The sequence below is a fragment of the Oncorhynchus kisutch genome, linkage group LG23 (genome assembly GCF_002021735.2).
Source record: "Oncorhynchus kisutch isolate 150728-3 linkage group LG23, Okis_V2, whole genome shotgun sequence".
Lineage (NCBI taxonomy): Eukaryota > Metazoa > Chordata > Actinopteri > Salmoniformes > Salmonidae > Oncorhynchus > Oncorhynchus kisutch.
Window position 1 is genome coordinate 6,464,784 of NC_034196.2, and position 288,358 is coordinate 6,753,141.

The 288,358-nt window shown below is 43.0% G+C and overlaps 1 protein-coding gene across 5 annotated transcripts; it reads right to left on the reverse strand.

Annotated features, from left to right (window-relative positions):
- Positions 1 to 56,154: 56,154 nt before the first annotated feature.
- On the reverse strand, positions 56,155 to 198,493 carry LOC109877932 (CBP80/20-dependent translation initiation factor). Of its 5 annotated transcripts, none has more exons than XM_020470165.2 (14): positions 198,329 to 198,492; positions 174,491 to 174,717; positions 169,343 to 169,414; positions 164,807 to 164,935; positions 161,995 to 162,077; positions 160,172 to 160,276; positions 159,920 to 160,012; positions 159,506 to 159,581; positions 138,692 to 138,768; positions 105,298 to 105,808; positions 101,490 to 101,789; positions 84,862 to 85,017; positions 61,415 to 61,468; positions 56,155 to 60,512 (listed from the first exon to the last, which is right to left on the reverse strand). In XM_020470165.2, the coding sequence occupies exons 2-14, from the start codon at positions 174,671 to 174,673 to the stop codon at positions 60,294 to 60,296; spliced, it is 2,058 nt and encodes a 685-aa protein (XP_020325754.1). In that variant the 5' UTR covers positions 174,674 to 174,717; positions 198,329 to 198,492; the 3' UTR covers positions 56,155 to 60,293. The 5 variants fall into 5 exon arrangements, with proteins under 5 accessions (XP_020325754.1, XP_020325755.1, XP_020325757.1 ...); XM_020470166.2 differs by having other exon boundaries at positions 57,649 to 60,512; positions 162,004 to 162,077; positions 198,329 to 198,491; XM_020470168.2 differs by lacking the exon at positions 159,920 to 160,012 and having other exon boundaries at positions 57,649 to 60,512; positions 198,329 to 198,493.
- Between the last annotated feature and the right edge of the window lie 89,865 nt (positions 198,494 to 288,358).

A 288,358-nucleotide genomic window follows, 5' to 3' on the forward strand; every position in this document is an offset into this window, starting at 1 on the left:
AGAGTCAGTGTGGAGGCTATATACAGGGTGTACCGGTACAGAGTCAGTGTGGAGGCTATATACAGGGGGTACCGGTACAAAGTCAATGTGGAGGCTATATACAGGGGGTACCGGTACAGAGTCAATGTGGAGGCTATATACAGGGGGTACCGGTACAGAGTCAATGTGGAGACTATATACAGGGTGTACCGGTACAGAGTCAATAGCAAGGCTATATACAGGGGGTACCGGTACAGAGTCAATGTGGAGGCTATATACAGGGGGTACTGGTACAGAGTCAATGTGGAGGCTATATACAGGGGGTACCGGTACAGAGTCAATGTGGAGGCTATATACAGGGGGCACCAGTACAGAGTCAATGTGGAGGCTATATACAGGGGGTACTGGTACAGAGTCAATGTGGAGGCTATATACAGGGGGTACCGGTACAGAGTCAATGTGGAGGTTATATACAGGGGGTACCGGTACAGAGTCAATGTGGAGGCTATATACAGGGGGTACCGGTACAGAGTCAATGTGGAGGCTATATACAGGGGGTACCGGTACAGAGTCAATGTGCGGAGGCACCGGTTAGTCCAGGTAATTGAGGTAGTACAGTATATACATGTATGTAGAGTTATTAAAGTGACTTATGCATAGATAAAAACAGAGAGTAGCAGCAGCGCAAAACGATGCTGTCTCATCGTTGTTGGTGATCAGGCCAACCACTGTTGCCATACTTAATGATGGTGTTGGAGTCGTGCCTGGCCATGCAGTCATGAGTGAACATGGAGCACAGGAGGCGACTGAGCACACACCTCTGAGGGGCCCCCGTGTTGAGGATCAGCGTGGCGGATGTGTTGTTACCTACCATTACCACCTGTGGGCGGCCTGTCAGGAAGTCCAGGATCCAGTTGCAGAGGGAGGTGTTTAGTCCCAGGGTCCTTAGCTTAGTGATGAGCTTTGAGGGTACTATGGTGTTGAACGCTGAGCTGTAGTCAATGAATAACATTCTCACATAGGTGATCCTTTTGTCCAGGTGTGAAAGGGCAGTGTGCAATAGAGATTGCATCATCTGTGGATCTGTTGGGGTGGAAAGCAAATTGGAGTGAGTCTAGGCATTTTGGGATAATGGTGTTGATGTGAGCCATGACCAGCTTTTCAAAGCACTTCATGGCTACAGACGTGAGTGCTATGGGTCGGTAGTCATTTAGGCAGGTGTTCTTGGGCACAGGGACTATGATGGTCTGCTTGAAACATGTTGGTATTACAGACTCAGACAGGGAGATATTGAAAATGTCAGTGAAGACACCTGCCAGTTAGTCAGCACATGCCTGGAACACACGTCCTGGTAATCCGTCTGGCCCTGCGGCCTTGTGAATGTTGACCTGTTTAAAAGGTCTTACTCACACAGGCTGCAGAGAGTGTGATCACGGTCTTCTGGAACAGCTGGTGCTCTCATGCACGTTTCAGTGTTACTTGCCTTGAAGAGAGCGTAGGAGTAATTTAGCTCATCTGGCAGGCTCGTGTCATTGGGAAGCTCAGCTTCCCTTTGTAGTCTGTAATGGCTTGCAAGCCCTGCCACATACGACGAGCGTCGGAGCCGGTGTAGTACGATTCGATCTTAGTCCTGTATTGTCGCTTTGCCTGTTTGATGGTTCGTCGGAGGGCATAGCGGGATTTCTTATAAGCTTCCAGGTTAGAGTCCCGCTCCTTGAAAGTGGCAGCTCTACCCTTTAGCTCAGTGCGGATAATGCCTGTAATCCATGGCTTCCGTTTGGGGTATGTACGTACAGTCACTGTGGGGACAAAGTCATCGATGCACTTATTGATGAAGCCAGTCTACTGATGTGGTGTATTCCTCAATGCCATCGGAAGAATCCCAGAACATATTCCAGTCTGTGCTAGCAAAACAGTCCTGTAGTTTAGCATCTGCTTCATCTGACCACTTTTTTATTGACCGAGTCACTGGTGCTTCCTGCTTACATTTTTGCTGGTGAACAGGAATCAGGAGGATATAATTATGGTCAGATTTGCCAAATGGAGGGCGAGGGAGAGCTTTGTACGCGTCTCTCTGTGTGCTTGCCCCAAAGACTGTGTTAGCCTGCTGAGCTAATGCCAAGGCATTCGCTTAGGAAGCAAACACAATTTCTCAGGTCTGAGGCAAGGCTACTCACCATCACGTGAGCGTGGTTGACCAATTCACCAGGTTACCTGAAAGTGTAAGTACATTGGGAGACATCATAGGGGACTGACATACTGACGCAGCTCAGCTCTGCTGAATGTGCTTTCTAACATATTAGTAGGGTGAGGACTTTGGCCATTGAGAGACATGGCTGTGAGGCTATAGGGCAGTGTTCCCCAACCCTTTCCTCAAGGAAGTTACACCTAGCTGTTCCAGTACTAGCACATCTGATTCAACTGGTCAACTATGGTCAAGCCCTTGATTAGCTAAATCAGGTGCCAGTACTGGAATATATCAAATAGTGTAAGTCATGTGGCTGGGGGTTATTGAGGAAAACTGCACCAAGATCGAGGTATTTTCTAGATTCTACTTTACTTTAGATTCTAGATTGTCACGCCTCAAACCTCCACTATCACATCATCCACCCCATAGGAGACATTGTGTGTCTCCTCTCTCTCTCCCTGTGACTGGGAGCCTAGGCCTGTGGAGAAAGAGGTTTCAGTGCGGGTTTGTATGTATGTATGTGTGTGTGTGTGTGTGTGTGTGTGTGTGTGTGTGTGTGTGTGTGTGTGTGTGTGTGTGTGTGTGTGTGCGTGTGTGTGTGTGGCTGTGTTGGCTGTGTGTATGTGTCTGTGTGTCTGTGTGTCTGTGTATGTGGCTGTCACCAGTCAGCAGTGCAGGGGATGGAACACAGATCAACATTTGTGTTTCATTAGCCCCTTCCTTCCGCTCTGCATGCCTGCCACCCAACACAACACACATGCTGATAACTAACTCTCATTGGCTGCCCCCTTCGTATGCACACACACACACACACACACACACACACACACACACACACACACACACACACACACACACACACACACCAAGATATTGTCACACACATACATGCGTCAAACACACACACACTTACTTAAATACACAAGACACAGTGGTTTCCGTACTTTGCCCTGCAGATACCATTAGTGGTGAGAGATGGAGAGAGACAGGGCCCATGGAAGGAGGCGGCAGAGAGGGAGGCAGGGAGGGAGAGAGGGAGGAAGAGAGGGTAATTGTTGCTAAATCACAACTTCAGACTCAAGACTGGTGGGTGGGTGACAGGGACGGGGAAGGAGGGTACTGCCTACTGCCTGCTGCGTGACTGACTGTCTCTCTGCCTGCCTTTGTCTGTGTGTCTGTCTGACTTCTAGATTCCTATCCTGGATTTTTACATGCATTTTCTACTATAACAATAGTAAATACATTCCACCTTCAAGCCCTAAAGGAGAACATAGATCCATCATTATATTAGCTGGTTAACTGTGAGAGAACACACTCTCAGGTCAGTGAAAAAATATGACAGCAGATACAAAGCGATACAAGCAGGTGCACCACATGTTTTCCCATTGACTATCTATGTGAAAGTATAGGGTAAGTCTGATGACAAGTCCTCTAGAATGCAGGCTACAGGAAGGACTGGATTGTGAGACTCTCTCCCTGCCTCCGCTACACCCCTCTCTCCCGCCATTCTCTCGCTCTCTGCTTCCCTAAACTTCTGTCCCTCTCTCTCCCTCCATCTCTCCCTGCCTCCTTTACACCTCTCTCTACTCTATATCCTTCCCTAAACCTCTGTCCCTCTCTCTCCCTCCATCTCTCCCTGCCTCCATTACACCTCTCTCTCTACTCTATATCCTTCCCTCCACCTCGCTCCCTCTCTTTCTGCCTCCATCTCTCCCTGCCTCCACTACACATCTCTCTCCCTCACTCTCTTGATCTCTCCTTCCCTCCACCTCTGTCCCTCTCTCTCCCTCCATCTCTCCCTGCCTCCACTACACCTCTTTCTCTCTCTCCCTCTCTCCCTTTTACACCAACTTAATAAGGAATTAGCAATGTACACTGTCAAGCTTTCTCTTCACCTTTTACATGTAAAGCATGACATTAATCACAGAAGGTGCAGTGTTACAAAAAAATTCAAATGTAAAGGCCAATAATCTCATCCTCAACCCTGACACTCTTATGAAAGGTGGAAGTGTAGCTGGCTACTATCCCAGTCCCAAGCCATCAAAAAGGGAACTTGGTCAGAGGAGTAATAATTAGGACAGACGTTGTGCTTTCTTCCACTAATACTTCCAGAAGTCTCCCTGGGGTAGACAAGATAAATTATAAGCAAGAGAGAGACAGACGTGTCCCTATACAGGTAGTCAACCGACCTCATTCCTAAAGTAGCACAGAGCAGACCAGTCTGGCTCAGAGGGGTTGGAGCTCTTTTATGTCACACAGGCTCCCAATGAATGTGTCATGTATTGACGGTAGACCAGCGGTATTCAGATTTGACCCTACGGGGTCCGGGGGTACTGCTGTTTTTCTGTTCTATCTGATAATTAATTGCACCAACCTGGGGTCCCAGGTCTAAATCAGTCCCTGATTAGAGGGGAAGAATTTTAAAAAGCAGTGGAACTGGCTTCAAAGTCCAGATTTTAATTTGAAGGGTATAGACACAGAGAAATACCATAGACTAAGCAGAGCACATTGGAGCTTTACTTAAGAATAAGAAATACTTTAGTACAGTAAAATGACCTGAAACATGTACAGACAGAAGACACTGAGCAGCTGCCTGCATTGTGAGCTGTCTGTACTGTGAGTGGCTGGGATACTGCTGCGGCAGGGGGGAGGTAGGTAGGTAGGTAGGGAGGGAGGGAGGGAGGGAGGCAGGCAGGCAGGCTCTGACCCATCTCAGTTGTGACCTTGATTTGAGCTCAAATGGGGCTCCTGTGCTGTGTGGCCTCCTCCTCCTCCTGTGAGGCACGCTCGCATTGTGTGACAAAGAATGGCTGCCAGCTGACTGCTTCTGGGCCACTTCTACCCTGCAGAGAGAGGGAGAGAGAGACGAGCAGAGAGAGACGTAGAGAGAGATGAGACGAGCCGAGAGAGAGAGAGAGAGAGCGAGAGAGAGAGAGAGATGCTGTGTGAGAAATAAGATGAGATCGGTGAGAAATGTCAGTGGTGTTTAGGAAATAGCCTTGCTGTCACCTACAGTACTGCATCACAGCTTCTCAGTGCGACAGCCAGTCAGCCAACCAGCTAGTCAGCCAGTTAGTCAGTCAGTCAGTCAGTCAGCCAACCAGCCAGCCAGCCAGTCAGCCAGCCTACCAGCCAAATAGACATTTGACAGAAACCAGAGGAGACTGTTGTGAGACTGTGGCTGACTGGCTGCTTCACCAAAGACAGGGGCACGGAAGGGTTTACAAGGTTAGAGCGCTGAGGTATAGGGCTATCACTCTCTGTCTTTTGTAGCCAATCAGCCTTCTGCCCTGCAACTAAATAATATTATTCTGCATAAAGATATAATTACTTGCGAAGAAATATAATGATCTCACATAAACATTTGGAAGAAAACATAAGCTCAGTTGCATGACCATATAGCCCTGGCTCCTCTACAGAACAAATGATGATAATGATTACTTTAGGAGTGTGGCTGTGTTCGTAGGGGTTAGGATAGATGGGCTAGGGGATAGAGGGAGACCTGCTACCTCCATATTCATGAAATACCCACCATCAGTACTGACGGTGCAAAGCGCAGCTGGCAGCCTCTGTGTGTGCTCCGGCTGCATGGTAAGTAGCCCCTGTTGTATACTCATCTGCCCCTGATTCAATTACACACAGCCACTGCTTTGGTTGAATATTAATATGAGGCCTAAACTTAATTTGTCTGCTCCCTCTTGGCAGCGGGGGAAACACGCCCATCTGCTGCAGGGGGGACTGTGTGTGTGTGTGTGTGTGTGAGTGTGCGTGCGTGCGTGCATGCATGCAAGTATGTGTGTGTGAAGGGGAGGGGTGGTTATTCCTATTGTTTGGGTGACGGACACACAGGGACCTGTCGCCCCTGTCTGAGGAAGACAGATCAGTGTGTCAGAAGACAAAAGCTGGAGAGACCACAAAACAGAGAGACGGATGGAGAGACAATGAAAGAGAGAGAGGGACAATGAAAGAGAGAGAGGGACCTACCCTTGGTCTCTGGACACTCCCCAGAGAGACCGCAAACAGACAGAGAGAAGGAGAATGAAAAGAGATTGAGCGAGAGTGAGGGAGAGGAATAACAATAAGAGAAAGAAAGAAAGAAAGAAAGAAAGAAAAGGGGAGAGGGCTGGGGTAGATTGTTAAATGCTAATTTTCTGCTACATTATCTGTGCTATGGCTATTGTATTGTGTTGTGTATTATGAGTGTATTGTAGTTTCAGATTCTGACATCATTCCGGTATTATTCTTTCTGCTGATGTTCTATTTGTAGATCCACCCACACAATAATTCATGAATTCTGTGAGAAGCACATTATTCATGTCTAGTTGGTATAAGATATGATAGCTCAGTTGGTCAAGCATGTTGCTTGTGACACTAGGTTAGTGGGTTTGATTCCTGGGACCACCCATACGTAAAATGTTTTATCCATTCTTGACTGTAAGTCTCTTTGGATAACAGCATCTGCTAAATGGCATTCATTACATATGGTATATAATCCTTCCTCTCCATAGAATGATGGCCGTACGATAGAATGATTATATTATAGAATTATAGGCTGAAGAAGTCTGATTCATCTCCGAAGAGGAAGAGTCGAGCATGGGGGGGCGTCATTGCTCTCTGACATATTACCCAGGATCCTCTGAGAGAGAGAGAGAGAGAGAGAGAGAGAGAGAGAGAGAGAGAGAGAGAGAGAAAGGCTGTGCTCTAGGGCTCTGACCTGACCTCTGAATCACCTCTCACAAAGAGCATGTCCTGACCTCTGAATCACCTCTCACAAAGAGCATGTTTGCCTTTTTCTGCTCTAAAAGGTCAAAGGCAGCAGGACTAAGAGGAACTATACACAGAGAGAGAGATGAACGATGGGAGAGAGGGGAGGCTCTCATTATCTGTATCATGTGGGGCTGTGAGGCTGTGACACTGATGAATGCCAAGAGCTGCTTTACCTCACATAGGCTGCCTGCTTGTCATATTGAATCCGTAAATATAACCACCGCTCTTCTGCTGGGAGCTGATCTCGCTCTCTCTCTGTATGCTGGGAGTGTTTGGTGCATGCTGGGAATTGTGTGAGCGAAGGAGTGCGTGTGTTGTGTAGAGGTGGATATTCAGAACTTTCTTTCGGTTTTCTCTTTCTTGGTGGCATTTTTTGTTTTCTTTCTGTGCATGATTAAGGTAATTATTTTTTATTTTTGTTGTGGTAGAATTAAGTATTTTGTTTTCGTATCGAAATTATCCTGAGTTTGGCGGGGATGGCAGCCCGAAATGGGGATGCCGTCCCTGTCCCTTCGGCATGGCTTTAGGTGTGTTACTGAAGCTACTGTCACAGAGGAGGAGTTTCTGGTCGACCGTAGGAGAGAAGGTAGGCTATGAGAATGTTGCTTATGTGTCACGGATGAATAAAGCGGTGGTTGTATTTCTTATAGAAGAGTGTCTTGTAGATCAGATGGTTGAGCATGGTGTACTTCTTATAGAAGAGTGTCTAGTTGATCGGATGGTTGAGCATGGCGTACTTCTTAAAGAAGAGTGTCTTGTTGATCAGATGGTTGAGCATGGTGTACTTCTTATAGAAGAGTGTCTAGTTGATCGGATGGTTGAGCATGGCGTACTTCTTAAAGAAGAGTGTCTTGTAGATCGTATGGTTGAGCATGGCGTACTTCTTAAAGAAGAGTGTCTTGTAGATCGTATGGTTGAGCATGGCGTACTTCTTAAAGAAGAGTGTCTAGTTGATCGGATGGTTGAGCATGGTGTACTTCTTAAAGAAGAGTGTCTTGTTGATCGTATGGTTGAGCATGGTGTACTTCTTAAAGAAGAGTGTCTAGTTGATCGGATGGTTGAGCATGGCGTACTTCTTAAAGAAGAGTGTCTTGTAGATCGGATGGTTGAGCATGTTGTACTTCTTAAAGAAGAGTGTCTTGTAGATCGGATGGTTGAGCATGTTGTACTTCTTAAAGAAGAGTGTCTTGTAGATCGGATGGTTGAGCATGGTGTACTTCTTAAAGGAATGTCTATTCAAGTTACGCCGCTTTTTTCTCCGTCAACAAGGGTAACGATTTCAAATGTACCGCCGTTTATTCCAAATGAGCTATTGGAGCGCGAGTTATTGCGCTTTGGGAAGTTTGCAAGTTCAATTAAGGTTGTCCCGTTGGGTTGCAAACAGGGGGGCGGTGTTTATGTTTTTGGACTCACCGGAGCAGACTTTAGAGTTATCGTGTAAAATCAAGTATGACAATAGACTGTATATGGCTTATGCTAGTATGGGTAGTCAACAGTGTTTTGAGTGTGGGGATGTTGGTCATAAGCGACATGCTTGCCCGAAAAGGGAGAAGGCAGAGGGAGGGGTGCAGGTGGTCATCGTAACGCATGGGTCCACTGATGTAGGGAGAGGTGTACCGACAGCGGTAGAGCAGCCACAAGCACCTGTTGCTGAGGAACAAGTTATCCGTGTTGAGGGTACAGAGTTGCAACTTGTATTAGAGGGAAATGTTATGCAACAGAAAAATATTGTTGTAGAACAGTTCCTCAGACTGGTGAGGAGGTGCCCAGTACGAGTGCTGGGGTACAGGAGGGTGTTCATATGGAACTAGGCTCCAGGTAGTAGAAGAGATGCCCACTACGAGTGCTGGGTTACAGGAGGGGGTTCATGTGGAGCTAGGCTCCCAGGTAGTGGAGGAGATTCCCACTATGAGTGCTGGGGTACAGGAGGGGGTTCATGTGGAGCTAGGCTCCCAGGTAGTGGAGGAGATTCCCAGTACGAGTGCTGGGGTACAGGAGGGTGTTCATATGGAACTAGGCTCCAGGTAGTAGAAGAGATGCCCACTACGAGTGCTGGGTTACAGGAGGGGGTTCATGTGGAGCTAGGCTCCCAGGTAGTGGAGGAGATTCCCACTATGAGTGCTGGGGTACAGGAGGGGGTTCATGTGGAGCTAGGCTCCCAGGTAGTGGAGGAGATGCCCACTACGAGTAATGGGGTACAGAAGGACGTTCATGTGGAGCTAGGCTCCCAGGTAGTGGAGGAGATGCCTGGTACGAGTGATGGGGGTGCAAGTGTGGATTGTTGAAAGGGATGTGGTAGAGGGGAGTCAGTTGTCTGTGGCCTCAGCTGATGAGGATCTTTTGATATGATAGCAGCTGGTGAGGACTCAATTTACGATCTAGAGGAGGTAAATGGTTTTATGGATCAGACTGTACAGTGGATTTGACTGTTGATCGCACCGCTGAAGAACCTCACCTGCGGTCAGCCACTTGCCTGTCTGGCCTATTAACTGAGTTTGAGCTTTCTGATGTGTGGAGAGTAAGGAATTCAAAAGTTAGGCAGTACACATGGCTAAAAGTTCATGAAGGTCGTGTTAGTGCAGCAAGGTTAGACAGGTGATATGTATCTGAGCAATACTGTAGTAGGGATGGAAGGTGTGCCATTACTCCTGTGGGTTTCTCTGATCATCATATTGTTACTGTTGATATCCACTTGTCCTGTCCACGAAGGTCATCACCTTACTGGTATTTAATGTTAAATTGTTACATGATGTCATGTTTTGTGAAAGGTTTTTGTTGTTTTGGGAAAAATGGAGGGTTACAAAAGGGAATTTTGAGTCCTTGAGACAATGGTGGGAGGTTCTAGAGACAATGGTGGGAGGTTCTAGAGACAATGGTGGGAGGTTCTAGAGACAATGGTGGGAGGTTCTAGAGACAATGGTGGGAGGTTGGGAAGGCCCAAATACGATTATTTTGTCAACAGTATACTGCTCTGTCTCAAATTGTCTATCAAGGCTCTTGAACAGGACATCAAATCTATTGAATTGAAGCTGCTCACTCAGAACGACCCTGGACTAGTCATGAACTTTACAGGACAAGAGACATGAACTGAGGTCGTTTCTGCATGAAAGAGTGAAGGGTGCCTTGATTAGGTCTCGTTTCGCTTCCCTCAAGGATATGGATGCTCCTATCGCCTTAACAAAAAAAAAAACTAGGACAGTCGACATTGCAACGTAAACAGATGGTCTGCCTTCGTCTCCCTGATGGGAAGGTGACCACGGATGACAAGTGAAATGCGTCAACATGCCGTGGATTTCTACTCGGCCCTCTATAAGGCGGAGGATTGTGACTCTCTGTGTACTGAACAGTTGTTACACGGTCTCCCTCAATTGGGACCTGAGCAGAGAGTCGCATTGGACTCTGACATTACACTGCAAGAGCTGTCCACAGCAGTTATGCAGCTCTCAACAGGCCGAGCCCCTGGCATTGATGGTTTACCATCTGAGTTTTATAAGCACTTTTGGGGGTCTATTGGGGGAGATTTTTATGAAGTGGTGTGTGAATCTTTTCATGAGTGTTCTCTTCCTGTATCCTGTTAACGTGCGGTGCTTTCACTGTTGCCAAAAAAGGCGGATTTGGCTCTCATAAAAAATTGGAGACCTGTTGCTTTGCTGTGCGCAGAATACAAAATTGTTTCTAAATATCTCTCAAACAGGTTGAAAGAGTATCTGGGATTGTTGGTCCACAAGGACCAGTCTTACTGTGTACCTGATCGCTCTATCGTTGATAACTTGTTTCTGATAAGAGATGTTTTAGACATTTGTAAACTGTCTGATGTAAATGTGAGGTTACTTTCTTTGCATCAGGAGATAAGGCTTTTGATCGTGTGGACCACCAGTACTTGTTTAAAACGATGAAAACCTTTGGGTTTGGGGATGTTTTTTTTGTCTTGGATGAATTTACTGTATGCTGGGGCCTCGTGTATGGTGAAGGTGGGGGGGGGGTTGAGTTGCCCCATCCCTGTCCTAAGGGGCATCATGCAGGGATGCCCAATTTCAGGGCAGTTATATAGTCTGGCGATTGAACCAATGCTTTGTTTTTCAAGAGCCAGGCTTACTGATTTCTCTGTGCCAGGTATAATGAAGGGTCCCACGATAGCACTGTCTGCGTATGCAGATGACGTGACAGTTTTTATTACAGGGGGTGAAGATGTTAAGGTTCTCTCAAACGCTTTAAAGGTGTATGAGAGGGCCTCCTCAGCTTCAGTCAATTGGGGAAAGAGTGAAGCGCTGTGGGAAGGTCAGCTTCAGATGGGGTCCTCTCCACGGTTACCAGGGGGGCTTCAGTGGGGCAGAGATGGGTTTTTTTCTTGGCTCTGATGTCTTTCAGAAAAAGAACTGGGAGGGTGTAGTGGAGCAAGTGTGTGCCAGACTGTCAAGATGGAAATGGTTGCTGTCTTATAGGGGAAGGGTACTGGTAGCTAATAATCTTGCTGCCTCTACCCTGTGGCACAGACTAATGATTTTGCAGCCAACAAAGGGTCTGATACAAGAGCTTCAGAGGACCCTTGTCAATTTCTTCTGGTCTGGACAACACTGGATTAAAGCTGCAGCCCTGTACCTGCCACTGCACGAGGTGGGCAAGGCCTGGTGGACATTTCCTCTAGGATCATGGCTTTCCGGCTTCAAGCAGCCCAGAGACTGTTGTACAGAGACGGTTCTAGCTGGGTCGACACAGCCTACACACTCTCTCTCGCTCTCGCTCTCTCTCTCTCTCTATCTATATGTCAATTCAATTCAAGGGACTTTATTGGCATGGGAAAAACATGTTTACATTGCCAAATCAAGTGAAATAGATAATAAACAGAAGTGAAATATTACTCACAAAAGTTCAAAAATAATAAAAACATTTCAAATGTCACATTATGTCTATATACAGTGTTGTAACGATGTGCAAATAGTTAAAATAGTTCATCTACAAGACCCTGCTAGGTAAAGTCCCCACTTATCTCAGCTCGCTGGTCACCATAGCATCTCCCACCTGTAGCACACGCTCCAGCAGGTATATCTCTCTAGTCACCCCCAAGACCAATTCTTTCTTTGGCCGCCTCTCCTTCCAGTTCTCTGCTGCCAATGACTGGAACGAACTACAAAAATCTCTGAAACTGGAAACACTTATCTCCCTCACTAGCTTTAAGCACCAACTGTCAGAGCAGCTCACAGATTACTGCACCTGTACATAGCCCACCTAAAATTTAGCCCAAACAACTACCTCTTTCCCAACTGTATTTAATTTTTATTTATTTATTTATTTTGCTCCTTTGCACCCCATTATTTTTTTATTTCTACTTTGCACATTCTTCCATTGCAAAACTACCATTCCAGTATTTTACTTGCTATATTGTATTTACTTTGCCATCATGGCCTTTTTTTGCCTTTACCTCCCTTCTCACCTCATTTGCTCACATTGTATATAGACTTGTTTATACTGCATTATTGACTGTATGTTTGTTTTTACTCCATGTGTAACTCTGTGTCGTTTTATCTGTCGAACTGCTTTGCTTTATCTTGGCCAGGTCGCAATTGTAAATGAGAACTTGTTCTCAACTTGCCTACCTGGTTAAATAAAGGTAAATAAAAATAAAGGAAAAAAGGAAAAATGTTTGTTCCATGATGTTTGTTCTTCACTGGTTGCCCTTTTCTTGTGGCAACAGGTCACAAATCTTGCTTCTGTGATTGCACACTGTGGTATTTCACCCGATACATATGGGAGTTTATCAAAATTGGATTTGTTTATGAATTTTTTGCGGGTCTGAGGGAAATATGTGTTTCTAATATGGTCATACATTTGGCAGGAGGTCAGGAAGTGCAGCTCAGTTTCCACAACCTTTCTCAATAGCAAGGCTATACTCACTGAGTCTCTCTGTTTTTTTCTCTCCCTACTACACAACACCACATCAAGTCTGTACAGTACAGTAAAGGCAAACTACGTTAGTATGTTAATGCTTTCTCTTGTGGTGTTATACTCAGTAGCAGCGATGTGTGATTTGAGGCACTTCTGACTTCACAGGTTCTTTGCATTTCTTTGTTTTTGTTTAGCTTTTTGTTATCAGAATAAATGGTCTGATTACTGGTCTGCAAACGGTTGTGATTCCAGCGATTAGTAATTGGTTTGCATACAAATGGTGGTTGGCTGTAGGGTTCAGTTGACGTTCACATGATCTGCTTCGGTGGTGGGGAAGCATTGTGTGTGTGTCTGTATGTGTGTTGTTTGTGTTTCTCTGTGGCCAGGAAGTGTGTGTGTGTGTAAGGGGTAATTTAAATTGGGAACATGTGAGAGTATTTGGTTAGGAAGCTGAGACTGAAGGTGGGAGGGTATATGTGTGTCTGTATGCATGTGTGTATGCCTGCATGCGTCTGGGTGCATATGTGCCAGTGCACATGTGTGTGTGTGCCTTTGTGTGTGTTTGTGCGTGCATACGTGTGTGCGTGTGTTTGACCCGGGGTTGAGCCTCAGTCTCTTTGAAAGGTAATGAGAACGCAATCAAAAGACCTCTCTCTCTCTGAGCCGGGACACAGGGGAAGCTGCATGTGGTGTAATTCCACTAATTGACTCTTGAACTGTTTGCTTTAGTTTGGGGGCTGGTTTTCACAGAGAGGCTCGTCTACCCCATACGCTCCTCCATAAGATCCTTAATGAGAGCCTGGCTTGCTAGAGTCTTCACTCTTCTTTATCTCCTACCTTCTCACCCTCTCTTTTTCTCTCGCTCATTCACTCTCTCTCCTCCATTCTCTCGCTTGCTCTCTCTTTCTCTCCTCCTCCGTTCTCTCTTCCTCTCTCCCCATCTCTCCTCTGTTCGTCTTTCCCTCTCACAGCCACTTGAAACATAACCCTCTTAAGCAGTGGTCCTAAACTCTGTGATGAGGTGCTGTGTTTACTTTGCTCTGTTCCGGGACAATGTGGACTGCGCTGACTTTCAATGTAGCAACTACTTGCTTGGGGAGGACTACAGGATCAAATTAGCTACTCTTAGCAAGCAAGTAGCAAACCAACATGAGCTACTGGGGAACCCATGCCCACCTACCTTTTATTTTTCTTCCACCCCAGTATCCGGACACCGCTCTGGTCTGGTGGAAGTATCGCCGCCGTGTTTGGGTCTCCACAGCCGGCAGGCCGGTGTTAGACAGGGTTCCATCCCAGAAGGCGTCTTCTCCTTCCCTGGAGAACGGAGCTGATCTTGACCCAACCAACCAGCCATGGAGGTACGCCACTCGCCGTGGAAGTCGAAGAAGGCGTCCTTTGGCAACGGGGGTCTCCATGGAGATGTGGACCAGAAACATCTTAGCCGCCCTGGATGCCTCCGTCCTTGGTGGCTTCCCAATCAAGATCGGATACGGAGGTACCTGTGTCTTCGTCCTCGGCTCTGTTTCCCTCTCCGGTGGCTTCTACCTCGGGTTCAGATCCTCGGAGCTCCCAGCCTTACCAGACAGTGAGGCTGCCTGAGAGACCGGCCCATTCAACATCACCAGCTGTCACCATAGGCAGCTCTATGGTGAGAAACATCTCGGTCCCCAAGGCAAAAACCCTGTGCTACCCAGGAGCACGAGTACAGGACATAACAAGGCTGCTTCTGACTGTTCTACCACAGATGCCGGGAGCTGACACTGTCGTAGTCCATGTGGGGTCAAACGACATCAGGAGGGCTAGCTCGGAACATTTGAACATGGATTTGAAAGATTTTAGCATTAAAAGACTCAAATACGCTACAGGAATGACTGAGTCCATTCAAATCATCTTGGCTCCTGGACTCTGTCCACGCATGTCAAGGCTGCATTGAAACAATGACTGGCAAATGATCCAAGACCAGCTCAGTTAATCCCTACCATTGTGACAATGAGTCGTCATAATGCTGCATCAAATTTACATGATCTTAGGGGCATTGGCAAACACAATGTAAGTGATTGAATTTATGTACCCCTAATTGCACCGAATACATCTGTTTATCCTACAGCTAATGTAAGCAGTAATCATGATCCTAGAAACTAGAGTTACACTGTTAGTGTAATGAATACTCAGGGAGAAAAAGGTGTAGATTCACACGCAGAGCGTGGCAGGGGTTAATTTCGCCTTCGTAGAAGGCAGGAATCGTGGTCACAGGCAGACAATGGTCATACACAAGTAGGTGAATCAAAACTAGGACTGAAGGCTATAACTGGTTCTCACAAACGAGCTAGGAAAAAGCTTAGTAGAGTCAAAACGAACAATGCCTCACAAAGGCACAAACAGAATGAACTGAACTAAATAAGGAGCTGATGAGGCCAGGTGAGTAACTAACAAAGGTGAAAATAATGAACAAAAATGAAAGACAGGGCTACGTTCAAGAACACAAAGAAACAGGGCTACGTTCAAGAACACAATGAATCAGAACACAAGGTTGACTAAGAAAAGAAATATAGAACCTTACTGTTAGCACTGAGGCAGTGTGCAATAGTAGGAAGACCACTTTATGCAGCTCACCCTGCACTATCAGGTCCAACATAAATAACATGAGTAAGTCTACCTCTGATGAGCTTCCCAGTAAGCATTAAAGACAATCAAGCAACCCAGAAAAGTGCTAAAAATAGCCCATTTTAACATATGTAGCCTAAGAGACAAGGTACATGAAGTTCATAACTTACTTGTAACAGATGACATTCATATTCTGAAACTCTGAAACTCACTTAGATAATACCTTTGATGATACAGTGGTAGCAATACATGGTTACAACATCTATCGAAAAGACAGAAATGCCATAACCATATTCCCGTTAAGCCATTTTCCCGACGATCTAATGTTAAATACTGCAGAAGTAATATGGCTACAAATTCATCTGCCTCACCTAAAGCCCATTCTTGTGGGAAGCTGCTATAGACCACCAAGGGGTAATAGTCCGCATCTGGATAATATGTGTGAAATGCTTGATAATGTATGTGATATCAACAGATAAGTATATTTTCTGGGTGATTTAAATATTGACTGGCTATCATCAAGCTGCCCACTCAGGAAAAAACTTCAAACTGTAACCAGTGCCTGCAACCTGGATCAGGTTGTCAGCCAACCTAGTTACAAACAGCACAATAATTAAATCATCAATCATGTATTGATCACAACTTTACTAACACTGCAGATATTTGCTTTACAGCAGCATCCAAATCCAAATCTATAGGATGTGATCACAATTTATACCTTCATTTAACTAGGCAAGTCAGTTAAGAACAAATTCTTATTTTCAATGACAGCCTAGGAACAATGGGTTAACTGCCTTGTTCAGGCACAGAAGGACCTTGTCAGCTTGGGGATTCGGTCTTGCAACCTTACGGTTACTAGTCCAACGCTTTAACCATTAGGCTACCTGCAGCCCCATAATATAATAGCCATATCTAGGAAAACCAAAATTCCAAAGGCAGGGCCAGATATAGTGTATAAGAGGTCATACAAGAAGTTTTGTAGTGATTCATATGTTGATGATGTATATAGGACTGAATGACTGAAACACTCACTAAACCCAATAATATTTGCTGGTCTAAGGCATGTGATGAGGAGCAACCAGACGCTGCACTTGACACATTTATGAAACTACTTATTCCAGTTACTAATAAACACGCAGCCATTAAGAAAATGATGATTGATGATTGATGAGGAATTGAGGAATGAAAAATGACCGTAGAGACTCTATTTTGGTTTGGTCAGGGTGTGATTTGGGTGGGCAGTCTATGTTCTATGTTCTATGATTTTCTATTTCTATGTGTTTGGCCTGGTGTGGTTCTCAATCAGAGGCAGCTGTCTACCGTTGTCTCTGATTGAGAACCATACTTAGGTACCCTTTTCCCCCACCTGTTTTGTGGGAACTTTGTTAACTTTGACTTTGTTTAGGGCAAAGCATAGCCCAAAGCTTCACAGTTTGGTTTTGTTCTTTGTTTTATTGGCGTCATTTTTAATAAAGAGAAAATGTACACTTACCATGATGCACCTTAGTCCAGTCCTTCAGCCAGCTGTGGCAATGGCTGAGAGGGACGAGGCAAAAGGTATGGCAATTAAGTCTGGCAGACCAACTGATTGGCAAACATACTGTAATTTAAGAAGTCATGTGACTAAACTAAATAAAAATAAACTGCACTATGAAACACAAATAAATTATATAAAGAATGATAGTAAAAAGCTTTGGGGCATCTTAAATAAAAGCTTTGGAAAAAAGACTAACTCGGCTCCTTCATTCATTGAATCAGATGGCTCATTCCTCACAAAGCCCACTGATATTGCAAACTACTTTAATAACTTTTTCATTGGCAAGATAAGCAAACTTAGGTATAACATGCCAGCAACAAACGCTGACACTATACATCTAAGTATTTCTGACCAAATGATGAAAGACAAGAATTGTACTTTTGAATTCCGTAAAGTCAGTGTGGAAGAGGTGAAAATATTATTGTTGTCTATCAACAATGACGAGTCACCGGGGTCTGACAATCTGGATGGAAATTGACTGAGGATAACAGCAAACGATATTGCCACTCCTGTTTGTGACATCTTCAATTTAAGCCTACTAGAGAGCATATGCCCTCATACCTGGAGGGAAGCTAAAGTCATTCCCCACCCCCCCGCCACTGGCTCAAATAGCTGACCAATCAGCCTGTTACCAACCCTTAGTAAACTTCTTGAAAGAATTGAGTTTGACCAGATACAATGCTGGTCAATAAACGAATTGACAACATAATTGCTTATAGGGAAGGACACTCAACAAGCACAGCACTTACACAAATGACGGATGATTGGCTGAGAGAAATTGATGATAAAATTATTGTGGGGGCTGTCTTGTTAGACTTCAGTGCAGCTTTTGACATTATTGATCATAGTCTGCTGCTAGAAAAACGTATGTGTTATGGCTTTACACCCCCTGCTTTAATGTGGATAAAGAGTTACTTGTCTAACAGAACACAGAGGGTGTTCTTTAATGGAAGCCTCTCAAATGTAATCCAGGTAGAAGCAGGAATTCCCCAGGGTAGCTGTTTAGGCCCCTTGCTTTTTACATTTTTACTAACGACATGCCACTGACTTTGAGTAATGCCAGAGTGTCTATGTATGAGGATGACTCAACACTATACACGTCATCTACTACAGTGAATGAAAAGACTGCAACTCAACAAAGAGCTGCAGTTAGTTTCATAGTGGGTGGCAAGGAATAAGTTAGCCCTAAATATTTCTAAAACTAAAAGCCTTGTATTTGGAACAAAACACTCACTAAACCCTAAAACTAAACTAAATCTTGTAATAAATTATGTGGAAATTGAGCAAGTTGAGATGCCTAAACTGCTTGAAGTAACCTAGATTGTAAACTGTCATGGTCAAAACATATTGATGCAGTTGTAGCTAAGATGGGGAGAAGACTGTCCATAATAAAGCGATGCTCTGCCTTCTTAACAACACTATCAACAAGGCAGGTCCTACAGGCCCTAGTTTTGTCGCACCTTGACTACTGTTCAGTAGTGTGATCAGATGCCACAAAAAAGGAATTGGCTCAGAACAGAGCAGCACGGCTGGCCCTTGGATGTACACAGAGAACTAATATATAAATAATATGCATGTCAATCTCTCCTGGCTGAAAGTGGAGGAGAGATTGACTCCATCACTACTTTTATTTATGAGAGGTATTGACATGTTGAATGCACCGAGCAAGTCTGTCTAAACATAACAGCTCGGACACCCCACAAGAGAGAGAGAGAGAGAGAGAGAGAGACACACACACACACACACACACACACACACACGATAACATACGCACTACACATACACATACACACACACACACACACACACACACACACACACACACACACACACACACACACACACACACACACACACACACACACACACACACACACACACACACACACACACACACACACACACACACACGATAACATACGCACTACACATACACATGGATCTAGTACTGTAGATATGTGGTAGTGGTGGAGTAGGGGCCTGAGGGCACACAGTGTGTTGTGAAATCTGTGAATGTTCCGTAATGTTTTTAAAATTGTATAAAATGCCTTCATTTTTATTTTAATTTTGCTTGCCCATGAAGAATAGCTTCTGCTTTGGCAGCTACTAATGGGGATCCATAATAAATAGAAATACATGTACAAACGCATCAACTAGTGTACAGTAAGCAATCACAGGATCATCAAATAACCTAGCCTAGCCATTTCCCTTCCATTAGGTGCTCGCCCCATTCCGGTGTGTGTTAGACCGGGCATAAGCCAAGCCTACAGTCCTGCAATAACAGAAAGCTGAGTATGTTTGCATGCCTTTACAGCATGTTAATCCTTGGCTTTGAGGAGGTGTAAAAAGGAAACTACAATTTAATTAGCACCTACTGGAATACACTCTACATTTCTAAACGTCTTGTGCACACAGCAGGACAGGAGTGTGATGTCTGTTACAGTACAGAGCCAGCTCTCTCACAGATGTGGTTTTCCTGACCACTCTGGGTTACTCTGTACATTTTGATATGTGCTCAATCATATTTAATAGCATATTTAACATGTCACTGAAGAGGATGATAATGTGTTCTATTTTCACCGACTGATCAATAATCCAGTCAGTTTATAAACACTGATTATCTATTATGATAAGCAATTTAGACCACTAATTATAACAATAATAACTCATTAACTGTGCTTGATGCAACACATTGTAAGCAACAATATAACAAGACGGGATGCACACACAGAGCATATTGCTCCTAGTTTTCAAGCAATGTAAACCGATGCATTGTATTTGGTAACTGCTCTAAGAAAGCAGAAAACAGAACCCACCAAATTACCTTGAACAATGATAGGAAAGGAAAGGTACATTTACCGGACCACTGTTACCGAGATCTCCAACAGAACAGGCCTCCACTGTTCAAAAGACACACATTCCATTCAAAAATAGTTCACAGCAGAACACATAAGGGTGTGTGTGTGAAGCACAATGTGTGTGTGTGTGTGTGTGTGCCTGCATGTGCATGCGTATCAAGCACAGTGAGTGAGTGGATCAGTGGACCAACTCCATCTGGCGCTCATAATAAAGTCTGTCCTCTAAAGGACCTTGATCTAGAATGTGGAACCGTTCTCCTCCTCTTACCTAGAACATCCCCAGGACGCTCTGGAACCATTCTCCTCCCTTCAGTACGTCAGCAATGTCAAATGCGACACTAACATATGACTGATTTCAGTGTTGTTGGTTTGAGGCAGTCAGAGCAAGATGCTGACTCGCCCTAAATGCTTTCTCCCAGCCTTCAGAGAGAGAGAAATTGAGGGGGAGAAAAGGGAGAGACACAAAGAGGGGAGAGAGAGAGAGACACAAAGAGGGGAGAGAGAGAGAGACACAAAGAGGGGAGAGAGAGAGTGACACAAAGAGGGGAGAGAGAGAGAGACACAAAGAGGGGAGAGAGAGAGAGACACAAAGAGGGGAGAGAGAGAGTGACACAAAGAGGGGAGAGAGAGAGAGACACAAAGAGGGGAGAGAGAGAGAGACACAAAGAGGGGAGAGAGAGAGAGAGGGAAGGAAGGAAAGAAGGAGTGAAAGAAAAAAAGAAAAGGAAAGGCACAATAGTCAGACCATTGTTATCCCAAGTGGAGTTATGCTGATGTAAACAAACCATGTCAAAAATCTGAACCTCCACGTTCCTGACACCATGAAGAACCCAAGCTAGACAATGCACCACAGTGTGGAGAGAGACCCAGTGGAGGACCGAAGGACCCACTGGTGCACTCAAGCCGACCCCAGGCTTGGACAGCCATCTCTGGGGAAGCCTGCTCCCACATCAGGCCTACCACCTCCAGACCCAGACCCAGACCCAGATTCGGCCCAGGGTTAGGGTGTGCGTCTGAAATGGCACCCTATTCCTTGTATAGGGCACTATATTTCACCATAGCCCCTAGGACACTGGTCAAAAGTAGTGCACTAAATAGGGAATAGGGTGCAATTTGGGATTCAGACAGAGTGAGAGGCATCCCAGCCAGGGTTGGGGCTAGGCTCAATGAGTCTTTGTTTCCAACGCGTGGCTGGAGAAAAGCCACTGACTGAGCCACCTCACAATCGACCTCACCTCGGCTCCAGCTGCAACATTGAGCCGCCTGACCCCAGGCCCCAGCTTCTGTCCACCAGCCCTTTCCAATCCAAGGGGAAGGGGGCTGATACAGACACACCCACTGGGGCCATATGTATCAAGTGCTTCAAAGTAGGAGTGCTGCTCTATGATCAGGTCCCATATTCATAAAGCGTCTAATAGCAGGAGTGCTGATCTAGGAACAGTTTTGCCTTTCGACCATAGTGAATGGACCGAGGGAGCCTGATACCAGATCCGCACTCCTACTCTGAGACGCTTTATGAATACATGCCCAGGGCTACCCTGTCCATGTAATCTTATTTGTTGTGATCTAGAAGGCAAAACAGATCGTAAATCAGTACTCCTACTCTGAGATGCTTGATACATACGGCCCCTGACCTCACCCCAGTCTCCAGCTGCAGCCCCCTGCTACTCCAAGGGGGAAGGTCCTAACTGAGATATAGACCAGCCTGGCCCGCGACCCCGGTCACCAACACAAAAGGTTAAGCGGCCTTACTTAGTAGGAAGGCAGCTGCGAAAATTATATAGGGAAGGAGGGAGACCGAATTTAATGTGACAATGAATCACTTTATGGAGATGGGAGCTGTATGAGGCTCGTTCGAGTCCATTATCATATATATTACATTGGCATTTTACATAACGCCTCAATGTCAATCAAGGATGCATATATAATCAGATATGTAGTTATTAACATATAGTCACAATCTGCAAAAAAGTAACGTGCCTGTCTTTCAATTTAATCTAATTTGATGTGTCCTGAGAGTAATAAAGTACTATTACCACTTCCCATTATTCCTTTCCTTCTGACTCTGGTAGAAATAAAAATGTCTTACAAGTGTAATTGGTACAATGAAAATCCAGAGGAATTAACCTCAACAACACTTGGCATCCATATGTCACAGAAAAAGAGGAAAGAAATAATGATAATAACTGCAACAGAGATGGAAATATACAGTACCAGTCAAAAGTTTGGACACACCTACTCGTTCAAAAGTTTTTCTTGATTTTGACTATTTTCTACATTGTTGAATAATAGTGAAGACATAAAAACTATGAAACAACACATGGATTTATGCAGTAACCAAAAACGTGTTAAACAAATCAAAATATATTGATATTTGAGATTCTTCAAAATAGCCACCCTTTGTCTTGATGGCAGCTTTGCATACTCTTGGCATTCTCTCAACCAGCTTCACCTGCAATGCTTTTCCAACAGTCTTGAAGGAGTTCCCACATACGCTGAGCACTTGCTAGCTGCTTTTCCTTCTGTGGTCCAACTCATCCCAATACCATCTCAATTGGGTTGAGGTCGGGTGATTGTGGAGGCCAGGTCATCTGATGCTGCACTCCATCATTCTCCTTCTTGGTCAAATTAAACAGCCTGGAGGTGTGTTGGGTCATTGAAAAACAAATGATAGTTCCACTAAGCGCAAACCAAATGGGATGGTTAACTGCAGAATGCTGTGTCTGACAGTGTCACCAGTAAAGCACTCCCACACCATCACACCTCCATGCTTCATGGTGGCAACCACATATGCGGAGATTATTCGTTCACCTACTCTGCGTCTCACAAAGACACGGCGGTAGGAACCAAAAATCAGAAATTTGGAATCATCAGACCAAAGTACAGATTTCCACTGGTCTATTGTCCATTGCTCGTGTTTCTTGGACCAATCAAGTCTCTTCTTATTATTGGTGTCCTTTAGTGGTGGTTTCTTTGCAGAAATTCAAAGATGAAGGCCTAATTCACGCAGTCTCCTCTGAACAGTTGATGTTGAGATGTGTCTGTTAGTTGAACTCTGTGAAGCATTTATTTGGGCTGCAATTTCTGAGGCTGGTACCTCTAATGAACATATCCTCTGCAGCAGAGGTAACTTGGGGTCTTCCATTCTTGTGGCGGTCCTCATGAGAGCCAGTTTCATCATAGCGCTTGATGGTTTTTGCGACTGCACTTGAAGAAACTTTCTCAATGTCAACAGTGAAGAGGCGACTCCGGGACGCTGGCCTTCTAGGCCGAGTTGCAAAGAAAAAGCCATATCTCAGACTGGCTAATAAGATGAAAAGATTAAGATGGGCAAAAGAACACAGACACTGGATAGAGGAACTCTGCCTAGAAGTCCAGCATCCTGGAAGGCCAGCATCCCGGCCAACATCGCCTCTTCCCTGTTGACGTTGAGACTGGTGTTTTGTAGGTACTATTTAATGAAGCTGTCAGTTAAGGACTTGTGAGGCGTCTGTTTCTCAAACTAGACACTCTAATGTACTTGTCCTCTTGCTCAGTTGTGCAGTTGGGCCTCACACTCTTCTTTCTATTCTGGTTAGAGCCAGTTTACGCTGTTCAGTGAAGGGAGTAGTACACAGCATTGTACGAGATCTTCAGTTTCTTGGCAATGTCTTGCATGGAATAGCATTCATTTCTCAGAACAAGAATAGACTGACAAGTTTCAGAAAAAAGTACTTTGTTTCTGTCAATTTTGAGCCTGTAATCGAACCCACAAATGCTGATGCTCCAGATACTCAACTAGTCTAAAGAAGACCAGTTGGATTGCTTCTTTAATCAGAACAACAGTTTTCAGCTGTGCTAACATAATTGCAAAAGGGTTTTCTAATGATCAATTAGCCTTTTAAAATGATCAACTCAACGGGGCGGCAGGTAGACCAGTGGTTAGAGCGTTGGGCCAGTTACCGAAAGGTTGCTATATCGAATCTCTGAGCTAAGAAGATAAAAATCTGTCGTTCTGCCCCTGAACGAGGCAGTTAACCCGTATGCCTACGTAGATATTCCAATAAAAATATGCCGTTTCCAGCTACAATATCTACACTGTATTTCTGATCAATTTGATGTTAATTCAATGGACAATTTTTTTCTTATTTTCTTTCAAAAACAAAGACATTTCTAAGTGACCCCAAACTTTTGAACGGTATTATAAATATGTATATATACAGTTGAAGTCGGAAGTTCACATACACTTAGGTTGGAGTTATTAAAACTCATTTTTCAACCACTCCACACATTTCTTGTTAACAAACTATAGTTTTGGCAAGTCGGTTAGGACACCGACTGTTTGCATGACACAAGTAATTTTTCCAACAATTGTTTAAAGACAGATTATTTCACTTATAATTCACTGTATCACAATTCCAGTGGGTAAGAAGTTTACATACACTAAGTTGACTGTGCCTTTAAACAGCTTGGAAAATTCCAGAAAATGATGTCATGGCTTTAGAAGCTTCTGGCCTACCTTCAAACTCAGTACTTCTTTCCTTGACATCATGGGAAAATCTAAAGAAATCTGCCAAGACCTCAGATTTTTTTTTGTAGACCTCCACAAGTCTGGTTCATCCTCGGGAGAAATTTCCAAACACCTGAAGGTACCACGTTCATCTGTACAAACAATAGTAAACAAATATAAACACCATGGGACTATGCAGTACTTTGGTGCGAAATGTGCAAATGAATCCCAGAACAACAGGAAATGACCTTGTGAAGATGCTGGAGGAAACAGGTACAAAAGTATCTATATCCACAGTAAAACAAGTCCTATATCAACATAAGCTGAAAGGCTGCTCAGCAAGGAAGAAGCCACTTCTCAAAACCGCCATAAAAAAGCCAGATTACGGTTTGCAACTGCACATGGGGATAAAGATCGTACTTTTTGGAGAAATTTCCTCTGGTCTGATTGAAACAAAAATAGAACTGTTTGGCCATAATGACCATCCCAACCGTGAAGCACGGGGGTGGCAGCATCATGTTGTGGGGGTGCTTTGCTGCAGGAGGGACTGGTGCACGTCACAAAATAGATGTATCATGAGACAGGAAAATGATGTGGATATATTGAAGCAACATCTCAAGACATCAGTCAGAAAGTTAAAGCTTGGGACTGAAGAGTTTAGCACGGAGTTCAACAAAAATCGTAAAGATATTGACGTCATCATTTAATTTGTATTTTTAACCTTTATTTAACTAGGCAAGTCAGTTAAGAACAAATTCTTATTTTCAATGACGGCCTAGGAACAGTGGGTTAACTGCCTGTTCAGGGGCAGAACGACAGATTTGTACCTTGTCAGCTCGGGGATTCGAACTTGCAACCTTTCGGTTACTCATTCTGCAGGAGACATGGTGTAAGGCTGACATTGTCACTCACTGTCCCACAGGCTACAGAGAGGTAATTGTGCCATCACAGAAACACAGCTCTGTCAATAGAGGCAGACACGGATCATTTGGAGACTGATCATTTGGTACAAATCCGAACTACAAAATCGAATTGATCCCCTCAAAATTGGTAAATATCACATTTGGTTAAAACAGAAAAAATATATTGTACTGACGTACAATATAAGATGTGTTCCTTTGCGCAATATATATCCCCCCTCAAAATCTCCATATTACTCAGAGGAGATCTTCCCCACCCTTGAGGAAGAGACGTGCCATTTCCAGGCCCAGGGAAATGTGCTCATCTGTGGGGACACAAATGCGTGCACAGGAACACTACCTCATCTAACGACCACACGAGGGGACAGCTTTATTCCAGGCCATACTGTTTCTAACTGTCTTCATCTCCCCCATAGAAACAACAGTGACAGACCACACGAGGGGACAGCTTTATTCCAGGCCATACTGTTTCTAACTGTCTTCATCTCCCCCATAGAAACAACAGTGACAGACCACACGAGGGGACAGCTTTATTCCAGGCCATACTGTTTCTAACTGTCTTCATCTCCACCATAGAAACAACAGTGACAGACCACACGAGGGGACAGCTTTATTCCAGGCAATACTATTTCTAACTGTCTTCATCTCCCCCATAGAAACAACAGTGACAGACCACACGAGGGGACAGCTTTATTCCAGGCCATACTGTTTCTAACTGTCTTCATCTCCCCCATAGAAACAACAGTGACAGACCACACGAGGGGACAGCTTTATTCCAGGCCATACTGTTTCTAACTGTCTTCATCTCCCCCATAGAAACAACAGTGACAGCACCGTCAACAACAACGGAAGGGATCTGTTGCAGACATTGACCCTTTCTCTCTCAGCTCGTTCACTGTCAAGCCACTAACACCTCTCGCTGATCACAGCCAAATGATGTTGTTCCTAAAAAAAAAACAGACATGGACACAACCACACATTCACAGCCCAGTGAGCTGTACAACATCAGAAATTCATGCAGGTGGGCCCGAAACAGCACAGAAGAATACCAGAAAGCAACGTGAACCAAAATATCCAAACAATCTTAGATTCGTTTCTGAATACCACATTCACTCACAGCAAAGAGGGCATCAATCTAGCAGTAAAAAACATCAACTACATATTCAGGCAAATGGCAAAAGCAGCACAATTGAAATTGATAAAAAACAAAACAAAAAAGACCACAGATGACAACTGGTTTGATGCAGATTGTAAAATTATAAGGAAAAAACTTAGAACACTATCCAACCAAAAGCACAGAGACCCAAATAATGGTGAATTACACCTTCATTACTGTGATACCTTAAAACTCTATAAACCTACACTCAGAACCGAAAAAGCACAGTACAACAGCAAGCAGCTGACACGAATTGAGGAGTCCATAAACACAAACAACTTCTGGCAAAATTGAAAAAAAAAAACACCAAAAAACTAAGAGGAATTAGCGACACAAAATGGTGACATATGGACAACACATTTTAAAACACTCTACAACACCGTTCAAATTGATACAAATGCAAAACAACACCAAACCCATGAGAGTATGTTTTACCTCCTACACCACTTTCCAGAAAGGTATTTTTTTTTAGATGTAATAACTAGTGATGATTACAGGCTATTGTGAAATGGTAGAACCTTCTGGAGTCAACTAGCTAGCCATGTGCTTTTTTCTCCTGTGACCAAAACATCACAACGTTCTGTTTGTAGCTGATATGGGAATGAATACACAAGCATCAAACTGGGATAATGTTTTAGGTTACACCGGCAAGTATAAGAATATTTGGCAGGGCATTTAAAAAAAACATTGACATCTGATTATTTAACATGGAGATGTGGGAAGCTAAAAGGGCTAGCTATGTTTTTAGTCAGGCTAAATCAACAGATTGAAGTTTGTAGTAATCATAAAGCAGCCATTTTGACTGTCTGTAAACATCCCAAAAGACACCCTCTAGCCTTTAGAGGACATTTGGGATGCAAACTCTGTCTCCACCATTGTGTCTCCATGCAAACATACTAGATATTCTTCAGCCACAGAAATAGAGTCCCTAGACCCCCCCCCCCCCCCAAGCAGCCCTGCTCAATACATTATAGTTCACATACACTCACACACACACACACACACACACACACACACACACACACACACACACACACACACACACACACACACACACACACACACACACACACACACACATCCCGGAGGCTCAATTAAATTGAATTGTATTACTGTTCAGAATAAACATTGTGGCTGTATGTCCAAACGTTAGAGTCTGTTTAGGACAACAGAGAAATGAATCAGATTACCATGTATGGCCTGAATGGCTGAAGGCAAAGCAAACAAACACAGTCACAGACACAGAGCTATTTTATATGCATACATTTTTACATTTTAGTAATTTAGCTAGCAAACACTCTTATCCTGACACTTACAGTACAGTGAGTGTATACATTACATTTATTATATGTGTATGTGATGCCTGCAGAAATTGAACCCACAACTGGGTCACACAGGACCAGGACCAAACCCCACCAGTCCAGCACAGTCAGCCCACCATAGAGAGTGTGGTGTAGGTAGAAAACAGAGGTAATAAGTGACTATCAGAGGTGTGGCCCTCTAAATTCACACCCCAGTAGCTCTCTCTCCCAGTGTTAGTTTCCAGCCAACAGAAGAGAGAGAGAGAGAGAGAGAGAGAGAGAGAGAGAGGGAGAGAGAGAGAGAGGGAAAGAGGGAAAGAGAGAGAGAGATGATGTGAAAGGTGAAACCACTTCAAAAGAATGTTCTGTAGCTCGACGTTCCGCACGGAACAGAAACAGGAGAGAACGTTTTCTCGAGATGTTAGTAAACACAACAACAACAACAACAGAGCTGTAAATACGCTGGAACACTGAATCTTTACTTGAGGGAGGGAGGGAGGGAGGGAGGGAGGGAGGGAGGGAGGGAGGAAGGGAGGGAGGGAGGGAGGGAGGGAGGGAGGGAGGGAGGGAGGAAGGGAGGGAGGGAGGGAGGAAGGAAGGAAGGAAGGAAGGAAGGAAGGAAGGAAGGAAGGAAGGAAGGAAGGAAGGAAGGAAGGAAGGAAGGAAGGAAGGAAGGAAGGAAGGAAGGAAGGAAGGAAGGAAGGAAGGAAGGAAGGAAGGAAGGAAGGAAGGAAGGAAGGAAGGAAGGAAGGAAGGAAGGAAGGAAGGAAGGAAGGAAGGAAGGAAGGAAGGAAGGAAGGAAGGAAGGAAGGAAGGAAGGAAGGAAGGAAGGAGAGTGGTAGAGGAAGGGGAATGAGAGAGAGAGAGAGAGAGTGAGTGGTAGAGGAAGGGGAATGAGAGAGAGAGAGAGAGAGAGTGGTAGAGGAAGGGGAATGAGAGAGAGAGAGAGTGAGTGGTAGAGGAAGGGGAATGAGAGAGAGAGAGTGAGTGGTAGAGGAAGGGGAATGAGAGAGAGAGAGAGAGAGTGAGTGGTAGAGGAAGGGGAATGAGAGAGAGAGAGAGAGAGAGTGGTAGAGGAAGGGGAATGAGAGAGAGAGAGAGTGAGTGGTAGAGGAAGGGGAATGAGAGAGAGAGAGTGAGTGGTAGAGGAAGGGGAATGAGAGAGAGAGAGAGAGAGAGAGTCTGATATGAAATGGAGCGGTGCATAGTGTATTGTTGGGGATGGTTGGTGTGTGTGTGTGCATGCTTGTGTGTGTTGAATTGGGGTGATAGGCAGTCTGGTAGGCAGCTTTGTTTCATGGGGGGAGAGAGGGAAGAGGGAAAGAGGGAGAGAAAGAGCGAGGGAGTGAGGGAGAGAGAGAAGGAGAGAGAGAGAGAGAGAGAGAGAGAAAAAGAAGGAGAGAGAAAACTGTTAAGGGCTTGGCTGGGTGGATGTGGTCCTGAAAAGAATGCTGGGTAGTGGGAGGGAGGGAAGACTACTGAGCTTAGATCTGGACCATCAATAACTTTCAGGTCTCTTGGAGACACTCTCTGACTCACACGAAGGTGTGTATGTACTGTACATGCACCGCACACACTAGCGTACACAATTACACACAGGATCTCTACTATCTCCGTACACTCATCTCCACATTCTTCAGTGCATGAGAAAAGGTTCTAAGGTGGACGCTCCATGTTTTGACTGATATAGATAATAATATAGAAGGGGAGCGAAGGAGAATTCTAATTCATTAATTATCTTTATTTACTCAGTCAAACGCCAGATCATAAAAGGCTTCAGCGCAATTAACCTGAGAAGGATCAAACAAAAAAACTAAATTTGAACAATTTAAAGGTGAGGGAGGTTTTGACTCCAAAGCACTTAAAAGCTACAGTTGAAGTCGGAAGTTTACATACACCTTAGCAAACTACATTTAAACTCAGTTTTTCACAATTCCTGACATTTAATCCTAGTAAAAATTCACTGTCTTAGGTCAGTTAGGATCACCACTTTATTTTAAGAATGTGAAATGTCAGAATAATAGTAGAGAGAATGATTTATTTCAGCTTTTATTTCTTTCATCACATTCCCAGTGGGTCAGAAGTTTCCTTACCCTCAATTAGTATTTGGTAGCATTGCCCTTATATTCTTTAACTTGGGTCAAAAGTTTCTGGTAGCCTTCCACAAGCTTCCCACAATAAATTGGGTGAATTTTGGCCCATTCCTCCTGACAGAGATGGTGTAACTGAGTCAGGTTTGTAAGGCCTCCTTGTTTGCACACGCTTTTTCAGTTCTGCCCACAAATCTTCCATGGGATTGAGGTCAGAGCTTTGTGATGGACACTCCATTACCTTGACTTTGTTGTCTTTAAGCCATTTTGACACAACTTTGGAAGTATGCTTATGGACTCCTCTTTAAATCTGTGTATTCCTCCAAAGCTCAGTTGTCCTGAGTCTGCACAACTCTGCCAGGACCTAGGATCAAGGGAGACACTCAAGTGTTTAGTACTATATCTCTTGACACAATGATGAAAATAATAATGGCCTCTAAACCTTCAAGCTGCATACTGGACCCTATTCCAACTAAACTACTGAAAGAGCTGCTTCCTGTGCTTGGCCCTCCTGTTGAACATAATAAACGGCTCTCTATCCACCGGATGTGTACCAAACTCACTAAAAGTAATAAAGCCTCTCTTGATAAAGCCAAACCTTGACTCAGAAAATATAAAAAACTAATCGGCCTATATCGAATCTCCCATTGCTCTCAAACATTTTAGAAAAAACAGTTGCGCAGCTACTCACTGCTTTCCTGTAGAAAAAAACAATGTATACGAAATGCTTCAGTCTGGTTTTAGAACCCATCATAGCACTGAGACTGCATGTGTGAAGGTGGTAAATGAACTTTTAATGGCGTCGGACCGAGGCTCTGCATCTGTCCTCGTGCTCCTATACCTTAGTGCTGCTTTTGATACCATCGATCACCACATTCTTTTGGAGAGATTGGAAACCCAAATTGGTCTACACGGACAAGTTCTGGCCTGGTTTAGATCTTATCTGAAGATATCAGATCAAATATATCAGTTTGTCTCTGTGGATGGTTTGTCCTCTGACAAATCAACTGTAAATGTTGCTGTTCCTCAAGGTTCCGTTTTAGGACCACTATTGTTTTCACTATATATTTTACTTCTTGGGGATGTCATTCGAAAACATAATGTTAACTTTCACTGCTTTGCGGATGACACACAGCTGTACATTTCGATGGAACATGGTAAAGCCCCAAAATGACCCTCGCTGGAAGCCTGTGTTTCAGACATAAGGAAGTGGATGGCTGCAAACGTTCTACTTTTAAACTCGGACAAAACAGAGATGCTTGTTCTAGGTCCCAAGAAACAAAGAGATCTTCTGTTGAATCTGACAATTAATGGTTGTACAGTCGTCTGAAATAAAACTTTGAAAGACCTTGACTGTAACGGCGTTCTTCGTTTGTCGAAAGAGAGTCGGACCGAAATGCAGCGTGGTGGTTATTCATGATCTTTAATGAAACAACTGACGATACATGAAACAACTATACAAATACGAAAACAACAAACGGAACGTGAAACCTAATTACAGCCTATCTGGTGAAACTACACAGAGACAGGAACAATCACCCACGAAATACAAAGCGAACTCAGGCTACCTAAATACGGTTCCCAATCAGAGACAACGTGAATCACCTGACTCTGATTGAGAACCGACCTCAGGCAGCCAAGCCTATACAACACCCCTAATCAGCCGCGATCCCAAATACTACAAACCCCAATACGAAATACAATAACATAAACCCCTGTCACACCCTGGCCTGACCAAATATATAATGAAAACACAAAATACAATGACCAAGGCGTGACAGAAACCCCCGCGGACTCCCGGACGCACCTCAAAACCATAGGGAGGGTCCGGGTGGGCGTCTGTCCATGGTGGCGGTTCCGGCTCGGGACGTGGACCCCACTCCATTAATGTCCTTGTTCCTCCCCTTCGCGTCCTGGGATAATCCACCCTCGCCGCCGACCATGGCCTAATAGTCCTCACCCAGAACCCCACTGAACTGAGGAGCAGCTCGTGACTGAGGGGCAGCTCGGGACTGAGGGGCAGCTCGGGACTGAGGCAGCTCGGGACAGAGGGGCAGCTCGGGACAGAGGGGCAGCTCGGGACAGAGGGGCAGCTCGGGACTGAGGGGCAGCTCAGAACTGAGGGGCAGCCCGGAACTGAGGGGCAGCCCGGAACTGAGGGGCAGCCCGGAACTGAGGGGCAGCCCGGAACTGAGGGGCAGCCCGGAACTGAGGGGAAGCCCAGTACTGAGAGGAAGCCCAGTACTGAGAGGAAGCCCAGTACTGAGAGGAAGCCCAGTACTGAGAGGAAGCCCAGTACTGAGAGGAAGCCCAGGTAGGTAGTAGGCTCCGGTAGATCCTGGCTGGCTGGCGGATCTGGAAGATTCAGGTTGACTAGCAGATCTGGAAGATTCTGGTTGACTGGCAGATCTGGAAGATTCTGGTTGACTGGCAGATCTGGAAGAGACTGGTTGACAGGCTGATCTGGAAGAATCTGGTTGACTGGCAGATCTAGAAGATCATGGCTGACTGGCGGATCTGGAAGATTCAGGTTGACTAGCAGATCTGGAAGATTCTGGTTGACTAGCAGATCTGGAAGATTCTGGTTGACTAGCAGATCTGGAAGATTCTGGTTGACTAGCAGATCTGGAAGATTCTGGTTGACTGGTGGATCCTGGCTGACTGGCGGATCCTGGCCGACTGGCAGATCCTGGCCGACTGGCAGATCCGGCCGACTGGCACTACTGGCAGATCCTGGCCGACTGGCACTTCTGGCGGATCCTGGAAGACTGGTGGATCCTGGCTGACTGGTGGATCCTGGCTGACTGGCGGATCCTGGCAGACTGGCGAATCCTGGGTGACTGGCAGATCCTAGCTGACTGGCGGATCCTGGCCGACTGGCACTACTGGCAGATCCTGGCCGACTGGCACTTCTGGCGGATCCTGGCTGACTGGCACTTCTGGCGGATCCTGGCAGACTGGTGGATCCTGGCTGACTGGTGGATCTAACTGATCCTGACAGACTGGCGACACTGGGCAGACTGGCGGTGCTGGGCAGACTGACGGCGCCGGGCAGACTGGCGACGCTGGGCAGACTGGCGACGCTGGGCAGACTGGCGACGCTGGGCAGACTGGTGGTGCTGGGCAGACTGGCGATGCTGGGCAGACTGGCGGCACTGGCGGCGCTTGGCAGACTGGCGGCGCTGGGCAGACTGGCGGTGCTGGGCAGACTGGCGGCACTGGCGGCGCTGGGCAGACTGGCGGCTCCTTGCAGACTGACAGCTCTGGCTGCTTCATGTAGACTGACAGCTCTGGCTGCTCCTTGCAGACTGGCAGCTCCATGCAGACTGGCAGCTCTGGCTGCTCCATGCAGACTGATAGCTCTGGCTGCTTCATGCAGACTGGCAGCTCTGGCTGCTCCATGCAGACTGACAGCTCTGGCTGCGCTGAACAGGCAGGAGGCTCCGGCAGCGCAGGAGAGGAGACAGGCTCTGGCTGCGCTGAACAGGCGGGAGGCTCCGGCAGCGCTGTAGAGGAGGAAGGCTCTGGCTGTGCTAAACAGGCGGGAGACTCCAGCGGCGCAGGAGAGGAGGAAAGCGCTGGCTGCGCTGAACAGGCGGGAGGCTCCGGCAGCGCAGGAGAGGAGAAAAGCTCTGGCTGCGCTAAACAGGCGGGAGACTCCAGCAGCGCAGGAGAGGAGGAAAGCGCTGGCTGCGCTGAACAGGCGGGAGGCTCCGGCAGCGCAGGAGAGGAGAAAAGCGCTGGCTGCACTGAACAGGCGAGGCGCACTGAAGGCCTGGTGCGTGGTGCTGGAACTGGTGGTACTGGATCGAGGACACGCACAGGAAGCCTGGTGCGGGGAGCTGCTACTGGAGGACTGGAGTGTGGAGGTGGCACAGGATGGGCTAGACCGTGAAGGCGTACTGGAGATCTTGAGAGCAGTGCTGGCACAGGACGTGCAAGGCTAGGGATGTGCACAGGAGGCCTGGTGCGTGAGGCTGGCACCAACTTCACCAGCCGACTAACACGCACCTCAGGACGAGTATGGAGCGCTAACCCAGGTGCCATCAAATCCCCGACACGTTCCGTCGGGCGAATTCCATGCAAAAAGCACCAACACAGCAACTCCCTCATTTCTCTCTCCTCCAATTTCCCCATTAACTCCTTCACAGTCTCTGTTTCGCTCACCTCCAACACCGGCTCTGGTTCTGGTCTCCTCCTAGGCTCCTCACGATAAACAGGGAGAGTTGGACTCAGGTCTATCTCCTGACTCAGCCACTCTCCCTCTGAGCCCCCCCCAATGAATTTTTGGGGCTGCTTTTCGGTTTTTGCTCCGCGCCGCCGTGTCTTTCTTTTCGACTCCATTCGTCTATAGCCCTTTTCGCACTGCTCCAGCGAATCCCAGGCGGGCTCAGGCACTCTCTCTGGGTCGGCCGCCCACCTGTCTATTTCTTCCCACGTCGTATACTCAAAGCCTCTGCTGTCCATAACGTCCTCCCTTCGCTGCTGCCTGTTAACACGCTGCTCGGTCCGAGTGTGGTGGGTGATTCTGTAACGGCGTTCTTCGTTTGTCGAAAGAGAGTCGGACCGAAATGCAGCGTGGTGGTTATTCATGATCTTTAATGAAACAACTGACGATACATGAAACAACTATACAAATACGAAAACAACAAACGGAACGTGAAACCTAATTACAGCCTATCTGGTGAAACTACACAGAGTCAGGAACAATCACCCACGAAATACAAAGCGAACTCAGGCTACCTAAATACGGTTCCCAATCAGAGACAACGTGAATCACCTGACTCTGATTGAGAACCGACTCAGGCAGCCAAGCCTATACAACACCCCTAATCAGCCGCGATCCCAAATACTACAAACCCCAATACGAAATACAATAACATAAACCCCTGTCACACCCTGGCCTGACCAAATATATAACGAAAACACAAAATACAATGACCAAGGCGTGACATTGACCTTGGACCCTGATCTCTCTTTTGACGAACATATCAAGACTGTTTCAAGGACAGATTTTTTCCCATTTACATAACATTGCAAAAATCTGACATTTTCTGTCCAAAAATGATGCAGAAAAATTTATCCATGCTTTTGTCACTTCTAGGTTAGACTACAACAATGCTCTACTTTCCGGCTACCCGGATAAAGCACTAAATAAACTTCAGTTAGTGCTAAATACGGCTGCTAGAATCCTGACTAGAACCCAAAAATTTGATCATATTACTCCAGTGCTAGCCTCCCTACACTGGCTTCCTGTTAAGGCAAGGGCTGATTTCAAGGTTTTACTGCTAATCTACAAAGCATTACATGGGCTTGCTCCTACCTATCTTTCCGATTTGGTCCTGCCGTACATAACTACACGTATGCTACGGTCACACGACACAGGCCTCGAAATTGTCCCTAGAATTTCTAAGCAAACAGCTAGAGGCAGGGCTATCTCCTATAGAGCTAAATTTTTATGGAATGGTCTGCCTTTCCCATGTGAGAGACTCGATCTCAACCTTTAAGTCTTCATTGAAGACTCATCTCTTCTGTAGGTCCTATGATTGAGTGTAGTCTGGCCCAAGAGTGTGAAGGTGACTGGAAAGGCATTGGAGCAATGACCTGCCCTTGCTGTCTCTGCCTGGCCGGTTCCTCTCTCTCCACTGGGATTCTCTAACCCTAATACAGGGGCTGAGTCACTGGCTTACTGGTGCTCTTCCATGCCGTCCCTAGGAGGGGTGCATCACTTGAGTGGGTTGAGGCACTGACGTGGTCTTCCTGTCTGGGTTGGCGCCCCCCCCCCTTGGGTTGTGCCGTGGCGGAGATCTTTGTGGGCTATACTCGGCCTTGTCTCAGGATGGTAAGTTGGTGGTTGAAGATATCCCTGTAGTGGTGTGTGGTCTGTGCTTTGGCAAAGTAGGTGGGGTTATATCCTGCCTGTTGGGCCTGTCCGGGGGTATCATCGGATGGGGCCACAGTGTCTCCTGACCCCTCCTGTCTCAGCCTCCATTATTTATGCTGCAGTCATTTATGTGTCAGGGGGCTAGGGTCAGTCTGTTATATCTGTCTTATGTTCTTATATTCTCCTGTCCTGTGTGAATTGAAGTATGCTCTCTCTAATTCTCTCTCTCTTTCTCTCTTTCTTTCTCTCTCTTGGAGGACCTGAGCCCTAGGACCATGCCTCAGGACTACCTGGCATGATGACTCCTTGCTGTCCCCAGTCCACCTGTCCGTGCTGCTGCTCCAGTTTCAACTGTCCTGCCTGCGGCTATGGAACCCTACCTGTTCACCGGACGTGCTACCTGTCCCAGACCTGCTGTTTTCAACTCTCTTAGAGACAGCAGGAGCAATAGAGATACTCTCAATGATCAGCTATGAAAAGCCAAATGATATTTACTCCTGAGGTGCTGACCTGTTGCATCCTCGACAACTACTGTGATCATTATTTGACCATGCTGGTCATTTATGAACATTTAAACATCTTGGCCATGTTCTGTTATAATCTCCACCCGGCATAGCCAGGAGAGGACTGGCCACCCCTCATAGCCAGGTTCCTCTCTAGGTTTCTTCCTAGGTTTTGGCCTTTCTAGGGAGTTTTTCCTAGCCACCGTGCTTCTACACCTGCATTGCTTGCTGTTTGAGGTTTTAGGCTGGGTTTCTGTACAGCACTTTGAGACATCAGCTGATGTAAGAAGGGCTATATAAATACATTTGATTTGATTTGATTTGCTTGGGGTCATTGTCCATTTGGAAGACCCATTTGCAACCAAGCTTTAACTTCCTGACTGATGTCTTGAGATGTTGCTTCAATATATCCACATACTTTTCCATCCTCATGATGCCATCTATTTTGTGAAGTGCACCAGTCCCTCCTGCAGCAATGCACCCCCACAACATGATGCTGCCACCCTGGGCTTCACGGTTGGGATGGTGTTCACCCCCTTTTTCCTCCAAACATAACGATGGTCATAACGATGGTTTTTGTCTCCATGTGCAGATGCAAAGCATAGTCTGGCTTTTTTATGGTGGTTTTGGAGAAGTGGCTTCTTCCTTGCTGAGAGGCCTTTCAGCTTATGTCGATATAGGACTCGTTTTTCTGTGGATATAGATACTTTGTACCTGTTTCCTCCAGCATCTTCACAAGGTCATTTGCTGTTGTTCTGCGATTCATTTGCACTTTTCACTTTTTCGCAAGTATGTTCATCTCTAGGAGACAGAACGCATCTCCTTCCTGAGCGGTAGGGCGGCTGCGTGGTCTCATGGTGTTTGTACTTGTGTACTATTGTTTGTACTTATGAACATGGTACCTTCAGGCATTTGGAAATTGCTCCCAAGGATGAACCAGACTTGTGGTCTTTGCTGATTTCTTTTGATTTTCCCATGATGTCAAGTAAAGAGGCACTGAGTTTGAAGGTAGGCCTCAAATGATGTCAAATGATCATCATGTCAAATGATGTCACCTCAAAAGATGTCAAGTAGGCCTTGAAATACATCCAAATGATGTCAATTAGCCTATCAGAAGCTTCTAAAGCCATGACATCATTTTCTGTAATTTTCCAAGCTGTTTAAAGGCACAGTCAACGCAGTGTATGTAAACTTCTGACCCACTGGAATTGTGATACAGTGAATTATGAGTGAAATAATCTGTCTGTAAACAATTGTTGGAAAATGACTTGTGTCATGCACAAAGTAGATGTCCTAACCGACTTGCTAAAACTAGTTTGTTAACAAGAAATTTGTGGAGTGGTTGAAAAACGAGTTTTAATGACTCCAACCTAAGTGTATGTAAACTTCCGACTTCAACTGTATATTTGGATGTTTGGTACAAATCAAAATGTACAAAACGGGCAAATACAGGTCAACAAAACCATTACTCTTTCACTCCAAAACCTGCCAAATATCCCTTTTTTTAAATAAGTCGATGTAAGGTACTGCCGTTTGGTTACAGAGGCCTGAGTAGTATACAGTACTACTGTTCTGTTATAATCTTCCACCCGGCACAGCCAGGAGAGAACTGGCTCTCTTGAGTAGTTGCCTGCCTGGTCCGTCTTGTCTTTTGCCCTGAACACCAAGTTGATTTCGGCTCTGTGTGTGTGTGCCACATGTAATAAAGTAGCTACTGTAGGTTATCACACTGTGGTCATTGTTGACTGCCCTTTTGAACCCACTATTAATCCAAGCTCCATCTCAACTCCCATGCCGCACAGACACGCACACACACATCAACCCCCCCCCCCCCCCCCGCGCACACACACACACACAAACTCACACTCAACCCCACCCCCTCACCCACACACACAAACCCCCTCACCCACACTCACACACACACACACACACACACACACACACACACACACACACACACACACACACACACACACACACACACACACACACACACACACACACACCCTGGTCTAAAGTAGTGCACTACAAAATAAATAGGGTTCCATTTGGATGCAGATCTTCACTGGAAGCCCTTTACCTCAGGTCACTGCTGGCTGGACAATTGATTTTCCATCTCCCTGCTCTGTCTGCATTTGTTCCACATTCACACAGTGTGTGTGTGTGTGTGTGTGTGTGTGTGTGTGTGTGTGTGTGGTAGAAGGAAAACCCAGAGGAAAACATCTAGCAGCCAGACTGCATGGTTAAAAAGAGAAATGGGTGGCGGTTGGGCCAGTCAGTCTGACTAGATGTGTGTGTGGTCTCATCTGGTCCCTACGGACTATCCCTCATAACAAGGCCTAGGCAGAGGTCAGCTAGCTAGCCACCTAGGGTGTGTGTGTGTGTGTGTGCGTGCGTGCGTGGCCTACTGTAGGCTGTGTGAGATGGTATGAAACAGGACGAGGGTAAAACCTTTCATCCGACAAAGCTACAAAAACCTAAACAGAACAAAACAAAACACCAACCAATGAACTAGTCTCTCACTTATGACAGACCACAGAGCTAGCTGTTAGAGGAACTAGCTTGGCGACAGACACAGGGTGACCATAAACACTGAGTCACACAGAGCACAGCTGCAATGGGGAGTAATACCACGGTAAAAAGAAGACATTTCTGAAAGGAAGACATTCTTCTTACTGCCATCTATTGAATTCATTTTCAGGTAGCCTTACCTGTGTAATTACACACACACTAACTTGGCTCACAATAGAAGAGAATGATAAAGAATGCAATGCAACTGAGGTACTTCACATCATGAAATACTATCACATCATAAGCCATCAGGTTTACTGCAGATAATAAAATGTGTTCTTTTGTCACGGTTTTCTTTAGGTGAAGTAGAGTCAGACCAAAATGCGGCATTGCAATCCATGTTTAATGAAACAAAGTAAACACGAATCAAATACAAAAACAATAAACGTAACACGAAAACCGAAACAGCCTAATACTGGTGCAAAGTAACACAGAAACAGAACAAGGACAATCACCCACAAAACCCAACACCAAACAGGCTACCTAAATATGGTTCCCAATCAGAGACAATGACGAACACCTGCCTCTGATTGAGAACCATATCAGGCTGTGCGTGTGTCTGTGTGTGTGTGCGCTCGGAGAACACCTGTGTCTGTAATCACTTACAGCAGGGCCAAGTCAAACCTGTGGAGAAACAAGAGTGCACCTTGTATCAAGTACTCCTGCTACCCTCTGCCCAGCCCCCAATAACCTTTTATGCTTTAATGTGAATGTTTACACACGCTCAGGAACCACGCCTCCAGCAGGCCAGCATGCCACCTCGCAAATCAGACACCTGTTGGCACATGTGTACCTACATGTGTGTGTACCTATGTATGTGTGTGTGTTGTTGGCACGATTTAACAGGAGTTAAATCACTGAGTTCTTTCCGATGGCCTACTACTCTCCCACTCTATGACTAACCCATCAGGGTCAGTAGGAGAGGGTCATACACCTCTCTCAGTCTCCTCTGAGCTTTAACCTCTGATCTTAGCACAGGACGTGGTCACAACAGGAAGATACACATCATACAGTATATCATCATAACCTTAACGCCAACAAATAACATGGTTAATTTTCTAGTAGTCTTGGTAGTGGCTGTAGTAGTAGTGACTAGGAGACATGAAGCAGAAATGAGATGAGGTAACTAGCTAGTGTCTAGTACTGTAATTGTATTCCAAAGCTTTTCAGAAAAATGCTGAATTTTCAAGGCTGAAGGAATGCAATATGACATTTTATTAAATACAGTAGTTTGAGGAATGGCCTCGTCTCCGAGCGAAGATCCTCGGAGCTAGATGATGTGATGACAGGAAGCCCTATGCGGGGCTGTTGACACCGAAACAAAATAACATAAGTTACCATGAAGCAACAATTGGATCTAAAGATCGAAAACAATGATTCATTATATGTAAAAGAGTTGCATGCAAGGAATTGTACAAAAGTTAGATTATGCTGAAATGGAAAGTATTATGACATCTTTCAATAGAATCAAACATTTTCTGATATGTTTAGTTTAAATGCTGTGTATGCCTGTACATAGAACCCAACCATGCATGCTGTAATGCAATTTGTAAGATAAGATGAGACGTTTGCTTTGCGTCTAACACAGTCCCGCAGGCAGTAATGTGAAGCAATAGGGACATGTGGCAAAGAGTGAGTGTCTGACCCAATGCCGGTCTGCTGAGTGACTCGCATTTTTACATACGTGAAGGTGTAATAATGAATGACTGCAACCTCTACGAGTGTGATCGGATACTCGCCTACTAATGTAGCTATTGATGGCTATGGTAAAATGACCATTGACCTGAGAGAATAGCCAATAGATTGTGGCTAACATATGAGGTGTAGGCAAAGCATGACCAGCGACCTCGTGGCTGGAGAGTGAGGGTGGAATTATACCTAGTGTGGCAGCTGTGTTTGCAGCTCCAGTTCTGAATGCGTGACCAGTAGTTTAGCATTGAGGTGAAAGATAACACCTTTATATTACTTCAAATCAAAAATGTATTTGTCACATGGGCTGAAAACAACAGGTGTAAGAAAATATTTACTGGATAAACTAAAGTAAAACAATTGAATAAAATCAAAAAGTAACACAAGAAAATGACATAACAGTAATACAGTTTTATCCAGGGGGTACCGGTACCGAGTAAATGTGCGGGGGTACAGGTTAGTCGAGGTCATTTGAAAAGTGACTATGCGTAGGCTAAAGCTATAGTGATTAGGGTGAAAAGACCAGATCAGAAAAAAACGAATCACGTGAAGGAATGAAAGTGATAGAAGAAGTTGTGAACTCGCAATTAGAAAGAAACTAAGGAAAACCCGTAAGAAGACAACCTTGCAAAAACGTCAATGCGGAGGGAAGTCGCTTTGTCTGAGGGTTGCGGGTAGTAGTAGTAGTAGTAGTAGTAGTAGTAGTAGTAGTAGTAGTAGATTAGTAGAGTAGTAGTAGTAGAAGAGTAGTAGAGTAGTAGTAGTAGTAGAAGAGTAGTAGTAGTAGTAGTAGTAGTAGTAGTAGTAGTAGTAGTAGTAGTAGTATAGTAGTAGTAGAGTAGTAGTAGAGTAGTAGTAGAGTAGTAGTAGTAGTAGTAGTAGTAGAGTAGTAGAGTAGTAGTAGTAGTAGTAGAGTAGTAGTAGTAGAGTAGTAGTAGAGGGAGTAGTAGTAGTAGTAGTAGTAGTAGTAGTAGTAGTAGTAGTAGTAGAGTAGTAGTATGCTGTAGAGATCAAAAATGGTTCTGTTGCGATAAAGAAGAGTCGAGCTAATTGAATATGAATGGGCAAAGATGGTACAAGACAAAGCAACAAGACGTGATAGTTGCCTGAATTAATGTGATTCACCAAGGGTGTGACATGCTGTCGCTAGCCCTATTAGTTGAGGCCCACTATAGAGTTACCGTTTATCTGTAATGTAAGGGCAATAGGGGTGTAACGGTTCACCAAACCCACGGTTCAGTACGTATTGCAGTTTTTGGGTTCACGGTTCGGTTCTGTTCTGTTTCAGTACCTCGGGAAAGTTCATTTTTGTTTATTTAAGAAAACAGGAAGTGTTGTTATTCCTGATTCCATATATCATGAGACATATAATGTCTAATGAGAGCACAATTAAATGAAAACACACGATTACTCATCAACAACACCAAAATAAAGCTTCTACCCATTTGCTGAAATGGGTGTGAGAAGGCAAAGTTCATAACGTCGCTCGAGCGCCTTCACAATGTGTTCAAACCCCCCTATTCTTCTCACCCACCGAGAATGGGGGCATTTCAGCGGCTATAAACATACTTATCGCTCTTCTAATTGATTTGGCCTGGTCAGAAGCAGCTGCAAAGGGGAGACGAAGTTGTGCTGTGTTTTTTTTGTGTTTCCGTCTTCCTCCGGTGGTAGGAATAGCGTGGGGAGGTGGCGCTGCTAACAGCCGGGCTACTGAGTGGCTGGGAGGTTACCATCATGGTAGGCTGCCTATCAGACAACCCTTGGAATTGTTCCAGCAATGTGTTCAATGCTCGGTCATGGTGTTCGGCCAAGGTCTGGAACCCTTCCGTATTTTTTATTTTTTATTACACCTTTATTTAACTAGGCAAGTCAGTTAAGAACACATTCTTATTTACAATGACGGCCTAGGAACAGTGGGTTAACTGCCTTGTTCAGGGGCAGCATGACAGATTTTTACCTTGTCAGCTCGGGGATTTGATCTAGCTAGCAACCTTTTGGTTACTGGCCCAACTCTCTAACACACTGGGCTACCTGTTGCCACGAAGAAACTCCTCGTGCCTTCCAATGGTGACTCCTTGGGAGGAGATGGCGTTACGGAGCTGGTTCGAGTCTGCTGGGTCAGTCATGGCCAGTTCGTACTATCACGTTTCAGGAGAAGACCCAGATGCAGACAGTGTCGAAGTAACAAAAGAGTATTACTAGAACCGTGGGCAGGCAAAACAACAGGTCAAGGGCAGGCAGAGGTCAATAATCTGGCATTGTCTCAGGATGGTAAGTTGGTGGTTGAAGATATCCCTCTAGTGGTGTGGGGGCTGTGCTTTGGCAAAGTGTGTGGGGTTATATCTTTCCTGTTTGGCCCTGTCCGGGGGTATCACCGGATGGGGCCACAGTGTCTCCTGACCCCTCCTGTATCAGCCTCCAGTATTTATGGTGCAGTAGTTTATGTGTCAGGGGGCTCGGGTCAGTTTGTTATATCTGGAGTACTTCTCCTATCTTATCCGGTGTCCTGTGTGAATTTAAGTATGCTCTCTCTAAATTCTTTCTTTCTTTCTCTCTCTCTGGCAGGAGCTGAGCCCTAGGACCATGCCTCAGGACTACCTGGCATGATGACTCCTTGCTGTCCCCAGTCCACCTGGCCATGCTGCTGCTCCAGTTTCAACTGTTCTGCCAGTGATTATTATTATTTGACCATGCTGGTCATTTATGAACATTTGAACATCTTGGCCATGTTCTGTTATAATCTCCACCCGGCACAGCCAGAATAGGACTGGCCACCCCTCATAGCCTGGTTCCTCTCTAGGTTTCTTCCTAGGTTTTAGCCTTTCTAGGGAGTTTTTCCTAGCCTCCGTGCTTCTACACCTGCATTGCTTGCTGTTTGAGGTTTTAGGCTGGGTTTCTGTATATAAATACATTTGATTAGATTTGATTTGATTTGAGTCCAAAAGGTACAGTACGGCAGGCAGTCTCGGCGTCAGGGCAGGCAGAGGTCAATAATCCAGGGTGGTGTGACAAGGTACAGAACGGCAGGCAGGATCAGGGTCAGGGCAGGCAGAATGGTCAAAACCGGGAAAACTAGAAAACATGAACTAGAAAAAGATAGGAGCAAGGGGAAAAATGCTGGTAGGCTTGACGAATAAAACGAACTGGCAACAGATAGAGTATAAATACACTGGGGATAATGGGGAAGATGGGCGACACCTGGAGGGGTTGGAGACAAGCACAAAGACTGGTGAAACATTAAAAAAACCGTAATTAATAGTGTTAAATAGTGTGAAAAACTGAGTGCTATAACCAAGGACGGGCAGGTGCCAGTGACGTATCCTATCCCTCAGGGGAGATTTCGGCGTGTGACAACACAGAAGCTAATGACGGACATTGGAAATAACAGTAAGTGAGAGAACATGGGTAAGTTGACACATAAATATATCCCAACAGCAGCGTGAGGAATGTGCATTATTGTGCCGTGCTTATAGACTATAAGGTAAATAGGTAAATGAGATTCCACACATGGGTAATAGGAAAGAAGAGAAGAAACAAGACACCAAGCTGATGATGATACGTTTGTATTCATTGCCTCTATGCCCGTAGAATAGGAAACAAAGTTCATTATGTTGAGTTTACTGGATGAAGATAAACGAGCATTGAGACCAGCCATCCTGATTGAACTTTTGTAAACTACATTATAAAACTCCCAACATCCCCCACACAGACATCAACACAGCCCTGGCTGACAACACGCACACAGCTCTCTCTGAAAGCAGCACAGCAGCACTGCAGCATCAGACAGCTCTTAACGGGGGTTCACCCCGCTGTTGGTGAAAGTCCGAGACTGTCAACTTCACAGTTGGTTGCCTAGCAACAGGGTCACACTCCCTCTTGGCGTGCTGCCGCTGTGACTGTCGCTAGACGGGGAGCTTGGGCCCTAGTAACAAAGACATCAGATGCTACTTCTCACTGCTCGTCTGCAGACACCTCAACTAATGTCCTAACGGCCGGTAGAGGGGAGAGAGAGGTGGTATGTTTCTGTGTGTGTGTGTGTGTGTGTGTGCTCTACATGTTTTTCTCTCTATTTGTGTGTGTGTGTGTGTGTGTGTGTGTGTGTGTGTGTGTGTGTGTGTGTGTGTGTGTGTGTGTGTGTGTGTGTGTGTGTGTGTGTGTGTGTGTGTGTGTGTGTGTGTGTGTCTACTCCACACAACGGAAGCTGTTCTCACGGGGGCTCGTCATGAGCTACAAAGAGACACTTCTGGGTGGGTGACTGGTCAAATAGGAGCACAATAACACACGGCTACAGCGCTGCAGCCGCAGCCAGTCCCTGTGGTGGACAGGAGCATGGTTAGGAAACAATGGTGTGTGTGTGTCAATGGAGTGTGTATGGTGTGTGTATGTGGACAGGGTTAGAGTTAGGAAACGATGCCATTACATGGAGAGGAAGTAGACAACTCTGGCCTACACATTTTATGCGCTCCATCCACAGCACAAAGTAAGACTGAAACCTAATAATGGTGGTGGGTCTATTTGCCATTTGAACCACTAGATCAACCTAATGTAATGATTCAAAGGCCTCAGTACTAACCTTGCTGAGCAGCATGGGAACTGAGTTTCACAAAGTTAATTTCATGAATATGTTTTAGCTGAATTTCTAGGGATTTGACGTATGATGATGTTATGTTTCTTACGATATATGACATATCCAATTGCCATACGGCCAAAACAAAAGTGAAAAAAATGAACAAAATAATTTTTACTCATTATTAGTTACTTCTGTTTCTAAATCAGTATTCGTATGCTAGAATTTCTATTGAAAAAACACACAATTTCCTTGTATAATGCCAGTAACCAAATGTCTCCCCATTACATTTTGAATAAGATTCACAGTAATTTGACAAAAACATAGATAAAAAGCTATTAGTATTATGATGATGTTTGTTGCCTCATGCTTAACAATTATTTTTACATTTTGTTCAAGACAAAATTATATTTATTGGTGTCACCAATGTAGGACATTATGTCCAACAGATGGACAATACACAACAGGCAGTCAAATGTTACTGTAACGACCGTTGGTGGAAGAAGGTGAGGACCAAGATGCAGCGTGGTAAGTGTTCATCATTATTTTAATGAAACTGAACACTAAATACAACAAGGAACAAAATAAACAACCGAAACAGCTCCGTCAGGTGCAAAACACACTAAACAGAAAATAACTACCCACAAAACCCATGTGTGCAAGAGCTACCTAAGCATGGTTCTCAATCAGAGACAACGACAGACAGCTGTCCCTGATTGAGAACCATACCCTGGCAAAAACAAAGAAATACAAAAACATAGAAAAAAGAACATAGAACGCCCACCCTAGTCACACCCTGGCCTAACCAAAATAGAGAATAAAAAGAGTCCTGTATTGTTATTTTTCTTCACTACCTCCCTGAGTTGGGAGTTGGTCATTTGCCCGCCTGGTGCCTTCTTGGGATGTGTTAGCTATTTCTTAAGCTCCCTCCCTGGTATCTAACCCTGATTCCGAATTACCCGTGGTCACCATGGTATGCACAGAAAGTACCATTAATAAGGCAGACATTCGAATTAGACATCAGCGCATCACCAGTCGAGGTTCTAGTCACCAAAACCGTATGTGGTGGCCGAGAGTACCCTGCATGGGTTTTGGGTGTGAATAAATGCACGCATCATCGAAGGTCAGCACTTGTTGGCAAGTATTAGCTCTATGATGTCTGCAGTCATCCAAGTAACATTGCAATCAAAGGAACCATAACTCATTTAATGAGCCATTTTACAGTTTCACCATACCTGCAGTGTACTAAGACTGGCAAGGCTTAATTTTTGAGACAAGACTGGCAGGATCACTCAGGTAGACCCCCACAACATTGAGGTGTACCTGGGCACACAGCGAGGTGAGAGGGCACAGTCCCCGAGTGAAGGAGGAGACCCAAGCACACCCATGCATACCCAGTGGGAGGCCCTGGCCTTAACAACAGCAGTGGGAGCTGTGGGTGCTTAGGCACCACTCACGGGGTATTCTGTTGGAGGGTTTTCTGGCGCACAATAGAGCCAATGGGTTTGAAAAACTCAACGTGTCTCTGATGCTGGAGGGTAAAATGGTCACATGCAGGGTGCGAGAAACCAGGTGTAGGAGAATGAAAATGTAAATATTGCACTCAGAACCACTTAAAATGATCCAAATCAAATCGGTATAATACAAATAAGTTTAAAAAGGTCATTATAGGGGAGTATTTATAGGTGTAATGTCCGCTGGAGTGACAGCTATTTCATCTGGTGTGACATGTCACAACAAGTCACAACAAGAGAAAAAAGCTGTCACACCAGTGGAAATCTCAGGCTGTATGGTCCATTTTTGGCCTTATTGTCTACCATTTGATTTGACCACAACAAAAATGTAACTTCAGTTTCTTTCAACACATTCAAAAGGCGTCACACCAAAGGCCTAAGAAATGTACCCCTTTTATGGCAACAGCAGAAAAGTGCAATGTTAATGATAAATATTTCTGATAAAGCTCACAATCTCTCCAGACCATGTGCTCCAGAAATGTCTTGTGTAGTTCCTCATTGCAAGAGTACCCAGTGAAATGGCTCCCAAATGCTGGCTTGTTGTTAATCACAGAATTGTGTCACACAATGTGGACATTCATTTTAGGGACCAGGTTTAATCAATCAGAACTATTTGGAAATATCATGAATGGACTTGGGGACTACTGTTTCTTGACATAGACATAGGGAATTTTATGAATGTTTTCATTCATAAACTTACGTTCAAAGTTCCACAAACTTAACTGGAACAGTGGACCATTACCATGTTTGTAATTGTCCACTTACCAATTGTAAGTAAACTAAATTAATACACTGCATGAATTTACCCATGATCAAAGTTTTTTAAAAACAAAGCTTTTAGTAATATGTCACAATTTTATCCAATTCATCCAAGTTTGACATTATGAACAAAAAAACCACCCATGTCAACTACCCATACACCATGGGGACACAAAACTCACTGACTGTGGTGCTTTTCTCCTGGAGTATTTTTTGTGTCCACACCTCTCCTGAGAACACCACTGTTGATGTTGGCTGGCTGAATGTGGGCCCTGGCAGAGGCTGCTGAGGGCTAGGTAGCAGTGCTGGATAGGGCTAGGTAGCAGTGTGTGTGTGTGTGTGTGTGTGTGTGTGTGTGTGTCTCTGTCTCTCAGTGTGTGTGTGTGTTTATGTGCATGCATGTTTCAGATGTACGTGTGTATATACAGTGCATTCGGAAAGTATTTGACCCCTTGACTTTTGCCACATTTTGTTACATTACAGCCTTATTCTAACATTGATTAAAACACAGTTTTCCTCATCAATCTAAACACAACACCGCAAGTCTTCTTAGGTATGACACTACAAGCTTGGCACACCTGTATTTGGGGAGTTCCTCCCATTCTTCTCTGCAGATCCTCTCAAGCTCTGTCAGGTTGGATGGGGAGCATTGCTGCACTGCTATTTTCCGGTCTCTCCAGAGATGTTCAAGTCCAGGCTCTGGCTGGGCCACTAAAGGGCATTCAGAGACTTGTCCCGAAGCCACTCCTGCGTTGTCCTGGATGTGTGCTTAGGGTCGTTGTCCTGTTGGAAGGTGAACCTTCACCCCAGTCTGAGGTCCATTTAAGAATGATGTGTTCTTGGTGACCTTTAATGCTGCAGAAATGTTTTTGTATCCTTCAATAGATCTGTGCTCCGACACAATCTTGTCTCGGAGCTCTAAGTCCTTCGTCCTCATGGCTTGGTTTTTGCTCTGACATGCACTGTCAACTGTGGGACCTTATATAGACAGGTGTGTGCCTTTCCAAATCATGTCCAATCAGTTGAATTTACCACAGGTGGACTCCAATCAAGTTGTAGAAACAGCTCAAGCATGATCAATGGAAACAGGATGCACCCAAGCTCAATTTCGATTTTCATAGCAAAGGCTCTGAATACTTATGTAAATAAGGTATTTCTGTTTTTTATTTTAGTACAATTGCAAAAATGTCTATAAATCTGTTTTCACTTTGTCATTATGGGGTATTGCGTGTAGATTGCTGAGTATTTTTTTAAATTCAATCCATTTTAAAATAATGTTGAAAATGTAACAAAATGTGGACAAAGTCAAGGGGTCTGAATACTTTCCGAAGGCACAGTACATACAGTCAGGTCAGTGGAGGCTGCTGAGTGGAGGATGGCTCCTAATAATTGCTGGAATGGAGGAAATGAAATAGCATCAAACACATAAAAACCATATGTTCGATGTATTCAATACCATTCCACTTATTCCGTTCCAGCCATTACCATGATCCCGTCCTCCTCAATTAAGGTGCTACCAACCTCCTGTGAGTCAGGTCCATGATTATTGGCACCCTTGATAAAGATAAGTAAAAAAGACTATAAAATAAACAATACAAATACTGAGCTATATTGTACGTTCAAAAATACCGGGAAATGATATTATTCTTTAATATAATTTGCTTCCACTGGTCCTGGGGCCCTTGTTAAGACCAACGGCATCATTAACTATATTTACCAATGTGACATTCATCAGGAGGCTGACACGCAAGTGGATCTTCCAGCACGAATCATAATCCACAAAGAAATGGTTAATTGACCACAAAATGTATATGTTGCAATGGCCATCACAGTCTCTGGAACTTGAACCCCATTGAACACCTGTGGTTTGAATTGAAGAGGGAAGTCCATAAGCGCAGACTAAGGATATGAAGGATCGGGAATGATTCTTAATGGAGGAATGGTCTAAGATCCCTCCCAACGTGTTCTCCAATCTCATAAAACATTTTAGAAAAAGGCTCAGTGTTATTATCCTCGCAAAAGGGAGGGTGCTGGAATATTTTGACCCCTACCTTCAAAAACGTTTAAAAAACAACTTTTTAACAAAAATCTCTTATCTCTGAGCAATTGTAGTAGTATAAATTAATATAAATTCCCAATTATTTTGGGTGCCAGTAATTATGTACCTGACTGTATGTAGGAGTACAAGCCACTGTAGAGTTAGATTGAATCTTACTCAGCAAGTTCCTAAAGCAGTGGAATCATTAAACAGTTCATTCAGGAAGCCAACAGGTCATGACATAATTTCCTCGCTGCCAGTCCAGGATGCAACAATATGAGTTACTGGTTCCACCACTGTTGATTATCAGGGCTTCTCTTACACGTCCATTGTACAGTATGTTTACAGAGTGAGGGACATCCAAAACCAATCCTTAAAGTGGAACTGACTGGGTTTTAGCTACTTTGCAGACATGAAACCGACCGTCATGATATCAATCAAGAATATAAAATTCCCAGTTTATGTTTCAAAACCAACTTTATAAGAGGTTCTAAAAATAGTACAGCAAGGCATTGTTGGAAGAATAGATTGATACAGTTCAATGCATGATAAATATACACTGAACCAAAATACAAAAAGAGAGAGAGCCTACCTTTTCATGGTTGTTTGATCAATAGGACTGTGAAGTTACCAAATGTAAAAGGACTCCTGTGGTATTTACATACACTGTACTTGCAGAAATCCATTCAATTGTATTTTGTGGCTTTTGGCGAATGCGTTCTAATGATCTAAAGTCGCGCTGATGCTACTGTATGTGAACACAGAGTCCAGTTCAAAGTGAATGATGCCAGGCCAGTGTGACAAATAGTTTATTTGCAAATACAGTTGAAGTCGAAAGTTTACATACACCTTAGCAAAATATATTTCAACTCAGCTTTCACAATTCCTGACATATAATCCAAGTAAAAATTCCCTCTTTTAGGTCAGTTAGGATCAACACTATATTTTAAGAATGTGAAATGTCAGAATAACAGCAGAGAGAATTATTTCTTTCAGCTTTTATTTCTTTCATCACATTCCCAGTGGGTCAGAAGTTTACATACACTCAATTAGTATTTGGTAGCATTGCCTTTAAATGGTTTAACTTGGGTCAAACGTTTCTGGTAGCCTTCCTCAAGCTTCCCACAATAAGTTGGGTGAATTTTGTCCCATTCCTCCTGACAGAGTTGGTGTAACTGAGTCAGGTTTGTAGGTCTCCTTGCTTGCACAGGCTTTTTCAGTTCTGTCCACACATTTTCTATAGGATTGAGGTCAGGGCTTTGTGATGGCCACTCCAATAGCTTGACTTTGTTGTCCTTAAGCCATTTTTCCACAACTTTGGAAGTATGCTTGGAGTCATTGTCCATTTGGAAGACCCATTTGCGACCAAGCTTTAACTTCCTGACTGAGGTCTTGAAATGTTGCTTCAGTATATGCACATCATTTTCTTGCCTCACGATGCCATCTATTTTGTGATGTGCACCAGCCCCTCCTGCAGCAAAGCACCCCCACAACATGATGCTGCCACCTCCGTGCTTCATGGTTTGGATGATGTTCTCCGGCTTTCCTCCAAACACCAAACAGTTCTATTTTTGTTTCGAAAGACCAGAGGACATTTCTTCAAAAAGTACGATCTTTGTCACCATGTGCAGATGCAAACCATAGTCTGGCTTTTTTATGGCGGTTTTGGAGCAGTGGCTATTTACTTGCTGAGTGGCCTTTCAGGTTATGTCGATATAGGACTAATTTTACTGTGGATATTGATACTTTTGTACCTGTGTCCTCCAGCATTGATGTTCTGGGATTGATTTGCACTTTTCGCACCAAAGTACGTTCATCACTGAGACAGAACACGTCTCCTTCCTGAGTGGTATGACAGCGGCGTGGTCCCATGGTGTTTATACTTTTGTACTATTGTTTGTACAGATGAATTTGGTACCTTCAGGCATTTGGAAATTGCTCCCAAGGATGAACCAGACTTGTGGTCTTGTGGATTTTCCCATGATGTCAAGCAAAGAGGCACTGAGTTTGAAGGTAGGCCTTGAAATACATCCACAGGTACATCTCAAATTGACTCAAATTATGTCAATTAGCCTATCAGAAGCTTCTAAAGCCATGACATAATTTTCTGGAATTTTCCAAGCTGTTTAAAGGCACAGTCAACATAGTCTATGTAAACTTCTGACCCACTGGAATTGTGATACAGCGAACTATAAGTGAAGTAATCTGTCTGTAAACAATTGTTGGAAAAATGACTTTGTCATGCACAAAGTAGATGTCCTAGCCGACTTGCCAAAACTATAGTTAATTAACAAGAAATTTGTGGAGTTGTTGAAAAACGAGTTTTAATGACCTAAGTGTATGTAAACTTCAGACTACAACTGTAGGCCTACTTTAGCTCTGATTGGCTATAGAGCGCTGGTCTGCGTAGACACTGGTCCTGGACAAGGCAGATGTTTTTAATATGTTGTATATACTGCAGTGTCTATTAATTGTCCACACACAGCCGCTTTCCCACTCTGTATTGCTATAGAATTTTCACAAATTAGTATTATGTCCTTCCCAAACATTGTATGAATTTATGAAAATGACCATATCAATTAAGTACCTTTTAAATGATAAAACAAATGTCACCTTTATTTTACTAGGCAAGTCAGTTAAGAACAAATTCTTAAAATACCTTATTGTGATTGTTTTCCATTAAAATGGTCAAAAGGAAACAAAAAAGCACTCTTAAGCAATAATTTAGCTAGGACTGTCTTAGAGTGGTCTGAGTGGGGAGGGGAAAACTGAAAACTAGCTTTTATTGGCCGACAGGTTTGGAGCTCTTTTTCTTTTTGGTCTATTATTAACTAAATTACTTTCTGGTGATGTTACCAGGCAGGCCAAAACTCCATCCCACCAAAAACAGGCGGACATTTCAGGTGGTCTATTCAAATGGTTCTTCCACTAAAAATTCACTTTTGTCATTTTCACAATGACAGTATTATACCAACCTCATAGTGTGGAAATACATGTACTGTGCCTTCAGAAAGTTTTCACACCACTTGACTTTTTCCACATTTTGTTGTGTTACTGCCTGAATTTAACATTGATAACATTTTCTTCCAAAGAAGGGCTCCTTTTGGTAGATAAAAAAAACAGGCGTTGAATATCCCTTTGAACATGGTGAAGTTATTAATTAGGCTTTGGATGGTGTATCAATACAGCCAGTCACTACAAAGATACAGGCGTCCTTACTAACTCAAGTTTCCAGAGAGGCAGGAAACCACTTAGGGATTTTACCATGAGGCCAAAGGTGACTTTTAAAAAGTTACAGAGTTTAATGGCTGTGAAAGGAGACAACAACCCTGTAGTTAATCCACAATTACTAACCTAATTGACAAAGTGAAAAGAAGGAAGCCTGTACAGAATAAAAAATATTCTAAAATATGCATCCTGTTTGCAACAAGACACTAAAGTAACACTGCAAAAAATGTGGCAAAGCAACTCCTGCATAATTATGCATTTCATACTGTGAAATGATTCAACAAATGTTAATTTGGTCTCGGGAACAGGAATATTTCTTTCTTTTTTCAGCATCTCTTGAGAAAATGCGAATGTGCATGTAATGTGTTATCTTTGACACCGTTATGCAGACAGTATTTCAACCACATAAAATATGCACCCAAGCCAAACTGAAGTCTTATCAGAAACATGTTTTGTCGTTTTCGCCGTTTTTAATTTCCTTAAAACCGGTGAAACTGATGACATTTTACCGGTTTTTACCGGTTTTAACTAGATTACTAATGCATTAATTCTATCGATGTAAGACATTATTCTGGTGAGCACTACTTTATTTAGTCTTCTGGGGCAACAAGATATGGCAGAAGAGAAGCTGCATGTATCAAACTATAGTTGACAAACAAATGGCCTACCAAATGTCAGACATTTTAAGGAGAAACTTCATTTAAATTATAGTAAATTCATTATAGAAGGCTAAATTATTATGGTGGATCAAACTGTGCGGGTAGACTACTTTTTGAAGTGATTTGTTTGACAATCAGATGAAAACATCATTACACAACACCCGTGATATGTGAAACTGAGCCTGCGCAGACTGCAAAAACTACAGTGTACGGGATAAGAAAGTTTACATGCCACATTATCCCGTCTTAGATAAGCATAGCCCAGGCATCTTATCTGGGTTTCTCATACACCAGGATACAAGATTTTTGGGGTTATTGTAAATGGATATGATGTTTATATATATTACTTGAGTATCCCTAACAATAACGGGATACTGGTGTGTGATATTGGTGTGCATGTAAACGTGGTCAGTGAATGTCCCCGAGTGGCTCAGTTACAGTTTTGAATGAAATCGGCTTGAAAATCTATGGTAAGACTTGAAAATTGTTATCTAGTAATGATCAACAACCAATTTGCCAGAGCTTGAAGAATTTTGTAAAGAATAATGGGCAAATATTGTACCATCCAGGTGTGCAAAGCTCTTAGAGACTTACCCAGAAAGTCTCCCAGCTGTAATCACTGCCAAAGGTAATTCTAACATGTATTTACTCAGGGGTGTGAATACTTAGGTAAATGAGATATTTCTGTATTTCATTTTCAATACATTTGCAAAAACTTCTAAAAACATGTTTTCACTTTGTCATTATGAGGTATTGTGTGTAGATGGGTGAGAAAACAAATCTATTTAATCTATTTTGAATTCAGGCTGTAGCACAACAAAATGTGGAATAAGTCAAGGGTTATGAGTACTTTCGGAAGGCACTGTATACATAAAACACAGGTAAAGCATGTTTATGTCTGCACTGGGCCTTTAAAAACTAAAGAAAGAAAAGTCAGATTGCAAAATCTATTCTCACATTCCCACTTTCCTAACCGCATACAATATGAAGTCTATGAGTCGTTACACTGCAAAGCCAAACCAGCTAAACTCCTCCTGTAGCCTCTAGCTATTGGTTCCTCTATCATAGAAGTAATACAGTGACTAAAGCATCAGAGGGACTTTTCTTCTCTCTTTCTCTGCTCCAGTTTTCCTCACACGTCCTTTCGCCTTTCTCTTCCGCTCCCCTCAGCAAGACCACCCCTGCAGTACACGTCTGGCTCACTGGAGTGAATTATCTCTCTCTCTCACACACACACAAATGCATGCGATTCATTTTCACACATATATATATATATATATATATATATACGGGTCAGAAATGAGCTGTGAATGCAGGTGGCATGAGCACACGCATTCAAAAGCTCACAAATAATCAGTGACTACAGGTACTGTATCTTCCCCTGCCCATCAGTGGCAGAGCTATAGGAGTGGTGACATCTGAATGGCATCATCAGGATTGGGACTACTCAGCTGAGAGTTTGTGTGTTCATGGGGGTTGTGTCTCCTCTCTCTCTCTCTCTCTCTCTTTGTGCCTTGCTATCAAGGACAGCTGAGTCACAGCCTCCCTTTGTCTGCCCTACACAATAGACCCAGGCTAGGCTGAGCAGTTACTCAGCTAGCTAGCTCACACCCAGCTCATCCATCAGTCCTGACAACACAGCCCCAGAATAAAGCCTCACAGCCACGATGACCAGGGGACAGGAAGACCAGACACAGGACTCTGTCTGGACGACCATGACAAAATCCTCTTCCCAGAAACAATGCCTAACACGTAACCATTCATATTACAGTTCAACTAATGTTACTGACGAAGGCTTGAAATGGTGGCCGAAACGCATCCATTGTGACTGCTGATAATAATACATCTAAGTAGCTAAAACTTTACTTGCTGTCTGTCTTTTTCTTACTAATGTTTCAGTCCAGTTTATAGTTGTCATACTATGTAGGGTAATTAATCAACCAAAGATGACTCCCACTAACTCCACCATGAAAAGGTCATAGAATGTCTGGACCATAAAGTCCTCCCCATCCCCCTTGTCTTGGTCGGTCAGTCCATGGGAGAGCTTTCCTCTCTTTTTGTGCAGACTGGCCGGCCAAACATCTCTTTGTGCTGCAGATAGTCTAGACTGGCTGGCCAACATGAACTCCTACTGTGATTCGGTAATGCGATCTAATTCACTGGAAGACGTAGCTAGCTGGATGAGTCTCCAGCCCGCATGGTCCTCTCTGTTTATCCTCCGACGCCCGGGCAAAATTAGCCATGATTCTAATTCAGCCTAGGGAGGGATGGAGGGAGCAGTCTCTCCATCCTCCGTTTAGCCATCTCCCCTCGGCTCGATGACACCATTAGCACAGGGCCGTGCTCGTCATTCACCCAACATCCACATCATAAGACACACAAGAGACCGAGGTGGAGACTGGAGACAAACATGGTTGTAGATGGGGTGTCTGACAGTCTGTTCACAGTATCATTTCAGGGTTGTGTGTATCAAATGGTGTGCATTATTAAAAAGATACAGTACCTGTTAAAGGAGAACACAAAGTGATACAACGCCTCGAGTATATCAGCCTTTGACTTCCTTGCACCCCATGTTTGGAATAATCTCCAAAAGACATTTCAATTGGATGCTTTGGTGTCCCTAGGGCAATTCAGACAGCTGACAAGAGGATTTTTGTAATGAAGAATGTGTTCGTTTTACTTTTCTGTGTTGTGTATCTTGATGTGTGTGTACTTATCTATTCTTGCCTATTGATGTTAGTTTATGTATGTGCAGGGCTCATGTTCAAGATACTTTAGGCTCAATATGACTTTCCTGTTCAAATAAAAAAGGTAAATCAACTATTCTAAAGATAAGAATTTTTACATAAAGACACCTTCATATATTGAACAGTCCACATGTTGTGAGATTAATTATCAGTGTGTGCTTTTTGTTACTCCTCGTCATAAGAGCGGAGTGGAACTGTCTATAATAAATCACAATTTGCACACACAGCTATGCACATCTTTAATGCATATTTACCAGAAATCATTTTAAAATGGAGGAGACATGAGCAGTAACATTTCACATGCTCTTAACGTTCCCAGTATGTTTGATGCCCCGACTACCCCGTCTCACCACCCTTTCCTCTCCTCCCTCACATCCCCAGACAGTGATTGATGTGGACGGACGCTGAAGGACAACCTGCCTGTGTTCCAGGGGCGAGCTCAGAGACCCAGGCCCCTGGGGGAGTGAACCCAGGCTCAGTGAGCCCTCCTGACGCTGCAGGCTAGCCCCGGGTTTGGGTCAGGGCCTAACAAAGGCAACACAATGGGCCAAGGACATCCAGTCATACAACTAGTCAGACACATAAAATATAGTATAATGTCTATAGGTAATACTCAATTTTGAAAGTATGCAAAACCTTTTAACAGAGATGACATTAGTATGTAGTATGATTCATATAGGACAGTCCCAGTGTGTACATGTAGCCTAGTGTTTAGAGCTTTGGGCCAGTAACCGAAAGGTTGCTGGATTGAATCCCCGAGCTAACCAGGTAAAAATCTGTTGTTCTGCCCCCTGAACAAGGCAGTTAACCCACTGTTCCCCAGTAAGCTGTCACTGTAAATAAGAATTTGTTCTCAACTTGCCTAGTTAAATAAATATTCTGTGTCTGAAGAATGAGAGCTCATTGTGAGCATAGCGACATGTGGCAGAGCATAAATCGAGAGGAAACAGAGCTTTTCTCAGGTATTACATCCTTACTCATTCTGAAGAAGATTGTGTTTGAGTCAAAACAGTGCAACACAAGACATCCCCCAGACATACGAGATGGTTTCTTAAAATAAAGAGGCTTCAGTGGCTGAACGGTAGAGTGAAGGGGGAGATGTTCTCAGGAAATGGGAAAATAAAATTGTCTAGAACGTGAGAACGTTTAGCGGCTGCGTCAATACAGACGCCTAAATATTTCAGGCAGCTAAAAACCATAGTACAACACCTACATTTTTTTTTTACACCTCTTCAGTTATTACATTTTTTAAATTGCTTAATAAAAAATAAAATTGATGACCAACAACTTCCACAAATTCTACAGCTCATTATCTGTGCACCATCTGGCTGGTAGTCTCGCCTCGCTGGGGTTACAACGCTGTGATGATGCTATACCATATACCTCCCAATGTCAATGAGATGCAAATGGAGGTGCGTCGCATTCAATAGTAGGGCGAGTCATGTAACCTAAAGGTCTAAGGTCAGAGGGCGCCGGGAGGCCCTTTGTCACAGAGGAGAGTCACTTCTTTGCATATGGAATCACCCAATAGCATTATTTACAATCTAACATTATACCACACTTACCAGGCAAGTGATCATCGGAATCACAATTTTAGTCACTGAAAATCAAGACCCATTGTATTTTATCAAACTAAAATGAAATTCACCTTATCTACTTATCTAGACAGATGGGTTTGTATATACAGGTAATTGCCAAAATAATTGAAACTCTTGAGTAAATGAGAGATACAATGTTTATTGAAAGCAGGTTTTTCCACACAGGTGTGGTTCCTGAGTTAATTAAGCAATTAACATCCCATCATGCTTAGGGTCATGTATAAAAATACTGCGCAGGCCATTATTTTGGCTACCATGGCTATGCCCCCATAGGACGACAATAACCCCATCCACAGGGCACGACTGGTCACTGAATGTTTCATGCTCATCAAACCAATGTAAACCATACGCCATGGCCGTCTCTGACACCAGATCTCAAACCCAATTGAACACTTAAGGGAGATTCCCTGAGTGTTTACCAACACCAGCAAATGATTGAATTTCTAGTGGAGGAATGGTGTTGCATCCCTCCAATTGAGTTCCAGACACTTGTAGAATCGACGCCAAGGGACATTGAAGCTGTTCTGGCTCATGGTAGCCCCAGTGTTGGTGTTTCCTTTATTTTGTCAGTTATCTGTTTTAAAATACCCTATTGTTTTGGATGTGTGCCTACCTTAAAAGATTTGAATTCTTGATGCAAAAAAAAAAAAAAGAAAAATGCCCAGAGATTCAGTTCAAAGGAACTCAGAAGCTAGTAACACTAGTAGTACTAGGACTGAAAGACTGCCCCGCAGAAAGAGCAGTTCCTTCAACATGAGCTGAAGCCATAGTAAGAACACATGGAAAGGCCACGTCCTATCCACACAACCACAACCCTATAGCTAATCATCATGGCTAGAATATCATATTTCTTAAACCAGTCATTCCTTTCAAATCAGGAAAGGGAAGTGAACAAGTGCACACTTTGGAAGGGTTGATAAAGGGGACGTAGCCCTTGTCTCTCTTTGCACCATGCCCTCCTAGAGCTTGCTTCGTTGTCTTAAATACTGGTATTTTCTGTATATTCGATTACATTGAATTGGATTACATAATGATGATGGGGTTGATATGTTAATAGTGTTGTACACACATTTGCAGAAGCCAGAGTAATGCGAATCACATACTAGCTAACTACATTGTCAAATATATATATATATATGTATATGTTTTTATAATCTGTAAAATGAAACAGATTTTTTTCTCTCTCAAAAGCAAATACTTCATCATCATACAGATAGAGTTGCAAAATGTCCAACACTGCAAAATGGCTGCTTGAACAGGAGAACATTTGAAGAAGCGATTTGTATCAGGCTCGTTTTTTGTTGTTGTTTTTTTTGCAGGAAAAAAAAAAATCGAATAAATAACCTCACTAAATTCGGTCACTCGGCAAGCACTCTCCACCTCTCTTGGCCTTGTCTTTCAAAACAGCAAGGACGCAACTCTATAAATGTAGTTATAGTTCACAAGGCCACTAGTCTGACTGACTTCATCAAATCCATAATTTCTTTGATTCTTCCTTCTGGCTAAACCTTCCCTTTCTAGTCAACCAACCCCTCAAACCTATTGATTCTTCTTAATGCTAGTATTTATCCATACCACCGTTAAAAAGTATTTGCTTCTTTTAAAACAAGTAATCACCTTAAAACAGTGCAAAACAAATCCAACCTGTGCAATACCTCTACCCTAAAATATCCCATTATCATACATATTTACAGTACATGATTTAAAAGAAATAATACAATAATAGTAACAATAATATAATATAATTAATAAAAGGTAACAAAAGCATGGACAGAGAAAATTAAACCCCTCTGAAAATGACAATGACAACAAAAGCCCCACTAAAGCAGCAATGCTGCTGTCTGCTACGCCTCCCAACACTCCCCAATCCCTAGCCCCCCACGGCAGCCCCACTGGCCCCCAGGACAAACCTACTGCCCCCGTCTGTCAGCGGCCTGGCTGGGTTAGTGTTAGCCTGGGTTGGAGGATGGGTTGGCCTTGGCTGGAGTGTAGGTGGGACTGGGAGGGTGTCTGCAGCCAGCCCACTGAGGCGCCAGAAGCCATCTGCTACCCAGCCAGCAATCCAGAGTGCGCCAGCCAGTGTCTCAGCCACACAAAGCGCCTCTGGGGAGTGGGGGGGACAAAGGCAGGCCTTACTGGAACCTAGCCCTGCAGTCTGGACATTTGACCTGGCCCACTGGAGGGAGGTCTGCCTGCCTCCCCTCTCATCTCCCCCAGTCAGCCACATAGACCCTGGGGTGAAAGGGTCTGGGACAGAGAGGAGGAGGGGAGATAGATAAAGGAGAAAGACAGAAAGGAGGAAGGGTGGTTGGCACATGAACACAGAGAGAAAGAAATCTCCCTGGACCCCCCCTGCTTCTTCTCTTTTTAACCTCTGAGGAGAGACTGTTCACCAAGGACAGGCGGCTGCTGTTCCACCCCCCCCCCCACACATCATGTCGTCTCTTTGTCCTCCACCCATCTCAGTGACCAGACACGCCCCCACCGTCGAATGTGTGCAGGCTGCATGGCCAGTGGCCAGTCTCTTCTGTCTGTGTGTGTGGTGTAGTGTTTGTCTTTGCATGGATTTCAAGTCTGTCTGTATGTCTTGTCAGTCCCATCTCCTTATACCTAAACACATTTGCAGTCTTGTATGGGGGCCAACCAATTATGTTCTGCGACTCTGTACAGTCCCATGTCTAGTCCAGCCCCATGCATCCCGGCCATCAACCCAGCTCAGGCCTCCATGTGCCTGACCTATGGGACCGGTCCTGGGTCTGGAGGGCTAGGCGGTGGTGAGCTTCTGGATGGTCCTGTTGTAGTACTGTGTGGTGAGGTCCTCCAGAGGGGTCCAGTGGTTGGCGTGCAGCTCGATGATCTCCATGAGCAAGGAGCGAGTTAGCTGGGACTCGGCTGGACACAGCATCTTGTCCCTGGCCGCAGCCAGGAGCTCTGTCATCATCTCTGGAAGCTGCTCCTCCAGGAGACGACCAGTGGACTGCAGCTGGAGGATGAGGGAGGAGGAGAGGGAGAGGAAAAGAGGAGAGGTGACTTGGCGTTGGAGTCGGGGGTTATGTCTAGCTGTCTGAATATTAAGAAGGGTAGTCTGAGAGACGGGTCGTGGCTGGCTGACTAAAGAGTGGGGGTGTCTGTCTGAGTTGTGGCATGCAGGGGGCAGGCTCATTAACAGATGTCTGTCTCAGAAGGAGGGAGTCCCATTATAGGAACCTTGGCCTGTCTGTCTGGTCTGTCTGTCATATATTCCCAATTTCCCATATAATTCAAGGTTACAATTACTGACTAGCTCCACTATAGCTATTGCAGTCTTTTTAAAGCTACCTTTATTTAACTAAGCAAGTCAGTTAAGAACAAATTTACAATGACGGCCTACCGGGGAACAGTGGGTTAACTGCCTTGTTCAGGGGCAGAACAACATATATTTTTTTTACCTTGTCAGCTCGGGGATTCGATCTAGCAACCTTTTGGTTACTGGCCCAATGCTCTAACCACTTGGCTACCTGCCGCCCCACCTTGCCTGCCCTATCGCTCTCTTTTTCCCCTTTGAACAAAGCTCTTACCTAGCCCCCCCTTCTCCAACCCAGCTCCAGTCTACAGGCTGGGACTCAGGGAGTTTCAGACTCTGTTCTTAGCCTCTACACTACTTCACAGTCACTCTATAATTCATGATGAGACAGAAGACTCCTTCAATACATCCAGACAGAGAAAATGGCCTCACTACAGACACACTCCTACTATGGCTTGAGTTATCTGTGCATTCAAAACAAATCTATCACACATAACATAACAATTCATTATTCATAAATGACTGTGTGCAGCTGTAGGAGGCATCAGTACATATGAAGGACCGTATTGACGTTCAGTAGTATGGTAAAGTAAAGTACATACCTCCATAGAATAACAGAGGACCGCATCCTCCTTCACCTCTGGAGACTCCAGCAGCTGTAAGAGACAGACAGACAGAGAACAGAGAGTTACAGAAGAGAACAGAGATGATGAGAGGATGGCTCTTATAGAGATGATACTTCATTATTTTCTATATATGGCTGGCTCAAAGTAACACAGCTCCACAGAGAGTGAGACCGATAATTGAGTATAGCAAACATTAGGAACACCTTCCTTATATTGAGTTGCATCCCCTTTTGCCCTCAGAACAGCCTCAATTAGTCGGGCATGGACAATGCAAGGTCTTGAAAGTGTTCCACAGGGATGCTGGCCCATGTTGATGCCAATGCTTCATAAAGTTGTGTCAAGTTGGCTGATGTCCTTTGGGTGGTGGACTATTCTTGATACACACTGGAAACGGTTGAGTGTAAAAAACCCAGCAGCGTTGAAGTTCTTGACACAAACCGGTGCGCCTGGCACCTACTACCATACCCCATTCAAAGGCACTTAAATCTTTTGTCTTGCCCATTCACCCTCTGTAAGGCACACATACACAATCCATGTCTCAATTGTCTCAAGGCTTAAAAATCCTGCCCTTCAGCTACACTGATTGAAGTGGATTTAACAAGCGACATCAATAAGGGATCATAGCTTTTACCGGGATTCACCTGGTCAGTATATGTCATGGAAAGAGCAGATGTCCTTAATGTTTTGTACACTGAGTGTATACCCAGAGCAGAGATGGTACTCTAAATGTACTATGCACACCAAGGAGGGGTTGTCTCTCTGTCTGTAAGGTTTTGAATTTACTGCTTTTTCTCCCCAATTTCATGGTATCCAATTGTTTTAGTAGCTACTATCTTGTCTCATCGCTACAACTCCCGTACGGGCTCGGGAGAGACGAAGGTTGAAAGTCATGCGTCCTCCGATACACAACCCAACCAAGCCGCACTACTTCTTAACACAGCGCGCATCCAACCCGGAAGCCAGCCGCACCAATGTGTCGGAGGAAACACCGTGCACCTGGCAACCTTGGTTAGCGCGCACTGCGCCCGGCCCGCCACAGGAGTCACTGGGGCGTGATGAGACAAGGATATCCCTCCCGGCCAAACCCTCCCTAACCCGGACGACGCTAGGCCAATTGTGCGTCGCCCCACGGACCTCCCGGTCGCGGGCAGTTACGACAGAGCCTGGGCGTGAACCCAGGGTCTCTGGTGGCACAGCTGCCGCTGCAGTACAGCGCCCTCAACCACTGCGCCACCCGGGAGGCAAGCTCGGCTCACTAAACATACAGCTCAGTGTGTGCATGTCCAGCTCAGTCCAAACAGAACATAGAACAGAACATAGACGAGCAGAACGGGGCTGTAAATTCAGTCAGGTCCAAACACCATAAGGATCTATTGCTGAGCTATCTGAGGCTGTGCGACTGTGTTGGCAGATCTTTATTGGGTGTGTAACTACAAACAATTAGATCATATGGAACAGAGAGAGGAGAGCAGAGCAGGATCTGTCCGCCTTTGTTCTGAGACTGTCAGAGAACAAATTCAATTTGGTGACTCTGCTGCCAAAAAATACTTTCAGAACATACAAGTAGGCATGTACGCGCACACACACACACTTCTCATGAGCTAGTTTCGCTTCATCACAGATAATAATGATAATAATAATCACAAATAATGGTGCATGGTGGTGCTTAAACTGCTTAAGGAGGAGTTAATAAGTAAGCAAATTCCTACCCTGAAATACTGAGCTATTTCCCACACACTGTGAGTGTCCCAAATGGCACTATTCCCTAATAGTACACTACTTCAGAAAGTATTCAGACCCCTTAACGTGTAATTACGTTACAGCCTTATTCTAAAACCGATTAAACAGCTTCCCCCCCATCAATTTACCCACAATGACAAAAGCAAAAACAGGTTGATTGAAATTTTTGCAAATCTATTAAAAATAAAAAACAAATATCTCATTTACATACTGTAAGTATTTTAGATGCTTTACTCAGTACCTTGAAGCACCTTTGGCAGCGATTACAGCCTCGAGTCTTCTTAGGTATGACACTACAAGCTCGGGACACCTGCATTTGGGGAGTTTCTCCCATTGTTCTCTGCAGATCCTCTTAAGCTCTGTTAGGTTGGATGTTGAGCGTCGCCGCACGGCTATTTTCAGGTCTCTACAGAGATGTTCGATCAGGTTCAAGCCCGGGATCAGGCTGGGCCACTGAAGTACATTCAGAGACTTGTCCAGGAAGCCACTCCAGCATTGCTTGGGCTGTGTGGTTAGGGTCGTTGTCCTGTTGGAAGGTGAACCTTCGCCACCAGTCGGAGGACCTGAAGGAGCAGGTTTTCATCAAGGATCTCTCTGTTCTTTTCTCCGTTCATCTGTCCCTCGATCCTAGCTAGTCTCCCAGTCCCTGCCACTGAAAAACATGCCAGGTTTCCTCCAGACGTGACGCTTGTCATTCAGGCCAAAGAGTTCCATCTCAAGGATGATCAACGGAAACAGGATGTACCCAAGTTCAATTTCGAGTCTCATAGCAAAGGGTCTGCATACTTAGGTAAAAATCTGTTTATTTTTTTTATAAATTTGAAAACATTTCCAAAAATCTGTTTTCGCTTTGTTTAAAATATTGAATCAATTTTAGAATTAAGGCTGTAATGTAACAAAATGTGGAAAAGGTCAAGTGGTCTCAATATTTTACGAATGCACTGTAAAGGGAATAGGGTGCCATTTGGGATACAAACACTTAACCAACTAAGAGTGGTTTAACAGCTTAATGCACCAACCACTCCAATCGATGGCCAGCCCTCAGAGACGTTGACCTTTCACCTCTGGGGGAATTGTGTGCGCAGGAGCCTAGAAGCTGGGGCAGGTGGGCCAGTTCAGACAAACAAAAATATTCCACATGGAAAAGGAACATCCTTCATGTGTCGTGCAGAAAAGTAGTAGAAGGGGAGAAGTGCTATGTTGTGGTGGTGGCTGGTGGGGAAACCACCAAGGAGGATGAAGGGATTTTGGAACTGTGATGGAAGAAACTGGGTCAGAGGAGCTACTTTGTGTCCAAAGGACTTCCATTTTGTAAACACATCCAAATGTATACATGAAATTATGCCCATGGCCCTACAAATTAACTCCTGTAACTTGGTGGTATGCTTACGCCATACTCAAAGCCTTGCACTAGCTAGCTCGGCCTTACTAAACTAAAGTCGGCAGGAGAAAGTAGCTTTGCGCAAACTATGTATTATAACAAACATACATTAAGCCCTATTGGTAGAGATTCCTGTGGAGGTGGTAGATAGGTAGCTTGGTGCTAACTTTGGTGTGTCTCTCAGAGTCGCCCCCTGGGGGCAGTGTGGGGATGTGAAAGCTGTGTATCCTAGCTTGGCTCTGAGGGAACTACCTGACTGTCCGCTATCAGATGGTCCTCCGAGCCTCATCACTCCACACTGCTGCACAGTACAGCACAGTGACCGCTAAGCTAACGCTCCCTGAGCTCCTGCAAGAGTCCTCCGGTGCTTCTCAAATGGCACCCTATTCCCCATATAGTGCACTATTTTTGACCAGAGCCCTACACTGTCCCAGAGCAGCCAGTCACACTGCCTTGCTGAAGGGGGTCACAACCTCACCGGGCGGGCTGAGGATGGGTACATCACGTCTCCTGAGGGTATGGTCAGGTCCCACAGAGGTGAGGGGATGCAGAAAAGAGGCCAGAGAGAAAAAATAACCACAATGTGCTACTTTCTACTTCCCTCAAGAAGAAGCCACGAGGAGTGGAGTCTGGAGGGGGAATTGTGACGTTATCTAGCTTGTTATCTGGGCTGGATGTCTTTGTAGGAACAGATGGAATGGTATCTGTAACTGGGACAAAAGGCTGGATGATGGAAAGACCACCACGGATATGAACCCTAGGTGAGTTAGCCCTCTGGTATAGGCAGTCTGTGTAGGTTGTCTCTCTCAGCGATACACGTTTGCACTGACAGAGAATATCGTTCAGGCAGAATGAACACTGTCTGATGAAGACTGAAACAGATTATAATGAGGTCCCTAGTTTACAGCCTGTCTGTGTGTATACAGCTCCCCTAAGGAGTTTGTCTGTGTGTATGTGTCTCTGTCTTTCCCTCTGATTTCTTACATGCGGAGGGATAAAGTATAAACTGGGGGGGGTTGGGTTGAACATGTGCATAGAACAGTTAAGGAAATATATATATTTTTTGGCCAAACTGGCAGGACGACCGAATGCGGCGGCAGCAGCAGACAGACTAAAAAGAGGAGCATCAAACACTAACCCCTGCTGTTCAGTAAACGCACTATGCTACAGTACAGTGGGGGGAGAGAGGCTGTCGGTTGGCAGCACACGCACCAATGGCACCATAAACACTGTTCATAGGAGGGCAGAGCAGTGTCATTATGCGCAACAGTGTGCATGTTTGTGGGGGGGTGTGTGTGTGTCCGTCAGCCTGAATAAGTGTGTGACTGTCGTGTGTGAACGGTCTCATATCTAGCCTGAATAATGACACACAGACGATTCTATACAGTAGTACAAGCATCAAAGCTTTGAAAAGCAAGGCCAATGTTCTTTTTCTATAGGAAAGATGAATAGTTCGGTCACAGTGAAGGACATAGCGATAGGTGAACATCTACAGAGCATAATGATGTATTGTGCACATAAACAAACATCACTCTAACTGTGAAGAACATACAGTACCAGTCAGAAATTTGGACACACCTACTCATTCATGGGTTTTTCTTTATTTGTACTATTTTCTACATTGAATAATAGTGAAAACGTCAAAACTATGAAATAAAACATATGGAATCATGTAGTAACCAAACAAAGGTTAAACAAACCCAAATATATTTTCTATTTGAGATTCTTCAAAGTAACCACCCTTTGCCTTGATGACAGCCCTGCACACTCAGCATTCTCTCAACCAGATTCACCTGGAATGCTTTTCCAACAGTCTTGAATGAGTTCCCACATATGCTGAGCACTTGGCTGCTTTTCCTTCACTCTGCGGTACAACTCATCCTAATTGGGTTGAGGTCAGGTGATTGTGGAGGCCAGGTCATCTGATGCAGCAATCCATCACTATCCTTCTTGGTAAAATAGCTCTTACACAGCCTGGAGGTGTGTTGGGTCATTGTCCTGTTGAAAAACAAATGATAGTGGGACTAAGCGCAAACCAGATGGGATGACGTATTGCTGACGAATGCTGTGGTAGCCATGCTGGTTAAATGTGCCTTGAATTCTAAATAAATCACTGACAGTGACACCAGCAACAGTGACACCAGCAAAGCACCCCCACACCTCCATGCTTCACCATGAACCACAGATGCGGAGATCATCTGTTCACCTACTCTGCGTCTCACAAAGACACAGCGGTTGGAAGCAAAAATCTCAAATTTGGACTCCAGACCAAAGGACAGATTTCCACTGGTCTAACGTCCAGTGTTCGTGTTTCTTGACCCAAACAAGTCTCTTCTTATTGGTGTCCTTTAGTAGTGGTTTCTTTGCAGCAAAATCGACCATGAAGGCCTGATTCACACAGTCTAATCTGAACAGTCTGCTACTTGAACTCTTGTGAAGGATTTATTTGGGATGCAATTTCTGAGGCTGGTAACTCTAATGAACTTCCATTCCTGTGGTGGTCCTCATGAAAGCCAGTTTCATCATTGCACTTGATGGTTTTTGCAACTGCACTTGAAGAAACATTCAAAGTTCCTTAAAGTAATGATGGACTGTCATATCTCTTTGCTTATTTGAGCTGTTCTTGCCATAATATGGACTTGGTCTTTTTACCAAACAGGGCTATCTACATACCATCCCTACCTTGTCAAAACACAACTGATTGGCTCAGTTAGAACTGTTAGAGATAGGGGGCAGTATTTCCCCTTTGGATGAATTGCGTGCCCATAGTGAACTGCATCAAAATCTGTCCTAAATTGCTAATATATGCGTATTATAATTAATATTGGATAGAAAATACTCTGAAGTTTCTAAAACCGTTTGAATTATGTCTGTGAGTATAACAGAACTCACAGGGCAGGCAATCTTGCAAACTAGTTTTGAAATCCTGAAAGTTGGGGCAACTTTGACGTCATCGCCCCCTCCCTTCCCAACAAGTTATGGATCTGGAAACACTTCCTATGTCTTCCACTAGATGTCCTCATTCAGTAGAAAGTGTAATGGAGCATTTGCTGTGAACTTTGACCTAATGGGAAGGAAAGTGCTAGAGTGTCGCAAAAGATTCAGGTGCTTGAAGGCGCGTATGCGTTGGAGTGCTTCGTCTGTTCCAATCAGCCCCAGATGAACTAGGATGGCCCGGTTGGAATGCTATTCGATTTGTATGATTATAACATCCTGAAGATTGATTCTGCACTTAGTTTGACCAGTTTCGTCGACCTGTAATATGTAATTTGGAAGTTTTGATGCAAAATTATCCTGGACCAGAAGTCATTTTTTGGGCATTTGAGCTGAAAGTGGTAGCAAATGCTGCTACATGGACACTAGAATTAAACATTATGAAACAAAACGATTTATTGTTGAACTAGGACTCTTTGCACTACATTCTGATCGAAGATCATCAAAGGTAAGGGAATATTTATGTTGTAATTTTGTATTTCTGTTGACTCCAACATAGCGAAGAAATATTGTTACGTCTGAGCGCCGTCTCAGATTATTGCAATGTTAGGCTTTTTCCGTAACGTAAAAAAAAAATGTGACACAGCGGTTGCATTAAGAACCAGTGTATCTTTTTAATTATATGTAGAACATGTATCTTTAGTCAAAGTTTATGATGAGTATTTCTGTTATCTGGCATAGCTTTCTATAATTCTTCCGGACATTTTGGAGAATTTTCTGAACATGGCGTCAATGTAAACCGAGATTTATGGATATAAAATGCATATTATCGAACAAAACATAAATGTACTGTGTAACATGTTATATGACTGTCATCTGATGAAGATTTTCAAGAGGTTAGTGAATGATTTAAAAAGAAATCCTGCTTTTGTCAATTTATATTTTGCTGGACAAAATGGCTTTGTTTTTTCTTTGTTTTGGTGGTGGTCTAACATAAATATATGCTGTGTTTTCGCCGTAAAACATTTAAAAAATCTGACACGCTGGGGAGATGAACAAGGTGTTTATCTTTCATTCGAGGTATGGACTTGTTAATGTGTGGAGGTTAAATATTTCTACGAATATTTTTGCATTCCCTGCGCCACCGTTTCAGCTGAACGGGGGGGGGACGGTGTAGTTCCTGTAGGGGAACCCATAGGCTTAACAAGTTTTAAGGAAAGAAATTCAACAATTTAATTTTTAATAAGGCACAATTGTAAATTGAAATACTTTCCAGGTGACTAACTGCCAAGAGTGTGCAAAGCTGTTATCAAGGCAAATGGTGGCTACTTTGAAGAATCTCAAATATAAAATATATTTTGATTTGTTTAACTCTTTTTTGGTTACTACATGATTCCATATGTGTTATTTCATAGCTTTGATGTCTTCACTATTATTCTACAATGTAGACTGGTACTGTAAATAAATACCTGTACTACTTGTAGCCTGTAACAAATCATATTCGCAAATCCATTTGTCCACGTTAAAACATTCTCTAGACTTGTACAACAAATACATGAACTAACTGTATACCATTTACCAACTCAACCAATTCATAATTTGCAACTTCATCTCCTTCCACCCTCCTCTACCAAGAAAAGCAGAGTTGTTTGCCTGTGCCATGACATCACAAAAATAGCTTGTTCCCAACTCAGGGGACGTTCTGGCTGTGTGCATCTGGTCTCCTCTAGGTCGTATCCATTAGGGCACACTGTAGCGAAAACTTTTGCAAAGGAAAAAAAGAAAAAAAACATTTCTTTAAGGACAAGTCCCTATTTCAGTCCGTTTCAGTCTTCCGTTTGGTGCCTTATGAACCCAACCTTGCTCTGTCTGCGGTTATCTAATGAGAGGACTGTGTGACTATGTCTGTCTGTTTGTGTGTGTATGACCTGTATGTGTGTGTCTGCATGCGAGCGCATGTTTGTGTGTGAGCGGGGCCAACAGTGAGACAAGCAGCTCTTTGTGAGGGGGGGTCCTTCCAGAGAGAGAGGGATGATCAAAGAGACCAGGGAAGGCCCTGGACACTGTCTGGGTCTGGCTGGGAGTTAAAATGGCTGACAAGCCACAATAATTACCCTATCCCCGCCATGTGAAACTAAACTTGGGCTTCCCCCGAAATGGCACCCTATTCCTTTTATAGTGTATAACTTTTGAGCAGGGCCCATAGGGCTCTGGTCAAAAGTACTGCAAGACATATCCCTAAACGGGAAACCAACCAACGACACCAGCACAGAGCTTTGACTTTCAACTCGATTATTATGGGTAAAACAGAGCACACTCAAATGGACTAAAATGTTGAGAGGTTGTGGGGTTGAATTAATACATTTTGGACCAAATAGTAGGGATAGACATGTAATAAATGGTGCAATTTGAACAAGAGATCTTCCGTTGGCCACTTTTCTACATGTTGTAATAGGGCTAGAGGTCCATAAAACATTGTATCTTCTCACTGTCTCTAACTAAAGCCTTTCCCTATTGTATATTCTGTTAGGACTGACATTATTCTGAATACAGCCGTTCCACTGTGGGAGTTACTGACGGAGTTGGACATTTCCATGTTGGAGGTTAAGGGGAAGATAGCGCTTTAACACTGGTCTCTCTCACACACCAATTAAAAGGACAATGAGCAGGCAGGCAGGGCAGGAGAGCAGGCCTAGGTGTACACAGCTACACTACTAAGCCCGTTTGATGAGGCTAGCTATTCAGAACCCACCACCAGCTCAACTGAGACTGCCTGGCTGGGGCCTGCATACTGTATGTAACGAAGGCTAGTTTCCACTACAGTTACGAAGTAGTCAGAAAAGTGAACATAAATCAAATAGCAACACCTAGTGTATTTGTGGATTGATTAACGTGACTAAATGAAGCGCTGCTAACAGGTTTAATAGAATGCTGTGGGAAAACAACACTAAGCTATAATCAAAAGATGTATTGCTTTTAGATTCTAAAGTAACCAAGTAACTGCACTACAATGGTTATATGCCATTCCAGTTTTGTCTATCTGTCAGCAGATGTCACCTGCTGAAGTGTGTGTGTGTATTCACTATGTTCGTGTGCAAGATGGCTGCTAGGAAGAATTACTGGTGATCTGTGGTAATTACTGAAGACTTCGGAATAGTCTCAGCAGTAGGACTGGGACTAGGAAATAATTCCTAGACTGAGCATTGGGACTGGGGATATAAACTGAGACATGTCCATAATGACATACCTGGAGACCTGGTAGACTGACGGTTGCTAAGCTCTAACGTTACTTACACTGAATTTAGCACCACATGTGCAGGTTGTCACCAGAACCCCCAACCACTCCTTTCCGCATTATCCCATTCCCACTTCCTTTCCTATGAATACTGAAAACTCCCTGATGTCCACAGACATTCTGCTCGGGAATCCTGTGTGACATCTTTTAAGGTATTGCCACTCACTGACCTGTGACCTCTATTCTCATTGGTGGTGTTCCTTAGCTCCGTGGTTCCAAACGCATCAGTCAAAAGAAACAAGGCTAAACATGGTCAGAACTTTATAAATTGTGGTTGGTGAGGCAATTCCACCTTAAAAAGTAATTCTCGAAGGCCATTCCCTCTCACCCTGTCATTCATCCCAGGATTAACATACACTCAGCCCCAAAATGATTGGCACCCTTGATAAAGATGAGCAAAGAAGACTGTATAAAATAAATACAAATCCTGAGCTACAGTATATTGTATGCTTTTATACTAATACAAGCGCACCGGTGTGCGTGGCCAAAGAGCTCTACTTTCATGTCATCTGACCAAAGCACTGGTTCCAATCCAAGTTCCAATGCCGTTTAGCAAACCACAGGCAATGCTATGGTCAGATGACATGAAAATAGAGCTCTTTGGCCACGCACACCAGTGGCAGGATTGGCTTCATAAAACAGAAGTCTATGCAGTACCTCATACCGACGGTAAAATATGGTGGTGGATCTTTTTGTATTTATTATGGATCCACATTAGCTGCTGCCAAAGTAGCAGCTACTCTTCCTGGGGTCCAGCAAAATTAAGGCAGTTTATACAATTTTAAAACATTAGAATATATTCACAGATTTCACAACACACTGTGTGCCCTCAGGCCCCTACTCCACCACTACCATATATCTAAAGTACTAAATCCATGTGTATGTATAGTGCGCGTATGTTTCCGTTTGTCTGTGTGTGCCTGTGTTTGTGTTGCTTCACAGTCCCCGCTGTTCCATAAGGTGTTTTTTGATCGTTTTTAAAAATCTAATCCGAGCTGTCTGTCTAAACATAACAGCTGACTTCATATTGACATGTTGAATGCACCGAGCTGTCTGTCTAAACTACTGGCACACAGCTCGGACACCCATGTATACCCCACAAGACATGCCACGAGGTCTCTTCACAGTCCCCAAGTCCAGGACAGACTATGGGAGGCACACAGTGCTACATACAGTCATGACTACATTCCACATCAAGTAACTGACGCAAGCAGTAATGGGTTCATAAGGCACCAAACGGAAGACTGAAACGGACTGAAATAGGAACTTGTCCTTAAAGAAATGTTTTTTTTCTTTTTTCCCTTTGCAAAAGTTTTCGCTACAGTGTGCCCTAATGGATACGACCTAGAGGAGACCAGATGCACACAGCCAGAACGTCCCCTGAGTTGGGAACAAGCTATTTTTGTGATGTCATGGCACAGGCAAACAACTCTGCTTTTCTTGGTAGAGGAGGGTGGAAGGAGATGAAGTTGCAAATTATGAATTGGTTGAGTTGGTAAATGGTATACAGTTAGTTAATGTATTTGTTGTATAAGTCTAGAGAATGTTTTAACATGTGGAAAAATGGATTTGCGAATATGATTTGTTACAGGCTACAGGTAGTAAAGGTATTTATTTACAGTATGTAGTCATGACTGTATGTAGCACTGTGTGCCTCCCATAGTCTGTCCTGGACTTGGGGACTGTGAAGAGACCTCGTGGCATGTCTTGTGGGGTATACATGGGTGTCCGAGCTGTGTGCCAGTAGTTTAGACAGACAGCTCGGTGCATTCAACATGTCAATATGAAGTCAATCCACTTTCAGCCAGGAGATTGACATGCATGTTATTAATATTAGCTCTCTGTGTTGTAGGGCTATTTTGCTTCCACTGGTCCTGGCATCCTGAACTTTACCAAGTACCAGGACATTTTAGCCAAAAACCTGGTTGCCTCTGCCAGGAGGCTGAAATTGGGCTGCAAGTGAATCTTCTAGCAAGACAAGCGCACACACAAATCCACAAAGAAATTGTAAATTTACCACAAAATAAAACATCTTCAATGGCCACCTCAGTCTCCAGATGTTAACCCCATTGAAAACCTGTGGTTTGAATTGAAGAAGGCAGCCAATGAGGGCAGACTAAGGATATCAAGGATCTGGAAAGAATGTGTATGGAGGAATGGTCTAAGATCCCTCCAAATGCGTTATTCAATCTCATAAAACATTTGTGACCGGATTCAGGAAAGTGGGCGTTTGAAGCTAGTTCCTACTTCACAGCAAGGCCACTTGAATTTAAAAAATATATATATTTCTTTGTCCAGAAATGCCTTCTCGAACATGTGAACTTTCATGTGCCTTAATAAAAAATTGGTATGCAATGCAATCCAAGGAGAAAGCACTCCTTGGAGGGGGGGGGGATAAACAGTGAAAATAAAGTCTGTTTTGTTCTATGAGATAATCTTCAGCTAATTTATTTGTGAATTTTGAATCATTTATGTCATCAACACAAGCACATTAAGGCTTCAAAATGTATGAGGGCCATGTTAACTGACTGATATGTCATAGAACAAAACATAAGAACTCCTAAGCCAGAACTTATTTTTGGCGTGTATCCCAAAACCTCATTCTTTCCCCCATAGGAACGGTCAACGAACTAGAGGTAGAAAATGTTAATTAATTAATAATAATAATTAATTATTAATAATAATTAATAGTTAATTAATTAAAACTATAAGCTGGCGAGCTCTATTGGCTGAGATAATGCAGGGGCTGGGCATGCCGAGAGGTGAGTCCTGATTGGTCTATCACGTCACAGGCTTCTGTCCCATAACCATCCCTGGTCAATGCATTCAGATAGTATTCAGACCCAATGAACTTAAACATTGTTACATTAAAGCCTTATTCTAAAATGGATTAAATAGTTTTTCCCACTTCATCAACACCCCATAATGACAAAGCAAAAACGTGTTTTTAGAAATGTATACAAATGTATATATTAAAAAATAATAATATCACAAACGAAGTATTCAGATTCTTTACTCAGTACTTTGTTCAAGCACCTTTGGCAGCGATTACAGTCTCAAGTATGACACTACAAGCTTGGCACACCTGTATTTGGGAAGTTTCTCCCATTCTAATCTGCAGATCCTCTCAAGCTCTGTCAGGTTGGAAGGGAAGAGTTGCTGCACAGTACTTTCAGGTCGATGAAGTTCAAGTCTGGGCTCGGGCTGGGCCACTCAAGGATATTCAGAGACTTGTCCTGAAGTCACTACTGCGCTGTCTTGGCTGTGTGCTTAGGGTCGTTGTCCTGTTGGAAGGTGAACCTTCGCCCCAGTCTAAGGTCCTGAGCAATCTGGAACAGGTTTTCGTCAAGCATCTCTCTGTACTTTGCTCCGTTAATCTTTCCCTCAATCCTGACTAGTCTCGAAGTTCTTGCCGCTGAAAACCATCACCACAGCATGATGCTGCCACCACCATGTTCATGGTCTGAGTCCTCTACCATAAAGGCCTGATTTGGTGGAGTGCTGCAGAGATAGTTGACCTTCTGGAAGGTTCACCCATCTCCACAGAGGAACTCTGGAGCTCTGTCAGGTTCTTGGTCACCTCCCTTATCCCTCGATTGCTCAGTTTAGCAGAACGTCCAGTTCTAGGAAGAGTCTTGGTGGTTCCAAACTTTTTCTATTTAAGAATGATGGAGGCCACTGTGTTCTTGGGGAACTTCAATGCTGCATAATGTTTTTGGTACCATTCACCAGATCTGTGTCTTGACACAATCCTGTCTCTGAGCTCTACGGACAATTCCTTCGACCTCATGGCTTGGTTTTTGCTATAACATGCACTGTCAACTGTGGGACCTTATATAGACAGGTGTGTGCCTTTCCAAATCAATTGAATTTACCACAGGTGGACTCCAATCAAGTTGTAGAAACATCTCAATGGAAACAGGATGCACAAGCTAAATTTCGGGTCTCATAGCAAATGATCTGAATACTTATGTAAATAAGGTATCTTTTTTATTTTCATAAATTTAAAAAATGTCTAAAAACCTGTTTTTGCTTTGTCATTATGGGGTAAGGCTGTAAGGTAACACAATTAGGAAAAAGTAAAGTGGTGTGTATACTTTCCGAATGCACTGTACATAATGCTTGCCATCGCATATTTTTGGGACGATATAGCTATGGACAACTGCAAAAGTGTTGCTACAGCTCTCAACAACATTTCTGCCCTGAATTTAGCTGGTGCTCATGACCTTGTTTAGCTAGCTAAACAAAGGAGAGAAAAAAGAGACCCAGTTCACATGTGAAATCCTAAAGAGATGGGTGGTGCGAAGACCTAAGAGGGCGTGAACAATGCTCAATAGGCATACACAAAGAAGAGCTCTCGACCTAGTGTTAGAACCTCAGGGGCGTTTTCAGGAGCCTTTTCTCTAAAGTAGTATTTGTACTATTTATTCATTTTTTTTGTTCATTTTTTTATCAAGGGTGCCAATAGTTTTGGACCTGACTCTACATCCATACAGTCTAGTACCTACCTATACACCTGTCATGTAACTACAGTCCATCCAGATACACATTCAACACATTCAACACACCTGTAATTATCTAAACCTGTTCTACCAGACAGTGGAGAACATGTAGGCTACATTACACTTGGCTGGCGTGTGGAGGGAGCCTAGCCGATGAAAGCCATGTAAATACTGTCTAATATCTGACTGCCGTAAGCTACCAGTGACTACAGCTGCAGCCTGAAGTGGTGCTCTAAAGGCATCGGAAGTTTGTGCATATATTATGATGACATTGTGAAGTTTTTGTTATTTTGGCCTTTGGCAAGGTATTTTTGGGCTGTCCGTGCACACTAAATGTTTTCGAAGCAAGCCGAAGTTCGGAAGCCGAAGTCTTCGCCCCTTCATTGGTGATTGGTCACCTGTGGGGATTCTTCAATGAAGTGTTTGTTGTCATTCAAGGCCAAACATGTTTCATGCACATTTTTCACTTACAAAATACTGTAAAAAAAATATTGGATGTAAAATTGCGCGACTAAGATCTCCTCTGCAAAAACACAAAAATGTATGACATTTCTTGAGTTATCTTATATTAATTCGGACTATTTTGAGGAAGTGTATCTGGTGTCTCAAGATGGACAAACAGTACTATTGCCGCTTTTCCTCATTTTTCAAGCGAAGGTCTTTTAACCAATAAGTCTAAGCCGTGGGAGGGGGTTCTACTACGCTATATGGAATTGTTTTATGAAGGTCATACCAAGGATCATTTAGCTATTTGATTTTGAATTAAGACCCCTTGAAGTATCTTTTTCTTTCTCCAAATATATGATGAAAAATGATTTTGGGCATTACAAATGCATTGAATAACATGTTCACTACATGGAACAACAAATAGTCCCCCCGCAAAAAAATTGTTCTGAAGTGTCTGTCCAATATCTGAGAAATGCAAGAAATATCAGGAAACATTTTTTTATAATATTTTTTTAATACATGTATTTAGCCCATTATTTGGGGATCTAAAGTGAATGGAACTGGGGGACCTTCAGATGTGTCTCGTGGGCATCCTAGAGCAAAACAGAGCCTTGCCAAAGAGGGGTCATATAGGTGTGTAGCCCAAACTGTTTGGACGCTACAGACAGAAGTTGGCAGGTTGTTTGTAACAACTTTTTTCTTGTACATTTATTTAACTAGGCAAGTCAGTTAAGAACAAATTCTCATTTTCAATGACAGCCTAGGAACAGTGGGTTAACTGCCTTGTTCAGGGGCAGAACAACAGATGTCAGCTCGGGGATTCGATCTTGCAACCTTTTGGTTGCAACGCTCTAACCACTAGGCTACCTGCCGCCCTTGTGGGGGTCGTAGAGCAAAACTGAGAACACTGTCGGGTTCATCTTTCCATAGAGGGGTCATAATAGTTTGTAGGCCAAACCGTTCAGATTCTACAGATGATTTTGTGAGAAGACTAATTTTCAGGAATTCTCATGGTGTGACAAACACCGCACTAGCTCTGTCACACGGAAGTGCAACATTTCTTATAAAAAAAAAAGTTACCTTTATTTAACTTGGCAAGTCAGTTAAAAACCTGTTAAGGATAGGGCTGATTGCTGCCCCCTTTGGGGTGATTGCGTGCCCATAGTAAACAGAAAGGAATCTGTCAAAAATTGCTAATATATGCAATTAAAAATTATTATTGAATAGAAAACACTCTAAAGCTTCTAAAACAGTTTAAATTATGTCTGTAAGTAAAGCAGAACTCTCAGGGCACTCATTCTCCCAAACTCTCTCTTGTCATCATAAAAGTTGGCCCAACTTTGACGTCATCGCCCCCACCCTTCCCAAGCACCTACAGTCCTGGGAACAGTTCCTATGCCTTCAGCGCGCTCACGAGAGTATTGGCGGGCGAATCCTTTCGGTCACGCGAGAAAACAGGTTACTCTCATGCGCGTTCTGCTCCGGTGGTGTCTTTCTTCCAAGATTGATTAAACGATGCCTGTGTTTCTCTTCGTCCTGAGAATTGCTGTGAAGCTATATAACATGCTAACGCTGTGTTCTGAACATAGTTTGACAAGTTTAGTCGACATATAATATGTAATTTCAACGTTTTGGTGCACACCAACTTTACTTTTTGGCTGCATTTCAACCGAAATATGTCGTGTTTGATAACCGAAAGACACAGACTTCAAAACTAAAGCTGTTTTTGGTAAGTATAAACCCTTCCAGGTCTTCTGATGGAAGAACAGCAAAGGTAAGGGAACATTTATGTGTTAAATTTGGGTTTCTGTGGACTCCGAGATAGAGGAGCCAAAATGCTAATTCCTGAGCGCCGACTCACATTATAGCCTAGTGAACGAAATCTGTAAAGTTAAAAATAAATGTAACACAGCGATTGCATTTAGAAGAAGTGTATCTTTCTATATATATGTAGAACATGCATATTTAGTCAAAGTTTATGTTGTGTATTCCATGTTAGCTGACGGCGTGTGCCGAAGCCATCATCATTTCTCCGGACATTTGAGTAGCATTTTTTTAACATGGCGTCATTGTAAACAGAGATTTATGGATATTTATAGCATATTATTGAAAAAAACATAAATGTACTGTGTAACATGTTATATTACTGTCATCTGATGAAGAATTCAAAAGGTTAGTGAAATTATTTTTCTTTTAATCCTGCGTTTGGTGATTGCATATTTTGTTCAATTTGGCTATGGAAATTAGCTGTGTCTTCGGTGTGTCTTCGGTGGTGGTTTGACATAAATATGTGCTATGTTTTCGCCGTAAAACATAGAAATCTGATTTGCTGGCTAGATAAACAAGTTGTTTATCTTTCATTTGAGTTATTGGACTTGTTAATGTGTGGAGGTAAAATATTTCTAAGAATATTTTTGCATTCCGTGCGCCACCGTTCCAGCTGACGGTGGGGGGGCTGATCCCCAATTGGGAACCAACATCTTTGTCAGGTTAAGAGCACATTCTTGTTTACAATGACGGGCTAAGAACAGTGGGTTAACTGCCTTGTTCAGGGGCAGAATGACAGATTTTTACCTCGTCTGTTCGGGGATTCGATCTAGCAACCTATCGGTTACTGGCCCAACGCTCTAACCACTAGACTGCCTGCCAAGCCTTGGAGGATGCAGTAGATTGAGATGCATCCAATGCAAAAAAAAAACAGATACTGTATCTCTAGTTTAAACTGACAGATTTTTAAAAAATTGGGATTTTTGTATTATACTAACTAGATTTTCGCAAGATCGCGGACATCGACCGTAGGGGGTTAAGGGTGTATGCGAGCACACTCGTTTGGTTCGGCAGCCAAACTGAAGCACGCAGAAGCCTTAACGCTATACCCTCAGCCAGTGGAAGCATGTTGGGACATGGAGCCCAGACCTAATTGGGTACTCTCCTCGGCTGTGTCCTAAATGGCACCCTATTCCCTATATAGTGCACTCCTTTTAAACAGGGCCCATGCCAGACATTGTGACCTCTCACCCATATCTCCGATACTGAGCTCTTGAAGTAGCATCTCAGTGTTTGATGAAATACCTAACCCTGAGATAAGGATTTTTGCTGACTGCTTTAGTGTTAACTGCCATGTCTCAGAGTTAGTCATTTACATGATCTGAGAGGATGATTGCTCTGTGTATTCTGTGTATTCGCAGACAAGGTACACAGTAGTATACAGTACACAATATACAGGTGAAGTCAGAAGTTTACATATACTTAGGTTGGAGTCATTTAAACTCATTTTTCAACCACTCCACAATTTTTTTGTTACCAAACTGTAGTTTTGGCAAGTCGGTTAGGACATCTACTTTGTGCATGACAAGTAATTTTCCAACAATTGTTTACAGACAGATTATTTAACTTATAATTCACTGTATCACAATTCCAGTGGGTCAGAATTTGACTGTTGCCTTTAAACAGCTAGGAAAATTCCAGAAAATGATGTCATGGCTTTAGAAGATTCTGATAGGCTAATTGACATAATTTGAGAAAATTGGAGGTGTACCTGTGGATGTATTTCAAGGCCTACCTTCAAACTCAGTGCCTCTGCTTGACATCATGGGAAAATCAAAATAAATCAGCCAAGACCTCAGAATTGTTTTTGTAGACCTCCACAAGTCTGGTTCATCCTTGGGAGCAATTTCCAAACACCTGAAGGCACCACGTTCATCTGTACAAGCAATAGTATGCAAGTATAAACACCATGGGACCACGCCGCCGTCCTACCGCTCAGGAAGGAGACACGTTCTCTCTCCTAGAGATGAACGTACTTTGGTGCAAAAATTGCTAATCAATCCCAGAACAACAGCAAAGTACCCTGTGAAGATGCTGGAGGAAACAGGTACAAAAGTATCTATATCCACAGTAAAACATGTCATATATCGACATAACCTGAAAGGCCGCTGAGCAAGGAAGAAGCCACTGCTCCAAAACCACCATAAAAAAGCCAGACTATGGTTTGCAACTGCACACGGGGACAAATATCATACGTTTTGGAGAAATGTCCTCTGGTCTCATGAAACAAAATAATACTGTTCGGCCATAATGACCATCATTATGTTTGGAGGAAAAAGGGGGATGCTTGCAAGCCGAAGAACACAATCCCAACCGTGAAGCACGGGGGTGGCAACATCATGTTGTGGGGGTGCTTTGCTGTAGGAGGGGCTGGTGCACTTCACAAAATAGATGGTATTATGAGGAAGGGAAATGATGTGGATATATTGAAGCAACATCTCAAAACATCAAGTTAAAGCTTGGTCGCAAATTGGTCTTCCAAATGGACAATTACCCCAAGCATACTTCCAAAGTTGTGGCAAAATGGCTTAAGGACAACAAAGTCAAGGTATTGGAGTGGCCATCACAAAGCCCTGACCTCAATCCTGTAGAACATTTGTGGGCAGGACTGAAAAATAGTGTGCGAGTAAGGAGGCCTACAAACCTGACTCCGTTACAGCAGCTGTCAGGAGGAACGGGCCAAAATTCACCTAACTTACTGTGGGAAGCTTGTGGAAGGCTACCCGAAACGTTTGACCCAAGTTAAACAATTTAAAGGCAATGCTACCAAATACGAATTGAGTGTATGTAAACTTCTGATCCACTGGAAATGTGATGAAAGTAATAAAAGCTGAAATAAATCATTCTCTACTATTATTCTGACATTTCACATTCTTAAAATAAAGTGGTGATCCTAACTGACCTAAAACAGGGAATTTTTACTTGGATTAAATGTCAGGAATTGTGAAAAACTGAGTTTAAATGTATTTGGCTAAGGTGAATGTAAACTTCCGACTGACTGTACATAACGTAAATATCCTGTTAGTTTCCATCTGCATTTGATCAGGACAAATATGAGTTGATGACCCCAGAGAATTACAGCTAGAATATGTGTGAGCCTGCCATACAGAGGGAGTTGGGGGTTCCTTCAGAAAGTATTGAAAGAATTCAAAATGGATTCAATATATTTTTTTCTCACCCATCAACACACAATACTCCATAACGACAAAGTAAAAAATGTTTTTAGAAATGTTTACACATTTATAGAAAATTAATGACAGAAATATTTAATTTACATAAGTATTCACACCCCTAAGTCAATACATTTAGAATCACCTTTGGCAGCGATTACAGCTGTGCGTCTTTTTGGGTAAGTCTCTAAGAGCTTTCCACACCTGGATTATACAATATTTTCCATGGATTGCCATAGATTTTCAAGCAAATTTAAGTGAAAACTGTAACTAGGCCACCACTGTAACTAGAACATTCAGTGTAATCTTGGTAAGCAACTCCATTTGATTTAACTAGGCAAGTCAGTTAAGAACAAATTCTTATTTACAATGATGGCCTACCGGGGAACATTGGGTTAACTGCCTTGTTCAGGGGCAGAACGAGAGATTTTTACCTTGTCAGCTCAGGGATTTGATCCAGCAACCTTTCGGCTACTGGCCCAACACTCTAATCACTAGGCAACCTTGGCCTTGTGTTTGTGGTTCTTGTCCGGCTGAAAGTTGAATTAAACTCCCAGTGTCTGGTGGAAAGCAGACTGAACCAGGCGTTCCTCTAGGATTATGCCTGTGCTTAGCTCCATTCAGTTTCTTTTTATCCTGAAAACCTCCCCAGTCCTTAACAATAACAAGCATACCCATAACATGATGCAGCCACCACTATGCTTGAAAATATGGAGTGGTACTCAGTAATGTAAAAGTCATTTTCATTTTTTTGCAGTATCACTTTAGTGCTTTGTTACAAACGGGATGCATGTTTTGGAATCTTTGTATTCTGTACAGTCTTACATCTTTTCACTCTGTCAATTAGTTCTCTCCTATCGCAGCCATTAAACTCTAACTGTTTTAAAGTCACCATTGGCCTCATAGTGAAATCCCTGAGCCGTTTCCTTTCTCTCCAGCAACTGTATCTTTGTAGTGACTGATGTATTGATACACCATCAAAGCGTAATTAATAACTTCACGATGTTCAAAGGGATATTCAATGTCTGATTTTCTTTATTTTTTACCCATCTACCAAATGGTTCCCTTCGTGAGCCATTCGAAAATCTCCCTGGTCTTTGTGGTTGAATCTGTGTTTGAAATTCACTGCTCGACTGAGGGGCTTCACAGATAGTTGCATGTGTGGGGTACAAAGACTAGGTGTTTCTGAGCTTTGGGGAAAATATCCAGGAGAATGCTCCCAGACAGCACCCTCCTATGTGTACCCATGTCCTTCTGCCTGCCCACAGTGCACTCGATACCCTATATGTCCTTCAATAACTGTAAACCCAGCAAGGTTTTAATACAGGGTATAGGAATGTGAGGTGTGTCCCCACCCTCCTACATGTTACAATTTTACAGCCCTATAGTGTCTGTGGAGGTGTTAGATTGTCGTCTCCTGGGGAGTGCCAGTGCCAGGGTGTGCAAGGCATGGCTGGCACCTGTCGGTGGTGTGTGGAGGCTGGGGTGAACAGTAGCAATGGGGGGTGCTGCATACACCTTTGCTCATCTCTCTCTCAAACCCCTGCTCGCTCTCTCTATCCTTTTATTGCTCTTACACCCCCCCCCCCCCCCCTCCTCCTCTCGCTTTCGCTCTCTGGCAGGAGTGTTTGTGAGTGGGCGAGTGTCACTGTGATTTCACTCCTATGCAGAGAAGAGAGGAGCCTGACAGAGACTCTAGAGGAAGACTGCGGCTAGTGCTGCCGACACCACAGAGCTTCCTGAGTAACTGCAGTGAGAGAGACGTCTGGTGTGTGTGTGTATTCGCGCATGAAAGGAAGGTGCAGGCGTACACTGCAAAGAAAAACTATTTCGGTGCAATAATAGTATCGCAAGTAGATTAAAATAATGACAATTTTACATCATCCAGTTATGTAGGGTGTGTGGGGTCGGGCTCTAACACACTTAAAACACACCCGCAATCCCTCCCTGGCCCTCGGAGCATCCCAACAGCTAAGACAAACAACGCTAGCATGTCACAGACAGGAGACCCCAGCCTTTAGTCCAACAATGCAGAATGATTGATTGTGGTATGTGTGTATTTGTAGAGAACAGTATGTGCTGGGCCACTTCAAAGCAGCGGTTGTAAAAGTGCCAGTGACATTCTTGGAGCTTATTCACTATTCCAGCCAGCCCAGGCATGGACCACACACTGGAACCCGCAGGTCTGTGTGTGTACATGGGTGGCTGGATATAGGATAGACATAAAAATCTTGCATCACTGGGATTTTGAAGAGGTGGGCTCCAACAGCTGGACCCTCCGGCAGGCAAGCATGGTGGCAGATCTCTCGCGCTCTCTCCTTACCCTAGCCCCCCCACCATGGCATGGCACGTCAGACCATCATTAAGTTCGCCGACGACACAACGGTGGTAGGCCTGATCACAGACAGAGATGAGGCAGCCTATAGGGAGGAGGTCAGCGAACTGGCAGTATGGTGCCAGGACAACAACAACCTCTCCCACAACGTAATTAAGACAAAAGGAGATGATCGTGGACTACAGGAAACGGAGGGCCGAACACAACCCGATTCCCATCGACGGGGCTGTAGTGGAGCGGGTCGAGAGCTTCAAGTTCCTCGCTGTCCACATCACTATGGTGCAAACACACTAACCCAGTTGTGAAGGCACGACAACGCCTCTTACTCTTCAGGAGGCTGAAAAGGTTTGGCATGGGCCCTCAGATCCTCAAAAAGTTCTACAGCTGCACCATCGAGAGCATCTTGACTGGCTGCATCACCACTTGGTATGACAACTGCTTGGCATCCGACCGCAAGGTGCTGCAGAGTGAGTACGGCCCAGTACATCACCGGGGCCGAGCTCCCTGCCATCCAGGGCCTCTATACAAGGCGGTGTCGAAAATGTTTCAAAGACTCCAGCCCGTTCTCTCTGCGTCTGGAACCAACAGGACTGTGAACAGCTTCTACCCCCAAGCCATAATACTTCTAAACAAGAATGCTAAATAGCTAACCAAACTCTCTTGCACCAACTCTATACCCACACATACTTACTGTAGACTAGACTCTACACCCCCCCCCCCCCCACGCACTGCTGCTAGTCACTTTACCCCTAACTTCTATGTACATTACCTCATACCCCTGCACCCTGTATATAGCCATGCTATTTTCCACTTCCTATATATAGCCATGCTAGTTTAATTTTTCTTCATTATTCACTTTGTCTATATTTCTATTTAAAAAATATATATATATCTTAACTTTAACACTGCATTTCTGGAAAAAGGACCCATAAGCAAGCATTTCACTGTTATTCTACACCTGTCTACGAAGCATGTGAGGAATTAAATTTGATTCTCAAGCTAAGAGAGGTAAGAAAATGAATGCTAATTGCTAACCTCTTCCTAGATCTGTTTGTGCTGTCTTGACAACGCATGTGGTCATTTGAAAAGAAAACTGCTAGGAGTTGGCTATACAGCACAAACAAATCTGAGACCAGGCTATGATAGGCTAAATGCTCAATTGTCTGGTGGTTTTCCTAGTATTTGATTTCACTCTAAACCCTCCATCCTCCCCATCCACTGTCTGTCTCGCATGTCTGTGTCTCGACCACTTCTGCTTATTCTTTAGCGGTAAAGCCCTAGATTTCTACCGCGTCTGTCTGCGGTCTCTGGTTTTCATGGAAACGGTCGGAGCCATTGTGACAGACCACTTCTGCTGATGGGAATTGGAACTCTGAGGCAAGGCAGGTGTTACCGGAATCATCTTCCCCCTTAGTTTTTTTCCAATTACTAAAAGTGCTGTGCTGTGGGATGGCTAGATGAAACAGCCCCCCTGAATAAGGAAGCTTTGTGATCGTAGCGAATGACATGTTGTGTCTGTTCCAATATCCATCCAGAAATAATGTCCATGCAGTGGTATGCTAGTGTAGATATTGGAAGATAGCCAATGTTATAGTACTGTATGTAGGTTACATTGTGACATAGTTGGGCAAAGATGAGTAGGGGTGGAATGTCCGTGTGTGAGAGTGTACTATCCTCTCTGCAACATGGGGGCGACTCTGAAGGGCTCTCAGGTGGAGGTGTGTTAGTAGGTATGTTAGTGTATAGAGAAAGATGTGTGTTGATGGTGGTATGGAGGTAGGTGTGTACTAACCTCTCTGAGACAGGTGTATATGGGACAGACCAGGACTCTGAAGGGCTCTCCAGCACTGGACCTCATTGTGCCAAACATCTCACAAAGGAAGGTGATGAACCCCAACCAGCGCTCCACGTCAGATGCCTGCAGCTCCTCCCGACGAGAGAAGTCCTTCTGTAGAGGACAGAGAGGAGAGATTTAATGTTAGGGAGCAGAGAGATGAGATACTGTAAAAACACAACACAGCAGAGAAAAGTTATTCGGTAGGGGACAGAGAGAGGGGTGAGTACAATGTTAACCAGGTTAAGTAAATTGTGACATATTTAAATTGTTTTATCAAGGTATTTCATTTATAAATCAGCCTCTGTTAAGCACATTCGCTTCACAACAATTTGGCTGATAGCCATACTTCCCAGCTTGAAATGAGTGCGCCTTACAAGACTGAGGTATCAGGTTGCATATCCACAGCCATTGGAAGCTGGGAAGACCCGCCTTAACTTTCATTCGCTGGCCAGACTGTCAATTTATGTCGGAAGGACACGTCGCACCTTCATATTCCGGACAGCATTGGAAAACTAAGAACCTTCAGGATTGATAGCAACTAGTCCCATCGTTGTACGATAAACACAAATGGTTTTATTTCAAATTTAGTTTTAAAAACGTATTTCAACCATTGTGTTCATCACAGACGGACAACTTTTTAACTGCATTTTTTTTTTACCCCTTTTTCTCCCCAATTTTATGTTATCCAATTGTTTTAGTAGATACTATCTTGTCTCATCGCTACAACTCCCATACGGGCTCGGGAGAGACGAAGGTTGCACTGCTTCTTAACACAGCGAGCATCCGACCCGGAAGCCAGCCGCACCAATGTGTCGGAGGAAACACCGTGCACCTGGCAACCATGCACTGCGCCTGGCCCGCCACAGGAGTCGCTGGTGCGCGATGAGACAAGGATATCCCTACCGGCCAAACCCTCCCTAACCCGGTCGACGCTAGGCCAATTGTGCGTCACCCCACGGACCTCCCGGTCGCGGCCGGTTGCGACAGACGGACGACTTTCATAGGAGATGAAATCTGAGATCGTATTAAATCAGTAGTCTCTGTGTTTTGTTTCTTATGCTTTGTACTTTTTGTGGACCCTAGTAAGAGTAGCTGTTCTGCAAAAACTGAAAATGGGGATCCAAATAAACACGTTCAGGAGGGGAGGGATGCAAGAATCACAAAGCTGTGACACAAAAATAAGGCTACTTCTCCCTACCCACTAGCTATGATATGATGAACTGTTACAGTAATAATGTAACTGACATGGTATAGGATGACATTTGTGAATTTCATTGTAAATATATATAGATGCGATTCTCAAATAAAATATTTCAGGCCCTATTCAACCATTTTTCATGAATGGGAACTTAATCATATATTGATATTTCATAATTGTGTATCGTATTTGTACTACAGTATGTCCTTGAGCTTGGGTCGTCAAAAGTGAGTTCATCTCAGCAATATTTTTTACCAGAAAGGTGAGATTTCTATCTTTCTGGCACTATGAAGCATTACTATCTTGTCATGAAAAATGATCAAATTCGGGCATAGCCATATAGACATCCGGAAGGTCAGCCATTAGCATTGAACATGTTAACACAATTATAAGTCAGTCTATATGTAGGGGACAGAAAGCACAGAGACACCTGAAAACCAAACTAGGGCACAGGGTATGCCTCAAGATATCCTTCCGTAGCAGCTAAAGAGAGGAGAGATACTGTGACTCCTTCTAGGGTAGAGGAGATGTATACTGAAACTCACTATAAACTCAGAAGATCACCAGGGGTTGAGACCGAACAGTGATGCAGATCTAATGTGATCAGAGCCGCTTTCAGAAGGTCTCTTATTAACCCCACAGCACTGTACTTTACTTACTGTGTGCGCTCGCACACACACACACACAAAATTATTGTTCAACCAGGGGATGGGGGAGGGAAAGAATAATCTATGATTCATCCATAGAAAGGAGACTGATGTCTCAGTGCCTATCTTAATTTACACTCATGGAAATGGGCCTATATGGATAGGGCCAAATGTCAATGTCTCTAACAGAATAACCTCCAATGGTGGCAATTGAAAGAGAGCACTTTGGAGATTATGTGGAAGTTTTCAAAGCAAAGGTGAGGACACAACAGTTCACCTGATACAAGACTGAATGCAAACAGTTGATGTTATGTGCATTTTACATTTATTGCACTTTTCACAGCATTTTGTTGATAACATCTGAAAAAAAACTCTGGATAGATTCAGTAAGATAATAAGAATATTCATTGAATGTTGGAGTAGGTGCAAGATAAGAAAAAAAGTATCACAAGGGTTTGAGTGAGAGGTCTAACTGGTGTCTCCAAGTGGCACACACCTCTCCAAACTGTGCACAGTTTCTAAGTAATTTCAATGCACTTTTATGACTCAAGGAAAGAGCATTCAATGATAAGGTGTTTTTAGCTCTCGTAGCTTGCCATGGAGGAACTGAAGCAAGCACACTTGTTTTTTTGTACACAATTCAAATAAGTTCCATTATAAATCGCAATCTGGTTCAGGTGGGCATCATTTGAACAGTAGCAGTGCGTGGGTAATATCACTGGGGAAGCCAACTCCATGACACTTTTTTTTTGCCGCGCCAGGATCATTCACAGTTGAGTTTGATCAGTTTAGCTCAATGCTGATTCGCAAATTTTTTATATTTTTGTCAAGGGAGGCCAGATGCTCGCTGGCTTCCCTTGCCTTCAATGCTCTCAAGCTCTGTCAGGTTGGATGGGGAGTGTAGCGGCACAGCCATTTTCAGGTCTCTCCAGAAATGTTTGATCAGGTTCTAGCCCGGGCTCTGGCTGGGCCACTCAAGGACATTCGAAGACTTGTCCCGAAGCCACTCCTGCGATGTCTTGGCTGTGTGTTTAGGGTTGTTGTCCTGTTGGAAAGTGAACCTTTGCCCCAGTCTGAGGTCCTAAGCGCTCTAGAGCAGGTTTTCATCAAGAATGTCTGTGTACTTTGTTTTTCGTTTATCTGTCCCCCAATCCGGACTAATCTCCCAGTCCCTGCTGCTGAAAAACATCCCCACAGCATGATGCTGCCACCACCATGTTTAACCGTAGGGTTTAGAGGTTGACCGATTAATCGGAATGGCCGATTAATTAGGGCCGATTTCAAGTTTTCATAACAATCGGAAATCTGTATTTTTGGACACCGATTTTACACATTTTTATTTAATCTTTATTTAACTAGGCAAGTCAGTTAAGAACACATTCTTATTTTCAATGACGGCCTAGAAACGGTGGGTTAACTGCCTCGTTCATGGGCAGAACGACAGATTTTCACCTTGTGAGCTCGGGGGATTCAATCTGGCAATCTTATAGTTAACTAGTCCAACGCTCTAACCACCTGCCTCTCATTGCACTCCACAAGGAGACTGCCTGTTATGCAAATGCAGTAAGCCAAGGTAAGTTGCTAGCTGGCATTAAACTTATCTCATAAAAAACAATCAATCATAATCACTAGTTAACTACACATGGTTGAGGATATTACTAGTTTATCTAGCGTGTCCTGCGTTGCATATAATTGATGCGGTGTGTATCGTTGCTCCAATGTGTACCTAACCATGAACATCAATGCCTTTCTTAAAATCAATACACAGAAGTATATATTTTTTAGCCTGCATATTTAGCTAAAAGAAATCCAGGTTAGCAGGCAATATTAACCAGGTGAAATTGTGTCACTTCTCTTGCGTTTATTGCACGCAGAGTCAGTGTATATGCAACAGTTTGGGCCACCTAATTTGCCAGAATTTTACATAATTATGACATAACATTGAAGGTTGTGCCATGTAACAGGAATATTTAGACTAATGGATGCCACCCGTTAGATAAAATACAGAACAGTTCCGTATTTCACTGAAAGAATTAACGTCTTTTTTTCGAGATGATAGTTTCCGGATTCGATCATATTAATGACCAAAGGCCCGTATTTCTGTGTGTTATGTTATAACTAAGTCTATGATTTGATAGAGCAGTCTGACTGAGCAGTGGTAGGCAGCAGCAGGCTCGTAAGCATTCATTCAAACAGCACTTTCGTGCGTTTTGCCAGCAGCTCTTCGTTGTGAGTCAAGCATTGCGCTGTTTATGACTTCAAGCCTATCAACTCCCGAAATTAGGCTTGTGTAACCGATGTGAAATGGCTAGCTAGTTACCGGGGTGCGCGCTAATAGCGTTTCAAACTTCACTCGCTCTGAGACTTGGAGTGGTTGTTCCCCTTGCTCTGCATGGGTAACGCTGCTTCGAGGGTGGCTGTTGTCGTTGTGTTCCTGGTTCGAGCCCAGGTAGGAGTGAGGAGAGGGACGGAAGCTATACTGTTACACTGGCAATACTAAAGTGCCTATAAGAACATTCAATAGTCAAAGGTTAATGAAATACAAATGGTAGAGAGAGAAATTGTCCTATTATTCCTATAATAACTACAACCTGAAACTTCTTACCTGGGAATATGGAAGACTCCTGGTAAAAGGAACCACCAGCTTTCATATGTTCTCATGTTCTGAGCAAGGAACTGAAACATTAGCTTTCTTACATGGCACATATTGCACTTTCACTTGCTCAAGTTTATTACTGCTGTCAATCAAAGCCCATACAGCGCTGTGAGGCGGAAAACCTGAGCTCTGACGTCATGTATAGCATGTTAATGTAAGCCACTGCATTCAAATTTAGGCGCTTATCTATGACAAATGTTTATACGGGTAGTCTGAAGAAGCCAGTCGAAACAACTTGCCTAAAAGCCAGAGAATAATGTCTGGTTGGGTTATAGGGGGAATCCTTGACAACACCCTAATGGAAGAGTGGAACACAAAACAAACTCTGCTGCTCCAAGCAATATTCTATTTTTCAATGCGTAAGACGAGATAATAGGTTTGCAAAGGGTCGGAAACTTTTCGGTAAATTTCCAGAATTTTCCCGGACATTTTCCATGGGAAGTTAAGACATGGAATTTGGGGAATTTTGCTTAAATTAATTTGTAAAAGTTAGCTTATAACAGTGAACCTTTTTTTGTGGGATACACAAGGCAATTCTAGGTCTTGTGGCATATTTTGGTTAAACTATCCCCAATTCAATGGAATTGGAACCCTGCGCCATCGTGCATACATTTATTTTGTTCCCCCACACCAAACGCAACCACGGGTTAAAATATCAAAACAAACTCTGAACCAATTACATTAATTTGGGGACAGGTCAAAAAGCATTAAACTTTTATGGCAATTTAGCTAGCTAGCTTGCACTTGCTAGCTAATTTGTCCTATTTAGCTAGCTTGCTATTGCTAGCTAATTTGTCCTGGGATATAAACATTGAGTTGTTATTTTACCTGAAATGCACAAGGTCCACTACTCCCGTCAATTAACCCAAACATAAAACGGTGAACCGAATCGTTTCTAGTAATTTCTCCTCCTTCTAGGCTTTTTCTTCTCTTGACTTCATATTGCGATTGGCATTTCATAAATTAGGTGCTTTACCGCCACTGACCTTGTTCGTCTTTCAGTCACCCACGCGGGTATAACCAATGAGGAGATGGCACGTGGGTACCTGCTTCTATAAACCAATGAGAAGATGGGAGAGGCAGAACTTGCAATGTGATCTGCATCACAAATAGAACATACTTCTATTTTAGCCCTTGGCAATGCAGACGCTCCTTGGCGCGCAAGCAGCGTGGGTGCAATAAATATATTTTTTAAATAACTTGTTTTATTTCACCAGGTAGGCTAGTTGAGAACAAGTTCTCATTTACAACTGCGACCTGGCCAAGATAAAGCAAAGCAGTGCGACACAAACAACAACACAGTTACACATGGAATAAACAAACATACAGTCAATAATACAATAGAGGAAGTCTGTATACAGAGTGTGCAAATGAGGTAGGATAAGGGGGGTGAGGCAATAAATTGACCATAGTGGCGAAATTATTACAGTATGGCAAATTAAACACTGGGGTGATAGATGTGCAGAAGATGAGTGTGCAAGTAGTGGTACTGGAGTGCAAAGGAGCTAAATAAATAAAATAAATAACAATATGGTGATGAGTTAGTTAGGTGGGCAATTTACAGATGGCTATGTACAGGTGCAGTGATCTGTGAGCTGCTCTGACAGCTGGTGCCTAAAGCTAGTGAGGGAGATATGTCTCCCCAGCTTCAGTGATTTTTGGAGTTCGTGCCAGTCATTGGCAGCAGAGAACTGGAAGTAAAGGTGGCCGAAGGAGGAATTGGCTTTGGGGGTGACCAGTGAAATATACCTGCTGGAGCGCGTGCTGTGGGTGGGTGCTGCCATGGTGACCAGTGAGCTGAGATAAGGCGGGGCTTTAATCTAGCAACGATTTATAGATGACCTGGAGCCAGCGGGTTTGGCGACGGATATGAAGCGAGGGCCAGCCAACGAGAGCATACAGGTTGCAGTGGTGGGTAGTATATGGGGCTTTGGTTACAAAACGGATGGCACTTTGATAGACTGCATCCAATTTGCTGAGTAGAGTGTCGGAGGCTATTTTGTAATGACATCGCCGAAGTCAAGCATCGGTAGGATAGTCAGTTTTACTAGGGTATGTTTGGCAGCACGAGTGAAGTATGCTTTTTTGCGAAATAGGAAGCCAATTCTAGATTTAAATTTGGTTTACAGTCTAACCAGACACCTAGGTATTTGTTGTTGTCCACATATTCTAAGTCAGAACCATCCAGAGTAGTGATGCTGGAAGGGTGGGTAGGTGTGGGCAGCGATCAGTTGAAGAGCATGAATTTAGTTTTGCTTGCATTTAAGAGCAGTTGGAGGCCATGGAAGAAGAGTTGTAATGGCATTGAAGCTCGCCTAGAGGTTAGTTAACTTCTTATGGCTGGGGGCAGTATTGAGTAGCTTGGATGAATAAGGTGTCCAGAATAAACTGCCTGCTACTCAGGCCCAGTTGCTAATCTAATTCATAGATTTGGATAGAAAACACTGAAGTTTCTAAAACGATTTCTAAAATGATGTCTGAGTATAACAGAACTCATATTGCAGGCAAAAACCTGAGAATAAAATCCAACCAGGAAGTGGGAAATCTGAGGTTTGTAGGTATCCAATATACAGTGTCATATTGCACTTCCTAAGGCTTCCACTAAATGTCAACAGTCTTTAGAACCTTGTTTGATGCTTCTACTGTGAATAATGAGGGAAGGAGAGCTCTTTGAGTCAGGTGTCTGGCATGAGCCACGTGAGAGCAACCTGCGTTCCATCGCATTTCTGAAGACAAAGGAATTCTCCGGTTGAAACATTATTGAAGATTTATGTTAAAAACATCCTAAAGATTGATTCTATACATCGTTTGGCATGTTTCTACGAACTGTAATGGATTTTAAAAACTTTTCTTTCTGACCAGCTCGTCATCAATTTGGATTTTGGAACTAAACGTGCGAACAAAAAGGAGGTATTTGGACATAAATTATGGACGTTATCGAACAAAACAAACATTTATTGTGGAACTGGGATTCCTGGGAGTGCATGCTGATGAAGATCAAAAGGTAAGTGAATATTTATAATACTATTTCTGACTTCTTGACTCCACAACATGGCGGATATCTGTATGGCTTGTTTGGGCTCTGAGCACTGTACTCAGATTATAGCATGGTGTGCTTTTTTCGTAATTTTTTTTTCGAAATCTGACACAGCGGTTGCATTAAGAAGAAGTTTATCTAAAGTTCCATGTATGATACTTGTATCTTTTATCAATGTTTATTATGAGTATTTCTGTAAATTGATGTGGCTCTCTGCAAAACCACTGGATGTTTTGAACGCAAAACATTACTGAACATAACGCGCCAATGTAAACTAAGATTTTTGGATATAAATATGAACTTTATCGAACAAAACATACATGTATTGTGTAGCATGAAGTCCTATGAGTGTTATCTGATGAAGATCAAAGGTTAGTGATTCATTTTATCTCCATTTCTGCTTTTTTTGAATCCTCTCTTTGGCTGGAAAAGTGTTTTTCTGTGACTAGGTACTGACCGTCGTAAAGCCTTTTTGAAATCTGACACTGTGGCTGGATTTACAACAAGCTTATCTTTAAAATGGTGTAAAATACTTGTATGTTTGAGGAATTTTAATTATGAGATTTCTGTTTGAATTTGGCGCCCTGCACTTTCGCTGGCTGTTGTCAAGTCGATCCCGTTAACAGGATCTCAGCCATAAGAAGTTAATTCCGACCACCTATCTAGAGCCATGCTAACTAAACGCACTTTAACTAACCAGCACATGTTCAATTCCGAACACCTATCTAGCGCCATGCAGTGTCCAAAGGGCCAGAAGTATACAGAATGGTGTCGTCTGCGTAGAGGTGGATCAGAGAATCACCAGCAGCAAGAGCATCATCATTGATGTACACAGAGAAAAGAGTCAGCCTGAGGATTGAACCCTGTGGCACCCCCATAGAGACTGTCAGATGTCCGGACAACAGGCCCTCCGATTTGACACACTGAACTCTGTCAGACAAGTAGTTGGTGAACTAGGCTAGGCAGTCATTTGAGAAACCAAGGCAGTGGAGTCTGCCGATAGGAATATGGTGATTGGCAGAGTCGAAAGCCTTGGCCAGGTTGAGGAATACAGCTGCACAGTATTGTCTCTTATCGATGGCGGTTATGATATCATTTAGGACCTTGAGCGTGGCTGAGGAAACCAGATTGCATAGCGGAGAAGGTACGGTGGGATTCTAAATGGTTGGTGATCTGTTTGTTAACTTGGCTTTCGAAGACCTTAGAAAGGCAGGGTAGGATAGATATAGGTCTGTAGCAGTTTGGGTCTAGAGTGTCTCCCCCTTTGAAGAGGGGGATGACCGCGGCAGCTTTCCAATCTTTGGGGATCTCAGAAGATACAAAAGAGGTTGAACAAGCTAGTAATAGGGGTTGCAACAATTTCGGCAGATAATTTTAGGAAGAGAGGGTCCAGATTGTCTAGCCCAGCTGATTTGTAGGGGTTCAAAGTTTGCAGCTCTTTCAGAACATCCTCTATCTGGATTTGGGTGAAGAAGAAATGGGGAGGCTTGGGCAAATTGCAGTGAAGGAGGTCGGGGTAGCCAGGTGGAAAGCATGGCCAGCCGTGGAAAAATGCTTATTAAAATTCTCAATTATCGCGGATTTATCATTGGTGACAGTGATTCCTAGCCCCAAATCAAATCAAATCGAATTTGATTTGTCACATACACATGGTTAGCAGATGTTAATGCGAGTGTAGCGAAATGCTTGTGCTTCTAGTTCCGACAATGCAGTAATAACCAACAAGTAATCTAGCTAACAATTCCAAAACTACTACCTTATAGACACAAGTGTAAGGGGATAAAGAATATGTACATAAAGATATATGAATGAGTGACAGAGCGGCATAGGCAAGATACAGTAGATGGTATTGAGTACAGTATATACATATGAGATGAGTATGTAAACAAAGTGGTATAGTTAGTGGCTAGTGATACATGTATTACATAAAGATGAAGTAGATGATATAGAGTACAGTATATACGTATACATATGAGATGAATAATGTAGGGTATGTAAACATTATATTAGGTAGCATTATTTAAAGTGGCTAGTGATATATTTTACATCATTTCCCATCAATTCCCATTATTAAAGTGCTGGAGTTGAGTCAGTGTGTTGGCAGCAGCCACTCAATGTTAGTGGTGGCTGTTTAACAGTCTGATGGCCTTGAGATAGAAGCTGTTTTTCAGTCTCTCGGTCCCAGCTTTGATGCACCTGTACTGACCTTGCCTTCTGGATGATAGCGGGGTGAACAGGCAGTGGCTCGGGTGGTTGTTGTCCTTGATGATCTTTATGGCCTTCCTGTGACATCGGGTGGTGTAAGTGTCCTGGAGGGCAGGTAGTTTGCCCCCGGTGATGCGTTGTGCAGACCTCACTACCCTCTGGAGAGCCTTACGGTTGTGGGCGGAGCAGTTGCCGTACCAGGCGGTGATACAGCCCGACAGGATGCATCTGTAGAAGTTTGTGAGTGCTTTTGGTGACAAGCCGAATTTCGTCAGCCTCCTGAGGTTGAAGAGGTGCTGCTGCGCCTTCTTCACGATGCTGTCTGTGTGGGTGGACCAATTCAGTTTGTCTGTGATGTGTACGCTGAGGAACTTAAAACTCACTACCCTCTCCACTGCTGTTCCATCGATGTGGATAGGGGAGTGTTCCCTCTGCTGTTTCCTGAAGTCCACAATCATCTCCTTAGTTTTGTTGACGTTGAGTGTGAGGTTATTTTCCTGACACCACACTCCGAGGGCCCTCACCTCCTCCCTGTAGGACGTCTCGTCGTTGTTGGTAATCAAGCCTACCACTGTTGTGTGGTCCGCAAACTTGATGATTGAGTTGGAGGCGTGCGTGGCCACGCAGTCGTGGGTGAACAGGGAGTACAGGAGAGGGCTCAGAACGCACCCTTGTGGGGCCCCAGTGTTGAGGATCAGCGGGGTGGAGATGTTGTTGCCTACCCTCACCACCTGGGGGCGGCCCGTCAGGAAGTCCAGTACCCAGTTGCACAGGGCGGGGTCGAGACCCAGGGTCTCGAGCTTGATGACGAGCTTGGAGGGCACTCTTATTCTCCATGGATTTTACAGTGTCCCAGAACTTTTTGTAGTTAATGTTACAAGATGCAAATTTCTGTTTGAAAAAGCTAGCCTTTGATTTCCTAACTACCTGTGTATATTGGTTCCTAACTTCCCTGAAAAGTTGCATATCGTAGGGGCTATTCAAATCAAATTCAGTACGCCACAGGATGTTTTTGTGCTGGTCAAGGGCAGTCAGGTCTGGAGTGAACCACGGGCTATATCTGTTCCTGGTTAAATTTTCTTTTGAATTGGGCATGCTTATTTAAGATGGTGAGGAAAGCACTTTTTAAGAACAACCAGGCATCCTCTACTGATGGAATGAGGTCAATATCCTTCCAGGATACCCGGGCCAGGTCGATTAGAAAGGCCTGCTCGCTGAAGTGTTTTAGGGAGCGTTTGACAGTGATGAGGGGTGGTCTCTTGACCACAGACCCATTACGGACGCAGGCAATGAGGCAGTGATCGCTGAGATCCTGGTTGAAGACAGCAGAGGTGTATTTGGAGGGCAGGTTGGTTAGGATGAAATCTATGAAGGTGCCTTTGTTTACGGATTTGGGGTTGTACCTGGTGGGTTCATTGATAATTTGTGTGAGATTGAGAGCATCAAGCTTAGATTGAAGGATGGCCGGGGTGTTAAGCATGTCCCCACAGCTGGGGGCAGAAGGTGGTCTATAGCAAGCGGCAATGGTAAGAGACTTGTTCCTGGAGAGGTGGATTTTTAAAAGTAGAAGCTCAAATTGTTCGGGCACAGACCTGGATAGTAAGACAGAACTCTGCAGGCTATTCCTGCAGTAGATTGCAACTCCGCCCCCTTTGGCAGTTCTATCTTGTCAGAAAATGTTATTGTTAGGGATGTAAATTTCAGTGAATAGAATAATATAGATTTCTAAATGTATTTTGCGAAGCGAGCGGTGTAGTCAGCCCGTACTACACTGTCTGAGCCAAGGACTACATGCTTTCTGGTAAATTTTGATTACAATCCTGGATGGGGTGAATATATTTTATATGACATACAGTTGACGTCGGAAGTTTACATACACCTTAGCCAAATACATTTAAACTCAGTTTTCACAATTCCTGACATTTAATCCGAGTAAGAATACCCTGTTTTAGGTCAGTTTGGATCACCACTTTATTTTAAGAATGTGAAATGTCAGAATAATAGTAGAGAATGATTTATTTCAGCTTTTATTTCTTTCATCACATTCACAGTGGGTCAGAAGTTTACATACACTCAATTCGTATTTGGTAGCATTGCCTTCAAATTGTGTAACTTGAGTCCAACGTTTCGGGTAGCCTTTCACACGCTTCCCACAATAAATTGGGTGAATGTTGTTAACTTTTTCCACAACTTTGGAAGTATGCTTTGGGTCATTGTCCATTTGGAAGACCCATTTGCGACCAAGCTTTAACCTCCTGACTGAGGTCTTGAGATGTTGCTTCAATATATCCACATAATTTCCTACACATGATGCCATCTATTTTGTGAAGTGCACCAGTCCCTCCTGCAGCAAAGCACCCTCACAACATGATGCTGCCACCCCCATGCTTCACAGTTGGGATGGTGTCATTTTCCTCCAAACACCTTACTCAAATGATGTCAATTAGCCTTTCAGAAGCTTCTAAAGCCATGACATCATTTTCTGGAATTTTCCAAGCTGTTTAAAGGCACAGTCAACTTAGTGTATGTGAACTTCTGACCCACTGGCACTGTGATACAGTGAATTATAAGTGAAATAATCTGTCTGTAAACAATTGTTTGAAAAATTACTTGTGTCATGCACAAATGAGATGTCCTAACCGACTTGCCAAAACTATAGTTTGTTAACAAGAAATTTGTGGAGTGGTTGAAAAATGAGTTTTAATGACTCCAACCTTAGTGTATGTAAACTTCTAACTTCAACTGTACATTATTTGTTGTTAACTAGTAAATAGTAGCCTACAGCAAAATGTGTTTCTAACTCGTTAACCATTTCTGCTAGTTGTTTGAGCCTGCTAACTGAGGAGTGTTAATTCACCTGTTTCCATACATGTTTCATTTAAAACATTTATCTTACAAAGGAGTTGTTTGATCTAACTGTTTAACTATTTATCTGCACATGGAATTGTATCTCTTTTTTTGTACTCTTTTCTAATCTTTACAGGAAAATAACATGGGCATTATCTGATGTGTGGAGACATTTCACTGCAGCAAATGTAGAAGGAAAATGTGTACATTTGCAAATACTGTGCCAAATCATATGTGAAGATTGCAACAAAATGCAGAACCATCTGGCTAAGTGCATACATTTCCCTCAGCGCAACCTCTGAAAAAAAAGTCCCTTTACTTTATTGTAGGTGAAGATGATGATTCAGACACCTTATCGATAGCAACAGCTCATGGTCCTCCTGGAATCAGACGTTTTTGTGACTCAATGGAGGAACGTAGTCAGATAAATGCTGATGAATGTCTTGCTCGAGCTGTGCATGCAACTGGTTCACCTCTGATGCTCACAGGCAATGTGTATTGGATGCGATTTCTGGACGTTCCTCGCCCAGCATACACCCCTCCAACCAGACATGCTTTATCTACTAATGTGCTGGGTGCAGAGTTCAACAGAGTTCAAGTGAAGGTCATGCAAATCATAGAGAAAACAGACTGTATTGCATTCATCTCTGATGGGTGGTTGAATGTTTGTGGGCAAGGAATAATTAATTACATTAGCTCCACCCCTCAACCAGTATTCCACAAGAGCACAGACACAAGGGACAACAAACACACCACTGGTGTGCACTGGTGACAGACAATGCTGCGAACATGAAAGCTGCTTGGTATAAATGGTTAAGTATGTGAAGGGTCATCAAGTTATAACAGCAATCTACCTCACCAAGCAAATTGAGAAGAATAAGAGCACTACATTGAAGCTGCACCGCAACACCCATTGGGGTGGTGTTGTCATCATGTTTGACAGTCTCCTGGAGGGGAAGGTGTCTCCAAGAAATAGCCATATCACAGTCTGCCAATATTGACAGCCCCATCAAGAAGATCCTCCTGAATTATGTATTTTGGGAGAGAGTGGCAAGCAGCCTGAAACCTATAGCAGTAGCCAATGCAGGGATTGAGGGAGACAAAATGCCATTCTGTCAGATGTTCAGACTCCGCTTGCAGATGTAAGAGAAGAAATCCGTACTGCCCTGCCCACTTCACTGTTGCTCCAAGCAGAGGAAACTGCAGTTCTGAAATACACCAAAAAGAGTGAAGACTTCTGCCTGAAGCCCATACATGCCGCAGCGTACATGTTGGGCCCCAAGTATGCTGGCAAGAGCATCCTGTCTGGTGCAGGGATCAACAAGGCCTATGGTGTCATCACTACCATGTCTCGCCACCTTGGCCTGGATGAGGAAAATGTTCTTGGCAGTCTGGCCAAGTACACTTCCAAGCAAGGGCTTTGGGATGGAGATGTAATATGGCAGTCATGCCAACATCTCATCAGCCACCTGGTGTAAGGGACTTTGTGGATCTGAGGCTCTTTCCCCTGTTGCCTACATCACCCTCCAAATCCCACCAACATCAGCCTCCTCAGAGTGCAACTGATCCTTGTTTGGGAAAAGCACGCAACAGGCTGACCAATACAAGGGTTGAAAAATTGGTGGCTATCCGGTCAAATTTGAGGCTTTTTGAGCCTGACAACGAGCCATCCTCAACAGGGTTGGAAAGTGACAGTGAAGATGAGGCTTCAGTCTGATGTTCAAGAGGTGGACATTGAGGAGGTCCAGGGAGAAGACATGGAAGCCTGAGAGGAAGACAACCAAAGCTTTGGTTTCTAGACTATGATTTCACAGATGTATGCTGAAAAGGTTTTTGGGAGATTTTAGATCATTGGGGATCATTCAATATTCCCTTTATTTTGTTGTTCAGTGAAATCTCCCATGAGAAGAGACAACTCATTTAATTAAAGTTAAATTCGTGACTAAATTGCTTAAAAAAAAAATATATATATATTGGAAGGATTTAATCATTTGCAATTATGTCTATTTATAAGGTAAAAGGTTTATGTTTCTGTCTCCATATGATATGGTAAATATATCCAATGCAAAAAACAGCTACATTTAAATAGTATTAATTCGCATATATTTCCGTTAGTTCCCATATGTTCCCACGGAAAAGTTTCCACCTCTGAATATTCCCCAAAATGTGAAACCCTAGTTATGACTGTGAGCTGTAGTCCAACTGTAGTCCAACGTAAGAGGGAATAAGATACTTAAAAGAAGCAGTATTTGAAACCACTAAAGTGGTAAAGCTTTATATATCGATTTAATGTTTATTTCATAGTGGGCAAAACCCTCAAATAAAAATACTAACCATACTAACCTACCTTGGCGAATGCCTATACTTTACATCAACTTCATAATGAGAAAGTTGGGCTTAAAAACATGCTGGGAAAGTTGCTGGGAACATTTAATTCAATTTAAGAGAATGAAACAACCTGTTTGAGCGCAATAAAAATAACTATGGTTAATCAAGGTTAATGCTCATTGTGCACATAACATAAGATGGTAGAAATAAAAGTATATGACAGAGAATCTGAGTTGGTGAAGTCTGTGTAGCTCTGTATGCTCTTTGTACAGCAAACACACATGCACAGATAGTTATATATGCGCGCAGGCACACACTCGGTGGTGGGCGAGCCATGCCAGACAGGACAGGAAGTTCTCTGTGACTGTGCCATAGGGGAGGAAGGGGGATGGGTTACAATGTGACACCAGGGCGAGAAACAAGCCTAGCACTCATTTGTTAAAAGACAGCTACAGCACTTAGCACCCAGCAGACAACCCAAACCATAGCCAGCTACACACACACACACACACACACACACACACACACACACACACACACACACACACACACACACACACACACACACACACACACACACACACACACACACAGGCCAGAAAGGTGGGAGAGTGAGGGCAAATAGGGTAGAGGGGGGGGGGGGGGGCAATGTTCAGATGAGAGTTTAACAGGAATATCAACTCACTACCAACAAAACTTTCGATAAAGACTTAATCATTTATGCATTTTTTTGTACATTAATGGTATTTTTTTTATTATATAAATAAATGGGAGACTAATAAAGCAAGTTGCATTTATCCTCATTAATTTATCTTTAACAAACATACCGTTTTTGTTTGATAGTCCTTTATTCTTTACTAATGAGAAATAGTAATAGAAATGTTGAATTACTGCATTACGCTAAACACCACGTGACAAGAGTCCGGATGATGCTTTAGTAAACAGGCCTGTTTAATTAAAGAAAGGTAACAGAAACCAGGGACTAGCCAGCCAGCTGTATAATAATTCTGTGGAATAATCAACTAATTATTCTCAGGTTGAAAGAGTGGAGATTTGGCATCACATCCACTAGTAACAATCTTTTTAAACAGGCCACATTCTGCTGTTTATAACATTAGAAATGCGTCTATTCTCTATTTACCGCAAATGACGGCAGACAAACAGAGAAGGGGAAGAGGAGGGGAGTACGGTGACGCAGCAGGTGGGTTAACATTTCACCTGGCATGTCAGCCACAGAGAGAAAAGGAAAGAGAGCAGAGGGGAGAGAGAGAGTTAGCGCCCAGACTGTGTCTGCAATGGAGCGTCTGTCTGGCTCCCAAAGGAGGGAGGGAAGTCGTGACACCCAGGGAGGCACTGAGCCGTAGTGCGGGCAGGGAAGACGTGGGTGGGGAGAAACCTTATCTTGGGTGAGGCTAGGCAGACGTCCCCCCCTCAGGCTATGGCCTCCCATGCTGTTCATTAGCTCTGTGCCCACTGACATTTTCCCCACGTCACACACAGCCCACGGGGCCAATGACACCAATTAGGACCATCCACACCCACTGAGATACACACACTCATTGCCTGACAGACACCACACACACACGCTGAAAGACAGATGGATGGGTGGACAGAAAGACATGCACGTACCCACATAACCCCACTCCCTCCCTCCATCCATCTCACCTGTAACATATTGAGTAGTAATGATCTAAACTTGGTCCCCTCCACCATGAACAGGGCCATCTTGTCACAGAGTCTGGCAGCGGAAGCGGCGAAGCTTCTGTCGCTGAGGGCCTTGCCATAGATAGTAGAGACGATCTGGGCCAGGCTCTCCTCTGACTGGGTCGAGGTCTGGGCCTCCTCCATGAAGGAGCTGAGCTGGCCATCCACCCCGGCACTGTTGTTCCTCATGCTGTTCAGGATCTCCAGCAAGTGGTCCATGCGGCTCTGCTGGGGGCCCGCTGGGGACACGATCGCCTCATCCTGGAAGACACCCGATGAAGGGCGGCGGTTAAAAAACAACTTGTGTAGTAGGTAACAGTTTATTTAGATAGTCTGTTGAGTGTTAATAGGTGGATTATCAACATGTCATTGACAACTGCATATCCGTGGACCTTAAACAATGAAGTGTTAACGACTACTGTACTATAGAAAGCGTGTGGTCTTGATACTGTATCTCTGTGTCTGCACTAACAGTATTCAAGCTGACAACATGCTAGCTTTCTCTAGCAAATAGAGGTTTAACCAAACAACTTACACAGGGGAATTGTTCCATGTCATTTCAGTAAGCCATGTCTGTATGGAAGTTGTTTAGACTGGCTTCTGAATAGTTTTTATAGTTAGAAACAGATAAGATGAGCTTTCCTGCAACATTATTTTGCTGAAATTTTATTAGCTCGCTTGAGAAATTGCACCCAAATTGGCCCTTTTAATTTATAGGATTCACATATTCAATAAATATAGTACTCAACGTCCGATTTGGACCAAACTTCTTCCTACTATTTAGTAAGACATGAGGAATCCAATAAAATGGTCAAAAGCCACCCACGGACCCCCCCACACCCCACGCCAATCCCACCCCAACAACCAGTATCAGTTCTCGATGTCTGACAAGTAGTATGGAGCTGCAGCTCGGAATATTGGTTCTCCATCCTCCAGTGACTTCCAATGACTCTGCACGCACCACTTTTTCTACATTTTGTTGTGTTAGAGCCTGAATTTAAAATGGATTCAATTGAGATTGTGTGTCACCGGCCTACACAAGATACCCCATAATGTCAAAGTGGAATGATGTTTTTGGAATGTTTACAAATTAGTTAAAAATCAGAAGCTGAAATGTCTTTTGAGTCAAGTATTCAACCCCTTTTGTAATGGCAAGCCTAAATACGTTCATGAGTAAACATCTGGTTAATAAGTCACATAATACGCTGCTTGGATTCACTGTGTGCAAGAATAGTGTTTAACATGATTTTTGAATGACTACCTCATTTTTGTACTGCACACATACAATTATCTGTAAGGTCTAGAATTTCAAACACATATTCCCCCCCCAAAAAAAGAGGTTTTCAAATGCCTTGCAAAGAAGGGCACCCATTGGTAAATGGGTCGAATAAAAAAAGCAGACATTGAATAGCCCTTTGAGCGTGATGATATTATAATTGCACTTTGGATGATGTATCAATACACCCAGTCACTACAAAGAAGTCCTTCCATACTCAGTTGCTGGAGAGGAAGGAAACCGCTCTAGGATTTCATCATGAGGCCAATGGTGAATTTAAAACAGAGTTTAATGGCTGTGATAGGAGAAAACTGAGGATGGATCAACAACATTGTAGTTACTCCACAATACTAACCTAAATGACAGAGTGAAAAGGAAGCCTGTACAGAAAAATAATATTCCAAAACATGCATCCTGCTTGCAATATGGCTTTAAAGTAAAACTGCAGAGAATTAACTTTGTGTATGTTTGGGGCAAATCCAACAACACCCCTCTTCATATTTTCAAGTGGTGGCTGCATCATGTTATCGGCAAGGACTAGGTCGTTTTTTAGGATAAAAATAAATGGAATAGGGGAAAGATGTACAACTGAATGCCTTCGACTGAAATGTGTCTTCCGCATTTAACCCAACCCCTCTGAACCAGAGAGGTGCTGCCTTAATCGACATCCATGGCACCTGGGGAACAGTGCCTTGCTCAGGGGCAGAACAACAGATTTTTACCTTGTCAGTTCAGGGATTCGATCCAGCAACCTTTCGGTTACTGGCCCAACGCTTTAACCACTGGGCTACCTGCCACCCCAATAGAGCTAAGCACAGGCTAAATCCTCGAGGAAACCCTAGTTCAGTCTGCTTTCCACCAAACACTGCGAGACAAATTCACCTTTCAGCAGGACAATAATGTAAAAAAACACACAAATACACATTGGAGTTGCTTACCAAGACGACATTGAATGTTCTTGAGTGGCCTAGTCACAGTTGACTTAAATAGCTTGAAAAACTATGGCAAGAATTGAAAATGGGTGTCTAAATGATTAACCACCAACTTGAGAGAGCTTGAAGAATTTTGTGCAAATATTGTCCAGGTGCGAAAAGCTCTTAGAGACTTACTCAGAAAGACTCACAGCTGTAATCACTGACAAAGATGATTCTAACATGTATCGACTCAGGGGTTTGAATACTTATTTCATTTTCAATAAATTAGCAAAAAATTCTAAAAACATGTTTTCACTTTGCCATTATGGGGTATTGTGCGTAGGTGGGCGAGATTTAAAAAAAATTCAATCCATTTTGAATTGTAATACTACAAAATGTGGAATAAGTCAAGCGGTATGAATACTTTGTAGGTAATGTATTCCCTGTGAATCTGGTGACGTTCCCCAACCCCCCTCGTTCAGAGAAATTTGCCATTTAGGTCGCTTGCATAATTCACCATAAATTAGTACCAGGTTAGTACCAGGTTTTGTCCAATAGACTAGCCTTAATGAGGAGAACTTGGTCTTATTCACTAGGCAGCGAACGGAAGAAAGTTGACTGAAAGAGGTACGAAGTAGATTTATTAAATTAGAAGTGCAGTTTTAGTTTTCCATTTCAAACTGTTTTGCTACGGTATGCCTTAATGAATACAACCCTGGACTCAAACGCAGACAGACCTGGCTGAGGATAATATCCCATGTTTCCTCCCATTTAGCAAAATTCCTCTGTGTCTGCGTCCCAAATAGCACCTTATTCACCTATATAGTGCATTACTTTTGACTATACCCCCTATGGGCTGTGGTCAAATATAACACACTATATAGGGAATAGGATGCCATCTGAGACACAGCCTGTGTTTTCCCTCCAGATCGGCATGTTTGAAGCTGTCAGTTAATCTCAGTCTTGTTGTCGGAGGCTGTAAGTGGGTTAGGAGCCTCGATGTCTTAGATACTTGCAAACTAAACAAACACACAGCGTTAGAAATTAGTTAGCTTATGTCCCAAATGGCGCCCTATTCCTTACATAGTGAACTACTTTTGACCAGAGCCCCATGGACACTCGTCAAAAGTAGGGAACTATATAGGGAAAAGGGTGCCATTTAGGACGCAGGCTTAGATGGAGGGAGGGAGAAGTAGTCCCGGGCTAAGGCTGGGCTGGTTGTGGGGACGCTGGAGCTGAGACCAGCAATACAAAAGCCTAGCACACAGCAGAAAACATCAAAAGGCTGTTGCTCCAGCTTCTTATCCTCCTCCCAAGAGAAGAGAGAAGTTTACCCACGACAGCAAAATCTACAGACAAGCCACCACTGTTAATCCAGACTGAACCCTTACTGAGAAACCTGTGTGTGTGAATGACTTTGTATGCATCTAAAAAGGTGCATTAGTTACTGTGGGTTTATGCGTGTGTACGCAATGCGCATGTGGTGTAATGTGCATGTGTGTGTAGAAAGGGGAGGGTGTGGCCATGGCATGCGATGGCGATTGACAGACAGACAAGACAGTAAAGAGCTTTTGTTTACCTCGTCTTTTAGCCTCCTCCTCAGCCTCTCTTTGGACGACGGCAGAAGACGGACTTTAGGGCCACCCTGGCCCCCAGGCTGGCTGGGAGGCCCGTCATTGGGGCCCCTTGAGCTCTCTGGCTCCAGCCTAGCGCTGGCCTCCTCTGCCTTTACATCATCATCAGTCTCTTCGTTTTTTCTGGGTGGTGCCCCCTTGTCTCTGTCTCCCGTTGGGGTTGCCCCCCTGTCTCTGTCCACTGCCGGGCCACCCTGCGGTCCCTGTTCTCCTCCCTGCCCCTGCTGGTTGTGGTGCCAGCGGCGGTTCTGGCTGTAGCCATGGTGGAGGGGCCCCTGGCGCTGGCCGCCGTGGCCCTGGAACTGCTGCCCATGGCTACCCCCACACTGTCCTCTGTGCTGCTGCTGGTCACGAGGATGTTGATTGACTGTTTGTTGTTGTTGTGGCGACTGCTGCTGCTGCTGGGTCTTCCTGTCTCCTCCTCCTCCTCCCCCCGGTGGTCTCTGCTGCGGTCTCCTGTAACGAGAGGAGCAGGCGGGTAAGGGTTCTGTTAACCACGTGGCAAAGTGTGACGCCCAGGCTACTTTGTCTGGCCAGCCTGAACCAAGCCAGCGACCTCCCTGTCACAGGGCCCTGGCCGACTCCATGTCCATCTGTTCAGCTGCGACTCAGTCACTCCCTCTCGGTCTGCCTGCTCTCCATTGATCATCTATTGTAACACAGTCCCACTATGTCTCTACCTTCTAACACACTGTCTCCCCTGGCACAGACATAGCTCATCTACCAGAGCCTGTCTTCTTTCAGTCAAATACTAAAACACCATAGATCTGTCAACAGCTAACAGCTATGGCCGCCTGCTACCATAAGGCCTGGGAGTTCTTATAAATAATAGGTGCTTCCCCATGTGGTGTGGGTCTCTGCTTCACAAGGAGCTGACTGATGCAACAGGATTAAGCACATTTGTTCTGCTGTCGCCCTTAGCTTCAGTTCAACAGGAGCTTGCAGGCCGTGTCTGTGTAAGGGGGGGGGGGGGGGGGGGGGGGGGTATAACAACTAATATCCTTTCAGGTAACAACCCTCGACTAAAATCAGATTACAATGAGATGTTCAGTTAAAAAAAGGGACTTTTTGAACATGCCTTCCTTTCAACTATAAGGGGCAGGTAGCCTAGCGATTAAAAGCGTTGGGCCGGTAACCAAAAGGTTGCTGGTTCAAGGTGGCAGAAAAAAACATGCCGTTCTGCCCTTAGTTAACTCCCAAGAACAACTGCTCCCCCTGGCGCCAACGACATGGACGTCGATCAAGGCAGCCCCCCATATCTCTCTGATTTAGACACATTTAGCTTGAATGCATCCAGTTGTGCAACTGAATAGGTTTCCCCTTTCCTATCAAACCATCATAGAAACAAAAGAACCTAAAGCAAGCAATTCATATGGAACTGTCCTCAACCAACATTCTAACCCTTCAACAAAAGCCTCATCACATCCTAAACAACACTGTCCAAGATATTTCCAGCAGATTTTTCCACTGCTTGTGTTCAAATTTAACACCACACCCACTCTACAGAGGCATGGAAAACATGAAGCAAGCCAACACTCATAAAATCCAATAGCGCCACCATTCATCAATTCTCTCTCTTTAAAGATTGGCCAGCCAGGCAGGCATAGACCCAGGCCACGCAGAGCAGAGATATGTGACCAACCAGCCAGCAACAGCCATTCAGTCAGCCAGGCTGTATTTTGTGTTTCCAGTTAACCAGCCAGCCAAACTTTTGTAATAAGTTAACCAGCCAGCCAAACAGGGCCAGCTACAGCAATGCTATATAGCCAGTAAGTCAACCAGCCAGCCAGTCAAACAGGTCCAGCTACAGCAATGCTATATAGCCAGTCAGTCAGCCAACCAGCCAGAGCAGGCCAGTCAGTAGCCAGTTTCCATCATAAGGCTAGCCAGAGAGCCAGATCCAGCCAGTTCCATGTGCTGCAGTGACATATAGCCGGACAGCCAGCCAGGCAGGCGGTCAGTGAGCCAGACTGTTTCCAGTGCTGCAGTGATTTATAGCCACCCAGTCAGTCAGCCAGCCAGTGTTTCCCAGTACTGCAGTGCCACTGCCTGCCAAACCCCTGTGACCTACATTACATTCTCTAGAAGAGCTGGATCCTACACGGCTGGCTCACTGGCTCCACAGCTTTTAATTAGAAGGCTATAGGTGTTCAGTGCTTTGCTCTATGTTCCTTTCCCATGTTATATTTCACTGGTCTATTTATAGCGTTATGGGGCTAGGGCGCATGCAGTACTATCACCCTGAGCTACAGTACGTTAGCCTAGGGTTGAAGGGCTGTGTGTGTGATTGTATTGTGTGTGTGTGGTGGTTATTAAACTGATATGTGACCGTAGATACGAGAGAGGGTCACAGGGAACAGGAGAGTCATGGTGCCCTGTGTGCAACCATAGCTAGCTTCCTGAACCTGGAACCTGAACCTCCCTCCCCACCATGTTTATATCAAACTATATAGACATGCAAGCAACAAAACAGAAACACCACCACAGTCCAAACATAAAGGTTTCCACAAATAGATGTCCTATAGCTTAACACACACAATGACAGAGTCACTCACCTTGTGTTGCAATATGTCAAAGCAATAACAGACAATCACCGAATTTCCACATCTCATTACAACTCAGATATAGAGCAGTAAATTGAGTCGAAGACTAGTTGGGGATGTGGTGGGTCCTAGTCTAGAAGAAGAGCCTAAAGCAATGACTGTCTGTCACACTGATCTGCTGTCAGATGTTTTCTGACAAGTTCCCTGGGACAAGTTCCCTGAGCATCACGCCTGGCTGCCTCAGACAGAAGAGCAGAGAAACAAACACACAAATTGCAGCAGACACGCACACACACAGACCTCACTTTACCCCCAACTTAATAATGCAGGGATTTTCCTGCCATTGAAATCCATGGGCGGGCCCCCTAAGCGCTTTTCCTGGTCGCTTAAATCCAAACAGTGTCATTTTTTATTAAAAGGCTTTCAGTGTTGACTTAAAGGATATAAAGTATGTCGAAAAGATAATGGACCTATATAGTTTGAAATAATATAATATTTGAGAAATCACTAAAATAAAACCTAGAGAGTGCTAGGTTTCCATCCAATTGGTGAGATTTTCATGCAAATATTCTAAAACCCATATAAATAGATGTGCATTTTCCCACCAGATGTGTTTTCATCAAATTTACTTGTTGGGGATAAAAGGCTGTGCGTGATGACGCAGTGCACATAAAAATGACTTTTGCAGTTGAATGAAAATTGGCTTCCATGGCATTTATCTCTACTGATGGTTTTGTCAAAAAAATTAAGTGTTATAGGCTATATGTGCCCACTTTGGTCTTGGCACGTTCGCTCTAGCCAACAGCTCACAGATACAGTGCGGGTATAGCCTACAAGATGACATTATATTATCGATCATCATGTCACCAGAATAAGACCCTCAATATTTTTTGGAAAGGCGCATCAAGCTCATCACCATGCACTTTCACTTTCACTTTCACTTTTGTAAAGTTCATCCTATTTGATTTAATCTGTAGCCTAACAAACGGCATGCTTTCCCGAGTTGTAGTAGGTGGACTACACGACATATCATCGCGTGACTCCAAGTTTACTTCGATATAATGTTTATTATATCAATATCTGCGCATAAAAGGTGTTTCAACAGCCATTTCTCGCATGTTTTCATCAGGCCTGTCATGACATTTTTTTTTATCAGACATGTACTTTACTTGCATAAAAAAGGTTTAATGGAAACCTGTATATAGCAGTATAGATTGTTATTGTGTTTGCGCAAAAGAACACAGCATTAGCCATGGCAAAATGCATGGAATTGCAGGAAATTAGCTTTAAACGGCAACATTTTTCTCTCAGCTGCATGGCAAAATGTGTAGAATTGCAGTAAATGTTCTTTAAACTGAAGAGAAATAAAATATCAGCTTTCATCAAGACATTTCAGCTGCTCCAACAGGGTCGACCGCATCCCCTACCACGCCCCCTGCCACTCTCACCACCTAAGCCTCTTTTTTATCCAGAAAACCCCCTGTAAGGATCATAATAATTGACTGAATTTACGCAACGTTTTGTCCAGACGCTTATAGCGCTTTACATAGTGAGGAGGGAACCTCACATAATTTCCCATTTTAAATGCAACCACCCCCTGCCCCCTTCCAGCTCACAGCCAACAAAACTTAACCTCGGTAGCCTCTTGCATGCAGCCCCCCTGCTCATAAAAACAGACCCCCCACCACCCGGAATAATATCAACATTTTCCCTGAAGCCAGTGCGAGCCTCGAGTGTAAACGTAGCCACGGCCAGACCAATGGAGGAGAGGCTGGGAGTCGGCCTGACAGGCTCAAAATAAAGATGTTCCGAGTCGAGGGCCCCAGGTTCCGACCGTGGCATTCTATGACTTTATGAGTGTTAACCTCGGCCCTATCCCCGACCCCCACCCCTCCCCAACACTGAAACATCTTGGGGGCAGATGCCTAGAAGCCTCACCCGAGCTCCTGTGTGTTTCATGGTAGAATACTCAGGAGAGACAGAAACAACATAGTCTAACACCGAGTTTTATTTTTCAGTGGAACAATACCCCAACTTGTAAAGACAAAGACACACCTGAATGGCTTTCCAAGAGGTGTTTAGTGGTCTAGTCTCAGTCCTCCTGACTTAAATCTATAGAATTTCGAGGCAGAAAACTAAGGAGAAGTAAAGTGTTTCAGATTTCAGTAGAATGATCAGGAGCAGAGGAGAGAAACAGAACATAGTGCAATATTCATATAAGGATTTAATAAAGACAGAAAGCAGCGAGTTGAGGTGAGAGCAGTGTTGGATTAATGGACAATATTGTGCAATGTGCATGCATAATGAGTATGGGAGGGTTGAATAGAGGGATTCACAATGTGACGAAAAAGAAGACTTCCTGTGTGTCCAAATGTAAAAAAAAATTGAAAATGAAATGCTAGCCATTCAGAACAGTAGAAAAGAGAAGTGCAGGTGCTGCCGTGCTGGTTTCAACTTTCCCACAAAAGCCTCTGTCTGAGCTCAGACATGTATGTTTAAGTAAAGCTTTTAAAACTCATAATAGGAGATCAACCAAGTCAGGTTTTACAGACATTTTCCTGAACAAAAGTTCATATCTTCTAAAAAAAAATTAGTCTGGCTATATCTATGGTGCCCCATAGATGTCATGGTGGAGAGAAAAAAAAACTGCCAGGCTTATCTGTTCCCTTAGTTTGTTATTTGTTCCCAACTTCCCTCCCTCAATGTATTCATTAATTTTCTCAATGTATTTATTTGTTCCCTTGGATCTCCCGCGCAGATCGATCAAAGCGCCACTGAATGGTCGACCATGGTCTCAGCTCTCCATTGCTAGGACTTCTTATGTAGACTAACTACTTCCTCATTTCGTCTAGTTTGCTTTGTTTGTCATGCATTCTTGTTAAATAGAAGTAGGCCTATAAACTTTGTGCAAACTCTGATTCATGCCACATGGATAGTCCATTTTGTGCACTCTTCCCCATGACCCAGTATTTTACTCCACATGCACAGGGCTATAGCTAGCCTCGTCCCCAGGCTATTGAGCACAAAAGTTTTTGGGAACAAGATTAAGGCCATAGCTCACATCCAGTAAATCATGGCACCGGCCAAGCACCTGAATGTGTTTATGATTGGTTTACAATTGTGTATGTGACTCAGCGGCAGAAAGGAAAGGAATGCTAATTTATTATTTATCAATTTCCAGGAGGCTTCGGTGTTAACAAGTGCAATGAAATGTTCTCATCCGTACACGAGGCAAGAATTCCGGGCATACTCTAGCTAGCTAGCTACCTATCCTAGCCTGACGGTTGGCTAACATCCAATCCTATTTTAGCGCCCAACCCTAACATGGGAACCCAAACCGACTGCGCGTGTGCGCCATCGTGCCCCCCCCCACACCAAACACGATACGCAGGTTAAAATATCAAAACAAACTCTGAACCAATGACATTACTTTGGGGACAGGTCGAAAAGCATTAAACATGTATGGCAATTTAGCTAGTTAGCTTGCACTTGCTAGCTAATTTGTCCTATTTAGCTAGCTTGCTGTTGCTAGCTAATTTGTCCTGGGACCTAAACATTGAGTTGTTATTTTACCTGAAATGCACAAGGTCTTCTACTCCGAGAATTAACCCAAACATAAAACGGCCAACCGAATCGTTTTTAGTCATCTCCTCCTTCCAAGCTTTTTCATCTTTGAACTTATATGGTGATTGGCATCTACACTTTCATAGTATTACCACGACAACCGGCAAAACATTTAGTCTTTCAATCACCCACGTGGGTATAACCAAAAAGGAGATGTTAAGTGGGTACCTGCTTCTATAAACCAATGAGGAGAAAGGAGAGGGAGGACTTTCAATGGGATATGTGTCAGAAATAGAAAGGAGTTCTATTTTAACCCGTGGCATCCCAGACGCTCGTTGGCGCACCCCAGCAGTGTGGGAGCAATAATTTAATAACATGGATTTCTAAATGTATTTTGCTACACTCTGGTCAGCATGTAATTCTACCCATAAACCCCTAGAAATTGTATTTGACCTAGTGGGGGACAAACACAATGTCCCCAGTTGGTCACATTTTTGTTAATTTACTATACTATTGTGGGGACTTCTGGTCCCCACAAGTACAGTTAAACACGTCCACACACACATTTCTGGGGAAGGCCTTTGGGGTGCAGAAGACAACGAATAGACAATCTTGCTGATTCCGAGGATTTTAAAATTAAAGAATACAATTGAGGGAACAAAAAAAGAACGGTTTAGCCTGGCATTTTTGTCTCCCATCATGATCATATATAAAAAAATGTATACCTTACTTTTCATAATAGACCTTGAATATGTTACAGCATCACTTTGATGTGTAGTTAATGGCTGTCTGAAAAGTAATTATCTATCTAAGCAGGAGATAAAATAAAATGCTAAATAATTGTGTTGAAAATTAATTGGGCTGAAATGTAGCCGCATAGACAAAACACTATGAATCAAAGTAAACTTTGAATACGCAATATAGTAACAATAGGCATACAGGTACCTGGATGTTGACTATGCTATGTATATTTGCACTTTGTGGTTGTGTGTGTACATGGTTCTCTGTGCACCACGAGGCACTAAGCATGTTGAGACAGAAGAGTACAGGAGATGGGAGTCGAGGTGAAGGAGAGGAGAAAGCACTCTGCTATCTGGGTGGTACTCTCTTAAGGGAGGTGGGGCTGGAAATAATGTAGTTTGAACCTCGGGTGGATAAGGATGGGCATAGTGAAGTGTTGTAAGAAGACGCATGTGACCCCGTCTTGCACTCTAGCTGGCTGTTTGTGGGGTGTGTGTGTGTGTCTCGTCTACCCATCAGCCTCTCTGCTTGGCCTCCCTGGTCCCCTCTCTCAGGGAGGTAGGGGGTCATTTCAGTGTCTGCTTCAGTGTCTGTCGGCCTTCCCTAACTCCACGCCATCACACCAGATCTCTCACACTGCCATGTCCTCTACATGACTCCACACCATCCCCATAGAGACTTGTTAGAGTTAGACCAGGGTATTGGAGGGGATCTCCGAAAATATTTTTCAAAAATGGGAGAAAAAAAACATATTTCAATGTTTTTATGGAAATCGCGAGCAACAAAAGAATGAACATATTTGTAATTACATACATACAGCAGAAAAGATGAGAATATCTTCTTCCTAATGTCAACTGTATTTCTCTCAAGCAAATTACACTTATTGGAGATAATTACACTCACTGGTGCATCTGACATAGGCTTTGAAAAAGCACCCGAGTACCAGTAACTTAGGCCATTCACCAGACGCTTTTATCCAAAGCGACGTTCAGTCATGCTTGCATACATTTTTTTATTTTTTTTTTAACATATGTGTGGTCCTGGGAATCGAAACCATTATCCTGGCGTTGCAACTGCCGTGGTCTACCAACTGAGCTAAAGGGGTACACAGACGAGGCATGCTTTCTTGGCATGGACATACATTTTTCTCAACACATTTCTAACGCACGCACACGCACACACACAGTACTGTAGATATGTGGTAGTGGTGGAGTATGGGCCTGAGGGCACACAGTGTGCTGTGAAATCTGTGAATGTATTGTAATGTTTTAAAATGGTATAAACTGCCTTAATTTTGCTGGACCCCAGGAAGAGTAGATACTGCTTTGGCAGATTCATAATAAATACAAATACCTTTGTTTAACCAGATAAACAGCTGATATTAGCTGAGCAGTTGCACACAAAGATCACCACACGCAATGCCAAGCGTCAGCTGGAGTGGTGTAATAATGGTCTGGGGATATTTTTCACGGTACGGGCTAGGCCCCTTAGTTCTAGTGAAGGGAAATCTTAATGGTACAGCATACAATGACATTCTAGATGATTCTGTGCTTCCAACTTTGTGGCAACAGTTTGGGGAAGGCCCTTTCCTGTTTCAGCATGACAATGCCCTTGTGCACAAAGTGAAGTCAATACAGAAATGGTTTGTTGAGATCGGTGTGGAAGAACTTGACTGGCCTGCACAGAGCCCTGACCTCAACCCCATTGAACACCTTTGGGACGAATTGGAACACCAACTGCGAGCCAGGCCTAATCGACCAACATCAGTGCCCAACCTCGGTAATACTCTTGTGGCTGAATGGAAGCAAGATCCAGCAGAAATGTTCCAACATGTAGAGGAAATCCTTCTCAGAAAAGTGGAGGCTGTTATAGCGGCAAAGGTGGGACCAACTCCATATTAAAACCCATGATATTGGAATGAGACGCTGGACGAGCAGATGTCCACATACTTTTGGTCATGTAGTGTATCTACCAAATCTATTGATTTTAAATTGTAGTTTACTTCTCCTTGCGATTATCCTTCACCTGATAAGACAAGTGACATGTTTTATTATTATTATAATTATATATATATATATATATATTTTACATATGATGGACGTCCCTGGGTTGCCAGTTTGCCTTGGCGGGGGTCCCTGGGCAAGAACAGGTGGAAGACCCGAGTTGGAATATAGTACCACTCAACCTGAATGAGATCAATGCCATCTCAACCTAATAATAGCAGACTCCACATATCTCCCTCATGGTTTTCTCTTCCTACTTAAATTCATACTATACAACAAATCCTCAATCTAACAGGAACAGACTCCACACATCTCCCTCATGGTTCTCCTACTTAGCTAATACAATACTAATATGAGCCGACTTCTCACATCTCCTACCTATAATACACTTATTATTCAGGATGCTTCTCCTTACTTCTCTTTTTAATAGGACGGGCACACGTCACATCTCCCACATGGCTTTCTACTAGTCCCTATCTACTAAACAATACTAACCAGAGCAGACATCACAATGTCCCTCATGGTTTTCTCCTCGACTTCTACCTACTACAGTACAATACTAATCAGGATACTAATCCTCACTCCTTCCCTTCTCTACTAGGACGAGCAGATACTTCTCTCTCCCACTTAGCTACTAAAAGTAGCCAAAGTAGCTTACACATATCAATTAGGATACTGAAACTCACTCCTTTCTTTCTTTACTATTAGCAGCCAGGTTCTTTGTCAAATGTATTCATTTTTATTTAACCCTTATTTTACCAGCCATGGTCAAAGACCAAGCCATGGAAAAAAACTCAGCAAGGACCTGTTTTGTTCTGGGCTGGTCTAGTTAAAAGAACGAAAGCATAGAACCATGCATAATTGATCAGCAGAAGATGACATGGAGCCAATGATCTATTCAGGGGTGTAACGGTACACGTATTTGTACCAAACCGTTCTCTCTCTCTCACACTCTCGCACACACCACACACACACACACACAGTACCAGTCAAAAGTTTGGACACACCTACTAATTCAATTATTATTATTTTTTTTACTATTTTCTACACTGAAGAATAATAGTGAAGACATCAAAACTATGAAATTACACATACGTAACCAAAAAAAGTGTTAAAAAAATGAAAATATATGAGATTCTTCAAACAGCCACCCTTTGCCTTGATGACAGCTTTGCACACTTGGCATTCTCTCAACCAGCTTCATGAGGTAGTCACCTGGGCCCTCATTATCAATGATGCATAGAAAAGCTTCTAAATTAACTCATAGGAAGAAAATGTAGAATCTTCGCGAGTAAAAAAAAGTTAGTATATATCAATTGCTCGTACACTTGATTCACACACACCTGTAAGTATTTTGCCTTGATATATCAGACACGTTCTAAAACACTGTGCTAGTGAAGTCTTATTTACATCAAAAAACACCCTAAAATGACAATTTATGGCCACAAACCTTCCCTTTAAAGCTGCAAGAAATGTCTCTAATTTCTGTCCGGCAACATGGAGAAATCAAAGACAAAGAAAAACACTTTTTGGACGCAGAAATAGAACTTTTGATCACCGAAGTGGAAGCAAAACAAGATCCTCCAGCAATGGAAGATTTGCCATTTTGGACAAGTCACAATGCCGCAGTGTTGCCTTTATTATCATTTAACTGGTTTAACTAAATTGCCTCCAACCTTACATTCCACTCTCTAATTTACTTTATTTTTCAATTAGGCTTAAATGGTTTCATGTTTATGAATTCGATTGCACTCTGAGAAAACTATGAGTAGCTTAGGTGTCTATAAAATAAATACATGAACAAACTAAAATGTATTATCTTTTTCTTCATAGTTTATGATTTGGTCCAGTACTGTATGTCAATTAGAGGTCGACCGATTATGATCGCCGATACCGATTATTGGAGGACCAAAAAAGCCGATACCGATTAAAAACGGTCGATTTATTTCTAATAATGACAATTACAACAATACTGGAGGAACATTTATTTTAACTTAATATAATACATCAATAAAAATCAATTTAGCCTCAAATAAATAATGAAACATGTTCAATTTGGTTTAAATAATGCAAAAACAACAAGTGTTGGAGAAGTAAAAGTGCAATATGTGCCATGTAAAAAAAACTTACATTTGAGTTCCTTGCTCAGAACATGAGAACATATGAAAGCTGGTGGTTCCTTTTAACATGAGAATTCGATATTCCAAGGTAAGAGGTTTTATGTTGTAGTTAATATAGTATTTATCTGACTATTTCTCTATACTATTTGTATTTCATATACCTTTGACTATTGGATGTTCTTATAGGCACTATAGTATTGACAGTGTAACAGTATAGCTTCCGTCTCTCTCCTCGCCCCTACCTGGGCTCGAACCAGGAACACATCAACAACAGCCACATTCAAAGCAGCGTTACCCATCGCTCCATAAAAGCCGCATCCCGTGCAGAGCAAGGGGAATAACTGCTCCAAGTTTCAGAGCAAGTGACGTTTGAAACGCTATTAGCGTACACCCAGCTAACTAGCTAGCCATTTCACATCGGTTACACAGGCCATTAGGCTGATAGGCTTGAAGTCAAACAGCGCTGTGCTTGCGAAGAGCTGCTGGCAAAACGCACGAAAGTGCTGTTTGAATGAATGCTTACGAGTCTGCTGCTGCCTACCATCGCTCAGTCAGACTGCTCTATCAAAATCATACTTAAATATAACATAATAACACACAGAAATACGAGCCTTTGGTCATTAATATGGTCGAATCTGGAAACTATCATTTCGAAAACAAAACATTTATTATTTAAGTGAAATACGGAACCGTTCAGTATTTTATCTAACGGGTGGCATTTCTAAGTCTAAATATTCTTGTTACATTGCACAATCTTCAATGTAATGTCAAAATTACGTAAAATTCTGCCAAATTAGTTTGCAATGAGCCAGGCTGCCCAAACTGTTACAATATACCCTGACTCTGCGTGCAATGAACGAGAAATGACACAATTTCACCTGGTTAATATTGCCTGCTAACCTGGATTTCTTTTAGCTAAATACGCATGTTTAAAAATATATACTTCTGTGTATTGATTTAAAAAAAGGCATTGGTGTTTATGGTTAGGTATAGTTGCCAACGATCGTGCTTTTTTCGCAAATGCGCTTTTGTTAAATCATTCCCCAGCGTTGCATCGATTATATGCAACGCAGGACACGCTAGATAAACTAGTAATATCCTCAACCATGTGTAGTTATAACTAGTGATTATGATTGATTGATTTTTATAAGACAAGTTTAATAGCAACTTACCTTGTTTTTGCTAGTTAATTTTTGCTACCATGTGGGTTTTAGCTTGCTTGAGCCTGCTAACTGAAGAGTGTTAATTCACCTGTTTCCACACGTTACATTTTAAAACATTTATCTTACAAAGGAGATGTTTAATCTAACTGCTTAACTTCTTGGATATAGGGGGCGCTCTTTTAATTTATGGATAAAAAAACGTTCCCGTTTTAAACAAGATATTTTGTCATGAAAAGATGCTTGACTATGCATATAATTGACAGCTTTGTAAAGAAAACACTCTGACGTTTCCAAAACTGCAAAGATAGTCTGTGAGTGCCATAGAACTAATGCTACAGGCGAAACCAAGATGAAATTTCATACAGGAAGTGCCCCAGATTTTGAATGCGCTGTGTTCCAATGTCTCTTTATATGGCTGTGTATGGGTCACGAATGAGCTTAGACTTTCTGTCGTTTCCCCAAGGTGTCGACAGCATTGTGACGTATTTGTAGGCAAATCATTGGAAGATTGACCTTAAGAGACTACATCTACCAGGTGGCCGCTTGGTGTCCTCCGTTGCAATTATTGCGTAATTCAGTACTACGACCCAGGGTGTATAGGCGTCTTTCTATAAATAACTGGGGCTAATGTGTGACATTAGGATCAACATTTCAAAATGGTTTGAAACAAAATAATAATATTTTTTATGCAGTTCCACATGTGTACTTTAAGGAATGTATACTGAGTGTAAAACACATTAAGAACACCTGCTCTTTTCATGACAGACTGCCCAGGTGATAGCTATGCTCCCTTATTGAAGTCACTTGTTAAATCCACTTCAAATCAGTGTATATGAAGGGTAGGGGACACCTAAAACTTGAGACAATTGAGACATGGATTGTGTGTGTGCGCCATTCAGAAGGTGAATAGGCAAAACAAAATATTTAAGTGCTCCTGAGTGGTGCAGCAGTCTAAGGCACTGCATCTCAGTGCTAGAGGCGTCACTACATACCCTGGTTTGGTTCCAGGCTGTATCGCAACCGATTGATTGGGAGCCCCATAGGCACAATTGGCCCAGGGTCATCCAGGTTAGGGTTTGGCCGGGGGAGGCCGTCATTGTAAATAATAATTTGTTCTTAACCGACTTGCCTAGTTAAATAAAGGTTACATTTAAACAAAACAAAAAAATGATTGACACCTTGTAGAGTCCATGCTCCAACGGGGTGCAACTCAATATTAGGAAGGTGCTCTTAATGTTTGTTTACTCAGTGTAAATATCTATAAAACATAGGCGTACAACTATACATCATTTAAGCAGGGTTCATACAGACATTAACATGTCAAATTCAAGGACTTCAAGGGACTACTGTATTTAAAACATTTAATTGTAAAAAAAAAAATATATCTTTATTTATTTTTACATTGTAGAATAATAGCGAAGACATCAAAACTATGAAATAACATATGGAATTGTGTAGAAACCAAATATATTTTAGATTATTCAAAGTAGCCACCCTTTGCCTTGATGACCAGCTTCATGAGGTAGTCACCTGGAATGCATTTCAATTAACAGGTGTGCCTTGTTAAAAGTTAATTTGTGGAATTTATTTCCTTCTTAATGCTTTTGAGCCAATCAGTTGTGTTGTGACAAGGTAGGGGTGGTATACAAAATTATAGCCCTATTTGATATAATACTAAGTCCATATTATGGCAAGAACAGGTCAAATAAGCAAAGAGAAACAACAGTCCACAATTACTTTAAGACATGGTCAGGCAATGCGAACATTTCAAGTGCAGTCGCAAATAGAAATTCCACAAATGAACTTTTAACAAGGCACACCTATTAATTGAAATGCATTCCAGGTAACTACCTTATGAAGCTGGTTGAGAGAATGCCAAGAGTGTGCAAAGCTGTCAAAGGCAAAGGTTGGCTAATTTGAAGAATCTCAAATATAAAATGTTTAGATTTGTTTAACACTCTTTTGGTTACTAAAGGATTCCATATGTGTTATTTCATAGTTTTGATGTCTTCACTATTATTCTACAATATAGAAAATAGTAGAAATAAAGAAAAACCCTTGAACGATTAGGAGTGTCCAAACTTTTGACTGGTACTGTAGCTATCTTAATGTAATGACGTGAAAAAAAAATTGCTGATATTTATCAATGACTTAGCAACAGCTGTAACCAGTTGTCCAGCGTAGGAAATCCTCACTGGTACACTAGTTTATAGAAAGACCATAGGCTCCAGACAGAATACAGCAAGCATGTTTATTTATCTGTGTGTGCGTGTGAATCTGCCCTCATCTGTGTCTATATAGAAAACATTTCAGGTTATTCCGGTTGGTTGGTAGTTGAGGAAAGGCAGAAGATTCAAACCAGGTGGCGAGACAGACAGACTGGCATGTGGTAGCCAGCTCTACTCATTGACAACTGGAGCGCACACATGCAACACACACACACAGATAAATGCCCAACCATCAACCAATCACAGAACAGATTCTATGTTCAACACATTTAGAAGTAGAGGATGTCAAAAGTGTGATTCCTTCATCTTAAACCCATAAAACTACATAGTAACACAGTAGTGTTTCCCCACTCTACAAAGTAACCAAGTGGCTGATAGTGGCTTTGGTGTGTGGATATGAGTTTACAGCTGGCAGATTGACTGCGGCTTGGTTAGTGTCTTGGGCAAAGGCAGGGCGGGGGTTATAAGGCAGGGCGGGGGTTATAAGGCAGGGCGGGGGTTATAAGAAGTGTGCTTGCTTGGCGAATTGCTAATTTGACATAAAATGGCTACACTCCAAAGCCAGCCCTGCTGTTGTTTTTCTCAATCTACTATATGACTCTTCGATTGTCAAGAGAATATCCCCTTCCAGCTAACCCATCCCAAGTAATCAGTCCATATAAAAAGGCCTTCCCTGTAGTCAGTGAGAGGTTAGGCAGAAGCCCTCAGGAGTATTGACTCTCTGAACCATTCTGAAACGTTCCAGTGGGAAAGATTAAACATGTTCCCTGAATCGAGGCAGTAAGAAGTGCATTCCTGTAAATCAGGTCTAATTTCTACCCAGTTGCCGTGTTGGCTAAATTCAAAACGTGTGTGTGTTTCTCCCTCCTTTCAGACAGCAGCCGTAGCTGCCTTAGTAGCCCCTCCCCCCTCTGCAATCCACGGCAGCTTCCTTCCACTGACAACAAGCAAGCAAATAAAGCTTTTCAGCAGAGACATTGTTAAGAACAGGGTGTCTGTGCGCTTGCGTTTTTCCATGTTAATGTCCTGTGACGTGATTCATTTTGAAATATACAGTAGTGTACGCATGAGTTGTTTCGTTCTTGCAAAAAATCAGGAACAAATTACATCTGTATATCTATACTGAAAAATATAAACACAACATGTAAAGATCGTTTCCATGTTTCATGAATTGAAATAAAAGATAACAGAAATGTTCCATTTGCACAAAAAGCTTATTTTTTCTCAAATGTTGTGCAAACTTGTTCACATCCGTTAGTGAGCATTTCTCTTTTGCTAAGATAATCCATCCACCTGACAGGTGTGGCATATCAAGAAGCTGATTAAACAGCATGACCATTACAAAGGTGCACCTTGTGCTGGGGGCAATAAAAGGCCACTACAAAATGTGCCGTTTTGTCACAACACAATGCAACAGATGTCTCAGGTTGAGGGAGCGTGCAATTGGCATGTTGAATGCAGGAATTTCTAACATAGCCGTTGCCAGATAATTTTATGTTAATTTCTCTACCATAAGTCACCTCCAAAATTGTTTTAGAGAATTTGGAAGTACGTCAATCTGAAAAAAAGCCCTTTGTTGGGAGAAGGTCCTGGCTCCCCAGTGGGTGGGCCTATGCACTCCCAGGCCCACCAATAGCTGCACCCCTGCCCAGTCATGTGAAATCCATAGATTAGGGCTTAATTAATTAATTTCAAAATTGGTTGATTCTCTTTATATGAACTGTTTAATCAGTAAAATCATTGAAAATGGTTGCCTTTTGCATGTTGCGTTTATATTTTTGTTCAGTACAGATGCATGTCTGTGTGTTTACTGTGTGCTGTGTGCAAATGATCGTTTATAAAATCCACTTCTTAATAGTGTGAATTAGCAATGAGATCTCTCGTTATAAGCATTTGAGTAAATGGATCGTGTGCATGTTCCTCATCTGGAGGGTAGGGTTAACTGATGGATGTCTAACTAGCTAGGCCTAGGACTGCACACTGAAAGGTTCAGAGCCAAATAACTTGACATGTCTGAGAAGCTGTAGCAGAGACATTCAAAATAGGCAGGCATTATGTATGTGTGCGTGTGTGAGAGAGAAGATAGGAGTGCCATTCTCCTTCAAAAGCACAGCAACAAATCCTATAAATTTAAATAAATAATCTACATTCCCACCACCCTCGACTTGAGACATAACATATACATAAGTCATTCTGAAAGGGAGATGAATATACCTTATCACATTGAGGTGTACACAATCATGGATAGTGCACACGACATACACATGTTTATGTATAGTGATGAGGATTAGTGTGTTTGATACAGGGGAGAACCACTGCCCACTCTCATTGAAGCCGCTGAAGTTCAAGGCTGAACGCGGTACAGAAGGCATTGTTAGCAGAAAACAGGATCCCCATTATATTGAATGGAAAACTGGCAGCCTTTGTGGTCAATCTTCATGTAAATAAATAAAAAGTTTGGTGTTACCAATAACTGCTTCTAATACACCAGACGTATGTCCTTGAACCGATTACTTAAAAATTCGCATTCATAAGAAGTTACAAGGATAATTTGGTTGCTAATGGCAGCCTACAATACCCTGGTCGACCTTCAACTTGAGTTACTCAATGAGAGGAGGCAGCGCCGAACAAGCCTGCAACGTCACTTCCTGGAGTTGCAAAAACTGCACGCTATGTCTCCATAAGACGGCATCTGAACAGACTTAACTTAGTTTTAATGCGCTATTGAGCTTCTCATAGGAAAGAATGGTGTCACATGAAAATAAAATCGATGACCTACGAGCAAGATTAAGATTAAATGGGACATTAAAAACTGTAATATCTTATGTTTCACGGAGTCGTGGCTGAACGAAGACATGAATAACATACAGCTGGTGGGTTATACACTGTATCGGCAGGAGAGAACAGCAGCCTCTGGTAAGACAAGCGGTGCCGGTCTATGTACAGTGCCTTGCGAAAGTATTTGGCCCCCTTGAACTTTGCGACCTTTTGCCACATTTCAGGCTTCAAACATAAAGATATAAAACTGTATTTTTTTTGTGAAGAATCAACAACAAGTGGGACACAATCATGAAGTGGAACGACATTTATTGGATATTTCAAACTTTTTTAACAAATCAAAAACTGAAAAATTGGGCGTGCAATATTATTCAGCCCCTTTACTTTCAGTGCAGCAAACTCTCTCCAGAAGTTCAGTGAGGATCTCTGAATGATCCAATGTTGACCTAAATGACTAATGATGATAAATACAATCCACCTGTGTGTAATCAAGTCTCCGTATAAATGCACCTGCACTGTGATAGTCTCAGAGGTCCGTTAAAAGCGCAGAGAGCATCATGAAGAACAAGGAACACACCAGGCAGGTTCGAGATACTGTTGTGAAGAAGTTTAAAGACGGATTTGGATACAAAAAGATTTCCCAAGCTTTAAACATCCCAAGGAGCACTGTGCAAGCGATAATATTGAAATGGAAGGAGTATCAGAACACTGCAAATCTACCAAGACCTGGCCGTCCCTCTAAACTTTCAGCTCATACAAGGAGAAGACTGATCAGAGATGCAGCCAAGAGGCCCATGATCACTCTGGATGAACTGCAGAGATCTACAGCTGAGGTGGGAGACTCTGTCCATAGGACAACAATCAGTCGTATATTGCACAAATCTGGCCTTTATGGAAGAGTGGCAAGAAGAAAGCTATTTCTTAAAGATATCCATAAAAAGTGTCGTTTAAAGTTTGCCACAAGCCACCTGGGAGACACACCAAACATGTGGAAGAAGGTGCTCTGGTCAGATGAAACCAAAATTGAGCCAAATACAGGACCATTCTGGAAGAAAACCTGATGGAGTCTGCAAAAGACCTGAGACTGGGACGGAGATTTGTCTTCCAACAAGACAATGATCCAAAACATAAAGCAAAATCTACAATGGAATGGTTCAAAAATAAACATATCCAGGTGTTAGAATGGCCAAGTCAAAGTCCAGACCTGAATCCAATCGAGAATCTGTGGAAAGAACTGAAAACTGCTGTTCACAAATGCTCTCCATCCAACCTCACTGAGCTCGAGCTGTTTTGCAAGGAGGAATGGGAAAAAATGTCAGTCTCTCGATGTGCAAAACTGATAGAGACATACCCCAAGCGACTTACAGCTGTAATCGTAGCAAAAGGTGGCGCTACAAAGTATTAACTTAAGGGGGCTGAATAATTCTGCGTTTTTGATTTGTTAAAAAAGTTTGAAATATCCAATAAATGTCGTTCCACTTCATGATTGTGTCCCACTTGTTGTTGATTCTTCACAAAAAAATACAGTTTTATATCTTTATGTTTGAAGCCTGAAATGTGGCAAAAGGTCAAAGTTCAAGGGGGCCTAATACTTTTGCAAGGCACTGTATATTTGTAAACAACAGCTGGTGCACGATATCTAAGGAAGTCTCAAGGTTTTGCTTTCCTGAGGCTGTAGACCACACCTAGAGAGTTGATCTGTATTTTTCATAGCGGTCTACATACCACAGACCGATGCTGGCACTAAGACTGCACTCAATGAGCTGTATAAGGCCATAAGCAAACAGTAAGACACTCATCCAGAGGCAGCGCTCCTAGTGGCCGTGGACTTTAATGCAGGGAAACTTAAATCCATTTAACCAAACTTCTACAAGCATGTTAAATGCGCAACCACAGGGGAAAATTTTTATAAATAAAACTCTAGACCACCTTTACTCCACACACAGAGACGCGTACAAAGCTCTCCCCCACCCTCCATTTTGCAAATCTGACCATAATTCTATCCTCCTGATTCCTGCTTACAATAAAACATTTAAGCAGGAAGCACCAGTGACTCGGTCAATAAAAAGTAGTCAGTAGTTTTGCTAACACAGACTGGAATATGTTCCGGGATTCTTCCGATGGCATTGAGGAGTACACCACATTAGTCACTGGCTTCATCAATAAGTGCATTGATGACATCGTACCCATGGTGACTGTACATACATACCCCAACCAGAAGCCATGGATTACGGGCAACATCCACACTGAGCTAAAGGGTAGAGCTGCCACTTTCAAGGAGCAGGACTCGGAAGCTTATAAGAAATCCTGCTATGCCCTCCGACGAACCATCAAACAGGAAAAGTGTCAATACAGGAATATGATTGAATCGTACAACACCAGCTCCGACGTGTCGGATGTGGCAGGGCTTGCAAACTATTACAGACGAGAGCCTACTAGACGAGCTAAATTACTTCTATGCTCGCTTCGAGGCAAGTAACACTGTGCCCAAGAACACTAAGGTAACCAGCTTAAATGACTACAGACCCGTAGCACTCACATCTGTAGCCATGAAGTGCTTTGAAAGGCTGGTCTTGGCTCACATCAACACCATTATCCCAGAAACCCTAGACCTACTCCAATTTGCATACCGCCCTAACAGATCCACAGATGATGCAATCTCGATTGCACTCCACACGGCCCTTTCCCACCTGGACAAAAGGAACACCTTTGTGAAAATGCTATTCATTGACTATAGCTTAGCTTTCAACACCATAGTGCCCACAAAGCTCATCACTAAGCTAAGGACCCTGGGTCTAAACACCTCCCTCTGCAAATGGATCCTGGACTTCCTGACGGGCCGCCCCCAGGAGGTAAGGGTAGATAACAACACATCTGCCACGCTGATCTTCAACACGGGTGCATGCTCAGTCCCCTACTGTACTCCCTGTTCACTCATGACTGCACAGCCAGGCACGACTCCAACACCATCATTAAGTTTGCCGATGACACATCAGTGGTAGGCCTGATCACCGACAAAGACGAGACAGCCTATAGGGAGGAGGTCAGAGACCTGGCCGTGTGGTGCCAGGACAAAAGGAGATGATTGTGGACATACAGGAAAAGGAGGACCAAGCACTCCCCCATTCTCATCGACGGGGCTGTAGTGGAGCAGGTTGACAGCTTCAAGTTCTTTGGTGTACACATCACCAACAAACAAACATGGTCCAAGCACACCAAGACAATCGTGAAGAGGGCACAACAAAACCGATCCCCCTCAGGAGACTGAAAAGATTTGGCATGGGTCCCCAGATCCTCAAAAGGTTCTACAGCTGCACCATTGAGAGCAGGTTGCATCACTGCCTGGTATGGCAACCACTCGGCCTCTGACCGCAAGGCACTACAGACCTTTCTGCCATCCAGGACCTCTATACCAGGCGGTGTCAGAGGAAGGCCCTAAAAATGGTCAAATACTCCAGCCACCCTAGTCATGGACTGTTCTCTTTGCTACCGCACGGCAAGCAGTACCGTAGCGCCAAGTCTAGGTCCAAGAGGCTTCTAAACAGCTTCTACCCCCAAGCCATAAGACCCCTGAACATCTAATCAAATGGCCACAGACTATTTGCATTGCCCCTCCCCCTCTTTTGTCCTGCTGCTACTCTCTAGTTATTATCCATGCATAGTCACTTTAATAACTCTACCTACATGTACATATTACCTCAATTACCTCGACTAACCATTGACTCTGTACCGGTACCCCCTGTATATAGCCTCGCTATCATTATTACCCCCTGTATATAGCCCCACTATCGTTATTTATGCTGCCAATGACTGGAATGAACTACAAAAATCTCTGAAACTGGAAACACTTATCACCCTCATAGCTTTAACCACCAGCTGTCAGAGCAGCTCACATATTACTGTACCTGTACATAGCCCATCTATAATTTAGCCCAAACTACCTCTTCCCCTACTGTATTTATTTATTTTGCTCCTTTGCAGCCCATTATTTGTATTTATACTTTGCACATTCTTCCACTGCAAATCTACCATTCCAGTGTTTTACTTGCTATATTGTATTCACTTCGCCACCATGGCCTTTTTTTTGCCTTTACCTCCCTTATCTCACCTCATTTGCTCACATCGTATATAGACTTATTTTCTACTGTATTATTGACTGTATGTTTGTTTTACTCCATGTGTAACTATGTGTTGTTGTATGTGTCAAACTGCTTTGCTTCATCTTGGCCAGGTCGCAATTGTAAATGAGAACTTGTTCTCAACTTGCCTACCTGGTTAAATAAAAGGTGAAATATATATATATATATTTTTTTTAATATTTTTTTTTTTACTGCTGCTCTTTAATTATTTGTTACTTTCATTTCTTATTCATATTGTTTTTGGTGTATTTTTTAAAACGGCATTGTTGGTCAAGTAAGCATTTCACTGTAAGGTCTACACCCATTGAATTCGGCGCATGTGACAAACGCTACCCTATTCCCTATACCAGAGCTCTATGGTAGTGCATCAAATAGGGAGCCATTTGATGCAGAGATGCTGCTGGAGAGATCGACTACTGATATAAACACTGATCTATTGGTTTAATGGACAATTATGGCCATTTCTCTGGTGGTATATTCCCAGATTAGTAATGATTTATGTTTCCCGTATTGGCTGTGATCACCTATACAGTATTTATACAGGAGATAGTGTGTGTGTGTGTATCTCTATACAGGAGATAGTGTGTGTGTGTGTATGTGTGTGTGTAACTCTATACAGGAGATAGTGTGTGTGTGTGTGTATGTGTGTGTGTAACTCTATACAGGAGATAGTGTGTGTGTGTGTGTGTGTATGTGTGTGTGTAACTCTATACAGGAGAGTGTGTGTGTATGTGTGTGTGTAACTCTATACAGGAGATAGTGTGTGTGTGTGTATGTGTGTGTGTAACTCTATACAGGAGATAGTGTGTGTGTGTATGTGTGTAACTCTAGCTGGAGTATTGCCTCATGTGATTCTGCAGCAAGGTGTTCCTGCCAGGGGAAAGATTTGTCCTTAAGCGAGAAAACTGACAAACAAGACCGCAGTGTCCTCCGTGCCAGCAGCGCAGGCGCGTGCGCTCACACACGCACAGCAGTGCAGAAAAAACAGAGTAGAGCTCTTTCCCACTGGGCACAAACTGGTTGAATCAACATTGTTTTAATGTAACTTGTAAAGTATTGTGATGTGGAATCTCTGGAAAATACATTGGACTTGAAAAAAGTCACTTTTGTTTTGAGGTTGAAATTTCAACCACAAGTTATGTTATCATTGGTTAGCAAATTTCAACATAGACAAACCTTGTATAAAATATGTTGAACAACGTCAGATGATCAACGTTATATCCACTATCAGAAAAAAGAACAATAAGCCGGGTAGTATATCCTACTGGAAAATTTATCTTAAGTTGAAGTCGGACGTTTACACACACCTTAGCAAAATGCATTTAAACTCAGTTTTTCACAATTCCTGACATTTAAAACTTCCCTGTCTTTATTTTAAGAATGTGAAATGTCAGAATAATACTAGAGAGAATGATTTATTTCAGCTTTTATTTCTTTCTTCACATTCCCAGTGGGTCAGAAGTTTACATACACTCTATTAGTATTTGGTAGCATTGCCTTTAAATTGTTTAACTTGGGTCAAACATTTCGGGTAGCCTTCCACAAGCTTCCCACAATAAGTTTGGTGAATTTTGTCCCATTCCTCCTGACAGAGCTGGTGTAACTGAGTCAGGTTTATAAGCCTCCTTGCTCACACACGCCTTTTCAATTCTGCCCACAAATTTTCTATAGGATTGAGGTCAGGGCTTTGTGATGGCCACTCAAATATCTTGACTTTGTTGTCCTTAAGCAATTTTGCCGCAACTTTGGAAGTATGCTTGGAGTCATTGTCCATCTGGAAGACCCATTTGCGAACAAGCTTCAACTTCCTGACTGATGTCTACCTCGTGATGCCATCTATTTTGTGAAGTGCACCAGTCCCCCCTGCAGCAGAGCAACCCCACAACATGATGTTGCCACCCCCGTGCTTCACGGTTGGGATGGTGTTCTTTGGCTTGCAAGCCTCCCCCCTTTTCCTCCAAACATAATGATGGTCATTATGGCCAAACAGTTATATTTTAGTTTCATCAGACTGGAGGACATTTCTCCAAAAAGTACGATCTTTGTCCCCATGTGCAGTTGCAAACCATAGTCTGGCTTTTTGTAATGGCGGATTTGGAGCAGTGGTTTCTTCCTTGCTGAGCAGCTTTTCAGATGTCGATATAGGACTTGTTCTACTGTGGATATAGATATTTTTGTACCCGTTTCCTCCAGCATCTTCACAAGGTCCTTTGCAAATTGTTGTTCAGGATTGATTGTTGTTCGGGATTGATTTGCACTTTTCACACCAAAGTACGTTCATCTCTAGGAGACAGAACGAACGCGTCTCCTTCCTGAGAGGTATGACGGCTGCGTGGTCCCATGGTGTTTATACAGATGGACGTGGTACCTTCAGCCATTTGGAAATTGCTCCCAAGGATGAACCAGACTTGTGGAGGTCTACAATTGTTTTTCTGAGGTCATGGCTGATTTCTTTTGATTTTCCCATGATGTCAAGCAAAGAGGCACTGAGTTTGAAGGTAGGCCTTGAAATAAATCCACAGGTACACCTCCAATTGACTCAAATGATGTCAATTAGCCTATCAGAAGCTTCTAAAGCCATGACATCATTTTCTGGAATTTTCCAAGCTGTTTAAAGGCACAGTCAATTTAGTGTATATAAACATCTGACCCACTAGAATTGTGATAGTGAATTATATGTGAAATTATCTGTCCGTAAACAATAGTTGGAAAAATGGCTTTTGCAATGCAAACAGTAGATGTCCTAACAGACTTGCCAAAACTATAGTTTATGTTAACTTCCAACATCAATTGTATCTAAAGCTGGTATTCCCAAGTAAGTGCAATGCCGTCGGGGTACGCCAAATAAAAGTGATTCACATTGAAAAAAAATGTATATATAATATTTCTTCACATTTTCAAACAGTCCATTTATATTTTCCAACGGGGCTATACATTTGGGTGAGGTTTTTTCCCGCGCCCGAGTAGCCTCGTTTTACTGCCAAAAATAAAATTAAAACCATCTGTGTTGTTATTTCGCTGAACACTAATGTCAAATACAGGTAGCCTCGTCAAAAAATTTACATCCAATCACATTAACCGTTACTCTCTCGCGGGAAATCCACTAACAGTCCGTATGGAGCCAAACGTAGCTGCTGCGCATTCCGTTTGCTCGAAAATTGATAAATGGTTAAAAAAAAGTAAGGCCCATGTCCATAGAGATTAGTAGTACTTCTACTACCAGCAGTACTACACCTGCACCAAGTTGTTCTGCTTCCATGAGCACATCCAATGCTAACATCCGTAATTCTACATTTGTTGTTAGACCAGCAAGCACAGACACTGACAGTTGTGAATTTGATGCAGCCGAAGCGCTACTGCCCCCTAACCCGGGAAAGCACCGAACAGACAGCGACGTTGGACCATCAAAGAGGCGCAAATATGATGAGAACTACATTGATTTGTCATTCACTAATATTGGGTGTTGTGCCTTTCAGCCACAGTGTGTTATACACAACCGTTCAAAAGTTTGGGGTCACAGTTTTTGAAAGAAAAGCTCATTTTTTTGTCCATTAAAATAACAAAATCTTATCATAAATACAGTGTTGACATTGGTAATGTGGTAAATGACTATTGTAGCTGGAAACAGCAGATTTTTTTATGGAATATCTATATAGGCGTACAGAGGCCCATTATCAGCAACCATCACTCCTGTGTTCCAATGGCACGTTGTGTTAGCTAATCCAAGATTTATCATTTTAAAAGGCTAATTGATCATTAGAAAACCCTTTTGCAATAATGTTAGCACAGCTGAAAACGGTTGATTAAAGAAGCAATAAAACTGTCCACCTTTAGACTAGTTGAGTATCTGGAGCATCAGCATTTGTGGGTTCGATTACAGGCTCAAAATGGCCAGAAAACAAAGTACTTTCTTCTGAAACTTGTCTGTTAATTCTTGTTCTGAGAAATGAAGGCTATTCCATGCGATAAATTGCCAAGAAACTGAAGATCTCATAGGCTGTGTACTACTCCAATCACAGAACAGTGCAAACTGGCACTAACCAGAATAGAAAGAGGCGCGGGAGACCCCGGTGCACAACTGAGCATGAGGACAAGTACATTAGAGTGCCATGTTTGAGAAACAGACCTCAACAAGTCCTCAACTGGGAGCTTCATTAAATAGTACCCGCAAAACCCCAGTCTCAATGTCAACAGTGAAGAGGCGAATCCAGGACGTGTTTCAAAAACAAGGACATTTCTAAGTGACACCAAACTTTTGAACGGTAGTGTATGTGCAAAAGTAATATCTCACAACTCGATGAAAACTTCAATCTCCACAGACATTTAGAAATAAAACATGCCAATTTGAAAAATAAGCCATGGGAGTTTGAGTGAGAATTAAGATGACTGTCAAGTAATAAGACATGTATAAACACAACAGATACCATTAATAAGAAGGGGCTAGAAGCATCTTATATGGTGAGCTATTGAATGGCTAGGACAGGCAAGCCCCATACTATTGTGGAGGACTTAATTATTCCTGCTGCTGCAGATATGGCTGGGACAACACTGGGGGAAAAGGCCAAAAACACTACAGACAATGTCTTCATCAAACAACACTGTTTCCCGATACATCAGTGACATGGCAGGAGATGTTTTGAAACAATTACTGCTTCGCATACAAGCCAGTGAATTCTATGCATTACAGCTGGATGAGTCAACAGACGTGGCGGGCCTGGCACAGCTCCTGGTATATGTCCGTTACAATTATGGGGGGTTGATTATGGAAGACATCCTCTTCTGCAAACCAGGACAGCTTTGTGACATCAAATTGACTTTGGTGGTCATGATGTGTTGGTATTTGTACTGATGGTGCAAAAGCCATGACAGGGAGACATAGTGGAGTGGTAACGCGCGTGCAAGCAGTTGCTCCCAACGCCACTTGGGTACACTGCAGTATCCACTGAGAGGCTCTTGCTGCCAAAGGAATGCCTGACAGCTTGAAAGACGTTTTGGAAACTACAGTGAAAATGGTTAACTTGTTAAAGCAAGGCACCTGAACTCTCATGTATTTTCTGCACTATGTAATGTTATGGGCCAAGAAACTTAGGACTGACCATGTAACGCTTTTACAACATACAGAGTGCGGCGGTTATCAAGGGGCAAAGTATTGACACGTTTTTTTTTTTTTTAATTGAGAGACGAGCTTAAAGTTTTCTTTACTGACCATAATGTTCACTTGTCTGACCACTTGCATGATGACGAGGTTCTCACACGACTGGCCTATCTGGGTGATGTTTTTTCTCCCCCTATCTGATAGGATTACAGGGACTCTCCGCAACCATATTCAACGTGTGGGACAAAATTGAGGCTATGATTAAGAAGTTGGGGCTCTTCTCTGTCTGCATTAACAAGGACAACACACAGGTCTTTCCATCATTGCATTCTTTTTTGTGTGTAAATGAATTCAAGCTTACAGATAATGTAAAATGTGATATAGCGAAGCACCTGAGTTGGGTGCGCAACTACGCATGTACTTTCCCGAAACGGATGACACAAACTGGATTCGTTATCCCTTTCATGCCCTGCCTCCAGTCCACTTACCGATATTTGAAAAAGAGAGCCTCATCGAAATTGCAACAAGCTGTTCTGGGAAAATTGTATTTAATCAGAAGCCACTGCCAGATTTCTGGATTGGGCTGTGCTCAGAGTATCCTGCCTTGGCAAATCGCGCTGTTAAGATACTGATGCCCTTTGCAACCACGTACCTATGTGAGAGTGGATTCGAAATACAGGAACAGAACAGTTATGTGCATCCTTTCAAGCACACCCTTCTCATTAACAAATAAGGTTTTATATGTAAAATGGCTAAATAAAGAGAAAAATGATTGATTATTATATTATTATTTGTGCCCTGGTCCTATAAGAGTTCTTTGTCACTTCCCAGGAGCCGGGTTGTGACAAAAACTCACATTCATTCTTATGTTTAACTTCTCTAGGGTAGGGGGCAGCATTTAGAATTTTGAAAAGCGTGCCCAAATTAAACTGCCTTCTACTCAGGCCCAGAAGATAGGATATGCATATAAATAGTAGATTTGGATAGATAGAAAACACTATAAAGTTTCGAAAAAACTGTTAAAGTAATGTCTGTGAGTATAACAGAGCTGATTTGGCAGGCGAAAAAACCTGAGAAAAATCCATTCAGGAATTTTTGTTGTTGTTGTTGTAGTTTTCTATTCAATGCCATTACAGTATCCATTGACTTAGGACTTAAATTGCAGTTCCTATGCCTTCCACTAGATGTCAACAGTCTTTAGAAATTGTTTAAGGATTGTATTCTGAAAAATTAGGGAGTAAGAGCAGTCTGAATGAGTAGACCCTGCCGTGTCACAGAGCTTTTTCATGCGCGCGACCGAGAGAGTGCCTTTCTTGTTGACCTTTTATATTGACGACGTTATTGTCCGGTTGAAATATTATCGATTATTTAGGCTAAAAACAATCCGAGGATAGAATATAAACATCGTTTGACATGTTTCTATGAACTTTATGGATACAATTTGGATTTTTTTGTCTGCCTGTTGTGACTGCGTTTGAGCCTGTGGATTACTGAAGAAAACAGGCGAACAAAACGGAGGTTTTCAGATATTAAGAGAGACTTTATCGAACAAAAGGAACGTTTATTGAATGTCTTCTGAGTGCAATCATATGAAGATCATCAAAGGTAAGTGATTAATTTGATCTCTATTTCTGACTTGTGTAACTCTTCTACTTGGCTGGTTACTGGTTTGTAATGATTTGTCTGCTGGGCTATGTTCTCAAATAATCGTAAGGTATGCTTTCGCCGTAAAGCATTTTTGAAATCTGACACCGTGGTTGGTTTCAATCTTTAAACCTATGTAAAACGGTTGTATATTTTCTGAATTTTTATAATGAGTATTTCTGTATTTGAATTTGCCGCTCTGCAATCTCACCGGATGTTGGCCAGGTGGGACCCTAGCCCACATACCCTAGAGAGGTTAATAAATGTATCGTATAGTGTGTGTGTGTGGCAGGCTTACAATGATGGCAAAAAAAAAAACATTTGAGTGTGCGCTGACTCTGGTGATAGAGGGGGTACGCAGCTGGAGGTTGAATGTTTGAAGGGTACGGGACTATAAAAAGTTTGGGAACCACTGATCTAGGATTACCCTTGGCTTACACGGAACCCAAACCGTGCGTGCGTGCGCCATCGTTGCATAAATCGCTGCATGTATTTTGTCCCCCCCACACCAAACGCGATCACAACAAGCAGGTTAACACATCAAAACAAACTCTGAACCAATCATATTAATTTGGGGACAGGTCGAAAAGCATTAAACATGTATGCCAATTTTTTAGCTAGCTTGCTGTTGCTAGATAATTTGTCCTGGGATATAAACATTGAGTTGTTATTTTACCTGAAAAGGCACAAGGTCCTCTACTCCGACAATTAATCCACACATAAAACGGTGAACCGAATCGTTTCTAGTCATCTCTCCTCCTTCCAGGCCTTTTTCTTCGACTTTATAATGCGATTGGCATTTCATAAATTAAGTGCTTTACCGGCACTGACCTTGTTCGTCTTTCAGTCACCCACGCGGGTATAACCAATTAGGAGATGGCAACGTGGGTACCGGCTTCTATAAACCAATGAGTTGGGAGAGGCATGACTTGCCGCGCGATCTGCGTCAGAAATAGAACTGACTTCTATTTTAGCCCGTGGCAACGCAGACGCTCGTTGGCGCGTGCGAGCATTGTGGGTGCAATAATTGAATAGCATAGATTTCTAAATATATTTTGCAGCGCACGCGACGCAAGCGGTGTAGTCAGCCTGTTGGTCACTGACTATTACCAATGTGCTATGGTGAGAATGATTTTTGAGAGATCAATTTAAAAACTATACTGAACAAAAATATAAATGTAAAAGGCAACAATTTCAAAGATTTTACTGAGTTACAGTTCATTTAGGGAAAACAGTCAATAAAAAAAAATTCATTGGGTCCTAATCTATGGATTTCAAATGACTGGGTGGGTTTGGGAGGCCATAGGCCCACCCACTCAGATTTAGTTTTTTACCCAAACACAGGTTACACATGGTCTGAGATTGCGAGGCTGGTTGGAAGTACTGACAAATTCTCTAAAATGACATTGGACGTAGTTTATGGTAGAAAAATGCACATTCAATTGTCTGGCAACAGCTCTGGTGGACATTCCTGCAGTCAACATGCCAACTGCACACTCCATAAAAACTTGAGACATCTGTGGCATTGTGTTGTATAAGAAAACTTCACATTTTAGAGTGGCCTTTTATTGTCCCCAGCACAAGGTGAACCTGTGTAATGATTGTGCTGTTTAAGCAGCTTCTTGATATGCCACACCTGTCAGGTGGATGGGTTATCTTGGCAAAGGAGAAATGCTCACTAACAGGGATGTCAACAAATTTGTTCAGTATAAACAACAAAAAACTATCACTATCGAAGTCATTCCAAAGTGTAGGTTTTACAGAGCAAATTAAATGTGACCATACTATATCAATCATATACTGTATCAATGATGCTATATAGGCCTATACACACATTGAAAAGTATGTGGACACCACTTTAAATTAGTGGATTCAGCTACACCCATTGCTGACAAGTGTATAACATCGAGCACACAGCCAATCTCCATAGACATACATTGGCAGTATAATGTCCTTACTGAAGAGCTCAGTGATTTTCAACATGGCACTGTCATAGGATGCCACCTTTCCAACAAGTCAGTTTGTCACCATGCGCAACGCCAACTTTCGGCTGGAGTGATGTAAAGCCTGACGCCATTGGACTCTGGAGCAGTGGAAACACGTTCTCTGGAGTGATTAATCACGCTTCGCTATCTGGCAACCAGTCAGACGAATCTGGGTTTGGCGGATGCCAGAAGAACGCTACCTGCCCAAATGCATAGTGCCAACGGTAAAGTTTGGTGGAAGAGTAATAATGGTCTGGAGCTGTTTTTCATGGTTCCGGCAAGGCACCATAGTTCCAGTGAAGGGAAATATTAACTCTACAGCATACATTCTAGACATTCTAGAACAATTCTGTGCTTCCAACTTTGTGGCAACAGTTTGTGTAAGGCCCTTTCCTGTTTCAGCATGACAATGCCTCCTCGCACAAAGCAAAGTCCATACAGAAATGGTTTGCCGAGATTGGTATGGAAGAACTTGACTGGCCTGCACAGAGCCCTGAACTCAACACCATCGAACACCTTTGGGATGAATTGGAACTCAGACTGCGGGCCTAATCGTCCAACATCAGTGCCTGACCTCACTAATGCTCGTGGCTGAATGGAAGCAAGATTCACGGATTTTGAGGTTACTATAACTACAGTATAAATGTATTATTATGTAATGTAATCATGAAAGCATGCATATTTAAGATATCCACAGACCTGCGGTGACCTATCTTCACAATTTCTGCAATCAGAAGAATCGCGCAGAATCTTGAACGGCATTGATCACTTGCACCATGTACTTTTAATGCAATCTCAACTACAATCCAGGTGATTTGGTTCTGCTATTAGATTCATCTGTTGTATACAGTAAATAAACAAAATATCATATTTGACATTGGAATGTGGTTGTGATTTTAGATTGTTGAAAATATAGTGATAACACATTGGAAATTCAACAAACTTTTGGCTGAGTGGGTAAATATAAATTGTAATCTCATTGAGCAACATCAACCAAATATTGCCCAATTATCCATGTTGAAATTACGTTGTGTGCCCAGTGGGTTCTGTCAGATCGTGTACAGAACGCTGAGTACACATCCATCACAGCGAGAGAGGGGGAGAGAGACAGAGGCGGGAGAGCAAGAGAGTGAGGGAGAGAAGAGCAAGTAAGAAATTAAGAGATGAAAGTGAGGGGAGAAAAGTGATGAGGGGGAGTCAGGGTCAGAGAGAGGGTGAAAGAAGGAGAAGGGCCACAGACAAAAGGAGAGACAGAAAAGAGGTAGAGTGAGTAAATAGAGAGCGCCACCACAGGGAAAAGTCAGTAAATCAGCTAGCGCCACCACAAGACAGCAGACATGTCCAAAATCTATAAAGTAATCTTTTCTAGGTACAGCTCTTTCTGTCCCACTCTCTGCTTCTCATTCTGTCTCTTACAATGGTCAGGCTCCCTCCTAGAGGGAGGAGAGGACAACAGAAAATGACTGGAATGATTAAATGATGATACCTCTGTGTTCAGTCACTAGTACCTATACCCGGTCTCCCTCTCCGCCTCCCTCTCGCTCTGCATGCCTCTGAGCTTATTGCACTGCTCCCACTCACAAGGGTTAATAAGAATATGACACTTCAGTCTTCTTTCTTCCTATATGGCGTGTACCGCTCCCTCTACCTATCCCGGGGGTGGAAAGCAATGCAAGTAATAGCTGTGTTAATTTATGGAATGAATGGTGGAGCATTGCTTTAATAGCAGGACTGGCGTGGGACTGATGCATTTTTCACAATACGATTCACTGTCACACACACCGCTATTACCGCACGTTAGCTGGGCCTGACGATGAGCTGTGAGGGGAGAAAGTGGCTCTGGCCCCGCCCTGAGAGAGATGCATTGTGGGTGTATTTCTAGAGACAGCAGGCAGAAGGAAGAACGTAATAGCTGAAAATGTAGAGAGGGACTATATCATTCCAGAAAAAGTAGTGAGTGAGAGAAAAGAAAGGAAAAAGGGAGGAAATGAGGAGAGCGGTAGAGAGAACTGGGCCAGGCATTGGATGTGTGTGTGTACAGAAGTGTTGGGGCAGAGCAGGCTTGAGAGTGTGTGTTTGCGTGTGTGCATGAACACAAGTGTGTGGAAATGCTTGGTTGGGGCGATGGGGCCCACCCCTTGGCTGAACCTCCATTCACTCCTGGCTCTGTGCTGCTCTGTGGTCGGGGCTGGAGCTGGCTGAGGGTAATTACAGTCCTGCTCTGAAAGCCACAGCACTGCAGCAAGTATGGTCCAGTATGCACATATGGTCCAGCATAGAGCAATAGAACTGCTATATTTTTTTAATTATTTACTCTCTGAAACTTCTAAATGTAATCATAGCCATTGGTTGTCATACTCCAACCCATACAACCATGCAATTGCAGTACCTTACTGACATAAAAGGCAAACCACACAAGAAACTGATCCTTCCCCCTGTAGCCAGAGGCAACATTATTTTCTCTCAGTAAATATTAACAATACAAAAACACAGCCAGCCCGGCAGCCAGCCAGGCAGGCAGCCAGCCAGGCAGGCAGGCAGGCAGGCAGGCAGGCAGGGCCCCAAGTCAAAGCCATTACCTGTGATATCTTCCAGCCAGTTTCTCTGTAGTATATACTAGTATACTGTGATCTGGCCTCAGCAATATTATAATCTAACCACAGCTATTTAACCACACAATCACTGTGAATCAATTATCTACCACTGGTTTTTAAATAGTATAAAGAAAGAGAGGAATAAATAGAAGAGAATATAAAATAAGTTAACATTTCACTCTCTGGCTCAACTTTCCTCCTTTCAGTCAGAGACGCAAATATTTTCTTTCTCAGTTGTTTCTTAGCAACCGGGGAGAACTTTCCAATGACGTCATACGGAAACATTTTCAGAAGATTAAACTACGATTAAACTAATTTCATTGAGTTAAGGAACGTTGAACGCTGCAGTGAGCAAAAGAACTGAGAGACAGAGGTTCATATCAACAGTCAAGTGTGATTGGAGATGACAGTGTCTGCATCCCAAATGGCACCCTATTCCCTATAGTGGGCCTATAGGGCTCTGGTCAAATGTAGTGCACTATAAAAAGGTAATAGGATGCCATTTAGGACACAGCCAGTATCATTACACAGACCAGATACGTGAAGAAATTTGTAAAAAAACAAATAAAATGATATATATCTGCCTTTTCTGTCCTGTGTGTAAGTGAGTCTGGGGCCAGGAGCATTCCTGCTTTGACTAGAGAGAAGAGTTAAGGGTTCTGGCCTGGCCTAGTGTTTCATCAGCGTTGCAACAACGTTCCAGGAGGGGAGAAAGTGTGTGTGTGTGTGGTTGTGTGCTTACCGTCGGTCGTTTCTCCTGCGACGGAAAAGCTTTTTGGTTTGGGCGATCTCAGCTTCGTTAGGCAGGGGCGGGAAACCCTGCAGAGCGAGAGAGAGGGAGAGACATAGCAAACACTTTAATCTAAAGCGAGTTACAGTGTGTGCGTAGATTATATGGTCATTGTATGCACAAACTGAATTCCTGAGTGATCTTTTCTTTAGCCCACATGCATACTGTACATAAAGGGTTGTCGTTAGATGGTATTACAGCTACGGATGGAAGTGACGCACAAATCGTCGTCATTTTTGTGTCTTTTCTCCCAAGACAGAGAGGAATCCAGCACCCCTCCCTCCCCCATGTCTAGTTACCGCCTTCCCATCCAACAGTTGTCTACGCCCATGCAGGCATTGAGCGACGCATGGAACCCACCGCAAATTATAGGTCCACCTCACAACCTCCAATAAGGAAGGAAGGAAGGCAGAGGCACACAGCCAATGCAGAGCTCCTCTCCTCTCATACCCTTAACTTCTCACAGGAATGTTGGCAGCCTACAATTTCCCCAGACAAACTCTGAAAGAGGGGAGAAGGTGTGGGGGGGGGGGGGGGGGCACTTAGAAGCAGCGGGGAACCGGCTCCAAGTCAAGACAGCTATATTCCATATGTTGTGTGTGTCGGTGGATGTGTGTGTTGGAGTGTGTGTGCAATAATAATAATTTGGTGGGTGCTAATATTTGGCCTATTATTTGTAGAATTTGGAATTGGTAGTGTGTTTTTTGTTGTTGTTGCATAACCCAACTCTCCCCGGTGGGGTCACGGCAGGGGTCAGCCATTATCAACAGTGACCGCGGCGCAATCAGGGTTAAGCACTTAAGACAGATTTTCACATTGTCGGCTTGGGGATTCGAACTAGCGACCTTTCAGTCACTGGCCCAACGTGCCACCCCTGTGTGTGTGCTCTAAAGGCAGAACTTCATCACTTAAATATAGTGGTTTGGTTGTTTTCAGTCAAAACTGGTTTGTCTGGGATGGAAACAGTGTCTGGTGTTGTCATGGTTACAGATGGTCAACTACAAGTTTGAGGAGGAGGATGACTGGGGGAAGGGTGTTCAAACGTGTTTGTGTGATTGCGCGTTAAAGTGTTGATAATGTTTGTGCACAGTTTGTGTGCGTAATGTGTGTACAAGATGTGTTATAAATTTCTGGGTGGGGTGGGTTCGTATTTTCTGTTTGACATGTAGTGTGTGTGTCTACAACTTCTCTCTATTCTGCCCCTCTGTGGTGACGTGGTATGGCAGTGTGTGGCTCCAGTCCAGGTTCCAACCCTGTTATCTCCCGATCAGCAGTGTCTGCACAGGAAGCAGTGGAAACGCCCACTCTTGGGCAGACACCCTCACTCTAAACCCCCACAGCCCGCACTTTAATTGCACTTCAGTCAACAGAAATCAGGCGTTCCGCAGAGCCAGCCAGTGTAGGGAAGAGCCAGGCACAACCCATACCTCCAACCCTCCTAACACTAACCCATCCCCAACCCTTAATCTCATAAGAAACCACATCCAATAGGCTATGTAGCTAGCTGCACATGATTATATTGTACGATTATCAGACCCCTTGACTGTTTTCAGTTACAGCCTTATTCTAAAATGGATTAAATCATGTTGTTTTCTCCCTCTTCAATCTACACATAATACCCCATAATGACAAAGTGAAAACATATTTTTTTTATTTTAGGGTAAATTAATAAAAATATTTAAAAAATACCAGAAATATATTGCCATGAGACTCGAAATTGACCTCAAATGCATCCTGTTTCCATTGATGATCCTTGAGATGTTTATAAGGTCCACAGTTGACAGTGCATGTCAGAGCAAAATCCAAGCCATGAGGTCGAAGGAATTGACCGTAGAAATGTACCCCAAAAAAGTATGCAGCATTGAATGTCACAAGATTCTCTGGTTTAATGAAACCAAGATTGAACTCTTTGGCCTGAATGCCAAACGTCACGTCTGGAGGAAACCTGACACCATCCCTAAAGTGAAGCATGGTGGTGGAAGCATCATGCTGTGTGGATGTTTTTCAGTGGCAGGGACTGGGAGACTAGTCTGGATTGAGGCAAAGATGAACGGAACAAAGTACACATCCTTGATGAAAACCTGCTCCAGAGCGCTTAGGACCTCAGACTGGGGCGAAAGTTCACTTTCCAACAGGACAACAACCCTAAACACACAGCCAAAATTTCACAGGAGTGGCTTCGGGACAAGTGTCAATGTCCTTGAGTGGCCCAGACAGGCCCGGACTTGAACCCGATCGAACATCTCTAGAGAGACCTGAAAATAGCTGTGCAGCAACGCTCCTCATTCAACCTGGCAGAGCTTGAAAGGATCTGCCGAGAGGAATGGGAGAAAATCCCCAAATACAGATGTGCCAAGCTTGTAGGGTCATACCCAAGAAGACATAAGGCTGTAATCTCTGCCAAAGGTGCTTCAACAAAGTACGGAGTAAAGGATCTGAATAATTAAGTAAATGTAATAGTTCAGTTGTATTTATTTTTGCAACATTTTTCAAAAAAATTGTTTTTGCTTCGTCATCGTGGGCTCTCGTGTGTAGCAATAGGTACCGAGTCAATGTGGGGCTAGTCGAGGTCATTTGTTCATGTAGGTGGGGGTAAAGTGACTATGCATAGATAAAAAACAGTGAGTAGTAGCAGTGTAAAAAAAAAAAAGGGGGGGGGGGGGGTTAAACATAAATAGTCTGGGTGGCCATTTGATTAATCATTCAGCAGTCTTATGGCTTGCGGGTAGAAGACGTTAAGGAGCCTTTTGGTCCTAGACTTGGCGCTCCGGTACCGCTTGCCATGGGGTAGCAGAGAAAACAGTCCATGACTTGGGGGACTGGAGTCTTAGGGAATTTTTTAGGCCTTCCTCTGACACACCTAGTATATAGAGGTCCTGGACGGCAGGACGCTTGGCCCCCGTGATGTACTGGGACGTACGCACTACCCTCTGTAGCGCCTTACAGTCATATGCCGAGAAGTTGCCATACCAGGCGGTGATGCAACCGGTCAGGATGCTCTCGATGGTGCAGCTGTAGAACCTTTTGAGGATCTTTTCAGTCTCCTGAGAAAAAGTGCTGTTGTGCCCTCTTCACAACTGTCTTGGTGTGTTTGGACCATGATAGTTCATTAGTGATGTGGACACCAAGGAACTTGAAACTCTTGACCCGCTCCACTACAGCCCTGCCGATGATAATGGGGGCTTGTTCGGCCTGCCTTTTCCTCTAGTTCATGATCAGCTTCTTTGTCTTGCTCACATTGAGGGAGAGGTTGTTGTCCTGGCACCTCACTATAGGCTGTCTCATTGTTGTCGGTAATCAGGCCTACCACTGTTGTGTCGTCAGCAAATTCAATGATGGTGTTGGAGTCGTGTTTGGCCATGCAGTCTTGGGTGGACAGAGCACAGGAGGGGACTAAGCACACACCCATGAGGGCCCCAGTGTTGATGATCAGCGTGGCAGACGTGTTGTTACCTACCCTTACCACCTGGGGGCGGCCAGTCAGGAAGTCCAGGATCCAGTTGCAGAGGGAGGTGTTTAGTCCCAGGGTCCTTAGCTTAGTGGGCACAATGGTGTTGAACGCTGAGTCAATGAACAGCATTCTCACATAAGTGTTCCTTTTGTCCAGGTGGGAAAGAACAGTGTGGAGTGCAATTGAGATTGTGCCATCTGTGGATCTGTAGGGGCGGTATGCAAATTGGAGTGGGTATCTGGGATAATGCTGTTGATGTGAGCCATGACCAGCCTTTCAAATCACTTCATGGCTCCCGACGTGAGTGTTACGGGGCAGTACTCATTTAGGCAGTTTACCTTCGCTTCCTTGGGCATAGGGACTATAGTGGTCAGTTTGAAACATGTAGGTATTACAGACTCTGTCAGGGTCTGCACCGGGGTCTCCCACTCCTCTTTCTATTCTGGATAGAGACAGGTTGAGCTGTTCTGTGAAGAGAGTAGTACACAGCTTTGTACCAGACCTTCAGTTTCCTGGCAATTTCTCACATGGAATAGCCCTCATTTCCCAGAACAAGAATAGACTGCCGAGTTTCAGAAGAAAGTACTTTGTTTCTGGCCATGTTGAGCCTGTAATCAAATCCACAAATGTTGATGCTCCAGATACGCAACTAGTCTAAAGGCCAGTTGTATTGCTTCTTTAATCAGAACAACAGTTTTCAGCTGTGCTAACATAATTGCAAAAGGGGTTTTCTAATGATCAATTAGCCTTTCAAATGATCAACTTGGATTAGCTAACACAACGTGCCATTGGAACACAGGAGTGATGGTTGCTGATCATGGGCCTCTGTACACCGATGTAGATATTCCATTTATATTTATCTGCCGTTTCCAGCTACAATAGTCATTTACAACATAAACAATGTCTACACTGTATCTCTGATCAATTTTATGTTATTTTAATGGACAAAAAAATGCTTTTCTATCAAAAACAAGGACATTTCTTAGTGAACCCAAACTTTTGAACGGTAGTCTATGTTCAAATATTAGTGTTTGCTTCAGCCTGCCTGAAGTGCCTGATGGGCCAGGTTTTCATACTATTCTGAGACTATTCTATTGGATCCATTGCACCAGGCAAGCTCGATCAAACCCAGTTAAATTGTCTGAAATTATTTCAAATATTATTTGAACACCGGTCTGTTCAGACGTAGCTCATTCAGAAGAAGTGAAACTTTCCAGAGCCCAGACCGCAGGAGGGTGGGGTTCCTTCCCAGTCAGTCTCCTACCCAGAGTCCCCAAGCCAGTCCTGCAGTATGAATCCCCAGAGCAATAAGAGGATCATACCTGGCTTAACAGAGACACGCACACAGCACTGAGCCATTCACTTACACTGCAACACCTTCATAACTCGACTTTAGGTTACACATTTCAGACATAGTCTGGGAGAAGTTAACCAAAGAAATTAATGTTGCTGTTCTTTCGAATTTACTTTTTCCCCCTCTATCAAGTTTTCTTCCTCTGTCTAACTAAGCTGCTGTGGTGGTGCTGGGCTCTGATTGGAGGCTGATTGGATACAGATGTGTGCGGAGGCTGGAGGCAGGGGAAGGCCTTTGTAGTGTGGCATGGTGGTAATACGAGCCTGAGACACGCAGCAGAGAACCACAGGAACAGAGGCCCAGCCCCAAGCAGCTAGCCCCGGCCAGAGTCTTGCCCCGGGGAGTAAGGCAGGAGGAGAGGGGATTCAGAAGGAAAGAGCGCCACCACACTGGGGTGGTCAAGATGAAGGGACACACAAAAAGAGTCTTGCTAGCCCACACTCCCGAGTCTACACAGAACCGGTTTTGCAACAATACCAGACAGCCAACACAACCATCTAGTTTAAAAAAGATTATTGAGTATCCCTGATCCCAGGTCAGTTAGAGGTGTACACAAGTTCATTCTGGTGGATAAGCAGAGGAGATACCAGTGTAGTTATCCTTCTGCGGAAAATAAACACTGATTAGTGCCAGTAATATTAATTCATAATAAGTCTGCTTCATTCAGCATTTAACTGGTTAACTTCAGAGAACGCTCTGAGCCAGGGGGACAGATAAAAGATGGGGAAAGGCCTAGGAGGAGAAAAAGTGGGAGGGAGAGAAGCAGAGTTGCATGTTTAGCTACTGTTGTTTTCCTGTAGGATATCATTAGCTGTAATCCTGCTTCCAAATGGTTACCAGATGACTATCTGAACTCCAGTATACTTACACAGTCATCAAAGCCTAAGAAAAAATGCAAATATTTAGAGAAACGTTAGCAAGGGAGATTTGGGGTTTGCATGGGAATCTGCTGTGAATCATCCCATCATAACTTAGATTTTTAAGTGCTGTAAACAAATAAAAAGCCCATTTTAAATATGCAAACTCAGACATGGACATCAAGACTATTGTCTTCAGACCGTGTCCTGTCTGTACTCCTTAAGCGTCTTTTAGACTATGCCGATTGCATTTGGGTGTCTTTCATCAGTGCAGAGGACCAGACTGATCAAAGAGGAGGTGTGTCCTCAGCACGTCCCCTTCCCCAGCCAGGCAGTATGACCTTTAACCTAGCAGCAGACATAGGGAAGGAGCCTTGGAAGGCTCTGTGGACGTGACGACGGGCCATGGGCTTGTGTGTGTGTGTGTGTGTGTAGTATAGAAACATCACCAGGTAGCGCACGTACAGCACCACATTCCAGGGGCTGGGGTTCAGGGGTCAAGAGGGGCTCCAACCTCAGACAGTAACAAACATTCAGAACATTGAATGTATAACCTCATGATTATCCATGACGACTGTTGTGGAAGAGAAGCCATAACAAGTCATATGCCACAGAGAGCAAGAAAGTCTCTTATAACACAGTTGATGGAATGGAAGTCAGTCTGGTTGAGGTGACTTCCTCTAACCCCTTACTGTGTAATTATCCTGCTAGATTAAGCTTCATTCACAAAGCCTACACTCCATTGTTCAATCTCTGCTTATTTATGCTTGTTTGGCCTCCCTACAAAAGCAATAAATTAAGGAGAAAAAAAATGACTCTCAATGTCATTACAGCATGTATTATTTCTAGACTATGGGTTATACAAATTAACTTTCTTTCTGACGCCTCGTGGTGAAAAATGTGATACGCATATGCCTTCCTCTCTGGACAGGAAGGAAAACAGTTAAAAACGTTTTTTTAAAACCCATGTTGCTTCTTCAAGCTGAAATCCGCGATAGGCGCAACAGCCATGTTTTGGGCCATGTTTTCCTCAGCACAAACACATTGTCTTTAATTGTTATTGGGGACAACTGGAACTGATTGACGACCACGTCTGACACATGGGAATTTGTCCCTAGAGTGCAGAGAGCAAGGAGGGAGAGGGGGAGAAAAGAAGATAGCGAAAGAGGGGGGAGAGAGAGAGCGAGAGAGTGACAGAGCGAGATAGAGATTCTTAGCCACAGCCACTGGAAAGAGAGCTGCTACTGGGAGGGAGGAAGGAAGGGGATCAGAGTCAGGGCCGTCTGATAACAGACCTTCTGAAAATATTTTTTTTACTGTGTGTGAGAGAGTGTTGCAGCAGCCAGCCAAGCAGCTATATTCCATGTGCTGCTGCATCTTGTACCTCAGGCGGCAGCCATTTTGTAATCTATCTTTGCAGACTTTCCTCTTCAGGGGACCTATAGTCAATTACAAAGGAGACTGAGGGGAATATGTGAATTATAAAACATTATCTTGCAATTACTGCCCTGTCCTTTATGTCTGCATTAAATTACTGTTGTTCAATGAGAAATAATGACATATTCCAACACTGTAAATACAATGTATGATATCCTAACAAAAATGAAGTCTTACACTACCGGTCAAAAGTTTTAGAAAACCTACTCATTCAAGGGTTTTTCTTTCTTTTTTTTCTTCAAAAAAATACAAAAAAAAAATACTATTTTCTACATTATAGAATAATAGTGAAGACATCAAAACAAAACTCAGCAAAAAAAAAAAGAACCGTGAGTCTCACTGTCAACTGCGTTTATTTTCAGCAAACTTAATATATGTATGAACATAACAAGATTCAACAACTAAGACATAAACTGAACAATCCTCCTCATGGACTGCAACAGATTTGCACAGTTCTAGCTGTGAGATGTTAACCCACTCTTCCTCCAAGGCATCCTCCGATCCAACAGGTCCAAGAGGTGCTCAATGAGATTGAGAGCCGGGCTCTTCGCTTGCCATGGTAGAACACTGACATTCCTGTCAGATGTGTCTGTTACTTGAACTCTGAAGCATTTATTTGGGCTGCAATTTCTGAGGCTGGTAACTCTAATGAACTTATCCTCTGCAGCAGAGGTAACTCTCTGTCTTCCATTCCTGAGAGCCAGTTTCAACATAGCGCTTGATGGTTTTTGCGACTGCAAAAATGTTCTGTATTAACTGACCTTCATGTCTTAAAGTAATGATGGACTGTCGTTTCTCTGAATATTTGAGCTGTTCTTGCCATAATATGGACATGGTCTTTTACCAAATAGGGTTATCTTCTGCATACCCTCCTACCTTGTCAGAACACAACTGATTGGCTCAAACGCATTAAGGAAAGAAATTCCACAAATTAACTTTTAACAAGGCACACCTGTTAATTGAAACGCATTCCAGGTGACTACCTCATGAAGCTGGTTGAGAGAATGCCAAGAGTGTGCAAAGCTGTCATCAAGGCAAAGGGTGGCTACTTTGAAGAATCTCAAATATAAAATATATTTTGATTTGTTTAACACTGGTTACTACATGATTCCATATGTGTTATTTCATAGTTTTGATGTCTTCACTATTATTCTACAAAATACAGAAAAACCCTTGAATGAGTAGGTGTTCTAAAAACATTTTGACCAGTAGTGTAAATAAATGATTGTTCAAACGACTGACACATGTAATGAAAATATGCATAGGGGTTGTCAACACAAAAGGGAAAATGAAAGGAACCAGCTCTTTAACTCTTTTTCTTCAGGGCTTTGGGCTACAAAGGCATAGAGCCAAACAAGCTTTGTTACTACAGCACTGTAACTATTCCTTTTTTTATGCGTTTTGAGATTAGGTCTGCGATCCAAATGGCACCTTTTCCTTTATCGTGCACTACTTTTGACCTGGGCTCTGGCCAAAAGTAGTGCACTATATAGTGAATAGGGTGACATCCCTCCCAGTTTGGTAATCTTATACTATGACTTATATCTCACTGCCTCAACACTACCCCATCCCTGGTCCCGACTCTACACGTGGCTTGTGAACTACAGAACTACTTTTCATCACTGCCTGCCACGGTGAGTTCCTCAGCTCTGAGGGCATCGCTTGTTTACATATCTCTCCTCTCTACCCAGGCCAGGCCCAAGTCTTACACATTCCCCCCTCATCTTTCCCAAGCCATTGTAAGGCCAAAGTCTTGAAATGCAAAACTGCCAAGAAGTCATTCATATTGGCTAAAAATAGGTCACAGATCCTTTAACTTCTCTAGGATAGGGGGCAGCATTTGGAATTTTGGATGAAAAGCATGCCCAAATTCAACTGTCTGCTACTCATCCCCAGAAGATAAGATATGCATATTATTAGTAGATTTGGATAGAAAATACACTGAAGTTTCTAAAACTGCTTGAATCATGTCTGTGAGTATAACAGAACTTATGTAGCAGGTGAAACCCAGAGGACAAACCATTCAGATTTTTTTGAGGTCACTCTCTTTTCAATGGGTTTTCATTGGGAATTCATTGGCAGTTCCTACCGCTTCCACTGGATGTCACCAGTCATTAGACATTGGTTGAGGTTTTTCCTTTGTGTAATGAAGAAGTAGCCCTGTTCAAAAAGAGGGTCACTTCATGTGTACTGTTTGATAGAAGCGCTTGACCAGAAAGCTAGCATCAGTTTGTTTTCTTCCTGTATTGAACACAGATCATCCTGTCTTCAATTTTATCGATTATTTACTTTAAAAAAATACCTAGTTGGATTACAAAAGTAGTTTGAAATGTTTTGGCAAAGTTTACAGGTAACTTTTGAGATATTTTGTAGTCACGTTGCGCAAGTTGGAACCGGTGTTTTTCTGGATCAAACGCGCCAAATAAAATTGACATTTTGGATATATATGGATGGATTTAATCTAACAAAAGGACCATTTGTAATGTTTATGGGACATATTGGAGTGCCAACAAAAGAAGCTCGTCAAAGGTAAGGACTCTCTTTCAGAGTTTTGTGTCGCGCCTGCATGGTTGAAATATGCTTTCTCTCTTTGTATAAGGAGGTGCTACCCTCAGATAATAGCATCGTTTGCTTTTGCTGAAAAGCGTTTTTGAAATCTGACATGTTGGCTGGATTCACAACACGTGTAGCTTTAATTTGGTATCTTACATGTGTAATTTAATGAAAGTTTGATTTTTATAGTAATTTATTTGAATTTGGCGCTCTGCATTTTCACTGGCTATTGGCCAGCTAGCGTCCCACATATCCCAGAGAGGTTCATTTCTTCTGTCACATGAAGTGTACACTACACTATTACAGATACCTTTATGCTTGTCTTGCCCATTTCAAACCCGTGCTAGTCTTTCATGTGTAATGCATGTGGAACTAGCACTGTAACTTGACACATCACTAAAGTGAATGGCCCATGTTATCCAACTGGAATCCTCCACACAGGCAGCACAGAGCTACACAGGGTCCTGTACGTCTACGGACGTCCGACATTGGTCCAAGTTTCCTCTCTGACCTCACATTATTTCATTAAGTGAGGTATTCCGGAGCTGAGAAGGCAGGCAGGTGAATGGAAGCGTACAAGGGAAAGAGAAGCGTCTTCGCTCAAACCAAACAGGAAGCGCTGTGGAATGTCTTTCCACCACAGGCCAGGAAAGTCCTCCAATAGGCTACCTGCTCTCTGTGTCACAGTCCAAACCCTGGATCAACTGGGGGAGCGGGTGGACACATACAGACGCACAGACACACAGGGATGCACACACACACAGATGCAAACACACACAAACATTAGTGTGCGTGATTGTGTGTGGGCAGTGAAGGGATTACAATACCTCAGGCATAAAAACCAGACTCTGGCCACCTCAAAGACCTCACAAAATATGACAGTTTTGCAAAACAGCCACCACCTAGCAACACCAGCTAAGTTCTACTTTTACTCAGGATCCCACAAATAACAACTGACCACAGAACTTGAGATGGGTGAGAAAATGAGGTATGCTTAGAACTGGTGGAATAATCAAGCATTACAACACACCAGTAAGAGTCATTATTTTCTGAAAGCATGGATCCAAAGTCCTGCAACACAGCCAGCCAATCACCTCTCCAATCAGCACTAGTATGTCCCATCAGATAGGCCTGCTGGATGGATGAGTCAGAAATAAGGATAACATAAAAATGTGAAATCTAAAAATCCACTGCCTCATCTCTCCTAGAGGGATATTACATTTCTATACATAACATTGTCTGTCCTCATTCCTTTCCAAAAGGGCTGTTATAAAAACTCAACTCTGGAGTCAGGACTGAGAAACATCTAATGGCTTATTATGCTCAGGCTCTAGTCTAATTGCTTATTATTCTGTCTTCAGGCTCTAGTCTAGTCTAATGGCTTATTATTCCCCGGTTTGAGTGTTCAGTATCTAGTCTAGTAGTCTAAAGGCTTATTATTCAGGATCTAGTTTAGTCGAATGGCTTATTATTCACAGGCAGGGACCCTATGTTCTCTATCTTTGTTCTCTGGCCAATGGTCACTGGAAGCATAAGAAGCCATTATGAGTGGAGCAGCCAGACTAGTGTCAGGCAGTGATCCGTGGATTAAAGACAATGGGGAGAGAGAGACTGCTGGAGGATTGATACTTTTGTAGAGGGAGTCGAGCAGTGCTTTGTTTTGCTGTTCTTCAGTTCAGTCAGTCAGGCCGGGATCAGGCTGTCGTCACAATGAGAGGCTGTAAGATAACCCCCACCATACCCCAGTCCCCGCAACATGCAAAGTGTTGGTCCCATGTTTCATGAGCTGAAACAAAAGATCACAGAACTGTTCTATACGCACAAAACCCTTATTTCTCTCAAATGTTGTGCACACATGTCTCTCTCTGTTAGTGAGAATTTCTCCTTTGCCAAGATAATCCATTCACCTGACAGGTGTGGCATATCAAAAAGCTGATTAACTTCTTGGTGACAGGGGGGCAGTATTGAGTAGCTTGGATGAATAAGGTTCCCAGAGTAAACTGCCTGCTACTCTGTCCCAGATGCTAATATGTGCATATTATTAATAGTATTGGATAGAAAACACTCTGAAGTTTCTAAAACTGTTTGAATTATGTCTGTGAGTATAACAGAACTCATATGGTAGGCAAAAACCTGAGAAAAATCCAACCAGGAAGTGGGAAATCTGAGGTTTGTAGTTTTTCAACTCTTTGCCATTCCAATATACAGTGTAAATGGGGTCATATTGCACTTCCTAAGGCTTCCACTAGATGTCATCAGTCTTTAGAACGTTGTTTCAGGCTTATACTATGAAGTGGGGGCGATTGAGAGCTGATTGAGCCAGGTGTCTGGCAGAGTGCCACAGGCTCTGAGGCGAGGTCACGAGAGAGTTAGCTCTCGTTCCATTGCTTTTCTACAGACATAGGAATTCTCCGATTGGAACATTATTGAACATTTATGATATAAACATCCAAAAGATTGATTCTATACTTAGTTTGACAAGTTTCTACGGGCTGTAATATACCTTTTTGAACTTTTCATCCGACGTTCAGCTGGACCTGAACGCGTGTTTGGATTTGTTTACAAAACGCGCTAACAAAAGAAGCTATTTGGACATAAATGGACATTATCGAACAAATCAAACATTTATCGTGGAACTGGGATTCCTGGGAGTGCATTCTGATGAAGATCATCAAAGGTAAGTGAATATTTATAATGCTATTTCTGACTTCTGTTGACTACCCAATATGGCAGATATCTTTTTGGCTGCTTTGTTGTCTGAAAGCTGTACTCAGATTATTGCATGGTTTGCTTTTTCCATTAAGTAAAAAAAAAAAAATTGACACAGCAGTTGCATTAAGGAGAAGTGTATCTATATTTCCATGTCCAACAATTGTATTTTCATTGACATTTATAATGAGTATTTCTGTAAAATGATGTGGCTTTCTGCAATATCACCGGATGTTTTGGAACTAGTGAACGTAACGCGCCAATGTAAAATCCGATTTTTTTATATAAATATGCACTTTATCGAACAAAACATACATGTATTGTGTAACATGAAGTCCTAGGAGTGTCATCTGATGAAGATGAAAGGTTAGTGATTCATTTGATCTCTATTTCTGCTTTTTGTGACTCCTCTCCTCTTTGGCTGGAAAAATGGCTGTGTTTTTCTGTGAGTTGGTGGTGACCTAACATAATCGTTTGTAGTGCTTTCGCTGTAAAGCATATTTAAAATCGGACACTGTGGCTGGATTAACGAGAATTATATCTTTAAAATGGTGTAAAATACTTATATGCATGAGGAATTTTAATTTAGAGATGATTATTACACTAGTGCACCTTGTGCTGGGGACAAAAGGCCACACTAAAATGTGCAGATTTGTCACACATTGCCACAGATGACTCAAGGTTTGAGGGAGCATGCAATTGACATGTTGACTGCATGAAAGGCCACCGGAACTGTTGCCAAATAGAGAAATGAACATTAAACTACCATAAGCCACCACCAATGTCGTTTTAGAGAATTTGACAGTACGTCAAACTGGCCTCAAAACCATGTGTAACCACGCCAGCCCAGAACTTCCGGCTTCTTTACCTGTGGGATTTTCTGAGTCCAACCACCCCCGGACAGCTGATGAAACTGAGGAGTATTTCTGTCTGTAATAAAGCTCTTTGTGGGGGAAAACTCATTCTGATTGGCTGGGCATGGCTCCCAAGTAGGTAAGCATATGCCCTCCCAGGCTGCACCAGATTAGGGCCTAATCTGTTTTATTTAAATTGACTGAATTCCTTATATGAACTGTAACTCAGTAAAATTGTTACATTTATATTTCTGTATATACATTAACAAATAGTTATGGTTAACAATGTATACACATGAATTATTTTGTGGTATCCAGTTGGTAGTTAGTCTTGTCCCACCACTGCAACTCCCATATGGACTCGGGAGAGGGGAAGGTTGAGAGCCATGCGTCCTACGAAACACGTCCCAACCAAGCCACACTGCTTCTTGACACAATGCCTGCTTAACCCGGAAGCCAGCCACACCAATGAGTCGGAGGAAATACCGTAGAACTGGCGACCGTGTCAGCGTGCATGTGCTGGGCCCGCCGTCGGAGTCACTAGAGCGCGATGGGACAAGGGCATCTCGCCGGCCAAACCCTCCCCTAACCTGGACGACGCTTGACCAATTGTGCCCCATGGGACTCCAGGTCGCAGCCGGCTGCGACAGAGCTTGGACTCGAACCAGGATCTCTAGTGGCACAGCTAGCAACTTTGATGCAGTGCCTTAGACCACTGCACCACTTGGGAGGCCCCATATGAATCAGTTTTAACTAATGGTTATAACTAATACACTTGAATTCTATTAATGGATGATGTTTAATGATTGATTAAATTGTATTGTGTTGTTGGATATCTTATTGATCAGCCTGGGAGGCAGAGAGAGAACAAGACACTCCCTAATGGGCCCATATCTGACTGGCATATAATCACAGAGACACACCGTATAGTCTGGTCGTCTGGTTTGGCAGGGGCACAGAGGGGCCTCTATAGCGGGTGGTCGGGTGTGGCCCACACAGACACTATGTTTACCTCTACCATCCACCCGTCAAGTCCTTCTCTCCTCCTCTCTCTTTCTTTCTTTCCCCTCCGTGTCCCATCCCATCCACGCAGCTACTCTAGTCTCCCTCCATTCCTCCCATCTCAAATCAGGCCAGTGTGGTTTGTCTGGTTTCCAGTCTCCTAAATACAGGGGAAGGAGGATGACCCAAAATGGGGATCGGGGAGCCATGGCGTGCAGGATATCCAGTGTGCGTCCCAAATGGCAAACTATTCCCTTTAGTGCACTACTTCTGACCAGGCTCCATAGGGCTCGGGCCAAATGTAGCGCAGTATAAAGGGAATAGGGTGCCCTTTGGGACACAGCCCAGGCCTAGCTCCCACTCCCACAGGAGAGGTACCTCCAACAGCCACTGACTGACTGACTATTATGATGCAATCGTCCTCGGTCTGGCCAACCAATAAGATGCTCAGGATCAGACCACCAGAGGTGATGATTATGGAGTGGAAAGTGCTGATACTCAATGTCCCAGATGTCTTACATTCATTCATGAACTTGTATGCATTGTTAAATGTCAAAGAATATTGATGTTTGGAGTATAAAGACATAATAAATAAAGAACTAATAAATGAATCACAAAAATGGCAGTGGGGAAAACAACAGTGATTGAGTTTGAGTGCCAAATACATTATGTGTGTGTCTGTATACACATCTCCTCCAGAGCCAGTTCCCTGATCCCTAAAAGCAGTTATTCTGTGTTCGGTCACTGGGAGCAGAGCGGAGCGGAGGCTCTCTGCTCTCCCTCTCTGACAGACAATGGCAGGAAAAGGGAGCAGGACGGGGCTGCTCGCCGCACTGACCTCCACATTGTTCTACTGTGGACGTGAAGGAGGGAGAAGGAGGACAAGAATGGAGGAGGGAGCAGACCCAGGCAGGCCTGTGTTACATACCGACCCCAGTTAGAGTCATGAGTGCTAGCTGGCTGGCTGCACCAAAGACTCCTGCTCCGGTGCACGTAGACCGGGGAGGCCAGCCAGTCTGAGGAGACGTCTTTGGTCTGGCCCTCTGGTCGCTTTGTTCAGCAGGAAGGGGACGGAGCGGATGTGTCCTCAGTAACTCTGTGGGCCTGGCTCGGCCACCCCCGGTCAGCCCGCCAGGCCCCTACTGACTGGCTCAGTACCAAAGCGCCACCAGAAAGAGAATGTGCAGGAGGGTAAGCCTCAGCCTGGTGCCAGATTAGTTTGTGTGGTCTTGTCAACTCCTATGGTCATTGACATGACAATGACCATAGGAAGTGGCAAAACAGGAAAAAAGTGATCTGGGACAAGGCGATCAGCCTTCCTCCCTCCTGGGAAAACAACCAGCTCCACTGAGACAGGCAGAAGACAGGGGAGGAAACCTACAGTTAATCTACTATAATCTACTATAAACTCACACTGCATCTCAGTGCAAGAGGCGTCACTAGTCCCTGGTTCGAATCCAGGCTGCATCACATCCGGCCGTGATTGGGAGTCCCATAGGGCGGCGCACAATTGGTCCAGCGCCGTCCAGGTTTGGCCGTCATTGTAAATAAGAATTTGTTCTTAAAATGACCTGCGTAGTTAAATAAAGGTTAACTTAAAATAAATAAAAAAATTGACCAACATTAGTTTAGTCTTCTTCAGGGGTCAGCCAATTTCCACCAGGCTTGGGTTGATAAGACCATTGAGAATTAATAAATGAGAACAAATGGATCGACGGACATGAGCGTACACAGGACATAAGCACGCTTCCACGCAAGTACACGGAAACAGACAAGCCGGCTCTAATGTCAATGCAAAAACAGAGCCCTTTAAGCCATAGGAAAAAAGAGAGAATATGATCAAATGCGAGTAATACCCATTGAAATCAAAATGGTGCGGGAGGACTTCTGCACACAAGTCGCAGTCGCACAAACAAGCAGGGTTCATACACTGACAAATTTCCATGACCAATAATTTGTTGAGTCTATGCGTACACGAAAAAGCAAGCATAAATGTGGCCTCTGATCCCACGTATCATCTCCTGGCGTTGCGCCCTTCAGAAAGTCACTTAACGACCCACAAAGTTGAACAGCAGCATTGTTAGGCTACCATACAAAACACATGGTCAACACTCCATCCGGAAAGCTAATTGGTGTGCAGTGCAGGCTTTTGATCCAGCCTTGCTTGATTTTTTAAAGAATGTGGTGTGTTGTATTTCTCATCTCCTAATATTCAGTGCTTGAGACATTGTTTACACCCGAAATATGTAGCACCTGTCCCGTTCACCTTCTGCACGTCGGCCATTTGAGGATATTTTATCGAGTGCCAGCGGAACGTTTTTAGGACATACCGATGACATTAACACACGCTAATAATAGCTAAATAGTCAGAGAGCTTGTATCCTGGCTAGATATTTCGCTATCTAGTTAAGAGTCGGTTGTCTATCATTATTTTATAGGCTACCTGTTGCTGCAATGTCTCCCTTGCTCGCCGTCACCAACTGCCCATTCGCATTGTCACACATACTATATGCAGGTGATGCACATACAGTACACACGGAGACATGCTCTGAAGGATCATTCTGATCATGGCTGATATGTAGATTTTTTTACATGATTGCCACAATATTTATAACGTGTGCCTCAAATTAATTACATGAACCAATTTTTAAACGCATTTCCATGACATTTCTGATTGTATAATTGTTTCGAGGCCTGGAATACACAATTTCCAAATTGCCATGATTTTTTCCAGGATTTATGACCGAACGAATCCTGAACAGGGCAACTAGATGTTGTTAGGGTACTAACAAGTGTACATATTTACAGACACAATCATCTGTCCTACCCAGTACCACACACACAGTTTCATTTCACAGACAGACCCATGTATGACAACACATCACACCAAATTCAGTTGTGTGGATGGGTTGTGTTGTTGACATGCATGCTCAGGATGCCCCAGAGCACCCAGATGTATAGGCCTGTCACAATAACACATATCCTGTTGACATCAGCCGCCAAAAGCACACATAGTTGTGTATGTCATAACAGCACGTCTTCTGTTGACATCATCTGCCCAATGACTGAGCTGTCCATCTGTCTGTCACTATAAACTATGGGAACATGAGAGGGGTCCCTGCCATGTCCTGCTCTTAAAGCTGACCTGAGGTAAACCATCTCTGCTAGGGTAAGGGTGGGTGGGACCACATAACACACACCCACTCCCAGTGTAAACTATGTCAGGAGCGGGAATGAGGAGCGGGAAAGGGCTTGACTCATCTTTAATGAAGCATGTCTCACTCCAGCCCCAGGGATTCATCCAGCAAGAATCTAACCTGTCTACACTGTCATCGTAACACAGGCGCTAGGGTCGGGAGGAGTGTGTGTGTGTGGAGCAATCAGCTGCATTCCAGGGAAGCTAGCAGGGCTCCCGAGGGACATGTCTTGCAGAGATGTTCTCCCTCTCACCCCTCTCTCTCGGAAGTGACTGAGGAAGTGGTGGAGGAGAGGGGGGTTGTGGGTTACGTATTCTCTTGGCCCAGACTACCCCCCTAGAGTCTAAAGGGTGAAGACTGTGGAAGTGGTAGGTCACTGTTGACTAACTGGTCTAGTCAGTGTTACATTAACACACAGAGTTCTGTCTGCACAGAGTGTCCCTGTTCCCCATTGCATTGCACTCAGGGCCAGTTTCAGACATTATGCCTACATCAGGGCTGTGTTCAGTAGGGCACTCGGAAGCAAAAATGTTTCGCAACAGACCAAAATCTGTGTTGCTATTGGATGATGTCAGGTAGTACCTCACTGTTCCAAAACATTTAACAGTTTATCCCTACTGAACACTGCCCAAAGCTGCACATATGACTAGCCCTACTCCTAGTCATGATTCTGATTCGCAGGACGTACACAATATCTAACCACACACACAAACATGACACCGACTACCCTTCACCATCAGGGAGACAAAGTGGAACAAACATACAGTAAGCTTCCTTCCCACGCCAGCAGCACGTCAGTCTCATTCCAAAACATTAGATGTGTTGCTTTTCAGCCATTCTGATTTAGACTTGTGTGTTTTGGATCATTGTCTTACTGCATGACCCAGCTGCGCTTCAGCTACCACCACCATGCTTGACCGTTGGTATGAGGTTCTTACTGTGGAATGCAGTGTTTGGTTTTCGCCAGAAATAACAGCATCCATATTGTCCAAAAAGTCAACTCTAGTTTGTCAAAACTAGCACCTGGATGATCGTCAAGACTCCTGGAAGAATGTTCTATGGACAGGCAAGTCAAAAGTGGAACTTTTTGGACGACATGGGTCCCATTATTCCTGCCGAAAACCAAACACTACATTCCACATTTAGAACGTCATACCAACAGTCAAGCACGGTGGTGGTATTGTGAGGGTATGGGGAAGCGTTGCTGCCTGGACGACTTGCCATCATCAAAGAAACCATGAATTCTGCTCTGCATGAGATCATTCTAAAGGAGAATGTCAGGCCATCCGTCCGTAAGCTGAAGCGCAGCTGGGTCATGCACCAAGACAATGATCCAAAACACATATGAAAGTACATCAGAATGACTGAAAAGAAGCACATTTAAAAGTTTTGGAATGGCCTACTCAATGTCCAGACCTAAACCCGATTGAGATGTGACAGGACCTGAAACGAGCAGTTCATGCTCGAAAACCCACAAATGTCACATAGTTAAAGTGGTTCTGCATGGAAGAGTGGGCCAAAATTCTTCCATACAGGAAGTGTTCGGTTGCAGGCATTACAGCGAAAGGTGGCACAACCAGTTAATGAGTGTAAGGGAGCAATTACTTGTTCACACAGGGGCATTTGATGTTGGAGCGGCAGGGTAGCCTAGAGGTTAGAGCGTGTGACTAGTAACCGGAAGGTTGCGAGTTCAAACCCCCGAGCTGACAAGGTACAAATCTGTCATTCTGCCCCTGTACAGGCAGTTAGCCCACTGTCATTGAAAATAAGAATTTGTTCTTAACTGACTTGCCTGGTTAAATAAAGGTTAAAAAAAATAACTTTGTTAATAAAATATAAATAATTCTCTAAATGTTATTTGTTCCCTTGATCTAATATTAGTTTTTGATTGAACAAAAAATATGCAGAGAAAAACAGAAAGGTGGAAATATCTTTTCACGGCATTGTACACATATAGCTCCAGTCAATCACAGAGGCTTAGAGGCCTGGCGTGGTCTGCTACTATATTTAGTCAGGTTATCAGTGAGGTAAACCCAGGGACTGACTGGCTGGTCCTGGTCACAGGATCCTAGCAGGGGACAATAGAGAGCTCTATGTGGCTGAGTTACTAAGACCAACAGAGGGCAATTGGCATCAGACCCACTGAATGTCACTATTGACAAACACTGTGAGGGAAACAGGACTGGCATTGCCAGGTCTCATTATAAATAGTATCAGGCACTGCAGAGTAGAGGAAGCATGATCATAAACACTCATATTCAGTCATCTTGAGGAGGTACTGTCTTTGGTCTATTTTCTACTTTTTTGGCTATGATTTGAGTTTTACTTTCAGGGTCATCTGCATCCTTGCAGTCACAGTTCCTTCCCTTATGTTGTTGTGTGGAATCTGTGTATTTTAGAATGCAGTCCGGCAAAGGAGACGGTGGTCACAATGAAACGATAACAATAGCCTGGAGACTTGCTTGGCCTGGCGTCATGGCTGGCTGGCTGGCAGGGCTGTGATGTGCTCAACGGTGGGAGGGATGTGTGTGTGTCCTGCCCTGTCCTCATGACCCTCCAGTGCCCCTGTGCCAACATCCTGCCCGTCAGCAGACCACTGCAGAGCAGAAGAACCCGACTGGCACACAGTGACGTAGTACTGTAGACATGCAAGACCCAACCTAGTTGTATCTGTATCCTATTCCTGCCAGCAATAACTGCCCCTTGGGATGATTCAAGTTTACTGAATTGCATTGTTTTACAGTTATATTGGCTACAGAGCTAAAGAAAATTACACCCCCACCTTGGTCTTTAGGGATGTGTTCTATTTAGGGTTTTCAAGCATTAATACAGAGATCCAGGAAAGGTTAAGTCTCATCAGCACTACAGTGCATTATGATGAGGATGGATGGAACTTACCTTGAAACTACCACAGGGTGGCAGTAAAGGGACAATATTTCACCACTAGTAGTCACTCCACTCACACAAGAATACTCAATACCTTTCTTTCACTAAAGTACGGTTGTTCAATCTTCTAACCATCAGGTGGAGCTCCCTACCAACAAGTAGGTTTATGGTCTTGTTAGAAAGCAGAAAGAGGATTTTTATTTATTTATAAAAATGTTAACCTTTATTTAACTAGGCAAGCCAGTTAATTAAGAACAAATGCTTATTACAATGACTGCCTACTGGGGAACAGTGGGTTAACCGCCTTGTTCAGTGGCGGAACGACAGATTTTTGCTTTGTCAGCTCGGGGATTCGATCCATCAACCTTTCGGTTACCGGCCCAATGCTCTAACCACTAAGAGATAGAGATAAAGATCGAGTCTTCTATCTACAGAAGAGGATAGAGATAGAAGATCGGTAACTTACGGTAAGGCCTGGCAGGAACTGCTCCATGTCGTTCAAGTTGATCCCATCAGCATATTCAAACTTGCCTTTCATCATCCTGAAAGACAGAAACAGACACACAGATGGAGAAAGGATGAACAGGTGTGGTAGATTGGGCTCTGATAGGGACTTCCTTATACAGTGGGCTGTGGCTCATTCTCAGTTCATCTTTCCTCCATTCCTCACATCCTCTTTCCTCACCTCCTTCTCAAAACTCATTGGAGAAGGTTTGAGGGGCGGGACCTTGGACCTTCTCCAATATGGTTGAGAAGGATATTAGGATAGGTTGTGAGGAATCGTGGAAAGACTCATTGAGATTGAGCCTATATGATAACCCAGTACTGAGGCTGAGAGAACTGGGGAAGGAAGAGTCTAGCAGAGGCTACAGACACCTACAGTTCTAAGTAGTAATGGAATGGACCAGCATCATCATTGTCATGTTTATCCCATGGAAGAGGATCAATGGGAGGGATGTATGGGCTTTCAGATCTGCAAAGAGGAAACATTGAAGGGTTAGGGCCAAGAGAAAATGGCGAGAAAGTAGTGAGTGAATTAGGAGTGACCATGTTCCTTTACGTTCAAGTCAAGGAGCCTTTGGACAGGAGCCTTTTATTTCATTTTTAAAATTGAGGCTGAAGATGCACTGACCCCTCTCTGTCGATGTGTGGAAGGTGCTTTGGTGTTCCCCGGAAGGGTTTCCTGTGGAACTGGCTGAAGTCCAGCTTCTCAGGCTGTAGGTCCCATGTTGCCCCCCTATAAAAACAACACAACTTAGGTGAGGAAGATGACATGACAGTTAATACACTCAGGCTGGACGCCCAACTAAAACACAGGACAGGACGAGGTCTGTTAATAGCAGGAAAGACACCCACTGTTCTTAGAGCATCCACTCAGAGCATAAACTGTGACGTCTCCATTTCCTGTCTACAGACCATCACTAACTCCATATACTCTACCATCTGCCCACTTCTCTAAAAGGGGGCTTAGACATGTGATCATCATTTGAATCACCCAAAACACCACTGAAGCCTAGCTGCCCCCTAATGATGCATATAGGCAGCCTAGCTACTTTAGGAACACCCCCTGAAGATGCCCGGTCATCCTAACTACTATAAATGACCCCCTGATGATGCCCGGCTAATAGCTCCTTTAAAAATCTCAGTCAGACGATGTTACCATATGTTTCACAGTGTGCGGATTAAAACGTAAATCACAAAATTGAAAGAGTGGCAGTTTTAATCCAGCCATTACATGAATCTATCATGAATCTGATACAGAATATAAAAACGTGTTTGTAAGCAAATACAGCCCCTGGTCCTGGAAAAAGGGGTTCTGACTAATCCAATTACAGGTTGTCGTAGTTACAAGGGCGGGCTTCCATGTTGTGTACGTGGCTTCCTTCCTTCTATACCAACGTGATTTAACAACCTCTTTGAGGAAACCCAACACCCACCCCCACTATGTCATCATCACATAACACCGCTCTCCTTTTATTCAACACACCTACCTAGCTACCGGGTCACGCAAGAGATTCAAGCCTTTGTTTTATCAGTGGGATTCATAACAAAACAAATGCTGATATGAATTGTTAAAATCAGAACAAACCAAATTTTCCCTTGTTTAAGCTGCTAGGGGGCAGATATCATCAGCAATTAAAAAACAGCTTGCTGATGCTGAAAGAAGGTGTGGCTGTAAATGCATTTCATTTAGCCTGAGGCTAAGCCGTTGCTAATGTAGTTATTTAGTTAGAACAGTCTGACCCCTGTGGCTTTTTTTTCTCTCTTCTATCTCTAGTCTGACAACACCAAAGCAGGTAATGTTTTCCTAGCATCAGCTTGCCTGGTCTGGAGAGGGTAGCCACCACTATATGAGGACAAGAGACCGTACAGTTTCAAAAGCTGAAGACACCAGCCCACTTGCCTGACGACTCATCCTGAAGTTAATTCCGCTGCTCTATCAATCAGTCTGAAACTGCCATCCAAGAAGTCATTTGTGCCGATGTCAAAATGAGGGGGTTATAAAACAAATTATTCAGCGATTGGATAGTCTCCAACCAATCAGAGTATCAAAGCCATTGACTTGATTATTGTTGGCCTGCTCTTGCCCAACCCATCAGTTTCTGGGACCAATCAGAACGTGTTTGCATTCTACAAGACGTCGGGGAGGAATCCAAATCCACACTCAGTGAGCGTGGTGTTTGGCAGGAGCGATATGAATGTGTAGTCAGGCTAACCTGGACTACCCCCATCCAACCGCCCATAAAGACAATGAAGCCTGTGAATGTAAACAGACTACAAGCTATACATCTGTGGAAGCTTGTAATACTGCATATTTTTCCTATCCATTGATAGGTAGGAAACGTGTTGGTCAATACATGACATACCCATGAGTCCATGGTGTTACTGTGGTGTGTGTGGTGAAGGGGAGCTGTGGGGTGGTGGTGAGTAATGAATGAGTAAATAGTTACATACATGACATACCCATGAGAGTCCATGGTGTTAGCAGCCCAGATGTCAGTACCCAGGATGTCAAAGGACCCTTCTCTGTTCCCGTTCTGAAAGACAACACATTAAAACAGTGTATTATCTATATATCACTTTACAGAACACGTCTACTACTACAGCTAATTTTGATCAAAAATGGGCATCTTGGTGCTTCATTGAACTAATAATTAACTTGAATGCTAACAGTATGTTGTTTATTTTTTAGGGATGAAATGTTAATATACTGAACAAAAATATAAATATGCAAAGTGATGGTCCCATGTTTCATGAGCTGAAATAAAAGATCCCAGAAATGTTCCATACAACACAAAAAACCTTATTTGTCTCAAATTTTGGGCAAACATTTGTTTACATCTCTGTAAGTGAGCATTTCTCCTTTGCTAAGAAAATCCATCCACCTGACAGGTGTGGCAAATTAAGAAGCTGTTTAAACAGCATGCGCATTACACAGGTGCTCCTTGTGCCGGGGACAATAAGGCCACTAAAATGTGCAGTTTTGTCACTCAACACAATGCCACAAATGTCAAGTTGAGGGAGTGTGCAATTGGCATGCTGACTACCAGAGAATTTAATGTTCATTTCTCCAACGTCGTTTTAGAGAATTTGGCAGTACGTCCAACATGCCTCACAAAGACAGACCACGTGTCATCACGCCAGCTCAGGACCTCCACATCCGACTTCTTCACCTGCAGGGGGCTGTAGAGTGCTGAGGAGTATATCTGTCTGTAATAAAGCCTTGTTGTGGGGAAAACGAATTCTGATTGGCTGGGCTGGCCAGTCATGTGAAATCCACAGATTAGGGCCTAATGAATTCCTTCTACGAACAGTCACTCAGGAAAATCTTTGAAATTGTTGCATGTCATGTTTATATTTTTGTTCAGTATACAGTGCATTCGGGAAAGTATTCAGACCCCTTGACTCTTTCCACATTTTGTTACTTTGACAGAGCTCTTCTGTGGAGATAGGAGAACCTTCCAGAAGGACAACCATCTCTGCAGCACCACCAATCAGGCCTATATGTTAGAGTGGCCAGAAGGAAGCCATTCTCCAGAAAAAGGCACGACAGCTCACTTGGAGTTGGCCTATAGGCACCTAAAGATTCCCAGACCATGAAAGACAAGATTCTCTGGTCTGATGAAACCAAGATTGAACTCTTTGGCCTGAATGCCAAATGTCACATCTGGAGGAATCCTGGCACCATCCCTATGGTGAAGCATGGTGGTGGCAGCATCATGCTGTGGGAATGTTTTTTTCAGCGGCAGGGACTGGGAGACTAGTCAGGATCGAGGGAAAGATGAACGGAGCAAAGTACAGAGAGATCCTTGAAGAAAACCTACTCCAGAGCGCTCAGGACCTCAGACTGGGGCGAAGGTTCACCTTTCAGTAGCAAAACGACCCTAAGCAGAGCCAAGACAACGCAGGAGTCTCTGAATGTCGTTGAGTGGCCCAGCCAGAGCCCGGGCTTGAACCCGATCTAACATCTCTGGAGAGACCTGAAAATAGCTGTGAAGCGATGCTCCCCATCCAACCCGACAGAGCGGAATGGGAGAAACTCCCCAGATACAGGTGTGCCAAGCTTGTAGCGTCATACCCAAGACGAGGCTGTAATCACTGCTAAGGTGCTTCAAGAAAGTACTGAGTAAAAGATGTGAATACTTATGTAAATGTGATAGTGATATTTTTTGCAACATTTTCTAATAATCTGTTTTTGCTTTGTCATTAAGGAGTATTGTGTGTAGATTGATGAGGGGAAAAATCAATTTAATCAATTTTAGAATAAGACTAATGTAACAAAATGTGGAAAAGGTCAAGGGGTCTGAATACATTCTAAATGCACTCTATATAGAATAATAATACTACGGTGCTAGGTGAAGTGTTTCCTTCTCCATGACCCCTTGTTTCATATACATCCTTTAAAGTAGTACCATTCAGTGGAAAGATGATCATCCCATCACAATGTATATAAGGGACTTTTTTTTCTATACAAACGTGTTTTTTCCCATATTTACTTTGCAGTTAACATTAAATTGAGACATTTTGGGGGAAAGTTTGTCTACCCAGAAGACAGTTGTTATCTTCATCATCGCTAACTGACTACATGAAGTAAATGATAGACAAACATACGCACCACACAGGCAATATGGCTGGAAATGAATTGGTAGATATTCTTACCTTTGGCTTTTTAAGCTAACTGTGACAAACTAGTCAATGTGGATTAGATAGTAGTCGGGAGCTTGAGGTGTCTGATACGTGTGAGATTTGTTCATGACAGTTTGCGGTGGAAAACGTGAAAAATACATTCAGAATTGTTTGGCGAGCTACTCATAGGTGGGCTCCGAGCTTACTGGTAGCTCACGATGGACCTGTAGGAGACCCTTGTGCTACAAGATGAATTGATGGACCACGTCAAATTGACTAGCTAGTTACAGTAGCTAACGACAGAGCACATCAATTTGGCTAGTTAACGAGCTAACTGTCAGGGGATAAACTAGAAAGTTATTTCCAAATATTGCTTGATTTGGTAACAGATACCTATACCAGGGCGAGTTAAAACGCAAATACTTGCAAATGTCAAGCTCTTCCAAAAAAAGCCTAATCTCTCAACAAGCAAGATAAATGACAAGTTGTTTGCTTAGCTAGCTACATGCCAAATAGATAGGCTACCCTCCCTCAAGTATCTGAAAATACAGGAAAGGATGTTTTTTGCTGTAACTGATGATCGAGCTAAATGTCTGGGGACGTGGTGGTCTAATGTAAAAGCAGTAGGATGGTTAGTTACCTGTACCTTGGCTGGCCCTCTGAATTGGTTGTTCCTCCCCCTGCTACCAGACCTGGAGCCTGAACCAGGTCTAGAGCCAGAGCTGGGCCTGGACCCTGTACTGCCATTACTACTGTGATCCCACTCATCCTGCAGGGAGGGGGGGGGGGGTGGAGACAGACAGAGATAGATAGTGGGTGGAAGAGGGATTAAGATCAATACCATATCAAATCCTCCTTTGCAGAAAACACAGAACATGTGATATGCAATGCTGATTGTATTGTCAATAAGACACATTTCTATTATCTATGAGGGAGGACAGTGGAGAGTAAGGATCCAATATATTCCCATCCACAGTTCGTGGTTAGCAGCGGTGTGGGGTAATAAATTGAGATAGGTCTGTAATTATCTATCAGGCAGGTCTGTGTCTGCTGCTGAGTCTGAAGACCATTTACATGATGAATGTTACCATGAGCACTGAGTGAGGGAGGAAGAGAAAAAAGCGAGGGAGAGAGAGGTGTGGGTGGAGGGAGGGGCGTTGGTCATGTTGGTTAGCAAGGGAGAAGGAGAATGCTGACAGGGCTGGTAACCCCGAGCAACCACAGCTCCCCATGGCCATTCTGACTCAGTGCCGCTAAGCACAACTGACTGCTGCTGGCTGAATAAAGGTTGCAGCAGCCAGTGACTGTTTTGTCCCAATGGTCACAGTCTGGCCCCATACACTAGTACAGGCTGGCTGGCTGCATGCATACATACAGGTTGACAAATAGAGCAGCTAGACAGTGCCTTGGTTCAGTGGATGGACAGACACACACACACACACACACACACCTCTTAACCCTACTACAGACAGACTGCCTGCCTGACTGGCTGCCTGGGGTATTCCGCTAACCCCTGGTGAGCCGTTCCCCCTCATTTATATCCAGTCTGTGTGTGTACATTCCTCATAGCAGTTTTAGACAACCTCCCAGTTTCACAAAAAAAAAAAAAAAAAAGTTTCTCCCAGATGAACACAACCCAGACCCACAACACTGTACGCAGATACCACACAGAGAGACTCAATAGGCCAGGCCAGAAAGTCATGTTCTCTGTTCATTCAATTTCATGTCATTTGATTATTTCATCAGTGCCTCTAACAAAGTCATTTGTCAGACGTCACGCAGCCGCCTTATCCCACCAAATGACAGCCTGGTGCTTGGGAAAGGAAAAAATATATATCAGGCAATGATACAAATAATAATGTGTCTCCCCTTTTCCTCCCTCTCCTTTTTCATTAGCCCACAGTAACAGCTGAGAGGGAGAAAGACTAAAGCTGCGACTCCCTATCGGCCCTGGTCAAAAGTAGTGCATTTCTAGGGATTAGGGTGCCATTGGGACTTCAGTCTAGGCTAAAATCAATACATCCTCACAAGGGCCTGATCAGCATCTGAATAGCTCTCTGTTTCTGGGATAGATATGGGAGCAACATGAGTCATGACTGTGCAGATTGAGATGGAAGTGAAAACTAGGTCCTCTGTGATCCCAGAGAAGTCAAGTTACACTGCTATCCTGAAACTGCTGTCATCAAATCTCTTCCTCGGAAACCGACACACCCCAGACACTCTAACCCTCAGTCTTTACCTGACTAAAACCAACCCAACTGTCCACAAGACAGCCTCAAGTCACTCTGTGTACAAACAAGGGCTTAGAAAGGGCTCCAACTGCTTAGTTCAAATGAAAGTGAAGCAAAGAAGCAGATGACTGAATCAGTGCCTAGAAGACCAGAGGGCAGGCTGCAGAAGCAGCCCAGCGTCTGCTTCACTCTCTCTCCAGCAAACAAATATAAAATCTTTCTTTCAACCTCAGGTCACCTCGCTATACAGTATCAATGTATTGTTACCATACACAACCGATAGGCCGAACTATAGAATCATTTTTACATGCACATACTAACCATGTCAGGTCATTGACTGGAGCAAAATCAAAACCTTACCTTACTCAAAGCCATCGCAGTTTATGTAAGTATCAGAGCCTGAGGAAGCTTGTATGTAGCCGAAACAGCATTCCTGGTTATGGGGAAGCCCCTAAGGCAAGGGTCTCCAACCTTTTCTAGCATGAGAGCTACTTTTAAATAAGCAAATAGGAACAATCTTCTCCTCTACCCTGCAATGTGTCCCCGGGCCCTTGGTGTAAAAGAAATGTGTTTTCTGTCAATATACCCAGTAAAATAGTGGTTAATAAACTTTATTTGGAATGGCAGGCCCCATAAAATGCTCTATTGTATTTTTCTAAATTCTGTTCTGGGTCCGCCCCCCCCCCCCCAACTCTCAATATTATTATTATTATTATTCACAGAGAAACAAGGTAAACATTTGGTTCATATAGATAAATATTTGCATTGCAAATCCCATTTAATTGTGTATCTAGTAAGAGGAATGTGTCAGTCGAGTGAGGTTTCTCCTGTTAGGCCTACTGCTGTGGCACATTATGGGAGAGTTTGCAAAACAATTGATACAAATAATGATGATATAGTTCTGTCAGGTAAGCCTATTTTGTATTTCGTTGAGAAGGTTTTTGTGGAAAACATCTCTGTCTACCCCATTGAGCTACCCACAAGACGGTTATCCTTAGCATCGATACACACGGAGTGATAAAACGCACGCACCAGATAGGGGCAATATTGTGTTACTTATCTTGCGTTCTGTGCTACAGCCAGGGTATATGCAGCAGTTTGGGCCGCCTGGCTCGTTGCGAACTGTGTGAAGACCATTTCTCCCTAACAAAGACAGCCAACTTCGCCAAACGGGATGATTTAACAAAAGCGCATTTACAAAAAAAAACAATCGTTGGACGACTATACCTAACCATAAACACCAATGCCTTTCTTAAAATCAATACACAGAAGTATATATTTTTAAACCTGCATATTAAGTGAAAATAAATGTATGTTAGCAAGCAATATTAACTACGGAAATTGTGTCACTTCTCTTCGTTCATTGCACATTGAGTCAGGGTATATGCAACAGTTTGGGCCGCCAGGTTTGTTACGAACTAATTTGCCAGAATATTACATAATTATGACATAACATTGAAGGTTGTGCAATGTAACAGCAATATTTAGACTTACGGATGCCACCCGTTATTATTAATGACCTAAGGCTCGTATTTCTGTGTTATTATATTATAATTAAGTCTATGATTGATAGAGCAGTCTGTCAACTCCCGAGATTTGGCTGGCAATACTAAAGTACCTATTAGAACATCCAATAGTCAAAGGTATATGAAATACAAATGGTATAGAGAGAAATAGTCCTATAATAACTAAAACCTAAAACTTCTTACCTGGGAATATTGAAGACTCATGTTAAAAAGGAACCACCAGCTTTCATATGTTCTCATGTTCTGAGCAAGGAACTTAAACGTTAGCTTTTTAACATGACACATATTGCACTTTTACTTTCTTCTCCAACACTATTTTTTGCATTACTTAAACCAAATTGAACATGTTTCATTATTTATTTGAGACTAAATTGATTTTATTGATGTATTATATTAAGTTAAAATAAGTGTTCATTCAGTATTGTTGTAATTGTCATTATCACAAATATATATATACATTTTTTTTAAGTCTGATTAATCGGCATCAGCTTTTTTTGGTCCTCCAATAATCGGCATCGGCGTTGAAAAAAAATCGGTCGGTCGACCTCTACCACACATCATTGGTTGAAACAGGAGGAGACAGAGAGAGCCAGAGACGTGTGTGTCTCCCTGCACCCTGTGCTAGCAGACACGGGCAAATACACTCTGCCACGTCGTCGTTGCAAACAGGCACAGACAAACACAAAGCCGGAGGCGGCACACGGGGGAAACCCCATCCACCGGACTAGAAGAACCCTGGCTATGAAGTCAGCATTCAGAAACATAACTGAACACGCCCCTGTTCTCAGCTATACAACCGGGCTACAACCCCCTATATTCCACCACTGACAGAACAACACCTACTTGTACCGTGATATTCCAGGGTAGTTCGCTATGCAAACACACTAGCACCATAAAGCCCATGCAAATAGGAGGAGGATTAGTGAGAGAGGTTTCAATTTATGATCAGCCAGTATGGATATGTTATCAGCCCAGCTGCCAGCATGCCCGGTGGAAACTCACACCTACATTTTGCAAGTGACAAACACTTGTCTACATCCATCCTACACATCAGCAGAGCCTCAAAATGAGATACATCGTAGGCAAAGCTGCCATCATCAGAGATTAAATAAGTTGAATTCAAAATGCATCTGGTCTCTTTTAGCATGGAGCTTGCTTATTTATGACGGTTGTGTCCTAAGGGCATTTGCTATATGACCAAAGAAGTAGACACCCAATGAAACAGCAGTAATGTGCAGTATGTATGCATGTCTGACTGGAGCCATATGTTAGTAACCTTGGCTATCATTGAGATCTGGTTTCCCCCTCATCAATGATCGTACATGAAGGTTCAGCACAGCTGTGTGTTGTGTGTAGACCTTCAGCCAGCCAGCATTTCCTCCAGAATTCAGACACATCATACACAGTCCAAACACTCACTGGTTTGGTGGAGCCCCTCCCCCACGAGGGTGACCAACTCCCGTCTTTCTTGTCATTGCAGTCCTCTGTCCACTAGGTCAGAGGGAGGGAGAGAGAGAGGGGAAAAATTGGAATGACAATTACTCAACACTATTTTGTGATGATGATGGAAAGAAAGACGTTTACAAATCTCTCCTTCTCCACCCTCTGCCAGCTGGTCAACGTTTTGTGAATGTTGCTCAGCTGGCAATGCATCCCATGAGGTAAACTAGCCTGTTTTCTGTGCACGCACAAGAGCCACCAAGTATTGGTTTTAGAGTTACAGTGCCTTCGGAAAGTATTCACACCCCTTGACTTTTTCCACAGTCACGTTACAGCCTTATTCCAACTTAATTACAAAATAAATCAATCTACACACAATACCCCATAATGACAAAGCAAAAACAGGTTTAGAAAAATGTGCAAACGTATTAAAAATAAAAAACGGAAATATCTTATTTACATAGGTGTTCAGACCCTTTGCTACGAGACTCGAAATTGAGCTCAGGTGCATCCTGTTTCCATTGATCATCCTTGAGCCGTTTCTACAACTTGATTGGAGTCAAACTGTGGTAAATTCAATTGATTGGACATGATTTGGAAAGACACACGTCTATATAAAGTCCCACAGTTGAAAGTGCATGTCAGAGCAAAAACCAAGCCATGCGGTCAAAGGAATTGTCCGAAGAGCTCAGAGACATGATTGTGTCGAGGCACAGATCTGGGGAAGGGTAAAGAAAAAACATTTCTGCAGAATTGAAGGTCCCCAACAACACAGTGGCCTTCATCATTCTTAATATTGAAGTAGTTTGGAACCACCAAGACTCTTCCTAGATCTGGCAACCTGGCCAAACTCAGCCATCGGGGGAGAAGGAACATGGTCAGGGAGGTGACCAAGAACCCGATGGTCGGCCTCCCGGGTGGCACAGTGGTTAAGGGCGCTGTGCCACCAGAGACTCTGGGTTAGCGCCCAGGTTCTGTCGCAACCGGCCGCGACCGGGAGGTCCGTGGGGCGACGCACAATTGGTCTAGCGTCGTCCGGGTTAGGGAGGGTTTGGCCGGTAGGGATATCCTTGTCTCATCGCGCACCAGCGACTCCTGTGGCTGGCCGGTCTCAGTGCACGCTAACCAAGGTGGCCAGGTGCTTCCTCCGACACATTGGTGCGGCTGGCTTCCAGGTTGGATGCGAGCTGTGTTAAGAAGCAGTGCGGCTTGGTTGGGTTGTGTATCGGAGGACGCATGACTTTCGACCTTCGTCTCTCCCGAGCCCGTACGGGAGTTGTAGCGATGAGACAAGATAGTAGCTACTAACAATTGGATACCACGAAATTAGGGAAAAAAGGGGGGTAAGATTTCACACACACACACACACAAACTAAAGAAAAAAGAACCCTATGGTCACTCTGACAGAGCTCTAGAGGTCCTCCGTGGACATCGGAGAACCTTCCAGAAGGACAACCATCTCTGCTGCACTCCACCAAATCAGGCCTTTAGGGTAGTGGCCAGACGGAAGACACTCCTCAGTAAAAGGCACATGACAGCCCACTTGGAGTTGCCAAAAGGCACCTAAAGACCCTCAGACTATGAGAAACAAGATTCTCTGGTCTGATGAAACCAAGAGTGAACTCTCAGGTCTGAATGCCAAGTGTCACATCTGGAGTAAATCTGGCATCATCACTACGGTGAAGCATGGTGGTGGCAGCATCATGCTGTGGGGATGTTTTTTTTTCCACGTTCAAGGCAAAGATGAACGGAGCAAAGTATAGAGATCCTTGATGAAAACCTGTTCCAGAGCACTTAGGACCTCAGACTGGGGCGAAGGTTAACCTTCCAACAGGGCAATAAGCCTTAGCACACAACCAAGACAACTCAGGAGTGGCTTTGGGACAAGTCTCTGAATGTCCTTGAGCAGCACAGCCCGAGCCCAGACTTGAACATGATCTAACATCTCTGGAGAGACCTGAAAATACTTGTGCAGCAATGCTCCCCATCCAACCTGACAGAGCTTGAGAGGATCTGCAGAGAGGAATGGGAGAAACTCCCCAAATACAGGTGTGCCAAGCTTGTAGCGTCACACCCAAGAAGACTCAGGGCTGTAATCACTGCCAAAGGTGCTTCAACTAAGTACTGAGTAAAGGGTCTGAATACTGAGTAAATGTGATATTTCAGTTTTTTATTTTTTATAAATGTGCAACATTTCAAAAAACATGTTTTTCTTTGTCATTATGGTGTATTGTGTGTAGATTGATTAAGGGGAATAAAAAACAATTGAATCAATTATTGTAAACTAATCCTGCATCGCTAATTATTGGTTTATTAACAAACAACGATGTGCAGTCATGTTACCTAGCTAGCTAACAACCTGGTAACTTGACAGTAGGTTTAGGCACAGGCAAAAAGGAAAAGGGTTTGATACTCATAAGATGTGCTTCAAAATGGTAGGATTCATATAGGTCTAATGCAAGCCTAAACTAAATCAAAAATCCATTTATTTCTGGGGCTTCTTAAATTGTTTGGTGCCTACAAGTACAAGTTTTACAAGTTGGCAGCAGTCGGTCTGTTTGTGGGAGAGCGAGAGAGTGGAGTGTGTGTTTATGAGAGTGAGGGAGACAGAGAGACAGAGAGAGTATGTGTGTCATGTATATCACAGGAGGTCATGGCACCTTAATTAGGGAGGACGGGCTCGTGGTAATGGCTGTAGCATAATGGTATCAAAGACATGGTTTCTATGTGTTTGATTCCATTCGATCCATTATGAGCCATCCTCCCTTCAGCAGCCTACACTAAAGGCCGGCCGATTAATCGGAATGGCCGATTAATTAGGGGCGATTTCAAGTTTTCATAACAATCGGAAATCGGTATTTTTGGCCACCAATTTGGCCAATTTTATTTTTTACCCCTTTATTTATCATTTATTTAACTTGGCAAGTCAGTTAAGAACACATTCTTATTTTCAATGACTGCCTAGGAACGGTGGGTTAACTTCCTTGTTCAGGGGCAGAATTACAGATTTTTACCTTGTCAGCTCGGGGATTCAATCTTCAAACCTTACAGTTAACTAGTCCAACGCTCTAACCACCTGATTACATTGCACTCCACAAGGAGACTGCCTGTTACGCGAATGCAAGGTAAGTTGCTAGATAGCATTAAAGTTATCTTATAAAAAACAATCAATCATAATCACTAGTTAAACTACTAATTTCATCAACCATGTGTAGTTATCTAGCGTGTCCTGCGTTGCATATAATCGATGCGGTGCGTTTTCACAAAAAAGGACTGTCTTGCTCCAATGTGTACCTAACCATGAACATCAATGCCTTTCTTAAAATCAATACACAAGTATATATTTTTAAACCTGCATATTTAGTTCATATTGCCTGCTAACCTGGCTCGTTGCGAACTCTGTGAAGACTATTTCTTCCTAACAAAGACAGCCAACCTAGCCAAACGTGGGATGATCTAACAAAAGCGTATTTGCGAAAAAAGCACAATCGTTGAACGACTGTACCAAACCATAAACATCAACGCCTTTCTTAAAATCAATACACAGAACTATATATTTTTAAACATGCATATTTTGCTAAAAGAAATCCAGGTTAGCAGGCAATATTAACCAGGTGAAATTGTGTCACTTCTCTTGCGTTCATTGCACGCAGAGTCAGTGTATATGCAACAGTTTGGGCCACCTAATTTGCCAGAATTTTACATAATTATGACATAACATTGAAGGTTGTGCAATGTAACAGGAATATTTAGATTTATGGATGCCACCCGATAGATAATATACGGAACCTTTCCGTATTTTACACTGACAGAATAAACGTCTTGTTTTCGAGATGATAGTTTCCAGATTCGACCATATTAATGACCTAAGGCTCGTATTTCTGTGTGTTATTATGTTATAATTAAGTCTATGATTTGATAGAGCAGTCTGACTGAGCGATGGTAGGCAACAGCAGGCTCGTAAGCATTCATTCAAACAGCACTTTCATGCGTTTTGCCAGCAGCTCGTTGCTGTGCTTCGAGCATTGAGCTGTTTATGATTTCAAGCCTATCAACTCCGGAGATCAGGATGGTGTAACCGATGTGAAATGGCTATATAGTTAGCGGGATGCTCGCTAATAGCGTTTCAAATGTCACTCGCTCTGAGACTTGGAGTAGTTGTTCCCCTTGCTCTGCAAGGGCCGCGGCTTTTGTGGAGCGATGGGTAATGCTGCTTCGAGGGTGGCGATTGTCGATGTGTTCCTGGTTCGAGCCCAGGAAGGGGCGAGGAGAGGGACGGAAGCTATACTGTTACACTGGCAATACTAAAGTGCCTATAAGAACATCCAATAGTCAAAGGTATATGAAATACAAATTGTATAGAGAGAAATTGTCCTATAATTCCTATAATAACTACAACCTAAAACTTCTTACCTGGGAATATTGAAGACTCATGTTAAAAGGAACCACCAGCTTTCATATGTTCTCAAGTTCTGAGCAAGGAACTTAAACGTTAGCTTTCTTACATGGCAAATATTGCACTTTTACTTTCTCCTCCAACACTGTTTTTGCATTATTTAAACCAAATTGAACATGTTTCATTTTATTTGAGGCTAAATTGATTTTATTGATGTATTATATTAAGTTACAATAAGTGTTCATTCAGTATTGTTGTAATTGTCATTATTACAAATACATTTTTTTATTCATAAATCGGCCGATTAATCGGTATCGGCTTTTTTGGTCCTCCAATAATCGGTATCGGCGTTGAAAAATAATAATCGGTCGACATCTAGCCTACACTGATGAATATTCCTTCCTACCATTCCGCCAACCAATATGAGCAAATCAGCCGTTCTATGCAGTATTCTACTATACACTGAACAGTGTGAAGTTTAATGTAATGTGTTGTATTAAGTAGAAGTGTGAATTTCAGTGACAGGTTTTTGGAGAACGGGGGACGGAGCGAACAGGATGCTCGGCCACAGATTTTTTTTCCACCATGGTATCGCGATACTATTTGGTATCTTCGTACTTCGTCTGATATTGTATCGTTTGTCAAAATGTTGGTATCGTGACAAGCCTAGACTACTTGTATCAGCATCAATGTTGCCACTCTGGTCCCGTTTAGCATTAGCCTTAGCTAACCTGTGAAATGTGAGACTGGGGTTTGTTGTCTCCGTCCAGGTACGTCTCGTTTTTGTCTCCCAGAAGGCCTTGCACCTGGTACTCCAGCACGTAGCTGTCGATGAAGCGCTCCAGCTCCTCAATCTCCTGTGAGCGCGTGCTGCCCGCCTCTGAGGACGCGGACGCCACCGACGAGTTTTCCATGGCAACCTGCTGCCTGCCCGCCGGCGGGGGAGGGAGGAGAGGACCTGCAGAGAGGTGCAGGAGAAATGGCTGGTTAGTAGAGAGATCAAAACAAAAACATGCATATCCACTTAAAACCACCATGTTGAGTCAAGAAGCTATAAGTGTGTCATTCAGACGGATAGTTCAATCATTTTCATTCAAGAAAAGCTCATTCAAAAACATCCATTAAGAAAATGTCAAATAGACATTGTCAGACCTCTCAGAAGACTGAACGCAAAATCCAAACCACTCCCATTCAGGGCAGAGCAGTAATAACACCACTCCATCAGCAGGGGAGGCATAGTGTGTTTACATCCCAAACAGAGTTGGCCTTCAGTCCTACTGCTACGCCCAGGCCCAGCAGGCAGCAGAACCACAGTCTAGTCACAGTCGGTCTGTCTCACCTCCTAACCTTGTCCCCAGACCAGAGCTAGACATAGTCAGTTATGAAACAGGACAGCTTTGTCTCTCTGCAGGGGTTTTACCAGGCACTAACTCAGCCATGGCTCGTTGGCCAAAGCCTATGGGGATATCAAACACCCAAATGAAGGTATGTAGTAAACACAGGCTTAGCAGATCTTACACGTTTTGTTCTATGAAAATCTTCAACAGCTAACAACACTTTTTGTGAATTGGGAAACATTTATGTAATCCAAACAAGCACATAAAGACCTCATATTCATACAGGTCGTGTTAACACACTGATATTATGTCATAGAACAAAACGTTTAAAGATCTCCTATAAGCCTCAGACCTTATTTTCCCTATTCATTTCCCCATAGGAATGGCTGAACGAACCAAAGGTAACTAATTTCAGTTTTTTAGGACTACAAGATAGCGAGCTCTATGCCTTTCACCCTGCCTGTGTTGTCTCTCTTGCCGTGATCTATTTTTTTATTTTTAATCCCAGCCCCCATCCCGCAGGAAGTCTCTCGCTTTTTGGTATTATCGTCATTATAAAGAAGATGTTGTTATTAACTGACTTGCCTAATTAAATAAAAGGTTAAATAAAAATTCAAAAAAATATATTTAAAAAATTCATCTTTCCTTCACTTTCTCTCCCTCTTCCCAACTCTACCTCTCCTTCCCTGTGTTTTATCTGACAGTGAAGTGGCTGTTGGTGGTCACATGACTAAGGCCTTCTGCTAAGCTTCTTTACACCACTGCCCTGCCTGAGCACTGGGCATGCCACGCAAGAGGATTTACTATGGCAGCAGAGCAGCCTGAATAGTGGTATAGTAGTAGGCCTGTGTTGAGACTGCCTGAGGCAGTTGTATGTAGGCTACTCTCAACCAATTAAAGGGGGGTAAATGCAGACTCATTTTGTTCTTTACAACGGACATTAGCCTACTACACAGACTGATTAACGCTTCTTGTTCCTGTAATTTGACGTACTAATGCTCTGATCCTCATTCTATTGCTGCTATACCTATAGGTTTTAATCTCGCTGTGTGTAGATATGATCCACTAATCTGGGGCCTGATTAGCCTAGCTAGTGAGGCTAATGCTAACTCCACTGATGGCTACACATTCACCAGTTGACCACATTAAAAGTAGACTGGCTGAAGCGACTCACGTGGTCCACAGCGAGGGAGAGCTGTGACACAATGGTCTGAACAGGAGTCCGTTAGCCCAGTATTCGCTAGTGATGGGAGGGGGGTGTATAGTTAAATATAGGGATATTATTTTGGATGAAACATCTTATTGTATTGACAATATCGCAATATAATTTTGGCGCTAGACAGCTGTACATGCACCAAAATGCCAGTATTTTTCCTTCATAGCTTGTTCTCCATCTTTTTAAATAGGGAGCCAATTTATTTTTCCGCACTTTTCTTTCCATGACTGATCAAAACACGTTTTGTCATGGCTCTGTCTTGTCCATCTGCAGCAGAAATATGGAGAGCATTGTTTTTTTTGGGACATCAAAGTATCGAATCACAATGCATACAGCAGAGGCATTCAACTCTTACCCTACGAAGTCCAGAGCCGGCTGGTTTTCTGTTATACCTGAATTAATTACACTCACCTGGTCACACGGGTCTAAATAGTGCCCGTTTAAGAAAATAATGGGGGGAAAAAAGCAGTGGAACCTGCTTCGAGGTCCAGAGTTGAGTTTGAGGGGCATATAGAATCTTAAGAATCGCAATTCATATCGTATCAGCACCGAAGTATCAAGATAATATTGTATCGTGAGGTCCCTGGCAATTCCCAGCCCTAATAAGAACCAAAGCGTTGGTCAGTGTCCCGGTGATCCTAATTACACGTAAAAATATAAAAATGCAACAAAGATTTTAGAGTTACATATAAGGAAATCAGTCAATAGAAATAAATTCATTAGGCCCTAATCTATGGATTTCAAATGAATGGGAATACATAAATCTGTTGGTCACAGATACCTTTAAAAAAAGTAAGTGCATGAATCAGTGGTGTGACCACAATTTGCCTCATGCAGCGCGGCACATCTTCGCATAGAGTTGATCAGGCTGTTGATTGCAGCCTGTGGAATGTTGTCCCACTCTTCAATAGATGTGCAAAGTTGCTGGATATTGGCCATTCCACTTGATCTGCTGATAAAATTTAGGGAGCCTTGTTTTCAGATTAGTGTTGTTAAAATCCCCAGCTACAATAAAAGCAGCCTCAGGATATGTGGTTTCCAGTTTACATAGAGTCCAATGAAGTTCTTTCAGGGACGTTGAGGTGTCTGCTTGTGTGTGTGTGTGGGGGGGGGATATACACCGCTGTGATAATAATCGAAGAGAATTCTCTTGGTAGATAATGCGGTCGGCTCCCTCATGTGGTACCCTTCCTGCAGGCTCATCCTGACATGACAATGCCACCAGCCATACTGCTCGTTCTGTGCGTGATTTCCTGCAAGACAGGAATGTTAGTGTTCTGCCATGGCCAGCGAAGAGCCCAGATCTCAATCCCATTGAGCAGGTCTGGGACCTGTTGGATCGGAGGGTGAGGGATAGGGCTGGGGACATTCCCCTCAGAAATGTCCGGGAACTTGCAGGTCCTTGGTGGAAGAGTGGGGTAACATCTCACAGCAAGAACTGGGAATTCTGGTGCAGTCCATGAGGAGGAGATGCACTGCAGTACTTAATGCAGCTGGTGGCCACACCAGATACTGACTGTTACTTTTGATTTTGACCCCCCTTTGTTCAGGGACACATTATTCAATTTCTGTTAGTCTCATGTCTGTGGAACTTGTTCAGTTTATGTCTCAGTTGTTGAATCTTATGTAAATACACATGTTAAGTTTGCTGAAAATAAACGCAGTTGTCAGTGAGAGCACATTTCTTTTTTTGCTGAGTTTATAAACATATTTACCACTTCTTAGACTTGCTTTCAATAAGAATGAAAGATCAATAAATCATATTTATGTGAATTTGGTCAGGTCGCCCAAAAATATATATATTGCATCTTTAAGAATGCTTCCTAGAAGCACTCTATTCAGACGCGCACGCACACCCTGCTGCTGCAGGTAGGATGAAATTATATTTCTTGTTTTCAACTAGCGCCGGCTGTCGGCTATGCAGCTGATTAGACTCATTTTCAGCCAGGCACTTTCCCACTTAAATTAACTTGGCTACTTTTCAATTCGCTAGCCAGAAAAAAAGTCTGTCAAGCCTTCTCCCACTAGAATGAACATTATGCATCTTCTAGTGATCTATTGATAGGACAGGCGTGTGTCAGTCACAAAGTGAGCGATGATGGGGAAACACTGCTGGTTTGACAGTGCGCTTGTCGGTCCCGCCTCTCGGTACCTGGGTGTGTGTGTGTTGTGTGTGCTGTGGTTGCAGTCAAATTCCTCTACACGCAGGAAGAGAGCATGAATTTGTATGTCCCATAATGTGAGTGAATTTGCTTCCCACATATAATGTGGAAACAATAAGTCGAAATCCATTTAGGCCATTGTTTTCTGGCACATTAGTTTATTTTCTTTCACGTGCAGATTCTGACACTAGCGCTGGCCAGTAAAAACGCGTCGGGCCAGTGGATCTCGACAGTTCAACATTTACCTACTCTGTTGCAGTGTTAATGTCATGCTATTTGAATTTGAGCATATGATTGGCAGTTCATTCAAGCGCCACATAAGAATAAATACTCACCGAAAGGCAAATGGACATTATGGCCGAAATTATTTAGGCCTATGACACACGTAGGCTTGTAAACATAACAAAAATCATATATATATATGAAATTAAGTGTATTTAATGTAGTGTATTTAACCTTTAATTGTATAACAATGCTTATTTTGAGATGATTTTTGTTGTGTTTTCTCAAAATAAGCATTGTTGTACAATGAATACAATGCACTGCATTTAATTTCATACAGTCAGCAAAAATCTAATGAATGCAGGGCTTGTGAAGTTATACCTAGGCTAAATATAAGCCTTCCACAACCATATGAACCACTAATAATTTGATGAATTTATCAAAATAGTTTAACTTGCTTTTTTGTGCAATAATCACTGATCTGGCTTTCAAGTCTATGAAAATGCCATTTTTTACAACAGTGACTAGAACCAACTAGAACCATGCATAATGCACATTCACTAATAATGAATAACTTCTTGCATCGAAAATTATCACGTCTCACCAACAATCTGTCAAGCCCATATGCTAGTGTTTTTGCCAGCTAATCTTTATATTTTAAGTTAGGCCAACTTGATTTATTTAAGTTAGGCCAACAGTCTCCAAGGTGGCATAGCAGTTCAGACGTCTTTTGTCCTCGTCTTGTCGTGTCCTGTATATATATATATTTACAACTTTTTCACATACATTTTATTTTTATTTTCCATCAACTCATCTTCAAAACACTCTCCTGCAACCCGCCTCACCAATGTATATTTATAAAAAAGTATTATTTACCTCAGATCTGTAATCCTCCAAGAAGCTAGCCAGAAACTCCAAGAAGCTAGCCTGAAACTAGCCAGAAGCTAATCCAGAAGCTAGTTCAGAAGCTAGTTAGCTCCTTTACTGGCAAATCGTTTTGTGGTCATCAGCTATCCTTTAGCTCGAAAATCTATCGCCAGTTCTGTACGGCGCAGCGCGGCTCGGAACGGAACATACCGGACCAATTTTTCTCTCCATGTCCCTGGACATTCATACCCGGATCTCACAGCTAGCTAGCTGCTATCCGTGTGACCATCGGAGCTAGCAAGCTCCGTCAATCACTCCTGAGTTCCATCAATCACACCTGGGCTGCAGTCACCTATCCGGACCCGTTTTACTGCCTTCGCGGAGCCCCACCGGGCCTTCACAACTGGACTGCCGACGTTATCTACCCGAAGGAGTTATTCGGCCGGCTCCTCCGTCGCGACGTTACCTGAACGCCCATCTGCGGCCTGCTAACCGTTAGCTGTCTTACCGGCTGCTATCTGAATAGACAATCGGACAATTTTTTTATTATTATTTTTTTTAAATTATTTTTTAAATTATTATTATTATATTTTCTTCTTGGGCCTCTATAACTATATCTATTGTTTTTATTTTTGTTGTTGTTGTGTGATTTGGATTAATCCCCTCTACCACACGGAACCCCACTAATCTACTGACGGAACGTAAGGGGTGGCTAACAGACCTCCATCCTATGCTAGCTTGCTACCGATGCCCTGGCTAGCTGTCTAAATCACCAACCAACCTCTCCACTCACCGGACCCTTTTGATCACTCGACTAAGCATGCCTATCCTTAATGTCAATATGTCTTGTCCATTTCTGTTCTGGTTAGTGTTTATTGGCTTATTTCACTGTAGAGCCTCTAGTCCTGCTCACTATACCTTATCCAACCTATTAGTTCCACCACCCACACATGCAATGACATCTCCTGGTTTCAACGATGTTTCTAGAGACAATATCTCTCTCTTCATCACTCAATACCTAGGTTTACCTCCACTGTATTCACATCCTGCCATACATTTGTCTGTACATTATACCTTGATGCTATTTTATCGCCCCCAGAAACCTCCTTTTACTCTATGTTCCAGACGTTCTAGACGACCAATTCTCATAGCTTTTAGCCGTACCCTTATTCTACTCCTCCTATGTTCCTCTGGCGATGTAGAGGTGAATCCAGGCCCTGCAGTGCCTAGCTCCACTCCTATTCCCCAGGCGCTCTCTTTTGACGACTTCTGTAACCGTAATAGCCTTGGTTTCATGCATGTTAACATTAGAAGCCTCCTCCCTAAGTTTGTTCTATTCACTGCTTTAGCACACTCTGCCAACCCGGATGTTCTAGCTGTGTCTGAATCCTGGCTTAGGAAGACCACCAAAAATTCTGAAGTTTTAATTCCAAACTACAACATTTTCAGACAAGATAGAACTGCCAAAGGGGGCGGTGTTGCAATCTACTGCAAAGATAGCCTGCAGAGTTCTGTCCTACTATCCAGGTCTGTACCCAAACAATTTGAACTTCTACTTTTAAAAATCCACCTCTCTAAAAACAAGTCTCTCACCGTTGCCGCCTGCTATAGACCACCCTCTGCCCCCAGCTGTGCTCTGGACACCATATGTGAACTGATTGCCCCCCATCTATCTTCAGAGTTCGTGCTGCTAGGCGACCTAAACTGGAACATGCTTAACACCCCAGCCATCCTACAATCTAAACTTGATGCCCTCAATCTCACACAAATAATCAATGAACCTACCAGGTACCTCCCCAAAACCTTAAACACGGGCACCCTCATAGATATCATCCTAACCAACTTCCCCTCTAAATACACCTCTGCTGTCTTCAACCAAGATCTCAGCGATCACTGCCTCATTGCCTGCATCCGTAATGGGTCAGCGGTCAAACGACCTCCACTCATCACTGTAAAACGCTCCCTGAAACACTTCTGCGAGCAGGCCTTTCTAATCGACCTGGCCGGGGTATCCTGGAAGGATATTGATCTCATCCCGTCAGTAGAGGATGCCTGGATATTTTTTAAAAATGCCTTCCTAACCATCTTAAATAAACATGCCCCATTCAAGAAATTTAGAACCAGGAACAGATATAGCCCTTGGTTCTCCCCAGACCTGACTGCCCTTAACCAACACAAAAACATCCTATGGCGTTCTGCATTAGCATCGAACAGCCCCCGTGATATGCAGCTGTTCAGGGAAGCTAGAAATCATTATACACAGGCAGTTAGAAAAGCCAAGGCTAGCTTTTTCAAGCAGAAATTTGCTTCCTGCAACACTAACTCAAAAAAGTTCTGGGACACTGTAAAGTCCATGGAGAATAAGAACACCTCCTCCCAGCTGCCCACTGCACTGAAGATAGGAAACACTGTCACCACTGATAAATCCACCATAATTGAGAATTTCAATAAGCATTTTTCTACGGCTGGCCATGCTTTCCACCTGGCTACTCCTACCCCGGACAACAGCACTGCACCCCCAACAGCAACTCGCCCAAGCCTTTCCCCATTTCTCCTTCTCCCAAATCCATTCAGCTGATGTTCTGAAAGAGCTGCAAAATCTGGACCCCTACAAATCAGCCGGGCTAGACAATCTGGACCCTTTCTTTCTAAAATTATCTGCCGAAATTGTTGCCACCCCTATTACTAGCCTGTTCAACCTCTCTTTCGTGTCGTCTGAGATTCCCAAAGATTGGAAAGCAGCTGCGGTCATCCCCCTCTTCAAAGGGGGGGACACTCTTGACCCAAACTGCTACAGACCTATATCTATCCTACCGTGCCTTTCTAAGGTCTTCGAAAGCCAAGTCAACAAACAGATTACCGACCATTTCGAATCTCACCATACCTTCTCTGCTATGCAATCTGGTTTCAGAGCTGGTCATGGGTGCACCTCAGCCACGCTCAAGGTCCTAAACGATATCTTAACCGCCATCGATAAGAAACATTACTGTGCAGCCGTATTCATTGATCTGGCCAAGGCTTTCGACTCTGTCAATCACCATATCCTCATCGGCAGACTCGACAGCCTTGGTTTCTCAAATGATTGCCTCGCCTGGTTCACCAACTACTTCTCTGATAGAGTTCAGTGTGTCAAGTCGGAGGGTCTGCTGTCCGGACCTCTGGCAGTCTCTATGGGGGTGCCACAGGGTTCAATTCTTGGACCGACTCTCTTCTCTGTATACATCAATGAGGTCGCTCTTGCTGCTGGTGAGTCCCTGATCCACCTCTACGCAGACGACACCATTCTGTATACTTCCGGCCCTTCTTTGGACACTGTGTTAACAACCCTCCAGGCAAGCTTCAATGCCATACAACTCTCCTTCCGTGGCCTCCAATTGCTCTTAAATACAAGTAAAACTAAATGCATGCTCTTCAACCGATCGCTACCTGCACCTACCCGCCTGTCCAACATCACTACTCTGGACGGCTCTGACTTAGAATACGTGGACAACTACAAATACTTAGGTGTCTGGTTAGACTGTAAACTCTCCTTCCAGACCCATATCAAACATCTCCAATCCAAAGTTAAATCTAGAATTGGCTTCCTATTTCGCAACAAAGCATCCTTCACTCATGCTGCCAAACATACCCTTGTAAAACTGACCATCCTACCAATCCTCGACTTTGGCGATGTCATTTACAAAATAGCCTCCAATACCCTACTCAACAAATTGGATGCAGTCTATCACAGTGCAATCCGTTTTATCACCAAAGCCCCATATACTACCCACCATTGCGACCTGTACGCTCTCGTTGGCTGGCCCTCGCTTCATACTCGTCGCCAAACCCACTGGCTCCATGTCATCTACAAGACCCTGCTAGGTAAAGTCCCCCCTTATCTCAGCTCGCTGGTCACCATAGCATCTCCCACCTGTAGCACACGCTCCAGCAGGTATATCTCTCTAGTCACCCCCAAGACCAATTCTTTCTTTGGCCGCCTCTCCTTCCAGTTCTCTGCTGCCAATGACTGGAACGAACTACAAAAATCTCTGAAACTGGAAACACTTATCTCCCTCACTAGCTTTAAGCACCAACTGTCAGAGCAGCTCACAGATTACTGCACCTGTACATAGCCCACCTAAAATTTAGCCCAAACAACTACCTCTTTCCCAACTGTATTTAATTTTTATTTATTTATTTATTTTGCTCCTTTGCACCCCATTATTTTTTTATTTCTACTTTGCACATTCTTCCATTGCAAAACTACCATTCCAGTATTTTACTTGCTATATTGTATTTACTTTGCCATCATGGCCTTTTTTTGCCTTTACCTCCCTTCTCACCTCATTTGCTCACATTGTATATAGACTTGTTTATACTGCATTATTGACTGTATGTTTGTTTTTACTCCATGTGTAACTCTGTGTCGTTTTATCTGTCGAACTGCTTTGCTTTATCTTGGCCAGGTCGCAATTGTAAATGAGAACTTGTTCTCAACTTGCCTACCTGGTTAAATAAAGGTAAAATAAAAAAAATAAATAAATAAATTTGCCAGCTAACAAGGTTGAACAGCGGATTTGTTACGAACAACCCCTTCTGTCTGTCTCCAACTATTAGAAAAGCATGTAAGCCTGCCCACTTTTTTCAGATGTTGAAGTCGAGTGGCCTACCTTATTTCTCAGAATGAGAACGAGTTGCCAAATCTTTATACAATAGTTTTTTATGCTTATTGCACATTTAAAATACACTAGACAGCTACTATAACAGTCATTGGCTAAAATACTGTTAGCGGTACATGGTACACCAATGCCGTTCATTGATACTCTCGTTTTAGTGGTATTTGCTCTGCGCGCAATTTGAGTAATTCAGACATAAAAAGGGTATAGTTAGAAAAGTTTACTTCTCTTTTACAGTAAAATAATGTGTTTGTCGACCGATTCTGTTGGACCAAGTCAAATATAAATAGCGAGTTGAATAAATAAATATTAAATAAATATAAATAAATAGCGAGTTTTGGGCCTAAGCTTGTCGCCTGACTTCCCGCCATTGGGACAACGACTCCCATTGTTAGGGCGGAGACGGGCACCTCGTCATTATATACAGATCTCTGATGTAAATAGGAAGGTGCACACATCACAGAGGATCGAAGGAGATGAGACTAAAAATACAACATGAGAACATAAACGCCCATAAAAACAAAAACTTGATTCTTGCGATACAGGCATTTGGAATATCGCGCAAAAACACAAATTCGAATGAATTTGATATCGCCCAGCCCTATTGTATACCCAAATCAAGCTTGACAAGTTGCTATACTCTGACTATAAATGAGGTGGCATGGTGCCTGCGTTACAACAACATGGAAATGAGAAGACCACATGTTTGGAAAGAAAATGCTTTTCAGCCCTCTCTCTCTATATATGCCTGGTAACACCACAGTGTGAGTAAACAGTCCTGTGTGAGTATGCATCTAAATCTGCTAGCTTTGGTCTGGATAGAGGATGTCATAGCTGTACTGAGGGGCTTGTGGGGGCAACAGGCAGAAGTGGGGGGCCCACCTTCACATGCAGTCTTAGGTGTGACAATGGGAGCATTGTTCCTCCAGTTTGACCTCTTGTGGGGCATTGGGAGCAGGGACTAGGACAGGGGTGTGCAGGCCTGGCAGCAGCCCCACTGGGCTTCCATAGAATTTGTTCTTAACTGACTTGCCGAGTTAAATAAAGGTTAAATAAATACATTTAAAAAGTTAGCCTAAGCTATATGTCAACAAAGGAGGATGATATCACAACCAAACTTTGTCACAGGAAGGTCCTAGGTAGTTACTATCCCAGCATAGCCACAGCGGTCAGGGAACAAAGGACGAATAAACAAAGGTCTTTGGTGGAATTAGTGTAACTATTACCATTATTTTTAAGCCAGAGAGCAGTTATTAGGCTAATTAAAACCCCACCAAGCTGCTGAAAGATACACCATGTATACAAAATTACACTACCAGTCAAAAGTTTGGACACACCTACTCATTCAAGGTTTTTTTTTTTTTTTTTTTACTATTTTCTACATTATAGAATAATAGTGAAGACATCAAAACTAATCATGTAGTAACCAAAAATAGTATTATATTTATGTTTAAACATATTTTATAGTTGAGATTCTTCACAGATTTACACACTCTTGGCATTCTCTCAACCAGCTTCATGAGGTAGTCAAATGGAATGCATTTCAATTAACAGGTCAGTTGTGTTTGTTAAAAGTGAATATGTAATTTCTTTCCATCTTAATGCATTTGAGCTAGTCAGAACAAAATGTGGTTCCGTTCCAATGTTCCGATCATTTTGTGTTTGTTTAGCTCAACATTAAATTACACCAATCATGCAGTGCAGATAGCTTGCCTGCTCCACAAGCTGCTCTATAGATCAGTGAGTTGTTTACATGCCTAATGGAAACACAAGATGCAACTGAAATTTTGAAGGAGAGAGAAAGAGGGTGGAGGAGAAGACTTGGCTTGAAGAACTGGGCATCTTGTGTTGACAAGCATTATCTGAATTAGGCCCACAGAATTATACCTACAGAGGAACGGCTTCTATGGAGGAACTTTGAATGTCTTTGAACGTCAGAGTCGGCTTAAAGTTGGACCAGAGATACATAGCTAGCTAACAAGCTTGTGTGTGCAGAGCGGCACTAGAATTAAAAACACGTGTTACCTTTTTGTAGTTAATCCAATCTGAAATGTGATAGTTACAAATACTATAGTTATCATTGAAAAAGTGAATACATACTTCTAATTAAAAATCTCTCTCCCCATCTTCTGAATCACGCTTGTCACATCAGTAAGCTACAGTTTAGCTTTGGAGGGGGAGAGGCAGGTAGCCTACACACTGGATGAGGTTTCTGATTGACAGGGGAGGGCTTTGCATAGGCGCTTTTTTGTGTGACTGAAAGAACATGCCTGGAATGTAAAACAGTGTTATTAACCAGTTCCCATGAATTTTAAAACAACGGTTCTGTGCCGGTATAGTATAGATCACTTTCGTTCCCGGTTCTGATTCTGCTCCATGAACAATTTAGGTATTTTCTGTATCTGTTCCCTGAACCGGTTCCAACTGTGGTGCACATTAATGTTAGAAACGTATCGTTCTATGTATCGTTAGCGCATCAATTTATCGCAATATGGATTTTTGTCTATATCACCCAGCTCTAATATATTCCCATACTGGACTAAATCATTGGATTCTCAGGCAGCTTTAAACCGTAAAGCTGGGTGATAGACACACAGCAGAATAATGTACTCACTGTTTCTAATACACTAAAAGCCTATTCTATCTAGTACAGTTCCCTGCTTATTATAATAAAACTATGTGGGTGATTTATAACTCCTTATAGACTAAGCAAATTATTCTGACATCTTGTCATTTATAGCTGCCCACACCACTTCCAATAACACCACAAATATTGCCTCAAAAATTCTCTATACAACATTTAAGCGAGGGCTCATCCTTCATCCATGACATTAGCCTAGCTTTACTTTGTTTTGTGCATCAGTAACAGTGGCGCATTCGAGGACTCAAGCCAAGGTCACATGATGATTTCCATCCAGGTCATCATAATCTCATCACTGTAGTGATACACAGGGTCAGAGGCTGTGACCACAGGACTGCATTAGTAGGCTACAGAAATCAATGCAGAGCGCTTAGGTTAGAGAACTGCCTGGCTGCTGTGCTGCAGCCTAAACTGACCTGACACAAAACATTGCAGCCTAGGTTGACAACCCTGCTGAAGCCCTGATAAATGAAGCTTGGGCTGTGTCTCATTCAACATGTTCCCTTCCCTCTGCCCTCACAGAGCAGATGTTCCCATCACTTCCCTTCACAGATCTGAGAGGACTGGATATGTGAGAGCAATATGGCAGAAACTTGGTGGAGCTCATAGTGTTGTCAGTGTTATTTTTTAAGTAATTTCTACTTCAATACCAGATTTAGTATCACAATACTCGATACCAAAAAGATACTACGACAAAACAAAGGCGTATTAGCCAGTCTCAGAATGGAGCTTGATCCAGACAGATAAAATCAGCTACTGCGCTGTTCAATAGGTGGGCATTTATTTTGTTCAATATCATTACATTACAAAATGTGTATGTCCATTTTTTAGAGACTGCCATGTATGCATTAATGAATCAATTTGACTTTGGTAAAAACAATCTCCCTACAAAACAACATAATGGTAATTTATTTAAATGGTAAATCTCTATTGATAAACTGGGTAAATCAATATGTAGCTTAGGTCTAATCACAAGACAGGTAAAGGAATATTATTCAATAGGAATGTGTGCATGCATTGAGTTACTGTGCTTGTTTTAGCTGATTTCATGGGGCTACAGATGACAAACAATCCCTTCCATTTAGGACTTAGTTTATTGTGGCAACTGTTAAGAGAACATGTACTTTAAATTGCACTGATCAACAACATTTGCATTGAAGAAGCAATCTATTATAAAAGTGTGCGCTGTATCTTTAAGAAAGTAATGATGTCATTCATGAGGCAGAGTGTGGCTGTGGAGAAAAAGAAGCAAATTTGTTTTTGGTGGCGAGGGAGACGATGTGAATTAGTAATGTGTTTTTTGGCAATCAGCTTTGAAAATCAGAGTATTTTGCGTTATGTTTTGCATATTATCACCAAAAAAGTACTAGGGTAGTGAAGTCAGCTGTAAGCTTGCAGGGAAAGTTAGCCCTACAATTAAAGCTGGAAGCTACCGGTATCGTCTTGCATTGTAAAAGTGTTCTGGACTATCGACATTGTTGTGCAAACAGTTTCAACATTTTTACATGCCGTGTTGCATTATTAAAGTGTGTTAACTTCTGTGCAGCATGAGTGGGACGCTAACAATGCAGCCCAGACAACTCTAGCAATTAATTAGTAAGTGGATCAGGCACTTTGCTCTTCGCGCTATAAAGGGGCTGCGCTGATAGAGACTCGATCCTCTACATCCCACAAGACACATTTGACTGAAGTACCGAACACAACAGAAATTCTATTAGAAACAGGTTTTTTTGGGGGGGGGGGGGGGGGGGGTAACAACGTTTTAGTATAGCGTGCATCACTAATTCACAATACAGGTGCATGCATATTCAATAGGAGTGTGTGCATGCATTGAGTTATTGAGCTGATTTCACGGGGCTCTGATTTTTTATATTTTTTATTTCACCTTTATTTAACCAGGTAGGCTAGTTGAGAACAAGTTCTCATTTGCAACTGCGACCTGGCCAAGATAAAGCATAGCAGTGTGAACAGACAACAGAGTTACACATGGAGTAAACAATAAACAAGTCAATAACACAGTAGAAAAAAAGCGAGTCTATATACATTGTGTGTAAAAGGCATGAGGAGGAAGGCGAATAATTACAATTTTGCAGATTAACACTGGAGTGATAAATGATCATGTACAGGTAGAGATATTGGTGTGCAAAAGAGCAGAAAAGTAAATAAATAAAAACAGTATGGGGATGAGGTAGGTAAAAATGGGTGGGCCATTTACCGATAGACTATGTACAGCTGCAATGATCGGCTAGCTGCTCAGATAGCAGATGTCTGAAGTTGGTGAGGGAGATAAAAGTCTCCAACTTCAGCGATTTCTGCAATTCGTTCCAGTCACAGGCAGCAGAGAACTGGAACGAAAGGCGGTCAAATGAGGTGTTGGCTTTAGGGATGATCAGTGAGATACACCTGCTGGAGCGCGTGCTACAGGTGGGTGTTGCCATCGTGACCAGTGAACTGAGATACGGCGGAGCTTTACCTAGCATGAACTTGTAGATGACCTGGAGCCAGTGGGTCTGGCGACGAATATGTAGCGAGGGCCAGCCGACTAGAGCATACAGGTCGCAGTGGTGGGTGGTATAAGGTGCTTTAGTGACAAAACGGATGGCACTGTGAAACTGCATCCAGTTTGCTGAGTAGAGTGTTGGAAGCTATTTTGTAGATGACATCGCCGAAGTCGAGGATCGGTAGGATATTCAGTTTTACTAGGGTAAGTTTGGCGGCGTGAGTGAAGGAGGCTTTGTTGCGGAATAGAAAGCCGACTCTTGATTGGATTTTCGATTGGAGATGTTTGATATGAGTCTGGAAGGAGAGTTTACAGTCTAGCCAGACACCTAGGTACTTATAGATGTCCACATATTCAAGGTCGGAACCATCCAGGGTGGTGATGCTAGTCAGGCGTGCGGGTGCAGGCAGCGAACGGTTGAAAAGCATGCATTTGGTTTTACTAGCGTTTAAGAGCAGTTGGAGGCCGCGGAAGGAGTGTTGTATGGCATTGAAGCTCGTTTGGAGGTTAGATAGCACAGTGTCCAAGGACGGGCCGGAAGTATATAGAATGGTGTCGTCTGCGTAGAGGTGGATCAGGGAATCGCCCGCAGCAAGAGCAACATCATTGATATATACAGAGAAAAGAGTCGGCCCGAAAATTGAACCCTGTGGCACCCCCATAGAGACTGCCAGAGGACCGGACAGCATGCCCTCCGATTTGACACACTGAACTCTGTCTGCAAAGTAATTGGTGAACCAGGCAAGGCAGTCATCAGAAAAACCGAGGCTACTGAGTCTGCCGATAAGAATATGGTGATTGACAGAGTCAAAAGCCTTGGCAAGGTCGATGAAGACGGCTGCACAGTAGTCTTTTATCGATGGCGGTTATGATATCGTTTAGTACCTTGAGCGTGGCTGAGGTGCACCCGTGACCGGCTCGGAAACCAGATTGCACAGCGGAGAAGGTACGGTGGGATTCGAGATGGTCAGTGACCTGTTTGTTGACTTGGCTTTCGAAGACCTTAGATAGGCAGGGCAGGATGGATATAGGTCTGTAACAGTTTGGGTCCAGGGTGTCTCCCCCTTTGAAGAGGGGGATGACTGCGGAAGCTTTCCAATCCTTGGGGATCTCAGACGAGATGAAAGAGAGGTTGAACAGGCTGGTAATAGGGGTTGCGACAATGGCGGCGGATAGTTTCAGAAATAGAGGGTCCAGATTGTCAAGCCCAGCTGATTTGTACGGGTGCTCTTGTTCTCCATGGACTTCAGTGTCCCAGAACTTTTTGGAGTTGGAGCTACAGGATGCAAATTTCTGCCTGAAGAAGCTGGCCTTAGCTTTCCTGACTGACTGCGTGTATTGGTTCCTGACTTCCCTGAACAGTTGCATATCGCGGGGACTATTCGATGCTATTGCAGTCCGCCACAGGATGTTTTTGTGCTGGGCTATACTCAGCCTTGTCTCAGGATGGTAAGTTGGTGGTTGAAGATATCCCTCTAGTGGTGTGGGGGCTGTGCTTTGGCAAAGTGGGTGGGGTTATATCCTTCCTGTTTGGCCCTGTCCGGGGGTGTCCTCGGATGGGGCCACAGTGTCTCCTGACCCCTCCTGTCTCAGCCTCCAGTATTTATGCTGCAGTAGTTTACGTGTCGGGGGGCTGGGGTCAGTTTGTTATATCTGGAGTACTTCTCCTGTCCTATTCGGTGTCCTGTGTGAATCTAAGTGTGCGTTCTCTAATTCTCTCCTTCTCTCTTTCTTTCTCTCTCTCGGAGGACCTGAGCCCTAGGACCATGCCCCAGGACTACCTGACATGATGACTCCTTGCTGTCCCCAGTCCACCTGGCCATGCTGCTGCTCCAGTTTCAACTTCCACCTGACTGTGCTGCTGCTCCAGTTTCAACTTTTCTGCCTTATTATTATTCGACCATGCTGGTCATTTATGAACATTTGAACATCTTGGCCATGTTCTGTTATAATCTCCACCCGGCACAGCCAGAAGAGGACTGGCCACCCCACATAGCCTGGTTCCTCTCTAGGTTTCTTCCTAGGTATTGGCCTTTCTAGGGAGTTTTTCCTAGCCACCGTGCTTCTACACCTGCATTGCTTGCTGTTTGGGGTTTTAGGCTGGGTTTCTGTACAGCACTTTGAGATATCAGCTGATGTACGAAGGGCTATATAAATAAATTTGATTTGATTTGCTGGTCGAGGGCAGTCAGGTCTGGAGTGAACCAAGGGCTATATCTGTTCTTAGTTCTGCATTTCTTGAACGGAGCATGCTTATCTAAAATGGTGAGGAAGTTACTTTTAAAGAATGACCAGGCATCCTCAACTGACGGGATGAGGTCAATGTCCTTCCAGGATACCCGGGCCAGGTCGATTGGAAAGGACTGCTCACAGAAGTGTTTTAGGGAGCGTTTGACAGTGATGAGGGGTGGTCGTTTGATTACGGCTCCATAGCGGATACAGGCAATGAGGCAGTGATCGCTGAGATCCTGGTTGAAGACAGCGGAGGTGTATTTGGAGGGCAAGTTGGTCAGGATGACGTCTATGAGGGTGCCCTTGTTTACAGATTTAGGGTTGTACCTGGTGGGTTCCTTGATGATTTGTGTGAGATTGAGGGCATCGAGCTTAGATTGTAGGACTGCCGGGGGGGGGGGGGGGTGTTAAGCATATCCCAGTTTAGGTCACCTAACAGAACAAACTCTGAAGCTAGATGGGGGGCGATCCATTCACAAATTATGTCCAGGGCAGAGCTGGGAGCTGAGGGGGGCCGGTCGCAGGCGGAAACAGTGAGAGACTTATTTCTGGAGAGAGTAATTTTTAAAATTAGTAGTTCGAACTGTTTGGGTATGGACCTGGAAAGTATGACATTACTTTGCAGGCTCTCTCTGCAGTAGACTGCAACTCCTCCCCCTTTGGCAGTTCTATCTTGATGGAAAATGTTATAGTTTGGTATGGAAATCTCAGAATTTTTGGTGGCCTTCCTGAGCCAGGATTCAGACACGGCAAGGACATCAGGGTTAGCAGAGTGTGCTAAAGCAGTGAGTAAAACAAACTTAGGGAGGAGGCTTCTGATGTTGACATGCATGAAACCAAGGCTTTTTCGATCACAGAAGTCAACAAATGAGGGTGCCTGGGGACATGAAGGGCCTGGGTTTACCTCCACATCAACCGTGGAACAGAGGAGGAGTAGTATGAGGGTGCGGCTAAAGGCTATCAAAACTGGTCGCCTAGAGCGTTGGGGACAGAGAATAAAAGGAGCATATTTCTGGGCATGGTAGAATATATTCAGGGCATAATGCGCAGACAGGGGTATGGTGGGGTACGGTTACAGCGGAGGTAAGCCCAGGCACTGGATGATGATGAGAGAGGTATCTCTGGACATGCTGGTTGTAATGGGTGAGTTCACCGCATATGTGGGAGGTGGGACAAAGGAGGTATCAGGGGTATGAAGAGTGGAACTAGGGGCTCCATTGTAAACTAAAACAATGATAACTAACCTGAACAACAGCATACAAGGCATATTGACATTTCAAATCAAATCAAATTTATTTGTCACATACACATGGTTAGCAGATGTTAATGCGAGTGTAGCGAAATGCTTGTGCTTCTAGTTCCGACAATGCAGTAATAACGAACAAGTAATCTAACTAACAATTCCAACAACAAAAAACTACTGTCTTATACACAGTGTAAGGGGATAAAGAATATGTACATAAGGATATATGAATGACATTTGAGACATACAGTGAGGCATACAGTAATCACAGGTGTTGAATTGGGAGAGCTAGCTAAAACAGTAGGTGAGACAACAACAGCTAATCAGCTAGCACAACAACAGCAGGTAAAATGGCGTTGACTAGGCAGGGAGGGTCGGATTAACTACACACAGAGCCTGAGTGCGGCTGGGGCCGACAGATAAAACATAAACAAGCAGAATGGAGTACCGTGATTAATGGACAGTCCAGCATGCATCAGCTATGTAGCCAAGTGATCAGTGTCCAGGGGGCAGCGATGGATGGGGCAGGGAAGCTAGACTGGTGAGTATTATCCAGATAAAAATAACTGGCTGGCTGTGCAGAAGGTAAAAGCCGCTAGCAGTGGCTAACAATGACTAAATAGCTTGTAGCTAGTTAGCTGGTTAGCTTCTGGAGGTTCTTGAATGTGTTCTAAAAATTTAAAATAATAGCGATTCCGTATCACATTGGGTGAGGCAGGTTACCGGAAGGTATAATCGAATTAAAAATCGAAAAGATGAAAAACAATCTGTTTCTTTTCCATTTGGGACTTGTTTTATTGTACTGATCAACATTTGTATAGAAGAAGTAATTGCTTCTTTTTTTACCCCCTTTCTCTCATAAATTTCATGACATCCAGTTGCAATCCAATTACGATAGTCTCATCGCTGCAACTACACAATGGGCTCGGGAGAGGCGAAGGTCGAGTCATGTGTCCCCTGAAATATGACCCACCAAACTGCGCTTCTTAACACCTGCCTGCTTAACCCGGAAGCAAGCTGCACCAATGTGTCAGAGGAAACACCGTCAGTTGGATAGAAGTTAGCCTGCAGGCGCCCAGCCCACCACAAGGAATCGCTAAAGCACGATGAGCTAAGTAAAGCCCCCCGGCCATACGATGCTGAGCCAATTGTGCGCCGCCCTATGTGACCTCCGGTCACAGCCGGTTGTGACACAGCCTGGGATCGAACCCGGGTCTGTAGTGATGAATCAAGCACTGCGATGATGTGCTGCAGCGGTCTAAGGCACTCGGGAGGCCGAAGTAATCTCTTTTATAAGAGTGAGCACGCTGTATATAAGACCCATGATGTCATTCACACAAACTGAGCAAAGATGATCTTGACTGGGAGAGATGTGAGGCGGGGGAGACGAAGTGAATGAATAAAGTGTTTGGTGGCAATCAGCTTTGAAATCAGCAATATTTTCCGTTATGGTTTGTATATTATAACAAACAAAGTACTAGGTTAGTGAATTTATGTTAGCTTTAACAAGGAATGTTAGCCTACAAAGCTAGAAGCTACCGTTACCTTTTGCAATGTAAAATGCTCTAGCCTCTATGGACATAGTAATTTACTGTTTGCAAAACAGTTTTAAAAATTCTACATGCCATGTCACATTATTCAAGTGTGTTAACTTCTGTGCACCATTAGTGGGGAGTCCAGTGCAGGCTAGCAATGAGTAAGAGGAGCAGGCATGGTGTGCATTAGAGGTTGACCGACTATGATTTTTCAACCAAAAAAAGCAGATACCGATTAAAATCGGACGATTTCTATATATATATATATATATATATATATATATATATATATATATATATATATATATATATATATATATATATATATATATATATATATATATATATATATATATATATATAAATAATGACAATTACAACAGTACTGAATTAACAAAAACCCTTTTATTTTAAATTAATATAATACAGAAATGATATCAATTTAGTCTCAAATAAATAATAATTTTAAATAATGCAAAAACATGTGCCATGTAAAAAAGATAACATTTAAGTTCCTTGCTCAGTACATGAGAACATATGACGTGTCAACTATTTTCATATACCTTTGACTATTGGATCTTCTTATAGGCACTTTAGTATTGCCAGCCTAATCTCTGGAGTTGATAGACTTGAAGTCATAAACAGCGCTGTGCATCACGCATGGCTAAGAGCTGCTCGCAAATGCAGTAAAGTGCTGTTTGAATGAATGCCTACGAGCCTGCTGCTGCCTACGAGCCTGCTGCTGCCTACGAGCCTGCTGCTGCCTACCACCACTCAGTCAGACCGCTCTATCAAATATCAAATCATAGACTTAATTATAATAAACACACGTAATTACGAGCCTTTGGTCCATTAATATGGTCAAATCCGGAAACTATCATTTTGAAAACAAAATGTTTACTCTTTCAGTGAAATACGGAACTATTACGTATTTTGTTTAACGGGTGGCAACCATAAGTCTAAATATTGCTGTTACATTGCACAACCTTCAATGTTATGTCATAATTATGTAAAATTCTGGCTAATTAATTATGGTCTTTGTTAGGAAGAAACAGTTCACAACGAGCCAGGTGGCCCAAACTGTTACATATACCCTGACTCTGCTTGCACTGAACGCACGAGAAGTGACAATTTCCCAAGATCAAATTTCCTGCTAACATGCATTTATTTTAACTAAATATGCAGGTTTAAAAATATATACTTCTGTGTATTGATTTTAAGAAAGGCATTGATGATTATGGTTAGGTGCATTTGTGCATCGAAAGTGCTTTTTTCGCAAATGCACTTTTGTTAAATCATCACCCGTTCGGCGAAGTTGAATTAAGCTGTGATTCGATGATAAATTAACAGGCACCGCATTGATTACATGCAAAGCAGGACAAGCTAGTTAACCTAGTAATATCATCAACCATGTGTAGTTAACTAGTGATTATGTGAAGATTGATTGTTTTTTTATAAGATAAGTTTAATGCTAGCTAGCAACTTACCTTGGCTCATTGCAGCCACAAGGTCCTTTTGACACTGCACTCGCGTAACAGGTGGTCAGCCTGCCACGCAGTTTCCTCATGGATTGCATTGTAATCGGCATCCAAAAAGGCTGATTACCAATTGTTATGAAAACTTGAAAATCGGCTCTAATTAATCGGTTGACCTCTAGTGTGCACTATAATGGGGTGGGTTGTGCTGAAAGACAGGCTTGATTCATGACACACATTTGACAGATGTACCAAAAGTAACACAAATTCTATAACAGTTTTTCATGTTTTAGTATTGCAATAATACTTGGAAGTTTTGGTATACAGTACAACACTACTAGTATGTGACTAGGGCTGTTACGTTGAGAGCTGGGCGATATAGACAAAAAAGACATCACACTAAATCAAACTATTTTGCTCAATAACGATAAACATTTATGGACAATTAGGCTTACATTCCATTAGGGGTAGATTGTTTTTGTGCCAAGTACAACCGATATGGAATTGCCTATGATTTTAACAAGTTATTTAATCTAACATTTGCAGGTAATTCAAGATCGATATTTTGATGTGCAACCTATAGAATCCAGAATGATCAGATTTATTTTGGGTTCTTCAGGGATGGATTTGCCGACATCTTTGTGCGTAGGCCCAGGCTATATTATTAGCCTATTCACCACCTGAGGAAGTGTGAACTCAAAACACTTAGCAGGTATGCCAACTAAATATGACATTGTTGCTAGATAGCCATGTAGACTAATTGATCAGTAAATGTAATGCCCTACAAAACTTTCCAGTGCTAGGTCTAGGCTACTTAAGTGAAAATGGAGAGCTCTGCTTCACGGGCACTTCAAAACCATACTACATAGCCTACTCTGGTTGTAAAGTGGTGCCATGAACCAATATACATTAAATACTCACAGAAAGCTGTGACTGCTGTCTAACTAGATCAGTAGCTGCTTTGAAAACGTAATTTTTCCACAATTGCATTTTGAACAATTGTCATATGCTGGTCATATTGTCATATGAGTGGCTGTGGCTTGCACACACAGCAGCCAACAATAAAACAGGGACAGGCAGATACTTTTATAGCAGGAATCATAATCCATAGGTTATTACTGTTGACCAGTGGTTTTCGAACAATCAGAACAAAATCACCGAAAAATTATGAGCTAAGCTAAATACTTTGGTAAGAGGAGGGCAATGTGAGTAGGTTAATTTTCAATTTATTGTCCTAGCTTTATGTTAACACCCTAAGGTCGATGTCCACACCCCAGTGGAAATCGAATTTGCATAAGACTGTTAAGTGCCAAAGGGCACTTAATAAGAGCACATGTAAAAAAAAAGATATATATAAAAAAGATATATATATTATATGTAGATAAGCAGTGTACCATCTTTTATATATATATATATATATATATATATATATATATGACAGACACTTATTGACTTATTGTATGTATGACAGACACTTCAGAACAAACTTCCTTTTGATTTTTTTTTGGGGGGGGGGGGGGTCTACCTGTTGTTCCATGTAGTGAATCTGTTATTCAGCGCGATTGTATGGGCTAATACAAGTAAGGCCAAATAAATATGGTTCCTTTATTTTTATATTTAGCTAAAATTCTACGCCTAATTTCAGTTTGTGACAAAACAAGCAGTGTAGATAATCAGTGTACCATCTTAACCACTGAAATATATTTTCAATAACCAAAAATATAGTATTTTCAGCTGTTTGAAGCTGGTGTACAAAATCAAAAGTAAAAAAAAATCAAAAACTAAACTTAAGGAGAAGCGTAGAAAATGGCGCACACAACAGATCTACCGCGTCTTAGACTTGCTTTCAATGACACAGATCTAGAACTACATTTATATGTGAACTTGCTCGGGTTGAACCAAAAAGTTCGATACTGCAGCGACCATAAGAATCGACTAGCTGTGTAGCTAGCTAGTTAGCAACTACTAACGTCTCAGCTGGGACAACACTTAACGGATGGTTTGAGAGTAACACATGCTCGCTAGCTAATAATAATAATAATAATAATAACAACAACAACAACAAAAACGTATTTTCGATATGGAATCTTTTTCAGTGTGTTTTATTTTACCGGACACGCGTGCCTGAAAAACATGTTGACTATCAGAAAAAAAAGAATGACCACACATCTGTCCGGCCTCGGGCGCCATCACGCTAGTTAACGTTACCTACGTTAGTTTAATTCATGCTCAAACCCCAACGTTGACTACTGTCATAACTATAAAGCTTACAAGCCGGTCACAGCTTTCTGTCGAGCCACAATCAGTTGAAATGTCTTTCATCATCATCATCATTTAGCCACACCATGTCTCAAGCAGCGTAAACATACACAACATTGGATCTGATCACACACCGTACCTCGCTTTAGACCAACACTCAACTGGCAAACATTATTTCAGCTAGATAGCGAAAGCTAAACCATTTACAGAAAACAATATTCTCACCCAGATATTGGATTCGGACGGCTGGGGAATCCGGGATCACCTCCTGATATTAAACCCACTGTGTCATGGGTATATTTCTCGGGAGAGAAACGTATTCAGAAGGAAAAGATTACGCTCCCAGACACACAAGCAGGGGAAACGCATGAATGTGACGTTTAGTCCGGTTTGCTCGCAGGACATGTGTACGTGGAGGCTTGGATTCTGGGAGCTGGAGTTCTAGTGAGACATCTCTTGTTGAAATGTATATATTTTGTAATGATACAGGCTTATACAGACATTTTAGAAGGATCTATGAGGTTATTGGGGGACATTTGATGTGTTTTATTATTTCTGAAGTAAATTTCAGTTTATTGATGTTTTTTATTGTCCCTGTGCTGTGTTTTATCTAGGCCTATTCTAATGATATTACGGGACAAATTATCCACTGTTCAAATGTTTATTTAAATGTTATTTCATACAATTTATATTTTTGTGTTTAAATAGATTCGAAGGTACGGACTTTCTCATGCAACAGCCTGCGTTGTTATACAATAGACTGTACCATTTATTGTTATCTATAAATAAAATCAAACAACGACCATGTTTTAAGACAAGGAGTTTTTGCTTTGTTATGGTGTTAATTGATTTGAACGCAGTGATGTAGCTAATGGCCTGTATTGTATTTTTACTTAAGTCCACAAGTGACCCCTTGTGGGTACTGGATGAAATACAACTTTTGCAATCATGATTGTGCAAAGACATTTTAATCAGGCAGTGTAAATGTATAGGTAACTGCCAAAGTAAAGTAAATACTTGAAATGGAGGATACAAAGGAAATTGAAAGCAGGTGATTCCACACAGGTGTGTTTCCTAAGTTAATTAACATCCCACCATGCTTATTTATAAAAATGACCAGTTGGCCACCATGGCTAGAAGAAGAGATCTCAGTGACTTGGCTAGAAGGGGTCTCAAAGGAGCATAGGGGGTTTAATGTGTGTGTGTGTGTGTGTGTGTGTGTGTGTGTGTGTGTGTGTGTGTGTGTGTGTGTGTGTGTGTCAGTCACTAGATCTCAACCCAATTGATCACTTAGGTGAGATTCTGGAGTGGTGCCCGAGACAACATTTTCCACCACCATCAACAAATCACCAAATAATTACATTTCTCGTGGAAGAATGGTGTAGTATCCCTCGAATAGAATTCCAGACACTTGTAAAATCTATGGCAAGGTTCATTGAAGCTGTTCTGGCTGCTCGTGGTGGCCCAACGCCCTATTTAGAAACGTTATGTTGTCCGCTGTAATGTAGCTTTTGTAATCATTCAACCAAACTGCTTTTATAGAATACTGAAACAGATTAAATTGACAGGTTGACTGGTCATCACATATTTTCATGAACCTCTGAATTTGGGACATTACCATATTTAGTGTGTAGACAGCACCTTATGCTTCCAGATGAGAGGAAGAAAAGTTGTGTAAAAAAAAAAGATACAAGTAACATGTCTTACAGCCAAGGGAGATGGTGGGAAGGTGATGCTGGACAACTGTCTTTATGGGGAAGTCAGGTGTTTAATTTACTGCAAGGTGTCAGTCGATTTTAATATACAAATGGATCCAGAAAATACAAATACAAAATACAAAAGCTATATAAATCTGTCTATCAAACACTTTTAGAGTGAACTACAGCTATTAGGTTTAGGCCTATAGAAACCCACAGTGGAGGTGTCATAATACCCATAAAACCTAGCGGTCAAACAGGAAAATGGTTCCAACTGTTTTTCCATCATTGATTTTCCCATAGGGGATTTGAGAAACACTTCAAATATGGGCTGTGTTTTGTTTAAGCTGACCCTGGCGTGACATTTTGATAACCATGTAAATCTCTCTTGGACAAGGTGAGTTTTATTAACATGTCCGGCTTTATTTACTCTCAGTTTTAAAAATGCTAATGGCATCAAAGTAAACATCATGCAAAACTACAAATCCCTGCAAGCCCCTGCATGTCATCTCTAGCTGACACCTTTGCTATCAATTGACAGAATTGTCCATTTAAAGAAATGTAGCCTATATCAAACATATGGTTTCCAGGTCTTTGATGCCATTCCATTTGCTCCTTTCCGGCCATTATTATGAGCTGTTCTCCCCTCAGCAGCCTCCACTGGTATATCACAGATTTAAACTCATAACCATGGCATGACGTTCATAAATTCCTTGCCATAGAACAAAAAGGTGTATACAATTCATCAACTAAAAATATTACAAAGCTCAGTGCATACATATTCTCAAAATAACAAACAGGGAGAAACCCCTGAGCCAACATCAGAGCCTCCTAACTGGGTATGAACCAATGGGCACGTTTGAGCAGATCACTTTAGTCAAGTCGGTGGCTGTCGTAAAAATGACCATCAAGGACTCAAAGTCGAAGTTAAATGAATAGATCTTTATTATTACCGGGAGAGGTTACAGCAAACTTAAAACTCAAAGTACACGTCTGTCAGAAGCACTGAAGGGATGTTCTCCCTTCAGCAGTCTTGATGCTCATGCTCAAACTGATCATGACCTTGCACACATTGTTACTTTGGCCCAACACCTAGAAACTATGTATTCCATTCCTTCTGTTCTCCTATCAATCCCCTCCCTGAGAGCAGTCACAGAACATCCTAACACAAAAACAAGAAACAATACGCTATATGTAGTCACACATTTTGGAGACACACAGAGGACACAAAACATTTCCACTACACTCCCTCCTTTTATCTAAATATGTGATAACACATTTTTCTTTGACTTCTTAACATACATTCAGTCTATCATCAGGAGTGCATTTAGTAAAAACTGATTCTTACATGTAATAGGCATAACAATAGACAAAAATCCGTCTTCATATTTGATCCTTTTTCCATTACCCTTTACATTAGAAGGTTGATGTCGTTTAACAACCTGACTTAAAACCTTCAGGTACTTAATCAAGCATGGATACTAACTAATTATTGCATATTATCATCCATTATAGGGGGAAATGGGTTTCTGGAGAGACAGCAAGTTATCAATATCAACCTTCTTTAGTACATGATAGCTGAGACTTGAGTTGCCAGGGAAGCACAAATGGCCTTACAACAACAAAGCAAAATGGTTAAACACATTAAACAAAATATTCCAGCTATCACCCACTGAGCTATCTGGGAGCCCCAAGCTCCAGCATTTATCGGCAGTACCTCCTTGACCAGCCAATAAGTAGTTAAGTGCCTCCCTGTTTTTCAGGGCGACCTTGCTGAGTGCTTTCACTTCCTCGTTCAGAGCAATCAAGTCGTCTATAGTAGCATTTTCCGTTTTCTCAACTTTAATAGTCAAATTTGGAATTTTATCTTTTTATTTTTATTTTACCTTTATTTAACTAGGCAAGTCAGTTAAGAACAAATTCTTATTTTCAATGACAGTGGGCTAACTGCCTGTACAGGGGCAGAATGACAGATTTGTACCTTGTCAGCTCGGGGATTTGAACCTTTCGGTTACTAGTCCAACACTCTAACCACTAGGCTACCCTGCCGCCCCAAGGCACATGCAACTCCATTTTGGGGCAGCTAAACACCAGCGAATCGGGAGGAGGTTTGCACCTGAGTGGCATCTGCAAAGGATCGCTTATTAAAACGAGGGGTCGGCTGATGATATTCCCTGAACAAAACCCTCAATTCTGTTGCAGTTTTTCCAAGGACTCTCATGGTAAAAGTACCACAACCATGGTACCACAAATCCAACAATACACTTCCCTCCCAAATTAGGTGGTAAACTATAATAAGAAAATTGGCCACACAACCAATAGCTACCATTTGGGCCTCCTTGCAATATACTTATTGTAAACAGAAGTTGTATAATTCACATTTCCTGGTGTTCCTGTAACAGAATCATGTACCACAAGAGAGCAGTTATTGCTACCATTAACCAACGTAGTACAGTTACAAAGAATTTCACCCAAATGGTTACAACCATTTCCTCTAATACACCAGGGGGCTACCAGGGATCCTACTATAGGGATGGGTGGGTCACTGTAATTGTTTGGTCTAGGATATACAAGGCTGACAACAGCATTGTACATCGCAAAATAAGTAATGGGGTTGGGATTCTTTGGGGGTAAATTGGCCAATGTCAATATTGAGGACAGTTGAATAGTTAAGTTCACCCCCAAGGGAACCCCTACAACCCCTTACCTTCTCCCACAGGACCCAACCCACATACCCAACAATAAGTCTTATATGAGGTGACATTTCCCACCATTTCAGCTTGAGAGAGAAACAGATTCCCTCCCTCATCTTGAATTTGTACTTCTCATTTCCTTCGGCTGATTTCTCCTTCTGGACCACTAATCTGGGTGTGTGGTGGTTCCTTTGGCTCAGGACTTTCATCTTCACCTGAATGGTCACCCACTGGAGGGCAACCAACTGTTCCAATCAACACAATGGTCCAGATCCAGACAGCAAGGCCAGACAGCCTAGGGATGGGACTCCCCCCATCCTCCTCAGGGGCAGGAACTCGTCTGCAGTGTGAGACGTGAATCCAGGTGTCCCTCTCAGCTACCTTTACCTCAGTCGGGTGGTCAATAAAACCTGATATGGTCCTCTCCAATGAGGATTTTTCCAGCTCTTCCTTCTGTAATCTTTTACCGCCATGAAGTTTCCAGTGCGCAGACAATGCTCAGTTCCACCTGATAGGTTGGCAGAGAAGCCTTCACCTGTGGGAAGACAATCTTAACACTGTTAAGTGAGACAAAGTATGCTACCATGTCTTCTTCCATTCCCTGCAATGTCAACCTGTTTTGAGGAAATAGCACGTTAGTCATTCTCATGGGTCGCCCTGTCAGCACCTCATGGGGGGAGAGACCAGTCACTGTGTGGGATATGCCTCCATTGCTCATCATCGCCAATGGAAGCACCTTCACCCATGTCAGGCTTGTTTTGCCAATCAGCTTATTAAACAATACATTTTTTGGGGTTTGGTTTGCCGAGTTCTACTGCACCCCCAGATTGAGGATGATAGGCACAATGGGTTCTCAACTAAATCTGTAAAGCCTCTGACATGGACTGAACAATCTCATTCATAAAATCTCGACCACTGTTGGATGAGGCTTTTTACGGCAGACCCCACCTTGGTACGATCTCCCTCAGAAGAGCCTTGCCACAGCTGCTGCAGAAGCTCTCCTTCAAGGAAAAGCTTCAACCCATTTAGAAAATATGTCAACAATCACCAAACAATACTTGTTCCCCTCACAAGGGGTCAACTCAATGAAGTCCATCATCAAGTGCTCAAAGGGGCCCTCTGGCCTACGATGGGACATGGGGGATACGACACGGGGGATACTGAAATACTGCGTCCAACATTATTAGTCATACAGATCACACACTTTTACAAAAATATTCAGCAAAAACAGGAAATCCTACTGTACTCCAATATTTATTTACATGATCCACAATCCCTCCTTTTAACACATGGTCTAGACCATGTGACAACTTAGCAAGGTACTGGAAAGTACAATGGGGCATGGCAGGTCTATTAGAATCATCAAGCCATACACCCAGTGTTCAGTGTTCAGCCCACCTCCTTTCTCAGTCACATCAGCTGCTGCCTGCAAAACAACATCATTAGGAGAGAAGGGGTTAGTGGGAACAGGAACTGCTGTCATCTGTAGAAGGGGGGAAACAGAAGAGGAAGCAGCCAGCTTGGCCGCAAAATCAGCTTTAGCATTCCATTGAGAAACACTGTCCTTTGCAGAAGTTTGTGCTTGGCATTTGACCACTGCAATAGATGAGGGGAGCTGAAAGGCCATCAGCAAATAGGATACAAGATCACTTGAGCAATAGTTTTTCCAGACAAAGTTAAAAATCCTCTATTCTTCCACAACGTGCCAAAATCATGCACAACACCAAATGCATATCTACTATCAGTGTAGATATTAACAGAGCAATCCTTAACCAAAATAAATGCTCTGGTTAAACCAAATAACTTGTGAGGAGTAAGTCTAGCACTTTCCACTGTTTGAACAGCGGTGATAACAGCATAGCCTACTAAAAGTTCACTCTTTTCGTTTCCCTGGGCAGAGCCATCCACAAAAAACTCATAGTCCGAATTCAAAAGAGGAACATCTTTTAGGTCAAGCCTATGGCCATAGTCAATCTCAATGGTCAATTCACAGTTATGTTCTTTACCGGCATCAGCTGTAGGAAGAAAAGTAGATGGGTTAAGCACAGTACATCTTTTCAGGTTAACATGAGACATTATCAACAGAATGTTCTGATAATCCAGCAATATGGCAGGCGTAAAATGGGCAGTTTTAGCCTGTGTAGTAATGGCATGAACCACATGGGGAACAAGCACCATCAGCACAGTTATTGCTACAATATCAGAACATGCAAAAACCACAACAGTTGCTACAGCAACAGAGCAGAAGCAGGAACCCATGCCTCAAATAAGTGTCTAAATGCTTAGAGTAGTACCCCAACAGGCCTATAGCCAACTCCGTGGTACTGTGTCAACACAGCAGACATAAACCCATTATTCTCAGAGACAAAAATATGGAATGGTTTGGTATGGTCAGGCAAACCAAAACAGGGGGTTGACATTAGAGCCTGTTTTAACTTAATCAAGGAAAATTCAGCCTCAGGTGTCCATTCCACCACTTCAGACATTTCCATCTTTCTGCCATAAATACAATCCTGCAGAGGCTGTATTGACTCTGCATAGACTTTCAACCATGGGCGACAGTAGCTAGCCACTCCCAACAGTGACATCATGTGCTGCCTAGTAACAGGTTTAGGCAGGGACTCTCTTTAGAGAGGGGGTGACCCTCAGAAGTAATGTCATGACCCACATTTGTTACTGAACTTCTAGACAACTGCATCTTAGAGGGGGAAACTTTGTGGCCATTTACAACTAAGACAATCAACAATGCCTTAGTATCTTCGTGACAGATCTCCTCCGACAAGGAACAGACCAACAGGTCATCAACGTATTGAACCACAGTGCTACCTCCAGGGGGATCAAAACATTCCAGGTTCCTCGCCATTTCCTGGTAAAAATTACAGTTGATTCAACGTAGCCTTATTGCATCACCGTCCAAGTCTATTTTTCCCAAGAAACCTAAAAGAGAACCAATCCTGTGACCCAGGGTCAACAGGGATGCTGAAAATGCATTAGCCAAAAATCATAACCAAAAAACAACATCTCCCTGGGGGAACTTGGCAAAGACTAGTAACTGTGTTCGGCACCAGGGGTGCTCTTGCGTAAACAGCATTATTAACTATTCTAAGATCTTGTACAAAACAATATTCACCAGATGGCTTCCTAACAGGTCAAATATGGGTGTTACAGGGACAATTTGGGCATGGGCTCAAAGTCCCATTTTCAACCAGGGATGGATGGATGGGAATAATACCCTTTTCTGCTTCTTTGCTATGAGGGTGCTGAGCTTTATATGGTCTGTAATTATTCTTCGGGACAACTTTCACCAGAGTGGCACCTCTCATCTTCCCAATATCGGTCTTGGAGACAGCCTAGAGCTGGCACTTCATCCAGCCATGGTATGTGGGAGTTATCTCGGGACATGACCATCATACTTTCGGGAAGAATAGGTTCATCTTTTGTATCGTTCGAGTAGTAACCCAACAGGATACAACATCTTTCCATTGTTGATTGGGGGTTTTCGACATACTAGTGTGGGACAGCGCCCAGTACTTCATACATTGATCTCTGTACATCAGACAGCAAAACCCCGGCTGCTGTAAATTCCTCACCGTAGTATAGTCCATCAATTGTCACTTCCACTCTGATTTTTTGCTTTGTCCATCTTTGTTGATATTTCGGGTTTTCTTCACATGAGGGGACAGCTTCTGTGCAGGATCGTTCAAATGCCAGGCATAATAACACTGGTACATGGACGGGTATATCCCATTTGTAGGGGAATGGAGGGACAAGCCCTCAGCAGTGCATGCAACATTCAGATTCATCTTGCACATCAGATCTCTTCTCAGGAGATTTCCATCTTCCCATTTAACATGTAGGGGGTAAGTGAGGCATTCTTCAGAGGGAATTCCTGATGCACCAACAGTGTGGATGTTTTTATGGGGGGGAGGGGGTTACTTTCAGGGCAGATTGTTTCAACACTGAGATAGCAGCCCCAGTGTCTCCTAGGAATGGAATCTTCTGGCCAAGTATTTCAATTTCTATCAGGGGATTTTCAGTCGAAAAGGTGACTCAGCATCTGGCATGCTTCTTGTGGTTCTTCATCATCGGAGTCTATTTCCACCTCATCCTATGTTCTTTGCCCACCAAAGGAATGTCCAACCCTTACATCTTCAGGTGGCCATTCACCCTTGTCATCTCCATCACCAGGACAGTCCCTTGGAAAATGTCCTGGCTTGCTACAGTTGTGGTAGCTCCAGTCTCTCCCTCCAGAGGCGCCTTGCGCTCCTCACCCCCTGTCTCTTCCCCCTCCTTGGCCTCGTCCTAGACCTCCACCTCCACGGTATCCTCTTCCCCCTCCTCCAGCATAAAACATCAACTGTGCAGCTTATAGTGCAGCCAATCCATCACGACTGGACTGCCGACGTGATCGCCCAATGTGGTCTCAACAGGCTATTCTGTTACGATCTTGCCAAAGAACCATCTACTACCCCAGGCATGCTAGCTTTTCTGAACGCTGTGTCCCCTGCTCGACAAGCGTATTAGTGAGAACCAAACAGCACCCTGACTCACCTATAGCTGCTCTTTTGTCTCTATGATAACTCGGCTACACAGCTGATGCCCCCTGGACTGTTTCAATAACATGGTACCTCATTCTGTTTACCTGTCGGCCCCAGCCTCAATCTCAGGTCCTGTACATATCTAACTGACCCGCTCTGCCCATTCATCGCCATTTAGCCGTTCTTGTCTTAGCTCTCCTGATCAACACCTGTGAGTGCTTTATTTCTCTCTCTAATATGTCAATATTCCTTGTCTACTGCTGTCTTGGCTAGTTTGTATTGTTTTATTTCACTATAGAGCCCTCAGTCCCGCTCAAAATGCCTTAGATACCTCTTTCGTCCCACCCCACACACATGTGGAGACCTCGCCTAGGTTAATTAATGCCTCCAGAGATTAAACCTCTCTCGTCATCACTCAACGCATAGGTTTATCTCCACTGTACTCACATCCTACCCTTCACATCCTACCCGAATTAGTTTAAATGTACTTACTGAAATTCATTTGTTAGTCCTGCCAGGTTTCGTAGATGATGTGTTATCTCCCGGGCAGCCCAGAGTGAGCGTCTGGTCTGGGATGGTCCTCAACGTCTTTGGTCAGACGATAATTTCCCTTGCATGCTTTCACATGGAATGCGCCACCGGTGTTCCCTCACAGACCCTCACTGCCAAGCTCCAAAGGTAGAAAAAAATCATCCTGTTTTATTGACACCAAAGTTTGGGGGAAATTACCAATAAGGACTCAAAGCCAAAGTTAAATGAAGAGATCTTTATTTTCACAGCTGGAGAGGTTACAACAAACATAATACTCAAAGTACAAGTTTTTCAGAAGCTCTGACAGCTCAATTTCTTGGCAATTTCTCACATGGAATAGCCTTCATTTCTCAGAACACGAATAGACTGATGAGTTTCTGAAGAAAGTACTTCGTTTCTGGCCATTTTGAGCCTGTAATTGAACCCACAAATGCTGATGCTCCAGATACTCAACTAGTTCTAAAGGCCAGTTTTATACCTTATTTAATCAGCACATCAGTTTTCAGCTATGCTGAACATATTTGCAAAAGGCTTTTCTAATGATCAAATAGTCTTTTAAAATGATCAACTTGGATTAGCTAACACAACGTGCCATTGGAACATAGGAGTGATGGTTGCTGATAATGGGCCTCTGTACGCCTATGTAGATATTCCATTTAAAAAATCTGCCATTTCCAGCTACAATAGTCATTTACAACAGTGACCCCAAACTTGACAGTGACCCCATTTCCAGCTACAATAGTCATTCTAAGTGACCCCAAACTTTTGAACGGTAGTGTAAGCATTCCGACCATTTATTCAGTACTTTGTTGAAGCACCTTTGGCAGTGATTACAGTCTCAGGTCTTCTTGGGTATGATGCTGCAAGCTTGGCATACCTGTATTTGGGGAGTTTCTCCCATTCTTCTCTGCAGATCTTTTCAAGCTCTTTCAGGTTGGATGGGGATCGTCACTGCACAGCTATTTTCTGGTCTCTCCAGAGATGTTTGATCGGGTTCAAGTCTGGGGCTCTGGTTGGGCTCCCCAAGGACATTCAGAGACTTGTCCTGAAGCCACTTCTGCGTTGTCTTGGCTGTGGTTTAGGGTTGTTGTCCTGTTGGAAGGTGAACCTTCACCCAAGATTGAGGTCATGAGCACTCTGGAGAAGGTTTTCATAAAGGATCTCTCTGTACTTTGCTCCATTAATCTTTCGCTCGATCCTGACTAGTCTCAGAGTCCCTGCAGCTGAAAAACATCCCCATAGCATGATACTGTTACCACCGTGCTTCACCCTAGGGATGGTGCCAGGTTTCCTCCAGACGTGATGCTTGGAATTCAAGCCAAAGAGTTCAATCTTGCTTTCATCAGACCAGAGAATCTTTTTTTCTCATGGACTGAGCATCCTTTAGTTGCCTTTTGGCAAATTCCAAGCAGGCTGTTATGTGCCTTTTATTGAGGAGTGGCTTGTGTCTGGCCTCTCTACCATAACGGCCTGAATGGTGGAGTGCTGCAGAGATGGGTGTCCTTCTGTAAGGTTTTCCCATCTCCACAGAGGAACTTTGGAGCACTGTCAGAGTGACCATCGGGTTGGTCACCTCCCTGACCAAGGCCCTTCTCTCTGATTGCTCAGTTTGGCTGGGCGGCCAGCTCAAAATTTCTTCCATTTAAGAATGATAGAGGCCACTGTGTTCTTGGGGACTTTCAATGCTGCAAAAATATTTTGGTACCCTTCCTCAGATCTGTTCCTTAACACAATAATATCTCGGAGCTCTACGAACAATTTATTTGACCTCATGGCTTGGTTTTTGCTCTGACGTGCACTGTCAACTTATTTAGACCGGTGTGTGCCTTTCCAAATCATGTCCAATCAATTTGTATTTGTATTTATTCTGGATCCCCATTAGCTGCTGCCTGGGCTCCAGCAAAATTAAGGCAGTTCATACAATTTTAAACATTACAATACATTCACAGATATCAAAACACACTGTGTGCTCTCAGACCCCTACTCCACCACTACCACATATCTACAGTACTAAATCCATGTGTATGCATGGTTCGTATGTTATCGTATGTTATCGTATATGTGTGCATGCATCAGTGCCAATGTTTGTGTTGCTTCACAGTCCTTCACTGTTCCATAGTGTTTTTTTATCTGTTTTTTTAAATAATTTTTATTGCTTGCATCAGTTACTTGATGTGGAATAGAGTTCCATGTAGTCATGACTCTATGTAGTACTGTGTGCCTCCCATAGTCTGTTCTGGACTTGGGGATTGTGAAGAGACCTCTTGTGGCAAGTCTTGCGGGGTATGCATGGGTGTCCAAGCTGTGTGCCAGTAGTTAAGACAGACAGCTTGATCCATTCAACATGTCAATCAATACCTCTCACAAACAAAAGTAGAGATGATGTCAATCTCTCCCCCACTTTCAGCCAGGAAAGATTGACATGCATATTATTAATATTAGCTCTCTGTGTACATCCGACGGCCAGCCGTGCTGCCCTGTTCTGAGCCAATTGCAATTTTCCCAAGTCCTTTTTTGTGGCACCTGACCACACGACTGAACAGTAGTCAAAGTGCGACAAAACTAGGGCCTTGTTGATAGTGTTGTTAAGAAGGCAGAGCATTGCTTTATTATAGACAGACTTCTCCCCATCTTAGCTACAACTGCATCAATAGGTTTTGACCATGAGAATTTACAATCTAATGTTACTCCAAGCAGTTTAGTCATCTCAACTTGCTCAATTTCCACATAATTTATTACAAGATTTAGTTGAGTTTTAGGGTTTAGTTGGTGTTTTGTTCCAAATACAATTTTTTTGTTTTAGTAATATTTAGGGCTAACTTATTCCTTGCCACCCACTCTGAAACTAACTGCAGCTCTTTGTTAATTAAGTGTTGCAGTCATTTCAGTCACTGTAGTAGCTGATGTGTATAGTGTTGAGTCATCTGCATACATAGACACTCTGACTTTTCTCAAAGTCAGTGGCATGTCGTTAGAAAAATAGAAAAAGCAAGGGGCCTAAACAGCTACCCTGGGGATTTCCTGATTCAAACTGGATTATATTTGATAGGCTTCCATTAATGAACACCCTCTGTGTTCTGTTAGACAAGTAACTCTTTATCCACATTATATCAGGGGGTGTAAAGCCATAACACATATGTTTTACCAGCAGCAGACTATGATCAATAATGTCAAAAGCTGCACTGAAGTCTAACAAGACAGGCCACACAATCATTTTATCATCAATTTCTCTCAGCCAATCAGTCATTTGTGTAAGTGCTGTGGACTTCAATCAAATTGTAGAAACATCTCAAGGATGATCAATGGAAACAGGATGCACCTGAGCTCAATTTCGAGTTTCATAGCAAAGGGTCTGAATACTAAGGTGAATTAGGTATTTCTCTTTTCTGTTTTTAATATATTTGCAAAACATTCTAAAAACCTGTTTTTGCTTTGTCGTTATGGGGTGTCGTGCGCAGATTGATGGGGATTTTTTTGTATAATCAATTTTAGAATAAGGCTTGGCATTATTGTGACAACATTTTTAAAAAGTCAAGCGATCGGAATACTTTCTGAATGCACTGTATGTCTAAATAAATGTTTCTATTACCCCATATCACACACTCACAAACTGAAAACATAATGCGTGTACAATTATTTGGATAGAGAGAGGTTTAAAATGTTACTTTCATTGTAGCTTTAGAGCACAGCAAAGTTGGTTCCTGTTTATCAGTCACGTCTTTGGCCATGTTCATGTGGGTCAAACAAAAACACCCTAATGATTGGTTGACAAGTAATGCCTCTCACAATGCAGGTGATGACAACATGGTGCAGTTGGTGAGAAGCAAAGGCAGTGACTTGAAGACCCAGTCTGTCTAAAAAACTGGAGGCCCCTTGCACTTCAATGTTGTGATGCAAAAATACTAGCGAAACGCATAGCACTAAGAATTAAAAGGGTTTTACCAGGTATTGTTTATCCTGATCAGACAGGTTTTTACACGGACGATACATTGGAGTTAATATACGACAACGACTAGAAATAATAGAACATCATGAAACATCTAAGAAGCCAGGCGTGGTATTTATAGCGAATTTTGAAAAGGCATTTGATCAAGTAAGACTGGATTTTATTTACCCAAAACCCGAAACGTTTGACCCAAGTTAAACAATTAAAAGGCAATGCTACCAAATACTAACTGAGTGTATGTAAACTTCTGACCCACTGGGATTGTGATGAAAGAAATGAAAGCCTAAATAAATCATTCTCATTCAATTATTCTGACATTTCACATTCTAAAAATAAAGTGTTGATCCTACTGACCTAAAACAGGGAATTTTTACTTAAATGGCAGGAACTGTGAAAAACTGAGTTTAAATGTATTGTGTGACTGTTGTCAAGGCCTTATTGTAGATATCGGTGGCGTATGAACAAATGGGTTATAGAGCAAACAACGCAAATATCACAACAGGTTGTAATATGGATTTTTTTAACTGGCTTTGCTTCCTCAGTCATTTAACCTATGCACCTCTACTGCATTTTACCCATGCACCGCTACTGGTGAATACTACAGTAAAGTCTGCAAATATACTACAGTGAATTATATAGTATTCCTACCATAGTATACACTATAGTATTTTTTTAATGTGAGTGAACCAAGCGTGAACTGACAGGAATTCACCCATTGGTTGTTGCGTCGTCTTGCCTGACCAGAAAAACACAACTAAATTAAACCATGGGCGTGTTCAACATTGCAGCCGACTTTAAAGGCAAGACTGACTAATCTACAAATCCCTTTGAATCATAAATAACGATTCAATATTATTTGTAGATCAGTCAGTAGGTCACAATTTACCCATGATGCATCATGGTTTTGATGCTGTTAAACACGGCCCATGCTTTAAAATGAATACGTGGGCACCCATGAATTTTACGTATGTGGGTGAGTCAACTTATTTTAATGACATTATTTCATATGATTTAACTTGTTATGGCTGGGAGCAGTATTGAGTAGCTTGGATGAATAAGGTGCCCATAGTAAACTGCCTGCTACTCAGGCCCGGTTGCTAGTATATGCATAGTATTAGTAGATCCGGATAGAAAACACTCTGAAGTTTCTAAAACTGTTTGAAAGATGTCTGTGAGTATAACAGAACTCATATGGCAGGCAAAAACCTCAGAAGAAATCCAACCAGGAAGTGGGAAATCTGAGGTTTGTAGTTTTTCAACTCTTCGCCTATCGAATATACAGTGTCTATGGGATCAAAGTGCACTTCCTAAGGCTTCCACTAGATGTCAGTCTTTCGAACCTTGTTTGATGCTTCTACTGTAAAGGAGGGGGGAATGAGAGGGGATTGAGTCAGGGGTCTTCCTGAGAGTCATGAGCTGACCACGCGCATTCACGTGAGAGGAATTCTCCGGTTGGAACATTATTGAAGATTTATGATAAAACATCCTAAAGAGTGATTCTATACATTGTTTGACATGTTTCTATGAACTGTAATATAACTTTTTTGACTTTTCGTCTTAACTAAACGATTGTGCATTGAGCATTTGGATTACTGGGCTAAACGCACAAACAAAAAGGAGGTATTTGGACATAAATTATGGACTTTACCGAACAAATCAAACATTTATTGTGGAACTGGGATTCCTGGGAGCGCCTCTGATGAAGATCATCAAAGGTAAGTGAATATTCCACAACATTGTGGATATCTGTATGGCTTGATTTGTTGTCTGAGCGCTGTACTCAGATTATTGCATGGTGTGCTTTTTCGGTAAAGCTTTTTGAAATCTGACACAGCGGTTGCATTAAGTAGAAGTGTATCTATATCTCCATGCATAATAGTTGTATCTTTTATCAATGTTTATTATGATTATTTCTGTAAATTGATGTGGCTCTCTACAAAATCACCGGATGTTTTGGAACTACTGAACATAACGCGCCAATGTAAACTCAGATTTGTGTATATAAATATTAACTTTATCGAACAAAACATACATGTATTGCGTAACATGAAGTCCTATGAGTGTCATCTGATGAAGATCATCAAAGGTTAGTGATTCATTTTATCTCTATTTTTGCTTTTTGTGACTCCTCTCTTTGGCTGGATTTTTTTTTGTGTTTTTCAGTGACTAGGTGCAGACCTAACATAATCGTTTGGTGTGCTTTCATCGTAAAGCCTTTTTGAAATCGGACACTGTGGTAGGATTAACCTCTTCGATATAGGGGGCGCTATTTTAATTTTTGGATGAAAAACGTTCCTGTTTTAAACAAGATATTTTGTCATGAAAAGATGCTCGACTATGCATATAATTGACAGCTTTGGAAAGAAAACACTCTGACGTTTCCAAAACTGCAAAGATATTGTCTGTGAGTGCCACAGAACTGATGTTACAGGCGAAACCCAGATAAAAAGCCAATCAGGAAGTGCCGCATTTTTTAAAACCGCCTCATGCCAATGACTCCTTATATGGCTGTGAATGAGCTACGAATGAGCTTACGTTTTCCACGCATTCCCCAAGGTGTCTACAGCATTGTGACGTCTTTTTAGGCATTTCCATTGGAGAATGGCTGTAAGGGACCATATATAGCGAGTGGTCACATGGTGTCTCCCGGAGAAAATCTTGCGTAAAATACTGAGGTAGCCATTTTTCCAATCGTTTCTTATGAGAAACCAACTGCCTCGACGGATATATTATCGAATACATATGTTAAAAACACCTTGAGGATGGATCCTAAACAACGTTTGCCGTGTTTCTGTCGATATTATGGAGCAAATTTTGAAAAAAGTTTGGCGTTATAGTTGAAGTATTTTTTGGTCGATTTCTCAGCCAAGCATGGTGAAGAAACGGGAGCTTTTTCGCCTACAAAAATAATATTTTTGAAAAAGGGAACATTGTCTATCTAACTGGGAGTCTCCTGAGTGAATGCATCCGAAGTTCTTCAAAGGTAAATTATTTAATTTGGTTGCTTTTCTTATTTTCGTGAAAATGTTGCCTGCTGCCAGCAGAGCCTAGCATAGCATTATGCCATGATAAACTTACACAAATGCTTGTCTAGCGTTGGCTGTAACGCATATTTTGAAAATCTGAGACGATAGTGTTGTTAACAAAAGGCTAAGCTTGTGTTTGAATATATTTATTTCATTTCATTTGCGATTTTCATGAATAGGAAAAGTTGCATTAAATAGGAATTTTATTTTACTAGGCAAGTCAGTTAAGAACAAATTATTTTTTTCAATGACGGCCTAGGAACAGTGGGTTAACTGCCTGTTCAGGGGCAGAACGACAGATTTGTACCTTGTCAGCTCGGCGATTTGAACTTGCAACCTTCCGGTTACTAGTCCAACACTCTAACCACTAGGCTACCCTGCCACCCCAGGGTATAGGAAAAGAGGCTATGATTACGCTCCCGGATAAGGGATTGCTAGTCGCAAGAAGTTTAACAACAATGGTGTAAAACAATGGTGTAAAATACTTCTATGTTTGAGGAATTTTAATTATGAGATTTCTGTTGTTTTGAATTTGGCGCCCTGCACTGGCTGTTGTCATATCGATCCCGTTAGCGGGATTCAAGCCATAAGGAGTTTTAATACATTTTATTAACAAAGTGTACTCCATTTGAAGTAGACATTTAAAATAAACGTTATTACATGCAACAAAACATTTAATCATTTTGAGATTACAGGAAATAGGATGACTGCTATATTAAACAACTTCTAAACCCCAAAATCTTTTTGGGTTCTCATACACTTACAATGTTGTTTTGATTATTGTTTAAACAGTCGCTAAGATTATATATATTTTTTAAATATTTTTATTTGACCTTTATTACCAGGTAGGCTAGTTGAGAACAAGTTCTCATTTGCAACTGCGACCTGGCCAAGACCTGACACAGACAACAACAGAGTTACACATGGAGTAAACAATAAACATGCCAATAACATAATAAACAAATCAATGACACAGTGGAAAATAGAAAGTCTATATACAGTGTGTGCAAAAGGCATGAGGAGGTAGGCAATAATAGGCCATAGGAGCGAATAGTTACAATTGAGCAGATTAACACTGGAGAGATAAATGAGCAGATGATGATGTGCAAGTAGAGACACTGGTGTGTAAAAGAGCAGAAAGGTAAATAAAAAACAAACCGTATGGGGATGAGGTAGATAGATTGGGCGGGCTATTTACAGATGGACATTTGTACAGCTGCAGCGATCAGTTAGCTGCTCAGATAGTTGATGTTTAAAGTTGGTGAGGGAAAAAAAGTCTCCAACTTCAGTGATTTTTGCAATTCGTTCCAGTCACTGGCAGCAGAGTACTGGAAGGAAAGGCGGCCCAATGTTGGCTTTGGGGATGATCAGTGAGATATACCTGCTGGAACGTGTGCTACGGGTGGGTGTTGTCATCGTAACCAGTGATCTGAGATAAGGCGGAGCTTTACCTAGCATAGACTTATAGATGACCTGGAGCCAGTGGGTCTGGCGACGAATATGTAGCGAGGGCCAGCCGACAAGAGCATACAGGTCGCAGTGGTGGGTGGTATAAGGTCATTTGGTAACAAAACGGATGGCACTGTGATAGACTGCATCCAGTTTGCTGAGTAGAGTGTTGGAAGCTATTTTGTAGATGACATCGCCGATGTCGAGGATCGGTAATATAGTCAGTTTTACTAGGGTAAGTTTGGCGGCGTGAGTGAAGGAGGCATTGTTGCGAAATAGAAAGCCGATTCTAGATTTGATTTTTGATTGTAGATGTTTAATGTGAGTCTGGAAGGAGGGTTTACAGTCTAGCCAGACACCTAGGTATTTATAGTTGTCCACATATTCTAGGTCAGAACCGTCCAGGGTGGTGATACTAGTCGGGCGGATGGGTGCGGGCAGCGAACGGTTGAAAAGCATGCATTTGGTGTTACTAGCGTTTAAGAGCAGTTGGAGGCCACGGAAGGAGTGTTGTATGGCATTGAAGCTCGTTTGGAGGTTAGTTAGCACAGTGTCCAAAGAAAGGCCAGAAGTATACAGAATGGTGTCGTCTGCGTAGAGGTGGATCAAAGAATCGCCCGCAGCAAGAGCTCATTGATATATACAGAGAAAAGAGTTGGCCCGAGAATTGAACCCTGTGGTACCCACATAGAGACTGCCAGAGGTCCGGACAACATGCCCTCCGATTTGACACACTGAACTCTGTCTGCAAAGAAGTTGGTGAACCAGGCGAGGCAGTCATTAAAAAAACCAAGGCTACTGAGTCTGCCGATAAGAATACGGTGATTGACAGAGTCAAAAGCCTTGGCCAGGTCGATGAAGACGGCTGCACAGTACTGTCTTTTATCGATGGCGGTTATGATATCGTTTAGTACCTTGAGCGTGGCTGAAGTGGACCCGTTTGGGGGGTGCGGATCTGTTGGCTGGGGTTGGAGTAGCCAGGAGGAAGGCATGGCCAGCCATTGGGAAATGCTTATTGAAATGTTCGATTATCATGGATTTATCAGTGGTGACCGTGTTACTTAGCCTCAGTGCAGTGGGCAGCTGGGAGGAGGTGCTCTTGTTCTCCATGGAAATTTGGTTGTGATCTTTGCAAAATACCTATTTTGGGTGCAGCAGTTAACTAGAATGCTAACGCTCATTGACATAGGCTGAATTACAAAGCTAAACAAAGAGCCATTTTACTGGTTGAAGTTATAATTTTTTAAAAGTATAATGCAGTTGATTTGTGATGACACAAACATTATATCAGGACCTTATATCAGGCCATTCATATGATTCTTAAAATCCAATTATCATCCAAAAGTATTGTGAAATGCACTCATAAGCAACATGTAAATGGAAACTTTTTTGCTGGCATTCTATGAGAACTCTCCCGTGTTCTGCAACCAAATTGTGCGCACCACCCTCTTTCGACAATTTTTGCAAACACAGAAAGGTCTCTTTTCACAGTTACTTTCAATGTGATACTCTGTAAATGACCGCTGCATGACCTTTCTCTGATTATAATAAAGGTCACACCCTGTGTTGATGTATGTCCTGCTCCACTGCCCTCCAATCTGTCATTTGCATGGTGTCTGGGGGACAGTGTTTCATCAATAAGAACACAGCACGATTCTAGAGTCTCCTAAAGTTCCACACACTCCAGATGGCCCTGCAATGTTAGCTCTCACTGTCAGAGGCTAATTAATCTTCCTGGTGTGATCCATGCTCGCCCACCAGTAGCCTCGCACCCTACTCCAGCAGGCTGCATGAAGCACCCACCAGTAGCCACCCACCAACAGCCCTCCCTGCCCTCTTATTCTCTCTGCAACCCACCCATCCCAGCTTTACACTTTCCCTCCCTCCATGCCTCCCACACTCCCTCCTTCCCTGCCTCCCACCATCCCTCCTTCCCTGCCTCCCACCATCCCTCCTTCCCTGCCCCTCAGCACCCACCAGCAGCAGCCCTAGCACCAGCCTATACACATTTCCCCTGAACTAGAACCTCCACCAAAGATTATTAGGGAGAGAAAGCACTTTGAACTGGATACTACCTGAAATTGTGCAATTACCACACAAATTTGTAACTGTATTACATTCAGTGTATTATCTTCAAAGTACCATCAAAGGTTTTGGAATTTTGTGAGTCATTCGAAAAAGTAAGTGTAGTAGCTGGTGTGAGTATGTGCTACTGTTTACGTTTGAGGCATGTTGAATAAATTGCACAGTGCCCACCATCCTGTAATGTCTAGTTGTACAGTACTGGATTTGGGTTAACGTTATAACTGTCTGTGTTATGGCGCTAAGAAGGTTATTTTTGTTTACACTAAAAGTTTGATAAAGTAGAATAGATTATATTTGTTATCTCAGAGCGTCAATTTGCTTTACATCTGGCAGTCAACAAAACTTTTTAAACGTTGAGTTGTAACGATCTGGGTGTAGTGGGTGCGAAGTCAGGCGCAGGAAGCAAAGAGTTCAGGGTAGTGCTATTTAATGCACAAACGGTGAACATAAGCCACCCCACGAAACACAGGGAGCACACAAAACAAATGCCCCAAACCCGGGGACTTAAACAGTCCAGCAAAAACACACGAAATGGGAAACACGTTAAACTCAAACGTGCCCACTAGTTACACAAACAATTCCGCACAAAGATCAGGCAGGCCTACTGGTTAACATAGCCCGACTAATCAGCCTAAACACAATACAGGTGAAACCAATAAACAGAAAGGGGGAAAAGGATCAGTGGCAGCTAGTAGGCCGATGACGACGACCTGCAAGCGCCACCCGAACAGGAAGGGGAGCCACCTTCGGTAGGAGTCATGACATGGGTGAAGAGTTACTACCAGTATGTAGCCACTAGCCCAGCTGTTCCTAAACTGGGGAATGCGTAATGCCATCGGGGGTACGCCAAATAAAAATGTGATTCACATTTTCAAACGGTCCATTTAGATTTTCCAACATGGCTATACATTTGGGTGATATTTTTTTCTCGCTTGAGTAGCCTCATTTCACTGCCCCAAAAAATAATATATTTTTTCTTGTGTTCAGCGAAATAACAACACAATGTCAAATACAGGTAGCCTAGTCAAATAATTAACATCCAATCACATTAACTGTTACGCTCCCACGGGAGACCTTCACTCTTGCGCAGACATTTAGAAACGAACCATGCCAATTTGAAAAATAAGCCAAGGGAGTTTTTTGAGCGAGAATTAAGATGTATGTTGAGTAGTAAGTCATGTATAAAAGCAACAGATACCATTAATAAGAAGGGGATAGAAGTGTCTTATATGGTGAGCTACCGAGTGGCTAGGACAAGCTAACCCCATACTATTGTGGAGGACTTAATTATTCCTGCTGCCGGGGATATGGCTGGGACAATGCTGGGGAAAAGGCCCAAAAAACTATACAGACAAGGTCTTCATCAAGCAACACTATTTCACGACGCATCAATGACATGCCAGGAGACATTTTTAAACAATTACTGCTTCGCATAAAAGCCAGTGAATTCTATGTGTTACAGTTGGATGAGTCAACAGACGTGGCGGGCCTGGCACAGCTCCTGGTATATGTCCGTTACAATTATGGGGGGTTGATTATGGAAGACATCCTCTTCTGCAAACCACTGGAACCAGGACAGCTTTGTGACATGAAATGGACTTTGGTGGTCAAGATGTGTTGGTATCTACTGATGGCGCAAAAGCCATGACAGGGAGACATAGTGGAGTGGTAACGCGCGTGCAAGCAGTTGCTCCCGACGCCACTTGGGTACACTGCAGCATCCACTGAAAGACGTTTTGGACACTACAGTGAAAATGGTTAGCTTTGTTAAAGCAAGGCCCCTGAACTCCTGTGTATTTTCTGCATTATGTAATGATATGGGCAGCAACCATGTAACGCTTTAACAACATACAGAAGTGCCCTGGTTATCAAGGGGCAAAGTATTGACACGTTTTTTAAATTTTAATTGAGAGACGAGCTTAAAGTTTTCTTTACTGACCATCATTTTCACTTGTCTGACCGCTTGCTTGCATGACGACGAGGTTCTCACACGACTGGCCTATCTGGGTGATGTTTTTTCTCCCCTGAATGATCTGAATCTAGGATTACAGGGACTCTCCGCAACCATATTCAATGTGTGGGACAAAATTGAGGCAATGATTAAGAAGTTGGAGCTCTTCTCTGTCTGCATTAACAAGGACAACACACAGGTCTTTCCATCATTGTATGATTTTTTTGTGTGCAAATGAACTCAAGCTTACAGACAATGTTCAAATGTGATATAGCGAAGCACCTGAGTGAGCTGGGTGTGCAATTACGCATATATTTTCCCAAAAACGGACAACACAAAAAACTGGAGTTGTTATCAATTTTATACCCTGCCTCCAGTCCACTTACCGATATCAGAACAAGAGAGCCTCATCGAAATTGCAACAAGCATTTCTGTGAAAACTGAATAAAATCAGAAGCCACTGCCAGATTTCTGGATTGGGCTGTGCTCAGAGTATCCTGCCTTGGCAAATTGCACTATTAAGACACTGATGCCCTTTGCAACTAGTACCTATCTGAGAGTGGATTCTCGGCCCTCACTAGCATGAAAACGAAATACAGGAACAGACTATGTGTGGAAAATGATTTAAGACTGAGTCTCTCTCCAATTCTACCCGACATTGCAGAGGTATGTGCATCCTTTCAAGCACACCCTTCTCATTAACCTGTGGTGAGTTATTCACAATTTTTTAACAACAAATAAGGTTTGATTATTCATTATTATATTATTATTTGTGCCCTAGTCCTATAAGAGCTCTTTGTCACTTCCCACGAGCCGGGTTGTGACAAAAACGCACACTCATTCTTATGTATAATAAATGTAGTGGGTGTGTGGCAGGCTTACAATGGCAAAAAACAACATTTGAGAATACGCTGACCCTGGTGCTAGAGGGGGTACGCAGCTGGAGGTTGAATGTTTGAAAGGGTATGGGGACTAGAAAAAAATTGGAAACCACTGCACTAGCCAATATACTTTAAAAAATCTTACTCCACCCAAGCGCATGCACATGCGTACAACTACATTCATTAAGCTTGTATTCAACTTTAAGGTAAAGGAGTTCTAGAGTAGGTCTGTGCCGCTGTTGCCCTAGCTGAACAGAACTGAGGAATTGCCAGATGGGTGGCTGCTACTGAAGCATCAATTAACAGGAGGAGTGAGTATAGCCGAGAGCACATGATTTGGGTTTAAGTAATAACCTTCTGTGTTTTGGCAGTAGAGTAGAGGATATTTATTATCTTCAACGGGCAATTTGCTTTACAGCTGATTAGTCAATAAAAGTAAATAAAAACAACATTGTGATGTCGCTCTAGCTGTACAGAACTATAGGGCTGCCAGATGAGTGGATGGTATACAAGGCATCAATTAGCAGAGTGAGGAGGGTTAGGACTAGGAGTGAGGGAGGAGGATTAGGACTAGGAGTGAAGGAGGAGGGTTAGGACTAGGAGTGAGGGAGGAGGGTTAGGACTAGGAGTGAGGGAGGAGGGTTAGGACTAGGAGTGAAGGAGGAGGGTTAGGACTAGGAGTGAGGGAGGAGGGTTAGGACTAGGAGTGAGGGAGGAGCTTTAGGACTAGGAGTGAGGGAGGAGGGTTAGGACTAGGAGTGAGGGAGGAGGGTTAGGACTAGGAGTGAGGGAGGAGGATTAGGACTAGGAGTGAGGGAGGAGGGTTAGGACTAGGAGTGAGGGAGGAAGGTTAGGACTAGGAGTGAGGGAGGAGGGTACATGATGATATTTCCGTGTGCCTGTGGCCAGGGCAGCAGCAGCCTCAGCCCAATCTGTTTTCTCTCTCTGTGTTATAAAAGGCAGACCATAAACATGGAATTAGACAGTACAGCACAGACCTTCCACCCTGCGGCCCTGATGTGTAATAGTGCAACATAAACAACGTTCACCACCAAGCTGTCATTATGACTGCTTTTAAAAGACTAGTGAATTAGTGACCTATATGTAGATATAGGTATGTCAATGGGGAATCTAGCTTTTTTACAACCAAATCTCAATTTTTTTATGTAAAAGGGTCCAGACACTTTTCTTTGCAATTTCACTTACCCCAACCAGCGATTCACTTCCTCGTCCTCGTTGTGCAGTACAAGGGCTCTGAAAAAACATGAACAAATTCTGCTAAAACACTGAAATAAGTGCTGTTAGAAATTGAAAAAGTATAGTTATGCAGGTCTTTAGATGTTGTACACATGAAATTGTGTCATTACGAATTTTATCCGCACTGTTATATACACGGAAAATGAAACAGCTGGATAGGGGACACTGCTCGATTCACACAAAATGGATTTAAATTAGGTGTTTATGTGTTTTTGGAAAATGTGTTCATGTTTATTCAGAAAGAGGATGAGGAAGTAAATAGCTGGTTGGGATAAGTTTCTCAAGTTTCTCAAAAATTAGTAAAAATTGTCTGGTACCTTCTATAACATGCCAAGGTAGTTTTCTGTCAAACATGCGCGAGTCAATATATCTTTCCTACCAGCAGGTGGGGGCAATACACAGATACACAGCATTGTTCTGACTATAATGCTGCTACAGTGTGTTGTGACATCTCTCTGTGGTGCCGCCATGCATAGATATTTTTATTTTACCTTCATTTAACTTTTTTTTCAATGATGGCCTAGGAACAGTGGGTTAACTGCCTGTTCAGGGGTAGAACGATACATTTGTACCTTGTCAGCTCGGGGGTTTGAACTTGCAACAGTTACTAGTCCAACGCTCTAACCACTAGGCTACCCTGCCGCCCCAGGGTGTAATATGAACCTGAAACAAGATCAAACTCTAATCACAGACCACCATGTCTTATTGTCACATGGTTCATTATTTGTTACATTTATTATTTGTTACTTTTATTTCCTATTTCTCTTATCTATTTTTTACTTAACACATTTATATTCTTACCTTCTTAAAGCATTGTTTTTTAAGGGAATGTAAGTAAGTATTTCACTGTAAGGTCTACACCTGTTGTATTCGGCACATGTGACAAATAACATTGTATTTGATTTTGATTAATAGATATGGCAATAGATATCTTGATTGTGACGTTATCTAATAATGGTGACACTGATGTAGGCTGTGTGTAGCAGTTAGCGCTTATGATATGAAGGTTTGGCTTGGAAAGATTTTTTCGCCTGGACACAGACAGCTGATCTGTTGTGCACTGAAGTCCTCAAGTGAAGGGAAAAGGTGACAGAAAGAGAGCGCATAGATGTGAGAAGGAATTATAGCTACAATGATCAAAGTGATCATGCTGTTTGTATGTGGTCGCTATGAATGTGAACTGTGTTTACGTGTGATCAGGGGTGAATTCATTTTGCCGATCCTGTTGAAAAACTTTATTTAAAAATATTTGGCCTCCCTCATCTTAAACAGCACCAACTGCCACTGGGGGAAGCACCTTTGGCAGCCATGACAGCTGTGAATATTTTAAAATAAGATTCTAACAACCTTGCACAATTCTTAGTATTTAGTCAGCCACCAATTGTGCAAGTTCTCCCACTTAAAAAGATGAGAGAGGCCTGTAATTTTCATCATAGGTACACTTCAACTATGACAGACAAAATGAGAAAGAAAAATCCAGAAAATCATATTGTAGGATTTTTAATGAACTTATTTGCAAATTATGGTGGAAAATAAGTATTTGGTCAATAACAAAAGTTTATCTCAATACTTTGTTATATACCCTTTGTTGGCAATGACAGAGATCAAACGTTTTCTGTAAGTCTTCACAAGTTTTTCACACACTGTTGCTGGTATTTTGGCCCATTCCTCCATGCAGATGTCCTCTAGAGCAGTGATGTTTTGGGGCTGTTGCTGGGCAACACGGACTTTCTACTCCAAAGATTTTCTATGGGGTTGAGATCTGGAGACTGGCTAGGCCACTCCAGGACCTTGAAATGCTTCTTACGAAGCCACTCCTTCGTTGCCCGGGCGGTGTGTTTGGGATCATTGTCATGCTGAAAGACCTAGCCAAGTTAGCCAAGCAAACTTCAAACGGGCCTAGACATGTACTGGCTTAAGCAGGGGGACACGTCTGGCACTGCAGGATTTGAGTCCCTGGCGGCGTAGTGTGTTACTGATGGTAGGCTTTGTTACTTTGGTCCCAGCTCTCTGCAGGTCATTCACTACGTCCCCCCGTGTGGTTCTGGGATTTTTGCTCACCGTTCTTGTGATAATTTTCACCCCACGGGGTGAGATCTGTGTGGAGCCCCAGATCGAGGGAGATTATCAGTGGTCTTGTATGTCTTCCATTTCCTAATAATTGCTCCCACAGTTGATTTCTTCAAACCAAGCTGCTTACCTATTGCAGATTCAGTCTTCCCAGCCTGGTGCAGGTCTACAATTTTGTTTCTGGTGTCCTTTGACAGCTCTTTGGTCTTGGACATAGTGGAGTTTGGAGTGTGACTGTTTGAGGTTGTGGACAGGTGTATTTTATACTGATAACAAGTTCAAACAGGTGACATTAATACAGGTAACGAGTGGAGGACAGAGGAGCCTCTTAAAAAATAAGTTACAGGTCTGTGAGAGCCAGAAATCTTGCTTGTTTTTAGGTCACCAAATACTTATTTTCCACCATAATTTGCAAATAAATGTATTAAAAATCCTACAATATGATTTTCTGGATTCTTTTTCCTCATTTTGTCTGTCATAGTTGAAGTGTACCTATGATGAAACTTACAGGCCTCTCTCATCTTTTTAAGTGGGAGAACTTGCACAATTGGTGGCTGACTAAATACTTTTTTGCCCCACTGTATCCATTGTTTTTGTCAAAATTGCTCAAGCTCAGTACATTTGGTTGTGAATCATTGATGGAGAGCAATAGGGGTGGTTCCAGTATTCCTGAGTAGTCTAGTTTCAGTCCTGACTAAAATTATCAGAGACAATGTTTGAATATTGCCGTCCATCAATAGTTCCCAACTAAATTTACTGAGCTTGAGCAATTATGACAAAACCTATGGACATATGTTGCCCTAAGAGTTGTGCAAAGGTGCTAGAATATTTTTCAAAATGATTCAAAGCTGTAATGGCTGCCAAACAAAGGTGTAAAGACATGCAATCCAGACATCTTCGTTTTTTGTTGTATGAATTTTGAAAATGTCTTTCACTTGAGAAAATGTGGAATAGGTTGTGTAAATCTGTAATCCTTTTTAAATGTGAAGACGGTGTGCAAGGGATGTGTAGACTTTCACTAGGCACTGTATATCGTGAATGGTCATTTACATAGATTTACATAGTGTTTCAAATGTCACTCTTAACTTCTCCTCCGTGTTCTGTTGCAGGTGCAGCCTGAGATGGTGAGACTCCCCCTGGTGTTGATCTGTGGTATTGCGGTGGGACCCCTGTGGAGTGCGTTTACAGTGCTGAGCTCTGTGGAGTGTGTGTGTGTACGTGCCTGGGTGTGTGTGAGCACCCGTTGAGTAGGTGGGAGAGCTGGACGGGAGTGGGAGAGGTGGTAAAGGGGGGCAGATGGCCTGCAGAAGGAAGTTCAGGAGGGACAGAGAGGGGCTATGTCCCAATTCTCCACCCTTCTCGTGAAGTATGCACTTGCACACTCCCTGTCATAGATTTGAAAGAAAAGGTTTAGTGTAAGGATTAGCAGGAGGGAGTTTCCACCATTGCTAAATTGGTGCACGAAAGTGTGCAGATGCACACTTCGGAATTAGGGTGGAAAAATCGGGAATCAGCCAGGGTGTCAGAAAGAGTGGAGGGAGGGATAGAGAGTGGGTGTAAGGTACAAAGGAGGGATGGAGGGAGGCAGGGTGTAAGGTACAAGGGAGGGAGGGGGTAGGAAGGGTGTCAGGTGCTTGGGTGGGAAGGGAAGGAAAGGGACAGGGTGTCATGTACTGGGGAGAAGGGAAGAGAGGGTGGCGGGGAGCGAGGGAGATATGGAAGGAGGGTTATAGTTTGACCTTGAAGGGTTGTTATGTCATCTGAACGTGTTCCTGGCTGGCTGGAGAAGGATGAGCTCCTTAGCTTCACTTCTAAGATTTGTTGCCTTTCCAGGGTTCATGCCTCTTATCCAAACACCATGTCACAATCACCCTAGACTAATTCTGGATTTCTTCGTAAAACAGTCTGGAAAAGCACTTAAAAGCACTTAAGGTAGGTTAAATACAGGGTTGTTCTCTGGACTATGGGGGGAAGGAGGGCTGGTCAAGTTTTATGTTTATTTGCCATATTGAATGTAATAAAAATATTGGAAAATGTTACTCACCAGAGCACAATGTTTCAAGAGTACAAAAGGACAGGGAAGTGAGACCTTTTCAATATGGCTCTGTAACAAATGTATCATATTCCTCTGACAAATTATTCTTAGAGTAAAACTAGATCTTTTGTATTTTTTTTGTTATTCACTCAAAATGTTCATGACAGATGTTGATGACACATTTCTTGAAAAGCGACACTTTACGTCAGCGCATTTTGTCAATAAAACATGCCCATTTGTTACTAGCTTATTAAGTGTCTAGCTTTGGAGGATATACAAACTTTGCAGGTTATTTGTCACTTATGCTGTCTGGACACTTCATCAAGACTAGGTCTATGACTCCATACCTCATTGTCTGTTACTGTCACATCTGTATTAGGGATTACATAGAGGACAACAAAGGGGAACACAATAACCCCCATACAAGAGAAATCCCTTTTTTTTGTAAATACTGTGCATTCGGAAAGTATTCAGACCCCTTGACTTTTTCCACATTTTGTTACGTTACAGCCTTATTGTTAAATGGATTAAACAGTTTCCTCCCCCTCATGAATCTACACACAATTCCCCAAATGTATAAAAATAACAAACTGCAGTATCACATTTACATAAGTATTCAGACCCTTTACTCAATTCTTTGTTGAAGAACATTTGGCAGCAATTACACCCTCAAGTCTTCTTTGGGTATGACGCTACAAGCTTGGCATACCTGTATTTGGGGAGTTTCTACAGATTCTCTCAAATTCTGTCAGGTTGGATGGGAAGTTTTGCTGCACAGCTATTTTCAGGTTTTCATCAAGGATCTCTCTGTACTTTGCTCCGTTCATCTTTTCCTTCGATTGTGACTAGTCTCCCTGCCACTGACTTGGTGATTCCTTCTTCCATTTAAGAATGATGGAGGATACTGATATATTTTTTGGTACCCTTCCCCAGATCTGTGCCTTGACAAAATCCTGTCTCGGAGCTCTGCGGACAATTCCTTCGACCTTATGGCTTGGTTTTTGCTCTGACATGCACTGTCAACTGTGGGACCTTATATAGACAGGTGTGTACCTTTTCAAATCATGTCCAATCCATTGAATTTACCACAGGTGGACTCCAATCACGCTGTAGATACATCTCAAGGATGATCAATGGAAACAGGATGCACCTGAGCTCAATTTCGAATTTCATAGGAAGGGTCTGATTACTTATGTAAATAAGGCCAGGTCGAGCCATTCAGAATATACATAAAGGGAACACTAAAATAATACATCCTAGATCTGAATGAATGAATTATTCTTATTAAATAGTTTTTTCTTTACATAGTTGAATGTGCTGACAACAAAATCACACAAAAATTATCAATGGAAATCAAATGTATCAACCCATGGAGGTCTGGATTTGGAGTCACACTCAAAATTAAAGTGGAAAACCACACTACAGGCTGATCCAACTTTGATGTAATGTCCTTAAAACAAGTCCAAATGAGGCTCAGTAGTGTGTGTGGCCTCCACGTGCCTGTATGACCTCCCTACAATGCCTGGGCATGCTCCTGATGAGGTGGCGGATGGTCTCCCGAGGGATCTCCTCCCAGACCTGGACTAAAGCATCCGCCAACTCCTGGACAGTCTGTGGTGCAACGTGGCGTTGATGGATGGAGCGAGACATGATGTCCCAGATGTGCTCAATTGGATTCAGGTCTGGGGAACGGGCGGGCCAGTCCATAGCATCAATGCCTTCCTCTTGCAGGAACTGCTGACACACTCCAGCCACATGAGTTCTAGCATTGTCTTGCATTAGGAGGAACCCAGGGCCAACCGCACCAGCATATGGTCTCACAAGGGGTCTGAGGATCTCATCTCGGTACCTAATGGCAGTCAGGCTACCTCTGGCGAGCACATGGAGGGCTGTGCGGCCCCCCAAAGAAATGCCACCCCACACCATGACTGACCCACCACCAAACCGGTCATGCTGGAGGATGTTGCAGGCAGCAGAACGTTCTCCACGGCGTCTCCAGACTCTGTCACGTCTGTCACATGTGCTCAGTGTGAACCTGTTTTCATCTGTGAAGAGCACAGGGCGCCAGTGGCGAATTTGTCGATCTTGGGGTTCTCTGGCAAATGCCAAACGTCCTGCACGGTGTTGGGCTGTAAGCACAACCCCCACCTGTGGACGTCGGGCCCTCATACCACCCTCATGGAGTCTGCTTCTGACCGTTTGAGCAGACATTTATGGCCTGAAAGAGGTCATTTTGCAGGGCTCTGGCAGTGCTCCTCCTGCTCCTCCTTGCACAAAGGCGGAGGTAGCGGTCCTGCTGCTGGGTTGTTGCCCTCCTACGGCCTCCTCCACATCTCCTGATGTACTGGCCTGTCTCCTGGTAAAGCCAACACGCTCTGGACACTACGCTGACAGACACAGCAAACCTTCTTGCCACAGCTCGCATTGATGTGCCCTCCTGGATGAGCTGCACTACCTGAGCCACTTGTGTGGGTTGTAGACTCCGTCTCATGCTACCACTAGAGTGAAAGCACCGCCAGCATTCAAAAGTGACCAAAACATCAGCCAGGAAGCATAGAAACTGAGAAGTGGTCTGTAGTCACCACCTGCAGAACCACTCCTTTATTGGGGGTGTCTTGCTAACTGCCTATAATTTCCACCTGTTGTCTATTCCATTTGCACAACAGCATGTGCAATTTATTGTCAATCAGTGTTGCTTCCTAAGTGGACAGTTTGATTTCACAGAAGTGTGATTGACTTGGAGTTACATTGTGTTGTTTCAGTGTTCCCTTTATTTTTTTGAGCAGTGTAGATATATTTTTTCCCTCACAGAAGGGCTTTATTACAGACATAAATACTCCTCAGCAATTTATGGGATCTATTTTTTCAGCTCATGAAAAATGTGACCAAACACTTCACATGTTGTGTGTATTTTTCTACAGTAGAGTTTATTTATTTATTCAGAAGAGACAAAAATAGAGATCACTTTAACACAAATACCACACAAAATAATGTAAACAATACAATCAATACACACAATCTTCATAGAGTAAACCCATGCTGTACTGAACATGTGTACTGTTTTCTGTGGTTCAGGCCAGTCATGTGAGGGGAGTGGTGCTGAGTCTGAGACCAGGTTGAGTGTGGAGGCTTTGAGACAGGGGATGGGGGCCTAGGATGGGGGCTCAGACCTAGGGTGTTAAAACAACCAACCCAACTATGTCTGAGTGGCTTTATTTCCTTTGACACGTGTCCTGTCTGAATCTCAACGTAATGTTTTTAAAATGTGTGCCCCACCACTTGTTTGAGAGGCGAAAATAAAAGTTGTGTCTCCTGATGTGTTGGATTCATCTCCGGCCAAATGACAGCCCACACAGAGCCGAGAGACACTTGGGTTAGCAGGATAATGTTGAACAAAAAAATTCTAACTTCCCCTAACATAACCCCCTTCATATGTTTCATGGACTCAGTGTAGTCATATTCCATTTGATCATACCCATCTTGAGGCTTGGACTGAAGCGCTCTCTGTGTAATTACAGACATTAAGATGTTATTCTCTGCTAGCTATAGGCGTGTGTATGTATTTCTGTCTGTGGACATGGATGGTTGATTGTGTCTATTGTCGCCATAATTGTTTCATGTTGTCGCATCTCATCACGGCTGGCTATAGGATTCATGTGTACTTAAGTTGCCATGGCATTAAGAATATTCACAGCTATACTGTATTTTCAGTGCTTGAAAAGTGAAGTAGTATTTATAGTATTTATACATTTTGATTTGTGTCTAAGAAAACAACAAGGAGCTCTACAACCTAAGAGAGTCTCATTCGATTTTAAATCTGTATACATTTACTCACCGGCTACTTTTGTAATGTGGTGGCGGTGGAGCTGCAGTAAAAACATGTTTTTAAGCTGGTGACTACCCTGTGTTAATGTTAGAGCCTTAGCTGAGCCTCAGGGTGCACCTGGGGGTGGGTGGTGGAACAACAGGAAAAAAGACTAATAGTGTATTTTTATTTAACTAGGCAAATCAGTTAAGAACAAATTCTTATTTACAATGACGGCCTACCCCGGCAAAACCTGGATGACGCTGGACCAATTGTCCGCCGCCCTATGGGACTTCTAATCACAGCCAGGTGTGATACAGCCTGGATTCAAATCCAGGGACTGTAGTGACACTGTCACGTTCTGACCTTAGTTCCTTTGTTTTGTCTTTGTTTTAGTATGGTTAGGGCGTGAGTTGGGGTGGGCAGTCTATGTTCCTTTTTCTATAATTTGGGATTTCCTTGTTTGGCCTGGTATGGTTCGCAATCAAAGGCAGCTGTCAATCGTTGTCCCTGATTGAGAACCATACTTAGGTAGCCTGGTTTCACTTTTGAGTTGTGGGAACTGTTTCAGTTTTGTTATTTCACATTGGCGTGTTTTGTTTTGGTCAGTGTGCATTATTCTTATTAAACAATATGGACACTTACCATGCTGTAAATTGGTCCTCCGATCCTTCCTACTACTCCTCCTCGTCAGAGAAGAAGACCGTTACAGAATCACCCACCACCAAAGGACCAAGCAGCGTGGTAACAGGCAGCAGCAGCGATCTCCAGACTCCTGGACATGGGAAAAGATCCTGGATGGCAAGGGACCCTGGGTACAGCCGGGAGAGTATTGCCGCCCCAAGGCAGAGCTGGAGGCAGCGAAAGACCGTTACACACACCTCTTGCACTGAGATGCAGTGCCTTAGACCGCTGCGCCACTCGGGCGCCCTAGTGTATATACTATGGTAGGAATACTTTAGTATTAACTGTAGTGTTTTTGCAGACTTTACTGTAGTATTTACAGCTTACTATAGTATAAATACTGTACTATTTAAAAATATATGTATATACTGACTGTATTGTAACAATTACTGTAGTGTTTTTGGAGACTGTCGTATACTGTAGCATTTACTGTGGTATTTTTGTTATATTATCTTTGACATATTAGCGTAGGCTTTCTTCTTGAGGAAACCTACTGGAGAAATACTAAAAGAGTGCATTTTCCATAACCTGTAAGTAGGTAGGTAGGACTAGGTTCTGAACAGAGACTTCAGAGCGTCTGTTCTTTTTAATAACCTGTAGGGGTCACAATATATGATTTATACTTGTAGGCATGTAGGTTTCTCACTTACGGGTGGCACACATTGGGATATGGGGGATGCGGGGGCAGGGTATATGCAAACTAAATACTGTAGTATTTACTGTAGTAACAAAAGGTTGTGTTTTTGCAGACTAGTGTTTTTGCAGACATTTGTTGTATTTACTACAGTGTTTTTTTTGTGGATAATACTGTAGTAGTATACTATCGAAAAATATAGTAAATAAGTACTACACATGGTCGAGGGATACTACAGTGTGTAGTATAGTATTGCACAGTATACTACAGTTTACTACAGAATTCTATAGTAAGTACTGTAGTATTATATTGTAAACTATATTTTTTTATGCAGGGAGGGTTGAGGGCTTGGTGGGTCGGGGCTGGAGGGCTTGCTGTTTGGCTGTCTGGCTGGGGGAGGTCTGGCTGGGGAGGGCTGACTAACTGGTTGGTTGGTTGGTTGGGGAGGGCTGTGTGGGTTGGGATGGCTAGGTGAGTTGAGGAGTAGGGCTGGCTGGCGGCTGGCTGTGGGAGAGCTGGATGGATTGTGAAGAAAGGCTGACTGATTGACTGACTGACTGACTCCTTCCCTCCCTCCCTCCCTCCTCCCTCAGCCTTTCTGAGGTTGCCCCACAGCTCCATGTCATCACCAGTGAGGTTATGGTGAAGGAAGGGTTAGGGTGTGTTCTGAAGTACAGCTCTCTGTTTGGACCAGCAGGGCCTCCCTACAGGGTCGCCTGAGGTGGGGTTGGGCTGGGTTGGGGTGGGTGCTTAGTGGGTGTGGGTGGGACGGTGGGAAAGGGGCTCCTCTCACGATGACAACCAGATGGCAGAGGAAAAACATTTACTGGACTGTGCGTCAATCTAACATTGTTCTATTTAATTGATAGTTTGTTTCATAAGGATTCTTCCCTTGACCTTTTACCAATGCATACTTTTCACTTAAAACATGTATTTTTTCTTTGTGTGTGTGTGTGTGTGTGTGTGTGTGTGTGTGTGTGTGTGTGTGTGTGTGTGTGTGTGTGTGTGTGTGTGTGTGTGTGTATTCACGTGTACAACTGAAGTTGAGTGAGTTCATGTCAAAGAGAGGAAGAAGATAATATAGATTTACTTTACGAGATGGGGGCATCAAATAAAAATGACAGAAATGCTTTTGGATTGAGAATGACGTACTAAAGAGAGAGAAGTTGAGTTTTTCTGGTTTTGTGGGATGGTCTTTTTAATAACAGTGAGAGAAGGAAGGCAGAGCTAGTGGCCAGTGTGGCCAGAAGGCAGCAGTTGACTTGGGGCAGTTTCCCTGTCCGTTTCTCCCTCCCTCCCTCCATCTCAGACATCTCGTTTGGGTGAGGAACTCTGCCAGCAGGGTAGTACACATTTGTGTCCCAAATGGTACCCTATTCCCTATATAGTGCACTACTTTAGACCAGAGCCCATACTACTATTGGCTCTGGTCAATAGTAGTGCACTGTGTAGAGAAAATTGGGACTTACCCCAAGATCATTATACTGTTGCTTTGCCAGTGGGTCCTGCTATGTAATTATCCAACACACACACACACACACACACACACACACACACACACACACACACACACACACACACACACACACACACACACACACACACACACACACACACACACACACACACACACACACACACACACACACACACACACTATTTTCAATGAACATGCATCCATAGAGATACAGGCAGACATACAGTCATGACTGAAATTATTGGCACCCTTTATAAAGATGAATCCTTTGTGGCTGTTAGTAGAGCATTTTTTTTTTTTTTTAAGACAGGGTTACAAATTATTGGCACCCCAATTTTCAATACTCCGGCACCTTCCCTTGCGAGGAAAAAAATGGCATTGAGCCTTTTTCTAAAATGTTTTATGAGATTGGAGAACACAGTGGGAGGGATCTTAGACCATTCCTCCATACAGAATCTTTCCAGATCCTTCATCTGCTCCTATGGACTTCCCCTCTTCAATTCAAACCATAGGTTTTCAATGGGGTTCAAGTCCTGAAACAAAATGTTGATTTTGTGGTCAATTAACCATTTCTTTGTGGAATTTGATGTGTGCTTTGGCTGGAAGATCCACAACCAGGTTTTTGGATAAAATATCAGGATACTTGGTCAAGTTCATGATGCTGTTGACCTTAACAAGGGCCCCAGCACCAGTGGAAGCAAAATAGCCAGATAACATCAAAGATTCAGCACCCTATATTAAAATAGGTATGGGGTTCTTTTCTGCTTGTCAATGCCTTCTTTCCATGCCAAACCCACCATTGGTGTTTGTGGCCAAAGAGCTCTATTTTCATGTCATCTGACCACAGCACTTTTATCAAACTCCACGCGTTTCCATTTTTTTATGTCATCAAAATAGAGCTCTTTGGCCACGCACACCAGTGGTGGGTTTGGGATCGAAAGAAAGATGTGATACGCAGAAAGGTACCCCCATACCCAAAATAACTATTTCGCAAAGCTGTGGTCTGAACTGAAGAGCGCAGTCCATAAGCGCAGACAAAAGATAAAAGATCTGGAAAATATTCTATATGGAGGAATGGTCTAAGATCCCTCCCAATGTGTCCTCCAATCTCATAAAACATTTTGGAAAAAAGCTCAGTGCCATTATCCTCGCAAGGTTTCACAGAAGGAAAATATTCTATATGGAGGAATGGTCTAAGATCCCTCCCAATGTGTCCTCCAATCTCATAAAACATTTTGGAAAAAAGCTCAGTGCCATTATCCTCGCAAGGTGAGGTATTTTAAGCAGTGCTTAATTTAACAGGATCCGGCACCACTCCGTTTCGTTGCCTATTTGGCCGGTACCTCTCATGGCATGACGAATTCATTTTCACTTTTTGCAATGTAAAAATTTAAACAGACAAATTCATTACAGTTACATCTTAATTCTCCTGCCCCACCCCCCCGCCCAAAAAACTGTCCAGTATTCTAAGAATTGATGTTAGAGACCAATGCGTGGCCGTCGCTGTGTGAGAAACACGCCTGTATCACTCCCATAAGTAGAATGATCAATACAATTATTTTTTTACATTTGCCAAAGTTATAGAATTACTGATGTCTTTTAAAAAAATAAATAAAATAATTCAGAATAGTCTACTACACCATGAGAAGGATTAGCCCCCTTTTTTTTCAATTTTCACCTAAATTGACATACCCAAATCGAACTGCCTATAGCTCAGGCCCTGAAGCAAGGATATGCATATTCTTGGCACCATTTGAAAGGAAACACAAGTTTATGGAAATGTGAAAGGAATGTAGTAGAATATAACAATAGATCTGGTAAAAGATATTACAAAGAAATAACCAACCGTTCTTTAGTAATTTTTTTGTACCATCATCTTTGAAATGCAAGAGAAAGGCCATAATGTATTATTGGAGCCCAGGTGTCATTTAGATTTTTGCCACTAGATGGCATCAGTGTATGTGCAAAATGTTAAACTGATCCAATGAACCATTGCATTTCTGTTCAAAATGTTGTATCAAGACTGCCCAAATGTGCCTAATTTGTTTATTAATAACTTTTCATGTTCAAAATTGTGCACTCTCAAACAATAGCATGATAGTCTTTCACTGTAATAGCTACTGTAAATTGGACAGTGCAGTTAGATTAACAAGAATTTAAGCTTTCTGCCAATATCAGATATGTCTATGTCCTGGGAAATGTTCTTGTTACTGACAACCTCATGCTAATGCGATTAGCCTATGTTAGCTCAACCGTGCTGTGGAAGGGACACCAATTCCAAAGAAGATAATGTAGCCACAGAAGATCAATAACTTATTTGTTTTAAATAGCTTAGCTGTGAATGTAGCCCAGTAACCAGGCATAGTCTACAGTTGGAAACACGCTGCAAATCTATCAATAAACAACAGCATGCAACAACATGGATTTTGCAACATTTCAAATACAACAGCGAGAAAACACAGGTTGGAAGGCAAATGGCTCCTGCTTAAAAGAGAAGACCAATCTGTCTGCTGTAAGCTAACAAAATATTTGATCAACTTCTAAATATTGTTTTACAAAGTAAAGCAATAGAGAGAGAGAGGCTTTTGGCACGAGCTCCACCTGGGCCATCATCATGGGGTGAGCTGCGCATCATTGGGTGAGTCAGTGAAACTGGAAAGCATTTCAAAGACTATAATTTTCAATGTCTCCACACACCTAGGCCTAGGCTGCTCCCGAGTGGTGCAGCAGTCTAAGGCACTGCATCTCAGTGCTAGAGGCACCACCACAGACCCTGGTTTAATTCCAGGCTGTATCACACATAGGGTGGAGCACAATTGGTCCAGCGCTGTCCGGGTTAGGGGTAGGCCGTCATTGTAAATAAGAATTTGTTCTTAACTGACTTAACTGACTTGTTCTTAACTGACCTTTATTTGATAAAGTCCTGGATGCTTGGTTAACATTAGACAACAACAAAAAATCCACCAGGGCTAATCATTTGGAGCCTGGTTGTGCAGCACCCCTTATTACTGGCCCAGTAGCCCACATTTTTTTATATAACATTGTAATCAAGAAGTGTTCCAAAAGCATGGAAATCCACAAATGTGCTGCCACAAGGGTGGGGATACAAATGATCTTGACAACTATCACCCCATTTCAAGACTACCTTCTTTAGCTAAGATTCTTGAATCCTTGGTTAATGTACAACTTTGTTCCTTTTTAGCTGATAATTGTATTCTTAATATAAACCAATGAGGGTTTAGGCCTGGGCATAGTACTACCACAACAACCACGCTAGTTGTCTAATTAACGTATCCTCTGCAGCAGAGGTAACTCTGGGTCTTCCTTTCCTGTGGTGGTCCTCATGAGAGCCAGTTTCATCATAGCGCTTGATGGTTTTTGCGACTGCACTTGAGCAAACTTTCAAAGTTATTGAAATGTTCCATATTGACTGACCTTCATGTCTTAAAGTAATGATTGACTGTCGTATCTCTTTGTTTATTTGAGCTGTTCTTGCCATAATATGGACTTGGTCTTTTACCAAATAGGGCTATCTTCTGTATACCCCCCTACCTTGTCACAACACAACTGATTGGCTCAAACGCATTCAGAATGAAATAAATGACAAATGAACTTTTAAGAAGGCACCTCGGTTAATTGAAATGCAATCCAGATGACTACCTCATGAAGCTGGTTGAGAGAATGCCAAGACTGTGACAAACTGTCACAGGCAAAGGGTGGCTATTTTTAAAGAATCTCAAATTTAAATTATATTTTAATTTGTTTAACATTTTTTGGTTACTACATGATTCCATATGTGTTTTTTCATCGTTTTGATGTCTTCACTATTATTGTACAATGTAGAAAATAGTAAAAAATAAAGAAACACCTTTGAATAAGTAGGTGTTCTAAAACTTTTGACCGGTAGTGTATACTGTACAAACACATCTACTGTATTAAAGCTGCAATATGTAACTTTGTGCACGACCCGACTAAATTCACCTAGAAATCTTAGTTGTAGAATGGTCATTCTCATTGAAAGCATGTCTAAGAAGAGGTAGATTTGTTCTATGTGCACTATTTCTACTCTTCCCGCTCTTAAGTTTAGTTTTTGCGTCTTTTGGTTTTGTACACCAGCTTAAAACAGCTGAAAATACAATATTTTGGTTACGGAAAATACATTAGTCAGCAGTTTAGATGGTACATTGATTCTCTACACTATACTTGCTTGAGTTCTCTACACTTACTATTAGAATTTTAGTAACCAGGAAACGGAGGAGCGATTTATAAACATTAAGGTGTTCCAGCACACAGCTTTGACCTACCACCTTCTGCAATGTTGGTCTATTGTACTTCAAACAATGTTTATGCAGGTTGCTTAAGTTTCAACCTTCTCAAACAGCCTAATTCATACTCTAAACATTATATTCAGTAGCATTTTTTAAAGTGGCTAGTGATATATTTTACATCAATTCCCATCAATTCCCATTATTAAAGTGGCTGGAGTTGAGTCAGTGTGTTGGCAGCAGCCACTCAATGTTAGTGGTGGCTGTTTAACAGTCTGATGGCCTTGAGATAGAAGCTGTTTTTCAGTCTCTCGGTCCCAGCTTTGATGCACCTGTACTGACCTCGCCTTCTGGATGATAGCGGGGTGAACAGGCAGTGGCTCGGGTGGTTGTTGTCCTTGATGATCTTTATGGCCTTCCTGTGACATCGGGTGGTGTAGGTGTCCTGGAGGGCAGGTAGTTTGCACCTGGCGATGCGTTGTGCAGACCTCACTACCCTCTGGAGAGCCTTACGGTTGTGGGCGGAGCAGTTGCCGTACCAGGCGGTGATACAGCCTGACAGGATGCTCTCGATTGTGCATCTGTAGAAGTTTGTGTGCTTTTGGTGACAAGCCAAATTTCTTCAGACTCCTGAGATTGAAGAGGCGCTGCTGCGCCTTCTTCACGATGCTGTCTGTGTGGGTGGACCAATTCAGTTTGTCTGTGATGTGTACACAGAGGAACTTAAAACTTACTACCCTCTCCACTACTGTCCTATCGATGTGGATAGGGGGGTGTTTCCTCTGCTGTTTCCTGAAGTCCACAATCATCTCCTTAGTTTTGTTGACGTTGAGTGTGAGGTTATTTTCCTGACACCACACTCCGAGGGCCCTCACCTCCTCCCTGTAGGCCTTCTCGTCGTTGTTGGTAATCAAGCCTACCACTGTTGTGTCGTCTGCAAACTTGATGATTGAGTTGGAGGCGTGCGTGGCCACGCAGTCGTGGGTGAACAGGGAGGGCAGGAGAGGGCTCAGAACGCACCCTTGTGGGGCCCCATTGTTGAGGATCAGCGGGGTGGAGATGTTGTTACCTACCCTCACCACCTGGGGGCGGCCCGTCAGGAAGTCCAGTATCCAGTTGCACAGGGCGGGGTCGAGACTCAGGGTCTCGAGCTTGATGACGAGTTTGGAGGGTACTATGGTGTTAAATGAAAGCATATGAAAGCAAGCAATGCTTGATTGAGCGAGCTGTTTTGTCTTGTAGTAATGTAGTGCCAGCCTATATTTACTTAAACTTTTTTTTTTTGCAAAACGTAATTGAGAAGAATATATATTTCATAACATCTATTTTTGGTAACATAACAACAGGTGGGAGTTTCTCCCATTCTTCTCAACAGATCCTCTCAAGCTCTGTCAGGTTGGATGAGGAGCTTTGCTGCACAGCTATTTTCAGGTCTCTCCAGAGATGTCAAATCAGGTTCAAGTCCAGGCTCTGGCGGGGCACTCAAGGACATTTGTCCCAAAGCCACTCCTGCGTTGTCTTGGCTGTGGGCTTAGGGTCATTGTCCTGTTGGAAAGTGAACCTTAGCCCCCAGTCTGAGGTTCTGATCGCTCTGGAGCAGGATTTCATCTAGGATCTCTCTGTACTTTACTCCACTCATCAAATCAAATCCAAACTCAAATCAAATGGTATTGGTCACATACACGTGTTTAGCAGATGTTATTGCTGGTGTAGCGAAATGCTTGTGTTTCTAGCTCCAACAGTGCAATAATATATAACAAGTAATATCTAACAATATCTAACAATTTCACAACATATACCCACTACACACAAATCATAGTAGGATTGGGATTGGAGGATTGGAATTAAGAATATACAAATATATGGATGAGCAATGTCAGAGCGGTATAGACTAATAAAATATAGTTTATACATATGAGATGAGTAATGCAAAATATGTAAAAAATTATTTCTCATGGTCTGAGAGTCCTTTGGGTGACTTTTGGCAAACTCCAAGTGGGCTGTCTTTCGTCTGGACACTCAACCATAAAGGCCTGATTGGTGGAGTGATGCAGAGATGGTTGTCCTTCTGGAAGGTTCTCCCATCTCCACAGAGGAATTCTGGAGCTCTGTCAGAGTAACCATCAGGCTCTTGGTCTACTCCCCGACCAAGGCCCTTCTCCCCCAATTGCTCCGTTTGCTGGGCGGCCAGCTCTAGGAAGAGTCTTGGTTGACTCCAAGCTTCTTCCATTTAAGAATGATGGAGGCCACTGTGTTCTTGGGGACCTTCGATGCTTCAGAAATGTTTTGGTAGCCTTCTCCAGGTACAGTGCCTTGCGAAAGTATTCGGCCCCCTTGAACTTTGCGACCTTTTGCCACATTTCAGGCTTCAAACATAAAGATATAAAACTGTATAATTTTGCACGCCCAATTTTTCAGTTTTTGATTTGTAAAAAAAGTTTGAAATATCCAATAAATGTCGTTCCACTTCATGATTGTGTCCCACTTGTTGTTGATTCTTCACAAAATACAGTTTTATATCTTTATGTTTGAAGCCTGAAATGTGGCAAAAGGTTGCAAATTTCAAGGGGGCCGAATACTTTCGCAAGGCACTGTAATTTGGTCTCGGAGCTCTATGGAAATTCCTTCGACCTCATATGGCTTGGTTTTCGCTCTGACATGTACTGTCAACTGTGGGACCCTATATAGACAGGTGTGTGCCTTTCCAAATCATGTCCAATCAATTTAATTTGCCACAGGTGGACTCCAGTTTAGTTGTAGAAACATCTCAAGGATGATCCATGGAAACAAGATGCACCTGAGCTCAATTTCGAGTCTCATAGCAAAGGGTCTGATTACTTATGTAAACAAGGTATTTCAGTTTTCATTTTAATACATTTGCAAAAAAAATCTAAAACTGTTTTCGCTTTATCATTATGAGCTATTGTGTGTAGATTGATAAGGATAAGGCAGTAACATAACAAAATGTGGAAAAAGTCAAAGGGTCTGAACTTTCTGAATGCACAGTAATTTATTGTCCAGCGCCCGGTTTCCCAAAATCATCTTAAGGCTAAGTTCATCATTAGAACTTTAGTAGGCACATCGTTAAATCTCAGAGCTGTTTCCCAAAACCATCGTTACTAAAGTTGCACTTGAAAACACTTGCTTTTTACCGACTGCCTCAGACCACTCATAAAACAGCTGTAGATGTCTGTAGATGTTTTTTTTGCCCTTGCGCATCACTTTATACACAGAAGATCTCTGCTAAATATGGAATCAAGATGTTTATCTGTCTGTGACCAACAATAACTTCAGAATGAAGTTGAATACAATACAAAGTTGGCAATGTCTTTGCAATTGTTATAAACAAGCAAAGGATAAAAATATGCTTCAAATGAAAAACGAGATGACTGCATTAAAAGATAAATACAGTAGGCTACACAGGCCTATATATTTCAATCATATTGAAATCAATTTCATGTTCAATTAATTGACTTCTATTTTGCTAATTGTAGGCTACTGTCTTACATTTCAATTTAATGATGTAAGGATCTAACGTGCCGAATATTCAATTTAGTGCATAGCCCAAGCATTGGAATAAGCAGCCTCAATATTTGCAGCCATATGTGCCAATTTATTTGTAGGAGCTGATCCGTCATCAGTGTTCTAATGGTAAGGGCAAGACTTGAATTGAGAACGCGGATCTGAGAGTAGCGCTGGCTTTATTTCGATCCTGTCAGTGTCTCTGATGACTCACTTAGAAAGTTCTCCCTACGTGGTCTTTTGGGAAATGCATAAGTTGGCCCCCCCAGTTTTTTACTTGTTGATGGCTATTTCCCAGTATGAGGACCTACGCCGACATCTTTGGGAATTTTTTGGGGGTGTTCACTCACTGCAACACACAGGCGATGTGCTAATTGCCAGGTTTAGATTCAAAATAGAGTACCATATTATGAGTCATAATACCCATAAAACCTAACAGTCAAACAAGGAAATGTTCCAATCGTTTTTCCACCATTCATTTTTCCCATAGAGGAAGTTAGATACGCTTAAAATAAGGGCTGTGTTTCATGTAGGCTTACCCTGGCCTGACATTTTAATAATCATGTAAATGTCTCTAGGACTGATTCTTAAATATTTTTTTTACTTGGGGCAAAAAAGTGACTGAACGCAGCCGGCCGCGACCGGGAGACCAATGGCCCAGCGTCATCCGGCTTAGGGGAGGGTTTGGCCGGCAGGGATGTCCTTGTCCCATCGTGCACTAGCAACTCCTGTGGCAGGCCGGGCGCAGTGCACACTGACGGTTGCCAGGTGTACAGTGTTTCCTCCGACACATTGGGGCAGCTGGCTTCCGCATTAAGTGGGCATTGTGTCAAGAAGCAGCTTGGTTGGGTTGTGTTTCGGAGGACACACAGCTCTCGACCTTCGCCTCTCCCGAGTCCGTACGGAAGTTGCAGCGAAGAGACAAGACTGCAACTACCAATTGGATGCCACGAAATTGGGGATAAAAAGGTGTAAAATGCAAATATATATATACATACACCTTATTTTATCCTTGTGTTGTATGAACCACTTCACAAAATAACCTTCATCCATCGGACATGACAATGACATTAATGCATGCTAGTAGCAAAACAGTTAACTAGCGAGATAACCAGCCAAACGACACTATCTAGTCTGTTGTATAACATTATTTTACCTGCAGCGCAAATGTCTCTCTCTCTCTTTTAATCAGGGCAAGGTGACTGGTAACATGACCGAATACAAACAGTGCAGCTATTCCCTCCGCAAGGCTATCAAACAAGCTAAGCGTCAGTATAAAGACAAAGTAGAATCTCAATTCAACGGCTCAGACACAAGAGGTATGTGACAGGGTCTACAGTCAATCACGGACTACAAGAAGAAAACCAGCCCAGTCACGGACCAGGATGTCTTGCTCCCAGGCAGACTAAATAACTTTTTTGCCCGCTTTGAGGACAATACAGTGCCACTGACACGGCCTGCAACGAAAACATGCGGACTCTCCTTCACTGCAGCCGACGTGAGTAAAACATTTAAACGTGTTAACCCTCGCAAGGCTGCAGGCCCAGACGGCATCCTCAGCCGCGCCCTCAGAGCATGCGCAGACCAGCTGGCCGGTGTGTTCACGGACATATTCAATCAATCCCTATACCAGTCTGCTGTTCCCACATGCTTCAAGAGGGCCACCATTGTTCCTGTTCCCAAGAAAGCTAAGGTAACTGAGCTAAACGACTACCGCCCCGTAGCACTCACTTCCGTCATCATGAAGTGCTTTGAGAGACTGGTCAAGGACCATATCATCTCCACCCTACCTGACACCCTAGACCCACTCCAATTTGCTTACCGCCCAAATAAGTCCACAGACGATGCAATCTCAACCACACTGCACACTGCCCTAACCCATCTGGACAAGAGGAATACCTACGTGAGAATGCTGTTCATCGACTACAGCTCGGCATTCAACACCATAGTACCCTCCAAGCTCGTCATCAAGCTCGAGACCCTGGGTCTCGACCCCGCCCTGTGCAACTGGACTTCCTGACGGGCCGCCCCCAGGTGGTGAGGGTAGGCAACAACATCTCCACCCCGCTGATCCTCAACACTGGGGCCCCACAAGGGTGCGTTCTGAGCCCTCTCCTGTACTCCCTGTTCACCCAAGACTGCGTGGCCACGCACGCCTCCAACTCAATCATCAAGTTTGCGGACGACACAACAGTGGTAGGCTTGATTACCAACAACGACGAGACGGCCTACAGGGAGGAGGTGAGGGCCCTCGGAGTGTGGTGTCAGGAAAATAACCTCACACTCAACGTCAACAAAACTAAGGAGATGATTGTGGACTTCAGGATACAGCAGAGGGAACACCCCCCTATCCACAGCGATGGAACAGTAGTGGAGAGGGTAGTAAGTTTTAAGTTCCTCGGCATACACATCACAGACAAACTGAATTGGTCCACTCACACAGACAGCATCGTGAAGAAGGCGCAGCAGCGCCTCTTCAACCTCAGGAGGCTGAAGAAATTCGGCTTGTCACCAAAAGCACTCACAAACTTCTACAGATGCACAATCGAGAGCATCCTGGCGGGCTGTATCACCGCCTGGTACGGCAACTGCTCCGCCCACAACCGTAAGGCTCTCCAGAGGGTAGTGAGGTCTGCACAACGCATCACTGGGGGCAAACTACCTGCCCTCCAGGACACCTACACCACCCGATATTACAGGAAGGCCATAAAGATCATCAAGGACAACAACCACCCGAGCCACTGCCTGTTCACCCCGCTATCATCCAGAAGGTGAGGTCAGTACAGGTGCATCAAAACTGGGACCGAGAGACTGAAAAACAGCTTCTATCTCAAGGCCATCACACTGTTAAACAGCCACCACTAACATTGAGTGGCTGTTGCCAACACACTGACTCAACTCCAGCCACTTTAATAATGGGAATTGATGGGAATTGATGTAAAATATATCACTAGCCACTTTAAACAATGCTACCTAATATAATGTTTACATACCCTACATTATTCATCTCATATGTATACGTATATACTGTACTCTATATCATCTACTGCATCCTTATGTAATACATGTATCACTAGCCACTTTAACTATGCCACTTTGTTTACATACTCATCTCATATGTATATACTGTACTCGATACCATCTACTGTATCTTGCCTATGCTGCTCTGTACCATCACTCATTCATATATCTTTATGTACATATTCTTTATCCCCTTACACTGTGTATAAGACAGTCGTTTTTTTAAAAATTGTTAGTTAGATTACTTGTTGGATTATTACTGCATTGTCGGAACTAGAAGCACAAGCATTTCGCTACAATCGCATTAACATCTGCTAACAATGTGTATGTGACAAATAAAATTAGATTTTATTTTATTTGATTCTGTCTTTTCTCTGGCAATGACCCACTGGCGCACAAGCAGATGGTGCGCACATCATGACCTTTCCAGGATTGCTGACAAAAATGTGCTATAACTGGGCAAATTATTATTAACTACCAATTACTATCAACAAATGTGCAAACTTGGCTCGCTTTGATCTAAAAAAATGCATCTTATGACTACATGATTGAAAGATTGCTTGTGCCTGTCAATGCAATAATTATACTCAGAGATTGGGAGGACAGCGAGCAAAACATAGCATCCGACGGACACTTTGATTCAATTCTGATCCTATTCTGATCAGAGTAGGAACATTTTTTGATATAGTGATTTTTTGACTTGTCCATTTAGACAACTTAAATCTCTAATCTGCTTGTCCAACAATTATTTTACTTGCACGCATTAATGTCTAGCCCTGTTTATCATCCGAATAGTGATAGCTAGCTACAGCTGCTAGCCTGCTACTAGCTAGCTGCTGCTGTTGCACAGCAACCAAGTTGCCGGTCCCGGTTATAGAACTCTGAGATTCAGCTGAAAAATATGTTATCATTGTCAGAAATGCTACAGAAAGGTAGCACATGGTTGGTTCTTAATGGACAGAAATTGGCAAGTGAGAGCGATAAATTCTGAATGTAATAAAAAATGTTGCACCTACATTTTTTAAGTGCAATGGTCACTTTTTAGAATTTGTGCTAGGTAGGCACAGAAAATACTCTGAAAACTCAATTGCTAAAGACCCTTTTTAAAAATTAGGTATGTGTTTCTCGGTAAAGGGCTGATGGCTCATGACCAGATGCGGGGAGTGTGTTGTGTATCTCAAATCAATTTGATTTGTGAATTTTCATAGAGATTGGTGTCATATTGCCTTAGATATGATGCTTCAACGAACGCCATATTGCCCCCACAATAATACACATTCCCATTTACTGTAACTATTAACATCAAATACAAATATTTTATAATATGAATCTATAATAATCATAGTGTAAAGGAGTCATCTTCCTGCAATAATGGCTTCTATCCTACAGTATATAATGCTAAAGTACATATATACTGTATATATATCATTCCCTCCCTGCCCTTGTCCTCAGCTGAGCCTGACCCAGTACGATTTGTCACTCTCAAACCTGCAATTGTATCCAGGGCCCAATATAGGATGTAGAATGCTAGGGTGGGCTGCGTATGTGTCACACAACAAAGCTTCACACAAGGGTGTTGCCTGCTTTTAAACATCCTCCCCCATAACCTAACCGCCAGGCCCATGTTGTTTGCATGGAAACAGAGCGATTGTGCGCAGTCAGGCCAGCTAGCTAGATCCCCACCCTCTACTTGAGGCCAGATTGCTCCTCCCTCCCCTGCCTGATTTAGTCTCTCTCTCTCACCCCCTCCCCTCTCCCCCACAGAACAGAATGAGCCAGGCCTACTGCCTGCACACCATGGCACCTAACACTCAACGCTCACCCCCATTCTCACTCCACAGGCGGCCCAGCAAAGAGGGGGGAGGAGGGCCCCGGCCTCCACCTCTGGCCCCCAGTCAGCCTACACGTCTGGTCTAGTTTGGCCTCCCACTTCTCCATTTCTGCATCTACTAGCTGTCTAGCTCTGATGCTGGACCCTCACTGAATTGGGACCCATACTGATTCTGGGTTTTAAAGCAGGATATAAATCATGTGAATGGGCAGTTCAAATAGTTCATTCTTGTGAGTGTAAGGACTCACGAGAATGTACACGTTATGTACTGTTCAAATATAACCTTACTTAATTAACCTAACTCAAGTTATATCCTGTATGTACATGCCTTCAGAAAGTATTCAGGCCCGTTGACTTTTTCCACATTTTGTTAGGTTACAGCCTTATTCTAAAATGGATGAAATAATGTATTCCTTCAATCTACACACAATACCAATGATTGTACGTCTGCTAATAGGACCGATGGTAAAGGCAAATTACCCACTCGTCGCCGGATCCTTACAAGGCACCCCGACCTTCGTCCCTGATATCTCCGGGGATGAGGGCCTTGTCGGGTGTCTGGAGTAAATCCCTCTTGCCCGAATTGTTAAAGAAAAAATTGTCTTTCAATACGAGATGAGTAATCGCTGTCCTGATTTCTAGAAGCTCATTTTGGTTATAAGAGACGGTGGCAGAAACATTATGTACAAAATAAGTTACAAGTAACACAGAGAAAAAAACACATACAATAGCATAATTGGTTAGGAGACAGTAAAACAGCAGCCATTCTCTCTGGAGCCATCATTGCATGCATCCATACCCGTGTCCTGTTCCTTGTGGGCGGTAGATCCAGCCTTTAGCTCAGCATGGATGTTGCCTCTAATCCATGGATTTTGTTTAGGATACGTTCTTATAGTCACTGTGGGGACCACATCATCTGTGCAGTTATTGATGAAGCCTGTGACTGTTGTGATAAACTCTTCAATGCTATTGGATGAATCCCAGAACATATGCCAGTCTGTCCTAACAAAACAGTCTTGTAGCCTCGCATCTGCTTCATCCAACAACTTCCATATTGAGCGCATCACTGGTACTGTTTGAGCTTTTGTATGTAAACAGGAAGCAGGAGAATAGAGTCATGGTCAGATTTGCCGAAGGGAGTGAGAGTTGTATGCGTTTCTGTGGGTAGAATAAAAGTGGTCTAGAGTTTTTAGCACCCCAAGTGTTGGTAGAAGTGAGGTAGGACAGTTTTAAGTCTTCTTGCATTAACTTTTCATGGCTGCAGGGGTAGTATTGAGTAGCTTGGATGAACAGGTGCCCGTTGTAAATGGCCAGCTCCTCACTCTCAGTTGCTAATATATGCATAGTATTAGTAGTATTGGATAGACAACACTGAAGTTTCCAACACTGTTTGAATGATGTCTGTGAGTATAACAGAACTCATATAGCAGGCAAAAACCTGTGAAATTCCACTTCCTGTTTTTTTTTCTTGGGGTGGCAGATCTTCAACCAAGCTCTCATTGAAATTACAGCGAGATATGGATGAGTTTTCACTTCCTACGCCTTCCACTAGATGTCAACAGTATATAGAACTTTGTCTGATGACTCTAATGTGAAGGGAGGTCGAATGACACAGGAAATAGTCACCACTGCCACGAGTTGACCATGCATTCACTATGCGCGCTCACAGGGGAAGCACCTGCGTTCCACCGCTCATTTGAAGTCATTCTAATTCTCCGGTTGGAACGTTATTCAAGATATATGTAGACAACATTCTAAAGACTGATTCAGTACATCGTTTGACATGTTTCTACTGACTGTTATGGAACTTTTGGACATTTCGTCATGTTATAGTGGACGCGCTTTGTGACTTTGGAATTGTTTACCAAACGTGCTAACCAAAGTAGCTAATTGGACATTTTCGAACAAATCAAGCATTTATTGTGGACCTGGAATTCCTAGGAGTTCATCAAAGGTTCATCAAAGGTAAGGAAACATTTATCATGTATTTTCTGGTTTCTGTTGACTCCAACATGGCGGCTAATTTGGCTTCTGTTCTGAGCGCCGTCTCAGATTATTGCATGTGTTGCTTTTTCCGTAAACTTCTTTTGAAATCTGACACAGCGGTTGCATTAAGGAGAGGTATATCTATAATTCCATGTGTATAACTTGTATTATAATCTACATTTATGATGAGTATTTATGTTGAAACGATGTGGCTATACAAAATCACTTGATGTTTTTGGAATTAGTGAATCTAAATAGCCAATGTAAACTCAGATTTTTTTAATATAAATATGAATTTTATCATACAAAACATGCATGTATTGTGTAACATGAAGTCCTATGAGTGTCATCTGATGAAGATAATTCAAGGTTAGTGATTAATTTAATCTTTATTTATGTTTTTTTGTGAATGCTATATTTAGCTGGAAAATGGCTGTGCTTATTGTGGTTTGGTGGAGACCTAACATAATCGTTTGTAGTGCTTTTGCAGAAAAGCTGAAATTGGACAGTTTGGTGGGATTAACAACGAGAATAGCTTTAAAATTATGTAAGACATGTGTTAGGAATTGTAACTATGAGATTTCTGTGGTTTGAATTTGGCGCCCTCTATTTTCACTGGTAGTTGTCATATCGATCCCGTTACCGGGATTGCAGCCATACATTTTTTAAAGTCTCCACCCACCAGAAATGCACCCTCTGGGTGAGTGGTTTCTATTTTGTTAACAGTTCATTGAGTGCCAGAGGGTGTTGGCTTGGGGAGGGAAGACAAACGTGATAATTACAGATGAGAACTCTCTATGTAGATAAAAGGGTCTGCTGCTTACCCTGAGGTATTCTGTATCAAGTGAAAAAAAGCTAGAGATTTCCTTTATACTTGAAGCAGCACACCAGTTCTCCGAAGCCATTGTCCGATGCATAGCGTCATCATCCAGCCACATTTCAGTAAGACATTGTCACGTCTACTCCCGCTCCCCCACTCTGGCGCTTGACACCGACTGGTCCTGGCAACCCATCATTGTGCACATCTGGCAACCCCCATTATTTAGCACTCTCTAGTATCACTCTTCAGGCAGTATTTGTTCTGTGTTCATGTCCAGACACTTCTCTTGTTTTGTACCACTCTATATTCTTTATTAAACTCAAGCTGCACCTGCTTCCTGACTCCCAGCGTCATTGTTACGGAAGACTGCCTCAACAAATGGAAGCAGCACAGTGTCAAGACATCTCCCAGATGCAAACAGGGAGACCGACCTCGCAAACACCACGACCACCTGGCGCAACTGGGAACGGCAATGGATGAGGTCCTTCGCATTCTTCAATATCTTGACGTTACCTAAAGTGCGTCACCACCAACGAGCGGAGGATTCTCTACCACAAGTTGACACAGAGAGCCAGCACCCCAGAACATCTAGCAGTCCGCCCAGGTCAGCGATGTCCGTTTGTCCCTCCTGGACAAATAGGACGGTACTCCATCCAAATGCCATGGCTTCCTACTCTAGTGCTCCCTCTATTTCGCTCATCAGAGGGGAGCCCCCAGCACCGAGAGGAAAAAGGTTGCCACGGTTATTTCCCTGCTGACTGGATGGGTGTTCCAGAGGGCTGTGGCCGTTGGCATGCCGACACGACACTCTCCTTGGACACACTCATCACGATGGCCATCCACATGTTCCAACTCGGGGTCCACGAGAGCAGAGGGACCGCCCCGTGATCATCCGTCTACTGAGTTAGACGTGAGTATTCCTCATCACTTATTGACCAGGCCCTTGCCTCCTGCCTGAATATTACTTCATATCCACTCTCCTCTTAAATTCTAGTTCAAGCTTTAGATAATTAACCACTGGGATCTTTGACTATTACACACATCACAATACCACCAGTCACCCTCACTGTGGAGTCCATACATCAGGAAAGCCTTTCCTTCTTTATCATCACGGACTGGGCATTAAATAAAATACAATTTTACTGGTCACATACACATGGTCAGCAGGTGTTATTTTGAGTGTAGTGAAATGCTTGTGCTTCTAGTTCCGACAGTGCAGCAATATCTAACATGTAATCTAACAATTCCCCAACAACTACCTAATACACACAAATCTAAGTAAAGGAATGGAATAAGAATATATATACATATAAATATATAGATGAGCAATGACAGAGCGGCATAGGTAAGATGCAATACAGTTCCTTGCGAAAGTATTCGGCCCCTTTGAACTTTGCAACCTTTTGCCACATTTCAGGCTTCAAACATAAAGATATAAAACTGTATTTTTTTGTGAAGAATCAAGAACAAGTGGGACACAATCATGAAGTGGAACGACATTTATTGGATATTTCAAACTTTTTTAACAAATCAAAAACTGAAAAATTGGGCGTGCAAAATTATTCAGCCCCTTTACTTTCAGTGCAGCAAACTCTCTCCAGAAGTTCAGTGAGGATCTCTGAATGATCCAATGTTGACCTAAATGACTAATGATGATAAATACAATCCACCTGTGTGTAATCAAGTCTCCGTATAAATGCACCTGCACTGTGATAGTCTCAGAGGTCCGTTAAAAGCGCAGAGAGCATCATGAAGAACAAGGAACACACCAGGCAGGTCCGAGATACTGTTGTGAAGAAGTTTAAAGCCGGATTTGGATACAAAAAGATTTCCCAAGCTTTAAACATCCCAAGGAGCACTGTGCAAGCGATAATATTGAAATGGAAGGAGTATCAGACCACTGCAAATCTACCAAGACCTGGCCGTCCCTCTAAACTTTCAGCTCATACAAGGAGAAGACTGATCAGAGATGCAGCCAAGAGGCCCATGATCACTCTGGATGAACCGCAGAGATCTACAGCTGAGGTGGGAGACTCTGTCCATAGGACAACAATCAGTCGTATATTGCACAAATCTGGCCTTTATGGAAGAGTGGCAAGAAGAAAGCCATTTCTTAAAGATATCCATAAAAAGTGTTGTTTAAAGTTTGCCACAAGCCACCTGGGAGACACACCAAACATGTGGAAGAAGGTGCTCTGGTCAGATGAAACCAAAATTGAACTTTTTGGCAACAATGCAAAACGTTATGTTTGGCGTAAAAGCAACACAGCTCATCACCCTGAACACACCATCCCCACTGTCAAACATGGTGGTGGCAGCATCATGGTTTGGGCCTGCTTTTCTTCAGCAGGGACAGGGAAGATGGTTAAAATTGATGGGAAGATGGATGGAGCCAAATACAGGACCATTCTGGAAGAAAACCTGATGGAGTCTGCAAAAGACCTGAGACTGGGACGGAGATTTGTCTTCCAACAAGACAATGATCCAAAACATAAAGCAAAATCTACAATGGAATGGTTCAAAAATAAACATATCCAGGTGTTAGAATGGCCAAGTCAAAGTCCAGACCTGAATCCAATCGAGAATCTGTGGAAAGAACTGAAAACTGCTGTTCACAAATGCTCTCCATCCAACCTCACTGAGCTCGTGCTGTTTTGCAAGGAGGAATGGGAAAAAATGTCAGTCTCTCGATGTGCAAAACTGATAGAGATATACCCCAAGCGACTTACAGCTGTAATCGCAGCAAAAGGTGGAATAATTTAGCACGCCCAATTTTTCCGTTTTTGATTTGTTAAAAAAGTTTGAAATATCCAATAAATGTCGTTACACTTCATGATTGTGTCCCACTTGTTGTTGATTCTTCACAAAAAAAATACAGTTTTATATCTTTATGTTTGAAGCCTGAAATGTGGCAAAAGGTCGCAAAGGTCAAGGGGGCCGAATACTTTCGCAAGGCACTGTAGATGCTATAAAATACAGTATATACATATGAGATGAGTAATGCAAGATATGTAAGCATTATTAAAGTGCCATTATTAAAGTGACTAGTGATCCATTTATTAAAGTGGCCAATGATTTCAAGTCTGTGTGTAGGCAGCAGCCTCTCTGTGTTAGTGATGGCTGTTTAACTTAGCTTTGAGATAGAAACTGTTTTTCATTCTCTCGGTCCCAGCTTTGATGCACCTGTACTGACCTTGCCTTCTGGATGGTAGCAGGGTGAATAGGAAGTGGCTTTAGATGTCCTGGAGGGCAGGTAGTTTGCCCCCGGTGACGCGTTGTGCAGACCGCACCATCCTCTGGAGAGCCTTGCGGTTGTGGGCGGTGCAGTTGCCATACCAGGCGGTGATACAGCCCGACAGGATGCTCTCAATGGTGCATCTGCAAACGTTTGAGGGTTTTAGTTGACAAACCACATTTCTTCAGCCTCCTGAGGTTTAAGAGGCACTGTTGTGTGGGTGGTCCATTTCAGTTTGTCCGTGATGTGTATGCCAAGGAACTTAAAACTTTCCACCTTCTCCACTGCTGTACCATTTATTTGGATACGGGGTTGCTCCCTCTGCTGTTTCCTGAAGTCCATGATGATCTCCTTTTGTTTTGTTGATGTTGAGTGAGAGGTTGTTTTCCTGACACCACACTCCGAGTGCCCTCACCTCCTACCTTTAGGCTGTCTAGTCATTGTTGGTAATCAAGCCTACTACTGTGTTGTCTGCAAACTTGATGATTGAGTTGGAGGCGTGCATGGCCATGCAGTCATGGGTAAACAGGGAATACAGGAGGGGCCTGAGCATGCACCCTTGTGGGGCCCCAGTATTGAGGATCAGCGAAGTGGAGATGTTGTTTCCTTCCTTCACCACCTGGGGACGGCTTGTCAGAAAGTCCAGGACCCAGTTGCACAGGGCGGGGTTCCGACTCAGGGCCCCAAGCTTAATGATGAGCTTGGAGGGTACTATGGTGTTGAATGCTGAGCTATAGTCAATGAACAGCATTCTTACATAGGTATTCCTCTTGTCCAGATGGGATAGGGCAGTGTGCAGTGTGATGGCAATTGCATTTTCTGTGGACCTATTGGGGCAGTAAGCAAATTGAAATGTGTCGAGGGTGACAGGTAAGGTGGGGGTGATATGATCCTTGACTATTCTCTCAAAGCACTTCATGATGACATAAATGAGTGCTACTGGTTGATTGTCATTTAGTTCAGTTACCGGATGACCTGCTTTCCGTTCCCCTGTGGTTCCACGTAGCTTGAGAGTCCTATGGTTGCCCTTCAGCCCAACATCCCGGAGGTAAACTGTGTCATCAACCTGCTTGTAAGCTCTGCTCCTCCGCACAGCCTCATCTTCCTTCTGTTTGTAGCTGAAACCAAGGCTATGGAGATGAGGCGCTCCAACAAGGTTTCATCTGCACGTCCACCTCCCCTGCGCCGGCAGGCTTATTCTTTGTGGCAAAGAAGGACAGAGGGTTACTTACGCCGGTTACTTACGCCGGTGCATTACAGAGGTCTAAATGCCATCACCACTGCATACCATTACCCTCTCCCATTGACCCAGCTAATTACAAAGCCCAAACTTAAAGGACTCTACGAAATCGACTTTGATTGACCTCCTATTTACGAATAGTCCAGAGAAATTACGAATACTCCAGAGAAATATGCTGAGAGTGGGGTATTTGCTTTGGATATTAATGACCACTGTCCCATTGTATGTGTCAAGGATATACGGATGCCTAAATCCAAACCTCGTTTTATCAACGAGGAATTTAAAAAATGTCAATGACCTTTTATTTTGGTGACTTTGATTGTATTGCACCTATACCTGACCCAGAGTTGGCTCACAAATGTTTTCAATTGTATTGTAGATAAACATGCTTGCCCTTAGTTCAGTCCAGTGCTATCTGAAGTCATACACAACAGAGATGCTGCCTGGGCCAAAGCTAGATTCACAGACTCGGGCCCAGACTGGCAGTCTTTTAGGCGTTTGAGAAATCTGTCTGTAAAACTAGCTAAAAAAAACTAAATCAGATTATTAAGTTAATTCACTATCTGAATGTACAAGGAACCCAGCAAAATGTTGGAAAGCTGTTAAATCACTGAAAGGTTGTGTCTCCTCTTTTATGTTGCCTTGTTCATTGACCTATCAAAGGCGGTTGACACTGTTGATCATTCTGTTTTGCTGAAGAAATGATCAAGTCTGGCTTGGGATAAACAGCCTGTTTATGGTTTCAGAATTATCTTAGTGACAGAACTCAGGCCATTTTGATAGATGGGGTTAAATCTGAATTTCTTGAGATTCAAAAAGGTGTTCCTCAGGGTTCGATTGTGGTTCCATTATTGTTCACTTTGTATATTAATGACATAGGAAACACTGTTAATACTTTTAACATTAATCTCTATGCAGATGACACAGTTCGGTATTCCTGTGCCACCTCGTGAACTTCAGCATGACTTTGATTCAGTTCAAAAATCCCTTAGAGATCTTAACTTCTTGGTGACAGGGGGGCAGTATTGAGTAGCTTGGATGAATAAGGTGCCCAGAGTAAACTGCCTGCTACTCTGTCCCAGATGCTAATATATGCATATTATTAGTAGTATTGGATAGAAAACACTCTGACATTTCTAAAACTGTTTGAATGATGTCTGTGAGTGTAACATAACTCATATGGCAGGCAAAAATCTGAGACAAATCCAACCAGGAAGTGGGAAATCTAAGTTTTGTAGTTTCATTTAAGTGATTGCCTATATAATATGCTGTGTCTATGGGGCCAGATTGCACTTTCCAAGGCTTCCAGCAGATGTCAACAGTCTTTAGAAAGTTGTTTGAGGCTTCTATCAAATCAAATCAAATGTATTTATATAGCCCTTCGTACATCAGCTGAGTGCTGTACAGAAACCCAGCCTAAAACCCCAAACAGCAAGCAATGCAGGTGTAGAAGCACGGTGACTAGGAAAAACTCCCTAGAAAGGCCAAAACCTAGGAAGAAACCTAGAGAGGAACCAGGCTATGTGGGGTGGCCAGTTCTCTTCTGGCTGTGCCGGGTGGAGATTATAACAGAACATGGCCAAGATGTTCAAATGTTCATAAATGACCAGCATGGTCGAATAATAATAAGGCAGAACAGTTGAAACTGGAGCAGCAGCACGGCCAGGTGGACTGGGGACAGCAAGGAGTCATCATGTCAGGTAGTCCTGAGGCATGGTCCTAGGGCTCAGGTCCTCAGAGAGAGAGAAAGAGAGAATTAGAGAGGGCACACTTAAATTCACACAGGACACCGAATAGGACAGGAGAAGTACTTCAGATATAGCAAACTGACCCTAGCCCCCGACACATAAACTACTGCAGCATAAATACTGGAGGCTGAGACAGGAGGGAAGGGGTCGTGGAAGGGGTCGAATAAGAGCTGTTTCAATAAGTCGACTAATCATTTGTATACTGCGCGGTCACGCGTGCGTGCCGTTCCTTCTCCCTCTGTAATGAATACGCTATTGTCCGGTTGGAATATTATTGAAGATTTATTATAAAAATACCCTAAGAATTGATTGTAAACATCGTTTGACATGTTTCTACAAACTGTAATGGAACTCTTGACTTTTTGTCTGGATATTTGCCTTTGGAATAGTGCCTTTGGAATAGTGAACTAAACACGCAAACAAAACTGAGGTATTTGGACATAAATATGGATGTAATTGAACAAAACAAACATTTCTTGTGGAAGTGGGAGTCCTGGGAGTGCATTCTGACGAAGATCAGCAAAGGTAAGTGAAGATTTATAGTGCTATTTATGACTTTTGTTGACTCCACAACTTGGCGGCTAACTGTATGGCTTGCTTTTGTGGCTGAACGCTGTTCTCAGATTATTGAATATTGTGCTTTTGCCATAAAGCTTTTTTGAAATCTGACACAGCGGTTGCATTAAGAACAAGTTTATCTTTAATTCTATGTAAAACATGTATCTTTCATCAAAGTTTATGATGAATATTTCTGTTATTTGATGTGGCTCTTTGCAATTTCTCCGTATGTTTAGGAGGCATTTCTGAACATGGCGCCAATGTAAGCTGAGGTTTTTGGATAGAAATATGAACTTGATCGAACAAAACATACATGTATTGTGTAACATTGCCTCCTGGGAGTGTCATCTGATGAAGATCGTCAAATGTTAGTGATTAATTTGATCTATATTTCTGCTTTTTGTGACACCTCTCTTTGGTTAGAAAATGGCTGAATGCTTTCTGTGACTAGTTGCTGACCTAACGTAATGATATGTTCTGCTTTCGCCGAAAAGCCTTTTTGAAATCAGACACTGTAGTTGGATTAACGAGATGTGTATCTTTAAAATTGTGTGAAATACTTGTATGGTTGAGGAATTTTAATTATGAGATTTCTGTTTTGAATTTGGCGCCCTGCACTTCCACTGGCTGTTGGCGAGGTGGGACGCTAGCATCCCGGACGATCCCAGATAGGTTAAATTAGTGTTAAATACAAGTAAAACCAAGCTCATGCTGTTCTCTAGGTTACAAAATGTTGACCCGAGGACCTACATATTTACGCTATAAATGGAGCCCACATTGAGCATGTTTTTCAATGTAAGTACCTGGGTGTCTGGATTGATGACAAGATGTCCTCGTAACGCATATAAAAAAAATCTGACTAAAGATTTTAGATATTTTTTTTTGTATTGAAATAAATCATGCCTTTCTCACTGTATTGGATTTTGATGATATTGTTTACATGCATGCGGCAACCTCTGTTTTAAAACCCTTAAAATCGTTTTATCGCAGGAGACATCACTGTAGTCTGTATTCTTTTAAAATTTATTTACAAAGTCATCTTACAGAAACTCCCTCTATATGTAACATCATTAATTAACAAAATAATCATAATTCCCAAACCCATTCATAGGAATGGATGACACTAGAGATCCCTCCAGTCTCCACTGCAGTTAGATGTGCTAGTGCCACTCTGGCAGTTGAAATGATTGATTGAGGACCTCTATGTAGTTGAATGTGATTGCTTTTATTAAATGTTTATTTTTGTTTATTGTGCTGAATTATATAGTTTTATACACATGTATGTTTTAATAATCCGTTTTTATTGTAATGTGTAAAGGACTCTCTTGTAAAAAATACTTTTCATCTCCATGTACTGTAACTTCCTATTTAAATAAAGGTTAAATAAAATAAAATTATCCCCATCCGAGAGGGGGATGAATGGAAGACAGCTTTCAGCACCGTGTCTGGTCACTACGAGTACTTGTTATGCCTTATGGATTAGCCAATGCTCTGTCAGCATTCAAGGAATTTGTTAACGAGGTGTTCCAGGACATGATCGGATGCCAGGTGGTCGTGTATATCGACAACATCCTGGTCTACTCGGTTACCTTGGATGATCACATCGCTCACGTCTGAGTAGTCCTAGAACGCCTCCTGGCTAACCACCTTTTATGTCAAAGCGGAGAAGTGACAATTCCATCAGGAAGCTGTCTCCTTTCTGGGTTAACAGACCGCCCCGCAAGGAGTGATGATGGATGGTAAGAAGGTCGATGCTGTAAGGTAATGGCCAGGGGTTTGCCAACTTCTACCTCTATTTCATCAAGAACTTTGGCTCTATCGCCTCTCCTCTCACCTCTCTCCTCAAGGGTTGTGGTGGAGTCCTGCAGCCAATGAAACCTTCTGCCTACTGAAGGGACATTTCACCTCCGCCCGTTTGCTCAAACACCCAGATCCTACGTTGCCCTTTGTGGTGGAGGTGGACGCTTCAAAAGAAACTGTCTCCTGCAGAGAGGAACTATGACGTTGCCGATCGGGAGCTCCTGTTGGTAATGTTGGCATTAGAGGGGTGGAGACATTGGCTGGAGAGCGCCTAAGACCTGCTCCTCGTCATCGGGTCCATCCCCCTGGCCGGCCCATCCCCCTGCGGCTGGCGATCCAGCTAGTCCTGGCAACCCATCGTTACGCACACCTGGCAACCCTCATTACGCACACCTGTGCCCCCTCATTAGACACACCTGAACTTCTACTACTCTGATTACTCCCTCTTTATCTAGCACTCCCTTGCATCACGCTTCAGGCAGTGTTGGTTCTGTGTTCATGTCCAGACACTTCTCTTTTTTGTACCACTCTATATTCTTTATTATTAAACTCACCAAATGTACCTGCATCTTGACTCCTAGCGTCATTGTTACTGACATATCATTTTGTAACTTTCTAGGTCTCTCTTATGGGAGACTCAAATGAAGCGCCTCCATCTTATTCTCAAGTTGTTGGACATTTGCCAATAGAACAGAGGGGCGCACCGTTCGGTTTTCTCTTCGCCTCAAGTTCACCAGAACTACTGCCTGGACGATTCCTGTCTCTCCACTGGGATTCTCTAACCCTATTACAGGGGCTGAGTCACTGGCTTACTGATGCTCTTTCATGCCGTCCCTAGGTGGGGTGCGTCACTTGAGTGGGTTGAGTCACTGATGTGATCTTCCTGTCTGGGCTCCCCCTCTACCCCCCCTCCCCTCATATGTGATAATAGTATGAACTTGCTATACAAAAAAAGTGAAGATAAACATGATAAAAGTCCCTATATAGCAAAGTTTGGTTGAACTCGAAAGATGTTGCCCTTGTCCGTCGGCCTCATCATGCCCACAGTTGGGTTGGAAATGATTGACACCCTTGATAAAGATTAGCAAATATTACTGTATAAAATAAATATTTCAAATACTGAGCTATATGGGATATATTATTTTATACTTAAACAATTGCTCAGAGAAAGAGATGTTTAACAAGTACATTTTCTATTCAAACCTCAGGTTTTCAATTAATTTCAAGTCTGGAGACTGAGATGGTCATTGCAAAATGTTGATTTTGTGGCAAATGAATAATTTCTTTGTGGATTTTGATGTGTGCTTGGGGTAATTGTCTTGCTACAAGATCCACTTGCAACTAAGTTTCAGCCTCCTGGCAGAGGCAAAAATATTAATATTAAAATATTATCATGATGCCATGGTCCTTAACAAGGTCTCCACGGCCAGTCGTTGCAAAATAGCTCCATAACATCAAAGGTCACTTGGATTGAAACCAGGACTTTGGTCAGATGACCATGCACACCAGTGATGGGTTTGATGCTGAAATGAGATTGCATGATGAGCATAAATAATATTCATTTAGACCAATAACATATTTATAAATATATATATTACTTGTTACACAAAATCTCTTTCTCTGCGCAATTGTATTAGTATAAAATATAATTTCCCTTTTTTTAGCATACAATATAGCTCAGCATTTGAATGATATATTTTATACAGTCATGTTTGCGCATCTTTATCAAGGGTGTCAATAATTTCGGATCCCACTGTATCTTCTGCTTGGATAGTTCCATCTGTGCCACTGACTTTAATTCCAGTTTGTCTACAAATTATTAGTTGATATGTTGGATTCACGTCTCCATCTAAATTAAAGAATAGGACTAAATGAAAAAAAAAAAAAATTGTTTAATTTAAAGTGCATAAATAAAGTTATCAAATTATATGTTGGATTCACAAATAATATGCTGGATTCACGTCTCCAACCAACCAAAAATAGAAGTAAAATAATTGTTTTAAGCCAGAGGCACAGATGGAACTATTTTTTAAATGTTATTTATTTAACCTTTATTTAACTAGGCAAGTCAGTAAGAACTAATTGTTATTAGTTTTCATTTACAATTGCGACCTGGCCAAGATAAAGCAAAGCAGTTTGACACATACAACGACACAGAGTTACACATGGAGTAAAACAAACATAGTCAATAATACAGTATAAACAAGTCTATTTACGATGTGAGCAAATGAGGTGAGATAAGGGAGGTAAAGGCAAAAAAAAGGCCATGGTGGCAAAGTAAATACAATATAGCAAGTAAAACACTGGAATGGTAGATGTGCAATGGAAGAATGACCCCTGACGGTAGGGATGGTACCAGGTTTCTTCCAGAAGCGACGCTTGGCATTCACCCCAAAGAGTTCAACCTTGGTTTCATCACACCAGAGAATCTTGTTTTAGTCCTTTAGGTGCCTTTTGGCAATGTACACATCCTGGTAATCCATCTGGCCCTGTGGCTTTGTGAATGTTGACTGGTTTAAAGGTCTTGCTCACATCGGCTACATCGGCTACGGCGTGATCACATAGTCGTCCAGAACAGCTGGTGCTTTCATGCATTTTTCAGTGTTTCTTGCCTCAAAGCGAGCATAAAAGGCATTTAGCTCGTCTGGTAGGCTCGCATCACTGGGCAGCTCCTGGCTGTGTTTTCCTCAGTCCGTAGTAGTTTTCAAGTAGTAGGATTCAATGTTTGTCCTGTATTGACGCTTTGCCTGTTTGATGGTTCATCTGAGGGCATAGCAGGATTTCTTATAAGCGTCCGGATTAGTGTCCCGCGCCTTGATTAGCCGGCTGTCATGTGCCTTTTTCTGAGGAGTGGCTTCCGTCCGGCCACTCTAACATAAAGGCCTGATTGGTGGAGTGTTGCAGAAATGGTTGTCCTTCTGGAAGGTTCTCCCATCTCCCCAGAGGAGCTCTGTCAGAGTGACCATTGGGTTCTTGGTCTACTCCCTGACCATGGCGCTTCTCCCCGATTGCTCAGTTTGGCCTGGCGACCAGCCCTAGGAATAGTCTTGGTGGATTTAAACTTCTCCCATTTAAGAATGATAGAGGCCACTGTTCTTGGGGACCTTCAATGCTGCAGAAATGTTTTGGTACCCTTCCCCAGATCTGTGCCTCAACACAAAGCTGTCTCAGAGCTCTACAGACAATTCCTTCAACCTCATGGCATGGTTTTTGCTCTGACATGCATTATCAACTGTGGGATCTTATATAGACAGCTGTGTGCCTTTCCAAATCATGTCCAATCAATACAATTTACCACAGGTGGACTCCAATCAAGTTATAGAAACATCTCAAGGATGATCAATGATCAATGGAAACAGGATACACCTGAGTTTTAATTCATTTATTTGTATTCTATTTACTATTATTATTATTATCACTGCATTGTTAGGAAAGATCTCTCAAGGTGAGAGTTACACTGTACTATTTTACACCCTTTGTATGTGGCGAATAAACTTTAAAACTTTAAATGTTTAAACTTTAATGTTGAGAGATGGAATTGAATATGATTATGGTTCCTTTGCCATGGCTTCCCAATCATACATTACTAACAGAGACCATTCAGGGATGTCAGAATATTGACAGGCTGAACACACACATGCACACACGCACATAGATGCAGGCACCCATGCACATGCATGCACACACACACACACAAAACACGAGTACATACACGAACGGCCATACACACACACACACACACACACACACACACACACACACACACACACACACACACACACACACACACACACACACACACACACACACACACACACACACACACACACACACACACACACACACACACACACACACACACACACACAGTGTTTTCTGTAATTACTATCAATGACCCCTGACTAACTGGCAGGTTGCTTTCTATGGGTAACAACATGCTCTCTTTATTATGTTCTTAAACATGTGTATTTATTTACCTATTGTTTTACATCCATCAGGGCCTAACGTTATAGACAACACCCTCCAGCCAACCTTTTTCGTCCTAATGGTTTTACCTCCAACCACAGGACTTACCGTTGCGCCCAGACCTGAGCCCCTCCACCCCGTGGTGAGATGACTGAAATATGAAAGTGTGTATGCAGGTGTGTGTGGAGCCAGCCGATCATCTCCATTCTACCAGCGTGTATATATACACACTCTTTCTTGCGTGTCTGTGCGGGCCCCTGTGTGTGTGTGTCCGCGCCCCTGCGTGTGTGTCCTTGCCCCTGGGATGGCCGTCATCTGTTAAACCAACCCACCCCCTCAGCTCACCCTCCAGGGGGGTCAGGAGAGGAGGAGGTGAGAGACATCGCCTGCATGGTTTAATTTTCACCTCCTTCACCGTGTCTCCAGCCAGGCCACTGGTGACAGAGGTGCACTGTGGCGTGCTCTCTCTGTCCTCTCTTCTGCTGCTTTCAGTCTCAGCAGATGTCTCAATATTTCGAAAGGTTCCATCCCCAACTGTTAAGCTAGAACTCTGCCTACGTGGAAGCCTTGTAGCCATTTGTGTTTGTGCCACATTTGTGTCTATTTGTGTGTGTGTGTGTGTCCGCATATGTCCATGTGTGTGTTACTATGTTAGTAATGCTTTGAGAGGCAGGTAGGAGCAGCAGTGTGTCGGTCTCATCAGCTGATGAGATGTTTACAGGGTCTGTGTGTGTAGCCTGGAGGGAGCCCAATCAGAGTGTTCTGCGCTCTGCCAGGGTTGAATAGTAATTGGACATCCCAATGCAACAAGGTTCATTACCTGCAAAATTATTTGCAATGCAGAATACACTGCTATAGATGTGTATTGGCATTTGGAGATACCCCCCTAACTAGAAATTATATGGACTGGATGCATAAACAACTTGGTTCAATATTAATGTTTTGGGGAGAGGGAAATTAACATGAAGTTAGTCCATAATGTGTGTTGGGTTCTTATTTCCAGGAATCTCAATATCAATCTCAAACACAACATACCATTATGTAAGTGTGTCATTGTGTGAGAGAGAGTGGGTGAGTTGAGTTTGGCATGTTAGTCTACTCTGCCTGCCCAGGCAGGATGGGCATCCGACAGGCAGCTAATAGGTACAACAGGATTTTCAGAATGAGCGGCTAGTTACAGTCATTTGAAAAACTAAGTACACTCCCTGGAAAGTTTGTACATATTTGGACAGGTGGATATGTAATCTTTACTTCAACACTATTGACAGGTAAAGGTAACCTAATTTAACAAATGACACTAAACGATTATACTTTGCAATATGTTATTCACCAAAAGCTACAGAAATGCGATTCCATAGTGTGGAACAAACAAGTACAGCCCTAGCTTCAATAGCTGGTGTTGACCCTTTGGCTGAGAACTTCATGTAGCCATTTCTTGCAATGGTCTATCAGTCTCTTACATCTACTCAGAGGATGTTTTTGCTCATTCTTTACAGTACTTCTTCAACTGTGTCATGTTCGAGTGCTTTCTTGCATGCACGGCCCGCTTCAAGTCCCCCAACAGCATTTCGACAGGATTGAGTTCTGGGATTTGAGTCGGACATTCCATAACCCTCCATTTCTTATTTTTGAGCCATTCTGTTGTAGCTTTGCTTGTATGTTTTGGATCATTGTCCTGTTTTAAGATCCATGTTTGGTTCAGCTTATTCTTTGACAGATGGCCTCACCTTTTCCTCAAGAATTCTCTGGTACAATACTGAATTCATGGTTGACTCAATGATGGCAAGCAGCAGCAAACCATAATGCCACCGTCTCCATGCTTTACGTTTGGTATGAGGTTCTTCTGTTCAAAGGCAGTGTTTTTTTGGTTTTCGCCAAACATGGCATCTGGCATTGCAGCTAAACAACTCCACCTTTGACTGTCCAGAGCACATTGTTCCTGTAGTTTCGGTCTGTACCCAGGTGTTGTCTGGCAAACATCATTCATGTCTTGATATTATTTTTTGAGAGCAGAGGCTTCGTCCTTCCTGACCTCCAATGTAGGCCAGTTTGTGCTGTCTCTTTCTGACAGTTGACTCATGCACTTCAACATTGATTATGGCAAGTGAGGCATGTATATCCCTTGACGTTAGCCTGGGAGTCTTAGAGACTTCTATGACATCTTTTGGTCAGCTCTAGGGCTGAATTTGGTAGGATGACCTGTCCTAGGTAAATTGCCAGTGGTCTGGAATTTTCTCCATTTGTAGATGACACGTTGGACAGTGGAATGATGTACTTCAAATAGCTTGAAAATGGATTTGTAACCCTCTCCCAGACTCATTGTCTTCTTCTGAGGGACTTGGATAGGTCTTTTGATCTTGGCATGATGTGTTACCACACACCCATATGGTACGCCCCTGAAAACAGGGGAGAAATAATCACGACAGTGATACGGTGTTGTATTCTCAATTCAACGTTTAGTTCAATCATTTCACAAAAGTAACACATTACAAAACAACAGAAAACGCTCCCTGAAACACTTCTGCGAGCAGGCCTTTCTAATCGACCTGGCCGGGGTATCCTGGAAGGATATTGATCTCATCCCGTCAGTAGAGGATGCCTGGATATTTTTTAAAAATGCCTTCCTAACCATCCTAAATAAACATGCCCCATTCAAGAAATTTAGAACCAGGAACAGATATAGCCCTTGGTTCTCCCCAGACCTGACTGCCCTTAACCAACACAAAAACATCCTATGGCGTTCTGCATTAGCATCGAACAGCCCCCGTGATATGCAGCTGTTCAGGGAAGCTAGAAATCATTATACACAGGCAGTTAGAAAAGCCAAGGCTAGCTTTTTCAAGCAGAAATTTGCTTCCTGCAACACTAACTCAAAAAAGTTCTGGGACACTGTAAAGTCCATGGAGAATAAGAACACCTCCTCCCAGCTGCCCACTGCACTGAAGATAGGAAACACTGTCACCATTGATAAATCCACCATAATTGAGAATTTCAATAAGCATTTTTCTACGGCTGGCCATGCTTTCCACCTGGCTACTCCTACCCCGGACAACAGCACTGCACCCCCAACAGCAACTCGCCCAAGCCTTCCCCATTTCTCCTTCTCCCAAATCCATTCAGCTGATGTTCTGAAAGAGCTGCAAAATCTGGACCCCTACAAATCAGCCGGGCTAGACAATCTGGACCCTTTCTTTCTAAAATTATCTGCCGAAATTGTTGCCACCCCTATTACTAGCCTGTTCAACCTCTCTTTCGTGTCGTCTGAGATTCCCAAAGATTGGAAAGCAGCTGCGGTCATCCCCCTCTTCAAAGGGGGGGACACTCTTGACCCAAACTGCTACAGACCTATATCTATCCTACCGTGCCTTTCTAAGGTCTTCGAAAGCCAAGTCAACAAACAGATTACCGACCATTTCGAATCTCACCATACCTTCTCTGCTATGCAATCTGGTTTCAGAGCTGGTCATGGGTGCACCTCAGCCACGCTCAAGGTCCTAAACGATATCTTAACCGCCATCGATAAGAAACATTACTGTGCAGCCGTATTCATTGATCTGGCCAAGGCTTTCGACTCTGTCAATCACCATATCCTCATCGGCAGACTCGACAGCCTTGGTTTCTCAAATGATTGCCTCGCCTGGTTCACCAACTACTTCTCTGATAGAGTTCAGTGTGTCAAATCGGAGGGTCTGCTGTCCGGACCTCTGGCAGTCTCTATGGGGGTGCCACAGGGTTCAATTCTTGGACCGACTCTCTTCTCTGTATACATCAATGAGGTCGCTCTTGCTGCTGGTGAGTCCCTGATCCACCTCTACGCAGACGACACCATTCTGTATACTTCCGGCCCTTCTCTGGACACTGTGTTAACAACCCTCCAGGCAAGCTTCAATGCCATACAACTCTCCTTCCGTGGCCTCCAATTGCTCTTGAATGCAAGTAAAACTAAATGCATGCTCTTCAACCGATCGCTGCCTGCACCTACCCGCCTGTCCAACATCACTACTCTGGACGGCTCTGACTTAGAATACGTGGACAACTACAAATACTTAGGTGTCTGGTTAGATTGTAAACTCTCCTTCCAGACCCATATCAAACATCTCCAATCCAAAGTTAAATCTAGAATTGGCTTCCTATTTCGCAACAAAGCATCCTTCACTCATGCTGCCAAACATACCCTTGTAAAACTGACCATCCTACCAATCCTCGACTTTGGCGATGTCATTTACAAAATAGCCTCCAATACCCTACTCAACAAATTGGATGCAGTCTATCACAGTGCAATCCGTTTTATCACCAAAGCCCCATATACTACCCACCATTGCGACCTGTACGCTCTCGTTGGCTGGCCCTCGCTTCATACTCGTCGCCAAACCCACTGGCTCCATGTCATCTACAAGACCCTGCTAGGTAAAGTCCCCCCTTATCTCAGCTCGCTGGTCACCATAGCATCTCCCACCTGTAGCACACGCTCCAGCAGGTATATCTCTCTAGTCACCCCCAAAACCAATTCTTTCTTTGGCCACCTCTCCTTCCAGTTCTCTGCTGCCAATGACTGGAACGAACTACAAAAATCTCTGAAACTGGAAACACTTATCTCCCTCACTAGCTTTAAGCACCAACTGTCAGAGCAGCTCACAGATTACTGCACCTGTACATAGCCCACCTATAATTTAGCCCAAACAACTACCTCTTTCCCAACTGTATTTAATTTTAATTTATTTATTTATTTTGCTCCTTTGCACCCCATAATTTTTTTTTATTTCTACTTTGCACATTCTTCCATTGCAAAACTACCATTCCAGTATTTTACTTGCTATATTGTATTTACTTTGCCATCTTGGCCTTTTTTGCCTTTACCTCCCTTCTCACCTCATTTGCTCACATTGTATATAGACTTGTTTATACTGCATTATTGACTGTATGTTTGTTTTTACTCCATGTGTAACTCTGTGTCGTTTTATCTGTCGAACTGCTTTGCTTTATCTTGGCCAGGTCGCAATTGTAAATGAGAACTTGTTCTCAACTTGCCTACCTGGTTAAATAAAGGTAAAATAAAAATAAATAAATAAATAAATTATACAAATGACACAGCAAAATATCTTATTAACAATGCGCATGATTTGTTCATTCACAATCAACATAAAATGGCAGCTACTCTCAGTACGATGCTATTCTTCACTTTAACCGAGCAGGGCTAATATTACTCTCTTCAAACTTAACTCTAACCTCCTTAAGACGTTACTAAAACACACCTTAAACACTCTTGACATGTTAGCGAGTTATAACATTTAAATTACTATTTTTATCATCAAGAAAGTACCTGAAAACAGGGGAGAAATAATCACGACAGTGATACGGTGTTGTATTCTCAATTCAACGTTTAGTTCAATGAGAAAAGACCGCGATTTTCCCCAGGAATATGGGTGGAGACCAGAGCAATCGATCTCCGGCTCATAGATTAAGAGCATTTCGTAGATCACAGATTAACACTTTTAGGCACTACAAAATCAAGTAATCAATCTAACGTTTTACACATTACTCCCACAATTCGTACCCTTTGACAGATTTGAACTTTAACACAATTATATGAATGTTATCAATCTCTATCAACTAATACTGAATGCATCTTTTTAACCTTAGATGTTTAAAGATCCTCACATACTGTGAACTTACTAATACATTTCAATTTATAACAGGCTATGAATATTTCCTTTAACCTGTCACAGTTACGACCAAACCAGACCAAGTTGCTAATCTTTATGGAAGGCTGGATCCTCCCAAGTTACTCTCTAATCATTTGCACCTGCTTTGGAGCACCAGATTCAAATTTTTGCCGTTTTATGTGATGATAAAGGTATGGGTCTACTAACTTTTCCACATAACGAAATTGCATTTTTGCTTATTTTAATTGCATAACATTTTCAACATTACATTTTTTTGTGTGATTTGTTAAATTGGGTTAATGAATTGGGTCAGTGAATGTGGTTGGAATTCAGCTAAAATATCCATTTATCCTAATATGTAAAAAACGAAGACCACTTTCCAAGGGGAGTACTTCCGTTTTCACATGACTGTAGTTCTATTTTAAGGGATGGAGGGTGGTGGTCAGTGAGAGAGCAGGAAGTTAGTAAAGAGGTCACCTGTCTCCTGGGGGTCCATGCTGAGGTCAGCACTGTGCCCTGGTTGGTCAGTTGGTTCCCAGGGCTGATGGGAAAAGAAGAAGGATGATGAGGGGATGGAAAGAGAAGTGGAAACTACTGGGCTCTCTCTGGCACCAGGTGAGAGTGTGTGTCCTGGCCCAACGTTTGTGTGTATATCAGTCACACTGTCACGCCCTGACCTTAGAGAGCCTTTTTATGTCTCTATTTGGTTTGGTCAGGGTGTGATTTGGGGTGGGCATTCTATGTTTTGTGTTCTATGATTTTGTGTTTCTATGTTTTGGCTGGGTATGGTTCTCAATCAGGGACAGCTGTCTATCGTTGTCTCTGATTGGGAACTATACTTAGGTAGCCATTTTTTCCTCCTTTCGTTGTGGGTAGTTAACTTTGTTTTTTGGCACTAATGCCCTGTAAGCTTCACGGTTGTCTTTTCGTTTGTTGTTTTGTTGGCGACATTTTGAAAAAAAAAGGAAAATGTACGCTCACCACAGTGCACCTTCTTCACCAGGACTCCTGGACATGGGAGGAGATCCTGGACGGAAAGGGATCCTGGACGGAAAGGGACCCTGGACGCAGGCCGGGGAGTATTGCCGTCTGAGGGAGGAGAGGGAGGTAGCTAAGGCGGAGCAGCGGCGATATGAGGAGGCAAGTCAGCGAAGCAGGCACGAGAGGCAGCCCCCAATTTCTTTGGGGGGGCACATGGGGAGATTGGCGGAGTCAGAGTATAGATCTGAGCCAACTCCCCGTGCTTACCGTGGGGAGCATGTGACTGGTCAGGCACCGTGTTATGGGGTGATGCGCACGGTGTTCCGAGTGAGCATTCACAGGCCGGTGTGCTCTGTGCCAGCATCCCGCATTTGTCGGGTGGAAGTGAGCATCCCAGCCAGAACGGGTTGTGCTAGCTCTGCACTCGAGACCGCCAGTGTGCCCAGTGTATCCGATGCCCACCCACGCACCAGGCCTCCTGTGTGTCTCTCCAGCCCGGTGAGTCCTGTGCCTGCTTCAAGGACCATGGCACGAAGCCTCCAGTGATCCATGGCAAGAAGCCTCCAGTGATGATCCATGGCACAAAGCCTCCAGTGATGATCCATGGCACAAAGCCTCCAGTGATGATTCATGGCACGAAGCCTCGAGTGATGATCCATGGCACGAAGCCTCCAGTGATGATTCAGGGTACAAAGCCTCCAGTGATGATGCAGGGCACGAAGCCTCCAGTGAGGAGTCATGGCACGAAGCATCCAACGACGGTCTCCAGTCTGGAGCCTCCAGAATGTATGCTCTCCACGCTGCACCTTGGTCTTCTTCCAGCAACGGCCGTGACACACACACTCTCACATACACACCCTTATCAGCCTGGCCCTGCTTGATCTCATTTTCATGCGCTACGGTATCCATCTGCAATCCACTAAGATTTCTGGTCAACACCCCAAAGATAACACACTTACACCACACTACCCCCTCTTGGAAATGTTCTGAAATAATATGAATGATGAGAATGTTGAATAAACTCCCTACCTAAAATTTGTACAATGGGATATACAGAGTAGGCTAGTTAGATCAAAGTATTGCCTAAGTCATGGTCAAAACTGGCACAGTCCATTTTAGCCTATTTGTTCTTGATGTGTTGAGATGGGTAGCTGAATTACTGGACAAAACTGCAATCAACACCAATATAGATGTGAAAATAAATTTGAGGTTGGGTGCATTTTCGACCCTGTATTGCATTTTGCTCATCAACAAGGACATCTGCAAACAGGGTGTTATTAAAGGCCACAAATTAGGCCTCTTCCTCTCACAGAAACCATTACGGAAACAAAACATTAACAAATTACTGCAATAGGCTTTCCCAAATGTCTGATGTTTTCACAAGCATCCTCTACTGTGTTTTTCTGAGTGGTAGGTATCACTGAGGAACAGGGCCTTGAAATTCTGAATGTAGGCCTGTGACATTTCCGCTTTTTGTTTCGAAGAGACAATCTAGATACACCTTCACCGACACCTTGAATGCTTTATGTTTTGCTTTTTTGTTTGTTGATGACCACTCATCATTGTCAATTTAGAATTCATCTTTGGCTTTGCAAAGGTCCACCATGGCTGTTTTTGTTTGTACATTACTAAGGTTACACCACAAAGTCAACTTTACTTTGGCCCGTCAACACACTACTACTCTCTCAAACCTATCTAAAGAGGTCATCTTACACACACGGGCTCCTGATCTTTGTCATGTCTGTCTCAGTCGCTCATACTGAGAAACAAAGTGCAGTGGCCAAGCTGAGGGTGGAGAGACGACAACTGCAACAATGACTCAAAATCCCCTGTGTTTTTTTATTGATTTATCTACAAAGATGACACACATTCTGAAACTCAGGCTGAGAATTTTGCCATTACATAAACTTCTTTCACATAGGATATCATGGTATGTTGCCTATAAAAACAATTGGTAAATGGGAAATGTATGTTTTTTGTTGGGTTTTTGGATAAACTTTGGAGATATTAAACGTTTTGTTCTATGAGTTAATCTTCATAAGCTAATGTCACTTTTTGTGAATTCTGAAGCATTTTCTTGAAGGTCTATGTCCCTAGCAGTGTAGCAAGGGCAGCATTCTCTGTGTTATCACTCTTTCTTTCATCCATCCATCCATAGGATTTTACCCGACGACAAACAAGTTATTGCTCATGTGTACCCTTTAATCATATATCATTGGAAAGCTGAGATTCACAGCCATCCATGTTCAGGTCAACATAACTTTGACTTTAATAACTTTAAAAAGGAAACCATGATACATTTTACACCACCATAGTCCCTGTGCCCAAGAACACTAAGGCAACCTGCCTAAATGACTACCAACCCGTAGCACTCACATCTGTAGCCATGACGTGCTTTCAACACCATTATGCCTCCAGGTGGTGAGATTAGGCAACACACGTCCGCCACGCTGATCCTCAACACGAGCTCCCGTCAGGGGTGTGTGCTCAGTACCCTCCTGTACTCCCTGTTTACTCTTGACTGCATGGTCAGGCATGACTACGACACCATTATTATGTTTGCCGATTACACAAGAGTGGTAGGCCTGATTACCGACAACGACAAGACAGCCTATAGGGAGGAGGTCAGAGACTTGTCCGTGTGGTGCCAGGACAACAAACTCTCCCTCAACGTGATCAAGACAAAGGAGATGATTGTGGACTACAGGAAAAGGAGGACCGAGCACTTCCCCATTCTCATCAACGGGCTGTAGTGGAGCAGGTTGAGAGCTTCAAGTTCCTTGGTGTCCACATCACCAACAAACTAACAGGGTCCAAGAACACCAAGACAGTCTTGAAGAGGGCATGACAAAAACCTTTTCCCCCTCAGGAGACTGAAAAGATTTGGCATGGGTCCTCAGATCTTCAAAAGGTTCTACAGCTTCACCATCGATTGCATCACTGCCTGCTATGGCAACTGCTCGACCTCCGACTACAAGGCACTACAGAAGGTAGCACATATGGCCCAGTACATCATCCTACAGGATTTCAATGTTTTGTTTTCTCCTATAGCATTTCTATATTTTTTTTCTTTAGGAATTATATCGATATTTGCATTAAAGATGCACTATGTAGAAATCCCTCCACCATTTCCTGGATGGTAAAAATCTAATTGTTCTTTCAATTTCAGTTTATGCGACAAAACAAGAAAGTGTAAATGGTCTTGTCACCCAACAAGTTGCATAGTCCATTATTAAATTCTAAAGGATTTATCCTCAAAATGTGGCTATACACTCTACCCTCCAAACCTCTTAGACATGAAGGTAGACAGTGGACACATGGGACTGTACTGGTGGTCATAAAGCAAATAGATTGCAGCCTTGAATCATTCCTATATTGTGGTGGTGAATAAACCAGAAATGAATATGGAACTGTTGTTTCTGATCAATAAATGTCGTCTTGTACTTGAACAAATTACAACAAAATACAATTTAATGTGTTCAATTAAGATTTATTTTTAAATAATATGATTCTGACTTATCATAAACTTGTAGAATCCAATTGGATTAGTTTTAATTTCCCTTAAGAAGTAGTCTGTTAGGACTCCAATAGGATTCTGATAAAGGTGACACAAAATCCTATAGGATTGTTAGAATATAGGATTTTATAGGATTTTTTGACTAGGAATGTTGTAGTGTCAGCTCTGGTTTGTGTCCCAGTCCCGTGTGATGAGGGGTTATGTGTGCAGTGTGAGAAATCTAACCCAACATCCTCACTTGTATTTATCTTAGAGCTAACATAATGTCATGGTGGGTCTATGTGGAGGTTGAGGTTATTCTAAAGCTCATAGTTCTGGCCAAAACAAACTGTGGGTGTATACTTTTTGGGGGTTGAATTGCACAGGTAGTGGAACAAAATTAGGTACATTATTTAAAAGCTAAAAAAAAAGAAGACCATTTAAAATCTAAAAGTGATTGACATTATTAAGAAATACATTAATTAATTTAAAACGTTTTCAAAAATGTACAGTGCGTACATTCACTTCACATAATATGTATTGGTGTGAGTAAAATCTTCTGCCTCTTCAGTAAGACTCTAAAGTGGACCCAGTATGCCCTGTTATGCCCCCTGTTATGCCTATGAGCAGGAGTAAATGCCCTAGGAGATGGACTGATTGAAGTGTCATTTATGGCTTTTATTTATACAGTATATTGTATCCTGTAACTATAGATATGCCTACCGTAGATACAGTAAAATTAAACTCATTGTTGACTATTTTTCAAGTAACAGTCTCATAACTCTGAAATGGCCAATTAAGGATGTAGACTACAGAAACCTATACTTTATTTAATGAACCTAATTGCCTGAAGCCCAGGTGGGGGGGCTAGTGGGGGGGCTAGTTCCACTAGTTGCAGTAAGTTGTTCCACGCAAAGTAACACCACAATGTACTATCTGTACAATACGTTTATGAGACTCAACAGGTTCACATGGGTTCATCAGGCAGGGAGAGTTTTACATACAATTGAAAGAGTTCCTATCGATCGAGATGGAGCCGCCGGTCGGTTGATGGAGACACACACACACACACACACCGCACAATCAGGGCCCTGAGCTTTGTCAGGTCAGGATCCCTCCCACTCCTTATTTCCCATCCTGCCTAGCATGCTGTCATCAGAGATATGAGTGCTGAGCTACAGGCTGGTGGGCGGTACTTCTAAGGTGAGGCAGGGGGTTATCGTTATCTTCATCATTATCTAGATGTGATTGGTTTCCACTGGAACAAAATGATCTGCTAATTTTGTTATTTCTAACCCACCTGTGTCTATCTGTCTGTCTCATGGGGGGATAGTGGTCTTTCCCCAAATAAGGTTAAAGCAAACTTGTCTAACTGCAAGCTCAATTGCATCTGATGGCTAACTGACTCTGAAGGTAGGTGGGCGGTTAGTAACTGAGAATGACATTTTCTCTCTGAAGGATGAAAGATTTGAAAGACTGGGGCAGCATAATCTTAGCTGATGTCAACCGTTGGCATGATCTGGATTCTGTGAGTCAGTTTTATGTTCTTGTTGATAATCTTGATGAAATCACAATTTCCATGTAAATGCTGTAGTTTCTAAGTATTCACACAGTTATTTCAGGAAAAATAACTGTGAGAGGATGTGTAACCAATAAAGAAGGTGTATGATAGGAGGAAAGAGGAGTGATTCTAGTTGGTTGGCAGGATGCCTGTCCGACCAACATACAGTATCTTGGTCTATCTATCTAACACTGGTGCAGCCTGCTCTCTTAGAAACAAAGGTGCTGTCTAGAACCTAAAAAGGAACTGTGGCTTTCCCCATAGGAGAACCCTTTTTGGTTCCAGATAGAACCCTTTTGGGATCCATCCAGAACCCTTTTCTTGGGGGGGGGGGGGGGGTCCACATGGAATCAAATAGAGTTATCCTATGGGGACAGCGGAATAACCTTCCATACTGAGCAAAAATATTAAAGCTACATGCAACAATTTCAGAGATTTTACTGAGTTACAGTTATAATAAGGAAATCACACATTTGAAATTAAATTGTCTGTATATCTGTACTGGGAGTACAGATATGCATCTGTTGGTCACATATACCTTATTAAAGAAAGGTAAGGGTGTGGATCAGAAAACCAGTCAGTATCGGGTGTGAACATTTTACTTACGCAGTGCAAAACATCTCCTTCACGTAGAGTTGATCAGGCTGTTGATTGTGGCCTGTGGAATGTTGTCCCACTCCTCTTCAATGGCTGAGCGAGAACTGGAACACGCTGTGTACACCTTTATCCAGAGCATCCCGAACATGATCAATGGGTGTCTGGTGAGTATGCAGGCCATGGAAGAACTGGGATATTTCCGGCTGCCAGAAATTGTGTACAGATCCTTGTAACATAGGGCCGTGCATTATCATGCTGAAACATGAGGTGATGGTGGCGGATGAATGGCACGACAATGGGCCTCAGGATCCGTAGCTTATGCCTGCCCATACCATAACCCCACCGCCAGCATGGGACACTCTGTTCACAACATTGACATCAGCAAACCACTCTCCCACACAACACCATACACGTGGTCTGCGGTTGTGAGGCCGGTTGGATGTACTGACAAATTCGCTAAAACAACGTTTTAGGGGCGGCTTATGTTAGTGAAAAGAACATTAAATTATCTGGCAACAGCTCTGGTGGCCTATCCTGCAGTCAGAATGCCAATTGCATGTTCCCTCAAAACTCAAGACATCTGTGGCATTATGTTGAGTGACAAAACTGAACATTTTAGAGTTGCCTTTTATTGTCCCCGGCACAAGGTGCACCTGTGTAATGATCATGCTGTTTAAATCAACATATTGACATGCCACACCTGTCAGGTGGATGGATTATATTAGCAAAGGAGAAATGATCACTAACAGGGATGTTAACAAATTTGTGCACAGAATTTGAGAGAAATAAGCTTTTTGTGAGCATGGAACATTTCTGAGATCTTTTACTTCAGCTCATAAAACATGGGACCAACACTTTCCAATATAAGCGTATAGCAATTTATTGTGATTCAGAATTATGCCTCTACATTGTACATTTTTATTTTCATAATATATGGCACTTTCTACACTGTGACGGCTAATGTCATGAGTAAGTTGTTGAAAGATCCCTACTGCAAGAGGGAAAGAATGAAAATCCAGCTGCAAAGAGGAAGTCATGGAGAGCCTGAAAGTAAGAAAACCTGGTGGGGTGGGGGGTGGGGGGGGGGATTGCTACATTGAGAGCAGCTGTATAGAGGACATGGTGGGTGGTAGTGGTGGAGCCCGTGGGTGAGCTCTACTCTGCTCTGGGCTTGACTGTCATTTGTCTATTATGAACTCATAAATATTTCCCAGTGTGTCTTGCCTTTTGAGTGAATTGTAGTTACCACCCATGACTGCAATGGTTTTCAGTACTGTAGCCTTCACCAAGTGAGTGTCTTAATGAATATGTCATCTTTAAAATGAAGCTCCTTATGACAATACACTGCATATATCATAAGGCCTTTGAAGGTGTAGTTACACACTAACACATTTGTCTGAAACTCCTGGTTTACTGGCCATATCAAGCCTGCAATTCACATTATGCTGTCTTTTAAAGTCATGTGAAATTCCTATTGGAATCCAGAGTGAGCACATCCTGTAAATGATGGTGCCAGAGGGGATGGCTGCCGTCTTATCGGCTCTTAACCAACCATGCTATTTTTTTTTTGCCTTGTTCATAACTTGTTTTGTACATAATGTTGCTGCTACTGTCTCTTATGACCCAAAAAGAGCTTCTGGACATCAGAACTGCGATTACTCACCTTGTATTAGATGAAGAGTTTTTCTTCAATGAGTCGGACGGGAGGGATTTACTAGAGACACCCGACCAGGCCCAGATCCCCGTCATTCGCTGGAGAAGGAAACTGAGATTTCATGGAAAAAGATCAGGGTGCCTTGTGAGGATCAGCCGACGAGTGGCTAATCTGCCGTTGCCTTCCATCCTGCTAGTTAACGTTCAATCGCTGGAAAATAAATGGGAAGAACAGAAAGCACATATATCCTACCAAAGGGACATTAATTACTGTAATATCTTATGTTTCAACGAGTCGTGGCTGAATGACGACATTAAGAACAGCTGGCAGGTTATCGGCAGGATAGAACAGCATCCTCTGGTAAGAAATGGGGCGGGGGCCTATGCATATACACTACGTTCAAAAGTTTGGGGTCACTTAGAAATGTCCTTGTTTTTGAAAGAAAAACACATTTTTTGTCCATTAAAATAACATCAAATTGATCAGAAATACAGTGTAGACATTGTTAATGTTGTAAATGACTTTTGTAGCTGGAAATGGCTTACTTTTTATAGAATATCTACATAGGCGTACAGAGGCCCATTTTCAGCAACCTTCACTCCTGTGTTCCAATGGCACATTTTGTTAGCTCCTAGTGGCCAGGGACTTTAATGCGGGGAAACTTAAATCAGTTTTACCTAGTTTCAGTCAGCATGTTAAATGTGCAACCAGGGGGAAAAAAATTCTGTGGACAACTATAAGTACCTAGGTGTCTGGCTAGACTGTAAACTCTCCTTCCAGACTCATATCAAACATCTCCAATCTAAAATCAAATCTAGAGTCGGCTTTCTATTCTGCAACAAAGCCTCCTTCACTAACGCCGCCAAACTTACCCTAGTAAAAATGACTATCCTACCGATCCTCGACTTCGGCTATGTCATCTACAGAATAGCTTCCAATACAATACTCTACTCAGCAAACTGGATGCAGTTTATCACAGTGCCATTAGTTTTGTTACTAAAGCACCTTATACCACCCACCACTGCGACCTGTATGCTCTAGTCGGCTGGCCCTCATCATCTACAAGTCCATGCTAGGTAAAGCTCCGCCTTATCTCAGTTCACTGGTCACGATGGCAACACCCACCCGTAGCACGTGCTCCAGCAGGTGTATCTCCCTGATCAGTCAACACCTCCTTTGGCTGTCTTTCCTTCCAGTTCTCTGCTGCCTGTGACTGGAACGAATTGCAAAAATTGCTGAAGTTGGAGACTTTTATCTCTCTCACCAACTTCAAACATCTGCTATCTGAGCAGCTAACCGATCGCTGCAGCTGTACATAGTCCATCGGTAAATAGCCCACCCAATTTACCTACCTCATCCCCATACTGTTTATATTTATTTACTTTTCTGCTCTTTTGCACACCAGTATCTCTACCTGCACATGACCATCTGATCATTTATCACTCCAGTGTTAATCTGCAAAATTGTAATTATCCGCCTACCTCCTCATGCCTTTTGCACACAATGTATATAGACAATTTTTTTTCTTTCTACTGTATTATTGACTTGTTTATTGTTTACTCCATGTGTAACTCTGTGTTGTTGTCTGTTCACACTGCTATGCTTTATCTTGGCCAGGTCGCAGTTGTAAATGAGAACTTGTTCTCAACTAGCCTACCTGGTTAAATAAAGGTGAAACAAAAAGTACATCATTGGGGCCAAGCGTCCTGCCATCCAGTACCTCTATACCAGGCGGTGTTAGAGGAAGGCCCTACAAATTGTCAAAGTCTCCAGCCACCCTAGTTATAGACTGTTCTCTATGCTACCGCACGGCAAGCGGTACCTGAGCGCCACATCTAGGTCCAAGAGGCTTCTAAATAGATTCTACCCCCATGCCATAAGACTCCTGAACAGCTAGTCAAATGGAAACCCTATCTGCATTGAATCTGTAAGTAAGCATTTCACTGTAAGAAAACCTGTTGTATTCGGCGCATGAAACAAATAAAATTTGATTTGATTTGATATCCAACAATTGGAACTTTTGACCTCTCACATTCAGAATGACTGCTAGGGTAGGGAAGATTGTTTATTGAGACTGAAGTAAATATGTAAACTGGAACAGCCATCTTAGTAACAGGTGCCATAATTTCAACTACTAACAGATTGGAATAGATTTGAAAAAATGTATGGTATTTATGTTTGTGTAGCATAAGATATTACTCAACCAAATGCAGAAAGACAGGTATTGAAACCAACAATTCTGAAAAATCGACCTGCCAGAGAGCATGCTGGGAATATGATAATGATGGGTGTGAGCATTTTTTATATTACTCAACAAGCTTGTTCAAATACAACTGACCTCAACCAGAGTTTGTTGAGTAAACATATGTAAACACCATAGCTCAAATTATTGTCCTTTTGAAGCCCACTCCACTCGCATAATAACGCTGATTAAGCAATTGGTTAAGTTGTCTTTTATATATATATATATATATATATATATATACATACACACGAGTCAAGGAATAACAATACACTATATATTGGAACTGTATTCCTTGACTCTTATGCAGACCACTGACACTGTAGTGTTACTTACTGTATTAGTTGTGTTTGTATTGACAATGAAGTATTGTTCTGCAAAGCAGTTGTTTGGTGTATTGTGTAAGCCTATTAGGGGAGGTGGGGCAAAGATTTAGCTGGTTGTAATGTTATTCACCAGTGTTAGGTGAGGTTGGGACGATGTTGCACAGACAGATCTGGCAGTGGGGCTGAGGGCTGAGATGAGGAGTGGGTGGGTTCTACACCGGCCTTGGTTGGGTTGGGGAGTACAGAGGGAGGGAGGCCGCCCTGCCTGCCCATCTGCACCCAGTCAATTGTAGGTTGTAGCGCCGTGCAGAGAGACTCAAACTATGGTAAATAATGAGAGCGGCGGATCCTGAAATAGCCGCCCCCTCTTCTCTGCGGTCCACTCTTGTGAAGCTCTCGTCCAGCCGCGAATTTCCAACTGCACCCTCCCTTCTGCCTCCTCCGTTCTGGTTAGCATCCCGGCTAAATCTGTTGCCGTGTGCCTGTAATTAGGTCCTGTGTTGGAAAGAGCTCCATACACGAGCTAGGCTATACACGACTAGGCTATACACACTGGCAGCTGGTTGGCTGATGGGAGAAAGAAAACAACACACTACAGCCTCTGGGGAGTGACAGGAGGGGAGACCATTGTCTGATCAGGTGATCAATCGAAGGTCAGAGTTTAAAGGTGTCTGCAATACATTTGTATAGAAGAAGCTAATCTAGATATTTCTCTCCCTCCATCTCTCTATCCCCCCTCTCTCTCTACTCTCTCTGTTTCATTTTCCCTCTCCCTCCCTCCCCTAGTTCGCCACCCTTGAGTCTAAAGTAGGCAGTACGCTGTGTGTGTGTTAAAGACTTAGGGAGCTGGAAGAGCTTTTTACTTGCTATATAAAAATATCTGAGTGAAATTACCTCCGTTCTCCATCCGCCCATGGATGGGAAGGGGCTAGCTAGTTAATGTTGTATAAAACACAGGCAGGCAGGGGCGATTCCATTCCCCTCAATAGTGAATCATAAATTGCATAAGAGAGCAGCACACACCCCATACTGTGTCATACTGAACACTACAGGCTACAGTCAGAAATGCCTATTACAGGACCTGGTGCTGTTATCCTATAATTAACCCTGGGTTAAATGCACTTGCCTCTTGACAGGTCGTCGTTGCTAGGAAAATATAAATTCTGTATTGCAGGGTATAGGAGATGTTATGGTGTGCCCAAGGTTGCAGACAGACAGACAAAGGGCCAACAGAGCGTGGTTCTGAGATGTGATAGCGTAACTTTAACAAGGTGTCCTCCTGTCTGTCTACCGAAATGTTGTCCTCTCTGTGTACTAGCCACAACATAGACAGTAAATAGAACATGTGAACTGCAAGTACACATAAAAAAACAATCATGTGAAATCACATTTGCAGTTTCACATGTACGAAATTGGCCTGATCAACTCTATGCAAAAGAGATGTGTCACGCTGCATGGGGCAAATGGTGGTCACTCCAGATACTGACTGATTTTCTGATCCACGCCCCTATCTTTTTTGAAAAGATATGCATATCTCTATTTCCAGTCATGTGAAATCCATATATTAGGGCCTTTATGAATTTATTTCAATTTACTGATTTCCTTATATGAACCTTAACTCAGTAAAATGTTGCATGTTAGTTTTTATTTTTGTTCAGTGTAAGAACATGAACAACTTCATAGTTAAGAACACTATAACAATATGGAAGAAAATTAAACATATTCTACAAGAACCAATATCACTTCCTTATTGAACAATCTTTGGAGAGCTATTCAGAATTCACAGATAAATTGGTCCACATGGAAAACTAAAGGCATAGAAATCGTAAATTACTTGATAACGGGAAATACATTGATTTCCATTACATAATTAAAAAGTAATTCTGGACTGACCAATGTAGATAGTTTCAAATACATGCAACTTCAAAGTTACAAATCATGAAATTTCGATTTGAAATATTTTGGGCATCAGAGCAACCTTGAATCTTATTTGAGTTGTAAAATTTCTTCTCGCATCTACGTGCTCTCCTCTTCTCACCTTTTCCCTTTCTTCCTGTACAAGCAAAGGAGAACCCCGCTGGCTGAATGGAATGGGAGAGTATAATCCGGAGAGAGACATTATTCCCTGAAACATAGTATGTTACAGTCCTTGATGTCTCTCTGGATGGAGATCCTCACCCTGAACTTGTGTACTTTTTTGTCCAGGGACTGAACGTTAGAGAGTAATATACTCGGAAGCGGTAGATGGTATCTTGGAGCAGTCCCTGCGATGAATAGAATTGCTTCGGGAAGTTCAAACAAAGGATCGAATTCAGGGAACTTGAATTTCTAGTCAAAATGCTTGTGAGTGATCGACGATCTTTTTATATATATATATATATATATATATTTTTTTTTTTTTACAGGGACAGTGCACATTAATCAACATTTCAGTAAAAGTGCCGGTTTTAGCCAACCGGCTAATTTTCAACCGCAGTCCCTGGGCAGGTTATTAAAAACAATTACAATATAGACAATAGCAACATAGAACAAGCAAGACATAGCATACAGACAGAGCAACATAGGACAAGCAAGACGTAGCATACAGACAGAGCAGCATAAAACAAAAAGCAGCAAGACAAAATTCATAAAAGCAACAAAGTGTTTCCACACCTCACAAGCTACAGACAACAGACAACATGGAGTGGCAACACACAGCTAGGGACCATGTTCACAAATTTGATTGACCTTTAGCCATGTCTTCAAGCATTTTGTGAAAGTGTGATGTGTGGTGCAGTTATGTGTGTCTGATGGCAGTGTATTCCAGACATGGGAAGCTCTCACAGAGAATGCAGATTTACTAAAGGTGCTTTTCCTTAGGGGAACTATACAGTCACCTCTCATGGCAGACCTTGTGGATCTGCTGCCATATGTCAGGGTTTTCTGTTTAACAAAAATATTGAGTGGAGGGGGAGCTAGGCCATTGAGGATCTTGAATACAAGACATGCGTCGGTGTATTGCACAAGATTTTCCCAACTCAAGAGCTCATGCTTTCTAAGCATGTGACAATGATGATGGCTATTGGGCTTCCTATCAAGCACTTTGAGAGCCTGTTTGTAGACAGACTGAATAGGTTTTAATGTTGTACAGCAAGCTTGGGCCCAACTAATCAAGCAGTATGTTAAGTGGGGGAGTATCATAGATTTGAAGTACAGTTTTGCTACCTCTGTAGTCAAACAATTTCGTATAAATCGGAAATTAGCTAGGTTGAATTTGGTTATTTGAATTACCTTTTTCACATGCTTTTTAAAAGAGAGGTTGGAATCAAGTATGATGCCAAGGTACTTAAAATCGGATACCACCTGGAGCTTCTCCCCTGACACATAGACATCTGGCTCAGTAGCATCTGTTGCCCTCTTTGTGAAGAACATGCAAACAGTTTTTTTCACATTGAGATGCAAACACGAGTCACTGAGCCACTTTGTAACCTGGACCATTACAGTAGTGAGTTCTTGTGCAGCTTGTTGTTTGCTCTTTGCATGCACATATATCACTGTATCATCTGCATACATTTGAACTTCAGACCGAGTACAGACAGAAGGCAGATCATTAATGTACAGGCTGAACAGGAGGGGCCCCAGTATTGACCCTTGGGGCACGCCCACATCATAGCTACGAGTGGGCGACAGCTCATTGCTCACTCTGACACACTGAGTTCTGCCTTCAAGGTATGATTTCATCCATCTCAAGGCATCAGGGGAAAAGTTGAACTTGGACAATTTTGTGATGAGAATCTCATGGTTAACAGTATCAAAAGCCTTCCTTAGGTCCAGAAACACAGCCCCAACAGCACCCCCTTTGTCCATCTTGGACTTCACATTTTCCAGAAGAAAGCAGTTGGCCGTTTCTGTGGAGTGTTTCGCTCTGAAGCCAAACTGCATGGAGTGTAATGTGAAGGGGCTGTTGTTGAGGTGGGCAATCAGTTGTTCTGCTACACACTTTTCAACAACCTTTGACACCACAGGTAATATACTAATGGGCCTGTAGTTACTCACGTTAGCAGGGTCTCCTGATTTAAAGATGGCCGTTATTATGGCCGACTTCCATACCCTTGGAAACACACCGAGACCAATAGATGTGTTGGTGACCTTAGTAATGGGGCCAATGAGTGACTCTTTGTAGTTTTTAAGAAAGGTAGAGTCCATCCCAAACACATCTTTGGCTTTAGAGTTCTTTAGTGAGCTAATCACCTTGTTCACCTTTGACTCAGAAACCTCCCTTATGATGAAGACAGGTTGAGTGTCATTCACTAGCACTGAGCCCAAGAAACAAGTGGAGGGGTTCTGTGTCAGTACCCTGACAGAGTCAATAAAGTAGGAATTGAAGGCTATTGCTATTTCGACTGCATCCTGTGTTAGATTGTTATTCACCATGATTTCTAGTCTTTTTGCAGTGTTATTATGGTCTTTCCCTGTTAACTTTTTTAGATTCTCCCATATCAATTTAGAATTTCCCTTTGCTTCACCAATTATGGTAATAAAAAAGTTTGCCTTGGCCTGTCTGATTTCTTTCATCACCTTATTTCTCAACATGGTAAACCTACGTCTGTCATGCTCTAATTTAGATTTTAGGGCTATTTTTAGAGCATAATCTCGTTCTTTCATCAATTTCCAGATTTCTCCATTTAGCCAAGGAAGAGTGCTCTTTTGGCCAGGTTTGGATTTGATTTTCTTTAGGAAGCCATTTATTGTAGTCTGGATTGTGGATAGAAAAACCTGACTATCAGCTTCCACGTCTGTATAGGACAAGAGATCATTCCAGTTTATTCCCTTAATTGCTTTTTCAAAATTATTTAATTCACTCTTAGGTATTCTGAGTTGATCCGGCTTTCTAACAGTAGAGAGGTTAAACCTGCTCTTAGACAGCTTTCTGGCTATAAGTGTCAGATTATGATCAGATAGCCCAGTAACCATATTGAATGATTTAGTCACTCTCTCTGGTTTATTACTGATCTAACATCCCAAAGTTATTTTCAGCTGTAGGTAATAATGGAAGTGCATGTTTCATGATTAACTACTTATGGTGTGATTGTGGTATCATACAGGAACGCAAGTCCTTTTGTTCTCCGATCTTGAATACCTCACGATCAAATTCTGACCACATTACCTCCCGAGAAAATGATCTTTGGTCATTGTCATGGCAGTGTATATTCCTCACCAAGTCGACACCACAATGGCTCTCAAGGAACTACACTGGACTTTGTGCAAACTAGAAACTGCATATCCTGAGGCCGCATTTATTGTAGATGGGGACTTTAATAAAGGAAATATAAGGAAAATGCTACCAAAGTTATCAACAAAAATCATGACCTACTCATGAGCTACTTTTAATCCATTGCTGCTCCCCTTCGGGGACTGCTACAAGGCCCTTCCCTGCCCTCGTTTCAGCAAATCAGATCATGCCTCCATTTTGCTCCCCTCCTCCTTTAGGCACAAACTTAAACAGGAAGTACTGTTCAATATTGGTGTCACCAATCGGAATCTATGATTCAAGATCGTTTTGAGTGCACGGACTGGGATATGTTTTGGCTTGCCTCTGAGAATAGTATTGACGTATACACTAACTCGGTGATTGAATTAATCAGGAAGTGCATAGAGGATGTTGTTCCACTGTGAGGATTAGAACTCATCCAAACCGATGAGAAAGGGTAACAAGACAGGGATGTCCCCTCTCCCCCCTCCTGTTTGCACTGGCATTTGAACAGCTTAGAGAAAAAATATGACAGGATCCAAACGTAACAAGTCTCAGAATTGGTAAACATGAATATAAACTAAACTTGTTTGCAGATGATTTCCTGATATACCTGACCAATACTGAGTCAATGTCAATGCCCCCATTACAAAAAATATTTTACATTACACAAAAATCTCAGGATTTAAACACACTAAATAATGGCAATATAAAAATGTATAAAAAAAACTCATAATCTACAGAAATTCTTTAAGTGGGGCACAACATTTTTTAAATACTTTGGATGCTAAATAAGTGAGAACAAACACACGTCATTCCATTACTCAAAAATATGCAAGCTAATCTAATTAAATGGAAAAATCTTCCTATAAATCTTACAGGTAGAAGAAAATCTCTTTAGAATGGCATGGCTGCTAAACTTTTTGTATATATTTTTTGGTAATACCAATTACCCCACCAAAGATATTATTTAAAAAAGTATACTCTGTCGTAACAGATTTATATGGGCAAATAAAATGTATAGAATTAAAAGGAAAGATGTACATCTTCTTAAGTCTGGGGGTGAGACTATCACAGTGCAGGTGCATTTATACGGAGACTTGATTACACACGGGTGGATTGTATTTATCATCATTAGTCATTTAGGTCAACATTGGATCATTCAGAGATCCTCACTGAACTTCTGGAGAGAGTTTGCTGCACTGAAAGTAAAGGGGCTGAATAATTTTGCACGCCCAATTTTTCAGTTTTTTAAATTGTTAAAAAAGTTTTAAATATCCAATAAATGTCGTTCCACTTCATGATTGTGTCCCACTTGTTGTTGATTCTTCACAAAAAAATACAGTTTTATATCTTTATGTTTGAAGCCTGAAATGTGGCAAAAGGTCACAAAGTTCAAGGGGGCCGAATACTTTCGCATGGCACTGTATGCATGCTCATCCCCAGAATTGTTTTACGTGTCTATTTTCAAAGGATAAAGCTATACTGAACAAAAATATAAATGCAACATGTAAAGTGTTGGTCCCATGTTTCATGTGCTGATATAAAAGATTCCAGAGATATTCCATATTCCCAAAAGCTTATTTCTCTAAAATGTGCACAAATTTGTTTACATTCCTGTTATTGAGCATTTCTCATTTGCCAACATAATCCATCCACCTGACAGTTGTAGAATATCAATAATCTGATAAAAAAAATATTATCATTACACAGGGGCACCTTTACTACTTCCGGCGCCGACAGAGATGGCCGTCTCGCTTCGCGTTCCTAGGAAACTATGCAGTTTTTTTTTTTTTTACGTGTTATTTCTTACATTAGTACCCCAGGTCATCCTAGGTTTCATTACATACAGTCGAGAAGAACTACTGAATATAAGATCAGCGTCAACTCACCATCAGTACGACCAAGAATATGTTTTTCGCGACGCGGATCCTGTGTTCTGCCTTTCAAACAGGATAACGGAATGGATCCCATGCAGCGACCCAAAAAAACGACTCCGAAAAAGAGGGAAACGAGGCGGTCTTCTGGTCAGACTCCGGAGACGGGCACATCGTGCACCACTCCCTAGCATTCTTCTCGCCAATGTCCAGTCTCTTGACAACAAGGTTGATGAAATCCGAGCAAGGGTAGCATTCCAGAGGGACATCAGAGACTGTAACATTCTTTGCTTCGCGGAAACATGGCTCACTGGAGAGACGCTATCGGAGGCGGTGCAGCCAGCGGGTATCTCCACGCATCGCGCCGACAGAAACAAACATCTTTCTGGTAAGAAGAGGGGCGGGGGCGTATGCCTTATGGCTAACGAGATATGGTGTGATGAAAGAAACATACAGGAACTCAAATCCTTCTGTTCACCTGATTTAGAATTCCTCACAATCAAATGTAGACCGCATTATCTACCAAGAGAATTCTCTTCGATTATAATCACAGCCGTATATATCCCCCCAAGCAGACACATCGATGGCTCTGAACGAACTTTATTTGACTCTTTGCAAACTGGAATCCATTTATCCGGAGGCTGCATTCATTGTAGCTGGGGATTTTAACAAGGCTAATCTGAAAACAAGACTCCCTAAATTTTATCAGCATATCGATTGTGCAACCAGGGGTGGAAAAACCTTGGATCATTGTTACTCTAACTTCCGCGACGCATATAAGGCCCTGCCCCGCCCTCCTTTCGGAAAAGCTGACCACGACTCCATTTTGTTGATCCCTGCCTACAGACAGAAACTAAAACAAGAGGCTCCCACGCTGAGGTCTGTCCAACGCTGGTCCGACCAAGCTGACTCCACACTCCAAGACTGCTTCCATCACATGGACTGGGATATGTTTCGTATTGCGTCAGATAACAATATTGACGAATACGCTGATTCGGTGTGCGAGTTCATTAGAACGTACGTTGAAGATGTCGTTCCCATAGCAACGATTAAAACATTCCCTAATCAGAAACCGTGGATTGATGGCAGCATTGGCGTGAAACTGAAAGCCTGTGGCAGGGTCTACAGTCAATCACGGACTACAAGAAGAAATCCAGCCCAGTCACGGACCAGGATGTCTTGCTCCCAGGCAGACTAAATAACTTTTTTGCCCGCTTTGAGGACAATACAGTGCCACTGACACGGCCCGCAACCAAAACATGCGGACTCTCCTTCACTGCAGCCGACGTGAGGAAAACATTTAAACGTGTTAACCCTCGCAAGGCTGCAGGACCAGACGGCATCCCCAGCCGCACCCTCAGAGCATGCGCAGACCAGCTGGCCGGTGTGTTTACGGACATATTCAATCAATCCCTATACCAGTCTGCTGTTCCCACATGCTTCAAGAGGGCCACCATTGTTCCTGTTCCCAAGAAAGCTAAGGTAACTGAGCTAAACGACTACCGCCCCGTAGCACTCACTTCCGTCATCATGAAGTGCTTTGAGAGACTGGTCAAGGACCATATCACCTCCACCCTACCTGACACCCTAGACCCACTCCAATTTGCTTACCGCCCAAATAGGTCCACAGACGATGCAATCTCAACCACACTGCACACTGCCCTAACCCATCTGGACAAGAGGAATACCTACGTGAGAAGGCTGTTCATCGACTACAGCTCGGCATTCAACACCATAGTACCCTCCAAGCTCGTCATCAAGCTCGAGACCCTGGGTCTCGACCCCGCCCTGTGCAACTGGGTACTGGACTTCCTGACGGGCCGCCCCCAGGTGGTGAGGGTAGGCAACAACATCTCCACCCCGCTGATCCTCAACACTGGGGCCCCACAAGGGTGCGTTCTGAGCCCTCTCCTGTACTCCCTGTTCACCCACGACTGCGTGGCCACGCACGCCTCCAACTCAATCATCAAGTTTGCGGACGATACAACAGTGATAGGCTTGATTACCAACAACGACGAGACGGCCTACAGGGAGGAGGTGAGGGCCCTCGGAGTGTGGTGTCAGGAAACTAACCTCACATTCAACGTCAACAAAACTAAGGAGATGATTGTGGACTTCAGGAAACAGCAGAGGGAACACCCCCCTATCCACATCGATGGAACAGTAGTGGAGAGGGTAGCAAGTTTTAAGTTCCTCTGTGTACACATCACAGACAAACTGAATTGGTCCACCCACACAGACAGCATCGTGAAGAAGGCGCAGCAGCGCCTCTTCAACCTCAGGAGGCTGAAGAAATTCGGCTTGTCACCAAAAGCACTCACAAACTTCTACAGATGCACAATCGAGAGCATCCTGGCGGGCTGTATCACCGCCTGGTACGGCAACTGCTCCGCCCACAACCGTAAGGCTCTCCAGAGGGTAGTGATGTCTGCACAATGCATCACCGGGGGCAAACTACCTGCCCTCCAGGACACCTACACCACCCGATGTTACAGGAAGGCCATAAAGATCATCAAGGACATCAACCACCCGAGCCACTGCCTGTTCACCCCGCTATCATCCAGAAGGCGAGGTCAGTACAGGTGCATCAAAGCTGGGACCGAGAGACTGAAAAACAGCTTCTATCTCAAGGCCATCAGACTGTTAAACAGCCACCACTAACATTGAGTGGCTGCTGCCAACACACTGTCAATGACACTGACTCAACTCCAGCCACTTTAATAATGGGAATTGATGGGAAATGATGTAAATATATCACTAGCCACTTTAAACAATGCTACCTTATATAATGTTACTTACCCTACATTATTCATCTCATATGCATACGTATATACTGTACTCTATATCATCGACTGCATCCTTATGTAGTACATGTATCACTAGCCACTTTAACTATGCCACTTTGTTTACATACTCATCTCATATGTATATACTGTACTCGATACCATCTACTGTATCTTGCCTATGCTGCTCTGTACCATCACTCATTCATATATCCTTATGTACATATTCTTTATCCCCTTACACTGTGTATAAGACAGTAGTTTTGGAATTGTTAGTTAGATTACTTGTTGGTTATTACTGCATTGTCGGAACTAGAAGCACAAGCATTTCGCTACACTCGCATTAACATCTGCTAACCATGTGTATGTGACAAAGAAAATTTGATTTGATTTGATCTGATGTGCTGGAGACAATAAAAGGACACTTTAAAATGTGCAGTTTTATCACACAACACAATGCTAGAGATGGCAGTTTTGAGGGAGCATGAAATTGGCATGCTGACTGCAGAAATGTCCACCAGAGCTGTTGTCAGAGAATTCCATGTTCATTTCTCTACCATAAGCCACCTCCAATGTCATTTTAGAGAATTTGGCAGTACGTTCAACCGGCTTCACAACCGCAAACTACATGTAACCATGCCAGCCCAGGACCTCCACATCCAGCTTCTTCACCTGCAAGATCATCTGAGACCAGCCACCTGGACAGCTGAGGAAACTGTGGGTGTGCACAACCAAAGAATTTCTGCACTAACTGTCACAAACGGTCTCAGTGAAGCTCATCTGCATTCTCATCATCCTCACCAGAGTCTTGAGCTGACTGCAGTTGCATTTTATTGTAGGCAATTTGAATGCTCAGAGATGCCGTGAAGAGATCCTGAGGCCCATTGTCGTGCAATTCCTCCATCACCTCATGTTTCAGCATGATAATGCACGGCCCCATGTCACAAGGATCTGTACACAATTCCTGGAAGCTAAAAATGTCCCAGTTCTTCCATGCCTGCATCCTCACCAGACATGTCATCAATTGAGCCTGTTTGGGATGCTCTGGATTGATGTGTACGACAACATGCTCCAGTTCCCGCCAATATCAATCA

Bases quoted from the DNA above. Each gene is read 5' to 3' on its own strand.
- LOC109877932 (XM_020470165.2), bottom strand. From the start codon at position 174,673: ATGGAAAACTCGTCGGTGGCGTCCGCGTCCTCAGAGGCGGGCAGCACG. The intron at 160,277-161,994 runs GTATGTAACTAT...TTGTTTTTATAG, and splicing joins GACTCTCATGGGTATGTCAT to GGGGGCAACATGGGACCTAC. The intron at 160,013-160,171 runs GTCAGTGCATCT...TCCTCTTTGCAG, and splicing joins CCACACATCGACAGAGAGGG to ATCTGAAAGCCCATACATCC.